Source organism: Tauraco erythrolophus, chromosome Z (genome assembly GCF_009769465.1).
Source record: "Tauraco erythrolophus isolate bTauEry1 chromosome Z, bTauEry1.pri, whole genome shotgun sequence".
Taxonomy (NCBI): domain Eukaryota; kingdom Metazoa; phylum Chordata; class Aves; order Musophagiformes; family Musophagidae; genus Tauraco; species Tauraco erythrolophus.
Genome location: NC_141496.1, coordinates 58468218 through 58717369, shown reverse-complemented (window position 1 = coordinate 58717369; position 249152 = coordinate 58468218). Strand labels below are relative to the sequence as shown.

At 40.7% G+C, this 249152-nt stretch overlaps 2 protein-coding genes across 2 annotated transcripts; one reads left to right on the top strand and one right to left on the bottom strand.

Annotated features, from left to right (window-relative positions):
• The first annotated feature begins 12568 nt into the window (after positions 1-12568).
• CAMK4 (calcium/calmodulin dependent protein kinase IV) lies at positions 12569-204530 on the top strand. Its single transcript, XM_086629667.1, has 11 exons — positions 12569-12741; positions 95563-95641; positions 116105-116167; positions 116827-116909; positions 138084-138156; positions 178345-178435; positions 180395-180469; positions 185645-185720; positions 189608-189734; positions 201295-201447; positions 204366-204530. Exons 1-11 carry the CDS (start codon positions 12569-12571, stop codon positions 204528-204530), a joined length of 1158 nt encoding a protein of 385 aa, XP_086485793.1.
• A 14075-nt stretch (positions 204531-218605) lies between these two features.
• STARD4 (StAR related lipid transfer domain containing 4) lies at positions 218606-224836 on the bottom strand. The gene is made up of 6 exons (XM_086629727.1): positions 224824-224836; positions 224401-224530; positions 222408-222457; positions 220707-220833; positions 219391-219505; positions 218606-218832 (listed from the first exon to the last, which is right to left on the bottom strand). Exons 2-6 carry the CDS (start codon positions 224503-224505, stop codon positions 218606-218608), a joined length of 624 nt encoding a protein of 207 aa, XP_086485853.1. The 5' UTR covers positions 224506-224530; positions 224824-224836.
• Positions 224837-249152: the final 24316 nt, after the last annotated feature.

Sequence of the window (249152 nt, the reverse complement as noted above, 5' to 3'; positions counted from 1 at the left end):
AAATCCAAGGACACTCTAAACTTCAGTATTCCATTTGCCTAGCTTTCTCCTCTAACAACAAGGTGACTGATGTGGCCTCCAAGTTAACTTAATTTGATTAGTTTTCTACAGTCCTTTCTGTCATTTACATGCAGTTAGTCAAATGCAGGCTGGGTACTGAAGAAACCATTTTTGATTAAAAAGCTGCACACAACAAATAAAGGATATAGGCAGAAGATGTTAGGAATAGTTACACTGACAGTTACATTCTCTTCATTACTGTTCCTGAAAATGGTAAGTATGACTTGGCCAAATCTTGCACTTCTGTCTTGCTTTTATTTGCCATTAATACCTTTTTAACTAGGAAACTGTTTTTTCTCTGGTAGAGCATCAGATCTCAGGTAAGGCTGTTGAGGATTGGTACAAGGAGGAACATACAATTTAAATGTTGACTTCTGAGAGCAAAGACTCTTATTGGTGTCAGTGGATCTTGAATCTGCCTGAAGACTTGGACCAGAAATATTGTACAATTTTAGGGACAATAAAGGATCAAGATATAGATGACCTGCGGAGTTTCCAAAGTACTAAATCTGTCTCTTACTTAATAACTATTGACAAAATAGTGAGGTCTATTGAGAAAAAATAATATTTGGGGATGTTGTATTTATAGTGATGCTACAGCTTCCACTTTACTCAGTCCTTCTCATAACAAAGGGGTAAACTAGCATCTTGTGTTTAAGGATGTTTTAAGTTTAAGGGTGATGCCCTTAAACTCTAAATGTCATCACTCCTGGAAAACCTTCAAAACACTTACACTGATGTTTCTTTTTATTATTTCAACTTGTTTGAATGTTGCAGTGGCTGATGCAGGCTTTCTTAGTCTGTCTTCTCATAACCTGCTTAACAGATTTCCCACTGACATCCTGACAGGGAAGAATTACCCGAGAAAATGGCTGCAAGCGCTGCCCAAAAGCTTGTGTTTTGCCATGTCAAGCCGCATGACTCTGAAAGATGTAAAAAGCCATAGCCAAGACAAATGTACCAACAGATGGTTCTTCACTTTCCTGTCTTTGAAGCTCTACGTTGCTGAGAACAAAGTTTCTTTTTGTTGCCTGCGCTGCTGCTGCTTGTCTGTCATAGAACTGTGGGCTTTTTTAAATCAACACCTTCTCCACAGGAAAAAAAAAAAGCCTTGGTAGGAACCCAGTGTACTCTTTGAGCTAAACTCAGTAAATAATTTTGTAACAAAAAATAGGCTGGAAACAATCAAATGTCTTGTATAGGTACTTTTGCAGTTAAGCATTTTGCTACAGAACTAACTTTTGTTCTTGTAAAAGTTCTGTTGAAGAAGATAACCAGAACTGAGTCAAATGAAATATTTTGGTTGCTTGAAACAAATAATTTTCATTTTACTGCAAGACCCCAGAATACCGATTTTAAGTTGCTTTGAGTAAGTCTGTGTGGGAGTTGGCCAACCAACCAGGAAGTCTCTTGCAGAGAGAGTCTCAGACAAAGAGCAAACACAGACATTGTCTTCACCCTGGTGAAGAGTGAAGAGATTCTTTGTTGTTTTCTCTCATTTCAGATTGAAAGCACTTCTTTCCAAATGCAGTCAGCAAAACATAATGAGCTCTGCTATTCCTCAGCTCACTTTAGATAGCTCACATTTCCTTCCCCATGTGAGTCGAGATGCTTATCTACGTAACTGCTGACATTTCATAACAGCATCTTCTACAACTCCTAGAGAAATGTGAAGGCAGCAAGTAAAATGGAAGCAGTCTTGTGTGATAATTTTCTGGAAACTTTGGGTAGAAAAAGGCAAGATTTGCTGGTTTGCAGATGGATATAGCAGTACCAGTGCAATTCTCATCTGATGTTGCAAAAAAAAAAAATTATCCTTTTCCAAATCCGTTGTACGACTGCTGACACTGGAAGGGAACTGGAGACAATCTTAAACTTCCTGCAAGGTGGCTGGCCAAATATTTCTTTCATTTACATTTGCTAATAAGCTTAGAGTTCATTGGCATTGTGTAAATATAAACAAAACCAACATTAATTTCTGATCTATTATTAAGTCATAAAGATGATTGTTCAACCCTTAACAAGCCAATAAAAATAGTATAAAAAGCCTCAATTTAGGAGACAGAAGGGAAGAAGCATTGAAAAACATGCCGCAAGTATTGCCTGGAGAGTGCTTAATGTTTTGCTTTGTTTCCATATATTGGTTAGTGATTTTAGTATTGCCTTCCTACACAGGAGCTCTATGGAAGCAGGAGGAATTGTTTTGTAAGTACAAAAGCTTTCTGTACACATAAATACGTGCAGATCAGCATTCAAATTATGCGTGATATTTTACATATACATATCTTGTAATTTACTCTTGTAAGGGCTGAAGGATCAATTATATCCTCTGGGTGAACTCAGCATACAGATTATTTTTTTTTTTAATATTTTGAACATCAATGAATATGTAAGCAAAAAATGGACAGATTAATTTGAACAATGTACTGATTTGTGATAGTAGCATTTTGATTTAGTGAAGACTTCTTAACTGAATTCAATGTTCAGTATTTCATTGATTGCATTTCAGTTCAGATTAAGAAAAAAGAAGTAAGAAATACTACTTCAGGAAACTAGAAAGACCCTAATCATGTGTCCGAAATTTTTAATGGCAACAAAAGGAATTAAAAAGTCTTTCCAAAGTGATTTGTTCAAGTCAGATGCTAGAAAAGTTTTTAGATACATTACATAAATCAAGGGTCTAAACTATGGTAAAAGTATATACAGTAGCAAACTACTGTGTGAGAAATAAACAAGAAAAGCTGTTTATGTAAGCAATGAAACTTCTGATTTTTGCTTTGCTTTTGACTCTGCTTTTGACTTATGGAGGTCATATTGGAACATGAAGGTGGAGATTCTGAAACACAGTCTCTATACATTATATCCACCTAGCTCTACAGAAAATTCTACCAGATTGCTGTGCAATTCTTCATTTAATCCTTGTTCAATTTTATCGGAAAAACAGTAGTTGAAGGGATAAGTATAATAATAGAATAAAACATTTGTTCCATCTGCGAATGTGATCATCATTGTTAATTCCCACTACTGAAATTAAACTAGGGGGCCAGATTTTAAAAATTTATCTATATGAGAATTTATATGAAATGAACTGCAGCTGATTTTCACAAAGTGCAAATAAAAATCATCTCTTGTGGTTGGAAATGCACAATTTCATTGATGTAACTTGGTTGAATATATATATGTGTACCATCTAGTGAAGAAATTACAGTGTTCTAACTTGGAAATATTATGGTCTGTTTTGCCTTGGAGAGATTCAGATTATTTTGTTCGGTGGGCCCATGCCAACTTCATGAAGTTCAACCAGGCCAAGCGCAAGGTCCTACATCTGGGTTGTGGCAATCCCAGGCACAAATACAGACTGGGCGGAGAATGGATCAACAGCAGCCCTGAGGAGAAGGACTTGGGAGTACTGGTGGACGAGAAGCTCAATATGAGCCGGCAATGTGCTCTTGCGGCCCAGAAGGCCAACCGCATCCTGGGCTGCATCAAGAGGAGCGTGGCCAGCAGGTCGAGGGAGGTGATTCTCCCCCTCTACTCTGCCCTCGTGAGACCTCACTTGGAGTACTGCGTCCAGTTCTGGAGCTCCCAACATAAGAAGGACATGAACCAGTTGGAGAGGGTCCAGAGGAGGGCCACGAAGATGATAAGAGGGCTGGAGGACCTTTCCTATGAGGACAGGCTGAAAGAGTTGGGGCTGTTCAGCCTGGAGAAGAGGAGGCTCTGGGGTGACCTTATAGCGGTCTTCCAGTACCTCAAGGGGGCCTACAAGAAAGATGGGGAGAGGCTGTTCAGAAGGGCCTGTTGTGATAGGACAAGGGGTAACGGTTTTAAAATAGAGGGAGGTAGATTCAGATTGGATATTAGGAAAAAATCTTTTACCATGGGAGTTGTAGAACACTGGAACAGGTTGCCCAGAGAGGTGGTGGATGCTCCATCCCTGGAGACGTTCAAGGCCAGGTTGGACGAGGCCCTGAGCAACCTGATCTAGTTGGAGATATCCCTGTTTGTTGCAGGGGGGTTGGACTAGATGACCTTTTTGGTCCCTTCCAGCCCTAACCATTCTATGATTCTATGACTCTATGATTCTATGATTCTATGAAAGAATAATAGAATAATAGAATCATAGAATCATAGAATGGTTAGGGTTGGAAGGGACCTTAAAGATCATCTAGTTCCAACCCCCTGCCACGGGCAGGGAAATCTTCCACTACACCGCGTTGCCCAAAGCCTCATCCAACCTGGCCTTGAACACCTCCAGGGATGGGGCATCCACAACTTCTCTGGGCAACCTGTTCCACTGCCTCACCACTCTCAATGTAAAGAATTTCTTTCTTATATCTAACCTAAATCTGCCCTCTTTCAGTTTAAATCCATTGCCCCTTGTCCTATCACTACACACCCTTGGAAAAAGTCCCTCTCCAGCTTTCCTATAGGCCCCCTTTAGGTACTGGAAAGCCGCTATAAGATCACCCTGGAGCCTTCTCTTCTCCAGGCTGAACAGCCCCAACTCTCTCAGTCTTCATAGCAGAGGTGTTCCAGCTCTCGCATCACCTTCGTGGCCCTCCTCTGGATTCGTTCCAGCAGCTCCATGTCCTTCTTATGTTGGTGACTCCAGAGCTGAACACAGTATTCCAGGTGGGGTCTCATGAGAGTTGAGGGGCAGAATCACTTCCCTCGACCTGCTGGCCACGCTCCTTTTGATACAGCCCAGGATACAGTTGGCTTTCTGGGCTGCCAGTGCACATTGCTGGCTCATGTCGAGCTTCTCAACCACCAGTAATCCCAAGTCCTTTTCCTCAGGGCTGCTCTCAATCCGTTTTCTATTCAGCCTGTACTTGTGCATGGGATTGCGCCGACCCATGTGCAGGACCTTGCACTTGGCCTTGTTGAACTTCATGAGGTTCTCACAGGCCCACCTCTCCAGCCTGTCAAGGTCTCTCTGAATGGCATCCCTTCCCTCCAGCGTGTCCACGACATCACGCAGCTTGGTGTCATCTGCAAACTTGCTGAGGGTGCACTCAATCCCACTGTCCATGTCTCCAACAAAGATGTTAAATAGCACTGGTCTCACATGATCTTGAGCCATGACTAAATTTGTTCGGTATTTCCAATGAAGTTGTTTGGGTTGGGGTTTTTTTTGAAAACTGCAGAAGTTATCTATGCTACATGCGTACTGCCCTGCACCTCTATCAGTGGCTTTAATGATACTGTGTTGCTGAATAATGCTAAGACCTCAGAGTTCATCAGCAGCTTAGTTTAAGGTACCCCTGTGTACACTCCTGAATTACAGTAATTGCTCTTGAATTGTAATAAATACAGGGTGAAAGTCTTTATGTGGATGCTTATCAGAGAGCAGACGAGGTGCTGTAAGTCCTCTTTTTACCTGAAAGTAACCCGTTCTTGTCCCTGAGGGTTAAATTAGTTGCAGTAAATTTTCAAGAATCAAAAATGAATGGTTGTGGACAAACCCAGGGATGAGATGAAGAAAGATGATCACAGTGAGGAAAGTTTTGTCCTGGAGCCCCAGGGCTTTTATAGGAGAACTGTTGAAGAGCTAAGCAGCCATATAAGAGTTATGTGTCTGAGGACACAAAGTGCACACAAACTCAAGCAGGCCGGAAGTCAGCACCATGTTTACATGAGACAATGTGATTTTAAGATTATGTCTTCCTAAGACTTTGCTCTGCATTCGTCTTAAGACAATCTTATAAACATTACTTCCTGGGACAAGGATGCTCTTCTGCTGCGTGTCTCTGGTCAACCTATGTCAGAGAGGTATCAGTAGTGATGGCTAGGGCCATGCTGATCCAAAGATTGAAGGAACTTGTTAAAAAAAAAAAAAAAAAGACATAGACCTTCAGTCTAGAGGAGAGAAAATGCACAACTTATTCTCTGAAATACTCAAGTGCAGACATTTTGACTCCTTTGGATTTTCTGCATAAGCTTTTCCTCACGACTGCTAAATAGCATTGTAAGATCCATCAACAGAAGCATCAGGTCTGCCACTTGAAATGATTGTCCTCATGAAGACAAAGGGTGCAGTCTAGTCCTAGACCAAAATACGTAGCCAAATAGTTAATCTTTACTTTTAAATTGGATGGTGTCATATCTGGGTTTTTTTTTCCACAGAATTTGATCTTTTCTAGAAACCTTTTTGCTAACGCATAGCAAGTCTGTTATCATCAATATTGGGCAGGGCACTCAAAGAGATTAGATTGCAATTGAGCAAGGCCATATCTGGATGTTTAATCAGAAAGATGTACAAAACAATATCAACAAACCACAGCCATTTCCTTGCTCATAAAATCTGTGGTTTTCCAGAATTTACAGACAGGCAGCAATCCAATCAGAAATCACTGAAGTAAACAACAATAGCTATTTTCGCTCTTCTGTACCATGTCCTGGGTAAAAGCAGTTTGTGTTTCCCACTGTTTTCACTGGCACTCAAGCCATAAGAAACCTAGTCATAGCTACACTACAGCTAGAGTGCTCTCGAACTTGTAGTCCCTCAAATATGAGGCAAATGAGTGAAATGGAGAAGATCTGCTCCATACTGGACAGCAACAGTAAGAACTGACAGTCATAATTGTTTTTCACAACACAGTGGGGTTTTATTTATTCTGTTTGGGATGAGGGGAGGTTGCAAAACAGTACAACTGGAAAGGCAAGAATTACTAGCTAGCCTAGCTAGTAAACTAGCTGCCTTATGGAACGGCAGTAGGGATGAACCTTGAATTCTAGCTCTATGCCTATAGTCATAGCTATTAACTTCTCTGTTAACAGACCAGCTACTGAACCCACTTTACTGCTAGATAAGGTGCTGAGGTGCTGGCAGTGAAGAGCCCATTCTAAAGCTGTAGTGTGGAATCTTGCACTGCTGAATCTGCATATAGTTATACAGGAAAATAAAGCAAATAGCTTGGACTGTTTCTCTCTGCTGGGCAATGTAGCACAGAGGGATCTGCTGAATTTTTAGCTGGCTTTTGTTCACAAATCGTCAAAAGGAGGTGCACAACCACTGAGTAACTTTTAAAATTAGGTGAGTGGCAGCTGTTTCGCTTCATGTGATTCCTTAATGTTTGCTTTGATGCTGGACAAAATTTAAATTGCAGGAATTACAAAAATTAAGGTTTTTTAAAGTATAGTTTGCTAGTTCTTCAATTCCTTGCATATCCACCCAAGTTGTTAATGCTTTTATGCATAAACTTGCTTCTGACCTTCCTCCGAAATGACCGATTTGCTACTGAATTGAGTTTGGAATCCAGCCTACCCTGTGTGAGTTTGCTTCATACAAATTGCAATTTCTCAGAAATTGCTAACTTTGCCTTCCTCTTACAGCTTTTATATAATTTCCTGTATGTAGATGTCTTTTTCCAAATACCAAAACAATGATGAAATTGTCTTTTCCTTCTTGGAAGGGAAAGAAACAATATTAAACACTGTCAACTCTTTTATTTTAAGAGTGCTTGGCTGTGACTAGGACTCTTCATGTCTGGTTTTGTAGTATTTTCTGTTTTTTCAACTTTCTGTATGGCTGGCATCATCTTAACCCTGGCAGAAAGTTTGTATGCTTATGTGTACATTTTAGAGTTCACTTAGTGGGGTTGTGGGTTTTTTTGGAGGTGGGACGAGGAGAGGGTTCTTTTTCCACCACTCTGTGACGGAGTGAGTTGAATGCACAATAGCATTCTGGGGCTAAAAAAAAAAAAAGAAAACAAAAAAAAGGAAGGAAAAAAAAAAGGAAAAGTTCTGCACTAGAAACAAGGAAGCATTTTATCCTAGAGAAATCTCTTGAGCTGCTAATAATGGCAGAGGACCTCCAGGTGGATTTTGTTTGAGCAGAGATTAGAGAGGCAGAAGCAGCTAAGTGGGCTTCACTCAGGAAGGGCTATGTATAACTTCCGTGGGTCTTACTAGGTGACTTTTGGTTTGTGAAGTCTGCCCTCAAGGGGTTGGTTTGTTTGGATTTAGTGACTCATGTAGGCTTGTGGATTAGTTTTATTTTCTTTAGTGAACCAAAGAATGCTGTTTGATCCCGCAGAATGAAAGGGAATGCTTCAAGTGTCCTTCTGTCTTCTAGAAATCAAAGGATTGATTGAATCACTTAAAGAGGGACAGGAAAGATAAGCGTCGTGACTATGATGCAAAGATAACTGTTTTGTGTGTTGTCCTGCAATGACTATAAAATGACCCTGTTGATACCTGGGGCCCACATAACGTGGTTCAGGGATGGCTGAATCACATTGTTTTCTAACAGTTCGTCTTCAGGTATTCACTTTTTTATCCCCACTGATGTGTTTGCTTTTCCCAGACATTGGAAAAAAATGGTCTTGACTTCAAAACATATGAGTAGGGGTTGAGGCAAAAGGCCGTATTGCTACTGTCCTTCTCCCCTATTGCCACTCGGCAAAGGATGTCTCTTTTCCTCTTCTTTGTTTTCTTGCATAAGCGTATCTCCTCACTGCCACCGCTCTCTGCTGGCCACCTCCTACACTGTGTTCATTCTTACCTGATTTAGTCTCTTCACATACATAGCTGATGAAAGAGTCCGTCTTTATCCAGCAGCTCTACAAATCATTAAATAGGCTTAGATTTACATATAAAACAGCACAAAAGATGGTAAGTTAAGAGATTGTTTAATACAAGTCATAAGGCTTCCTCTACATAAATAAAAATCAAGAAATTAGCAGAAGGTTTTGGCATTCCTAACTGGTGGGCATTCAATGGAAGCTTGCATAGTCATCCAGAGGTACTGGAAGTTGAGTACAAGATGAAAGATGTTGCAGAGAACAAAATGTAATACAAGGCTTTGTATACAGCAGGGAAGAACAGTGACAGGAAGGGGAAGAGAAAGCTTTTGGGATTTGCCCTGATCTGAACTTCTTTGACTTGTATGTGATATGGTTTGAGTAACTTCTGTTTCAAAAGACCTAATTCGCATTAGACATATAGCAGACAAGCATCAGGTCTAGCATGGGTGCAAACGTGAAATCCATACTGGATCATGTATGCAAAGAGGGAAGTTCTAGTATCTGAAAACTATTTTGAAAGAAATGTTCCTTAATGAGGACAGTATCTGGCAGTTTGTTTCAGATGACAATCAGATGACACTACTGCTTCTATTATAGTTGTGGACATCTTGTACCTTCAATAAGGAGTTGCATTTTTTTTTTTAGAAAAAGATAGCAGTATGGAACAAACAAATAGTTTTTATTTAAGTATTTAAAGATACATGCTGCAGTTTGTCCAGGAAGAAATATTAGCCTAAGCTAGCAAAGGAGTAACATGCTACTCTTTTAAATTATGCCTACGAATTGGGAACAACTTATTCCCAACTCCAGACAGAATTTGCTTGTTCTCAAGCTTCTACCCAAGGTCTAGCTGCTAGAATTGTGTGAAAATTTCAGAAATCAAGTTTAAAAGGTTCTTGTCCTTAACTTTTGAAGTTAACCCTGGAAAGTGTGAACTGCTTATACCTGATGCAGTGATGTATATACAAAAGGACAAGAGCATTCATGAAACAGAACTGCAGCAACTAGGAGGGCAGCAAGATGACTGATCCCGCCTTCAGCAACAAAATAGATTAACTTCGTGCTTTGGGTTTAAATTTACAGGTGGCAGGAGAGAGGCAGGAGGTTGGACATCTCTTGCACGTATTTCTTGTTCATAAAAACTGCTTCCTCTGTAAAAGGTGCATGCCTCCTTGACTTGCCTTTGTCCTCTGAGTTTGTAATCTGTGTTTGTTGGCAAGAAAATTATGATATGTGTAGCTCCACAATAAAATTTAACACACACTATGTCACAAATACATAAATGAAGTTTTATCAGTGGTTTAGTTTCATGTCCAGTAATGACAGTGCAAATCTTCACATTGTTAACATAGATATGGTGTGAGTGGAGCACCGTGCATTTGAAATGCTGCCTTTGGTTTCCTGCAGACTGAGAGAGGCATTCATGTGCTGATTACACACAGCGTTCCATGTGGACATATTTGGATATTGTTATTTTAATTTTTCAAGGAAGAGGAGCTCCTGGAGAACAAGGTCCAGTCAGTATTCAAGTACCAGGTTGTCAGCATGGTGCGATCCAGTTCACTTTGAGACAGTTTTAAGGAAAGTCAAATGCCTTTCACATAGGTAGTGCAGTACGAAAATAATTCCTTGGTTCTACATCATTTGCCAAGGAGCACATAAAGTCTCATGGTAAGCATGTCTAGACCATCTGAGATGCGAATTTGATTGCAGGTACCTGGATAAACATAACCTTACTAAAAAAATTTTTACAAAAACCTCACCACAGAAATACATGTACCCTTTGGGTTACAGAATGCATTTGGTATTTGACTAAATAAAAATATGATATGGAGTACCACTGTCTTCAAAATGTGCTGATTGGCCATTTTGTGTGTGTATGTGTGTGATTATCATCATCAGTGACCATTTATTCTCCCAGGAGATGCTGTCAGAAAATGTCATAAGAAAAGAGGAAAAAATGTCACCTAGCAACCAAAGCTTTATGAAGTAAAGTTCCACACTGACCAGCAGAGACAGAACAAGCTGGGGAGGTGGGAGGAGGCATGAGCAGCAGTGAAAAGGCTGCTTGTCTTCTGCTCTGGCGCTAATCTCAGTCCTGTTACGGTAGGTGCTATGGGCACAAAGTTTCTCTCAAAGGAAGTTTGAAGTTTCTGTCAAACTGGGTCGCATAGAACTTGGTTTGCAAAGTGGGACTTTGGGTTACAATTATTTTACATTCAGATGTGGATTTGAAAATGACAAAATCTCAAATCATGATGGGGATCCACTTCTTAATTTTGTATCAGCAAAAGTAAAAGTGAGAGGAAAGGGCATTCTCTCTCTTTTATCTCTCATTTATCGTTTATATCCTTTATATCCTTTCCTACCATTAACAAAGACTAGATTAGTAGATATTTATTCTATTATCTGGTAAAGCAGAGAGAAGCATTTCTTTTTTTAAGGTCTTTCAGAAATTAAGAGATTCAGAGTTAAGATTACTTGCTCCCTCCAGGTACAGTAAGGAAGCCAGGGAACAGTAAGAGACACGCTTGTTTATGGGGGTAAAGAAAATATCTTGGAAAACATGAATACATCTGAATTAAGACAACACTGAAAAGGATACTGTGCTTCATCTGAGCAAGGAATACGGTATTTAAAAACAAGCTAGTGAATTGTGGTTGGCAATTAGAGGGCAACACTTCTGTCACTTCTGCTGCACAGGCTTGCACATGGTCCATTTTACCTCCTGTCTGTGCTTGCATGACAGCATGAGTGGGTGTAATGGATGGAGAGGATATGAGTCGGATTGATCTGGCATACTATGCATGCGAGGCACACACGACTGCTGCTGTTTTACTTCACCTCTACACCAACAGAAACTACCCTTATATAGACACTTCTGGCTAAGGTTCTTACAGTCAGGGATATAATATTCTTCACTATAATTGCATGCATTTCAGCACCTGCAGATTTCATAACCTGTTAAAGGTGGCATTGCAGCATGGCAATTTTATTTCTTGATTGATGGCTTCTTTAAATTCTGCGGTGGGAAGAGAAAATCTCCTTTTCGGATTTTTGCAGTCGTGTGCGAGCATCTGTCAGTCTCTTTCCCACTGCCGTTTGTCTTGTTCAGTCTCTGCCTCCACACTCTCCTCCCCAAATTCATGCCAAACGCCGAGAGAGAAACCCTGAACTCCCGTGCTGCACCCGGATAACCGATCCCAGATCTGGAATTGGCAAAATGGTGCAGCATAAAGGGGTGCCGCCCACCTCGCTACGGGCTACGCATCCCTCCCGGACCCACCGCCGGCCGGCCCAGACCGGCACGCCCGACCCCGGCAAAAACCGCAGCGGTGCCTCCAGATCGGGATGCCATTTCTCCCTTCGGGAAGTCATCCCCCCGTGGAGCTCGGTCCCGCCGTTCACGGAGCTGCGGGCGGCTGCGCTCCCGGTGACCGCTTGTGCCAGGATGCTTTTCGTAAACTCGCGGGGCGCCCGCCGTCCCGGGCCGGCCCCGGGGCTCGCTCCCCGCCGGCCGGCAGCGCCCGCGGGCCCGAGGCCGGCGGCTGCCGCCCGCGCTCCGCTCGGCGGGGCTCAGGAGGGGGGGCCGGGGGCGGTGCGACCCCCGCCCGGGGCGGCTCCCTGCGCCGCGGCGGCCGTCGCCGTGCCCGCCCCCCCGCTCCGCCCCGCCGCGCTCCGCCCCGCCGGCGGCTCCGGGCCCGCCCAGCCGGAGGCGCCCCCGCCGCCCCTCCGGGCTGGGGGAGCCGCCGCCGCTGCTGCCGCTGCAGCCCGGCCCGGCCCGGCGCGGCACGGCGGGGCGGGAGGAGGAGGAAGAGGAGGAGGAGGAGAAGGGGAGAGAGAGGGAGGGAGGAGAGGAAGGAAGGAAGGAGAGAAGGAGGGAGGGAGGGAGGTGAGGTACCGCCGCCAGCCTCCTTGTCGCTCTGCTTTCTGCAGCCGGTGCGGAGGAGGGGGCAGCCCCCGGCAGGCGTCCCGGCATGCTGAAAGTCACCATGCCCTCCTCCTCCTCATCCTCATCCTCCTCATCCTCATCCTCCTCCGGCTCCTCGGCCGCCGGCCGCCCCGGGTCCGCCGCGCCCGATTACTGGATCGACGGCTCCAACAAGGACACCCTGGCCCACTACTTCGAGCTGGAGTCCGAACTGGGACGGTGAGGCGGCGCCGGGACGGGATGGGACGGGGCGGCCGTGGGGCGCGGGGCGCGGCCGTCGCGACGCCTCCCCGGTCGGAGCGGCGGGGCCGGCGGTGGCGGGGCTGGATCTCCCCTTCCTCTTCTCTCCTCTCGTCCCCTCCCCTCTCCTCTCCTCCCCTCCCCTCCCCTCCCCGCCGGCCCTGCGTCGCCGTGGCGAGAGCGGCGAAACTTTAGCTTGTGTGAACGGCATCGGGAGAAGCGTGCTGGCTTTTGAAGGAAAATTGCACCTCCTGGGAGCCAAGGTGTGCAAATCCCAAAAGAAACGTGTAATTTTCAGGAGAAGGCATCCGTTTGCCTCCGTAGACACTGGCCCACACTAGCACCTTTTCGTTGATCAGGTTACCTGTATATTTGCAGTCTCTAGACCTAACGTTGTACCAGCTGAACGGCAGGCATCGCTTCGAGAGCTCTAAAATGCCAGCTTATTCGCAGCCTCACTTCCTACGAGACTTTTTATCGTTATTGCCATTATCAGCACCTTTAGACCTTGTGCTGACAAAACTCCCACCCGAGACAGGGGTCCGTGAATAGGCCTCTCTGTAAGCAGAGTCTTTTCATTGGAGTGCAGCACGGAAGAGTGAGCTGGTACGTGTTCATTCATGAGTTCTGCACTACTGCCCTGATGCTTCTGCCTGGCGACTTAAAGGTCTGGCCCAGTTCAGTTTTTTTAAAACTTAAGTCCAGTGTAAAATGCTGTTGCCTATATCTAATGTAAGATTTTTACTCTCTAAATACAGTTTTTGGTTCATGTTGAATTTGTGAGTGGAAAATAACCTGTAAAAAAAAAAAGTGAGAAATGATAGCTCTTTGAAGGTTTACAGTAGATGACTTAAATCTGTAAGTCAATAGGTAACAAATAGCAATGGTTAATTTTGCCAGTGATAGAGTATTAAAATTCTGGATGACTGTGGGAAATTTGCAGGTAATAACATGGTTGCCTTAGTGCAGTATTTTTGCAGAAAGGGCATACAATGAAAGTTATTGCTACGAAGCATACCTGTGCTTACTGTACGGTAACTGATAGAGGTAGGAGAGGCTATAGTAATACAATATAGTATCATTCTTGGCTTACTGGATAGGTCTTTAGCATCTACTGCTACCTTTTTGCCACTATTGGTACTCATGTTAGCCAGATTTAAGTAGGTGTAGGTTGATGTATGCTTACCATATTTAAACTGAACTTCACTGTGCACCTACACAAAAACGTAAAAGTGTAACACAGGATATATCGTTGTGTCAGTTTTGTGTCCAGACCTGACAAAAAAAAATGTGTGTACTGCTGAATAACAGCAGTTGATACGAACCCGATCACCTGGATTAATACTATTATGGGTGGTCTGTCTTGATCCTTTCAGCATGTGTGCTATTGACTATGGGTTTCGTTTGAGAATAGTCTGTGTTGGTGATACATTATGGGTTTATTGTGTAGCTTGGGAAGGGCTTTTAAAATGTGAACTCTTCTGTCTGAGGAAGGAAGAGTTAATGAAAGCTGAGGTGCAGTGGGTTTTTCTACCTTGCAAGATGAGACAGTAGATGCTGAAACCCTAACAAAAGGTTTGAATAAGGAAGATAACCACACCCAACCAGTGTAGAAATGCGAGCTACTAAGTCTGTTCTGCTGTTGGATAGTACAAGGAAATAAGATTTAAAACAAAAGCAGAAAGAAAACAGGAGATAAGAACCATCTTAATCAAAGACCATGAGCTCAGGAAGGGAGAGAGAAGAACTGTGAGGCGTATATGCTTGAAGGGAAAATTGCACTAATGGATATGGCAGTGAGATCTCAGTCCTTAGGTCCTAAGGCTAGCTTTGGGATCCTTTCAGAGACAGCATTCAGAGTGCTGATGCTTGTCTCAACCTCTCTCTGATAGCCCAGGTGTATCTTAGCAAATCTATCAAGGGAGATCAAACAATCGTAGAATCATAGAATCGCCTGGTTGGAAGAGACCTTCAAGATCATCGAGTCCAACCATTCACCCTGCACTGTCAGGGTCCCTAAACCATATTGCTCAACACCAAATCTACATGGTTTTAAAACACCTCCAGGGACGGGGACCCCACCACCTCCCTGGGCAAATCCCTCTTAGTTCCTAAGTATAATATAAAACTGTATTGTTTTCTCTTGGTAACCATGTCTCCAGCCTTTTAACTTTGGAGGTGATTTGAATACATCTACAAAAAAATACTCATTGCTTAGGTTAGCAGTGGTGAAAGTATGTCAGGTAAGGCTGAAAAATGTGAATATGTGATCCATTTAGATGCAGTAAATCAAAATAATATACTAAACCAACAGGAGATGCTATCCTAAAATATCTTTAACAAATACAGAGATTGTCTGTCAGGCTTCAAAGACCTGCATTTAGAGAGCTGTTGCCGAGTATGGGAATTCCCTTTTGGAAGCGGTGCCGTTTCTGCAGAGTGTCTCTGGCAAATCCCTAAGCCATCATAGTCAGTAATTCTTGCTTGTATAACCAGCTAAGGAGTCATGAGAGAAGAGGTGAAAGGTCCTGCTAGCAAAAAAACTTCTAAATGCCTAAAAGCTTTAGTAGGAGCAGAGAGTCCTCTTTCAACAGTGGAGTTCTATAGGGATCTGTTCAGATGTCTGTGCTGCTCAACATGCTCATAAATAAAGGGGTTGAACAGTGATATTTGCTGGTCTTATTAAATTATTGAGGGTTTTAAAGACAGTGCTGCCTATGAAGAATTGCAGAAAGACCTCATTGGACTGATAGGACATTTAAATGGTGGATGAAATTCAGTTTAGAAAAATAAAATGAGAGTGGAGGAGAAACCATTTGGTTGCACATAGAAGAATGAGATCCAATTGAATCATTACAGTTGTAATGTACAGGTCTATAAAAATATGAGCTCTGTGCATACTAGCTATCAAAAATGCCCCAGGTAAAATGTTAGTCTGTTTTCCTTCCCTGGTAAATCCTGTAGTGAGGTTAAGACAGATCTCTGGAGACACGTGGCGTGGATGGAACACCTGGTTAGAGGTGCTTGTTTGCTGGTTTCTTTGATGCAAGCTCTGCAGGGCATCTGCCAAAGCTAGCAAGTCAAAAATAAACTACAGGAGGTAAGGCCATTTCAGCGCAGTGTGTAGTTAAGTGATGGAATTCCTGGCTGCTAGACACTATGAACGCTAGAAGCTTACATGGCTTTAACGGGCAGCTAGGCAAGTGTACGTTCAGGAAATCCATTAAGACTGATTAAACATGAAGATACTAACTATTGAACTCTTAAGTTGTTGAATGTTATGAGAATATTCTTTGACAGTATTGATAAAGGTTTTCTCTATTCTTATATTCTTCTTGAGACATGTGTGTTTGGCCACTATTAGAGACAGTATTCTGAGCTAGAGAGGCTTTTATTCTGACCCAGGACAACTATTTTTCTGTTCTACTGAATTCCTGGCTAGTTCACCTTCCTTTTAGTCCATTTCTGAGAAGGCGATTTTGTGTGTACCACGTAACTGGAGTTCAAAATGCTGTAAAGATGAAATTTTGGTCTTTGTTTTGTAAAGAGTTCCTTCTCTGAAGGAACATTGGTCAGTTGTGGACATTTTAACTCTGTTCTGAGTGTATTTAATCTAAAAGCTATTTTCCACACTCCCTTGGAAAAAAATTTTAATAATTTTATGTTCTAAACTTGTACGTTCCTCAAAGACTAAAACCATTTGTTAGCCTTGTATAACCCATGCTTTATCTTTTGGTACAGAGTTGCTGAATTCAGGATTAATCTAAAAATGGTATTTGAGTGAAGAGGAAATTCAGTAACATTTTTTTTTTACCCTCAGCAATATTATGAAAAAGGAATTTTTCTTTGTTGGAATTTAGGTATGGAGTTTTACTTAGCATGCACTCTCTTGCCTGACTGTGCCAAACTACATAACTATTTGAGTTGAAACTGTCTAATGTTGTTATTGTAGGCACATTGCAAATCTATTAAATGATCAAAAGCAGCTGGAAGTATTTCCAGATGCATTCTTAGGGCTTTCTTTCAGTTTCAAAGATTAAATAAAACAATAATAATTAAAAAAACCACAGAAAAGTTATAGGCATTTTTCTTTGTGTAAGAATGATAAATTAGGATCTTCCAAGGTTACCTTTTCCTTCATGGGCAGTCTTTCAATTACGTGATCCTTGCTGAGGACCTGAAACTGACAGACACTCAGTACTTGCAACTTACCTTGAATTGACAGTGTGAGCTGAATCATAGGTGATTTCTGTCTGTGATTTCTTAGCACAGAGAGAGTTTAAATCCAATGTGTGGTTTGAACTCAAGATTTCAATGCAGAATGACGTCTTACTCTGTCAATCCTATTTATGAGTGCTGTCATAGTAGCATCTGCTTTTTTAATGGCAGTAGTAGATGAAATCGGGTAACTCCTTTGCACAAGCATTATTTTATAGAAATGGATTGGTTTTACATTTGATGCTTTGAAGATCAAACAGTTTTTGCTTTGAAAGTATGCCAATTATCTTCACTTCCATTCCCTCATTAAAAAAAAAAAGGGCCTTTTTTCTGTTCGTCTCAAGAGTCATTTGTTATACAGACTGTTTGCCATGTTTATTTTGAAAATCACTTGCTCATTTTGCTTTGGGGTGCATTTAAAGTAGGTCAGTCCCCCCCTTCAGTAGCACTTTACTTACTTGCTCGTGACTATTAGTACTGGGCCTGGGGATTTTGCAAAGAGATGCAGGCATGCTGGCGACAGCACATGCTGTTAGCTGTCTGAATGTGAGCATGGAGTGCTTAGGTGAACCAGAATGAGAATTGTCTTTGAGCAGAAACTGCCTGTGTAGATTTTCCAGTCCTCCAGGTCACGTCATGCCACGAATTGCAGCTTGCTTGTTACCCTCACACCTTCAGGCAAGCAGCAAGTGTTTTCATTCAGGCAGTTCTTGCTAATAGGGAAGGTTGTTGAAGAGTGGGTCTGAGGGTTCATTTGGGATTGTTGTGGTAGCTATGTTGGACCTTGTTTTGAGATAAGCAGGTAGGAGATACAGAGTGCATGGTGTCCTTTCGGTGCTGGCCAAGGTTGTAGGTGGATGTGGAGAACAGTCTTCTTCATGCATTGCACCAGCCTTCATAGCCATAGTAGAAGACTTTCACTTCCTTTTCCTCTTAAAGGGGTTCTGTCCATCTCATCTTTCCCCTTGAAAAATGTCCTGAGCGTTTGACTGCAGGCTCTTCTATGGTGAACAGGTGCTTTGCTCCTTCTATTGGAGCAGTACTGTTGTGGAAAAGAAAATCCAATGCTAAATTGACCAGAAAGAGAATGTCAGATTTTTCTTAAGCAAGACACTGCTGTAAGAGTGGGAAAGTCAGTCCTTATCAAAGTGTATGTTGATCTACAGAGAGTTAAAAAGAAAAATTGATACCAAGCAGTGAGTATTTTCTGTGGAAGCTCTATAGCTTCTTAACCCAGTGTTCTGGATTAAATTCCTCACTTGGCTACCAGGGACCAGAAATTGCAACGTATAGCCTGGATTTTAACAGGTGAAATTCTTTGCTCTGTGCAGGAAGAGTATTTTTTTCTGTTTTGTCTGGTTCAGTTCAATAACTGGTTGATTCAGTACTAAAAAATGGGGTGTTGAAAAAGCAAGAAAGGAAATTTGCTGTACCATTCTGTAAATAAAAAAACAATTGAGAGGAGACGTATCATTTCACTTGAGCTCTCTAACCACGGAGAGGAACAGGCTGTTAGGATAGATATTTTGAACCTTGCCATGGGTGATTGTTATTGACCTTGTTGTCCAAATGCCTATCATCTTAGGCACTAAGTTACTTGTCTAAACATTATATCTCACTACCTGTTTCTTAGTTACAAAAAAAGAAAGCTTTTTTTTTTGTGTATTCGTTGGCACAGTTGACATTCCATTCTTGTTAGAAAATGAGTTTTAAGTTTTACAGACAGTTATTAAAATCCCTTTACTGTTGGGATTTGCCACAAAACTGTTGTTCTACTGCAGCCAGGAGTTTTGCATAGAATTGCAAACTCAACACCTGCTTCACTGGGTCTCAGAAAACTGATGATAAAATATGCATTTTTCACCATCATAGAATCATAGAACCATAGAATGGTTAGGGTTGGAAGGGACCTCAAAGATCATCTAGTTCCAACCCCCCTGCCATGGGCAGGGAAACCTTCCACTACACCACGTTGCCCAAAGCCTCATCCAACCTGGCCTTGGACACTTCCAGGGATGGGGCAGCCACAGCTTCTCCAGGCAATCTCTTCCAGTGCCTCACCACCCTCTGAGTGAAAAATTTCTTCCTTATATCTAATCTAAATCTGCCCTCTTTCCATTTAAAGCCATTTCCCCTTGTCCTATCACTACATGTCCTTGTAAAAAGTCCCTCTCCAGCTTTTCTGTAGGCCCCCTTTAAGTACTGGAAGGCTGCAATAAGATCACCGTGGAGCCTTCTCTTCTCCAGGCTGAACAGCCCCAACTCTCTCAGCCTGTGTTCATAGGAGAGGTGTTCCAGCCTTCAGACCATCTTTGTGGCCTTCCTCTGGAACCGCTCCAGTAGCTCCATGTCCTTCTTGTGTTGAGGACTCCAGAGCTGAACGCAGTATTCCAGGTGGGGTCTCACGAGAGCAGAGTAGAGGGGCAGAATCACCTCCCTTGACCTGCTGGCCACTCTTCTTTTGATACAGCTCAGGATACGGTTGGCTTTCTGGGCTGCCAGTGCTCATTGCCAGCTCATGTTGAGCTTCTCAACCACCAGCACTCCCAAGTCCTTTTCCTCAGGGCTGCTCTCAATCTGTTCTCTATTCAACCTGTACTTGTGCTTGGGGTTGCCCTGACCCATCTACAGGACCTCGCACTTGGCCTTGTTGAACTTCATGAGGTTCTCACTGGCCCACCTCTCCAGCCTGTCAAGGTCTCTCTGAATGGCATCCCTTCCCTCCAGCATGTCCACAACACCACACAGCTTGGTGTCATCTGCAAACTTGCTGAGGGTGCACTCGATCCCACTGTCCATGTCACCAACAAAGATGTTAAATAGCACTGGCCCCAGTACTGACCCCTGAGGAACACCACTCATCACAGGCCTCCACTTGGACATTGAACAGTTGACCGCAACTCTTTGAGTGTGACCATCCAGCCAATTCCTTATCCACCGAGTGCTCCATCCATCAAAACCATGTCTCTCCAGTTTAGAGACAAGGATGTCGTGTGGGACAGTATCATATGCTTTGGATAAGTCCAGGTAGACGATGTCAGTTGCTGTCCCCCTATCCATCAATGCTGTAACCTCATCATAGAAGGCCACCAAATTAGTCAGGCAGGATTTGCCCTTCGTGAAGCCATGTTGGCTGTCACGAATCACCTCCTTATTTTCCATGTGCCTTAGCAGAGTTGCCAGGGCACAATGTGTATGCAGAATGGCTTATGTGTATATCTGATTCCTGTTAATACTGTGATTGAGGCATTATTTCTGTCATGCCATGATGGAAAATAGGTTTGCTGATTCAGTCAGCTATGGACACAGTGTTCAGCTGTCAACACTTGTGGAGGACAGTCATGTCAGAGAAATTAGCACTGTCATAGCCACCTTCTTTCAGGAATATGTTAATGCTTGTTTCTATGGAAGAAGCTGCTCAGCTACCTGTGTAAACGAACAGATTACTTGGTTTCTAGTATAATCAGCAACATCTAAGTCATAACTGTATTATGTAAAAAATAGTTTGAAACAAGCTTTATCCTTCTTCTGAATCTGAACTCAGACTACTGATAATGACATGCATTTACATGTTTCCAGTTACAGAAGCACTGAGATTTTATTTGTAATGCATAGTTTTAAAAGGCAATTTGTGGGCGCGTCTGCACTGAAGTTTTAATTTCTACCAGGAGTGAGTTTTGTGAAACAAATGTCTCAATTATTCCCTCTCACAGTGCTTTGCTTTGCATCGAGAGATGTTCTTGGAGTGCACAGAGCAGAAGGTGCAGTCCAGGAGCACTTAATCCACTCTAACCTTTTGTGAACATTCGGTTCATAGGACCAGATTAGGGCTCATCTGATGTAAAAGCTGCAAAAAGTTTGTGTGTTGATATCAGCACGTTGCCACCATCTGTAACACTGGTGTGCTCCTACTGCACTGCACTACTTGCTAGTGCATACCTACGCTATATGTTCTAGTGATACTGTATTTGAATCTAACTGTAGTTAATATGCAAGTTGATTAATAGGATGCTTGTGATATCATGCATTCAACAGAACGCACATGTCAGTGTGTGTTTGCTCAAGTTTTAATTAACTTGGAAGGTAGAGGGAATATATATTACATAATTCAAAATTCAGTACTTGGAGTGAGCGGTGAAAGAGAGTTGTTGCAGAGTATTGCCTTATCTCTGTACTCTTATTAGTCTGTGCACTTTATGCATTGTTCTGTCAGTAAATTGAGACGTTACCTTTTTTCTATAAAAGGAGTGCTGGAGCAGTTTTGAATAGCTGGAATGGAATTAATAGATGATCATTCTGTATAATTGTCACAGCTTTCTTGTACTTAAAAAAACAATAATGAGAAATTGCATTAGAGAACTGTTATTTCTTTATTTTCAAGTAATTTATTCTGTCAGCCACTATGCATTTTTGTCATTGGTTTTGGTTATCTTTTTTAATTAAAAAAATGTATTTCTAATTGAGAAAATGTATAGCTCTTCAAGTGAGTACTTTTAAGTATACTGAGGAAGTTTTTTGCACATAGAGCTTTTAGGATTTGAAAGTAATGGTATCATTTGTCTTAATATGAGAATTGACATACTGGAAAAACATTGCAGTAGTCTGCAAGCGGTCAGATAAAACGAAGTCATTCTCTTAGCTTGTTACAGAGACAGTACATCTGAAATTCAAGTTCAGTTGAAAGCATTTTCCTAATTGTGATTGTGTAATAAGCCTGTATAATTCTGGATGAAGGGCAGGTAAGTTTACCACAGCCCTGTGGTCCAAGAAGCAAATACGTGTTCATTCCATTGGGTCTTTAGGTATGTGTCCAAGTGTGCGTAGTATTGTGTAAGGGACTGTGATGGACACAGTTTCATAGGCAGAATTCTACCAGTAAAAGATGTTGTCCTGGATGGAATGTTTTAACACAGTTGTGATTTAGCAGCAATTCACGATTTATTAATGGTATGAGGTAAATCACAGGTTAAATTTTAGCAACACTTGATGATTAACCAATTTAAAGATTACAATGATTCAGTAGGATATGTTATAATTAAAACAGCAGCTTCATTATAGATTGAAAAATGACAAGATTCACACTGACTTACTAGAAGGTATCCTACATCAAAATATATATATGTTCATATGTATAAAACATAAAGCACACAGACAGACAGAAGTATTTGGGTCCAGTGAAATATAAGGCATCCACAGCTGGGAAGGCAAATGTGTATGTTCAAACACATATGCAGAGGGGTGGATGGAAGAGGCTACCCTATGGGTAACATCTCCCTCTCGAGTTTAGAGTAAACACTCACAATGCACATTGATGTTCCTCAATGGGCAATACTTGAGACTGAAGGAGGATGGCTCACCTCGGCTTTCCATCAGCTTTGTCAGCCGATGGTCTGTGGAGTTGGTACCTGAGAGGTGTCCCAGCTGAGGAGAGATGCTGGTCACAGCCCGCTGCCATCCAGGAGACCTCATAGGGTCTCACTTAGAATCTCTATTTATAGGGTCCAAGATATTTGACTTTTGTAATGTCGTTTTCCGTTTTGGGCATAATTCTTTTTGGGTAATTCTGGCAACTTTCAGAGTGGGCTGCAGTCCAGGCAGGAGGGGTCTCGGATACGTTTCCTAGACCACAGGAGTTCCAGGTGCAGTTAGGGAGTGCCTAACCATCCTGACTTGCTGTACTTGTACCTCGGTCAAAAAGGTACCAGACTGTTTCAACTCACTGCTCCAACTCACTGCTCCAGCAGTTGAGATCAGAAAGTGCCATATGGTCCCAGCTCACTGCACTTGTGACAGAATCGAGAACAATGTTGGCTAGTGCTGATGTCGAGATGCAGCCTGGTGGGGGGGTTGCACCACTAGAGATGTTTAAATGCTTGCTCACATAGTAAACAGCCACATTTCAAAAGACCTTCAATTATGAATGGTAGTCAGTGAAAAAATACTATTTGCTGTAGCATGTGCCCCATCTGTAGAAGTCCAAGTACTTGCTGGGAGGGACTAGCTATCCTCTTCAGTCACTCAGATCAAAGAAGTTTCATCTTCCTGAATATTGTCTGAAAAGGTCAATCAGGAAATAAAAAAAAAAATAGTCATTCCTGCCCCTAACTTTGTTTAAAGTCCAACAAACTGAGCAGGCTTTATCGCAGTGAACCTGAATGATTCTTCTGCGGTCTTCTGCTAGCCAGAAGCTTGGCCAGGCTTTGGGAAAGTGATCTTCTGACACTGCACGTGTTGTGGAAAAAAGCACAAAGATTTGAATATTATTTTCAACTATGTATGTACTATATGTGTGAACCATTAGTAGAAGTTGAGATTGCATAAAAAGAAAGAATGTGTACTCCCTTGTGGTTTCACAATGGAGCAGAATTTAAACATATAAACTTGTGTATTTGCTGTTGACTTCTTTGTTTAGGCTTTCTTACCATGCTTTCTCTCTTCACAATAAACAGACCTTTAGTATCTGAACAATCACTAATTTCACAAGGGATATTCCTTTTACAGTACAGCAGTGCTCATTCTGAGAAAGAGTAACCAAACATTCTGTGTATTTCCAAATGGCAATGCCGCTTTTGGTTCCTGGTTTGTCTACTGTCTTTTTCAATATTTAAGGTTTCCTTATTTCCTCTATTTAAAAAGAATGGGTAAGGATGACAGCTTTTACAACCGGTCATTGATACCTTGGAAATATTCTTAACATTTGTTTGTTAGTGATCCTTCATTTGTCCTTGCATTGTCAGTGTCCTCAGACAGTCAGTAATCACCAGAAAATGTGGTTTAACTTACTGATTACTGCTCTTAGAAACTAAACTCATCTCTAATTTATGAGGAGTTATTTTTTTTTTCCTTGTTCTTTGGAGCTTGAGCTAGCAGCTCTGTGAAATCTGAGCTGGCAAATTGTTAAGAATTTAATTTAGGATTTTTTGTGTTGTGGAAGCATGTTGTTTTCGTGTTACTTTTGTCTTAATTTTGTGTTTCAGTGTTAAGAAGGATCTTCAGAGTGACTCCTCTTTTGGCAGAAGCGCACAGGATGTGTTTTCCCAGAGACTCTGTTAGCTTTTAAATCTCTAGAAACTCATCCAAACAAGGCAAGAAAAGCATACTTCTTCCTTGCTCTGTTCCAGCACTGCAGTTTTTTACCTCTGATGCTTTCCCAACTCTTTCTGACCTAAAAAATAAGATCTGTTTCAGAAGGTAAATGCATGTTTTGCTGTGATGAGGTTAGTAGGGAAGGTTCTGCCCAGAATAGTACCTCAGCTGGCAGCGTTCTTCAGAGCCGCCCAAATGCACTGTAACTGCTGAGGACTGTACATCTTAGGAACAAATTGACATTTCCCTTGAGTTTACTGGAGTGTGTAGGAAGATTGTGGTCATGCACATGGGAGACTACTTCTTTTTTCCTGGTGAACCATATCTTTTTTAAGATCTGTTAGCATGATGCAATGGGAAAGAGAATGAGCTATCCAAGACCATTTTTAAGTGTGGGGTTTTTGATCAACGTATTCATTATATGTGTTCAATTTCTTAGACTATATAATGTTTACAGAAAGGTGGAGTAGTGGTGATATAATACTATACCGATAAACATTGCAAATGTATCTTTTAGTTATAGAAGGAATGCAAAAATGGTGTCATTACTGTTATAGGTTACTATCAGTTAAAACACATGGACTATTGAGGACCATCAATATTTGCATCTGTTGCCCTGAGAATAGATTGCTGAGGTGTTGTTGCTCTCCTTTTAAGTAATTCTAAGTTACAACAATATGACGGGACCGTTCAATCTGTAGCAACCAAAGCTTTTGCCTCTTTGAATTTCATCTGCGGGGGATGACAGGAAAGAAGTTATTTGGCGTGGACCACCAAATTACATGGTCAGAACTGTATGCTGATTCTGACACAGGTGAAGTATTCACCTGGATGACGTAATGCTGTAGCTTTCAAGTTGCCCTCCTTTCACATATGAGGTCATCTGTACTAGAACTCCAGAACCTCAAAATGTAAAATAAAAGATAAGGAAAATGGGAACTCCTTTGAGAGAAAAAAGCGTTATAAAACATGCTACCCTTTGACAGTTCACTATCTATTTATCATGGCTTTTTGCAGGGCATAAAGCAGTTATAAAAGCATGTTCAAGATTTATAATGCACAACCTCAGAAACAACAACATTAAAATTTAAGCCCTTCAACAAATGTATAGTCTGTGCATACCTTGCTGTGAGCAACCATATGCCACAGATACGATGCCAGAACTAGAACTTTACCTCAGAACTAATGTCATCTCCACAGTCCTTTTCCCCAAACTCTCATCACTAGACGCATGTGATGCATCTCTCCTCTGGCCTCTCTCCCAATATCATGACAAAAAAGCAGTTGCTTGCATTTAAGGAAGCGGAATCATTATAAAATAGGTATTTGTTTCCCCTCTTGCAATAATTTTTATTTCTTGCAAGTGTTCGTGGTTTCTTCTCAATTCAGATAATCATAAACACTCCAAGATTGTTACTTATTTTCCATCTTTTTATCTTTAAAGTATATCCACGTCTGCCAGGTTCATTGCCTTTGGGAACTGATGCTGCATCTTGAAGTACTCGGTTGATTGTGGTTTTATTCATGAAGATGACCCTAATCGCTCCACAGAATTCAGCAGAACTGAATACTGCATAAACAGAAATGATCTACAAATGTCTTGATTTTAATGTTTTCTAATGAGGCAGCATAGCATCATGTGACTGAGGGGGGTCAGTCAATCAAATCAGTCACCACAAATTGTGAATTGCTTGTTGACATTCGCTCATTTATTAGAAAACTCAAATGCTGACATTAGTAGATAACAAATTCATGTGAAGATGTTGGGATTAGCTCAGAAATGAAATACTGGAATTTCAATTTAATCTAAATAAATTACTTTCAATGAACAATTTTGCACTCATGAATGAATGGAAATAAAAAAGCCTGTGAGATCTTAATGAATATCCATGGAATAAGAAGTCTGGTATTATCTTAAAGTACTTCTGAAATAATATTCATATTGATTTTTCTTTAAATAATCCTTGTTAATGGAGGTACACTGCCAGTACCAAAGAATGTGCTATGTGATTTTGTGTTGAGCTGTAAAAAAATTTTAATACTGTGTTGAAAGGAGTGGACTTTCATACCCCTTCTGTGGAAGGCTGACTGTAAATTGAGCAACTTTCAGTTGACAATGAGACCTTCTAGCTGCTTATATTCTTTGGAGATTAGTTGTTTGAATTTTATTCAGACTTGAGAAAGTACCTCTGCCAGGTTCTCTGTATAAGCAAGATGGTGTTTGCTGTTTCTGACTTATTAGGTGTCCTGCAGCGGTCTAACGTTGTGGACCAATGAAAGTGTTTTAAGAACATGGTTTGGACCAGAAATTATTTCAATTCTTTTGGCACACATTTGATGTAGTATTACATAGTTTTATAGTTTTGCAGAGAAAATGGATGTCTTGGTGTGGCCTCTAAGGCCTCAAGATAAAGTCTGCTATGGATGAGTACTGATTTTTTCTTTATTTTTTTTTTTTTTTAATCTATTGACATGTTTTCTAGATGAATGAACCACAATTCTGATCTGGTATACAGTGCTTTACAGATGTTTCTTTTCCTGATGGAGAACATTTGCTCGTCAACTTTCCAAATTGTGCAATAATGAATTTGCTAAAACTGGTCACAAAGTGTGTTGAGAACTCAGAGATTGTGATCATAACTATGTTCAGAGACCTGGAAGATATGTGTACATGAATGTTTTTACCTGCTAGCTGCACTGGATGCCCCCTGTCTTGCCTTCTGCTTTAGGGGCAGCAAGTGATCCATTTTACAGAATCACAGAATCATAAAATGGTTTGGATTGGAAGAGACCTTAAAGATCATTTAGTTCCAATCACTGTGCCATGGGCAGGGCCACCTTCCACTAGATCAGGTTGCTCAAAGCCTCATCCAACCTGGCCTTGAACACTTCCAGGGATGGGGCAGCCACAACTCCTCTGGTCAACCTGTTCCAGTGTGTCACCACCCTCTGAGTGAAAAATTTCTTCCTTATATCTAATCTAAATCTACCCTTTCAGTTTAAAGCCATTCGCCCTTGTCCTATCACTACACACCCTTGTAAAAAGTCCCTTTCCATCTTTCCTGTAGGCCCCCTTTAAGTACTGGAAGGCTGCAATAAGATCACTGTGGAGCCTTCTCTTCTCCAGGCTGAACAGCCCCAACTCTCTCAGCCTGTCTTCGTAGGAGAGGTGCTCCAGCCTTCAGACCATCTTTGTGGCCGTTCCAGCAGCTCCATGTCCTTCTTGTGTTGGGGACTCCAAAGCTGAATGCAGTATTCCAGGTGGGGTCTCACGAGAGCAGAGTAGAGGGGCAGAATCCCCTCCCTTGACCTGCTGGCCACGCTTCTTTTGATGCAGCCCAGAATATGGTTGGCTTTCGGAGCTGCAAGCACACATTGCCAGCTCATGTTGAGCTTCTCATCCACCAACACTCCCAAGTCCTTTTCCTCAGGGCTGCTCTCAATCTGTTCTCTATTCAACCTGTACTTGTGCTTGGGATTACCCTGACTCACGTACAGGACCTTGCACTTGGCCTTGTTGAACTTTATGAGGTTCTCACAGGCCCCCCTCTCCAGTCTGTCAAGGTCTCTCTGAATGGCATCCCTTCCCTCCAGCATGACCACAACACCACACAGCTTGGTGTCGTCAGCAAACTTGCTGAGGGTGCACTCGATCCCACTGTCCATGTCACCAACAAAGATGTTAAATAGCACTGGCCCCAGTACTGACCCTTGAGGAACCACTCATCACTGGCCTCCACTTGGACATCGAGCCATTGACTGCAACTCTTTGAGTGCGACCATCCAGCCAATTTCTTATTCACAGAGTAGTCCATCCGTCAAATCCGTGTCTCGCCAATTTGGAGTCAAAGATGTTGTGTGGGGCAAAGTCAAATGCTTTGGACAAGTCCAGGTAGATAATGTCATTTGTTCTTCCCTCATCCATTGGTGGTGTAACTCTGTTGTAGAAGGCCACCAAATTTGTCAGGTATGGTTGCCCTTCGTGAAGCCATGTTGGCTGTCAGGAATCACCTCCTTTTTTTCCATATTCCTTAGGATAGTTTCCTGGAGGATCTGCTCCATGATCTTGTCAGGCACAGAGGTATTCTACATTCTCTTCAAACCCTCATGATTTTCTGGCTGATTAGCTTAGTAAAAATAAAAAAGGAAGGGCTGCAAAGTTGATTTTGTAATGGGAAGCAACACTTTATGGTGTAGCTAGTGATAATAATTTAGGAAATGACTAATGATTTTGTTTAGTGACTTCAGGTTTCAGGTGACCACATGAAGAAACATAGTAAAGGTGGATGTTCCCACTGCACCCCACCTCCCACCCCCTCCCCTTTTTCTTTTCTGGGATTCTTTGCAGCCTGATGGAAGCTGCAAATGCTGATGGAGTACACTGTTTGCTGTACATTGGTTTGGTAGCTAACTGGTGGGGATTTAACTTGATTTGAAAGAGGAAACGTGAGTTAAAAGTCTTAATAAAATACTGCTAGAGCAGCAAGTAACTGGTAATATTGGAGCAATGCTTCTGGCACTAAAAAGGTGAAAATGAATTCATTTTATTTGCTGCAAGGGAGAGGAAAGCCAGTAAATTTATTATGTCTGATTCTGCCTTCACAGCAATTTAATTCAAGAATATCTTAACTGCAAACAAGAACAGAATTTGGAGTGGCAGTTAAAATTAATAATTGATGAATGCTATGAAAGATCAGTAATCAATTGCCAGATTTGATCAATGTGTAATGGAAAATCTGCAATGGGAGAGATACCCTAAAAATCACTGGCCTGTTTCCTTCTCTGACTCTGATAGAGAGGAAACCCATCTCCATCTCCGTTATACCTCCATAATAAATATTCAGGTAAATTATTTTTTGAATTTAAATTCACATCCTATCTCTGTGCATAATTCATATTATAGGTGTTCAAAAGTAGGTGGAATAGGAATAAAAGTGAGTGAAAAAGGCAGTTTTATTCATTACTATAAAAACTCACTCACAGAGTTGATTTGATTGGCAGTAGCATAAAGAGAATATTCTTCTATTTCCAGAGAATCATTCATTTCAAATAACAAAACAACCTTGGTCATCTCCTCCTCCGCCTTCTCCTCATCCTCAGCACACCAGTACCTTTTTGACCATTTGAATCTTCAGCTTGTCTAGTTAAAAGACAGTAGCCTGTGTTCCTGTAAAGTAATTTAAGCTGGTTTGATCTATACTAGTCTATTTTTATTGTTCTTGCAACATTTATGTATTAAAAAAAAAAAGAAACTAATGTGTTTTAACCTCTTCACATTCTTTTTCTGCATGACTTTAGAGAAGATGAAACATCATTTGTGATGGAAACAATCATATTAGATATATTTCCATTGCAAATGACCATTACGAGCTGGTGAAATTTATTCTTTAAATAAGTAGCCCGACAAATCTTACTTTATTTCTCCTGTCCGTCCCTATTTTGTGAACTGGTTATGTTTGCTATTTGTGAATGAATACAATAAATATTTATAATATTTATAGGTAAATACAGGATAGCCTGTTTAAATATTTTTGCCATGATGCTTCTTATGAACCATGCGTTTTAACTGTATTGAACACCTAGTAAGAACATTTTATTATGTTTTTCCCTAGTCACAGCCAGAACAGAATAATAATGATCAGCAAGATGCGTCAATCATCCACAGTGACGTGGTCATTGTAAGACTGTATTTCATGCTTGGAGAGTCATGCCTGTTAAAGTTTGTTTTATCCACATATTCACATCTTTACAATAGTGAATTGACAGATTTGAGAAACTCCAGAATTTCAATCCCATGATAAATTTCACTATTTTGGCATTTGTTTTTGTTTTATGTTCAGATGAGTAATTGAAGTATTGGCATGATGTGGATAAGGGACGGTTTCACAGCATGGAATTTTTCAACAATTTTAAATTAAAATTTACAAATACTTTCACATTTTACATTTTGTGTTAATTAAAGGCATTCTTGACTCATAATAACCAGATTGCAAGAACAAACTATGGTTATCTCTTCTACCATGTTGCCTTGTGAGAGTTTTGATGCAGGTCTCTCTTTTAACTGTTCTCACTTTCTGTCTTTGATTTCTGCTTGGACTGTGTTTAACGTGTTACACTGAAAAGTGGTGCAGCTTTCATATGCTATATTTCCCTACTGGAACACGGAGAAGTGCAGAATCTGTGTTTATCTGCTGACTCCAGTTATAAAATTCTCAATTTTTTTTTGTAATAAGAACAATAAACATTACTGAATGGGCTAGGATCATATTTGCCTTTCTCATAGCTGCTGTCTCAGTAGTTTGTAGCTGTCCAGTTGTTTGTTTCCCGAACTGTGTCTTCCATTTTCCTTCTCTCTTTGCAATTGATGAGACTTGCATTTTATAGCAAAGTTCTTTCTTGTTATTTGTCTGTAGTGCATGACCTTGCAGTTAATACAGCTAATTTTTAACCCTTTTCTCTTGCACTCACTTCAGAGGTAGTAAGTATAGTTTTTCTCCTCTGCTATTATAGCCCTCTCCTGTATTACCAGGGCCCCTCCACCTTTATCATCAGCAAACTGAATCAGCATACTCCTAAGTTTATGCCAAAGTCAATAATTAAAATATTAAATAAGATATATAACAAACCAAAGGAATATTGCTCAAACATGCATGTTGGAAAAAAACAGAAACACTGAAGTGAAGAGCAGCGTCTTTCTGACAAGCTTTTGATGAAGGTTAAATTGTATAGGCAAATTTTCTTGAGAGAAAAAAATTCTAAAAGCAAATGGTTTACAAAACTGTTCCCCTCTATACTATTATCCCACTCAAAATGAAACTGAAAAAATCAGAATTCTTACAGCATTGCCTATACCAAGGATGAATCTGTTCCTTTACATTCTTGTGGTGACTCCTTGCTCCTGTAGCTAAGGACATCTAGGGCTATTCTTGCCTTCTTTCCCCCATAATTGTCTTTATGCAAAGAGGAAGAAATACACTCCACTGTATTTAATGGGTGCAGCTTCAGAAGCTGAAATATTGATCATTCTACACCAATCTTCTTGTGATGAGTGCCAGACAGGGTATAACTGGTATGCTAGTCAGAGAGCTAACAGAGATCTTGATGTTTCAGGGGAAGTGAGGGATGCAATTTCATTACGGTTCCCACCACCATCCCATCTTCCTTCTCCCATTTTTGGAATGTAGGACTTGGCTTCATTAACTCTGTCAAACAAAAATGAAAAATAACATGTTTTTAAATGGCACTTGAAAATTATGTGGGTCTGTGAGTTGTAGGACCTAATTTGTCCTCAGTTTTTATCCAGCGAGCATAGTAACTGCAGTTGTGAAAAGTGTCTGCAACAGTGACATAAAATGCTTGCCTTCATATGTATTATGAAAAATCTTATTTAAACTTACTTGTAAATTTTTCATCTGAAAATATACTGTGGAGGAATTGAGTTTCTTCAGTCCAACAGATGGTGCTGGGGAAAGGTGGTGATAGTTCTCCAACAGAGAACAACATCTGTGAGGTAGAATAATTCACTTGAATTTAAGGATGACTTGTGCATGCAAAGGAGGAGAGAAGTAACTTGACCATGATTACAATAAAAATTGTAATTGAGAAGAAGGTATCTAACCATCTGTAGTTCTGTAACAGCCTTTTCAATATGAGCAGGAAAGACAAGAAGTGTGGCAAAAATTGGTATGTGATCGTTCTGTGAAAGAGAATGTATGACTTGGTTGCCCGTGTTACCAGGTGCTGTCCAGATAACTCAGGAGAGTTCTTCCTGCTTGTCTTCAGAACAGCTGTGTCGATTTTCAGTGTCCGCTTGTTGATAGCAGGCAGTTCAATATTGATCTGTTGGCATCACCAAGGGATCAGCCAAATTCTCCTAGTCATATTCTTATCTCAAACTGAAATCAACATCTCTTTAGGGGCCAGTGTTGTGGTCTTCTAAATCTTTAATACCTGGATAGTGGAAAATGTATATGGATTGTAGCTCTTGCTGTCAGGGATGAGTGTGTAGCGCACTGGATATGTGTGTTGTAGTGTTTGAAAGAAACTTAAATTTGCCTTTCAGTAAGAATCAACTCTACTGATAGCATGGATATGTTTTCCATTCCACTTGTGGAGACATCTTGTTTGGAAACACTAAGTATTTGTTTTCAGAACTTAGAGCCATTTCAAAATCTAAAAAAAAAGTAAATCACATCTGAAAAGTCTGTTTCCTCTATACTTACTAATGTATGCATGCATGTTTGCAATATAAATTTAAACTGAACTGGTCATGCTAAATTATTTGAGCCTTTATAGTGTAAGGAATGGCTGTGCTGGGTCAGATCAAAGGTCTGTTTAGGCCTATACTCTGTCTCCATCTGTAGGGAGAAGCACGTATCTAGAAAGGAGTGTAATAACAGGGAAAGCATCTAAGGATACTTGCCCAGAGCAGTCCCTCAACCTTCAGAAATCTGAAGCCAAATATGAAGCTTCACCTCTGTTCCTCATATCAGAAAAATAATGTAGATTTGCATGCAGTGCTCAAGGTGTAACACAGAATCACAGAATGGAATAAGTTGGCAGGGGCCTCTTAAGATCATCTCGTCCAACCTCCCTCCTTAATCGGAGTCAGCTAGAGAAGGTTTCCCACGACTGTGTCCAGTGTAGTTTTTAATATCTCTACAGATAGAGATATTCATACAGGGCATAATGCTTAATACTTCTTAATGATTGTTGGGTTTTGGGTTGCCTTTTTTGATTTTAAACTAGAATTGGGCATGGAGTTGATGATTTGTGGAACTTTTGCTTAGATTTCAAGTATTCGTTGCTTGTGGTGGTAGGCCACTTAGTCTGTTTAATATATGAAATTAGTATTGTGTTCAATGTTCAGCATTTTGTATTACATGGAATTTCATCTGCCATTTAGTAGGCCGTTGCTTAATCTCAGTGGAGTCCTCTTGCAGCTCTTCAGTTGGGCAGAAACTTACTATTATGAAGAACTTCAATGATTAAAAAATCCCAACCAACTAGTGTCACCTCATTTCTCATCACAGCTCCTGTACTGGCTCATTGAGTAGCAGACATTGGCTCTGGTCCGTCGGACTTACTGATGACCTCTGTGCACTGTGAAAACTGAGCATTTATTCCTTCCCTGTTTTGTATCTCTTAGCCAACTACTCATTCGTTTCTGCTTTTTGTTGCTTCCTCAAGAACCTTTGGTGAGGAGTCTTGTCAAACAGCTTTTGGAAATCCAAGTAGATTAGTCAATCATATCTCCTTTATTCAAATGCTTGTAGAATCTTTCAAAGAAGTTCTGTGGTTTTGAGACATGACCTTTCTTTATAGAAGCCACACTGATTCTTCCCCGGGCTATCATACATGTCCCTATGTCCACAGATCCTATTCTTAGAGCCTTAAATGACTTCAGCCATATAGAGCAAGCATACAGTTCTCCAGAGGTCTCTCATAACTGTTTTTAAAAATTGTTGTCACGTTTTTTTCTTTCCAAACTAAAATGGCTAAGTAAGTGGTGTACAAGAATGTACATATCTTAATTTGAGCTATTTCTCCATGAGTTCCAGTTAACCCGTTAAGTGAGTCTCAACCAGTGCCTATAATGTGCTATTGCTAATTTTATCTGTTCCATAATCTCTTCTGTCTCTTTTTTCTGTCTTCATTTTAGGAGGTCTGGAGACTTTTTCAATTTATCTTCTGAGTAAAGAAAGGTTCTAGCATTGGAAAAAGTTCAGCTTGTTCAACATCAGATTTATCACAGGCTGCTAAGTAGACACAAACTCTTTACACAATTAAAATTTTATAATCACAATGCAGTCGGTCTTTAGCGCAGTTTGGGCAAGGTGAAGGTCTGCACATATTTTTACTGTTTTTTCTGTCTGTCCATGTGGTGTTAATTATTTTAAGTCCAGCCAAGGAGAAATCTGTATGACTAAAGATAAGCAAAAATTTCATGAAATTATTCTACATCCCCATGCTGTGACTAATCAGTTCATTTGTCTTTTTGATGAACTGAGCAAGGAACAGAGCAGTTTGGGAAGTTGAGGGGTAGAGGTTGAATTCCTGGCTAATAGATTGAGAAAATTTGTTTGCTGTTGTAGGCATAGTTTTTGTTATAGATAGTGAATGAAGATTAAAATTCTTGCATTAAATCCACTGTTTTCCAGTGGTGCTGGAAATGATTGAGGTAACAATTTGTATAGCTTGTAAGAGAAGTGCATGTGACTGAATGGCTGGAAAAAATATTATCATTACTAGACAGTGAAATTCATGCCTAAATTACATACATTTAGCCTGACTAAGCTATGTAAGAAGTGTTTCAGTATCTACTAATCAATAATTTGAATGCTAGCTCCTTAGCTTGTTAATCCTTTCTGCCAACTTTCCTTGTGTTGGTGTTCATCTATGACCTTACTTTATGATATCAGTTTTGTTGTAGAAAAAACTCAATGTTGTTTAACATTGATTAAGATGCCTTAAATTCATGTGTGTGCACATGAGCACAGGCTCATGCAGGCACATCTCAGATGGATGAAAAGGTAACTTGCAAGTTTTTCACATATAATGACTTTTATGGTTCTTGTGCTGTCAGAGAAATGGGAACCATTAGACAGTGTGCATTGCTGGAAATTAAATAAATGATACATATTTAGAAGCCTAAAGTAAAACTAATGTAAAAAATTGTACCAGTGATGGACAACATATCATTCTGAATTTAGGTAAAAAGTTTCTCCAAAGAGTGTTCCATGCTGTAGGTCATATAGAGACGGTAAATTTTAAGTTTTGCCTGGATAGAATCATTTAGGTTGGAAAAGACCCTTAAGATCATTGAGTCCAACCATAAACCTAACACTGCCAAGTGCACCATAAAACTATGTCCCGAAGTACCACGTCTACGCGTCTTTTAAATATCTCCAGGGATGGCGACTCAACCGCTTCCCTGGGCAGCCTCTTCCAATGCTTGACAACCTTTTTGGTGAAGAAATTTTTCCTAACGTCCAATCTAAACCTCCCCTGGTGCAACCTGGGGCCATTTCCCCTTGTCCTATCACTTACTACCTGGGAGAAGAGACTGACACCCACCTCAGTACAACCTCCTTTCAGGTAGTTGTAGAGAGTGATCAGGTCTCCCCTCAGCCTCCTTTTCTCCAGGCTAAACAACCCCAGTTCCCTCAGCTGCCCCTCATAAGACTCATTCTCCAGACCCTTCACCAGCTTCATTGCCCTTCTCTGGACACACTCCAGCACCTCAATGTCTTTCTTGTAGTGAGGGGCCCAAAACTGGACACAGTATTTGAGGTGCGGCCACACCAGTGCCAAGTACAGAGGGACGATCACTTCCCCAGTCCTGCTGGTCACACCAGATCATTGATAAAGATATTAAACAGAACTGGCCCCGACACTGAGCCCTGAGGAACACCACTTGTGACCAGCCGCCAACTGGATTTAACTCCATTCACCACAACTCTTCAGACCTGGCCATCCGGCTAGTATTTTACCCAGTGAAGAGTACACCCATCCAAGCTATGAGCATCCAGTTTCTCCAGGAGAATGTTGTGGGAAACAGTGTCAAAGGCTTTACTAAAGTCCAGGTACACAACATCCACAGCCTTTCCCTCATTCACCAAGTGAGTCATCTTGGCAAGGAAGGAGATCAAGTTAGTCAAGCAGGACCTGCCTTTCATAAACCCATGCTGACTGGGCCTGATGACCTGGTTGTCCTGTACGTGCCATGTGATAGCACTAAAGATGATCTGCTCCATGACTGTAGTTCCCCAGATCTTCCTTCTGACCCTTCTTGTACATGGGTGTCACATTTGCTAACTTCCAGTGACTTAGTGAGTGCTTCTGCCAGGTCCCTCAGTACTCTTGGGTGGATCCCATCCAGCCCCAGAGACTTGTGTGTGTCTAAGTCATGTAGCAGGTCACTAACCATTTCCCCTTGGATGATGGGGGCTTTGTTCTGCTCCTTGACTCTCTCTACCCAGCTCAGTGGGCTGGGTAGCCCGAGATGACTCATCTGGTGCAAGTGCTCTTGACAGTAGCCAGCAGGTGCAGGGGATGCACAGCTTGCTTCTGTGCCAGATCAGGTGAAGGATTCAAAAGGTATACTGAGCTCCAACAGTTGTGCACAGCAGCCTTTCAGGAATTGTGCATGCTTCCCCATACCTGAGATGCTCCAGGCATCAGAAATTTCTGAGGCACTGTCAGCACCCCTGCTGATGTTGGTCTCCTTTCCCACCTGAAGTGCTTAGAAATGATGCTTGGGATTGAATCTGCTCCTTCTTTCATACTTGTGCTTTGCTGACTCCACATCTCTACTCAGACTGTCAAACTTCTGCCCATAGCTGAAGTCCGTAATTGCTAGTAAATGTCTAGCAGTAGCTACAGATTGCTTGTCAATTTCTTATCTTCAGCTAAACTCTCCTTTTGTGCATCTTTTTAGGGTCACCCTTCTAATAACATGACATAGAAAGAAAATCCTCCTTTCTTCCCCAGTGCCACACTGCACTTCTGTGAGCAGTGCAGAGAGGAGAGCCGCTGTGAGAGTATTCTTCCTCACTTTCTAGTTTTTCAAAGAATATGCAGAAGTCCATTATCCCTGATTGTGCCTTTTCCACAACCTTGGATTTTGTTAGAACTCTGCTGCTGGGAAACAGTATGTTTTAATTGGATCCCTCAGTTATTTGGAAATGAACATTTTCGTTCACTCCAAAAGAAGAGTTATTCATGTAAAATGAACTGACCTCAAAAATTTGGAGAGGAGACTGGAAAATGAAATGAGCGTTACGTAACTCAGAAACTGTTCATTTATTGTATAGTGTTGGACTTCATGGAGGGCTCTACCTTGAACTGGGAGTCAGGATTTGCCCTGCAATGTAGTTAAAGTGGGATAGTGGTATGCCATCCTGGCAATGATTTCAATTCAAACTCCAATGTGAAATACATGTTTTAAGTGTACATTTCTTTCGTATGATTCTTTTGTGCCATACTCTCTACTGAAGCTGTTTAAACTAGTCCTGAAAGACTAACATGAAGTATGAAAATTATTAGTTGGCCATGCAGCCTTTTGCCTCTGAGTTTCATAGGTCTGAACTCTGACAGGCCTGAGATGACTAGTATGATTTCTGTTTATTGATTTTATTCCTCACCCCAAGTTTGAGCCAAATCTACCACTGGAACTGTTATTTTTTGACTTTTGAGTCTGAAAAGCTGTGGAAAGGTAAGTATTCTTTCATACCCATAGAGAGTGCTCTTCAGGTCAGACTGTCCTTACAGTCATCATGAAACAAAGCTGATCTGTTTTACATTTAAAATACATTTAACATAAAAAGTGATTTATTTTAAATGACAAAAGGGAACCTTTTGTATATAAAATACCTTTTTTATTTGTATTTAAGAAATTTTGACCATAATAGCAGGTACAAAGTTTGGTACACAGCAAAAATAACATAAAATATGCTTTCATATAACATAAACTTTCCTAAAATTTCCTGAAGTTCAGCTTTAAAAATTGGCTTCAGCCTGTTCTTTTCCTTTCTTGCCATCAGTCAGTGAAGTAAAATGTGAACTTGAAAGCTGTCTTCAATTCATTCAAATGATTGCTTGGGTAGGCACAGTTGTTCTCATTAAAAGCAGATACTTTAGTGGAATCAGAGTACTTGGAAAACAGATTTTTCTCATCTGCCTGCTACTTGGCAGTAAATTCATTGCTTACCACTTCAGCAAGGAAGAACTTTATTGCACCATCTGCATGTTTAAATGATGATTATTCTTTCTGTGCATTGGTTCTATCATTCTCTTTCTCCTACTTAGCAAATTTCTTGTAGGGGAATGATGGTGGTTTCTGCTACACAACACCATGCAAGTTATTTGGGAAGCCCAAATAATGATGATTCGTAAAACTGTTCAGAGATCTGGCATGTACCCTTGACGTTTAGAAGTGCAAAAGTACTTACAAGTGAAGATGCACAACAAGGCTACCAGTGATAATGTTAGAGAAGACAAAATGCGTATGAACTGCTGTGAAGCTCATGTTGTTTTGCCTTTGTCAAAGGGAGAGCACAGAGCTACCACCCTCCTGGAGCTTCTGAACAGCACCGTGGATGCTTACCATTCATTGAAGTTCTTCCTTTTAATTTGCCACCACAATAGCCACCTTCTCAAGCTAAATCAAAGCTGTCATCAATGTGCCCTTACATACTGTAGTCACACCTTAGAGATACAAAGTTGCATGCATAAGGCCACACAAGAATTTGTTTTTTTTGTTTTGTTTTGTTTTCCCAATATGAAATACGATTTCAGTGTCTATTGGTTTTGTTTGTGGCAACAGTGGTGATTTTGAAGTAAGCAAATATATGATGTCATTTGTATGGCACTGACAATAGATCTCCAGCTTTTCTTTAGTACTGACCATTCATTGAAGGTTTTGAATGTAAAGCAAGTCAAAGGAAAAGATGGTCAGTGAAGACCCTGAAAGCAAATATGAATTTATTTATTTATTTATCTATTTATTTATTAAATATGCCAGTCTGGCTTTAAGCTCTGAAAGTTGGATCAAAGTTAGGAGATACAAAATTTTATCTAGCTATTTATCTAGTGCCTTGAGAGGGTACTTAGCTTCTCAAGCTACGTAGACCCCTGCTGTTACCGCTAGAAAGAAGCAAATTGTAATTCATCCTGCCTGTGTTGCACACCTGTTTTACAAATAGATAGGTCACCTTCTGAAAGTGCCTCCATAAACTGTAGGGGATGCTCTGACAGCAGGGTTAAATCAAATACTTTTTGCACAGCTAATGTTAAGAGATTCGTGTCTAAAGAAATTGTGCAGCACCTTTGCAAGAGTTGTGCTGTAACATTGTTTTCTGCTGGATGAGTTCCTGTCTGCCTGGCTGTGGTGGGTATGTGAATGCAGTTTTATTCATCCAATAATCTCAATAAACCAAGTCAGGCCAATTCACCTGGCTGGTCATTGCAACTTGAGCGATATTATACGTAATAGGATGGAAGACCTAAATTAGCTATTAGGGTTGAAAACTAAGCATTGGCATCAGATTATTGAATAACAGAGCATTCATAATGTTCTCTATGTAGATTGTGTGGACTATCTTGCCACCAGACAGATGGAATTCTGTTTATAGAACAGCGTTGTATCGTTTAAATCCAACTGGAAGAGTCTTTCGCTGGATCTGGTTTTAATGAGCTGTTTTGTTCTCTAATTATTTTTAATTAAATACAAGTTTTGTTATTGAATTTTGGTTTTTTAATAGATTAAAAAAAATTGTCTGCAGTAAGGGAAAAAGTGGGAGAGATGCTTCAATAAAGCATTGAACTGTGGATGAAGCTGAACATCTAAGCATTGCAGGTGATTACACTTCTGTCTGAGTTTCTTAGGAACAGCTTCTGAAAATATTAGAAAATATATATTATATTATATTATATTATATTATATTATATTATATTATATTATATTATATTATATTATATTATATTATATTATATTATATTATATTATATTATATTATATTATATTATATTATATTATATTATATTATATTATATTATATTATATAAACATAAACCACTGATGCATTAGATAGATAGATAGATTGAATTTTACAATAGAGAGTTTTTACCTGCTATTTTCTTATGGCATATCTGCAGTTAAACATATCTACATCCAAACAGCACCCTGACACATAATTGAAACTTGGAAATTTGGCTAGCTTCAGATTTGCAAAACTGTCTTTTTTACAAATGTGAATTTAAGAATGTATGTGGAGTATGTCACAGCTTTATTTGTTCCAAATGGTTTGATCTGATAAGGATCAAATAATTTCTCAGTCTTCATGCTCATTTTACAGACAAAACTGTATTATCTTGAAAGTATCTTTCCACATGTCACTAACAGCAATTTCATTCCGTCATTTCAAATATCCTGAGGTAGGAGCTTTCAGAAAACAGACCATCAGGAATATAGGCACACATGGAATGTGTGCACACACATGCATGAACACACACGTCTACCTTTTTTTGTTGTTTTTCCATTAATTTCCAAAAAGATGAGTGAATTTTCAGAGTCTTGTCAGAAAACATGTTCAATTCATTTTGCAAAACACATTATTTTTAGCTGTGAGAGAGTATTAGAATGTACAGATTGTTTTAGTTATCGTATGTACTGATCCTTAGAGATGATCTTACAAGGAGCAGGACAAGTCATTGGCTTAACTTGCAGTAAGGATGATTTAGATCAGCTATTGGGAAAGTGCAGGATAGACCTAAGGAGGTGGTACGGGAATGTAGTTGGCATCACTCTTGAGTGGTCTATACCAATGGGTCTCTCAGTTGCTCTTCATCTCCTTTTCTTCCTCTCCACTGCCCCCATACCTGTCAGCCTTTGTCTCCTCGGTCAGTTCCATAATACTTGGATTCCACCCCATGCATGCTTCTGCTTGCCTTTATTGCTGCTCTTGTCTGCCTTTTCCCTTCAGCAAGGGGCTCAGGAGCCCTGGGAGACTGAGGAATCAGGGACCCAAGCAGAAGGTGCTTCTGCCCCTTTTCAGGTCTGTTTTCTGTGACCCTGTAGCAGTTCTGGCCGGGGCGTGCAGTCAGTGCTCATAACCCAAAGAGAGCCGGTTGGTTTGTCTTTCACTTTGACCCTCATCCAGGATGGTGGTGTGCCTTGCCTGTTGGGAATGATTGGACTTGATGGCCTTTCAGAGAGCTGAAGTCAGTAATGAGAGTATATAACGAGAAATGATATATATACAGTTGCAAATCCAGAGACTTTTTTTTTTATTCTGGAAGGCACTTGCTGGATTCAATAATTTTAGTTTTCATTCAGGCTACAGTAGCTGCACAGGTACCTGGATAAATCTGTTGCAATCTGTTTTGCATAAGTAAAATTGCAGTAATGTTGAGGGTGAAAGAATCCTCTGCTCTGTTTAACAAGCTTCATAAGTTGGCTTTTAATGAAGTAGTCAGTGGAGAGTTCCTCTGGTCTAGTGGTGTTTCGCATAGGTTGGCAAAGAGAGATACTATAATTGCCTCTGTCAGCACTATTTTACGTGTCTAGCGGCTGCAGTTAGGAGGACATACTTGTCATCCAACACTGAGACATCTTCATAGCCCTCTAGCCGTGTTCCAGACACAAAAAAAACCCCAACATTTTGCAATGCTTTATTTTTTTTCTCACCCAATTAGCAAATAGACTCTGTTATGTGAAATGCAAGTTATTTGTGTGTCATTATGACAACCCAGAAAGTTTCCAGTCTGTTCCTTGCCTGCTTCTTGAAAGTTCCATCACCAAGTACTGTTATGAGATCAAATGCGCATTCCCAGTGTAGTTATGTCACCTGATCTGTGTAAAATACAGTTTCTGAATATTGTGCACTTGTCAGGAAGTGGAAGAAATAATTTTCTTTAAGCTATTGATCTTGTCTCTTCATCTGATATGCTACAAGAATAACTCACATGGTAAAAAAGACTGAAATAAATTCTTGATTTATTTTTATAGTAATTACATTAGTTTGAATAATTCCTTTTGAGTGAAATTGCAACATATGGGCATGTTCTGTGGTAAATTATTGAAAGTCTGATACATCAGGGATGCTCCATGCTGTTGTTCTCCTATTGCTGAAGAGGTATTTAAGTTTGTACTTAGGTATGGTAATTCTTCCTGAAGTACTTCAGGCGCATAAGATGTTTTTTCTTTCTTAGGGTAGCTTGCAATGTGATATTTGAAACAATGTTCGTACAGGGCTGGTACTGAAACCTGCAAGATACTTATAGTTAGTTCTGAAATGCATAGTGTATTTCTAGCTAGTGCTCTTTATGCTATTATCTGGATTTCTTCCTAGCATTGGTGCTCCATTCTTGCAAGGACACTATTTCCAGGCTTTTCCATATGGTACTGCATTGTATGATTGCTGTCTCTAAGGTGGTGTTAGCCTATGCACAGATCTTTATGGCATTGTCTCTTAGCTCTTGAGCAGTCCTTTTCAGAGAGTTGCTAACATCTGTTTATAGACAGTTACAAACAAAAGCCGAAGTGAAAAACTGTATCGTCAGACATACATCAAATGGAAATCATAATTGACTATGTCGGAGCTACACTATCTTATATGGATTGAGGACTATGTTTTTTGCTGGCCAGTTCACTCTAGTGGATCATATTCTTCTGTGTTGTGACTCCTGTGGCTCACCAAGTTGCTTATGCAAGAGCTGAAAGTGCGCCAGTGACCACAGCTAAGCTCTGTTCTTCAAAAACACAAATATCTTCCTTCAGCTGAGCCTGTCTTTAGATAGGGAGGAAATAGTTTCCTTTTACTTTTTATTTCATAGAATCATGGAATGGTTTGGGTTAGAAGGGGCCTTAAAGGTCATCTGGTTCCAACCCTCCTGCCATGGGCAGGGACACCTTCCACTAGAATGGACACCTTCCACTAGATCAGATTGCTCAGCCTCATCCAGCCTGGCCTTGAACACCTCCAGGGATGGGGCAGCCACAACTCCTCTGGTCAACCTGGTCCAATGTGTGACCACCTTCATTGTAAAAAAATTTCTTCCTTATAGCTGATTGAAATCTATTCTCTTTCAGTTTAAAGCCATTGCCCCTTGTCCTATCACTACACGCCCTTGTAAAAAGCCTCTCTCTAGCTTTCCTGTAGACCCCCTTTAAGTACTGGAAGGCTGCTAGAAGGTCTCCTGGAGCCTTCTCTTCTCCAGGCTGAAAAGCCGCAACTCTCTCAGCCTGTCTTCATAGGAGAGGTGCTCCAGCCTTCAGATCATCTTTGTGGCTCTCCTCTGGGACCGTTCCAACAGCTCCATGTCCTTGTGTTGGAGACTTCAGAGCTGAATGCAGTACTCCAGGTGGGGTCTCATGAGAGTTGAGACAAGGGAATTTTCTCACTAAATATGAAATAACAGAAAATGTGTTCAGAAACTGTCTCCAGATTTGCCAAGATTGACCTCTGTGTTGAAGAGGGCGTGTGGTTGTAGATAGCTGTGGTTGATGAGCTATGCCACTCATCATGTGGCATAGCTCCATCTAGAGAGCAAAGGTTCACTTTGACTCAGAAAGGTATTTCCATCTTTTAAAGTTAATTACTTGGGGAGGGGTCTTCCTGACACGTTTCTGTAGTTTGTCGAGATCATTTGTAATTCTTGTGTCCTCTCTGATGTACATTCCCATGTTAAAACCCACATATCTTTATCCTGCTAAACCTATTTATGACCTGCCCGTTAATGACCTCTTTTATTTAGGTAATTCATGAAAACACTGAGCAGCATCAGACACAGGACTGATGAGACATCTCTCCATTTGAACAAATTACAACTATTTTTAACTATCAAATAATTTAGAACTATTATTTTCATGTGTTTACCCAGGGTTTCACTGGCCCTATAGCATTTCTCCTAGACTGTCTCCACGTACTGTTTCTGAAAAGATCATGGGAGACAGTGTCGTAAGCTGCATGGAAGGGAAAGTGTGTTACATCTGCTGCCTCTACCAGTAGTGAGGCCTATTGCAGTGTAGGAGAAATTTTTCTGTTCAATAGCGGTTTGCTCTTGAAAAATTGAAGTTGGTTGCCAGTCATCTCCTCCTCATTGTCTGGTGTTGACAAATAGTTCTCCTAATTTTTTTTCCCCTGGTATTTCTCCAGGGTGTGAAGCTGTCTGGACTGTGTTTTCGTCTTATATTCTTTTTTCCTTTAGAGACAGTGACAGTTTGGCTTTCTTCGAGTCTTCTACTTCCTCACTTATTTCCCTTGAGTTATCAAATCTTACCACTTGGGGCTTTGAAATTTCTTCGGATCACTCTATTAATATTCTGAGATAAAACTTACGAAGGCCAGCAAATTCAATAACATGTAATTTATCTAAGTACTCTTTTGTATGTATTTTCTCCCCAGTCTTAAGATGTTACAAAACTGTTACTATTCTTCTGCTTACCTGAACAAAACTGACCCTTTAGTGGAAGAAAGGCATTAAACTTGTGCCTTATAGAGGTATTACGATGTGGTTTTTTTTCTCTCTGGACCAAATAACTGACCAACAGTGCTTTCAATATGACTCTCACTGTTTGCCCTTGTTTTTCAGAGATTGCCTGTGCAAGCCCTTGTTTTCTTTTGCAGTAATTTTTAGTAATATGACCTATTTTATTTTGGGGGAGATATATGTTTGTTTATTTGTTTTATTTTTTTTTTCTGTTCTGCTTTTTCTTCGTTGTAGTTGACAAAGAGTCCAATTTGCCATGTTGGTCTTTTATTATACTTCCCCATTGCTGTGCTACATTGGAATAGTTTGCACTGCTGCTTATAGCTGTGCTTTCTGTCAGCTCTCCTAGCTGTTCTTTTGCTTTACATTTGCCTTCCTGAGATCTAACTTAACCGTTCTGAGTTTGACTTCAAAACAGCAAATCTAATATTCAGCTTGTTATTTATTAGAGCCTGTACCCTATGACTACATAATCATTTTCTGATGGTTTTTCAAAACCGCATTATATTCAGCAGTGAACAAATGTAGGATATAGGCAAACTGTTCTGTTTTTTTTAATTATTAAGCTCTTTGGTACAGCGTTCATATCTGAAATATTGCATATAGTAGTATATAAGTCACATAGGATGTATACGTAGCAGTCAAAGTTTTAAAGTGAATGATCTGAGATGTTGTAGTTGTCATTTGTATTTATCATTCTTATGGGACAGTAAGGAACAGAAATAAAGCCGTTACCATGTCACAGGGTAGGTCACTGGTACAGCTGAGAATAGCCATTGGGTTTCCTGACTTGTAGTTCTATTGTTTATTCCCAATGGGATCCTGCTGCTCCACCTGTAGACGTTTGGAACTATTAACATGCACAAAGTTAGACTATGGGGATTTAACTTCTTTTATTAAGAAGCCATTTTTATTATTCATTGTAGTTGCTGGTAAGGCAGAGGTTCCTCACACAGCTGAGGTTGCAAATCTGTGACTGTTGCTGGAAATGTAACATTGAAAAGGCTTTTATTTAGTAATGTACCAATCAGTACCTTCTCTTTGAAGCTGGAAAGACACTGATTGCTTTATAAATTTGGTCCTCTGTTCAGTAGAACTGTCAACTGCAAATAAGGTAAATATTAGCTAATTGGATTAATTTAGTCAGTGGGAGTGATTACTTTTGATTATAATGTCTAGTGAAAAGTTATTGTGATTTTTTTTTTTTTTCAGACTGAACAAATGGAGACTTTGTGGACATATTTGTTCACAAATTGGAGAATATACCATTCAGAAATGTGGAGATTTGCCTCCATTCCTAAGCAGTTTGTTAGTAATTGTGCTAGATATCTTGTATACCTGCACTCATTCAGATGAGTTTTCCAGATAGATTCAGGGAACTATTTTCTGTAAAAAGAAACTTAGAGTATATAGTGGCTATATATATAAGTAAAACACATTGTCAGTATCTTTTGCATAGTGTGCTGTCAGTTTTGTTCAATATTAACAGCCTTGTGTTTCTTTTCCATTAGATACTGTGTGCAATTATACTCCTTATCTGAATGGGGAGATGCACAGAGGTAATATATTTCTTTGAGCCTCTTAAGTAAGTAATTCATTAAGGAGTATAGACTAATAATTTTCATTTCACAGGGAAGAATTCCAGGACCTGTGGGATATCACAAACTCTTAATAATTCATGTAACCGTTTGTGTTTGATGTTTCATCTGTGACAGGCTGAAACCCAACTGAAATGTGATAGTATGTACATCTGATAGCAACAACATACTTAGGAAGAAAAAACCAAAAACGTGAAAAGTCTGAGTAGTCGTAGCGTTAGTACCATAAAAATTTTTCATTTTACCAGATGCTTCTGAATTTAGACTTTTGAATCCTTACAAAACTGACAGTGCTTGTGTGTGTACTTCTGATCTTTCTAAAAAAATTGTTTAACTTCTGCTGCTTTAGCTAGCTCAAAATCTTTCCATTTCAAGGTCTGGGAGTCTTTTTTATGTAGGCACTTCTATTCAGCTTTGAAGGAGATGTCATGTTATAAAAGCCAAGTTCACACTTTTTAGATGAGACACAACTATGCCATTGCTGTTTTACAATAGTGACTGTTATTATAAGTTCAAATGCAAATTTACCATGTTTTCCAGAATGTACTTCAGTACTTTTCATTAAAAACTTGCTTATAGAATTGTTTTGGTTGGAAAAGACCTTTAAAGTCTTTTTTTTTTAAGGCCTGAATTTATGATTTGCTGTCTTTTTTTTTTTTTTTTTTTCTCCTAGAGATTTGGGAGAGGGAAACAATTAAAAAAAAGGTTTTGAAAAAATAAGAAATTGTCAAAAATACTATTTTGTTTGGCATTAATTTGACATCTTGTTTCCATTTCTAGATGTGGGGAAAATTCTAGGTAGTGGAAAGGCTTGTTCTCCTAAAAAGCAATATCCTTCAAAATATGATTTAATTTTTTTATGAGGGTTATGTTAGAAGCTTTTAATTTGGTTTAAGGTGGTGTCTCTGCCCTACATTGTGAATACAAAATTTAAGTTTCTTGAACTTTTAATACAGCTTTTCCTGAGTCATTTTCCCGAGTCTTCCTACTTCCATGAATATAGAAGCAAACTTTACTGTCTGTAATTCAGAGAAAGTTAGCCTTTATTGAGCTCTTTCTGCTCTAAGCATTAAGAAATAAAAAAAAAATAGTTTTTTTGTAATAAATCTGGAGGAGAGGAAAAATTTTAACAAAGAAACCAGAAAAGGAGAGCTGTGTTACCTTCCGTTTTTAAAGGAAAAGACACTTCTGAAAGAACACTGTGAAATATGGGTACAGGTGACCCTAAAGTGGTACCACAATAGTGCAAGTGCTATGATATCTACAAAGTTTACTTCCACATTCTGGAGTTGCTAATGCAGTGGTTGCTAGTACTAAAGTACCATTACGTCATTAGGATCTGAACGTTGAGGACAAAGTTTTCCAATTTATATCACTGCTATGTTTTTTTTTCATAGAAAGTGCTACACAAAAGAAGTATAGCGAACACGTTGTCTTGCTCAATGTAGATTTATTGTTTGACATGTTTCAAGCATTCAGATTCCACCAAGAATTAATCCAACACAAGCTTCTGCTTATACTCGCTTTTAAGAGCTGATTCTCTGTCCTGTGGATAATAATATGTGACTGCAACATCCATGCTATCCTGAAGTAACTTTTCTTTCTGCAAGGCACCCCTAAACCCTTTAATTATATCAATTTTTACTTTCAGAAATACCTGGCTATACATGATATTAAATAAACTCTAAGTCATTCATAATAGTAGGCTTCATTTTTAGTTGTATTGTGGAGATCTGAGTAACTGTCTGTCTAAAATCTCTTTTCAGACAGTGACATCATATAGAATAATCTTACTGTTTAGTTTCAGTTGCCATTTCATAAGATAGTATGGTGTATTGTGAGATAACTTCACTCAACATGTGTGTGTTTGTGTCCTTTTACTCAAGAAATTAACTTCTTTAGTTAGGAATGGAAGTAAATAATGGCAGCTATGACAAAACTGTGAAAGTTGCTTTCTCCCCTTTGCCATTATCTGGTCTGTAGTGGCTGTTGCTATGATGTCAAGCATGCATGGAATAAATTCAGTGTAAAGCTAGTATCTGTTGCGGAGTCTTCTGCTGGCCTATATACTAGTAGAGGCTATTAATCCAACGGCAGCCTCACCTGAGAGAAGATAAAAGGTATGATATGCAGTGAAAAACATTTAGGAGTGTTGATAACAACACATTAAGTTTTTCGTGTGGTTTTGTAAAAGTATAACATCAAGAAGATGAGATGCATGTTTTAAACAAAAATAGATAATGAAGTGAAAGAGCTCATTCATTCGAATTACAAATAAAACTTGAGAGTAGTCACTGGATGGCTGCCTAGATTTGTTGACGTGAAGAGCAGACAGTTGCACAGTCAAGATGACCGTAAAACATTTTATCAGGAGCACATGTTATTAAATGTATAAATATTTCTACTGAACAGTGTTTGAAATAAATCTGTCACTTGAAGCTACAGGATTCTCTGCAATTACAACAGTCCATTCAGTGAGGGTCTGATTTCATTGCTAGGAGGAGATATATAGTCCTTTAATATTAAAGCACAGAAAAGGCCAAATAAAACACTTGAGAAAGTACAAACAGCGAATTGGTGAGTTAGTAAATGTCAAACGTCTGCTCTCAGAACAAATTTCTTTCTTTGCCTGTTACACTGAACATATTTTTAGTCAGATTATAAGAGTCCTCAGCTTGTACTTTGCTCATAATGTTTTGAAATGCTGACTGAGGTCCTAAAAATGCATGAAGCAGAAGTAACCCCCAGATGGCAAAGGATTAATTAGGAATATGCTTAGAGCCTAAGGCCATTCATGCTTATGCTGTCAAAGTTGTCCAAATTTACTTTCAAAGAAATTTTGAACTTAACCTGAAAAGGGATATATCATAGGAAAGATAATAGGACTCTTTGAGGCTCTGAGTGATCCAGTGATACCAAGAAAATGTTGTAGAAAATGCATCTCTTCCTTTTTTTCTGATTACTTGTATGGGTCTCATGGAACTGTTCCTAAATTAAGGTTTGGAGCAGACTCAAAAATATTTTTCTTCAAAATAGGTCTTTTTTCTGCCTTCCTTTAAAACCCGTTTGATTTGTTAGACGTTTATGTAAGTGTACTTATCTGCTCTAAATTTGCAACAAAAGGAAAAGCTTTCAGATTGATCATAGTTGTGAAAATTACTGGTTTGCTGGGAACCAATACTATTTACTTGAGGAAATTATGGAGATTTGGGGGATTTAAATGACAAAATAAGCTTATTTTGAAGAGTGAAAGGCTTTGCGGATAGGAGGTTAGTATAAAAATAGAAACCTGCAAGGAGAGAGAACAAAAGATCTGCTCTGAAAAGCAATACTGTGAATATCATTGTAGATTTTGTACAGACAGATAAAAATTCTTTTTGTATTTCATTGAGTTCCAGATTAAATCTCCTGATTTTTATAAAAACGATTTTTTTTCCTGCACCTTGTAATAATGCTTGACCAACAATAATGATTTTTCAGTCTGAACTGAAGCCTCAACTTGTGAAGGCACTTGAGAACTGAAGATACTACTCTTATGGTTAAAATTAAGCATGAGTTTAAAAGCTGTAATAGATCGGGGTCACATAACACAATGCAAATGAGGATGTTCAGATAAAAAACTATGACCTCACTCTCCCTTCTATTTGCTGTTGCATTGCAGAGGAAACGTGAAAATCTGCCGTGCTTTCCTCAGGTCCATAAAACAATGTCAGTACCTGGGTATGTTGAGTAAAATGATTCTTTGCAAGATGAGTGGCCACAGTTGTCTGCTGTACATTTAATTTTAGAAAGGTGCTGCAATGATTAGTGAAATGTAATGAATTAAATCTGTCTTTCATAACAGTATAATATAGCGTAGGTACTTCCATTTTACTGAGGGCAGATGCAACTCATGTGACTTGTGCACAACTCCTACAGATTACGGTGCCACTGAAGCAGTTGCTCGTATAGTCATCTGATCAGACAGTGAAGTTGGTAGATTCCAGGCCTCTGTGATGTGAAGAGATACTTTCGTGTAACCTAAAGCACCCTTTATTTCAGAAGTGAGTTATTTTTAATTTCTAAACAGATTTGCATGGGTATCTTTTAAATACATCATGTATTCTGGAGCTTTTCAGCACAACTTGTGATTTTGCTGACTTGAAATTTAACTGTTTGCTTCTGTGCATTATATTTTTTTTTCCTAAGAAGAAAGATAATTTCAATGATTTATGAACTCAAATCAGAGATCTTTAAATAGGCAAGAAAATTAAAAAGTCAGGGTAACTGCAGATGTGTCTTGTCAGTAACTGACAGAACAGCAGTTATTTTAGAAAGCTGCATGGAGGAGGGGTGGAGGCTGAGTAGCATTAGAGGTCCAGAAAATGTGTGATCTGAAACACAGCAGCATTTATATACCTGTCATTCAGAAACCTTATATCTCTACCAAATTTGGATATGGAATCAAAACCAACTGGTGAGGTTGCCTACGTTTTTCTTTTAATAAAGGGAGAGTGAGTAAGATGTGTTGATAAGTCTTTCCTAACTGAAGTTATGCAAAATCAGTTTCAGTGTTTTTAGAAGTAAGGCTCCCTGCCATAAAAAGCGATGTCAGCAAATTGTATTTGAACCAGAGGGTGAAATGAGTCTTATTTCTGCAGCATTGTGCGTTTATGTAACAGTGTTTATACCTTTATGTAGCGGATCTGGAGCAGATGTGTTCTGGACTCTCCAGATGCTTTTCCCAAGGGCACTGTTTTGAGCGTAATGAAATTTGAGCATAAACTGGAGAAACAGAGAGAGTGAATAATTACAGCTCTGTAAACTCCAAGTCAGTAGTTGCTTATCTGCAGCATCGTTTTATAAACCAGTTATTATCAGGATAAACCAGAGTTGTCATTAAAATATGTATTCATTCCACAATCGTCAGGAACTTCACTTACATCAACAAGAAGAATTCCGCATCCAGAGTCAAAATAACATTGTTACAACACCAGCAAAGGCAGACGATTTACACACACTCCGCCCCTCGTCCTTTCGCCACCATTACAAGAAAAAAGTGTAAAAATTATAACCAGTTCCTGGTTGCAAACAACATTTACCCTGGAAAATTTTTTCCTGCTATGTAGTGCAGTGTCATTGAGTAACCACAGCTGCTCTGAACACGGCACAGCATCAGGGCACCCATATATTGTTACTAACGTGACTTGTCTACCAGCAAAAAAAAAAAAAAAAAAGTGTGGACAGAGATAAATGTTTTCTGTTTGACGTCACGGTTTCTTTAGGGCAGACCCGGTCCCGTCATCACCCACGTAGGCTGATGGGTGGCGCTGGCCAGGGTGCTGACCGCGGCCGCGGGCGCCAGTGGGCCGTGCAGGACGAGGGCCCCTTATACTGGAGCAAGAAAAGTCACAGCTGTTGATAGGGGAATAAGGGGGAATGGGCAGGTGTTTCTGATGGAGAAGCTGAGAAAATAAGGATTGACGCATGGTTCCTTTGGTTTCTTTTCCCTGCGAGTAAGGATGGCAGTGCTATGCAGAAGAACTCATTTAGAAAATTGTGGAACTTTGTTAAACTTTTTGGGTAAATAATTTTAGTTGAATTTAAACATTCTTTTGATCAGATTTATTAAGAATTGCTGTTATAATAATTTCAACTATGAGCTGCATGGCTACTTAAGGCAGAAGAAGTTGGTGGGAGTTGGAGATTATATGTAGCAGGAGAAAAAGAGGAAAAAGCAAAGAGTTACAGCTAGCCCCCTTGTGAAACATGCCCAGTGTTGTGCTTGCTTTTAAGTGAGAGCACAATTTTTCTACAGTTTGCACAAATCAAATAGTGAAATGACATACTTGAGCCCTTTTGTTCCCTGTGACCCTAGAAACATTTGAAGTCTTACATGCTGACTTGCTCTGTTTGTAAATCATAGGCAGTTTTCTTCATCCCTTTGCAACACTGGTGAGTGGCAAATATGTCAATAATAAGCAAACTTTTTTTTTTCCCTTCAACAGAACAGAAGTCCTTTCTACCAGTGTCTTCCCCCTTCCAGCCTGAGAAAACTGATTTTAAAAGTTAAGTTTTTGTATACTGTGCAGCATTTGGAGAAGTCCCATCTCATTGCATGTGAACATGCTAGATGTTCAGAAAAGACAGGTTTCAACATTTTGGAAAAACATACTCTAGCAGTGTGTCTGCATTTGCCAAGCCTGCAGTTAATTTCTCCTGCATGAATGAATTTAGTTGTCAACATTATTTTTTTGGTATCCATCTTTGCAGCCAGCCATCTGTGGTTGAAATCTTCCCCCTTCAAAGCTGCCACAAGTTACTTTTTTGTTTATACTAGATGATGTGCATGATCAAGACATTCTGCTTGTCTTGCTTTACTGTTGGTAATGTAGCTATTAACAAATACCTCCGTTGTGAAATTAGAACACAATTTATTTAAATAAGCCGCAAAATATTATTCATTTTGGTTGGTGAAAGCTTTGAGAAGCAGAAGAATCTTCATGACCTTGTCAAAAGCAAAACCAGTTGCAGAAAGCTGATTGTTTTGTTAACTTTTCTACACTAGCTGGTTTTAATTTTGATATTGATAGATTTAGTACAGTCTGAAGCCAGAAAGGATCCTTAGATCATCAAATGTTACTTCCTAATCCAGACTATTACATGTCATGGAGGTACCCAGGTTTTGAGGGCATTGAAGGAAGACATTATTTTGTGGTGGGGGAATTCTCGTATTCTCTTAAATGGACTAGCAAAACCCAGTTGATAGTATATGCTTCTGTAAGATGCTGACTTGTCACAGTTCTAGTCATCAGTGTTTCACCAGTTCAGCAATTTCAGCAGTGTTTGAAATGCGGGAATCACGGGTAGTGAGATCAGATTCTGTCCTCCTGGCTTTTGCTAAGTGACGCTGCGGAGTCCTTGCTGAGATTAAATAAGCGCAGAGGAAAGCATTAGTGAATAAGTGCAAAGGTAGCATAAGAAACTATTGCTGAATTAAAAGGTAGATTAATGTTTTAGATGCATCTTTATTATTTCAATATGTTATTTTGATGAAAATTCAATATATTGGAAAGATTTGCAAAATCTCACATGCATCTTCCTGAAGAAATGATTTAACCTTTGCACTTGGAACAGATCATGCAGATGTACAAATTGAGTAGTTGCATTTTTCATGGAAATTGACAAAGAGTTTGTAACTACCTAGAAAAGATGCTTGTGATATTCTTAATGCCGGTTTTTCTGGTGTTCCTTGTGCAGGTGCAAAATATAAATACTGCTCTGTATATAAATCATAAATGGGACAGTCCCCAAGGAAAAAAACAAACCAAAACAGTTTGGGCACACAACTGTGCAAGTCTGTAAATAAAATTCCTGGGATGATTAGCTTGTAGGTGAAATGATCAGGTTTTTATGTACAAGCAGATGGACTGCAATGGAGTAGTATGGCTTAAATAATTTGTTCATCAAATGTAGAAAAGTGGCCATAAAATTTTCACCCGCTTTTATACCTTGAAATAAAGTTTCAACTTGCAAAGTTCTGTTTAATCTGAAGTTTGTCTCTGAATTTGGAAAGACAAAAGTCAGGCTCAAAGCTTGGAGGTTGGAGCTTTTGTTTGTTGTGGGAATTTGGATGAGCTTTAGTGAAGCAGCGACATTTGCAAAGCTGTGAGTTTCCCTTGGAGGAACAGGTGGGGAGGTGGTCACTCTGGGAGGCAGAAATTGTTTATTTGCTCTTTGCAAAAAAAAAAGACATACGATGCCCAAAGAAAACAGGGAGAAGAATCTCTGTGTTGTTTTGTTTTGTTGCTCTGCCTGTAGCAGTACAGAAGCCGGAAGGAGAAGCTAACTGGAAAACACCTAAGCATTGCAGGAGCTACAGGACTATTGACGTAAGGGTGGAAAGATGAAGAGTCAGAGCCTGAACAGGAAGAAACATTTGGAAGTGCAGAGAGGAAAACACTATTTTAAGAGATTTTTGTAGAAGAAATATGAGGTTTTTAGAAAGTGTGAACACACAAGAATATTGGGAAATGATGCATCCTAGTAATTAATTAGTTTAACAGTTTCATCTGTTTTCGTATATCCTGCCTCACCAAAAGAACAGAACAGATGAGTGTTGTTTATAGATTCCACTGTTTAGGTGGCTGGGGGGATGGTTTTAAAGAAAGTCAGCAAAAGCTGACCTCTGAAGCTCCAGACCCTTTCTCCTTTGGATCCAACAGCCGTTTTGTTAGCAGGAAAGCAAAATAATAATTTTGGTTGGGAATAATTGTCTTCTTAGTTTTTATCTAGGCATACTGTCATTTGATGGTGTCCTGGAGAGAAAGGCCAAAAAAGCCCTCAACGTTACTGCTTTATGGAAGAACAGGTGCACCCTGTTCTACAGATAAATGTTAATGGATTAACATTTAATTTAACTGGGGTCACATTTCACTCAAAAAGTGCAACCAGAGGGTGAAGAAATTTACTGTTTTATGAAGAGGAATAGAGTAGCTAAGAACTGTCTAATCACACTCGGTCCACCACAGGAGCCTCCAAATTTCACTCTCCATTTTTATACAAGGGTTCTGTAAGAATGATCTTTTACCTTACTCTAAAGTTTATTTTTTAATAATCTCATCTACCAATGTAAACTCAGTCATCATTTCAGTGTTGAAAAATCAAAGCTCCTTACTCTGTTCATTACCTCCTGCCTCTGTAGCTGACATTTCCTTATGATGCCATGACATTGAAGCTGTTAGTCTTTTTTCCAGTTTTTATCCATTACTTCTTTCATGATCGTATCATATATCCTGCCCATCCCTCAGGCTATATTCTACATAACTTTATACCTATTCTAAGTGTGAGAGTTTTTTTTGTTGTAGGGTTTTGTTTTGTTGTTTGTTTCTTGTTTTTTTTTTTTTTAAAAACCCACTGGATTTTCTGTTCAGTCATACAGCTATATCACTTTTACCTTAGTTATTTGAGCATTGTTTTTTTTGAACTTGAAAATGCAGTTTTAACCTTCTTATTTCTACACAGAATGCCGTTGTAATGGTTAAAGCAAAAGACTGAAAAGGTGATCATGTTACCCTTCTTTTTTGTCTGCTTTTGCTGGCTTGTTTTGCTTTTAAGAACCTTTGTTGCTCGATCTTAGTTAGCAAGATGTCAGCTTATGCTTCTGATTACCTTGGGATGCCAGACTGCTTTGCTGGCTTGTTTGACATCTAATCAGTTACTCTGGTGGTTTTCTGTCCAAAATGAAATGATACAAAAGAATTTCTAACATCTCTCTCATTTCATTTCTCGTGTGGCCAAACTGCTATTGCTCTGAGACTGGACTCCAGTCATTTTTTTATTCTCCCTCATCAGCTCTTCATTGCTTTATGGTCTTACTCACCTTCTTGTATGTCATGGTGTTTTGCACTGAGAAGGTGCTATTTCTTCTGAGATGTCAGTGCGAAAAGCACAGGCGCTCAAAGCTGATGAAGAATAGAAATGGTAGAAAAAGTGTTCGCTATCTTATATTGCTTCAGACAGTGGGTAACCTGGTGTAGGTGACAGCAGGCAAGCAACTTCACATTGATCATGGCATGCTGATCCTGTCTGTGGTGAGGTTCAACAGCTTCACTGTTCTTCACATCTTTACAGCATACCAAGTAAGCAAAAGCTGTGAGTGTTTTTACCTGTGCTATACCGAACATGACAGGCGGTATGCCAAGGTTCGACAAGAGCATTACGCTCTTACACATCTCCATAGGAACATGCTCTTACAAGCAGTGCATGCAAGTAGCAGGGTTAAAGTCGGCGCATACTGATGCCGAAGTATGTGCCGAGGTTATGTAGCGGTCGCTTGTGCTAACATGGGTCTCTACAACCAAGGCTTATGGTTAAACTCTACCTAGATTCTGCTTGAAATTGCCATGTCCTTGTTACAGTGTCTTCTGCAGTGGCCCACTACATGTTGGCTGGGTGAATTCACCCCCTGTGGGGTAGGGACTGTCAAGCTGTTTATATGCAGCAGCATTCAAAAGCTTTTAACTGTTACAATGTAAGGCGCTAGATAGATATAGCAATACAAATAGCAACACTCTTGTTGTTTTTAGGGTTAGAATGTTTGAAAACAAATTACCTGTGTTGCAACCTTTGAGGAGACCCTCAGGACTGTAAGTGGTGATAAAGGGAGGACAAAATAAACCACCCCTGCAGTTCATTGTGAAATTGCAGCTTTTAATGTATTTGGGGAAAGAAATCTGAAAGAGGGGATGCCAGCTGAGAAGGAGTGTTCCAGATTAGTTTCTCAGCTGTGCAAGTCTTCCTCCTAACTTCACACACCATCTTGCATCTTAAGTCTAAGGTCGGCTTGAGTGGGCTTGAGGTTAGAGACCAGTTTTTCACATGTTCTTCCTAACTGTTAAGCAAAATATAGCAAAGCTTTCTTACACAAACAGTAGTGATGTGAGATGGCTTTGAAGCTCTTCTTTGTCCACTGGAGTGTCTTACCTCCGTCCATTTTTACTCAGAGCTAACATTTTCAGAGCATTCACTGGAATAAAATCTGCGTTCTTTCTCTAATGCTTATCTGATTGCAAACATTGCTAGTGTCCAAATGTTCAGTTTCATCTGGCAGCAGCAAAGTCGATTACTGTTTCCAGATCCAATATACTGGGCAATGCAAGATTAAAGGCACTTTGTCCTCAGAAATATATTTTGACATGTCATACTAAGTCCCATTTTGCCTTTTCCTAGCAGTAAAAATGGGAAAATCATCCTAGAGGTGTGAAATCCTTCGAGTACCCATAGCATAGAGATGAAATGCTTCTTGCTTTCACATATGCAGATGATGCAGAGAGGAAATCTCAAAGTGTTGACAGAGAAATTTAATCTTCAAAGTTGTTTATGTCATTCTAAACCAGTTATTTACAGTACTTATGTGGCAGAGTCTTTGTGATCTGAATATCTGCGTATTGAGATCTAAGCAAAAACTTTTATTGGTAAGCTAGGGCAACTGTCAAGAGAGGAAAAGAATTTGATTGTTACCATCATAGTTTGGGTTTATTTCATTAATACTAAGGGGGGGAAACATGTCTGTGCCCCTATGGGACTTAATTCAAATAATTTTCATTCTTTCCATTTTAGGGCATATTTTGTTTCTTCTAATCTCTCTTCTGAGACGTATCAACTGCTAGGTTGACACAACTATTTCTGATGCCAGCACATTTGAATTTGCATAGCCTGAAAGAAAAAAATCTAAGGAATGTTCTTGGTTTGTATTACAATCCAAAGTATATCTGATTTATTTATTTCCTCAGTAGTTTTAATTGCCTCTGTTTATCACTCTGTGTGTGTGTGTACATCTATAATACATGAATCAGAAATAAAACAAAAAAATGATAACTATCTTCCTTCTCAGATGACCTCACTGGATGAAAATAGTCTTGAGGGAAAGTGAAGTTAAACCACATCTTGTTGGTGGCAAGTATCATACCTGCGCCATTCTCATTTTTGTGACTAGCTAATGACACTATTTCCATAAAAGTTGCATTTTATGAAAAATGAAGTGGATTTTTGAGATATTTTTTTCTATGACTATTTTACATACTGTTGGCTTTTGTTGATCTTTTTTTTTTTTTAATGCAGGCTGCCATGACAGTTTGAATCCTTGCAAAATATTGCTGTTCACAGCTTTTGAAATTGCAGAACGTATAAGTTAACCCCATGGCTCCCTATACTGTCTGGTTTTCTGCTGCATAAAGCTATTAAGTTTTCCTATGGATATATTTCTTCTTTTTCTAAATACTGCATTGCAGTTATGCAGTGTAGGTTGACACTTGGTAGACTTAAATGCACAATGATCTTAATCCTGGACAGGACCGTGTGTTCTGTACCTTGAGTGATTGCTAAGCAGAATCTGTCTGATTGCCAAAATATATATTAACTTTGTCTTGCATGTTTGTTTCATGTCATCATGTTAGAAGATGTTGGCTGAAAATATATTGTCAGATCTACTTGTGATTAAAGAGCGTAGTTAGATTTTTGAGAAAGAAAGAATAGAAAGACGTTATGAACCTTCAAAAGACCATGAGTGATGTGAACTACTGATATGTCAAAGACCTGAAAGCATTTAGCATCTGAGTCAGTTATTAATCGTATTTTCTCCATATGCTTTCATTAATCACTGATAGATGTATGATCACATATTGTCCATCTTCTCTCTAAAACAAATTTAGAGTGCTGTAAAGCTTTACAAGGTGGCTGTAAAGTAGTTGGCTCAGAGAACTGGCAATATGGTATCAGTCCTGTTACCTTTAACTTCTTAATTAAATCCTGCTGAGCTCTGACAGTGTTTGGAAGTGCTAATCAGCTGGTGGTTTTGGTTGCATATTCTTCTGCTTTTTCAGTCTGTTGTCCTTCATGAGAGCTAAACTTCTATGGAAAACATTAAAAATTAGGTTTGATGAATCGAAACATCAGCTTAGATGGTTAATTCATGGACTTCAATGAAGTGGTAGCTGAGCCTCTGGCTTCAGAATGCCATGCTCTTTCTTGTGATCCCTATTAAAAAAAACAACTCTTACTAAAAATGGATCTCAAAGCCTTCCACAATCTAACCATTCCTTTGTTTCCTTAATGTTTCTCATGGCAAGGCACATCAATCAAAAATAAAACAAATTTTCAGTTATTGCCTACTCCTTAAATTTTAGGAAATGAATTAGAGAAGGAGGCATCTTGTCTCAGTTCCAGAGGCTACCTGATTTGCTCCTTAAGTGTGTTGGATATTTTCAGTAAAACCTGACTGTATTTGATTTCTGATAATGGTAGTGAACTGGACTTGACTTTACTAGAAACTAAGTGTAAATAGGAGAAAGTCTATAAATTTGAAAGAAGATCTGTGTTAAAAGTAGGTTCCTCCATTCAAGCAGCCTGATAAAAGTTATTGCCTCTGAATCAGGAGCTCTGATGCTATCTCACAGAAGCTGTCGAGGGAGTTTCTGTTTGAAAGTCATTACCAGTCAAGAGCCTTTCTTAGCAGGTCTCCAAGCTAGAAAGTAATAAGAAACTATAGAGGAAGCAGGGGGAGGATTTTGTTACAAAACTCTACTTGTATCCAGAAGGTATTGAGTGTTTGTATGTCAGATGCCCCAAACCTTAAATCATCTTCAAGGCTGGACTAAATCATCATCTTTGCTGGACTCACGTCAGTAAGTTCGTGTCTTTTGATGGGACAATGGAACTGGACCCAGCATTTCAGATGTGCTTCACCAGTGCTGAAAAGAGAGGGTCTGACACCTTCTTTGAACTTCTGGCAGTGCTCTTCCTAATGCCAGCGACCCTTATTCGTTGTCATTAGGACAACGAATCTAATCATTGGCATTAGAACAATGGATCTCCCCTGGCAGTATTGTTATTACTAGTTTGGTTTTGGTGGTTTTTTTTTATTATGTTATTTCTCACTCATATTTGAAGCAGTTCCCCTGCAGTTAAATTAATCTACTGAACACCTCACTGAATCAGAATCCTTTACCTAGTTCTGTGTTATAGTTGGTAGTTTTCTTGGGCAAGATATATTGTTGGAGGATGAGCGATTGTCACATCTGAGCATTTCAAGTTTGTAGAAATATGCTTTTTAAGAGAATTTTACAGTTTTGCAAATTTACCTTGTAAGACAGGAAAAAAAACCCCCAACACTGAAACAGCAAATTAAACCAGTCCATGTGTCTGTTACAGAAGAGTGAGGTCAAAGAATCTTAACTGTTAGTTGTTACTGGTTCGGAGAATAAGTCGTAAGTCATTTGAGGCATAGATTATGGCAAGAGAATGTGATTGTTCCTGTTCGTTTTGTTTCAGCCAATTGTGCCTCACATATTTGTTAATTCAAGGAGATGTTTTGCCCAAACAAAAGTTGTCTGGTGTAGCTACAGCTTTTACTTAGTGGTTTAAGTGCACATGCTGTGTCACAGGCTAAAAAACTCATCTGAAGTAAAGTAGGAATGCTGTGGATGATTGAAACTGCAATGAGTGACCACATGGAGGAATGGAGAAGCTACCCTACCAATTAGCAAAACAGTAACAAGTAGATATTAAAGCTAGTTCTGTCTTTCAGTGCTTGGTGCTCTCAATGCGAATATACGAATGTTGCTTCCTAAGTGTCATTTAATCCAGTCATGAATGTTTCTTGCTTTCAAAATAGGGATGTGACATGCCACTGGTACTTCATATAGTGCATCTTAACAGTCAATTTAATGCAATTCTCAGCTAATACCATTTCCCCCCAAAAAACAAACCTCCAAACCCCCATATTTTTTCTCTTGGCTACACAAGTTAGATGAGCTGAACAGAATTCTGTAGGGTATTCCTGGTTTCCAGTTGTAGTATTGCATAGGAAATGTAGCCAAAGAGTTTAGATGATGATATGTGCCTGTGGGACTCAGCATATCTGAACAGATTTATATTTTACATAAACATGAAGGCAGAATTTATATCTGAGCATGTCTGTATTGTATTTCGTTTGCAAGCTCTGTTAGCATCTGAGATGATTATATAGGATTTAGGTATGTGTGGAAATACATGCTACAATTCCTTTTAGTGATAAGAGATATTCAGTGCGTTTTTCGGATCAAAAAGTGTCAATGTGCTGTTTGAATCTAACCACCTATGTAGGACAGGTCATGGAGTTTCACCAAGGCTGTCCTTTGTTTAATGCAATAACGTGATGGAACTATGGAGTAACTTCTAGAAAGGTGGAAATAAAATATTTTTCAATGGAAATGGAATGAAACAGAGGAGAGGGGTTTCTTCTAACTGGAACGAAAAATTTTACATCAGGATAGGTTGTCAGTCAAATTAGCTTCATGCTTGGGTGGGAGTATCTTATTATGCCTTTCATGGGTGTTACTGTTTACATGGCTTTTGCTTTAGATTGATGTGTATAGCACAAACCCAAGAACATTAATGCTGTACAAATAATGTGTAACAAGGAAGACAGTCTGCCCCAGGGAAACTCGCTGTCCACTGGAAAGGCAGAACCCACAAGCACATAGATCAAGCAGGTGGAGTGTGGGTGGTTTGAGGCCATGAGCTCTGAATACAAAACAGTGGGGATCTCCCTAATGCCTTTCAGGAAAATAAATAAATAAATACAGTTGTGGCTTGCGTATTCAATTTCAGAAGTTCGGCATTTCTACTGGTCGGTGACAGTCCCACTTGTATGTTTTCCTGTTGTGGTGCTGCTCTCTTTGGTTTTAGTGTTTTATAACTTGACTGCCACAGACCAGGGAATTTGAAAATAATGTGTTTTGCTGCTTCTATGTGATGAAAGGCAGCATGCAGAGCAAAGGCCATAGGTACTAAGGCAGTAGGCATTGGAAAGTAATTTGTGAAACAAAAAAACAGTAGAATAAATAGAAGAAAGGAAGAACAGGAGCAATAGTATAAAGTGAATTCTATCATAAGCCATTGCCGGTGCTGTTTTCACTTTCTGAGTTTTGTTTTTCCTTAGTTGTAGTAGTATATCATGAGAACTTGACTTCACTGAGCTCCCCTGGCCTGAGAACTGCAGGAGAAGATGGAGAAAGGAGGAGAGGTGATAGATTCCAAGCTATGTTTATCATCTAATACGGTGGCTCATTTAGCCAACAACTTAATGCTAAACTAGGTTAAATTAGTCTAACATTATTACTAGATTACCTCTCATAGCTGGTGCTACTGGATGTTTATGGCTGCCTCAAAACATGCATCATCTGCTGTAAAGGTGTGGTGCAGAAACATTTAGATTCAAGGATTCCTGTACCAAGCAAAGGAAACACACGTAAGCTGTGGAGCTGTCAGAAAACCTGTCCTGGTGAGTGTTAGGATTGTGGTAAGAATATAGCCCAGCATGAGTGTTTTACTTGTGCTGTTCTTAACCTCAGTTTTGTTTTTACAGTGATAATCTGTGGAAAGAATCTTTAGCATGCTTTGGACTCACTTGAGGTTTTTGTTTTCTTGTTTTGGTGTTTGGTTTTGTTGGTTTTGTTTTGGTTTGTTTTTTTTTTTCACAGTCATGACTTCCAGCAGTCTATTCCACATGATATTGTCTTTTGCGTAGAATGGCCCTGAATTTCTCCAGACTTTGCCTACATTTCATTTCCTAGTGCTAGTTCATATCTCTTCAGTTACTGGATGCTTTCACCAAGTAAACCTACGCTGCCATCAATGTCAGCCAAACATAATTTTGAAAAGTCTTTTAAAAATGAATATGCAAGCTTTAATTTTATGATCATAAGACAGTACAGTGTATTAAAATCAGAAACCATGTATTTGTATTCTTCAGTCAAATTCAGTTGCAAGAGACCTCTGACATGTTATTCAGCAGCTTCAATTCTAAGTTAAAGGAAAGTCTCTTGCAAGCCATTCTTATGTTTTATCTTTAAAAGATTAAATGACACCAGGGAGTCTTATTTCTAGAGCTATGGAGGTTAATAAGTCTGTGCTTACAGTTAGCAGTTTTGGCTGTCTTTCCCACATTCTCTTCTGAAAAGCATTCGTGTAACTGGAGATTTGGGATCATGTCATCTTCTCCAGATCTTCCTGTAACATCAAGATAGAAGTTTTGACTTCCACAACTGAAATGAAGCTCCCAGTCCTTTCTAACTTCAAGTGCAAGAGTAATTTCCAAACCTGATGCTCAGTCTGTTGTGCAATAGCTGTCATCTGGTGCAATAAACTATATTGTAAAAGAGATGCTAAAACATTTGTTCCGAGAATGACTTCATGTGTCTTAGTCCAATACTCCACCATTTTTTGCAGTCTCATTTTATAGCCTTATTCATATGCCGGTCGTGTTCCATTTTAGAATGGGTGCAGCTTTTTGTGCCATTTGTTTCTAGTACGAGCTTGATCAAAACTTTTTTCCTCTGATGGTTAAATCTGCCCATTTCTGACCTAAACGTAACTCAGAATTATCTCAAATGTTTCTTACCGATGGTGTAGAAACTGCAAACCAGTCTTTGAAGATGAGTTGACCTTGGCTAGAAGCCAGGTGCTCACCAAGTTGTTCTATCACTCTCCCTCCTCAACAGGATGCGGGAAGGAAAATACGATGAAAAGCTCCTGGGTCAAGATAATGACAGGGAGATCACCTACCGATTACCTTCATAGGCAAAACAAACTTGACTTGAGGAAATTAATTTTATTTATTTCCAGTTAATTACACAGTAGAATAGTGAGAAGTAAGAACAAATCTAAAAACTACCTTCCCCCTACCCCTCCCATCTTCCAAGGCTCAGCTCAAAGAGTTGTGGTCAGTTTATAATGCTTTGTCTCTGCTGCTTCTTCCTGCTCACACTCTTTCCCTGCTCTGGTGTGGGCCCCCTCCCATGGGAGACAGTCCTTCACAACCTATTCCCACATGAGTCCTTCCTAGAGACTGCAGTTATCCAGAACTGCTTCAGTATGAGTCCCTTTCTCAGGGTGCAATCCTTCACAAACAGATTGCTCCACTGTGGGTCCCCCACGGGGTCGCAAGTCCTGCCAGCTAACCTGCTCCAGCATGGGCTCCTCTCTCCATGGCTGTGCCGGTCCTGCCAGGAGCCTGCTTTAGTACGGGCTTCCTATGGGGTCACAGCCTCCTTCAGGCATCCACCTGCTCTGGCATGGGGTCCTCCATGGGCTGCAGGTGGATCTCTGCTCCACCGTGGACCTCCATGGGCTGCATGGGGACAGCCTGCCTCACCATGGTCTTCACCACGTGCTCCAGGGGAATCTCTGCTCGACTGCCCAGAGCACCTCCTCCCCTTCCTCAGTCACTTGACCTTGAGCTTTGATTTCTTCTATTTTTGAAGAACCAGTCTTGCTGATCAGAATAGTTTCTGGGCGGGTGTTTCTTCCTGTGAGACAAATTTAAAAAAAAACAACAAACCTTTAGCAAAACAAAACCAACCAAACAAAAAAGAATGTGAATACACCTCAGTTGCTTCAGTTTGGTTGCTTGGAAAACACACGATGCATACAGAAATGCTTAGAACTTCAAAAATATGAAAATATAGAGAGTAAGATGTTTAGCACATCAATAAAATATCTTCAAACTTTGTGTTTTAAATGATGGATGATAAAAGCCTTTTGATGACATACTTGCAATTAACGCAGTATAAAACACAGTACATAAATAATTTGAGTCAAACTATTAGGTTCTGAGAGTAAATAGTCACTACGGAAATATTGCGAAAATTAGTGCAAAAAAGCTATTACTGAAGTGGCTGAGCCCAACGTAGTGGAAAGTATGCTTGTATTTCCAGTGAACAAGAGTTACTGCAAGGCGCAGACCTTAGGCAATAGTAGAAGTCTATTTCTTCTTTCTTAGCTAGTGCTATTTAAAGGAAAAGAGCCTGAAAATAAACAGCAGCTTTCTACCAATGCCAAGAAATTTAATTTTCTTTGTTTTTTACCTGGAAAAAAGTTTCCAGAATTGCAGAGTATATAGAAACAAAAGAAACTTTTGACCTTTGCCTGAAAATACAGAACTCAGGCCTCACCTAATGAGTTGCTGCACAGTTAGAATCTTCTCCTAGTCATAAGAAATGCAAGCAATCTAAATAAGCATTGTCTACTCTTTATGAGTTTATTATGTTTGAAACAGAGTTAATGGTTCATATAAGTCACTGAATTAAAAGATTAACTCTCCCTTTATTTCTTGACTGCCTGATAGCATCAACAAGAAATTGCCACAATAAATTAAATACAGTTCAGTAAAAGATGAGAGGACATAAAATATGGTTTGAGAAAAAAAGTTATGTATTTTACTGGAATGTAAATGACGCATGGGAAGGTTGGTCATTTTTGTTACTCCCTTAGCATGATTAAAAAATAGATATTTATTTTGGAGTCTCAGGATCCTTGTGACTCAAGAATGATCAGAAGCACATGCTTGGATGTAATTTAGAAATGCAGGGCCAAGTGCTGCTAGATTCTCAGTTTTCTTTCAGTCTACATAGTGCAGAGAAAAGAGGAAAATGTATGCCACATCACCAGAATTCATAATTTGTTGCTCACCATTTCAGATACGTTTTCCAATTGTTTCGCAAATTCTTGTCTGAAGCAGAGACTTGGTGTAAGGTTGGAGAGTTCATCCATCCAGATTTTTGTGGTATTCTGTCAACCCACATACATCTATGTCCCTGCTAGAATTTTCATCTAAAACCCCTGCCTGTATACCTGAGACATGCACAGAATTTAAAACATGGTAGATAAAAGGTTGCAGAGTCTAATCAGTCACCTAATTAATGGTGAGCAGCATTAATTAAAAAAAAAAAAAGCTTTCTGTTGGTCTAGTTCACTTCTACTCTCAAATATAAGAGAATGATTGTAAGAGAAACCCTCTGAAATGGTAGCTACTGTAATTCAAGTTAAACACCTTTTGTTGTTGATGTAATAAGAAAAACATGAATAAGACAATGAAGTACAATTGATTACCACATAGAATGCTATTTTCTTTTTAAAATGGACCCAGAAAGCACATGGAAAACAATCTAACAGCTAATCTCTTCAGTCCTGATGATTTACTAAGGACAGAAACACGTTTTTAAATGGCTAGGTGTCAAATTTGCAAAACACAGGAAATGTTTAGGGGACACTTACTACAGATGTAAGAAAAAGATATAACAAGGCTGCTTTTCTGTATGGAAAGCAAACACAGCTCTTCATGTTAAAATTTCCCTAGCCTATTAGTTTCCTAAAACGCTAATGTCTTGCCATCCTTTTATGTTTTATTGTCATGGTTATCATGAGGAATTTGGTAAGCAGCGAAAGTGTGTACCAAAATCTTTTCTGTAGCCTTTTTCACACATCAGTTTAGTAACAGAAACTTGTTAAAATAATATTTGTTCCTAAGAGGAAGTGGTTTGGAAAGGAGGAAGTTGGTAAAAATACAATGCTTTTTCCCTTCAAGTGGTATGTAGAGAGAACTGAGGAGTTGACTCAAGCCTGTGAATTAAGTTACAGAAAAAGAATTAAGTGGCTGGCAAAATAATCCTATGTTTATTTAGGTAATAAAGACTTACCTACAATCAGAGTATAAAACCCAAATACTAGTGGTGGTATTTATTAGTTGATTCCTACATCTCTGGTAAAATGATGTGTGCACTGAAAGCATGTTAAAGAATTCTGGTATTTTTCTCCTTATCTAGCTTGGGGAAAAGAGTATGTTGCTCAAGTAGAAAGCTTTATCTTGTATCACTTGTGGGAAAACTAGAGCTAAGAAAGTAAAATAAATTGTCAGAAAAAAAACACAGGCCATCCTCTTTTTCCAGAAAGTTGTTGCACAGAATTAGGTGATATAACAAGAACATACAGAATCACAGAATCACAGAATGTTAGGGATTGGAAGGGACCTCAAAGGATCATCTAGTCCAATCCCCCTGCCGGAGCAGGACCACCAAGATTAGATCACACAAGAACGCGTCCAGGCGGGTTTTGAACATCTCCAGAGAAGGAGACTCCACAACCTCTCTGGGCAGCCTGTTGCAGTGTTCTGTTACCCTTACTGGGAAGAAGTTCTTCCTCATGTTTAAGTGGAACCTCCTATGTTCCAGCTTATATCCATTTCCCCTTGTCCTGTCATTGGATGCCACTGAGAAGAGCCTGGCTCTGTCCTCATGACAGTCACCCTTTAAATATTTATAAACATTAATGAGGTCCCCCCTCAGTCTCCTCTTCTCCAAGCTAAAGAGACGCAGCTCCCTCAGCCTTTCCTCATAAGCGAGATGCTGCACTCCCTTAATCATTTTTGTGGCCCTGCGCTGGACTCTCTCAAGCAGTTCCTTGTCCTTCTTGAACTGAGGAGCCTAGAACTGGACACAGTATTCCAGATGCGGCCTTACCAGGGCAGAGTAGAGGGGGAGGAGAACTTGTCTCGACCTACTAACCACACCCCTTCTAATACACCCCAGGATGCCATTGGCCTTGGCCACAAGGGCACATTGCTGGCTCATGGTCATCCTGCTGTCCACCAGGACCCCCAGGTCCCTTTCCTCTGTGCTGCTCCCCAACAGTTCAGTCCCCAACTTGTACTGGTACATGGGGTTGTTCTTAGCCAGATGCAAAAACTACAACTCTACACTTGCCCTTGTTGTATTTCATTAAATTTCTCCCCGCCCAACTCTCCAGCCTGCCCAGGTCTCTCTGAATGGCAGCACAGCCTTCTGGCGTGTCAGCCACTCCTCCCAGTTTAGTGTCGTCAGCAAACTTGCTGACCGTGCACTCTATTCCCTCATCCAAGTCATTGATGAATATGTTGAACAATACTGGTCCTAGTACTGACCCTGGAGGGACTCCACTGGATACAGGCCTCCAACTGGACTCTGTCCCATTGACCACTACTCTCTGGCTTCTATCCTTCAGCCAGTTCGCAATCCACCTCACTACCCGATCATCCAGACCACACTTCCTCAGTTTAGCTGTGAGGATGCCGTGGGAGACTGTGTCAAATGCTTTACTGATGTCAGGATAGACCGCATCCACTGCTCTACCATCATCCACCCACTGGGTGATGTCCTCATAAAAGGCTGTCAGGTTTGTCAAGCACGACTTCCCCTTAGTGAAGCCATGTTGACTGCCCCTAATGACCCTCTTATCCTTGATATACCTAGAGACAGCACCAAGGATAAGTTGTTCCACTATCTTTCCCGGGATGGAGGTGAGGCTGACCGGTCTATAGTTACCTGGGTCTTCCTTCTTGCCCTTTGTGAAGACCGGAGCGACATTTGCTTTCCTCCGGTCCTCAGGCACCTCTCCTGTTCCCCATGATTTAGCGAAGATGATGGCGAGTGGCCTGGCAATGACATCCGCCAGCTGCCTCAGCACCCGCGGGTGCATCCCATCAGGACCCATGGACTTATGGGTGGCCAGGTTGCTTAACTGGTCCATAACTAAGTCCTCATCAACCAGGATAGACTCCTCCTCTATCTTGACTTCCTCAGGAGCCTCAGGGTTCCGGGGCTCATCAGGGTAGCCTCCAGCAGTATAGACTGAGGCAAAGAAGGCATTCAGTAACTCTGCCTTCTTCTTATCCTCTGTCACCAGGGCACCCTCCTCATTCACCAGGGGGCCTACATGGCCTCTAGTGTTAGTTTTACCTGCAGTGCATTTAAAGAAGCTCTTTCTGTTGTCCTTGACCTTTCTTGCAAGGTTTAATTCCAAGGAGGTCTTAGCTTTCCTAGTTGCCTCCCTATATCCTCTGACAGCAGACCTATACTCCTCCCAAGTGGCCTGCCTCTCCTTCCATGATCTGTACACTCTCTTTTTCCACTTGAGTTTGCCCAACAGTTCCCCATTTAACCGTGCAGGTCTCTTGGTGTCCTTTCTTGACTTCGTACCTGTTGGAATGCACCGGTCTTGAGCTCGGAAGAAGAGGTCCTTGAAGGCTAACCAACTATCTTGGGCCCCTTTACCTTCTAGTACTCTGTCCCATGGGATTTCTCCTAGCAATTGTTTGAAAAGATCAAAGTTGGCCCTACTGAAGGCCAGGGTTCTAGTTCTGCTAGGTATTCTCTTCCTGCCACGAGATCCTGAATTCCACCATTTCATGGTCACTACAACCAAGGCTACCCTTGACCTTCAGCGCTTCAACCAGACCCTCCTTATTAGTGAGAATAAGATCCAGCAGCACTCCTCTCCTAGTAGGCTCATCCACCATTTGCATCAGGAAGTTATCATCAACGCACTGAAGGAACCTCGTGGACTGTGGATGGCTGGCTGAGTAGGCCTTCCAGCAGATATCAGGATAGTTGAAGTCCCCCATGACAACCAGGGCCTGCATTTGCGAGACCGCTGTCAGCTGCCTGTAGAAGGCCTCATCAACCTCCTCATCCTGATCCGGTGGTCTGTAATAAACACCAATAACAGTATCACACACGCCAGATTGTCCTTTAATTTGCACCCACAAGCTCTGACATGAATCTGACATGAATACACCATGAATTTCATTTTATGTGTTTTTAAATTGCTATTTTCAATCTATTGTAAATTGTAATACATGGTTGATGAAGAGGTGGAATGATTTTGAAGGTTTCTGTGCAACAGGTTGCAATCTCTGTTAGTATTTTATCAGACTAATTTTGTGCATGCAAATCTTTCTTCTAAAGCCAGATTTGGCTTATCCAGGTCTAATTCGTAATTTTTAACAAACAACAATTTTCTGTCCTGCTTTTGAAATTGGATATTTGTGCTCTTTGTCAGCTTATTAGTAGGTCGTGGTAACTCACAATGAACAAAGATTGTCAAGAATCTACTCAAATGACTTGCTGATAAGGCTTGATTTGTTCAGTAAATTTCAGCAGTTAAGTGTTCCCAGTTAGCTGTAACCACAGATAGCTTGGAATACATACTAGCAGTAAGCAGTTATGCAAACTAATATGGAAGATCAAAGTGTGTTTTTGCATTTTGTGCTTAAAGCTAAATCTATGTTTATGGATTTGTGATATCTGTTTTTTTTTGCAAGCATGAGTGCTGGATACTCAGTGTATTCCCCTGAGGTCATCCATTAATGAAATAACTGGAGGAAGTGGATGCATTATGCTTTTAAGCAAAGGTTGTTATATCTTTGTTTTTGAAAACACAAGGGTAGGAGAAAACAATACGAATAGAGATAATTTTGCTATAAACATCATACTTATCATAATGCTACATTCATAAAGCAACTAGAAAGAGGAAATACCGGTGTTTTGTTGCTTTGCAGTTGTCTGTTCAGGTAGTACTGGTGATGTGGTGGTGTATGATTGTATGGGTATTTCAAATCTAGTATTTCAAAATAACTTCCCATTCACTTACGTTTTTTTTGAAGTATTTGTCACATTGCTTTTCTGGAATTTCTTTCCTTTTTTTTTTTTTTTTTCCTTTCTTTTCATTTTAAAAGTACATTTATTTCATGTCAGTGTTAGGTTATTCTACCCATTTGGTGCAGATACTGTCTATTTAGAAATGAGTTCTAACACTCTTGCAGTAGCTGCTGTTCCCTCGTGTAATGAGCTTCTTGAACTGACAGCCTTTAAAAAAAATAGGTACAGTTACTACAATGTTACAGTTTTTTACAATCCACAGAGTAAAAGGAGTGAGCAAGCTGGTTCAGACTTCCCCTTTAAAGTCCAGTGGTAGAAGAAGGTATAGCATCCTTTACCTGTCACTGAGTTCTGGATAAGCCATTCTTAGCACCGTTCAATAAACCTTGTTAGAATGCACAGCATACGTTTTACTGTTAAAAATGGGAGAACTCTCACTAGGCTTACTGCTCACTGTGTTTCAGCTATGACATCCACAGTTGGCCTGCTAGGAAAGCGTGAAAGTGCTTCCAAAAGTACCTATCCAATCCAGTGATTAACGGACATCTTATTTATAAAGCAGTGAAATTTAATCAGAGTAAAACCACCCAGTGCTTTGTATATTCACTCCATAAAAACTGAAAGCTATCATGCTTTATCCAGTTGTGTAATGTCAGTGCCATTTTTCGAAATTCACGGCAATCAATAGTGAGTCTTCCACTGTAAAAATTGACTGTTGTTTTTTTTTTTTTTCTTTGAAGTAACAAGATTTGAAAAATACATAGCTTTGTTCCAACTATTGCCTGTAGAACTGTGGTCTTGTGCGGCCAGGAATTGTCTAGAACCATTAGATTCTCCTGCCTTCTGTTCATGCCGTGAGTGACTGATAGCTACTCTAAGATTTATTCTTCTACTACCATGGAAGGAAAGCTGTAAGTGATCAATAACAAAAGCAATAGTAAAGGCAGTTCCCTTTTTATTTAAATGTGAAGTGATATTGGATCATAGAATGGTTAGAGTTGGAAGGGACCTCAAAGATCATCTAGTTCCAACTCCCCTGCCATGGGCAGGGAAATCCTCCACTACACCACGTTTCTCAAAACCTCATCCAACATGGTGTCGTGGTTTTTGGACTGAGAGTCGAGACAAGAACCGAGAGGGAGCACCCACCAAGCATGGTCCCGGGCAAAACATGACTCAGGCTTTCTTCATAAACCAAAACAATTTATTAACAGTTATTAAACAAAAGACAAATGGGAACGAAAACCGGTTACTTGAGAGGAGAAAGAGAAAACAAGGCCAGATCTTAAAACAACAACCTCCCCACCCCCTATTTTCTTTCCTTCCTGGCTCTACCTCCCCCCCGGCGGCATAGGGGGACAGGGAATGGGGGAGTGCAGGTCAGTTCATCCATGCTGTTAACTGCCGCGCTTTTCTTAAAGGAGGAGGAGTCTTTACACCATTTTTCCCTTGCTTCGGTGGATCCCCTACTCACAAAGAAAAAGTCCCCAAACTTTTCCAGTATGAGTCCTGCCCGCAGGATTGCAATCCTCCCCATGGGTCGCACCAGTTTGGGCTTTACCAGTCTCGGCCTCTTAGGGAGCTGCTGCCACTCGTGTCGGCCGTCCCACGGATTCCAGATGCCTCCACGACCTCGTTGTGCATTCCATGCCCCATTATTAACAGTACCTGGTCGCGCATCCCCTGCTCCACGACCTCTCCCGGGCTCAGGCATCTCCTTTCCGACGTGGGTTTCTCCACGGACCACGAGTGGGTTTCTGCTCCGCCGAGTACACCCTGGCTGCAGGGGGGCCGCCTGCCATCTTCACACCGATTGCACGGGAAGCCTCAGCTCCAGTACACCTCCTCCTGCTCCATCTTGGCTGACCCGGTCGTTGTGGTTGTTTTCTCTTAGCTCTTAATCCTCTCTGGGGGAGCTCGGCCCGGCGGGCACCCCGGGAGTGGGGCGCTTACCGAGTCCCCCATGCGGCTCCCCGGCGCCATCTTGAGCACATGGCGCCGGCCCAGGCCTGGGCAGCCGCCCGGCCGGGAGCCGGGAGCGAGGGCAGCGCCCTCCTGCTCTCTCCTCGCTCCTGAGCAAAAAGCCCCTTTCCCGCCCCTTTGTCTCAACTTAAATAGGGCAATTCGCAGAGGCGCCAATTTGGCTCAACCTCCCCTGGGGGGGATGGGACTCAGATCTGGTGGCAAAGGGAGCAAATCCCCTCCCCTGCCACCAGAACACCCCCCCACACATCAAACTATCACACATGGCCTTGAACACTTCCAGGTATGGGGCATCTACAACTTATCTGGGCAGCCTGTTCCAGTGCCTCACCACCCTCAGAGTGAAAATTTTTTTCTTATATCTGATCTAAATCTCCCCTCTTTCAGTTTAAATCCATTGCCCCTTGTCCTAGCACTGCACATCCTTGTAAAAAGCCTCTCCAGCTTTCCTGTAGGCTCCCTTTAAGTACTGGAAAGCTGCAATAAGATCACCCTGAAGCCTTCTCTTTTCCAGGCTGAATAGCCCCAACTCTCTCAGACTGTCTTCGTAGGAGAGGTGCTCCAGCCCTCTGATCATCTTTGTGGCCCTCCTCTGGACTCGCTCCAGCAGTTCCATGTCCTTCTTGTGTTGAAGAAGCTGAATGCAGTATTCCAGGTGGGGTCTCACAAGAGCAGAGTAGAGGGGCAGAATCACCTCCCTTGCCCTGCTGGCCACAGCTTCTTTGGATGCAGCCCAGGATATGGTTGGCTTTCTGGGCTGCCAGTGCATATTGCCAGCTCATGTTGAGCCTCTCATCTACCAGCACTCCCAAGTCCTTTTCCTCAGGGCTGCTCTCAATCCGTTCTCCGCCCAGCCTGTACTTGCCTCGACCCACGTGCAGGACCTTGCACTTGGCCTTGTTGAACTTCATGAGGTTCTCACTGGCCCACCTCTCCAGCCTGTGAAGGTCTCTCTGAATGGCATCTGTTCCCTCCAGTGTGCCCACCATACCACACTGCTTTCTGTTTTCAGCAAACTTGCTGAGGGTGCACTCAATCTCACTGTCCATGTCTCCAACAAAGATGTTAAATAGCACTGGCCCCAGTACTGACCCCTGAGGAACACCGCTCATCACAGGCCTTTGCTTGGACATTGAACTGTTGACCACAACTCTTTGAGTGCGACCATCCAGCCAATTCCTTATCAACCGATTGATCCATCTGTCAAATCCATGTCTCTCCAGTTTAGAGACAAGGATGTTGTGTAGCAGTATCAAGTGCTTTGGACAAGTCCAGATAGACGATGTCAGTTGCTCTTCCCTTATCCATCAATGCTGTAACCTCATCATAGAAGGCCACCAGGTTAGTCAGGCAGGATTTGCCCTTAGTGAAGCCATGTTGGCTGTCACCAATCACCCCCTTATTTTTCATGTGCCTTAGCATAGACGCCAGGAGGATCTGCTCCATGATCTTGCCAGGCACAGAGGTGAGACTGACTGGCCTGTAGTTCCCTGGGTCTTGTTTTTTCCCCTTTTTAAAGATGGGGGCTATGTTTCCCTTTTTCCAGTCAGTGGGAACTTCACCAGACTGCCGCGACTTCTCAGATATGATGGATAGTGGCTTAGCAACTTCATCCACCAGTTCCCTCAGGACCCGCGGATGCACCTCATCAGGTCCCATGGACTTGTCCACCTTCAGGTTCTTTAGATGATCTCGAACCTGATCTTCTCCTACAGTGGGTGATTCTTCATTCCCCCAGTCCCTGCCTTTGCCTTCAGTGACTTGGACAGTGTGGCTGGAGCTCTTGCCAGTGAAGACTGAGGCAAAGAAGTCATTGAGTACCTCAGCCTTCTCCATATCCTGGGTAGCCAGGTCTCCTGTCTCCTTCTGGAGAGGGCCCATGTTTTCCCTAGATTTCTTTTTATCACTGACATATCTATAGAAGTTGCCCTTGATGTCCCTGGCCAGATTTAACTCCATCAGGACTTTAGCTTTCCTAACCTGATCTCTGGTTGCTCAGACAATTTTTCTGTATTCTTCCCAGGCTGCCTGTCCTTGCTTCCACCCTCTGTAGGCCTTCTTTTTGTGTTCTAGTTGGTCCAGGAGCCGCCTGTTCATCCACGCAGGCCTCCTGGTGTTCCTACCTGACTTCCTCTTTGTTGGGGTGCACCGCTCCTGAGCTTGGAGGAGGTGATCCTTGAATATTATCCAGCTTTCTTGTGCCCCTCTTCCCTCCAGGGCTTCATCCCATTGTACTCTACCAAGGAGATCTCTGAAGAGGCTGAAGTCTGCTCTCCTGAAATCCAGGGTAGCAACCTTGCTGAGCACCCTCCTTGCCTCCCTAAGAATCTTGAACTCCATATGCTGCAAATGCACTTGAAAGAAAATGATATGGTTGGCCTAAAAAGCTGACATTTACAGAATGCCAGTAGGTAGGTAAAGACAGTGGAAGAGGGCAAAGTTTTCTTGCTAAGTCTATTGTTAGTAGTAGAAGATCAAGTTAAAATGGTTTATGCCTTACTTACATTTACATGTGGCAGCACAAGAGAATTTCTGTACTTGTACAAGAGAGGATGGGCTTAGGGGTGAAGACTGTAGGCAGCCTGTTAAAAGTAGATTGATATTGTTACTTTTTGCATTCTTCTTTAAAAGCTGGATTTTTTTTTCAGCTTGCAGAATGTGTTTACTTTTATATGACTAGCAAGCAGATGTTCTTTAAGGATGGTGATTTTTCAGGCATATCTGATTTAAAGAAATCTGCTCACCTTAAGTTAGCCACAGTAGCATCTGTCAGACCACAGACTGCTAGGTTGCACAACAGAGGTGTGTACGATTGTCATGGTCCCATTTAGACCACATTTTAGTGAAGTTGCCATGAGTTATGCTCACATACAAGCGTGGGGTTTGATACTTTAGCCTGATGCAGGTGCCACAGATGACATATTTTGTGTGGATTTTTTTCCCCTCGGTTGCAGAGGGGGAAATTTCGGGGGAAATGCGTAACATTTGAAATGGCATTGGGTGTAACAAGTCTGTAGCACTGTTTTTTCCACACTTACCACTCTTGATGCTGCATTGAGCTTTGAAAAATTGGCGTGACAGTTAATTCTGTTTTGCAAGTTTTGCATCTTCTCTGAGATACTAATGATTGAGCTAAGCTGGAAAAAGAGAGAGCAAAAAGGAAGACTTAAGCTATTACCTGTTCTTCACTTCATTCTGTTCTTTCCTGCACTATTCTTCATTTTCTAAGCTTGAAAAGCTGTAGAGTTGTTCTCCTCAAACTTTGCTTGCAGTCTTCTCTCTAGCTCTTTCTCTCTGCAGTACCTTTTTGTCAGTGCATGTTCTGTTTCCTCAAACTCTGAAACCGTAAGCCTATCTGCATATTTTCCGTTTGCTGCTCCTTCTATTCTGAAATCCTTTTTTTTTCTTCCTTATTCTCCAACTCTTCACTTGGCTCGTCTCCTGGCCCACTCCACACACTCCCACCGCCCACTCCTCTCACCACCTTGTCTTCGTTTGCCTGTCTTCTCGCTTCAACATTCTTTCCTTCTCCACTTCCCTCTGCGTCTTGCCGTCTCTGCCTATCCCATCTCCAGAAATACAGATAGATATAGGTAATATGTGTACATGTCCTCGTCCATTTCCCCATCTGCGATGGCTTCTCTTTTTTTTCAAAGGTCTATCCTCCCTGTGTTCTTTCTGCTGCTGCTTTGAGCGGTCGTATGCTATGGGGAACTTCTCTGGTGCATGCTGCACCACACAAGGCAGCTGCTTTCTCAGCATGGTTTTGTTGCACATGTTGGTCTGTGCTGATTGGGACAGGATGCAGGGAGACGGACGATAGAGAGGTCCATCAATTTTTTAGTATTAGCTGAATGAAGAGAGTATCAAACATTGTTCTGTGATACATAGAAAGCCTCTGGTTCGTGAGGGAAGGGCATCATGGTGACATTTCTGCTGCTATTGAGAGTCTTGAGAAGAGGCTGCTGTGATCTTCATTCATCAAGTCATTGTTATATGGGCTGCAATACTCAGAAAAGGTGGGAGTAATTTCTTCTCACCACAGACAGTTACTATTATAGTTGCCTATATAAAGCTTCCTTGGTGATCAGAGTTAAAATAAAACACTTTCAGGGCATGTTTCACCTGACCTGTTCCAGACGTCCTTAGAATGGAATGAATCATGTTCCAGAATTGCCCATTTCTCTCTGTGAACTGTTAAGGGAATTTAGATGATTATCGAGGAAGTAAATATCAACATTTGACCAGAAGAGTTTTGCTCACTGTTTTTGTACAGACTCAGATGAAAAGAAGAAAATTATATTGATGCAGACAAGCAATTTAGTGGTTCAGAAAAGGTATTCAGCACTTCTCTTAGCATCACAGACTGTTACACAAATGGGGAGATAAAGCTGAGGTAGAGTGACTCTGTGCTAATGAAGCATCTGATGAGTCTGCTAATAAGGAAACATTACTCAAAGTCCTGTGTTTTAACGAGAGGTGATGTAAATATTGTGGGAGTTAAAATTAGCCAGGTGAGTTTAATACATACTGTCTCAGCTGCCGTTCTTACTCTGCAATAGCATATCTCTCTAAATTCTGTTGAACTGACATTATTTGCTTTTCACTCTTTTCTTTCCTCTCTGAAGAGAGCTAATTCCCTGGGTGCACTTGAGAATCCTGCTCTGGCATAGGCTGGGAAGAAAATTTATCTGAAAAGAGCTCGGCTAACTTTGAGACTATACTGTTGATGCTTGTGAAAGTTTTAACTGGCCTGTCAGAATACATTGTGCTGATGGCTGACATCTTACGTGCCTTGCCCAAATTCTTCCCAATTGTATAACCTCTTCAGTCCCTTTAACTCAATCAGAACGTGAAGAGTCAGTTTGTTCTAAGACTAAGATCTACTAGAGAACTAAAGGCTTTAAAAAATGAGTAAGACTGTCAATTTTGAAAGTGTTGCTATATGCTAAATGCAAAACTTTTCCTAGTGCTCAGTGAAATGGTCTTTACAAGGAAACCTTAGGTATTTTCATCATACGCTCAGATCATGTTTAGTTAACTGATACAGTAACTAAAAGATTGTCTGGGTTTTTTTTAGCAATGTGAATATGTTTAATAAGATATTACCTCTTCCTGCAAAACTTGCCATTTTAGACTGTCATTTACAATTACTGTATCGAATATGATGTTTGCTATATTATATGAACGTTACTTGAAATAACTATGGAGCCTTTTTTTTTTTTTTTTTTGACTCATGCATAAATTTCTGAAATGGAACCCGAACAATTTTCATTATAGTGCTGTGTAGCACTGCAGGAGTATTTGAGTAAATGGAAATAATTTCAAATTACTGCTGCGTACTGCCCATTTCTGGTACTGTGGAGTACAAGAATATCTTTGTGTATTCATTTGTAATAGCCCTCACAAAACTAAGTTTTTGAGGATAAATTGAAGAAAAACCCTGACAAGCCTCCAAAACAAAACTTCAAAAACAACTCAAAGCAAAAAAAAAAAAAAAAGAAAAAAAATTACGACTGCAGTGAAAAGACTATGAGCTCGCTATAGGCAACCATGTTGTAAATAGCTGTATTTTCTGCAGTTTCTGTAACTGAGGTGATTGTGCTTACAAATGGCCCATGTGATGGTGAACTTTGAGTAAGACCAAGAAGGTCCCCTTTGGGGATTGTTAATACAGCGATAGCCCGTAAGGCAGGGCAGCTCTGCAGTTTCAGTCCTTTCATTGGCAGGGGGCTGCCCACCATGGTCCTACTCTGTCCCCCACTCTGGGGCTGGCCACTGGAGCCCTGCACGATCTCCTCTCCTCTTCTCTTCTCTGCACTGGGAGTTGTCGAAGCGTGCTTCTCACGTGAGCTTGTCCTCCTCTTCGAATGCCATCTCTTAGGGCAGCACTCCTGTCTCAGACTAGTGGATGCATCTTTCTGATCATGGGGTAATGAAATTACAAAGCCAGACTTCTTTTGTTAGTAATCTCCTCCTTTCTTTTACTTTAATAGAAGCAGGGGGATTTCATTTATCACAGCCGGTGTTTTTCATTGTTGGACAGACTATGCTGCTGTAAACTAAGCACGCAAACTAATTACCCATAAATCTTTGTTTATGGGTAATTACTGTTAACTCTTTGCGAATTAAATTCACTCTGATAGACAAACTATGAAGCTCTGACTTTCTACCATTTCAGTTGATAGGAGTAGATTTGAAATTTAGGGGAATAATTTCACATTGTTGAATTCTAGTATGGGAGATTAATAGAGCTAACTGGGAGAAAACAAGCTAACTCTTGATCTTCTTTATGATACGGGCAGTAGACCTTTCTGATAATTGTAGGAAACGTGCTGAATGCTGTGTTCGTCCTTTAGGAACAAAATGTGATGTTCTTAGAAAATTGCATGGGCCCTTGGTGGAAGAAGGGATGAAGATGGAACTGAAGTGGTCAGTTGTGTGACACTAAATGGGAAGTCTGCTGATTTTATTTTATGTTTTCTTGATATTTACAAAATTGTGTTGAGAAGTCAGTTAGCAATAGTTGTTAATTTTCAGCAGGAAGCTAAGCACATTTGTTGAGGTGTTGGAAATCAGTCTTCACCAACCATGATTTGCTTAGAAAAAACAAACTGGATGGTGATGTCTTCTCTGTCCTTTCTCAAAAAATCTATGCTATTTCACAGGAATCAAGTGAGCTTAGAAGTTCCCCATAACTGGGAATTACTTTTGCTGCCTATGTTATTGTAGTTTGATTGCAGTGAAGTAACACATATATTAAGCTATAGTGTACTAATCTAGGATAACTTCTGTAATTATTATTACCAGTAACTACCAGCTAGAATATATGTCATATGTGTGGTGAAATCATAGTCTGAAGTACAAGCTTGGAGCTCATTACGGTCCTGAATAGTGTTAACTGTATTATCAAAGGTTGATTACTCTGATCATTTATCTTCATGATGATGCCTTTGAACAAGCAGCAAATGTATCTTTCTTCAGAATTGAATGGTTGGGATTTACTCTCTTTAGATTTTAATTTTTCCTAAAGCAAGACGCTGTATCTGTCTCTGTTGCCTCACAAATAGTAATCAGCATGTCGTGCATTTTTCCTCTTGCCATCCGTATTTGATAGCTTGATACTGGCTGGGTATTGTCTGAATACCTGCTAGATTTTTCTAAAGATGTCTTCCTGTTTGCCCAGTTTTCTTAATAGTCAAAAACTTACTGGCTAGGTTGAGTCAACTCTGAACAAGTAATCTCAAGAGCCAGTGTGGGCATGGTGTGTTTTTCCCATAGAACATCATCGTGTTCGAGTGTGGGTGGGTGTTCGAGCCTCAGAGATCCCCTGTTCGTCAGAGGACAGGCTGTGCCATGCCCTCTGGTAGCACGATCCGCTGTCGGTCCTGAGGGTAGCCTAAGTTTAGCAATGTGTTTCTCCTTTGAATTTCAAATACTGGGCAAATACCAGTGAAAGGCGGTGATATGATATGGCTGATAATTCTGTTTTACCTGGAAGAGAAATAATACATCTGATTATAAACTGCATTCAGAGCAAACTCTTTTATGCAGAACGTGTATTCTTTTACCATACTTAAATACTGTGTCATAAGGAAATTACCAGAGGTTGAGGAATTATCCATGAGCTGTTCTGAGACTGTAACATGTTACCTGCTATGAAAAGAGATATTCTCCACCAGAAATGTGTGTATGTTTGCTAGGAGACAGCAGGTTGCGGTAAATGCAACTGTCCAGGAAATCAAACAGATTTCTAGAAATTATGACAGTGGCAAAATACTTATCACTAAACAGAGTGAAGGCAAGTTTTCTTTAGATTACTTTTTGTGGGGAATAATTCAGTAGTTGAAAGTGAAAATGAAATAAGTAAAAAAAAAAGCACTTTAACTGGGTATGTTGCACTTCTTTCTACTTCCATAAGTAGTACTCACCTGTTCTCTCACCTTCTTGTGGCCCACACTAGCATTTTGGTTCCCGTTTTACTCTGGTGATGCAAAGTAACATGCATTGCTTTCTGTTAAATATAGGATGAAAGAACCTCTGCCTAAAAATCGTGTACCTAGATTTTAAAGTGCTGCCTCCAGTCCTTGTGTGTTGGTGAGATATTTTGATTTCCACACTGCAGCAAAGAATGGATTCAGCTCCTTGCAGTGTTGGGAGTTCACTGTTGTGTTTGCTGCTCTTGGCTGTACTTCTGTGAAGTGAAGAGGATTCATTTGAATTCATGGGCAGTGAACCATTGAGTGGAATCTCAGTGAGTCAATGCAGATTCCCAAGCAGGGGCAATATGGTCTCAGACCAGTTCAAAAAAAGGATAATGTTTGACTTGATACAAATAATAAAGTTCATCTTCTCTCATGTGACTGGCAAAAGGGATATTTGTAAATGTACTTCAGTTTTCCTGCTCATAAACGCACTAGAAATATCCTAATTCCATCCGTCCTGTTTCTTTCCCTTCTTATGAGAGGAGAGGGAGGATTTGGAAAAACAAGAATGTTTTTTGGAATTGCGACATACTGAAGTTACTTGCTGAGCGTAACTTCATAATATTTGCCCTGCACAGTTACCCTTTGAGAGCAGTCCAGTGACCAAAACTAAGAGCTGTTTCATGACCCAGATGAATCAGCCGGAGAAACGTGGGTCTTCTGAGTCAGGGTGACCTTTCCAGGATTTCTTTCCCTATTTCTCTCTACGGTGTTTTACCATATGGCCAGGCTATCTCAGTATCTCTGTTGCAGCAGCATCATCATTTCATTTGTCTGCCTGTAGCCAGGCCCACCCTGCTGGAAGATTAGCAGATGGACTATGTCAGAAGTTGGCGATTTTCACTGGAGGTGCAATGCATGTATATTTAAACACCTTGGGTTTACCTTTCACAAAGGCCAATATGCCATTTCTTTAGAAGTCAGTCTAACTTGACTTCCCAGAAGAACTCAAATGAAAGAGAATAATTCAGCACTTGGAAGTCAGTTTCTCAGGTAATCATGTCCCTGACACAGACTGGCACAAAAATTGTATTTTAACAAGGAGAGTTTTTGCCTCAGGGCAATAATCTGGGAAATTTACTTAATTTTCTATTATTGTAGCTCGACACTGCAAAACAACTCCCACAATAAGTTTAGGTCTTATTGGAGCTATTTGTGAGGTCTATGATGAGGTGGGTTTTTTTGCCCTTTGATAAAAGCTAAGAGATATCTGAACTACATGTCTCATTTCTTTTTCATTTCCTTCTTCTGTTTGTTTTTTTTTTTTTTTAAGTCTTAGTAGTGCCATATTAGAAGAATGATGTCGCTGAAGGAAGATGTCTTGCTTTTTACTTTTGGAGCAACGAAGGCATAGATTTAACACTCTAATTATTCATCTTCACAGATTTTACACTACAACCATGCAATTAGGTCTTAGTCCTGTTCTGTTGCTGATGGCAAATTCACCCTGTAGATAAATTTTGCATTTATGCTGCTCCAGAAAGGCTTACCAAAGACAAGGGATTTCAGAAGGGCTCTGGTTGTCTAAATGCAGCCATAGGGGGAAATCCAGAAAAGTTGGAGTAAAAACACAGGATAGCAGCGTGTTGTCCAGGTACGACACTTTTTTCCTAGGGGGACTGACACAATGGCTTTGAAGAGTCCTATTCAGAAAGGAAGCCGTTCTTTTGAATATGTGACCTGAAACTCCCATGTGGCTTGTAACAGCCTGTGACTAGCTTCATGTAAGAACAATGGTATATAACAGATAGAAACATTTCTCAGTAACACCTGCTTTGAAGTGGATTTACTCCTTACCTATCTGAAAGATTATTAGATACAGCTAGATGGGTGTTAACTTAGTATTTCTACACCCTGGAATACCAGTTCCGGCCCTTTAACATTAGGCTGCTTTGAGTGTGTTTTGTTCCTTATCTAACTGACATATTTTTCCACATTGTGCAGTCATTGTCTATATGTACAACTGCATGAGATCACCATGTCCCACTTCTGACCTAAACTATTTTTCACATCTACATCAGATGTCCACAGTTGAAAGCCTATTGTATAACTCAGCTCCTCTTCACTCTTTATGTCCTACCTTAACTTCCTGCTGTCTTTGAAAGGAGATACAGAGGGTTCCTAACCTTCCCAAGTAGCAGTAGAAGGCATTCGAGGCTGCCTGTCAACTCTAAAGAGTGCCAAACTTCTCTTTCACTGTGAAAATGGTGTCTGAGAGTAAAGCTGTTATTGAAAACTTCTGTTTTCCTGTAATTACTAGAAAAACATCTTAGTGATGTCCTTCTGATGGTTTTGTTTGTTGCTTTTATTTCCATAACATTTTTCCCCAGGGAAACAGAAAAATCCAGGATTTGTCAGCGTAATTTGTTGAAATGCGGTATGGTGTTACTCAAGCTAGCTCTGAATTAGTTGTCTTCTTCCTGAATGGGTTTACCAAGGGAAGAAGATGAGCAAAGTGCATTTAAGCCTTCACTAGCATCAGCTTATATATTGTGCATGTTCCGGTGTCCTGTGATAAAATCATGGCTCCATGGGGTGTGTGTAGTCCCTCCACCTCCCTCAAGTCATATTGAGTTTATATTCATCGCTTCCTCTTGCTGTGGCTAAGTATTTCTAAGTGCTTGAATTAGTTTGTAGATACACCCTAGTTTCCATCACTGTGAATCACATTTTTAATATAATCAGGGGCAGGTTTGGGAGAGTTGCTGAGATAAACAGCGTACATTCTTCCCAAAAGATGGAGATGCTTAGGGGAGAGAAACACAAATCGTGCGTAGTAAGTTACAGAACTGCCGATGATAGCTCCACCAGGTAAACGCAAGAAGCAGAAGACTGCAGGAGGAGAGGGACAGAGTGGGACAGAACCTCCAGTGTCCTTGAGGCTGTGATCTGCATTGTGCACAACACTTATTGGATTCTTGGGTGTTTATAGAAAATGTGATATAAGCTGCTTGCACTAAAGGGCGAGGGCTGCATTTAGCTGCAAATACTAGTATTTTGTCAGGTGTAACCGCATGGCTTTCTCATCAAGACAGGACGTAGTCCTCCACAAATTTCTGTGATCTGTCTTCTTGCAAGTTTTTCAAGTTTGTCAGTGTATTCAGTGTTCAAAAAGCATTAGTGTTGTTTTGTTAAAAACGTCACTTTCCTGACTGAATTTCCAAATTTGCCATTGCCAACAGATTTATTATTAAGTCAGTGGGGAAAAAATGTATTTCCAAAGATTAGAGATGGAGGCATAAGGAAAGACTGCCTGAATGAAAACCTGGATGAGCTTCTCAGCGTTATAGTGAACCTCAAAAAATTACACACTTTTTTTCCTAGAATGTAACAAATAATTTAAAATTATATTATACTTTGCCTTCCTTTTTGAAGCCAAAGCTTTAGAGAGCCTAAACTTTATATAAAGTTCTTTATCTAATTGACGTATGTGATATATCTTTTGCAAGGAAAAAATATTATCAACTAGATACTTGCACATCATATGAAAATATTGTAAATACATAATTAAGCAATCTGGATGGATGGTCTATTGATCGCAATGAGTACTGTGCATACTCTGCTAACTCTTCGAAAAAGATTCGTTCTTCAATTTTGGATAGGTTTTGGTAAATCAGACTGTGCACAAAGCCTCAGCCCAGAAGCAGAATTTCAACATATATGAAGCTCACTAAGTTTTCAGATTTTGGCTTCGGTAGTTGACAGCACATAAAATCTCATTAATGGCATTTTCTCTTAAACATCAAGAAAATAAATCATGGCAGGGGGTGGCAGATGTACATGATATCTTTCACAGCTTGGCTCTTATTCAGAGGAAAGTGCTCTGCATAGGAATGTGATGCTCGATCGTCTCCCTGTGGGACATAAAGTGTTGTGCAACATGGCTGGTCAGCCCACTGGAAGAACCTGTTGGTCTGACAACAGCCTGGTGCAGGTCTGTGTCAAAGCCTTCCTCCCTGCTTGTGTATCACAGCTTTTTTCACGGGTCTGGTGGTGTCAGGCTGTGGCTGATGTGGATGCTGAAGCCCACACTGTGCAGGGCGGGCACCAGCTATTTGCTTACATCGACAGCGAATTGTATGACTGTAACCAAATTAGTGCTTATAAGCACATGAACCAGTGCATAAGCATAACTGACCACACTTGTAGTACCAAGCCTCTCTCTTAAAGTACAAGGGGATCTTTTTAAAAATATGTTTAAAAGACAAATCACGAGTTTGTAAACGCTATACAGACTGTGTTGCTTAACTGTGATTCTATTTTACATTCTAGTAAAGCTTAGAAGTGACCATCTTCAGATGTGTCATTGGAGTATGCTGTGCTTGAAGTTTCACTGCAATGAGGAGAACATGGAAGAATTAATTTATTTTTAAATCTATAATGCACCATTGTGCTGAATTCTTTATGTACAGGAGTACAGACCAATGTAGATTAGATTAGAATCAGTATTGTGGATTATGGAGCACTCTGACAGCTAAAAAGCCTGTCCTTTAAAAATAGAAATTGCAGCTGTTGGAAACTGCAGTCTTTCTCTAATATAGCCGTTTATAAAGAGTGGCTTGGTCAGTGGCAGGTATAGGGACCTTCAAGAAGAGATAAAAGGTGTTCGTGGACTAGAAGGTCTGGAATCTTCTCCTGGAAAACAGTAATTTCACTCTTGTAACTACAGAAAAGAAATCCCTCATGCAAAGCGTTGAGTAGTGGTGACACTGTCTTGAAAATGTAATTCACTGTACATGCACTGGCTTGCATATGCGTGTCATTAGTTACCAGGATAATCTGTGATCACTGTCACTGAGAATGGTTTCTGTGACATTCTGGACATCCTACTGAAGTTCCTGTAGGTATAAATATCTGCATCGGGAACTGTCAAATGATAGGAAGATACAAAATGGAGTTTCACAAAAAGCAGAAAAAGCAACACGGAACAGAGGACACCACAGTAGCTCTGGGAAGAGAGAAAGCTGAAGGTGCATCAGAGATTAAATTTACCAAAGAGGAGATTTGGTGCTAGGGGCAAGAGGAAAAAGAAGAAAAAGTTAAGTGAAAGTCCTTTACTTAATAGAGAAGATGAGCAAATAAAACATTGCGTATAGAAAGCTGGGGTCTTTGTAAAAGGTTGATAAAATATTAAAGGCCCAATTAGAGCAGATGTTGGAATACTTAGGTAAGTCAGAAGTGCCGATGTCAATAGTGAGTTGCTGATGTTCACCCTAGAATGCTGAAGAAGGAAACTCCCAGGAGCAAAACCTGAGTGTTCAGCTGTTATCCTTGAGAAGTGACTCCTGGCAGGAGTCACTAGGTCCCAAAAGCCTAGAAAAAAGCAAAATATAGGTGGCCAGAAAAAGTGTGGAGGGTGATTGAGTCCATAGATTGTAGTTCTGTAAGGCCCAGATCGATACCTGGAAAAGTATTGAAACAAGTTATTAAATTATCAATTCAGAGCGCGGTAAGAGAGAGGCAGGCAATACTGGTGAGGCTTGAGTCTGTGTGTGACTCAGTGAGCACTTTTTGTTTATTTTGGTTTGCAGAGTGTCTGTGGCCTAGGGGCTAAGGTGGACATGCTAAATAGGGTCTAACTTGACTTGACTTCTGATGAGATTCCTGCAGGGTTGTTGTACTGGGTTTACGTGGCAAGGTGGGTTTTTTTTGGGGGGACGGGGGGGGCTGCACAGGTAGTTTCTATGAGAAAACACCAGAAACTCCCTCCATCTCAGACAGTTAGTTGCAACTGGCTCTGAGGTGGACTCACTGCTGGCCAAAGCTGAGCCCATCAGTGTGATGTTGGTGATGCCCTGGTGAAGACCATGGTGACACAAGTTGTCCTCCTGCAGCCCATGGAGAATCCCATGCCAGAGCAGATGGGTGTGCCCTGAAGGAAGCTGTGACCTCAGGGAAAGATCATGCTGGAGCAGGTTCCTAGCAGGAGCTGTGGCCCCATGGAGAGGGCACCATGCTGGAGCAGTCCGTTCCTGAGCAGGTGTACCCTGTGGAAAAGACCCACACTGGAGCAGGGGAAGAGCATGTGGAGAAAGGAGCAGCAGAGACAAAGTGTCCTGAACTATCCCTGCCACAAACTGACCACAACTCTCATTCCCCATCACGCTGCGCCACTCAGGGGAGGAGGTAGAGGAGTTGGAAGTGAAGTTGAGTCTGGGAAAACAGTAGGAGCAGGGAAAGATAATTTTAGTTCTGTTCTTATTTCTCACCATGCTACTTTGTTATTAATTGGCAGTAATTAAAATGAATGTCCCCAAGCTGAGTCTGTTTTGCCTGTGTCGGTAATTGATAAGGTATCTCCGTGCCCTTATTCATAGATTCATAGATTCATAGATTTCTAGGTTGGAAAAGACCTTAGAGATCATCGAGTCCAACCATCCCTAATCCCCATTAAACCATATCCTCAAGTAGCTCATCCACCCTATTCTTAAACACATCCAGGGATGGGGACTCAACCACTTCCCTGGGCAGCTTATTCCAGTGGCTGACAACCCTTTCAGAGAAGAAATACTTCCTAACATCCAACCTGAATCTCCCCTGACTAAGCTTATGCCCATTTCCTCTTGTTCTATCTCCCATCACTAATGTAAAGAGCCCTTCCCCTACCTCCCCACCATCTTTTCTCAAGTATTTATAGGCCGTAATCAGGTCTCCCCTCAGCCTCCTCTTCTCCAGGCTAAACAGCCCCAACTCCCTCAGCCGCTCCCCATAAGTTTTATTTTCCAGCCCCTTGACCAGTTTAGTTATCTCGACCCATGAGCTTTTCCATCATATTTTTCTTCACCCCTGTCCTGTTAATGGAGGAGAAGTGATGGAGCAGCTTGGTGGGCATCTGGCAGCCAGCCAAGGTCAACCCACCCCCGTCGTGCAAGGCGTTCTGGTAACTCTGAGAAGGAAGATGTGGTGACCCCAGCCTCCTGCCTGCTTCATCTCTTGGGGAGCGTGGGAGGTGGCACCAGGTTGGGTGGTAGGGAGTGCTCCAGGGTAGCTGCCTCCTCATGGCAGGGGTAGTTCAGGACTGATGCTACACCATTCCTGGTGTGTGGAGGAAATCCGACTTTTAGGGAAGGGCTAGACCTACTTAGATCTTTCCTCACCACCAGAACCAAAGTCTGCCCAGTTAGAAAGGTCGGGCTTTGTAGTTTTGGAAGATCAGACCTGACTGAGTATCTCCCCCGTGCTTGCAGTAAGTTGGCGTTTGGTCATCAAATTTACCAGGACTGACTGCAAAACTTAACTGCTCTGATGGAAATAACCCCCTTCTGACACAACCTGCAGAGAATATTGCCTTAATGTTTTCTTCATTTTCTCAGGAAACCTATTTTTCTGTTTTATGTATAGTATCAGTGTACTCCCTGCTGCAGCTTCCTCTTTCTATTGTAGCTTTTTTACTGCAATAAAATTACAACCAAGTGTGCAGGTTGTTGTTTTGATGGTGGAAAATTAGGTTTTCTGACAGTTAGAAAATATTAGAAATGATGAATTAAAAGTGCTCCCTATTACGGAAAACCAATTGTTTCAGTTTATCTTTTTATTTCAACAATATAGTCTCTGTGATAGAGAATAGATGCAAGTATGATCAGAATTATTAAAAAAAAAACATTATAAAAAGTGTTCATTTAGGAAGCATTGGCGAAATATAATACACTCCTCCAAACTCTCTTGCGTTGCCTGACTTTCAGTCTTGGCTCTTATGATTAGAAATGGCTGTCCCACCTGGTTTGAAAAAGAAAATATACAGAGTAGCTGGAAAAAAGATGAAGAACTTTTAAACTTGCCACATATTAAAATTTTATTTGTTGTCCTTTGGTAAGATTCCTGGCTGGATTGGCACTGTACATTAACTTCTTGGCAAAAGCAACCTATTTCAGAGAAGCCATTGCATAGGAGTTGAGGATTCAGCACAACACTAACCTCCAAGGAGAAGGCTGTGTAGCTTACCAAAATGAGGGCTCTTCAGGATAAGCATGGGCACAAGAGCCTGCAGAATCCCAGAAGTGACTTGATCTAAATTAGCTGGTAAAGAATTTTGTTCAAAGCTTGGTTTAGATATGCAGACACGAATAGCCGTGAAATTTTCCCTGTCAGATTAAAAAAGGTTACTTTTTTTTGTATTGAGCAAGCTGCTAGTAGTCAGATGGCCATAACCTCCCTTCTACTTCCCTTCCCTTGACCAGGAAAATCAAGAGTAATTACAGGATGTGTGAAGCTGTTCATACTGCCACGTATTGCCGTTTAGTGCAAGGCCAGTTTGCCTTCTGCACCTGGAGATTGTCGCGAAGAGCAGTAATCAATGATATTGACACCTACTCAAAGTACAGACTGTTTAAAACACTTCCTGGTGAAGGAATGTGTCACCAGAGAAAAACAGGCAGGCAATTCTGCAGTGGTCCAGGAAGGAAGGTCTCACAGCACACTTTCGAAGGTTTTAAAAAGTTTTTTACTGCTCAGTGCTCTTTCTCCTGGCATGCACTCTTCATTAACATCAAATAAGCAATGTTTATCCTTCATTAGGATCTTTTAAGGGGGAGGGAGTGGGGGTTGAAGTGCTGCTTGTGAGATAATGGTTTAAATGATGCTTAAAATAAGGCATGTGTATTTCCAGGAGAGCCATGTCTGCTGAAGTGTTTCATACGTCAGGCTTCATGTGCTGCTTAGGAAGGGATGGTAGCCACACGGCATGTCTCATAGACAGAAAGCACATGCACCGAATCTGTGGCTGTGGGAATATGCCTGAGACTGCCAATTCAAGGATTTGGACCTGTGTCTTGCACAGGTGGTCTAAGCACCTGGTTTTGAAAATTTGCCCCGATGTTTCCAAAGTTCAGTACCAAGGACAAAAATCTGCATCCTGCAGGAAGCAGGAGGAGTTCACTCTATCTGCTCTACTACCTTATTTTCTTTGCTCTCCCTGTTTCATTGACCTGCCTAAACATGAGCAGGTAAGTACTCTCCTATCTCTGAAAAGAGCAGTCTCAAAGGAAACTCCATTCTAAATAAAATATTAAAATCTATTTCTGAATCTGTTGGATAGCAAGAGCTTGCATGTCGAAAAATCAACCTGACACTATTACAAGTTCATTGTCAGCCAACTTTCTGCTGCAAGTCTTTTCAGACTTGGTAGGAAAGAAATTGGTTTTCCCATTGAGAACTCTCCTGCTGTTTTAGAGATGCAATTGTTCTTATGTGTGGTCTATCCCAATTTTTTTAGAGAGGCTAAAGGCAAAAGGAGAAAGACTGGATGTTCCTTCTGTACATTTTTCTTCCACAGTGCTGTATGAAGTACTCTGATCTTCACCTCAAATCTCCATTTCAGCAGTCTTGCTTGAAACTTTGTTCAGGAACCAGCTTTCTGAGAGTTGAGTTACACCAAGGAGAGCAATATACAGGCAGTAAAGCAGTAACCTCTGAAATTCAATGTAGTTCTAGTTTTACTTCCATGTTTTCAAATGGAGGTCTCGGTGATTCTTTCTCTTAGTGAGTCGGGGTCGGCTGTATTCTTCCATTCAACAGAAGTCAGGGAAGCCAGATTCATCAAAATACTTTAAGATACGCAGTGTCAGCGGTCTGTTTCTCGTCCTCGATGTTTACCCACTAGCTAAACATAGGCTTAAGAAGTAGTATTTGAGGGGATAGAAATAATCTAATGTTAACAAGGGTATTATAGAATGCGGCTAATTCAACCCATAGCTGAATTCCCACTGTTTTTAGAGGTAACAATGCCAGGTGTAATGAAGTGTTTAGACTCCTTGTAGGATAGAGGTCTTTTTCTATAAGTTTCATTACCATTTATTTAAAAACAGCATATATCTTTTGCTGGGAATGTGCTTATGTAAGGCTCTGTTTGTTTGCTGAATGCAGTGAAGGCTGAATATCGAAAATACATTGTTGGTCTATTGCATTGCCTTTGCAGGCCAGCCTGAACGGGAATCGATTGCTAAAAAGTCCTTTCATCTCAAATATTAGAAAATCAGCACAGCAGCTAAAAGTCATAGAATCGAAATCTGGAAAGGTATGAGTGTTTTTCTTGTCAAAATCAAACCAGACAGAACTCTGGAATGCAATGGAGTTAGCTTTCCTTTCCAGAACTGTGTATGTTTTTTCTACCAGCCTTGCCTTCTTCAGAGATTAGTTTTATACCTTATAGAATGTGGGAGTTCAAGATTTCCCACCCCCACCGTTATGTTCATTTTATGAAATTTTCCATTCTCTGTACAAGTTGTGAAATAATGAGGGGGAAGGGAGGGCTGCAGTTGCGCATAATTGCCTGCAAGTCCTGTATACGTAGATACTGATGTTTAGAAGAAGCTTTTAGATCAGATTTTAATAATTTTGTAATTACTTGTAAATTCACTGCAGAAAGAAAGATTGTTGTGATACACTTTGACTGGAAATGTGAGTTATGATAATTTCCAAATTTACATGTACATGCTTTTTAAAATGAAGGTAATAGTAGTAGTGCCATGCAATATGCATTTTTAAAATGCAGTTTTCATTTGTATGTATGTCAATAGCTTTGATAATGATTTTTTTGTTCTGTCTAGTCTTTAACTTCAAACAGGGCATCCAATTTTGAAATCTAGGAACATTAGTTTTATTCCTCTAAATCCATTTTGACCTTCCAGTGTATATACAAGAAAGAGTGAATTAATGTATTTTAACCTTATACTTCTGTAAACTGTGTAAAAAAAAAATCAGTATTCTTTGTGGAAACCAATGCTGGACTTTAATCTGTTACTACAGGTTTGGTAGCACAGATTTCCATGGCTCTGTAATAGGTGCGGTTTCCTTGGGATCATTCATGTTTTCACCTGGTTTGTTTGGACAAACAAGGTTGTGTAATCACTCTTTGACTGCATGAAGCACAAACTAATTTATTTTTCAAAAATCAATTCAGAATTTAAGGGATTTAATCCAAATCAAATTTACAGGAGATTACATTGAGGACTGTATTTGTACTAAATTGATTCAAAATGCAGTATAAAACCCAGGATGAGTGGGCATCGTATGGAGATGCTGACCTACTTTTGAAAGGACCAATTTTCCTACTTCCAGTGAAAATACTGTCAGTGACTGTTTATTTTATTATAAAAACTGCAGCGCTAGGAATTCACCTTTCCTACCTACCTGTGACCAAATAAATGTCTGGCTGTATTTCATTTTGATTCCCATTCCTGTTTCAGAGGCAGAGGCTTTTTGTGGGTGCAGGGGAGGAAAAACTTTTTCCAACCTGGTGCAAATTCTGTATCTTTTCTTGCCTTGGCTTTTCTCTCTCTGCTAGTCTCCAGCATAGGTCCAGCTGGATCCTGTAAATTCCATTTTCTCCTGTTTGTGCAAATTCCGCCGATCGCTTCCACCTCCTTAACACCCCTCCTGGGTGTCCCTGCCTTCCTTCCATCTGTGCTGACACCACTATTTTTGACTGCGTGTACTGGAAGTGTGACCATGTCTTTTCTCTCGGCTTTGCAGTCTGGACTCCTTAGCACAGGCAGAGCGCTAGAGTGCTGTCACTCAATTTCCAAAATAGTGTCCTTCTGAAATAATTGTGAATTCAATAACACCTGAGGATAATAAGAAGAAAAATAATCCAGAATACTTAACAAAGTGTATATGAGAGTGGGAAAAAAGTTTTACATGTACATTTTTAATATTTTAAAAACATTTTTCAAATCTGTGTAGAAAACAACACACATGCAGAGATCAGTCATTGAATTTTAGTTTCATGTATTAAGTGGTACTTTTAATACTTTAAATTTTTCATACAGTCATTGGACTAATGGCTGAGTGAGTTTATCATGTCACTGAAGTATTTGTACTGCAGGAAGACTAGTTCTGTGCTAATTCTGTGTGTGTAGCAGCTGTGATACATTCCATGCACGGGACATCATGAGATTTCTCGTGAGTTGTCACTGTCCTCATTGTAGGCAGCATCACATGGAAGTGAGTGTTTTTATTGTCCATTATGACCTAGTAGTTAAGATGTATACGTTATTTTTCATTTTTTTATATGTTCAAAACTGGATATAGAAAGATATTTGCATAGTAAAGCATATAGCATACATAGTGAAGTGTTGTTTTGGTATTTTTTTTTGTTCTTTAGCATGTTCAGAGTTATACGTGGGCTTTTAAAAGTAATTCTTGTAACAGAATCATTAAGCAGCTTTCCAGACAGAAACATTTATGTCAGTAAAAGATAATGACAATGTTTTTGACAATGTAGGAATTCTAATTTTTCCTATTCTCTAACTTGGCCAACTATTTATTCCCAGAATAAGCCTTTTTTCGTATTGTTCCAGCCAACTTCAAATAATTTGTGTTTTGAGTTCAGGCAGCCTGTTCTCGGCAGAGATGCAAAAAAGCAACAGCTGGGTGCTCCTTTAAGCCTAATTTTCTTTAGAAGTGAGTAAGCGCACACTTACATACATAAATATATATAATTAAACATTTCATTTAAATATAAGTGTAGGTATGTATGCAAAGATAGATAGATAGATATGTATGTATGTATAAACCAACTACAAAGAGGAAGAGCTGGCAGGATCTATTCTAAATATGCCAACACAATATAGTGAGTAATCTTGTGATTGGATTCATCTGGAGTGTGTGAGACTTAATTTCTGGTTTCTAGTCTGAATTGGGAATGGGTTGCTTGTCAATCACAGACTGCAATGTACTTCTGCAAGTGATTATTAGCTGCTTGGGCTTAAGGTCCTCTCGTTTTTTTTCTGTTGAAACTGTTCATGCTGTAGGATTAAATATTCCCTAGTGTTGGTATCCCTAGTAAGGCACAATAAGTGCCTTAACCATTGAGTGTAGGTGATTTCTTTCTATAGCACCATTAATATTTATCATTCAGATGAAGTGGAATACCACCTGCAGAGGATGGGACACTGAGAGGCTCACAGTCCATCTGTCTGGCCATAAATTTCATGCCTCTAGAAAGTGACATGTTGTCCCAAGAATTTTTGGGTTCTGCGTGTTTGTGTTTTCTGACCAAATGTATGAATGAAACATTCCAGATCAGGTTCTGAGAGTCCTGTTGATGGCAGCCAATGTTCGATGTTGAAAAACTTAAAATTTAAGGGCAAAAGGTTACAATTAGCAGCTCTCTGAGCTTTGCACATGAGATTTTTGCACCTGAAACTTCTCAGTGCTCTTTGGTGATTAGAGCTTGAATTGCTCCAATTATATTAGTGACCTTCAAAGTCATACATGCTCAGGAAAGCTGTGTGTGCTGATTCAGCAGAAGACCCCCTGAGCTCCAGCAGGAAGCTAAAATAAGTAAAGCAAAATGCCCTTATTTGCACAAGGTAGTTCTGTTTGCACATTAAGATCCACAGGCTGCTTTTCCCCTCCCCCCTTTTTTTTTTTTGATGGGAAGAAGCAGTGAGATCCCGTTATCACCAAAGGGACAAGGAGTCAGGTCTCTGCTGGTAATGGATGTCTGCTAAGCTTTGCACCAGACATGGTGTAAGCAGGTTGCCATCCTGTTCCCAAGTCCTGGTACTGGTTTTTGACATGGAAGAGGAATGCAGTGTTAGCTCGGTGATCTCTTTCCTGGCCGGTGGGAACATGTCTGTCAGAGCTAGGCATAGGCACATAAACCAAAAGAAAACCCTGAACGCCTTCTGAAGTCTTGTAATATCTTGTCATTGTTTTTTCCCCAAATTAGGACTCCAGGGATGTGCTGTCAGGAATCTTTACAATAGGGAATAATTTCTAAACTAGCCCTTTTGTGTGTTTTGAACAGTGACTAATGAGCCTGATGGCAAACTGCTCGTCTGGACATACCTTCACAAATTCCTGTCTCTCCAGGCAGTCATATGCCTCTTTCGAGGATTTTGCTACCTCTCTTCCCATGTTGGGTACAGTCAAACGAGCTGTAAAAGGTGGTGCTGTGGCACTGCTGGTGGTGTAGCTCTCCATCTCATCACTAAGCCAGTTCTGTTGAATCATCAGAGGTGTTCTAGTGGCTAGATTTTTATTCATGCAAAAGACTTTGCAGAGCCAGGTTACAAACTGGTGAGGCAAACACTGACAATAGCGTTACTGAGAGACAGCGACTGCCCTCCATCGCCCCAGCAAACACCTGGAGGTATGTGCAGGGGTGATAATTATTTATTTGGATCATCAGCTGCACAATTCATCTCATTGTGCCCTCAGCCAAGTAAAATAATTTCTAGAAGGTTTGCTGTCTACTTAGTAAGAGCATATGTAGACTAATGAGTTTAATGTTTATATTGCACTCTGAATATGTGAAGCAGGGTACATGAATGATTTGCAGTTTATGCAGTGGCTTCCTCATTACAGTGCTGTAGTGACACACTGGAGATATAAACCTTATCACAGCAGGTCCTTAGAATTTTATCTTTTAACATTTTGATTGTACTTAAAAGACCTTTTTTTTTTTTTTTAACATGGTAATTTTTTTGTGTGTGCTAAATAGAGCCTTTTGAGACTTGGCCAAGGAGAGGAGATCTAATTATGTTCATGTAATGATTCTGCGAGTCACTGAGGCGTGCATTACTCCCACACATTTATCAATACACTGTTATGAGATACAAATCATTTTAGCATTCGAGATGAAGTGAAGATTACTTTATGTGTGTTTGATGCACACAAGCCCTGAGATGATTGAGCTGCGTAACCCTTGCCATAGGTGACCTTTCCTGATGAAGAGATCTTTCTGAACTAAATCTTCTCAATCAAATGCCTGTTCTTGTGCTCACTCATGCACTCATAAAAATACAGACATGCCTACTCATAGAGCATTATCTGGCACCTGTACCTGTGCTGAGGAGGGAGAAGTGCAGAGCGTGCGTGGTGGTTTTGTACAGCAGCACACCCAGAGTGGTAAAACTTGTGTCACAGCTTTATTGCTGTAGTCAAACATGGCTATGCCATTCCACTGTTTAAAGGAAAGCTGCTTGTGTCATTCTGCAGCTCATGGTTGTCTCTTACAGATGTACCGAGATGAGTTTCTTCTGGTTCAGAGAGATCTGTAGTGCAATTTGGGGTGCAGTGTACATGAGATCCTTTCACTGTAGAGCAGGTGTGTGCGGTTCTGTAATGTATGTTATTTGGGAAATGGTGTATGATAATGGAAGTCCCTGCTAGCTTAAAAACCTGCAGCTGTTTGGAAGAGCTGAGTCTTAAGAGTGGGTGACAAATCTGCTGAGGACAGGAGGCTTCCAAAAATGCCTTAAATCCAATGGTGGCACATAGCCCTTCACTGCATCCATTTTAATGGTGGCTGACACTGGCTTGCTCAGCAGCATCTAAAAGTAAGTGTGGTAGAATATGAAGGTATCTGAATGGTTTGTAACCATTATGGTTTTGCCAGATGTTTTTCCGCCCTTTAGCTAATTCATAGAGTACAGGTCCTGTCCTTGACCGTAACAAGTAGAGCACAGCAAGTAAACTCAGCAGCTGAGCCTGCTTCTGGAGACTGTCTAGCCTAACCTTCCCACTCTGAGAAGTGCCTTCCAACCAGCAAAGCCATAATTTTATGGTATAAGTGTTCAGATGTAGCACATTCAAGTGAGTACACCTTGAAGGCAATCGGAAGATGTAAGCCCAGTTCAGTTTTGCTATGAACAAGGCCCACCAGTTTCCACTGAATTAACCAAAAGTGCTTCTCGCTCCATTTGATGCTGAATTTGACTGTTTGGGCAACTGGGCGTGGAGCAGCACCGTAATTATCTCTTCTCTGCTTTTCTATCTAACTTCCCATTACTGCCATCAATAGTTAGTAAAAAAACCCAGTGCAACAAATTGTTGCAAATGGGTTTCTTTAACAAGGACAAGATACGATGTCACAGGTTTGGGGCTGGATTATGTTCCTTTTACGTGAGAAGACCTCCAGGATGTGTGAGGAGCCAGAAAAGGTGTCACCAAGAGGCATCTTGAGCTCCTGCAAGTTCTGTTGACTGAATAACTGCTGAAGTTCACTGGTTCAGAGGAGAACAGTTTTTACATTGGTTTGTGGGTTGTTTGTTGGTTTTTTTTTTTTCAGCTGTGGGGAAAAATGAGGTATTATTGCCCAAACTGGGAGGAGTAGAAAATGTAGTTTTAGGTAGGCAACTCTGTTTATTGACATTTATTTGACAATAAGAGGCGTATGTACAACTATTCTTCCTTTTTTTTTTTTTTTTCTTTTTAATTTAGTGGGGCTACGTCCATTGTCTACAGATGCAGGCAGAAAGGGACCCAGAAACCTTACGCCGTCAAAATGTTGAAGAAGACAGTAAGTTGTTATGTTTTGCTTTGCTCTGGGATATGTTTGGGATATTCTCTAGTCCTTTTCGGTGTAGTTTCTTTGTGTGTGGGAAATGGACTAGATTGAGGACCTTGCTAAGCTTATATTTTCTGTGACTGATCTTCTGCTGCTCCTCATCATTAAAACAGCTTTTAAAGGTAACAGTACTCTGTTGGGAATGTCTTATCCCCACAAATCTTGATTGTACCTTCATCTGATGTTGTCTGTATGGACTTAGATTTGGGCAAAACTTCTTAGACAAAAATGTCTTTTTCTTTCACTATGGAAAAGAAGCAGGTTCTGAATCGTTTAATTGTTCTGTGATTTCATTTTGCTTTAATACAGTGTTTTGCTCAAAAAATATCAATACACGATTTATCTTTTTCAGAAACTGATTAAAAGACCAATTCGGCCTCCAGTAAAAATTAAATATTTTGTGCAGGTTTTTTTCTCCTAAAAAACTGCCGAAGAACCAGTTCAGACATCACTTATTTTTAGAGCTCCATATATGTCACACTTCTACCACAGCTATTTTTGTGTGTGTTACAAAATAGATGGTGGAAAGCATGAAGAGAGGCCGGAGAGGAAAGCTCGTAATGGATTGAGAGACTTAAAGCAGAAAGAGAGTGTGGGGGATAGCGTATAGCAGTTCATGTTCCTAAGAGAGGAAGGGAAATTTGAGAGGAAGCAAGCAAGCTGTGAGACACAGACATGATTTTTATTCATGAGTGGATTTGATTGGATGAGTGGATGAGTGTTAAATCATCCATTATTTCATAAAGTTCAGGAATGTTCACATGTAGCAATATAATGACGGGTGGGTAGGTGTAAACATGTTTAAATGCTGAATTAACTAGTGGTCTCTGCGCAAGACATGATGAGTGGGTTCCACATGAGTAAAATGTTGGCATTAATTTGTTGTCTTTGAAAGTAAGCCAAAGTTTAAACTTGCTTACTTTCACTTGTGTGTGCTGCTTTTTAATTTGCGTCTGGTGCATTGGAGGAAGCAGAGCATGCGAGGAGCTTGCATTGCTGCAGCCTACCCTCGTCTTTCCTATGGAAATGCAGTGAACTTGGTTTATAAGTTTTTCTTTATGCCAACGATTCCCATAGTGTTTTAGGAGTATACTTTCTTCTTGTTCTCATTCTGAAGTGCACCAGGAAGAATGATATTACTTAAAAATATTTCTTTGGCTTTTTTTTTGGCCTTCGTGGAGATTAATTCATCTTGACAATGGCCACATTAATGCTAGATCCATCTATTTGTGTCTGACACTATTCAGTTTAGACTTTTGGCAGACTTATTGTAGCACAGTTGTTTTTTTTTTAAAGTGTAGGAAAAATGTCAAGGAAAAAGAACATAAGAATGTGTTTATGTAAGTTGTTTGCGCAGCAGCAATAGCTTGGCTTAGTGCAGCCTTGATTATATTAGCAGTGTGGTTAAGCAGTCCCTGCAACTGGGTTGTTCCCAGTGAAATTGATACACTTTGGGATGTTTTGTTATAAGAACAAGTGATTCTATTACACAACTGAGCTTGTTTGTGTAATTGTGAACATGGGAGGTGATACTGTAAGGATGTGCCACTGCTTGTGTCTGTGTGCCATGAGCTACTGTAGCTACGTTCCAATTTGGAGACGTCATTATTGTCACAGAGGCAGAACTAACTGTGTGTTACAGTGCTCCCACAGCATGAGGCCTGATCTTTGCACAGAGCATCTCAGTGTAAAAATAATCAAGTGTGGGCCAAATCACATATCAAAATGTTGATCGGCTTAAGTTTCCTGTTGGCTTTTCTAAAACAGTTAGGAAAAACAGATGGCAGTTCAATAGTGGAGGAAGAGTGATGGGAAAAAGAGAGGAAGAGCCTGTGACTGTTTGCTTTTTATGCAGACTCCCATTTCCTTAAGTCTCTTTCTTAAGTGCGCATAAGGGAGCTCTGAAGAGCACAGGAAATTAGAAGATGACAAAGGAAGATGGTGAAAGAGCAAATACGCAGGATTTTTCCATTCAAACTGTGACTGACTTTAAACACTGCACTGAACAAGACTAACTTGCTGAGGAAGAGTGTCTGTAAAAACAGGGTGAGGGTCAGGGAGAGGGTGGTCCAGCCTGTTCTGGAAGTGGTAACAAGTGATGTGTGATTAGAAGTCTGGTGGCTGACTGACAGCTCCAAATTTGTGAATGCTGATCAAGACAGAGCTGCAATTTGAAGTAAAGCATTAGAAATTATTACTTTTGTCCCATGGGAACCACTCGGATATGAAACAAATTATCCTTTTGGATAGAAGTAGTGTGCTAGGAACAGACTGCAAGAAACATAAAATGCCTATCAGTGTTCTTTTCATTTAAATAATAAGATTAATTTTTCATTTTGCCTGACTAATGCATTCTCATTTAAGAGGAAATAAAATTTTGGGAAAGACATATCAGCCAATTCTGAGAACACAGTTGTGGAGACATATGAGTTCTTAAGAGATTCTGTAAATAACATTTCTTCACCATCTAGGTTAGTAAAATAGTATTCTTAGATTATTTGCTCAGTTCAATTTGTTTGTTTGTTTTTTTTTTTTGGTTTGCTAGTTAAGCCGACAAAGAGAAACAAGAGAAAACATGTTTACAAACCTTTTTTTTTTTTTTTTAATAAAATAAAATAAAATAGTATTTTGGGAATATTTTACTTCAACTTAGAGGCTTAATCATTCTTAACCATTAATTAAAATTTTATACAGTTCTAAAAAGAGGATGAAAATGCTTTTTTGCTGTTTCGAAACTACTGAGATAGAATGCTTCAGTTCCCTGCTTTGTTTTGGTTTGTCAAATTCAGCCTAAGTTTAGGAGTAGTTTTGAATCCTTTAAGTTACATTTTTGGTGAACAAAATTTAGTCCAAGGAACGCTTCTGGTTCTTACCCTTGAAGTGCCTCACTGTCAAAGTTAGGAAACTGACAGGCAAATTAGGACCATAACTTCCAGAGCAGCTAAAAGACAACTGTTAGAAGGGCTAAAGACATCCAAAGGAGAATTGATGTCTGTATTAGTGGGGAAAAAACCTCTCAGATAATGTGTAAGAAATTAAATTTGAAATTGTTCTTAACAGATACAACAAGAAATGTTTATAAAACAGCATCTATGGGACAGGTGAATAAGCATGATAAATTATTGCCTTTCATTTGCTCATCCAACCTTTGTGCTCAGTTCCTGAGCATAACTGAAATGTAGGATTGCATTATATACTCATTATTTGATTTTTGCTATCTTTAGCAGATCTCTTAAATGCCATACAGCTAATAAATGTAAAGATTTGAATCATGTAAATTCTTTATGGGGAAATCCATTTCATGAAATAAGAAAGAAGCAAAAGTAGATCATACAGCACTTCAAAAAACTCATCAAATAAGCAAAGTACAGTGATGAACTTTTACACTTGCAATTGCAAATGTGAGATTTGTTTGCTTTTCACTACACAATTTACCTCTGCTTGATGACTCAGTGCGTGAGAAAGGTGAAGTATCTTAAGGATACAGTTTACAAATATGCTTCTTATACTCTTAAGCCGAGATTAAAAAATTATCTGAGATTTACAACCAATCATTCTGGAACAGTTGTTACAAACAACATATACCACATGGATCATATCGGAAGAACACAGGATTCTTGAAGGAAGCAAACATATTTGTGTGCTATTTATGAAAAGAAACCCCTCATCTGCAGAACTTTGCCTCCTTTTGGTGTGTTTTGAGAAAGAAAGGCAGCATATGAACCAGGGTCAGCCTGGAGATTGTCCCATAGTCTGGGCAGGTGAATGCCTTCCGAGAAATTAGATCTACCTCTGCCTTGAATTTCCTACCTGAGTCTGGACAAGTTGCTTTAAAAATAGTGAAGAGAACAGATGGCCACTGTTGCGTGGTTTCTAAATTAAGGCACCAAGTACCTGCCTATGTTGTAGGTCTACCAAACGCTAACAACCAACTAAAGTAATTTGAGAGCTGCCATTGCAATAAAGTAACACGTTCTGTGAAAGGAGGACGGGATGCTGAGCTGGATTGTCTGGAGCCGGGGTCCTGGTGTATGCCCAGTTCAGCCTGTGCTGTTGGCCCAGGTATTTCTTTTGATTTTAACTGTGTCATCTATAAAAATGAGATAATACTTCTTTGGTTTAATTCTCAGCAGTCCTTTGAAGGATAGCCTGGTTTATATTCTGAGGTTTTAATTGATAGGTACTGTCCCCTAAGAGCGACTAGGTATTGTGAGATATTAGGCCCTCTGTGTTTTAGTCAATGAGGCACGCAAGTACAGAAACTATTTTGGAGAATTCTCATTTTGATGTCATTTTTTTCATGTGTGGGCATCCTCCCTCACAGAGTTTGTGATACTTGACTAACACTTCCTCAATACTTTAATTAAAATCAGTATTTATGAAGCAGCATTCTTCTTGCATACTGGCTGATGTTCAAAATCATACAAACGTTCCAGCACATGAGCTTTTTCTGAGATCAGAAACAGAGCAACGGTTTTCAAGCAACACACATGCTGGAAATAGTTGTGCTGGGATTAATCTAATTTTACTAATCAGTTAGACAATTTGAGAACAACAAATAGTTTATGCTGGTGGAGCAGAGAGGAGTGTGAGCAAAGGTAAAGGTAACAAGTTTCCCTCCTGGATAAGTGGGCTTGGAGTTAGGGTCTGAAAGAGATTATAATGGTCTATAAAGGCATATATATGCTTGCGTTAATGTTTACATATATATACATATATATATGCACACACACATATATTACATATATTACATGTATTACATACACATATATACAAACATGTGCACACACTCTATAACTATATATATTCCCAACTATACAGGGAGTATAGTTGGCTGGGTTTTTCATTTTGTGTTGTAGTGAATTGGTGGTATTAAGTAGTAATCAAGAGGCTCATGTAAATGTTTGGTCTGTTTTCCTGGAGGAGTGCTGCTTTTGGCTGAGCCTTCCCAATTGAATAAGAAGGCAAGTGCCACAGGGGGATATGGACTATGTATCACACTTGGAGACAGACAGAATTAGTAAGTCAATCTTTTATTGACTTTTGGAAAAAAATATTCATGTTTATAGCTATAAAATGAAAGTCTCTGTTTGCTTTTGTGTGGCCTTACAGGATTTACAATTTGCCTCCTGAATCCATATGCCTTTTTCTCTGTAGACTTTATAATGAGACAATATATATGTAAAAATATACATATAGATTTTATATCTATGTATTTATGTATCTGTCTGTCTATATCTATCTATCTATCTAGTGCGGTGCAGAAATTGTCATTACTATTATTGAACTGACATCTGAGAGTGATGAAGTTTAGCAGACATATGTGATCCACAGAGAAAGTGAGAGCCTGGCGTAATACTCCAATTTGTCTGAAGTGCTATGACAATATTATTTTTTCTCCAGATTTCAAATGTTTGGGACATATTTGTATGTATATGTATATTTAAGGTCAATTTTTTCCTCACCAAGCTGGTATTAATTCACACATTGTATTAATGTGTAATGTTCTAATTTTTTTTCAAATTTTTCAAAAAGAAAAGATAGTGTCATATGTAAGTCTACATGAAAACAGTCAACTGCACCTCAGTACTCACTATTAAAAAGGTGTATTTTTGTCAACTAGCTCGTGCATTCTCTTTTGTTATTCACTCACACACATATCCACACATCACACTGCCATTGCTTGGTAATTATTAGGAAATGGTAATTTCTTGATTACCACTCCATCTGCAGTACTAGCTGTTATATATGTAGATAACTTTATTTTTCCTGGTTTGCTCATTTTTAGTCTTCCAAGTCATCATCTCATTCATGTGCAGTTCACACTGTTAACGTTTCTTCTGAAAGATGAAAAAAATATTTCAGTCAAAATTATTTTGAAGAAAGAAATAAGGCAGTAAGACTTTGAGTTTTCCACTGCTTATATCCGGTTTTCCCTCATATATAAGAGGAATCTGTCTTCCACGGGCTTTTGTGTAAAAGTTAAATCCATCAAATGCATAGTGTCTAAAGAAGATCAAGAAAGCTCATTTTACATAAATGCCCTACAAAAGAAGAGCGAATGAAAAGATTTTTATTTTTGTTTCCTGCAGTAAGATACCAATCATTTTTTGCTTTAGAAGCTGTGAAATCAGACACCAGTTAGTGAAAGTGGAAATTTTAGTGAAAAATATCTTTGTAGTGTGCTGGTTTTATCTTGGAAAGCAAAAAGTGGTTTTTGTCTGTATTAATAGGACATCCTTCAGAACAGGAGAAAATCCCATTCTGCAATTGAAAAAAGCCTGTCCTACATACATGAAGTTATTTAACATGTCACCTGCATTACAATGTATCGTATTATGTCACATTGTAGTGCAGGTGACGTGTAAAAATGACTTTAACATAGAACAATATTTTATACCTATTGCCATTTAGATGGAATTGCTGTGCTCTTCCTAAGTCAGACATACCTTAGGTTAAGATTTTAAGACCAGAAAATATGTGTTATATCTCTTTTTACTTATTCCATTTAACTTGCAGGTAATTAGCTAACACTCATTTTTAGTGTTCACAGCTTAGTTTTCAGAAATACTGAGATCAGCTCATAAAAAGAGGAAAATGGAAAGCTCAACTCATTGTTATGCAGTTCAAGGAAGCTCAACCTACTGTATACATTGCATTGTCGAACAAGTAGTTCTGAGAAACTAAATAATATGCCTTAGATTATTAATGCAGTAAAAAAACAGAAACAAATGACACGTGTTTAGCTTTGAATAACTTAACAGGAACTTTTGTGAAATGATCTGAGCTGCACATTTTCTTCCACCAGCACATCCACGCACGTTTTCCTCCCTTCCTGCCTGCAGTGATTTGTCTTTTCCATGGCTTTAGGCATGGCTTTAGAGGAGATTTGTGCGTGCACGTAAATGTAGAGAGGCACGACAGGGGATAGGAATGAGATGTGTTGCTATGTGAGGATGTATTTAATGCCTAAAGCAAAGACACAATCCTGCAAAAGGGCTGAGTGGAGGTGCAGAGATAAATATTAGGCTGTCCTGAGATTATAGTCCTCCTCTTTAGAAACCCTTCATTATTTACAGCCTGTTAAAGAAATCTGGAGATGTGCCTTTGATAGAGCTGTACTGCAGGGAAGGCAGGGCTTCTGCCTAGATGGATGGGCTGTGAGTCTTACAATGGGGATCTCTGAAAGTCTTCTCCCTCTGCATTGTAGGAAGTTGTTGTTTTCAAGTAGCATGTGCTGCAATCCTGCTGTCACAGTTGTGACTGTTAATCATTTTGGGAGAGAGAGATTGAGCTTGTTCTATGCTGTCAAGCAAAGAATTAAGAGAAAACTGGCTGCATGCACAAAAAAAAGGAAGAGAAGAGGGCAAAAGATAAGAAACCACAGTGTTTTCTCCAATGCTACCAGTTCAGCTGTTGGAATAAAACAGGAACAATGTACGACTTAAGATGTAGCATCCTGGGTTTATTCCTCTGGCCTGAAGCTTGAGTTTTCTACAACCCCTCAGTGAGGTGAATCTAACTGAGGTCTGTAAGAGACAGGATTTATTTTACCAAGAACTCCTTAATCAGCATGTACTCACTTGGCAAACTGGTTACACTGGCGTATTTGAAGGCGGAATATATCCTCTTTGGTTGAGGTGCTCTCCTTTTGTCTTATGTCCTTTAAGAGAAGGACCGACCACACGTAGGGAGGAATGGAAAAGCAAAGGTGGAAATTAACACAGGAACTGTGTAAGCAGCGCAACCTGTGGGGTTCCGGTTATAGAAGCTTCTTTGAGAAATCATGAAGCCAGCATCACTGTCTGGTCTCCGTGAGATACATCACTTGGTCAGAGCATTTCTTAAGACTGGAACTAAGCTGCAGTACAGCTTTCTAAGCTGAATATTGTGATGGTTTATGACGACAAGAATAGTGTGTATGAGTGAGGATCATACCAAATTTTTGCCAACCTAAACATGCTGTCTCCTCGAATCCTGTAAGAGGGGCTTCCTTAAGAAAAGCAAAAAAAAAACCACCAACCACCCTGAATTAAAAAAAACAAAACAACAAACCTAATTACATGTTTTCCTACAAATGTAAAAAAAACCACCTCCCTTCATTTTAAGCGGCCTTCAAATATTACTGTTTGTTTCCAACAAGTTATTCCATTATACTGTTCATATATTGAATGAGCAGATGTTTGAAACTCCAACTGGGCATGTTTTCAGTAGATATAGTTGAAACCAGCTGGAAGCATTTCCATAAGTAATAAGAAATAGCATAAATAAGACAGTTTGTTTTGTATTTCAGTCCAATGGTATTCAAGGCACTTTAATTTACTTTTTTTTTGAGAGAATTCTAGTTTCAAGTTTATTTCAGAATTGCAAAGATTACATGATATGCTAGCTTCTGATGATCTCTAAGCAGTACTCTCAGGAATATCAGCCTGCAGAAATTTAGATTTTGTCTGCAAGTTACCTAACACGTAGATTTTAGCTCTTTATACACTGATAAAAGAATAGTACTACACGAAAAAATAGCATGATAGTAATTGTAGGTTTCTGGATTGAGTGGCAAACATAGTAGGTATAGGATTTGAATGTAAAAATATAAGAAAATACAAAATCAGAAGAACTCTGGGACATGGCTTTGAAGAATTTGTGGGAAAAGTCCTAATTCCTGCAGATGAGAGCCCTAGTTTCTACAAATGAGAAGACAAAAATCTGTTAATCAGAACTCCAGGAAAATTATTCTTTTCACCATTATAACTAATTTCATTTATTCTTTTTGGGCCATTACTGTGTTAAAACTGCTGCAACACCACAGTGAGAAAACAAGTTAGCATTTCTGTGTTGTATGGATGAGGAGCACATGAGGTAGTGAGGCCAGGAGCTAGATCTGTAAGTATTTGTATTTAGGCAATTAGTACCACAGTTCATAACACATCAATAACTACCTTCTGCATGCTTTACTTCACGGGTATAATCTACCTTCTCTTCTCCAGGCTAAACATAGCCATGTCTCTCAGTCTTTCCTCCTAGGAGGGACACTCCAGTCCCTTCAGCATCTTCACGGCTCTCTTCAGTATGTCCTGTCTCTCTTGTACTGGGGAGCCCAGAACTGCGTGCAGTAGACCAGGTATGGCCTCACCAGTGCTGAGTAGAAAGGAAAGATCACCTCCTCTGACCTGCTGACACTTTTCCTAATGCAGTCCAGGATACTATTGGCCACCTTTGGCACAAGAGCACATTGCTGGCTCATATTCAACTTGGTGTCCACTAAGATGTCCAGGCCCTTTTCTGCAAAGCTGCTTTCCAGCTGGGCAGCCCCCAGCATATGCAGGTCCCTGTAGTTGGTCCTCTCCAGGTGCAGGACTTTACATTTCCCCTTGAACTGCATGAGGTTCCTCACCCCGTTTCTCCAGCCTGTCCAGGTCCTTCTGGATGGCAGCACACCCCTCTGGTGTATCAGCCCCTCTTTCCATTTTGGTGTCATCAGCAAACTTGCTGAGAGTGCGCTCTGCCCCATCGTTCAGTTCATTAATGAAGATGTTAAATGGGATTCAACTGAGTATTGACCCCTGAGGTACACCGCTAGTCACTGGGCTCCAACTAGAATTCACGCCACTGATCACGACTCTCTGGGTCCGGCCATTCAGTCTGCTTATCCAGCCCATGCTTTGACAGCTTGTCTATGGGGATCTTACAGGAGATAGTGTAAAAGGCCTTATTAAAGTCCAGCTAGACTATGTCCTCTGCTCTTCCTTCATCTGTGAAGCCAGTCATTTCATTGCAGATGTTTCTCAAGTTGGTCAAGCATGACCTAATCCTCTTCCACCAATGGTACATCTTCCTTGCTACAGACTTTCCCAGATACGGGAGCCTGGGATTCCTGGAGGCCAGTCTTGCTAGTAAAACCTGAGGTGAAGAAGGCGTTCAGTTCCTTAGCCTTTTCCATGTCCTATATCACCACATCCCCTGCCTCATTCACTAGCAGGCCCTAGCCTTCCTTTTGTCACCTGTCTACTTATAGAAGGTGTAAGTAGACACAAGAAGGCTTTGTTAGCTTTGACATCCCTTGCCAGATTCAATTCTATTTGGGCTTTAGCTTTCTTAACTTCATCCCTGAATGCTCAGACAATATTTCTGTATTCCTTCCAAGTTACCCATCCTTGCTTCCACAGCCTTCTGGCATTTTTGCCTGACTTCCTGCTCGCTGGGATGGTTTGCTCTTGAGGTTGGAGGGTGTGATCCTTCAATATTAACCAGCTTTCTTGGATCCCTCCCTTCTTTCTAGAACCTCATCCCATGGAACTTCTCTAAGGAGATCTTTGAAGAGGCCAAAGTCTGCTCTCTTGAAGTCCAGGGTTGTGATCTTGCTTTTCACTCTTCCCTGTCCTCAGGGTTCTGAACTCTACTATCTCCTGGTCACTGCAGCCACGGCTGCCTTTGATCTTCATATCCTCAGTGAACCCTTCCTTGTTGGTGAGTATGAGGTCCAGCAGAGCATCTCTACTCACTGGCTCCTCTGTCATTTGGAGGAGGAAGTTATTATGAATGCACTCCAGATACCTCCTGGGTTGTTTTTGGCCGGCTGTGTTGTCCTTCCAGTGGATAACAGAGTGGTTGAAGTTCCCCATGAGGACCAAGACCTGCAAATGCGAGGCTGCTCCTGTCTGTAGAGGGCCTTATCCACTTGTTCTCCGTGGTCAGGTGGCCTATAGCAGGCACATGCTATAATGTCATGTTTTAACTTGTGTGTTATCTCAGCTAAGAACTTGTGTGTTATAAACTAGGTCGTCTTCCTCCCATGTAGTGGTTATGGGAAATGTATTCAAAGAGAAACAGCTTTATTACCACTGAGCTTTGTACAGAACTTGTTCATCCCAAAGTTTATGACAGTAAGGTCAGAGTATTGCGGTTGTAATAAGGACCTAAAAAAACTCAGATCAAAGGTCTCAGATAGTTTCTCATTACTGAGTAGCTAGACCTCACCAAAAGCTGAAGTAGCCACAGATTTTACCTGCAGTAGCACAAGAAACTATAGGGTCTTCAAGGGTTGTGTTGTTTGGGTTTTTTAAGTACCAAAATTGCACCTCACATCATGCTTTATGCATCAGAGATGGTTTTTAGGACTGATTCTGTGTGATTGGCCAAATCTGCCTGTGAATTCAGTGACCATAAAGGGAGACGTAGGCGAGTCTCCTGAAATTCAAATGTTCACCTGTTCAAATTCACATAGCTTACAATTGCCTCTTTTCAGCATCTCCTCCATTTATTCCAAAATTGTATGAAGCATCAGGGAACATAGGATCAAACGTAGAAGGCACCCTTTGGCTCTTGTGCACAGAATCTACAGGTTGGAGAGGGAAGTCATTGTATGTTCCTGCTGCTCTCAGCCTGCTCAGTCGCTTGTCCTTTCTTTCCAGCACAGCTGATAGATCCTGGCAGAGGAGGCAAGTTAATGTACTGTCATTAATGTAGTTAAGACATCCTCCATAGGAAATAGAGAGATGTAGGAACAAAAACACTCCTGTAAATTCTAATGTTATTTGTTGACATATGGCGCTAACAAGAAACTCAGCTCACAGTTTCCAATCTATGACATGAACTCTATAAATTAGTTATAAGGCCCTGCTTTCACATGTCTGCCTACCTCTCTTAACCATCTCACCATCTCTACATGCTTCTCTGTATTCTCTTCCAACTATATCAGTTTTCATTTTCAGTCCCTGGAAAGTTTCTTCAGGGGATTCCTTCCCTCCTTTCCTTTGAGGATCTACTGGTTTTTTGCATTATTCGGGTTATAAAGTATATAACCTGTAAAATTTAAGCAGTTTTGGGGCATGGGGTCATTTATATAGTTCCTGTAAGTGTAGAGTTACAGGTTCTATATACTATCAAGCAACACTGAAGTGACCTCAGGACTCCTCATTATCAGTGTTTGGGGCTGACCTACCAGAAGAACTGCCTAGCATCGGAAGATTCCAAGTCTCCTAGTACAGATGTCATTTAAGCAGCAGGTCCAGAGACTCAGGGTGGTTCATCAGAGAAAACATGCAAGACTTAATCTGAACCGGATGTTGTCATGATTTCATCCCACCTGAAATATTTTGAACAAAAGTCTCATTTGATCATCAAACTCATAACTAGGCCTTCCCCAATCATCATCTGTGTTGTTGCGTACAAAATGGAGTGGTACAGCATATGGTTGATTGTCATTATTTAACCCCAGTAGGCAGCTCAGCCCCACCCAGCCACTCACTCACTGCCCACAGTGGGATGGGGAAGAGAACTGAAAGGGTAACAGTGAGAAAACTCATGGAGTGAGAAAAAGACAGTTTAACAGGTAAATGCACAAGCAAAACAAAATAAGGAATTCGTTCACTCCTTCCTATTGACGGGCAGATGTTCAGCCGTCTCCAGGAAAGCAGGTCTCCATCACACATTAACGGTTACTTGGGAAGACGAATGCCATCATTCCAAATGTCTCCCTTTCCTCTTTAGCTGTAACATTCCTGTGTTATCAACATGTTCATCACAGATCCAAAACATAGACCCCTACAAGTTACTATGAAGAAAATCAACTCTATTCCAGCCCAAACCAGTACATTGATCACGTGGAATAATTTGACATCTGTGATGGAGGTTACAACCTTAATGGTAGCCCTGATGCATCAAACCTTCATTGGGTAACAGTGAAGGTTCACGTGGATCTGTAAGTGGGAGCTGATTCAAAGATGGGTGGGTACACTCGCTTCCTATTTATGTGCAGTTTCTTAAACTGCTAATAATATAACCTATTCCAAATCTTTGTCATGCAGCTAAGGGCTCCTAAGAAATTCAAGTAGCTTTAAAATAAAATGTTATACAGGATGATAGGAAATGCCCTATCACCTAATAGCTTTCAGTTTCTAAGGGATTACTATTACGTGGCAATTTATTTATTAAGAGAGGTGATGTGAATGTGAAGCCTTTTAGAGAATGCCAGATGTCTAAAACTGGTTACATCACTTAGAATAAAAGCTGGATTAATAAATTTTCACTCAGAAGAGAGGAAATTTTTGGATTTGTAACTGTGTAGTTGAAAAGCAAGAATGGGCAAGAAAATGGCAAGTACAATTTTCTAAATAATCCTATAAACATGACTATTTTGAACTAAAAGAAAGATATACTTACCTTTTGATTTACACATTGTTCTTGTGTCTTAAAATTGTCCTCCTCCGTGCAGCTTTGAGAACAGTAGCAATGGCAGTAACACACTATAAATAGTGAATGCTGAAATGAGCAGTTCATGAATACCTAATAGCCTGAAATTTGTTTGCATAAACCACTCAACAATTATCAAACATATTTGCAGAAATCTGTGTATAAATGAGTCAGGAACAGAAATAACAACCAAATTAGTCAGATAGTTAGACCACAGCATATAAGAAGGCCTGTTCTAACAAACACAGAACTTGTTTTGAACTGAGACATAAAATGTATTATTGCAAATGAGTAGTGTTGTGCAAGCTATAAGTGCTTCTGGACCCATCCTTCACCCCTTGGTGATGCCACCAAGTTAATGTGGGTGAGCAAATGAACCCATTCACAAAGGCTTGTCTGTCTTTGGGGAATATTACCTGCATCTGATCCTCTTTACCATTGAAATCATATACTACAAGATGCAGAGCCTGTTGATCAGATATGTCAGCATACGATTTACTGTGCTGAAGTCTATACAATCCCACAAATCATCTCTACCCATCTGATGGTTTGCCTGCAAATGTATTGTGCTTTCTGAGAAACAGAAGTGTTGTTTCTTTGATGGAACGATTTACATTTATCAGATTAACAGTACTATCATATGCACATAGTGCATTTCTCTTTTGTTTTTTTTAAAAAGCATATGCTTATACAAGCCCATCTCATCTGTATTTGCAGCTAGCAGGTTTATATCTACAAGCAGACCTTCAGGCACCTAACAGGACAAATGCAAGCACATTGATGTAACTTGCAGTAGTTCCATGCAAGTGTGCTCAATCTGAAGAATATGCATCAATTTAAGGATTATAGCCACAAATTGGAAGTGTGGACATGTGCTCAGAAAATAGTCTCTCTAATAATGAATAGTCTGTTTTCTTTGCATTAATAATACAGGTTTACTTATGGAGGCTCAAAATAAAAATTCTCGGTAACCTACAGAGTGAAAACTCCCTGCTGTGTTTATGGGAGATACTGCAGGGCTTTGCAATTACTGCTGTTCTTTATTGTATTGTTTGATGTGTTCCTCAGGGACCTCTTGTTCAGCTGGAATGGAGATAGAGACAGAATAGTCTGCCAAGATTAAGATATAAAAAAGATTATTTTGAACCATTTTTTTTTTAAAGTTCATATTAGTCCATTAGGAGTGCAAAGGTTGTTCCCGTACAGAGACCTGCCGACCTTGCTGAAAATGTCAAGCAATGTCCCAGGACAGAACAGCCCCTAAAACATAGGAGGAATTCTTTTTTTGAGAAACTCTTTCTTTCATTCAAAAAAAAGGGTCATGCAAAAAATCAAATCACCTGAAGCAGGTGTTAAATAAACGCCCTAATTGGATCAAAGAAGTATGGTTTCGTTCAGAAGGGTCAGCTTTTTTTAATTCTGCTTTTACCAACTGTCCACTGCTGTACTGGTTACTGAGTTACACCAGATTAACTCGGAGAGGTAGACTGGGTCACATATAAAGCATCTGTTTTCATTTGCTCTGGGATTTTTCTGTCATATCGCTTTCTGTATCCCTCAAGATTCTGTATCACTTATGGTGAAGACTGACATCGTATCTTGCACTGATACACAGGCCAGTTCAGGTGTGTGATTTCAGTCGTACTACCCAGCTTTATACAGATGGAAAAGCACATTCAGAAGGTGTTTTTATCTCGAAGTCTTGACTGAAAGACTTTCTTGAGAAGATATTCTGTGAATGAGCTGGGCAGAAACTGAAATTCCTGTTACCCAGGACATTCTGAAATTAAAAATCAAAACCTAAAACTGTATAGAAAATATGTACTTTGAATCTTCTTTCTGTGAAGATTCAAGCTTTAAATTCAAGCTCATTTATTTTTTTTCTTGAAACCTTTCAAGAGAACTTTGGTAACCGAGCAGCCCTGTGTGTAGTTGTGACAATTGGGAACAAATGGCAGGGGGTTGGAACTAGACCATCTTTGAGGTCTCTTCCAACCCTGACCATTCTATGATTCTATGATTCTGTGATCTTTTAGACCACCACAGAATTGGCAGCTCTGCTTGAGGGTCTGTATAGGTTTAATATTTCTGCTTAACGGTGAGAAGACAAAATAATGGCAAAGTTATAAATGGTAATTAGCAATTGACTCTATGAAATGCAGAAAGAGTTAGGCTGCAGAGTGATTACTTTAGCTAGATGAACATAAAAATTGTTTCTTGGAAGCACTTTTAATAGTGTGGTGGCAAGCCAGTAATGATTTGCAGCATGCTTCCTTGTAAGTACTTTATCAAACCAGCTGCTCGGATCCTGACCTGCTGGTTTGATAAAGCACTCATTGCTCGAATGAGGAGTGTTCATGTGAGTCAGTTAAGTGGGATATTAAATAAGGAGCTGTGCAGAGCTGGAGTGAGCAGCCTCCCTGAGGTGGGCAGTGCTGTGAAGCTCCTTGGGACCTGTTTGCGTTTGCTGCTTCACACCCCTTGCCTGGGCACAGTCTTGTCACCCAACCTGCATGGTGGTCACAGCTGACCAGATGTGCCCCTCCGTGTCCACAGCACCCTGGGGAAGGAGGGCAGCAGAGACTGGACTTGCAGGATGAAGAATGTGTTCTGCTTCTTGCTCTCTACTAAATTCGAGGGGTCTGTACATCTGTTGGCCACCTGTTTTCAAGATGGTGTACCGTATTGCAAGGCAGCAGCTGGATTAATCTGTTTACAGTGACAGTTCATTTTACCTTGTTTCATTTAATTCAGATAGAAGCAATGCTTTTACGTCTCAGAGGTTCGTAGCATCACTTCACCTCACCATCTCAGGGCATGGAAACATGGAAGAATCTCAGCTTTCATTAAGGATTTTTCCAGCCTTTTCCCCTGTCAAAACAGTCTGATATTTATAAATCAGAAATAGACTGACTGTAGCCCTAGCACTACTTCACTGCATGACCAGTATCAAGTGTCAAAGACAGAGTGTTTGTAGGCACATATCGATAAAATAGATAAATGCCTAATTCTAGAGAAGTAAAATAACCAGAGACACAAAATACTAGGAATAATCCAGGAATAATTACCTTTTTTAATGTAAATACTTTAATACAAATTAAGGGGGTGGATAATTTCATTCACCCACGCTTGCAAGTGCTGTCCTAACTTCCTGGGCCTTGGCTGTGTGCAATACTCTGTTAATGTTGTTAATCCTGTGTCTGTCTGTCTGTAAACAGGACACAGGATTGCAGTTTTGAGTGCGCACAGCATGCAACCCTTGGTCTAGTGATCTCGGGTAACACCGCAGAGCCGTGTGTCCGGCTGCAGGGCAGAGAGATGTTTCAGTTCAGTGCGTGGGGTTCTGGTGTTGCCTCTTGCTCCCAAGTTCAGGTCACTGGATCTTTGCTGCTGCAGGCACTTGTATCTAGTTGGATTACAACCAGCCTGCAGATGCTGCCCTGTGCTACAAGTTGCAGAGCCTGGTTTGCTTACTAAAGTGTACTTGGAGCACTGCAAGTCGCAGCACAAGGCAGGACTGTGTCGCACCTACAAGCAGTTCTTGCAGATTTGTACTTCGGTTTAGCATGCCATGTGGATGTTTCTACAGGTTAAGCAGTGGAAGCATATAGATATGGGTTTTAATAATTACAGACCATCTAGCAACTTTGTTTGATATGGGCAGTGAAATCTTCGTGCCTAGCATCAGTGGTGAAGAACCGACAAAGAACCATTTCAAGATTACCTGGCAAATGACTTCTGAAATTGACATGGATGTACCACAGCAGAATGCTGCTTCATAGGTCTATCATAGCAAATGCCTCTTGTTTGCTTGCAATTTAAAGTTTGCACATAGAAAATACAGCTCAGTAAAATCGCATCAGTGTTAAAATCACTCAACTAGTCATTTGTATGACCTGCTACAGCATTTGTGTAAGTATTTCACGCAGAGAAAAGTAATCTTTTAAATAGAAATCACATTATACTAATGAAATGTTTGACTAAAAGCATACTCTAGTCCATTTAGCATAGATTAAAAGCAAAGAATAGAGGAATCTATAAGAAGGATAATCGCTAAACTAGTGGAACCAGGAAATATCTTAAAGTTAACATTTAATTGTTTTATCTCTTCACAAACAAACCATTTCTGCTGACCTTATTATTCTTGACTGTGGTATACTCACAGAGGTCTCACTGATGCTCCTGAGAGTAATATTGATTTAAGGAAAGCTCAGATAAATTGTTACATATCGTACTGCATATTTAAATTACATCCAAAGAGGAGGAGACAAAAATAAACAGTTTTCAGCCTCATTTTAGTCAGTTATTTCATCTGCACAGATCAGACTACTGTATTTGATCTAGCCAAACATACTTAATTTTGTGGTAGTAGGATTTTTTGGTTAAATTATCCAAGTTTTAAAATTTTTTACTCTAGCACTATAGAGTGAAATGCCTGACTGCCATCCGATTAAATAATTTCTGTCAGGAATATAAGTAATTGAATTTCAGATACTCTTGCCAAAACTTAAAATAGGCCAAGTTTGGCCCTAATGTAAGTAGGTACATTTTGTTGGAAGGAGCTGAAATAAGGTAAGTGTTGATATAGGTCTATACTTAGTGTAGGAGAAGGTAAGAAAATCAAAATGGTAAAACAAACTGTCTGTAATAAAATGCCATGACTACATGTTCTGCGGCTTTTACTTTGAAACAATTTCTATCACTTATACATGCACACTTCTTTTGTAAAATCTATCCCAATAGCCATCTTCCAGGATGCTTATAAATATATAACACTCCTAAATGTTTTTCGGTTGTGTATTTGCCATTGCATCTTAGCATCTTGAATTTTTAGGGACCTTTTCCTCATACCACCACCTGAGGAAGTATTATGAAAGTTTACTGGTTTGTCACAAGTCAGAAACTGGATCACAGAGGGACTCACCTACAGTAGCAGAGTAAAGGTGTAAGAAAGCAAGGACCTGAAACTGAGCCTCAGTTCTCTTTTTCACTTTATTTGTTGCCACCTACAAGATGAGAGGAGGCTGCTGTAGTTTCTCGGTTGTAACTACTCAGTGCCAAAAGAGAGCATCTTTAGAGTTTGGACAGCCTCCTCCATGCTTGTTGCCAGGCATGCTGGATGCACAAACATTTTCAAAACTGCAGAAACCAAACTGTAGGTTGTTCAGTTTGTAGTGGTGCTTTTGGATAAGGTAAATTGCTCAGTCTAGACAGCTCTCCTGGGGAAATGACTGTCCATGCAATATTGTACATTAATTTTTCTGATCCCGCCTGAGGTGCAAAGCGTATGAAAACAGTCCAGATGTGTGTTACTTCCTGAATCATTAAGAGCCCATTGCTGCCCAGCAGTGAGCTTTGGAGCCCCTGGCTGTGCATTCGCCCTCACAAAAGTAACCCAGAGTTGAATAACAGCACTGATGCCAAGGGAATGTTGACACTGGGTAAGACCACGGGCTGGTGCTCACAGCATTTCAGGAAAACTGCACAGGAGACCGTTCTTCAAACCTGCTTCTTAGTATTTATGTAGCAGACAAGAGCAAAGAAACACTTGCTTTTGGAGCAGAAAGCAATAAAGTTTATAAAGCCTGTGATGGTCACAGAGCTTAAGGGATCCTGTGTTTGATCCCGGAGTGGGCGTTTACCTGTGAAGATTCAGTTATTGAACATGTTTTTACCTCCCATTAAGTGTTCAGGTAATGGAATATTTCATTCCTCTTTAATTTTTGCTTTCTGCTGCTTCTCACATGCACCGAATCTGTCCAAAGTTGCTTTTTCTTTCTTTCATTTTGCTTTCTGGCAGAGCCACTAAAAGGGCTTAAACGTCAGTGAGTTTCAAGAAATCCCTAAGGGCTCTAGTTTTCCACTCATTTACACCATTGTCAGTGCACTGCGGCATTACTAACCTGGAAGCATTCCTGGTTGACACAAGGGGAGAATCAAATTCTGCCTATCGTGCAGTTCTGAATGTGACTGATACTTGGATTTTGTCGTTGCTGGAAAAAAATAAAATACTGAGAAGTACATCTCTTCTTTCAGGTGATGAAAAAAAAAGGGATTTTTTTAAGCATGTGTCTTCCTCCCTAAGAATTTTAAGATAGTTTTATGACCTGTTTAAATATTTATGTATTATGACTGTTCATTTCCCACAGGATGTAAAAAACCAAAATATGTTTTTGATGAAAAGCCTCCTCTAAAAAACCTCATACAATCCCCCCTCAAAATGTTCTGCTTGACATCATCTGTGTCATCAGTTTGGAAACAGGTAGTAACTTAACTTGCTGACTCTTAGTCGTTTAGTAACCCTTGAGATGAAGAGTGCTGTGAAAGAAATACGTTTATAATTGTCATCAGTGTAGGATTTCTCTAGGGTTGTGAGAATATTTGCAAACCAAATGGTTTCTTCATAAATGTATTAATTACCTTAGCAACATAAAAGCATGCATTATTTGCTTATGAGCATTTTCCTTTCTTGCTTGCTTAAGCATTTGAGTTTTGGGAGAACTGCACTTGTCTTTCGTGAGTAAAATACTCCCTAAATCTGCATTTCTTGTGAGAAATGATGGATGTGCCCCAACAAGACATAGCTTGTGCCTGCATTGTTAAAGACTGCAATATGAGAAGGAAGGGCTAATCCTCTCAGAGGTTTAACTAAACAGTTAAATCTTTTGCATTAATAGACCATCCTGTTAGATATATCTGAAGCAAAGTTAAACTTTATACCCTGTCTGTGGCTGCGGGTATTTGACCTTTACATCACTTTTTTGTTCTAAGCAGTATGTCAGTATGTTACACTGCTTTGATGTGCACGTCCTATGTGCAGAAACCTTTTTCCAGTACAGCTACTGAACAGTGTGTCAAAAGGAACCTATCCTGGCATAAACTGAAGTAAAATAAGTAGCAATAGACAAGGGCAGAACTTGAGTAAAAACAGGAATTTTAGCACCTTTTTCAGATGTCTTTCCTATATTCTACTTCTTACGTGATTTACATGTACATTTGTAATAATTTTGGTAGATGCAGCTGTTTTTCTACTATAATATCTGTCTTGTGTTACAGGAAAATTACTCCTTACAGTGTATTTGACTTGTGTGTCTGACATCAACTTATTCTCCTAGGAGATCTAGAAATGGTGTTCATACGTATTTTCCTGTGGTGCAGCTAGAAGTTTCTATGGTGAACATAGAAATAAATTTTTTCACTTTTTTCTTCCCCACTTTTAACCAGGTAGACAAGAAAATTGTCCGCACAGAAATTGGAGTTCTTCTTCGCCTTTCACATCCGAACATTGTAAGTTTAGTCTCATTCTTTCACTCCACATTTGTTTCTTTGTTGTTTTGTTGTTTTTGTGGTTTTTTTTTAATTACTTCTTTTCCTTCCTGAGAGATGACTCTTGTGGTTCACCTGTACAGAGTTGGGAGAGTCATGGATTAAAGCTTTGGGTTCTCCTCATGAGCATGTTAGCAGCTCGTTATGGAAGACTGTTGAATCATACTTAGACTTTAAAATAAATTATTTATGTTCTGACAGACTTGAGTGACAAACTATGCAAAAGAAGTTCTGTAAAGGGGAAGTTGGTGTTGTCAGTCCTAGGAGGGTGGGGAAGGTCTTACTTTCAGTTACTCTGAAAGATTAAGACAGGTGTTGAGGAACACTAACAAAAGCAGCTTCGTAAACTCCTGTGTTACATGGAGGTTGCTGAGGTATGAGGAGTATGAAAATAACAAAAAAAATACAATGCAAAGGAGATCAAGCTAGCAAAAAAAAAGAGGAGGTGGGAGAGAACATGCACAATAACTTGCTCAACTGCAAGGTAAATGATACACCAGGTTCAGGTAGTACCATCCTCTGCTTCATTGACTGTGGTCTATTTCCTGCTCTTGGCCCTGTGATATGCTCAACAAGAATGCAAATAAGCTAAATGAATCCTTCTTGTTATCTTTTACCAGATAAAACTGAAGGAGATATTTGAGACCCCTACAGAAATCAGTCTTGTTCTGGAATTGGTCACGGGTGGAGAACTATTTGACAGGTAAGTTACCTTTACACACCTCATTCAGTGCCTTCCCCAATGGTCTTACAGTCCAGGTTTCTCCTCTGCACATAATCCTTGTGTTAGTAATGACTGGAATTATTTCATTGGTATATAATTTGTTCACATGAGTAAATATCTGCAGGAATTGGCTAAAAAGTGTGTTTGGAAATGTGATTATTGGGAGATATTTTTTGAAAGGATACATGAGAATGGAGGAAATATTAAATTCTGAAGAGCACATACTATTGACGGAAGATGTCAGCAGGTGCATAGCATCAAAGTGTTCTAGAGCAGACAAAAAGCAGGAAAAAACAGCAAAGTCACATTGACAGGTTATCATAAAATATGGTAGGTAGCAATCAGCCTGCTAGGAGGATAGTGTTATGTCAGATAAAAATTTGGTAAGCAGAGTAACTCTTTGGTATTCATTGTTTTTATAAACCCTCTGATTTTGTTACAAAGGCTCTGTGGGACAACTATTGAGTTCTGAAGGTGTTGCTCATAAGACTGGACGTGCTTGTGGTGTCAGTGCATATGCATAAAGCAAAATAATTCTATAGTAGTGTTGTGATATTTTACTGGTAGGGATTTTGGTTTTTAGAACAAGAGATGATACAGGAAGCATTTGATACTGGTTTGAGTAAATCAATTAATTCACTTGCATTGGTGATTTCCAGCCCATGTAAGGACAGGTCATCTGATCTTCCTTCTTCTGTAATTGAGGTTTAGTATTGCCGAGGACTGTTGCACAAATACGAATCAAAGACTCAGTCTGAAAGCATTTTGAGTTGAGAAAACAAAACCACTTTTTTTTAGTACCATGGCCATAGCTACAACCTTGAGATGAACTATTTCTGAACAATAACAACAAAAGCAACTCCTCCGTTAACATCTTTAGTTCAACATCAAGAAAGGTGCATACTCTCTCAATACTCAGCCAAAGCAATCAGGAGAAATATGCTGCAAGTTAAACAACCAGCAAGCTCCCAGTCCTGAGCTAGAGAAGACCCTGCGCAAGATGCTTTGCCTTTCACACAGCCCTTTATAATTCACGTGGTTTCAGATTGGATAGTATTCAGGAAGACTGGGCACTCTGCAGAAGTCTTTGATGCAAAGAGTTTGCAAAGGGAAAACACAAATATGCCAGTGAAATGGTTAGTTCCAGAGCAGCAACCATCTGTGTGGTAGAAGTGAATATAAAAGACTCCATGGGATCCAGGATGGGGAATTTCATTATTTGATGGAACTAGTATTTAATATTATGACATTTTCAGCATTCTGTAATCTGTACTTAGCAGCAATTATGGGGTTTGAGTTCTCAGATTGATCTTTCCCAAGAATTGTACGCTTCATCCAGTAGTTTGGCTAGGACGAGCTCTCTGGCATTGCCTAGGGAGAAGGGAGGCTGTCGAGTCACTTACTAGAATTGCGGTGCCCTCTTGTGATGCTATGAATGAGCTCTAGTACTGCGGAGTTCTGACTTGAGCATCCCCCTTTTCTCCATATACAACAGAACTGGAAACTTTGGCAACACAGTCCTCTCTGATCTGTGATTTGGAAAAAAAAAAACAACTAATGAAACAAAAAACATGAAAAGCTCTTTTCAGCTGTTAAGCTAGCAATAGGAGTATTATTTCACTCTTCAACCTTAAACCAAAAATAATTTAGTTGAAATATGCAGCCAGGATGTTTTGCACTAGTCACTCCAATTAAGCATTAGCTGTCATTTTCCTCTCTTTCAGCTGGGCTGAAGGATTAACACTTGGCATTGTGCTTTACAGTGGCTGCTGTCTGAGTTTAGTACGGGTAAATTTAGCTGTCTGCCTTAGGGCAGACTTCCCCTCTCATGTTTAATCTTTTCAATCTATAAATCTTTTTGTCATGCATGAAGGAAACATCCTGACTTACAGAGAGGCCTTGTGCACTCTTTCCTCTGTGCTTGCATGATTCCCATCCCAGCAGAAAGCAAAACGACCCTGGAAAATCTCCTGCTCAGCAGTGAGGTTGTGTCAGATGTGGAGGGAGAGCTTTGACCTTGTCTTGAGATCCACCCTATGGCTGCCCTTGAGACAAGACACCATACAGAAAGCATGTGGGTAAGCAGGACCCCGGTGCAGCCGGAGACCAGCCCAAAGATTGGGGTGACCTTATGTGCGTGACGCACTGCTACGTGACTTTGTAAACTGCTGTCCATATACGGACAGCAAAGCAAGTGTTGTGCTCTAGAGGAGTTACTCTTATGCCTCTTTCAGATTAGCTGTCAGCAAATGATATGACTAGATTAGTTACACAAACGCATCTGCTCTCCTTACAGTAAACATCTTCCTTGCCATTACTGCTAATTCTGCAGTAATATACTGGTACCTTTTTTTTTCAGCTGTTGTATTTGCTTTGGTTTTCTGCCATTCTAGGTGTCCATTCTTCTTTTGAATAGCATTTGAGTTGTGGATGAGTGAAGTTCTTTCACGTAGACATTCTCCTTATCATGAAGATGATTTTATAAATACTCAAGATCTCATTAGTTTTCTAAAATCCTGTTAGCATCGTTGATGTGCTGCTGGTTTGTGGTGGTGCAGAACCCCCTCCTCCTGGGCCACTTGGTGCTCAGTGTCATTCGCTTCCTTTTCTGGGCCACACACAAACCTGGGATGAGTTGGGTGTGGATGGCAAAATGCTGTGGACCAGAGCGTTAAGGCACCCCGTCAAAGTACCAGGCCCCTGCTTTCCCTATCACTTGACCTGGTACATCTGTACCTGGATTGCAGCCCAGAAAGAGTGATAGGAGAAACTGCAAAATCAGTAAGCTGGGGGCCTGTGCAACTGATGGAAAATATCAGAATATTTCACCATCTGAGTTGAGCTTAAGTGGAAAAGGACATTACAAAAGTCAATTAGTTGGACTCTATAAATAGCGATTCTGAGCGAGACCCTTTGAGGTCTCCTGGATGGCAGTGGGCTGTGACCAGCATCTCCCCTCAGCTGGGACACCTCTCAGATACCAACTCCACAGACCATCTGCTGACAATGCTGATGGAAGGCCGAGGTGAGTCATCCTCCTTCAGTGTCAAGTATTGACCGTTGAGGAACATCAATGTGCATTGTGAGTGTTTACTCTAAAGTCAAGAGGGAGATGTTACCTATAGGGTAGCCTCTTCCATCCACCTCTCTACCTACATGTGTGTCTGAATATACACATTTGCCTTCATGAGTGTGGGTGTCTATATTTCACTGGATCCAAATATTTCTACCTGTCTGCCTGCTTTATGTTTTGTACATAAGTACATATATATTTTTTGATGTAGGATACCTTATAGTATGTTAATATGAATCTTGTCATTCTCGAATCTGTAATTAAGTTGCTGTTTTAATTATAACATATCCTACTGAATCGTCTTGTTAATGTTTCAATTGCTTAATCATTAAGTGTTGCTAAAATTCAACCTTTGATTTACCTCATACCATTAATAAATATTGAATTGACTAATTTAGTGGACTAATTTAGTGGACTGATTTAGTGGCCTTCTACGACAAAGCTACAGCGCTGGTTGACGTGGGTAAAGCAACGGATGTCGTTTTCCTGGACTTGTGCAAGGCATTTGACACTGTCTCACATGACCTCCTTGTCTCTAAAATGGAGAGACACGGATTTGACAGATGGACCACTCGGTGGATAAAGAACTGGCTGGATGGTCGCACTCAAAGAGTTGTGGTCAATGGTGCGATGTCTACATGGAGACCAGTGTCAAGCAGTGTTCCTCAGGGGTCTGTTCTGGGTCCAGTGCTGTTCAACATCTTTGTCAGCGACATGGATGACGGCATTGAGTGCACCCTCAGTAAGTTTGCCGATGACACCAAGTTGTGTGGTGCTGTGGACTCACTTGAGGGAAGAGATGCCATCCAGAGGGACCTTGATAGGCTTGAGAAATGGGCCAGTGCTAACTGCATGGGATTCAACAAGTCAAAATGCAAGGTCCTTCACCTGGGTCGGACCAATCCTAGGCACAAACACAAACTGGGCACAGAGTGGGTTGAGAGTAGCCCTGAAGGGAAGGATTTAGTGGTTTTTATAGATGAGAAGCTCAACATGAGCCGGCAGTGCGCTCATGTGGCCCAGAAGGCCAACCGCATCCTGGGATGTATCAAGAGAAGCATGGTCAGTAGGTCAAGAGAGGTGATTCTCCTCCTCTACTCTGCTCTTGTGAGACCCCATCTCGAATACTGCATCCAGTTCTGGTGCCCCCACCATAAGAGAGACATAGATTTGTTGGAGCGTGTTCAGAGGAGGGCCACAAAGATGATCCAGGGGCTGGATGATCCTGTCCTCTGCTACGAGGACAGGTTGTTGGAGCTGGGATTGTTCAGCCTTGAAAAGAGAAGACTTCGGGGGGACCTAATAGCTGCCTTCCAATACCTGAAGGGAACTTACAGGAAGGCTGGGAGGGACTTTTTACAAGAGTGTCCACTGATAGGACAAGGGGAAATGGGTTTAAGTTGAAGGAGAACAGATTTAGATTAGATTTTAGGAAGAAATTCTTCAGTATAAGACTGGTAAGACTTTGGAATAAATTGCCCAGAGAGGTTGTGGATGCCCCCTCTCTGGAAGTGTTCAAGGCCAGGTTGGACGGAGCCTTGAGTAGCCTGTTCTAGTTGAGAGGCGTCCCTGCCCATGACAGGGAGGTTGGATTAGATGATCTCTAAGGTCCCTTCCAGCCTATGCCATTCTATGATTCTATGATTCTATGAATTGCTGCTAAATCATAACCGTGGTAAAACATTCCATCCACGACATGGTTTCATGCTACTCTGTCGTGGTTTTAGGATAAAAAGAAAACAAGGCCACATCTTAAAATCAACACCTCTCCATCCCCCTTGCCTCTTCTCTTCCCGGCTCTACCTCCTCCCCACAGCGGCGCAGGGGGACAGGGAATGGGGGAGTGCAGGTCAGTTCATTCCATGTTGTTACTGCCGCTTCTCTTAAAGGAGGAGGAGTCCTTACACCCTTTTTCTCTTGCTCCAGTGGAAACCCTACTCACAAGGAAAAATCCACAGACTTCTCCAGAGTGAGTCCTATCCGCAGGCGGCGACCCTTCCCCAACAGATTGCTCAGGTGCAGGCTTTACCACAGTCACGGATTCTTAGGGAGTTGTTGCCACTCGCTCTGGCGTGGGTCTTCATATAGGCCTTGCATGTGTCTCCATACAGACTTTAAATGCATAAATGTGCCTCGACCTGTGCCCATGATTCACAACAGTCTCAGGCTTAGGCATCTCCTTTAACAAAACACCTCCCCATCAGCAGGAGTCATCCCACAGACTCTATATATGTACCATACTCAGGCTCTGGCATCTCTTCTCGACGTGGGTTTTCCACGGACTCTAGATGCGTAGTTCTGGGTAATAAAATTATTCAATTCCTTCACCATATTTCATATTTCTGTCAAATCATCCAACTTATTGCTTAAACGAGCTTTCATTATGACAATTTTTCAGTTGTGTTACCCAAAAGGAGATAAATTCAAACAAAAGCATCAGTTACACATCTGAGTTAATATAGCTGAGATTGAATTGGTTTGGGTTGTATTTTTAAAAAGAAATCTGTTTCCCAGATTTCTCCATAAATCACATTGTAGATCATACCCTGACATACAATACTGCACCATCTCAAATATGACAAATATTACTCTACCCTAAATTGGAGAAGTTTGTGTAAATTAGAATATTTATTGCCAGTTTGCATGATGGTTTTTGCCAATGCAGTAAGTGAGCGGTGACAAAGAGCTTTTGAAGTAAGACAGACTAATGGACAACTTGACCAACTGATACTCTAGTTCTTTCCAGATGCCATGTCTCCAGCCCAGCGCTGGCACATATGTCTTAAACAAGAGGAGCGTTTGGCCCTCCTCTTTCACTCATGCATGTTTAAAACAGACATGCATGGCTGAAGTGCATTTAAACCAGCAGAGTTTTGAAAGAGTCCTGAGGGATGACCCTCTGGTATGGCTCTGAGCGCCCCAGTAGCGATGTGCCCAACAGCACATGGCCATGTTTCTCATGCTGCTGCGATACTGAGGGCAGGCTCCCATCACACTGGTCCTCACCTGGGCAGGAGCTGTGCTGAAAAACAAAACCCCAAAATCAGCACAGCTGTTCCAATGCGTGGTAAGGTGATCACTGTAACATTTGAAAAGTTTGTAAAGGACCATGTTTCCGCTGCACTTGTAGACAGGAGATTTCAGGACTGGGAGCAAAGCGACAGGCAAAGGTCAATTTTCATCCTTGTTTTGCGCCTTCCTTCTCACCTTGTCTTATGAAGAGCTTTGCAGCTGTAGTTCACAGACCATAGACACATCTTTTACATGAGAATTTTGAGTGATGGAAAGACATAATGAAATTTGGGTATATTAGGTTTTTGGATGACATCATATTATGCATACAGAATAAGGTGATAAACCTTATATGGATACTTTTAAAAGGCAGATTTATCATCAGAAAGCTCTCCATTCAGCTCTTCTCCACCTAACAGGAGAAAGCTAGAGACAGAGTTGATGAAGTTAACCCTCTAGGTGCTTTCAGACAGATGAGACTGAATTTGAGCTCAAATAAATGGAATCAAACATTTTAATATGAATTGAAGATCACAGTGGAAAAAAAGTTTAAATGCAGTGACTGTAAGGAAATCTAGAATGAATTGACACCACAAAAATCGATGTAGATTTCCTGGGAAAAAATAGATCTGATTTATATAGGCAAGTTGTTTGTCAAACTAATTGTTTTTTAAACACATTTTTATTAATAATCAGTAAACCTTAGATGGTTCAAAGATTTGATTAGATAAGTAAGCAGTGGCCTCACTTTTTTCTGTTAACCCCTTCAATTATTGCCTCTTCAATTTTCTTTATAGTTCTTCCCTTTTAGAATAATGATGATTCTTCTTAAGCTTAGTTCAGTTATATTTTTCTCTTGCCTCTTCCTTTTGCCCTCTGTCCCTTCATTCTTTACTTAAATGTAATTTCTTTGTTCTGTTAACTTTGACTTTCTTTTCCATTGCATGGTGTGTTTCATCAGATTCTTGGTGACTTGGTTGATCTGGCTTTGCTTTCAACAATTAATCTCTCTATTTTTACAGGTGGTAACAGCTCTTGCAGAACAGCGAAGTCTGATATCTGTCTTTTATGGGCTAACTTTTTTTGAAGTTATTCTTTTCCATTCAGATTTTATTAATATCTCTTGCCTTTCAGCTGAATCATCACCGATATATCACTTTCCAAATATTAATTTCAGCAAAACAGTCAACTCTACTTTGACTTCATTTTAGTCAGAATATCTGCAGATTAACAAGAATAGTTTTTGTTAGACTTTGGTTTTTCAGCTTCAAATGATGTCAATTTCCTTGTCTGTACTTTGGCATCTTGACCACAAATGCCTGTTTCTTCCTTCATCATCTTATTCAGTGCACCAAACATTGTCTAAAAATACCGCTTACAGCTAACAGTCTCTTACCTCACTTCCATTTCAGATTTCGTATAATTTCCTCTGAAATATAGATTCAAGCTGATACTGTCTTCTTTTATGGAGTGTACAAGCGTACATTAACAAAAATATTAATTGCTTGTTCTGAAGGACTTACCTTTTTAAGAGATGTGGGAATGATTACCTCTTATGGACAGTATTTCCTGAAGCCTTACCAAGCTTCAGGCATACCTGCTTGTTTCTGCTTATGGAAATTAGAATTGCTAAGTCAAGAAATTAATCAGTCACTAAAGTGGGGGTCTTTTATAAACTAGCAGCAAAGTAGCATCTTTTATTTGTTTCTGAGATCCAGTCTCCTTATGTGGAGGCAGTCTGTCTTCTGAACAGGGGTCAGAGCAATCCTTTGGACTCTATTTCACATAAGCAAGTTACAGTCACTCAGGACTTGCAAAAAAAAAAAAAAAAGTAGTAGTCTGACTTGATTACAGCAACTACGCCCTATTCTCTGAGAGCAGAAGACAACACACAAATTAACTCCGTTTAAAAGTGCTCCTTGAGGTCGTAATAGCTCATTTAGTGTCTCTCGATTTCAGCTGCAGTAAAGATAAAACCCAGCAATTTAAGAATAAAGTGGTGTGTGATAATGTTAATTTCTAGCCTTTCCGGTGTAATTTGGTACTTCCTTACTCTATAGAGTTGTAATAATGCCTGTACGCTTTTTTTGTGGTCAGCGACTTATTTTCTGTCACTGGACAGGATGACTCTTAAGTCAGTATCTGTTGTCTAGAATATTCTCTTCAAGATGAGGGGTACAATGATTTTTTTGTAAAAAGTAGCATAGAATACTACTTATGGTGTGGTCAATATATGCACTTAGAATTAGGTGAAACCACATGCCAGAGGGAACACACTTACAGCTTTGTAAATGGCTGAACGACTCAAGCAATCATGATGGTGCAGTTGTGATACTGGCTTCCTGCCACTCTCTGCCTGTGAGCTGATGTGGCATCAAAGCTCACCCTGTTCTTAACTCCACTGTGGAAGGCTTTTCACTTAAAATATTTTCATTTAAAATGCCCTCTTGCCTTTTGTTGTTATTGCTCGAGATACTTTGCAGGAATCGTTAGCATGAGTACATCCTAGTATGTTGCTACATACATACAGCCTGTATGTTGCTAGCCCACTCTGGGAACTGGGCAAGCCTTTTGGAGGCAGGACACGCCAGTGCCTGTGAAGCTCTTTAGGTTATTAGGTATTGTTAATGCTGAGACTTCTTGTGATTAGAGCATCTCTGGCACACGTATTACATGTGTTCTGCCGCAGCCTCACCGGTGTAGTATAGACGTGCGTGGTCTGGATGCCAGACGAACTAGGAGGGATATATCTCTTAAATTAAATAGGAAGCTGATCAAGCCTTAGCTAATTTCCTTAATTATTAACAAATCAATCTTTCATATTTGTTTGAAATGCAGGGAGGTTTTAACAGCTCTGTGCAGGTGACAAGTTGAGGTATATACACCTACAGCCTATATAGCTGTAGCCTGCATATATGAATACAGGAAGTCTCTGATTGACCCAAAAGCTAATGACGTGTCTTCTATGCCTTGATTCAACACCTCTCCTGAATTTATAAGATCACTTAGGATGTGAATGCTTTGTGCGTTTAGTTTCTCATTGCTTTTTCTATGTACATTATGACAAGAGTATAAAAGGAAGCCAAAGTGTTTTAGGAAGAAGTACAGTCGTCCTAAATATTCGGAGCACTAAAATGCTTGTCCTAAATGATAATTAAGTTGATTTTTTGATGACAGCCTGAAAAGCAAATAATTTTCAGATAATGTGCTTCTCAGTTCAATGATAAACTTTAGCCACTGGAGTAAGGAATGTATCACAATTCCATGCACTGTAAGAAGTGACAAGACCACTAAAGGAGGACTGGAACAACTGAAGCTGAAATAATCCTGAACTGAATAATGATGATGTGAGTACTCTTGTGAATTGGGTCATAGAGGGATATAAGCACAACATGTATTATGCAAGCAGTGCCTAGTTTCAGAATTTGATGGCCCTTTCAGTCCTTTTGGGGAGTAAGTGATGTGCCAGAGTGAGCTCCCAGGCAATGTGTTTAAAACATCATGGCAGCTACAGCTGTGCTGGTTTGGCATAGCGGACTGGAGCAAGCAGGTTGTCAGCCTGACCTCAGGCAGTATCCTTCAACTATCCTTGGGGTTTAGGGTGTTGGATTTTGTTTCTTAAACACTTCTGTAGACTTCTTATGGAGGCTATTCCAGTGGCTCTCCAGCCTGGTAATTTGATTCGGCTTCAATATTAGGAAAAACTTTCTCCAATTTTGGCCAAAATCTGTTTGCCTTGTCTGCAGCAGGTAGAGAGAAGGTGATTACTTAATTCTTTATAGCGAACTCTTATGCAGTGGAGGACTGGGGAAAACTATATATTCACAGTCCCTGCAATCTTTTGTCCCCAGTTGTGTTTTCTGTGTCTCAACTACTGTCCGTTGAACTCCCTCCACATTCCCACATCTTTTTTATAACATGGTGGCCTTAGGTAGACAAAGAAATCCAATGGAAGCCTCAGCAGTTCATGGCAGGGTGGTTTCATCAGAGCCTTCAGTGCTGCTCTTTCTCCCTGCCCAGGCCACTGCCTCCTTTGCAAGATGCCAGTTATCCTTGCCTTGTCCCATCCCTGTTGCTCTCCAGACAGGAGCTGCCAAATAAGTCAGTTTGTGGCCTTGCCTCACACAGTCAGTTACAAAGAAACTTTTGTTTGAGAGAGAAGTTTAAGCTGCTAGTTCATGAGTGCTGTGGTTTCACAACCTCTAGAAACAGAGGCTATTGTTTTCAAAAACATCTACTGAAATTAAACTCCTAATAGACGAACCTGACTTTTAGAAAAGGGTGGGCACTAAACTGTACTTACTAATTTCACTGCAGATGCCTGGGTGATTGCTGCTTCTCAAGGTATGACATTTATTTAGTCTTACCCAGGCTTTTAACGTATAATTCCTGATTTTCCTACAAGATTTTTCTAGTTCTGTGCATGCTATAGAAACACTGAGTAGGAAGTAGAAAGTTAAAGAGGGGAAAACAAACCCTAGTATGCGATATAAGAAATCTGCAGACTTTCTGTAAATTCTCCTGCATGCCACATGTATCAGAAACTGCCTCTTACTTAATAACGATGGAGGGAAAATATTTTTCCTGAATGACTGCAATGCTGCATTTAATTTCTTAACAAGATATTGAAGAAAAGCGTCTAGTTTGTTTGACTTGGAGTCAGATCCAAACCCAGTTCTGTACTCCCCATTATCCTCCTTCAGATCATGGGCAGGCAGTCTGAGTCATCAGTGACAGTAACAGCTAGTCTGCACTGAATTATGAAAATAGTGGTAAAATAAGGTAGAATCAGCAAACGGCATCAGAGCTATTTTTTTATATTTGTTACTCTGCAGTACTGTAGTATGGAAAATACAGAGATATTTAGAGAGGTATCTTGCTTTTTAACTAAACAAATGCGTCAAAGCACAAGAAATTGGAATCACCTCAGTAAAGGTGAGATCTTTCACCCAACTGATCTGTGAATCCTTCATTGAGAAAGTGTTCCTTGTGGAAACCTTTTTGCTGCTGACTAGAGTGATGTCATTTTCTTTTCCTGTTTCTGCTAATTTTCGATCTCGCTTTACCTTGTAGAAACCTTTTAATTTCATTTTAATGATATATAATAATTTACTTAGGAATTAAGAGAATATGTACAGAGGAAATCTCCAAGACAACCAAATAATTTTAGATAAATTCACATGTATTATATAGAATCCAATATTTAAAAAAATTGTTGGCACACACTGGCATTGGAACAGATCTTGTATTTATGTAGGCCAGTGTCTTGCCTGAGACTGTACATGATGCAACAGAATGCAGCCCACAGGCAGGATGGGATACAAGAGTTTTGGGTCAAAGCCAACTAGAGGCAGAATGAAAATGACCCTAAAACCAGTGATGGTTTTTTTGGTATTGCAATATTTATAAAGAATGATCTAAAAACCAAATACAGACGTAGCATGAAGAAAGAAGGAGAAATATTTTTGGGAACTAATAAAGTAATAAAAAAATTTATTTACTGTTTTGTATGGCTAAATAGATTTAGCAGACCTTTTGCAAGCTACATGGTATGTTTCTAGATTCACCTAATACTGAAATGCAACCAACTCCACAGTGTGGAGAAAGAGTATTTGTAGTAGCAATATTAAATGATGGCTAAAAATTGCAAATCTTAGAGTAACTATTTAGATTGATTAGCATAAAACCAAGTGCACTTACCAGTCTGAGGTAAGGGTAGCAAGAAGCATGCTTTACCTGCTCAGATTTCAGGCAAGGCTGGAGGTTGGTAGGGTGACCTGTGTGGGAGGGAAGCAGGGAAGAAAAGCTAAGAACAGGAGAACTGGTCCATTTAGAGTGTGTGGGAGGAAAAAATAAGTTTGTTAAAGTGGGTAAAATTTAAAATTTCCTTGATCACAAGGAGTCAAAAGAACAGCTTGCATTTAAAATTGCAGGAATAGTAGTTGCACTGGTTTCCCATACGCAAGAAAAAGAAAAGAGAAAGAGACTTTGGTTTCACGGTCGAGGACCTGGTAAAGTACATTTGGTTCCTCTTCTGTGTTGCTTCTTCCACCCACTGGTGCTCTCAATTACAAGTTTCAGGAGTTGCCACAGTGCAAGGCTTGGTGTGGCTCTGTGGGCTGCGCTGCCCGAGGAAGGGTGTGCAACTCTTCTTCAGTCTTAAATGTGGGGTCTCACTGACAACAGCCAGTGCTGACTGAGAATTTAAGGTATTGGCCCCTCTCACATGAAGAGCTGTGTGCCATTGGTGACTATCCCAGTCTGGCATCCTCTGGTATTGTATGAGTCCTCTGCTTGTTCAAAGTGGGTTGCTGGGTGGTTTTGATTCCTTTTTTACCACTGCAGCTGTGCAAGCACTGTTTCTTTTGCTGGATTTGAAAAGATCTGGCCCTCAGTTTTGTTATTCATTGAAAAATCAAACCTGAAGCCCTAGTCCTTTCCTTCTGTGATGAAATGTTCATTCGTTTGTATTTGTTGGAGATTGATTGTTTCCACTTGTTGCCTAACATGCTTGTCATTAGTCCCCAGATACATGTATTCCAGTCAACTGTAAAATTGTATATCAATATAATTTTAATACTACTCTGAAAATTGATTTTAAAATGACACATTGGGATTCCCCATCTCCTTCCTCATTGATTTTCAGATCAAATGTGTTTAGTTTAGCAGGACTGCGCTCTTCCTTTTATTTTTTCCTACCAGTAACAAAGTTTCTGCAGAGCAAGTGTGGCCACTACCAACCTCCCTTTACTGTGATATCGCACTGCTTTCAGTGGCTTTATACAGATGTACTGAATGAAAGCATAGTACCAAGTCCTTATAAGAGTGTCCCAAAAAGAGTAAAATCCAGTGTATGATCTTCCCAGATTATACTGCAGGCTGCAGAGGTATGGTGAATGCTGGTAAGAAGTTATGCATCTGCTGATTTAGACTCTGATGGAGATATGCATAATGGAAACATTTTAAGCAACATAGCAAGCGTTGTACTTCTGTGGTAGAGAAAGGCTATGCTGAAAACCATCTGCAAAACTAAAGGATTTATATTGCAAGAAAACTTGCAGTACGCAGAGGGAACGGTGTCACGGATGAGTGTTTAGATAAAAGTGCGATTTAGCAAATTCAGTGGCAAGGTTCACCCTGTTACTTACTACATGGAGGAAACTTATAGAGGTAAAATCAAGTTAGAATCTATTTGAAATTATTTACCCAGGGACTGAAGATGGAAAAGATAAGGGAGACCTTCCCATTGAGTCACGAGGTTCAGAATGTACACTCTTGCTTTCTAACCGCCTTCTGAGAAAGGAGTCTAGGTGCGTCTGGATCCACTCTTAATCCCAGACTTGGTCAACAGTTTATGGATAAAGGATTATATGTGTTTATAGCTAAAGGATTATATGTGCATACCCGATTCTCTATGTCATTTAGCTAAGATTTCAAAGTTTCATAATTTTTATTCCCAATTCATTTATCTTCCATCTGGGCATCCAGTGTTAGTTCGTGCCAAAGTTCGAGCCTTAGGTTTCCTGAAGCAGATTCTCAGATGTCAGATTCCAGGAAAAATAATTTAATAATTGAGTGGTACGGCAGCTGGGTCAGCTCGAGCTGGGTCTTCTCAGAGAAAAGCCAACTCGAACAAAGAAATCCCTGGGTAATTATACCCATACAGACTATTCATCCACCCCTCACGCAATGGTTTGGTCCAGTCATAATATCTGGGTCTGGGGTCTTCTTATTCCTCATTGGATTCCTTCATTGTCTTTCAGACAGGTCATTATCTTGTCTAATTGCAGCTGCTGTTGATGGCTGTAGCCTTGAAGCCTCCGTATCTTCTGATTTTCGCTGGCTCTGGGAGCCCTGTTTTGGCTGAGTAGGTACATGTTCAGTAAATCTTAAGTGGAAATTTACAGCTTGAGGCCTAAAGCTTCAGCAAATCTAGCTGCTCGTGCTAGGTAAGCTAAGCAAACAGTATGCTAATTCACACAATATTATAACTCTAAGTGATTTATTTTATTTAAAATTTGCTTATTTAAGCTAAACAACTGATATCTCTTAAGATTGAGAAGCATCCCTGCTAAAGGGGAGAGTTGCCTGGCGTGCAGTCCAGTTGCCATCCAGGGAGAATCCAAATGGGGCTTATCCAGCGATCTGTCATTGGTAACAGATCTTGTCACTTCGAGGAGAGCCCTTGCAATGCGCCCCTGCTAAAGGGGAGATCATCGCCGTGCAGCCACGCTGCCCAGCAGGGAGACCTCCAAGGTGGCTCTCTCAGGCTGCCATGTTTCGGGATAAAGTGGTTGGGTCAGAGTCAAATTACATACGATGAGAGAGATATGCACGAGGCTCCTTACACCCGCAACTGACCGGTGTTCACTGTGGTGGGCGGTGTGATTCTAAGGCTGGTTTTGCTTAGTGAGCAAAACTCACTAAATTTTTTGTAGCTCCGTTACCTGACAGCAGAAGGCTTTTCCACCTCTGAGCTTCAGCAGCAGCCGAGAGACATTAGCATTGCTTTGGTGGGCTGGTGGTGGGCTCTGCCGGGCGACTGGACCCTGCAGTCACACCAGGGTGCGTCTCAGCACTGTAGAGCACAAGGCTGTTCCCAAAGGGCATCTCCACCTCCAGCAGCAGTGGGAAGGAGGAGTGGGAAGAAATGCTTCTCTGCTTCTCTTTGTAAAGGAAAGAGGATTTGTCTCAACTACGTTTGCATGTGCTTGGAAAGACAAGATTAAATTGGGTGGTGTTTTAGGAGACTTATAGCTTGGTGTCCATCAGCTCTGTTAGATGTGCGTCTCGCCATGTACAAGTGTAAACAACTGAGTCAGCATATTTCAATAAATGTGTACATGCAATCGTGAAAAAGTGATTCTATGCAAACGTTGTTAGAATATGACAACGTTTATTTCATCAGCTTGCATTTTTACTTGCTCTAAAATGTCATTTTCAATTCAACACGCTGCCTTGAATTTCCTGGATGTTCGTGACACCAAATTCAGTGTTTTTCCAAGCTTTTTTTGTCTTTGACTTTAAGCATTTCTGTATCCCTTCTTCTGGATTCCCTGCTGTCTTCCTCACAATTTTTCTCTTCAGCACTCTTTTAGCCTGCCTGGATCTTCTTTTGCAGATCAAAGAGAGTATTTAATTTATTCCTTATTGTTGCTGTTTCTGTCTTTCTGTCCTCTCAAGGAACGTTTAATCTATCTTCATCCATGCTTTTGTTAAAGATCATTCTGTAAACTAGGTATAAATAATTGTTATTGCTTCTATAATAACAAAGTAAGACATTTGTGCAGTTTTCCTTCCCATTAGGGAAAAAAGGGCAATAAGTCATTGTTAATCTGCAAGCTGAAATTGAAAAATCCTTGTAAAGAAGCTTCATTGGTCTCAGGTAGGAGTGTTGTTATAATAAAGCAAACTGGCACACCTACCATTTATCTTACGTAAACTATCGCAGGGAGGATGCGAAAAATAGATATGCAAATGACTCTCCAGCATTATTACAGGACTCACACTACAGGATAATCTTCTTTCAGTACTCTTTTATATGATGTCTAATAGCCGGGTTTTAGTTTTAAACAGAGTGCCCTTAGAAATAAATTTTCATCTTTAGCATGAAGTATGTCTTTTCATTTATTGCTGTTACAGAAGATTAGGTTTTCTACTTGCTAGGTTATTATTAATTAAGAATAAGGTTTCTATTCTCAATAAGTTTGGATTCTAGACTTGTGAAAAACTAGAGCATTAACTGCTTGTGACATAAGCTGTAATTGTCTTGCCAGTGCGTGTTATTCACATGTAACATCAGCGGATGAGTCATGTGCATTGCACAATGATTCTACAGTTGTTTTTTATCGCTCTCCTGAAACATGGGCCCACACTTCATCACATTTATTTACCGTAAAGTGTAAATTCACAATGGCTTCAACATCAGTGTCTGTGTGCTGCTTCTGTTATGTGCTTAATGTAAATAATTAGAGGAGTATCTTATTCTTACCAACACATGATTGGCTAAGTCAGGGTGAGCTGGTCTTCTGCATGCTGTGGTCAAGAGGGCAGTCCTGAACATCTGTTTGATCTCTCTTGTTTCCAGCAGTCAGGTAATCGGTGATTTTCTTTCCTGCATTGGTCCAGCATTGACTCGTCTAAGCTAAGAACCTCATCTTTTCTTTGAATTTGTTGAGTGGAGGAAAATACAAAGAAGTTGGCTACATTTAAGATATGTTTGTGTGGGTTTTTTTGTTTCCCCAGCTTTATCTCTTTGAAAAAGAAGGGATGGTCAAGAGAGGTGATTCTCCTCCTCTACTCTGCTCTTGTGAGACCCCATCTCAAATACTGCGTCCAGTTCTGGTGTCCCCACCATAAGAGAGACATAGGTCTGTTGGAGCGTGTTCAGAGGAGGACCACAAAGATGATCCAGGGGCTGGAGCACCTCTGCTACAAGGACAGGTTGCGGGAGCTGGGATTGTTCAACCTTGAAAAGAGAAGACTTCAGGGGGACCTAATAGCTGCCTTCCAATACCTGAAGGGAACTTACAGGAAGGCTGGGAGGGACTTTTTACAAGAGCGTCCACTGATAGGACAAGGGGAAATGGGTTTAAGTTGAAGGAGAACAGATTTAGATTAGATTTTAGGAAGAAATTCTTCAGTACAAGATTGGTAAGACTTTGGAATAAATTGCCCAGAGAAGTTGTGGATGCCCCCTCCCTGGAGGTGTTCACGGCCAAGTTGGACAGAGCCTTGAGTAGCCTGGTCTAGTTGAGAGGCGTCCCTGCCCATGACAGGGAGGTTGGATTAGATGATCTCTAAGGTCCCTTCCAGCCTATGCCATTCTATGATTCTATGATTCTATGAAATACTGGGTTACCATACTGTAAAATTAGAAATATGCTGGATGAAGGGAGAAACATAAATTGAATTGTAACTGTATTGCCAGGTATTTCTCTGATCTTAGTCCGAAAATCAGAGAATTTCAAATCCTGTTGAAACTGTAAAATTTTCCATCTCACGCATTTCTGAGGTCAGGTACACAACGTCATCCTGCAGCTGTTGGGCTCAAGACATGGGCAGGGTGGTCCATTCCCAGTCTTGTGGTTTAGGCCAATCTGGCAACTAAACTCCACACAGCCACTCTCTCACTCCTTCCCCAGTGAAGTGCAAAGGAGAAAAATACAACAAAAGGACTGAGGGTCGAGACAAGAACAGAGAAGGAGCACCCACCAACCATGGTCCCGGGCAAAACAGACTCCGCTTTCTTAAAGCAAAGCAATTTATTATAAACAGTTACTTAAAAGAACAAAAACAAAACCAGTTGCTTGAGAGGATAAAAAGAAACAAAGCCAGATCTTAAAAACAACAACTCCCCCCCTTTTCTTTTCTTCCCGGCTCTACCTTCTCCCCCAGCGGCACAAGGGGAAAGGGGATGGGGGAGTGCAGGTTAGTTCATCCCATGTTGTTACTGTTGCTTCTTTTCTTAAAGGAGGAGGAGTCCTTACACCCTTTTTCCCTTGCTCCAGTGGATCCCCTACTCACAAGGAAAAATCCACAGACTTCTCCAGAGTCCTACCTGCAGGATGCAATCCTTCCCCATCGGATTGGTCCAGAGCGTGCTTTACCGCAGTCATGGATTCTTAGGGAGTTGTTGCCACTTGCTCCGGCGTGCATGCGTCGTCACACAGACTTTAGATGTGTCTCTACCTTGTCGTGCATCACATTCTCCACGACCGTCCTCAGGCTCAGGCATCTCTTCTCCAACGTGAACGTCTCCACGGGCTGCGAGTGGGTCTCTGCTCCACCAAGTCTGTCCTGGCTGCAGGGGGGCCTCTGCCGTCTTGCCACCAGTTGCAGCTGAAAGTTAGCTCTGGCACACCTTGTCTGGTTCCATCTTCACTGACCGGGTGTCTGTGTGGCCGTTTCTCTCAGATCTCAGTCCTCTCTGGGTGAACTCAGCCCAGTGGGCACCCTGGGAGAGGGGAGCTCCCTGAGTTCCCCAAGCGGCTCCACCACCGCCATCCTCGGTGGGTGGCACCGGCCTGGCGCAAGCAGCCGCCCGGCTGGGAGCCGAGAAGCAGGGGAGTGCCCTCCTCTCTTCTCTCCTCATTCCTGGGCAAAGCACCTTTTCCGGTTCCTTTGTCCCGACTTAAATAGGGCAATTCGCAGAGGTGCAGATTGGCTCAAGCCCAAGGGGGATGGGAGTCCGATCTGGTGGCCAAAACCGGGTCTGACCCGCTTCCAAAACCAGGGAAGTCACAGGGAGCGAATCCCCTCTCCTGCCACCAGAATCCCTTTGCATCATCCCATCACACCCAAGGAACCTATGCCTGAGCAATGGTGGAGTTAAACCCAGCGCACTCCTGAGAGCTCCGCCTATGTGCAGCACTTCCCCGGGAGCAGCCCTGTGATGCCTTTCCTTTTCCTGTGGTTCATTGTGGAGTACATTCCAAAATCCATGGCAATTTGAAAGCAGAGGGTCAAACTAGCACAGCAGACTTTTTGAGTTTACTACTTTGTGACCAAATTTGAAATTTTGTTCTGATCTCCTGTGTCCTACTAAAGACTGTAAGCTTAACAGAATGATTATGTGAATGTCTTTAATATATAGAATCCTGCTAGCAAGTTACCACTCAAAATATCACCAGGAAAGGAAGAAGGTGGGATGGGGGCGAGGTCTGTATTCTCAGAAGTGTGAATGCTACAGTCAGGAACCTGCTGGCTGACACTAAATATTTTATTTGAATTAGAAAGGAGGAGGAAGCCAAACCAGTATATTTGGGGGAGCAAAGACCCAAGAAAGAGGGTAACTGGGGCTCAGGTCTCACCATGTAATCTACCAGAGGCTACCAGATAATTCAGCCTGAAATAGCTAAGGAAGAATCTTAATTTCAAGCACAATAAAGCACTTTATTTTTGTAACCTCCTTCCTAAACCTGAGGCTATAAGCTGAACATAATGTCTCATTGAGTAAACTTTGCTTTGTTTTTCCCTGATAGCGTTAGGTTCAAGTAAAGCTCTCTCTCATGGTTTAAACAGGTGACCAAAGCAGGGGAAGGCCTGGAGACACAAAAACGCAAAGGAAATAAAGCAGTGCATATGGGATGGTAGCTGAAGGGCTGCCAGAAAAAACAGCTTCTAGAAATAAGGCCAAATAATTATGCAGCCAAGGAACCACAGTGAAATAGAAGGGCTCCTGCTTGAGAGGGATTGCTTGCTGTTACCACTGCCACATAATAGATTTAGTAATCTGTAAACACAATGCATGTTGAGGTGAAGTAATTGCAGCTGGTTAGGAGTATCTCCATACAGACTATTGTCCACTGCACGATGCTTGTTACATCAGTTTCTGGTGGATTATTGTCTTTGCATTTTTTCTTATTGCACTTAATCTTCTAATGACTATGTAGTAATGCTTTCCATATGTACATTAGTCAACACCTTTCCTGTCAGGTTTTGTAAAGGCATAAGGAGTTGCGATAGCTCAATATGAGTCTGTTAATTCAGAGAAAAGAAGTGAAGTGAGAAAAAGATACTGCAAAACAGGGGAAGTGGGGAGAAAGAAGTATAGCCTTCTTGCCACAAGCAGAGTGTCTTTCTAGACCCTGAAGCCAAAGGTCTTTCCAGCAACTTTTGACTTCAGATGTTACGGACTTCTTGCTCTCCTGCTTCATGGGGATTTTAGGGCATTGTTTTGTAAAACTAGCTTGTGCGCTTGCAAGAGATCATGTTATAAAATGTCTCATAGACACCACAGGTTCTGTTTCTAGACAACACCTGTCTATGTTTTCTTGGGCTTTCAAAAATGAATATGGTAAAAAATCAAAACTTCAAAGATCTGTCCTTTAAGGTAACTCTCTAAGGGACAATTATTGTGGTTCACAAATACTGTGTGTGGTTAAATACAATAGTAAAAAGATGGTTAATGTCTTAAACGGAGCATTAGTACATGTTAATGATAGATTCTCCTTTTATTAACTTCTTGCATGACATTGTGCATATCTCTTATCTTCTGTTGGCTCTCTTTAACTGAACTGCGCATTTATATAATGTTTCATGCTGTAATGGCAGTTCTTGGACAACATGTGATACAAACCCCAGACCCTCTGACACTGCTGGTGTTCTTCTAAAAGAGTTGCAGTAGCACAGATGGGCTTTGGGAGGCCAACCCAGAAATTTGCATTAACACTTGCCACCCTTTCTATTCAGCATAGCATACAACATGTTGAAATACACCACTTCAGAATATTACCTTAACACAGATTTCTTACTTAATGTTTTTATCATGGTAAAGTTCTAGGGAGATAACATTATTAAAGAAGAAAGTTGAGCTTTTCTCTTTTTTTAGAAGACCAAACTGATGTAAAAGCAAAGGGAGAAAGAAAAACAAATTTGCAGGATCTTCAGAACTCATAAATATTGCTGAACTCGCCATAAGCTGCACATAGTCAGCACATTTACAAAATCAAGCTATTATGTGTCATTTATACAAAATAAACATAGCATAGTAGCTATTTACATTAAGAAGAAGAAGAAAAAAGTAGTTTTAGTTTTAATGAAACCGTGTTTCTTTGACTGCAGAGCCCTTGATTTTTTACTGTTGGGGGAAAAAAAGACAATTGTTAAGCCCGTAATACTTGAGGGATAATTTGAAGCTAATAAATTTTTACACCAACACTTTTTCTTGAATAATTCAGATCTATGTGTGCTGGGTGGGGTGGGAGTAGGGAAGTTAAGTTAAATAGAAAAGTGAAAAAGCAGTTCCTAAAGGATACTTAGTTTTGTCTGAGTAATTCAGATTCCCTGAATTTTAGAAAATTCCAAAACCTTTCAACTGAGTGTGTATATATTAGAGCTTCTTACCTGGTTGATATTTTATCTCCACTTTTTCATTTAACTGAGAATCAAAAGTAACCTAAGTTGCAAAAGGACTGTCTTCTATTTTTTAGGGGCACTCCAGAGTCCTGGTCATATTTAAATTTGATTATTTTCTAACTCAGTTTTGGAAAGAAACTTTTGCCTGCATGATTACTTACTTTAATGCATAATCCTGAACACAATGTCTCTTGTTACTTTTTCTGTAGGATTGTGGAAAAGGGTTACTACAGTGAACGAGATGCGGCTGATGCTGTTAAACAAATCCTGGAAGCGGTTGCTGTGAGTATTATCTAGCATCAATATACTCAGCACCTAATCTTTCACCTATAATGGCTCAATAAATACTTACATGTGAAAGAAGCAGAGTTCACTGGAGGCAGTCCACACGAGTTCCCTCCTATAATTAACTTTGTATTGATTTTTTTTAAGGTAGTGGCACTTTGAAGGGCCAGAAGTGACTTTGAATGGCAGTCAGCAATACATATAATGCTCTAAGAAATCATCTGTTACAGTGGAGTGCGTGCTCTGTCCAATCTCAAAAACCTGTGGAGTTCAGCACTGATTGTTTTATTCCCTAAAGTAATTTGAAATCACTGGCACTTGTGTAGTCTCGCACTCATTTTTTGTGGAGTATGGCACAGTAATTTATTTGGAACCTGAAACAAAGGAGAGTTCATTACTTTTCCTCTCAACTTAAAAGGATAATAGATTGGCTGAACATGTTAGCTGTTGTGAAGAGTTACAAGAATTTGAGTCAGAGACTCCTACAGAATGTTGCCGTGAATTTGCAGTTGTTGCCTGAAGAAAACCCATCACAGTTTTGGCCACTGTGCAGGAGCGTTTATACCAACAAGGCTCATTGCAAGGAAGTGTGGGAAAGAGGATAGTGTAGGTTACAATATATCTAACCAAAAATCAATTCTCACTGCTCTTCATATTGCACATACATACACAGAATGACAGTAATTTTGAGAAAGATCAGAATAAAGTTTGGTGCTAGTAGTTTGTGCAGATCCTAATGTACCTTCTTCCTCTATGTTTTGTGTGAGTTTCAAACGTTTGAATTTTTCTACAACTATTTCATGTTCTATCGCTTAGAGAAAGGTACAAAGTTTTTTGAGACAAGAAGATGAAGGCTTCTAGGGGCTACATGCAGTATTTCTGTACATTATCCGTACTTCTCAGTCACTTGTAGCTCTTCCATCTGATTTCACGCCAGATGTTCACCAAACCAGCAATCAGATGCTGGGAAAGTACGTAAGAAATTAGTTTGTCAAATGTCTAGTCAATATGCTAGCACTGATGGCTTCCACTGCGGAAGGGATGGGACATGTTGGATGAGAAAACAGTCCAGTTAGGACACTCGGAGCATTTTGGACAAATAGTAATATAGAGGCAATTTTACTTTGTAAAACTAAGATGTTAGCAAGGTCTCAGGAGAGATAGATGCTAAAGATTTTGCCTTCTGCTGTGCCTGGCAGTCTGACTTCAGAGTCAACAGGACATATTTTGGATTTTATCCAGTGGCGTTGTGTGATTGCAGCAGATGTTAGAGGTGAAGCAGCCAGGTAGAAGGAAGACTGCAAAGATCTTGGAGCAGACATAAGTGCTTAGAGGTGTGCAAATAGTGCAGATGGGACATGAGGGACTTTGGGTGTGTTTTTCCAGCCTGTTAGACTTTTCAAACAAAAACCAACTGTTGATCACATGGGAAAAAGAGAAGTCAGCCTGAAGGGCTCTTTTGAAGGATGGTAGTGGTGAGGCAGGATCTTTACAGATCGTCCCCAGAGATGCAGTGTCAAAAGAACTGTCCTCAAGAAAGGACTGTTGCTGATGAATGACCTCTGTGGAAGGTACCTAGAGGTGAGCAAAAGTCAATGTGGTTACAACAGTAATCCAGTTATTCAAAAGGAACTGGCCAAGTTGGCCATATTTACCTTGAATGTTAACAGGATACTCCAGTGTGAAAAACTCCTATAAATCATGGTTTGGTATTATTTGTAAGCCAAATTCCCCCTAAATAAGATGTGAGAACTGGTGTTAACTGCAGTAACCAGACACACTGAAAGACCATCATGTTCACTTCATGCTTTCTGAATGATCTGATGCTTACTGAGTCACTCTCATCCAAAGTAATCTAAATTACGTATTTAAGTTTAGTGCGCAGCATAATGCATTTGTATAAACTTCCTAAAATTGGGTCAAATTACTATTTTATGACCAATTTTTTTTTCTAATCGAAGCGCCCCAGTTAAGATGGTTCTACATTATTTATCATTCTTTTGCAAAAATGATGATTAAGTTTTGCTGGAAGAAGTTTTTTTGTCAGAAGCTGTTTCAGCTCTTTATTTTAAAGACCAAGAACCAGATGAAGATCTTCAGCTTTTATGAATTGTAATATCTTGGCTGAAATCAATGGAACAATGATGTACAAAAGCTAAAAAGCTGATCTTTTATGAGCACACAGTAATTTGGATTTTTGTAGATCTTTGTGCTAGTTGTCTTGCTAGGATGAATATTGACTTTTGCTCTTACAGCTGACACTTAGCATCTAAGCCAAAGCTGGGAAAGCTGTGGAAGTGGCAGTTCCCAACTTGGGATCTTTGCAGGCCACTGTGGTAGATTGGTAGACTTGACAGAATGGCATTTGTGAGCAGAAAGGGAATTATTGTTAGAAACTGGAAAATAACTGCTGCAGCAGAGTAATCTTTCCAGAACAAAAGGAAATACATCCATAGGTACATTAATACCAAATAATTGTACAATTCCCTCAACAGACCATGCCAACGAATACCCTCCAGGCACCAGGAAGGCAATTTGATCTCTGCAATTTTTAGAAATTTCTCTTAGCAGGAGAAGCATTCAGCCTTCCCTTTGCAGAACTCTCTTGAACTAGTCCATCTACTTGTTTTATAAATCACTTGTTAAGGGATGTTACTGTAGTAATGGATCTGTCCTCACAGTGGACCATTGACATGAGGTGTTATGTCTTCATTTAGCAAAGGTTTTTTTGAAACACTTCTAAAGGATTTAATCAAAAGTGTAAAGTGGGATTTTAAAAGTGTTTTTGTTCAATTTCCTTTGAAATTATTAAACCAAATGGATTAATATTCTAAAAAAAAAAATAATCTCATAAAGCTTCTAGATATATCTGTTTTTGTAATATCTGAGGACCTGTAAGCTTAGCTCTAACTGGCTTACCAAGAATCAAGCAAGCAGTCAGAGTAGCACACAGAAAATGAATGTTAATCTTCCAGGTCACAAACTAGCAAAAATATCAGACATCTGTCCTCCCAAGAACACAATAAATAATAAAACCAGTATTATTTCAAAGACCACCACATCCATTTTGCCCTTTTTGATGATTTTTTTTTCTGCTGGTTACATCTGATCTGGTGTTCCTGGTCCATGACTGTATTTGCTCTTAGTGGGAACAAATTACTTTTTTTGTCTCTCTTTCACACCTTCATGTTTTCCATTATTCTTCCATTGTTCTTCAAGCTGGGAGATAGCTTCATTCGTAAGATAAAAGGCTTGTACAAAACTAGGGCAAACCAGTGTTCATCTTTTTAGCTCTTTTGCTGCACTGTTCAGAACAGGTAGGGAGGTTTTGTTGCTACCCGACATGTCAGAACAGGATGAATTACGTTCCTGAGAGAGGATGCATTTGAAGGCAATCTCTCTTGGCACATCATCGTCCTTTCCCTCCTTCTGAGAGGATCAGTTGTCTGCAGTGTGGTTTTCTTGCATACTTATTCTGGTAGCAGTTTTTCTATTTTGTGTAATGAATTAATTTCTGCACGCAGATATCCTGAGGCCAGATCTTCATTGCCTGACTCGCAGAATGAGTTATTGATGTTACGGAACTAAAATAATCCTTGAAATATTAGTCAGAAAAAGACACACACTGTTTTTGTAAGAGACATTAGGGTAGAGACATTTTTTTTTAATATGTATTTTCAAAATCTTGTATTTGTCAGTAAAAATAAACTGTGTTTCTTCTTGCCTACTCTATTTTAGTGTGAAAGTGATAGGTTTCTGCTTGCGGGTTAAATTACTCTTTTCATTATATTTAAATTTGAAATTATTTTTAACAGTTTATTTTTTGTAATTAGCGTAGTTACTAGCATACCTTCTACACGTAGTTTTGAACTCATCCAGCAATCTCTAGGTTAATTTCCCATCATGTATTATAATAGGTTGTTTTCTTATGACTGGCCGTTATCTTGTCTAGGTAGGAACATTTTCATGAAGCTATATGTGAGACTCCGTCCGTTTTTATTTCTATTTTTTTATTTCATTTTTCTGCCACTTCAAGCTTCATTGTATGCCTGCACTTCTATTCAGTTGCTTGTCAGCTTAAATTCACAGGGAGCACGCTGAATTCTCAACTGTGATTGCAAAGACTGAGGGCACTTTGCCACTTGCAGGTTTGAGAGGGAAAATCTAGATTAAAGGTTTCCGTTCATTTCAGTGAACTTTGATCTATCCAATAATGAGCTGTGGGATAGTAGGTAAGAACTGACTGTGAACGTGCAGCTTGCAAGTATTTTTTAAAGACACTGGTGTGTCTAACAATTAAAGCTTGGACCAAATGAGGTAATCAGACTTTTAAAGACTTGCTGAGACCCAAGAGAATTGGTTAAAATATTTGGGGGTTTTGTGATTCAAAGAAAAGCAGATATTAGATAACAATTAAGAAAAGGTTTCCGTTTTTTCTCTATGGTCATTGAGTTAGTGCTTGCTGGAGATAGAGGTAACCAATGGATTTCAGTTTTAGCCGCCAGCTACAAGGTGAACTTAACCAAGGTGTAAACATCACAGAATTCTGAAATTTTGCAGGCACATGTGTTGTATTATGAAAATATACTTAGGCAGGCCTAGAAAGGCACACTGTTAAGAAGAGTAAGTGTATTGAGAAAAATAGGGAAGAAACTTGAGGCTCAGTTCTGTAGAAAATAAATTCTACAAAAGAGAATGGCAGGGATGTCTAGGTATTACAACACAGGATAAAGACTGGTGTAAAATAGCAACAATATTTGGGAATACTAGAGGAGTAAAAGGAGGAATCTTATGCACGATTGTAGATATTGAAAAACATTGACTTCCTCTCTTTAGAAGATTTTGCAAAATATTTCCGTTTTAATAGAGGAGATGTTTGCACCTTCATATCTCTCCCCATTCCTTGATGAATCCTGAGTGTTTTCCATTCTCCTTCTCGCATTAGGGAGTAGTTTTCTGAGCCTGTTCCTGTCATAAGTGTTGCTCAGGGTACAGTTAGGAGGAAACAGCAGTTATTCTGATCTGAAGCTACCAAAACCTAGCAATCTCTGTTTTTCTGGTAGGGAAGGAAGGGGAAATGTAAAATTTTATCAAATTTTCAGAATGTTTGCTCGACAGCGGTATTTCAGTATCTTGCAGATTTAGGCCAGATTCAGCGTGTTCGTTGAGCATGCAGTTGTTACTGAAAGGATCAATGCTTGATACTGTCAGACAAGAAGGAATTTGCTGCTGCAGCTGCAATTCTGTGCTAAGGATTATGATGTCATATTGTGTTCCCTGACAGCATGGTCTGCTTTTGCCATTCTCTTTCTAACCTGCCAATAGAAAAAGGAAGAAAAGCACAGAGATTGCTGGTTTTCAGATTTAACACTTGCACTACGGCACACTCTTAATTTTGGGAAATTTGCATGGCAACATTTTTGAACACTAAATTGGAAAGAGGCACAGCCACTATCTGCAGTTAAAAGCCCTGTTTGCAATGTAATTGGGGAAATATCTAGTGAGGACACTTGTATTTGTTCTCTGTTTTAGAAAAAAAAAAAAGACTGTCAATATGCAGGAGAAATTGTGTGTTACTTTTATGGTAATTCATGCCCAGAAAAACACAGTATAGAAAACCTAGATGCTGAATCAGTTTTCTTTCTTCGTGCTAATTCTTCAGCTATTTCCTGTCACTGAGGTTGCGTGGACCACTGTTAGCCTTAAGCTTGCTTGGGAGTTAAGGATTGCCCGTAGAAGCTGAACTTGAACCTTCAGGGAGATGTGATGTTGATACCCGTGTCCCTGAGCTTGGAGTAGTTCAGAGCAGTTAGTGCTGGTGGTCCAAGATGTTCAAGAGCTGTCCTGTTCATTCTGATTTTTGTATCTCAGCAAATCTTGGGGTGTTTGATGCCCTTTTATAATGGATGAAACACAAACATGACGTCCTTAGTATACCTTTTCTTTATAAGATTATCAGTTATAATATCCTGGAAAACTGACTGTGTGGATATATTATTCCACCTGCCAGATTTCTCCCTATATATTATTTGTTGGTTTTTGTTTGGTTTACACTTTGTCATATAGTGTGTTGGGTGGTTCTGCACTTCAGTCACATCAAATGAGCTGCAGGTGGAGGACACGCAAGACGTGACTATGGAGTACTTTACTATCGCGTGAAGTCTTGACTGGGTCTGTAATGGACACCCTGTCTCTCAATCATTTTTTTGTAACATGGTCTTCATCTTTGCCAGCTAGTTTGCTCTAGATTCAGCAGCTGTGACTGGGAAACTCCTACTAATGTAACTTTACGCAGCAGCAATCTTTGCTCTCCGATGTCCTTCTGTCACCAAACCTTGTTCAGTGCACTCTCTAGCTGTCCATCTAGTATCCTAAAACTGTAGCACTTTATTTACAGAAAACGAGTCCCCTTCTTAATAGTCAGTCATTGACACAGAAATACAGGAGAGTACTGAATTTTTATTTGTAAGAATTAGGTTAGATGGCAAATATTGTGGAGGTATTTAGATGAAGATTTGAAGATCTACCTCCTGAGCATTAACTGCAGCAGTGTTTGTGCTCTCATTTGTCACATTTCATTACTTCCTGAAGCTAGTATCTTCAGCTATGATCACTCCTAGCAGCACACTTAAAGAACTGGGTTTTTGTAAAATATTGTCTTTGCTTACAAATTGCTAATGACAAAAATTTCATGCTGAGGACATCTTTATGGCTTGTGGCAGTAGGCCTTGCACAAATTGTGCATATGAAGCTTTGCGAAATTGTGCTGAAATCAGATATATGCTTTTATCAATTTCCAGTTAAATGCCTAGCTGAAATATGCTTAAGTGGATAAGGGATTTGCATATGTACATGATAGCAAGCATGCCATGCATAAATCTAAGAGCAATTTGAAAATTATACTGAGCACATCTGCTTTTTATTCAAATAAATTTACTAAAATAGATGCAAAGCTTTAATTACAAATTGGGCTCTGTCATCTATTAAAGCGTTGAAATTATTACTATTATTTGATATTGCTTAAATTAAAGATATTTTATTTTCTGAAAACAAAAATTAATATAGAGCGTAAAACTTTGTGCATCTCTCTGTCCTAGGAAATGATAATAACCTTCACTTCACCCAAGTGATTTCCCTATACTTAGGGACAGAACTGCATAGTTGCATAATTATATTCTATAGGCAAAGTATGTGGAAATTGATGTCATTCATGTTATTTTGTGAAGTCCTGATTGTTCTAAAGGCTGTTGGAGGCAGAGGGCAAGGAGAGCAGGCAAGTTCCACATCAGTCCTGCTGGCCAGTTTTGCAGCCCATGCGTCTATCTCTGTTTCCCGTCAAAGCTATGCCCGAAAGTGGTTTCTCCAATGGATTGGCTGCCTTCTTCTCTGTCACAGACGACACACCAAATTTCCTGTCTCCCCTACATCCACACATACCAACATGCAATGTTTTTCCAACTATTTCACTCAGTTGAAAAAACAACAAAACAGAATTGCTTTCTTTTGTATTGCTTCTTTTTTAGCTTCAGAGCAGCTTACCTAGTAAGCAAGTTACTTTTTACTTGAATATGGTTGACAGTAGATCAAACAAATGTCCTGAAGAATATATTTTAATATGGAAGCCACCATAATGGCAGTTTTATCTACTTCTATTAAGCTGATTTTGTGGATGTGACAAAATTATATGTTCTTATTATATTATACTCAAATGACAGCAGTCATAATGATTACTAACTATGTATACAACAGTTGTACTTCATGAGTTGTAAAGAAATGCCTGGCCTGAAGATAGATATGTAGGTGAAGCAACTTCAAAGAGTCTCAAAGCAACATTTCTTTGTTACACAAATGATGTCATAGCAGATACACTGGTTGTACTAACTGAGTTAGCAATTTTGGGTAATTGACAGGTATTCTGAATTCCCTGTTAAGTCTTTTCCTGAAGGAACGTACAAGACAGTGACTCAACAGGATCCTACTGTAGAGATAGCTTACTGCAAAGGGTTTTACACTGCACTTGAAGTCACAGTAAGGGAAGAGTATGTATATAATTTTACTATATATAACCTTTTTTGTATACTCTTTATAACCTTTAAATTTATAACCTACATTTATACTTATAAAAATATAATTATATTTGTGTAGGCAAATCACAGTATAAGAAAAAACATGGAGATTAGTCTCCATAATGAGAAGCGTATGCTATCTGATGTGATCTAGTCTCTTGAAATAGCATAAACACCCACTTTAATAGTGATTGTAGTAGACTGCAGAATAAATAGGTTCTAACGATATTTCTAAAAAGGAATGTCCATTAAAAAATATGCCTCATATGCATAATAAACCCTATATATCAAGGCAGGGTGTTAGAGAAGAGGAATGTTTGCTTGCATACACCTTCTTATAATCACAGTCAGTGAAGGCAGGCAGGACGAATGGCTGGATTGATATCAAGGTGTGTTTTGCAGGACAATTATATACATTCTTCCTTTGACTCTGAACTGCGAGTGTTACCATGGACATGGCATACAACTTAGTGACTTGTAGGGAGAAATGAAAGTATCCATCCTAAGGCATTGTTGTTGTTGTTGTTGTTTTTTAAATAAAAAAATGTTGCCATTTGATTCCTGGCGCAAAGTGTTTATTTCTTCAAAATTTGTTTGTAAGGCTTGAAGGTGAATCCTCTGAGAGAGGGGTGATTTAACACATCACGTTGAGAGATGACTCCATGTAAGCCAGGAAATCATCTCCACCTTTTCTTCCGTTTGGTGGCAACATCTTAACAAGGGCTTTGTGAGTGTCCTAGGGAGATCTTTCTAGCTCAGCGCTGTCAAGAACAAGCGAGCAAGTAGGTAAACTGTCAAGTTATGTAGGAAACCTATTGAAGCGCTGCCACTGCCTGGGAGAGGAATGCATTTCTGTCCTAAAAGTGCTATTTCTGAAGCAATGTTAAGTAGTGGTTTCAAACATACCGTAATCTGTTTAGGAGGTGAGGACATTTTGAATGAGTAGCTTCATCATTTTGCTACCTTACATTAATTTTTCTTGTTTGTTGTAAACATTTAAAACTAATTTTTCCTGTTAATGATGTATTTAAATTGTTGGAAGGGAAACTGAGAGAGTTTTGTTATCACACCAGCCCGATTTATCACTACCTTGATTCAGAATTATTTTGTCAAAAACATTTTTGGAGACCTGCTTTAAGCTAAGTGCAAAGCTCTTTTTGTAGCACACAGAGAAAAGAAGATTTACAGTCAAAAGAGTCTGGCAATGCTGCCATCAGCAATAAGGAAATGAGGGTATTGTATTTGCTATTATCTCTAATAGAGGAAATGGAACAAGCGCTAATGATTATGCTGCAGATCTACTGTATTACAGTTAATGTCCAGTGCAGCAAAAAGTCAGGGTCATATTTGTTAAGTTGTTATCATCTTAAATTATGCTTTCATCTAACTAAAGTGTCCCTCTCTCATTTCAGAAAGAAGTTACTACAGTATCCGTTTTGAAAAATATTTGGAAATAGCAATGAAAGTGATTAATTAGCTCTTGTTTTAACTCACAACGCGCCACAAACACAGTGCCAAATGCTGCTGTTTTCAAGCCAGTGTCTGCAGTTGATTCTCACTGGAAGAGACTGACACTTACAGTGAAGTTGTCTGAGAACTGATTAAGGACTTGAGGATTCCCATACAGAGGGACCTTGATAGGCTTGAGAATTGGGCCAGTGCAAACTGCATGAGCTTCAACAAGTCAAAATGCAAGGTCCTTCACCTGGGTTGGGCCAATCCTAGGCACAAATACAAACTGGGCACAGAGTGGGTTGAGAGTAGCCCTGAAGAGAAGGATTTGGGGGTGTTTATAGATGAGAAGCTCAACATGAGCCGGCAGTGCGCTCATGCGGCCCAGAAGGCCAACCGCATCCTGGGATGTATCAAGAGAAGCATGGTCAGCAGGTCAAGAGAGGTGATTCTCCCCCTTTACTCTGCTCTTGTGAGACCCCATCTCAGATACTGCGTCCAGTTCTGGTGTCCCCACCATAAGAGAGACATAGGTCTGTTGGAGCGTGTTCAGAGGAGGGCCACAAAGATGATTCAGGGGCTGGAGCACCTCTGCTACGAGGACAGGTTGTTGGAGCTGGAATTGTTCAGCCTTGAAAAGAGAAACTTTGGGGGGACCTAATAGCTGCCTTCCAATACCTGAAGGGAACTTACAGGAAGGCTGAGGAGGGACTTTTTACAAGAGTGTCCACTGATAGGACAAGGGGAAATGGGTTTAAGTTGAAGGAGAACAGATTTAGATTAGATTTTAGGAAGAAATTCTTCAGTACAAGACTGGTAAGACTTTGGAATAAATTGCTCAGAGAAGTTGTGGATGCCCCCTCCCTGGAGGTGTTCAAGGCCAGGTTGGACGGAGCCTTGAGTAGCCTGGTCTAGTTGAGAGGCGTCCCTGCCCATGACAGGGAGGTTGGATTAGATGATCTCTAAGGTCCCTTCCAGCCTATGCCATTCCATGATTCTATGATTCTATGATTCGACCTCTTTCCAGTTCATCTCGGGCAGATGAGCAATTTGCCTGTACCCTCGTTTGTAAGTTGGGTTGTTGAAAATGTTATGTGAGGAGAGCGCTGACTCGGTCCAAAGGCTGGGTCTGCCTTCCTGATTAACTGACCTTTAGGGCACCATTTGGCAATGGACTGGTCATCCCCTTTAGAGGGTTAACAGCCTGGCACGGGAAACAAGCTCTGTGCTGAGACTGGGCGTGAGTCTGAGTCTTGGCTTTGTTTGGAAACATGCGTTTCCCTTCTGTATGATACGAAGCACACTGTTAGCAATTAATGAAGCACAGGTAAAGGAAAAAGACTGCCTTTATCTCAGACTTTAGCCTGCTAATACTCGTTTTTTATTACAATTTTTATTTAATGTATTGTGCAAACTGTAATGCAGGAGTACAGCATCTAAATATCTGTCCCTATGAAATGTAAATAGTGTACAGTCTGTATCTACAAAATATACATGTCATTATAGGAGCCTGGCAGGGCAATGAAGGCTTCTGAGCTGGAGAAGGTCCTAAAGCATCCTGAGAGCCTTGCGTACTGTGTAGAAACAGTGAAAAAAAAAAAACAACCAAAAAAGGGTCAAGAACGATTCATGGCAGATCCCAATGGAAACTGAAGAGGTCTTGCCTCCGAAATTGCCCTAGAGGAAATATCAAAGTACAGAACCACCCCGCTGGGCATAAATAAATAGAGGAGAAACACTAACTGGCACTGCAGGTGTGTCACCAGTAATTCATGGTGACACATGAAATGGCTCTTCATGCAAACCATGCAACCTTAATAAAGTGATAGCTGTGTGGACAGGTATTACATTATTTCTCTAAGGGCTAAAAGGCTTCTGGTTAAATATTAGATTAAATTCCCTGAAACTTTTCTAAGGTTTGAGAGAACATACAGAAATTTAATGACTTTTAGAGAATTCCGTGTAGTGAGAAGGGCCTGAATACATCTGTGTACAAGAAGCCTGCCCTGTTCCCTGCACAGACACCAGTCAGAGGACAGGAGCAACCCCAGTCCCTGCCGTACGCTACCAGGCAGAGGATTGCTTCCCCAGGGAACTGGCACAGAGTAGCAGCACCTTTGCAGAAGTCACTGCTTAATCCCCGAAAAGATTTACTGAAGCCTAAGGAGGCCCTTTTCTTCACCTCTCCCCATGTAAAAGGCTGTGGTTTTTACCTCTCAAGCTTGCTGTGCCTGCAGACCTGAGCAAGGACTGGCTTGTCTTCCCATGTCTTGCTGTTCCTGCTACAGTAATCATGGTAAGGATAAAAATACATTGATTTTTCAGAAGTAAATTGCAAGTGAACCTGCGAAATGGAAGACATTTGCCAAAAAAAATGCCCAATAGTACTATTACAGCTTTGTGCAATTTTTAGTCTCCAATTTCATAGGACTGGACTGACTAGATAGCAGGCGCTCAGAAAAATGGTTATTTACAAAATTACCTTTTTTCATTAGGTAATATGGAAACTTACATGAATCTCTCTGCCTGTGGTTTGAAGAAATGCTAAGAGAATTTCTGCTGTCTTTAGGGGAAATTCCTGATGTGCCAAGGGGATGGCAGGAGCTAAGACTGACTGACATTGATCATTCTTAAACAGGCTGTGTAATAATTTATCAGCCATTTCAGATAAATGACTCAATTTCTGTGGCCCTGACAGTATGAGTGAAACAAGATTCCTTACTTATTCCCTTGAGATTCCTTACTGATCTCCTGAAATTCCAGCAACTGTGCATATTTTGGAACTTGTAATGAGTCTGGTTTTCTCCTTTTTCATTTACTCTTTCCTGATACTTTTTGTATCTCTGTGCGACTGCTTTTACATGATGTTCTCATACTAGTTTGCTGGCATGTGCAAATTGGTTTCTGAACTCTTTTACCTCAATTTTTAATGTTTCTTAATAACTATCAACAAAACCAAGGAGTGTTTTGGCTTTAAATTATATGCACCCCTTCTTTACAGCTGAGGTTTTCACAGACTCCTGTTCCCGAAGATCCGAACTCTAGCAGAGGTGAATAATGGAGTTAATGCTTTGAGGAATCAATGCCGCTTCATGCTTATCACTCCAGTAGATTTGAGTGCATGATAGTGCATGTTACTTCATGAGCTAGAAATAATGAGAGAGGATATATGTGAGAATCGGGGTGTCTCTATGATTCAGGTAGTGGGTGATCAGGAGCTTTTTCCAGAGCATAGGCCTTCCAGCTATATTACATGGTGCCTGAACATAGTGCATAGCCAATGATAGTTTGATTTCTGGGCATTGAAAAATTTAATTCTTTGTGAACAGTGCTGGATGTGCAGGTTTTGGTGGATTTTCTGATATGAGTTCTTGTACAATAATAATGATGGGCAGCAGCTGGAGTGTAAACAAACAGTGAATTTCATTATTGGAATCTACTTTTCCAAATACCCTGCTCAGCTGAGTCCATCTGATAAGGAGCAATACCAGAAAATCAGTATGCTGTCAGTTAGAAAGTAAACATACACATCTTTTACTGCTTGGGTTTTAAAATTACTTAGTTGCATCATTGTGGTTTCCCATCTATAAAGTCTTATCATACTACATAATTGTTATCATACTTTATGGTAATAAAATATGGTAATTCTGGATTTTAATTTAGTGTGCAAAATTTCGCAACTGTAAAGCTAGGTATTATAAACTATCAGGGCTGCAAGTTGGTCCTTTTTCTTGTATATGACTGTGCCTGTTTCACTGATGTTCTTGCATTGTTCTATGTAATACATTGATGCATGTTTCCACATTTCTATAAAGAATTTTGAAAGACATGCCATAAAAACTTTCTTAGTTATAAGCCTTAAAATTATGTCCTTCATTTAAAAATCAAGATTTAATCTAAAACTCCTTTGTGATGCGATAAGATGTATTATGGAACGTTTTCATTGTTGCTAATAAAAAATTCAACATAGTTTTCTGTGCAGATACGACACCCTAGAATAAGTTTGCATGTGTGACCATCTGCAAGGATGAATAATAGAACAAACTCACAAACTAGACACTTAACAGCTCCACATCTCTCATGGGTAAAAGTTCTCTCTTCCTGCAAGTGCACTTTGAATTGTCTTTGAGCACCACATAAGCATACAGTTGTGTACTGAAGGTGCATCTTGTCTTGCAGTCTTTCCCTTGGTGACAGGACAGAAAAGATCTCCTTTCTCATCTTCGCTGCTTAATTTTTTCAATCTAGGCTGAGAGATGGTTGTTAAAGTCTCAAAGGGGTTAGTTTCCTGTAAACCGTAGTTGAAATCAGTCAATAGGCTGAAAAATTATTAGTAGGAGGGAGCAGACAGACTTCTTACATCTCCTTCCTCAAAAAAAAAAAAAAGGCTAGAAGACACAAATACGATGCTGCTAATGTCCTGAAGAGCAGATCTATGGAAACAGGGTTTTCATCCCCTACTATCTTAATCTCAATCCTTGTTTTTGCTTCTGAGATCCTACCTCTAACTTCATTTCTAATTGGAAATCCAAAAGTTGTGTGGATCGACAAGCAGATGAATGCTGGTTTACTGCCGCAGGCCGCCGAAGTACGGCAGCTCCCCGCCTGATGGGAACTGACAAGTGGTCTGGTGCACCGACATCCTCTCAGAAGGGTGCTTCTACCACTCAGCCACTACTTCTGCTCGGAGTTTGCAGGGGTCCCACTGCCACTGTGCACCAGTTGAGGGAGGCTCCTGTCCTTTCCCTGCTGGTGTGGATGCCAGTGCAGATGTTCACAGCTGGGGTATGCCAGCATCTTTGCCTTCTCTGCAGGGATTGCTGGAGGGGTGATTCCCCTCCACATTGGATGCTTTCCCCAAATCCTGTTCTCCAAACGATGCAACATAGTGATGCCATGTGCTCTATACCTAGCTGTGGGTTTTTGCAGAGAGCAGAGGAGCAAGCAGGATGAGCTGCTGTAGCTCACATGAATGTTGGCTCATACTCCAGCAGTTAAAATGATCTCTGCCATGATGAACCATCTTGGCTGTTCCAGCACAGCAGGCTGCTTTCCATGCATCTGTAATGAATGCTACATGTATGCAGCAAACCACAGCAGCTGCATTCACATAAGAGAAAGAAAAAGGGCTATAGTTCTAACAACACAGCATAACTCTTCATGCTGCTTGTAACACACCTGGGACAGGACATGTCAGTTGTGAGGGGTCGATTTACCATCTCTTGTTCTTTTGCTTGAATGTAAGAATTCGGTGACAAAATTGAAGAGTGGGAGATGTAAAAAGAGAATTTCTCCAAAAGGGTTGAAATACATGTGAAGGGGTGGGCAATGATTCAGTGTCCATTCAGAAACTGAAGTCTTGGCAGTGTTTTTTTTCTAAGTTGTGGATTCTGCTGTTGACTCACCTGTTGGTAAATCAAATAGGTGAACATAAGCTGAGTTTTGTTGATGAGAACAGCATGATTTTAGGCAAAATACTCTTTAACAAATAAGGGATGATCTCACTATTTTGAAGGATTTAACTGGTTTTCTGTGCAATTATGACTCCTGGCGACAATTTGTATGTTTGGTTGTGTGGAAGGACAAACCAGTCAAAAGAAATTACTAAATCCACAAATAAATTTAAAAGCTCCAGTCTCTAGTAAGCTCTGAATTCTCTAATCAGATAGTGTGAAGAAAAATCTGGTAACATGAAGAGAAGCCTACTCAAAGACAAAATCTTATATATTTTGCCTTTGAATATCCATGTGGTCACTGAAACTTGCAGCAAAGATCAGCTCCAGTATGCCACTTTTGAATATAAAATAACCATATCGAGCCCTTCATGTTTTTGCACTTGTTTCCGTGTGAGACCACTGCTGTCCTCTGCTGGGTCATCACAACTGGTGTCAGTGCAGGTGTTCAAGCCCCTTTCCTAAGCTAAATTTCAACGTAGGGGTCTGCAAAGGATACCTTGTGTAGTGACAGTACTGACCTGCTTTCTTTTCAGACTTGCTGCCTTTTCTCCATCTCTACTAAAGCTTTGGAGGAAGCAGCAGACTGAAACAGATATGTATCTGAGCAGATCCTTGAGCGTCTGTTTCAGGAATGCTTGGAAAATACTTATAATTGTGTTTTAGTGATATGAAGAAATGTTTAAATAACATAACAAAGGTACTTTCCAAACTATCAAGGTAAGCAGAAGAGTGATATAGTTGGGCTGATGTTGCTGCAAGAGCATTTGTTGAGAAACAGCTATCGAAATAACCAGTAAAGCATGTCTCTTTTGGGGGTCTTTTTAAGATCTGCTACAGGTAACCCAGTAATCTAAGTTAAGGACTAGATGTTGGGGCTGTTTTCAGGTGGCCTTGTCAAGCAGGATGGAGCTCTAAGCATGCTTTGTCGCCCACATCACGCATCAGGCTTTGGAGGTGATGGGCAGCAGTGTGGCTTTGGCAGGCTGGCCTCTGCTCCTGGTGTCTCCACTAGGAGACAAGATGTGCAAGACATACCCCCAGACATACCACCCAGATGTGCAAGACATACCCCCAGGGCTGCGTGGTTCCCTGTGCTCCAGCCTGCTGCCAGCTTCCCCACAAAACAAATGCCAGAGCCAGCTGGATTTGAATAGATTTGGATGTGTAACTCAGGTAACTCCATCTTTCCCGGATAGCCTTTAATCTATGAAACCAAAGATTCATGAAATGCTACCACCAAAGTTGATGTACTCGATATTATGTGGTTAAACTGTTATAAAGAATGGGCATGTGGCTTTTTAAAAGTAAATTATTCATCTCTAACTGTGATAGCTTTTACTTACTGTTCTTCCTGGACTTTTTTTCCTGTTGTGACCTTTTCTTGTTATTATTTCTTAGATTGTGTTTTCCGCATGAAATACAGACCACTGTGTCTAAATAGTGAAAAATCATGGACTGGTTCATAGCTTTCTGTCAGTTTTCAATTTGATGGATATGTTTAAAATCAACGAGTTGATGTGTTTGATCTGGGCAAGGAAAAATCAATTTTTTAATATGGTAGGGCACAGCTGAGCAGAAGAAAAGAAATAATTCACTGGGCTGTTGTTTTCAAACACTAACAATCTTCCTTGGAGAGTTGGGCTTTGTTTCAGAGCTGTGTCCAATATGTTGCATTCTTGGCAAGGGTCTTTGGCTGAAATCCTTTCATGCAGCTTTGGAAATGTAAAAAGAAATTACACCAGCCAAATAAGGTGTCTCTTTCTGCTCCCTGCTGGCCCTCCCATCAGTGATAGTAAAAACAAAAGCCTTCTTCATAGCCCTTCCCTAAAGATCAGCTAAAATCATCCCTGACACAGCCCCTTCCAAAAGTCTCATCTGCAGGCAGAAGTGGTGAAAAGAGCCTGGCAGCCCTTTAAACATGAGACCCTTAAGACCCCAGAGTGCCCACAAAAGCATACTCGGGAAGAATAGTGTGAAAAGCACTGTGTACACAGAAGTGTGTCCTTGCCAGCAGGGACTGCAGACATGTTCATCACTGGCCTTGACTGTGTTTCTTGTTCTCCTGCTGTAGCTTAATGCTGTTCTGTTAACATCGCAGCACTCAGAGCAAGTGCACAGGTTTTTCTGGTTAGAAAAAGTAATTTGTATTTTATCAATATTCTGAGCTCTGAATTGCACATGGGGAGGGACGTTTTCTGCCGGGACAGGGAGATAAAATCCTCCATCAGTGTACTTGGTGGTATCAGAGACCATGTGGACCTTCTCTGTCATTCCTCCTTGTAATCCTGAGGAGGGGATAGCTGCATTCATGCTTTCGGGTTGATCATAAAATGCAAAAAAAATGCAGGATACAAGGCTGTAAATGTGCTCTAGTTCCTGAAAGTCTGCACCCTTCATCACACAGTCCAGCATGTCAGCAAAGAGCTGCAAAGAAGCATGCGTCTATAATGTCAGGAGATCAAGGACCCAACTCTGAGCCCCTCTCTGGGTGCAATGTTTTCTACTGAAACAAAATTGAGTCTAGCTTTATGCCTGTTTTCCTTTCCTTCCACTGGAGGTATAGGCCCCTAAAGCAGTTCAGGTTTGCACTGGGAGTAACCACATGAGATTTGAGAATAAGCTGTGACACCTTTCATACTGTAATTTTCTTCAGCTGCTAACCGTTTTGATTTCCTCTTAATTTTATACCTAAATGTGTATAAGTTGTTTGAAAGTAACAAAGAAGTATACAAGAGTGAAATATCCAAGCAAGATTTGTGCTTTTGAGAAGCTGTTAAGTTACTCTGCTTTCTGTGACATTTGGCAATGGGGGCAGTTGTACTTAACATTTTATGATAATTAGATTCAGGAACTGCTGTTTCTGTAATGACAGACAAGTGGGACCTTATAGTCAGAATGACTGGCTGATTTTCATTGTGTAGTTTCACTAAATAGTAATTTGCTAATGTGCAGTGACCAGAGGATAATGTGCAATGAGATAGCTCTGAAATCCTCTATTCCTTTCTTCATATCTGCCCCAGGAAAATACCACTCACATCATTTGCAACTTATGGGGAAGGTGATGTTTTTCAAAGTGGAAGGTATTAGGACTTTGTTTACTGATTTGCATGGGTTTTGGTCCAGTGCCAGGGAATTCAATCCCTAGTTGCCTTCTAGCCCTAGAAATGTTTGCTTTGAATTGAGAGCTGGCATCCCTGTTGGAGTGAACAGGGAAGAAGTTCCAGTAAGTCAAGTGTTAAACATGCTGAAACTTCCATCTCTACCCTTGACTATCATTCGATCACAAGAAAAGACTCTGGTTTCCCCATCCTCACTACCGAGGATCATTTAGGTCTCAAGTTCAAATTACAGAATCTTTAAAGAGCCAGTTTGTTTAAAGTAAGTGGTAAATGTGATAAACATTGCATTTGGTCAGGAAGGAGTTTCTGAGTGCTACTGCACTTCTATGCAGGAGTGTTATTGACTATACAACCATGGCCTGAGCAAAGTGAAGATGTTTTCAGGGCACCCTAAAGGAATTTTCTACCACTGGGGCCTTTCATTGGGGCAGGCCGCTCTGATGATCACTTCATGGGCAGAATTCATCTTCCAGGTGATGTAATCATGGTATTTAAAGATAACTGTTGGAATATATTTGTGAATGAATGTACTTCAACCATGTGGAAAGGCACTTTGATCTTGGCTTGGCCACTCTTCCTTGTGATCTAGCATGTCATCTTTTGTTGCATTTCCCCTGCATTTTGTGTTAATCTTTTTTCTAAGCAGGGAAATATTGCTAAAAAACAGTACCACAGTGTTCCTTGTAATAGGTGGTGTGTTTAGTTTAATAGGTAGATGTATTTAGCTCCAGATTTTGTTGATAATGCTAGGAGGCTTGTTCTGTTCTTTAGGCATCAACGCTGACTTTGAGTGTACAGAACTTATGTTTTAATTAACTTAGAAAATTGTTTAATGTGATTTAGCAATATAGCTCCATTTTGTATTTCAAATGTCTGCTCAGACCAAATCATTCTGCATGATAAATAAATGCAGCCTACTGAAATATAATATTAGAAATGAATTTATTTAAGACTTTGTTTATATGGCATTTGATAAAGCTTCCTTACCCTATTTCAACATAAAAAGGAAAAGATTGTGTTGGAAAATAAGTGTGCTGTGAGATGTGACCTAGACAAACTGGAACAAACCCGTCATCAAATCTGAGTAGAAAAGCTGAGGCCATGCTGGGTTACCAGAGCACTTTCTGAGGCTGGAAACCACACCCTTGCACAAGAAGGGTGTGCACACCAGGCACCTTGTTGCAAAAATGAGATGTCACGAAGCAGCGTCCTACTGCCCGCTTCTGCATCTGTCTGGGGTGGATTTGCCCCCTCCAGAAAGAGGGTTCAAGTACTAGAAGCGGTAGCCATGCTTGTGGCTGTGAGGATTGCTCGGAGCCTCAGTTGTGCCCTGTTAGTTGTTAGAAAAGAAGGAAAACAATCTTTGAACATTCTTCTTCCCAGATTTAAAATATAATTTAAAAAACTCTGCAAGGCTCATAATGCCTTCCATGTTTTTAGTGGATAGCTCTTGTTTTGGCCTTAACTGGTAGAATTGAAGGCATTTGTCGACCACAGGCTGTGTGAGCTTCTGTCTCCTCTCCATGTAGTGAAGGTCAGAAGAGGGAATATTTTAAAAGGGCTTGCAATAGAGAGCAGCGCAGTTAGAGTGAATGTTAGTTTGAATTCCTCTTATGTATTTCTGCCTTCAACCACCATTGCAACAGCAATTTTTTACCCAGGATTTGCTTTGAGAAGATGGTGTTCTTAAAGCAAAGAAAATGATGCCTTCAGATATGGCTAGAAAAAATAAATACAAATGACCTGTAGCCATTTACAAAAAAAAAAAAAAAAAAAAAGGCTGCTAAAATTAAAGCTTCTCCTTTTTACTATTTGTTTTTTTAGTATTTTGCTTTTGGCATTCTCCTGAAAAGAGGTAGCTTGTCTTGAGGAAAGGACTGAGACGTTGCAGATTCGCATATTCTAATGTGCAGTACACAGAGAAATATATTCAGGCTTTAAGGTTTTTATATGAAACTCAGCCTTGAGTTTCATATACTGATGGGCTTTGGCTGAAGCAAGTAGAGCTGCCTAAAAGACTGAAGCCCTTTAGACTGCAGATTTCAGGTCCTGTTCTGAATTTTATAATACTTCGGTTTTGGCAAGCATTTTCCTAAAGCTACAATTTTTCCTAGGGATTTCATTAACTTATTGTGGCACACTTAGTTTACAGTGGGTAATTGTACCTCCAGAATCAATCTCTCTCCATTTCATGAACGGTTATGCAAAGGGAAGGAAGATGCTGTGAATAGGGAAATAAAAACCTGTATGCCCTCTCACCAGCCACTGAAAGCAAATAAAGCCTCAGCTGAAATTTTGTACATCTCTTTTTCAGAGTTTTTAAAAAGAGTCATGCAAGAAGAGAGTGACTAATACATAATACCTTCCTGGCGGCCACTGCATGACCTCTCCCTTTGCTTTTACAACTGCATAGACCAGCCATGTGATAGAGAACCATCTAATGTCCTTTTCCAAGATGGTCACAGCTTACCAAACAGGATCTTAAAATACTGATGGAGGATGTTATCCCTCCGCTGTAGTAGGGGCTGATGTGCAGCACCAGGCACAAATGCATAGCTCCACATGGAAGCAATGTCAGTGTGATGCACATTCTTAATTTTGCGCTAGTGTATAACAGGTTCAATGCATGTGCTTTCTTCTAAGAAGAATGCGTCTGATTTAACTCTGTTTACTGTGTGCTGGTATATATTTATGTGCATACAGTCATCTATGTAATGTCATAGTCTGTAACTTAACATTGGCTGCTCTCAGTAGGCTCTGTGACATTTTTTCGTGTGGAAAATCATCAGCTTTTGCCCACAGTTTATACACATACTGTTGCAATTCTGTGATAAGAACTTCCAAAACGTGGGATAAGATAGCTTAAACACAGTGGCAGTTAAGATAACTAACTTTGTCAAAGAGGTAACTTCAGTATATGTCATTTTAATGGTGGAAAACGTTAGCATTTTCGTCGATGTTATATTTTCGGGCTATTCCTGCTAAAGCTTATGTTTGACGGTGTGCCTAGTAGTGTCTGTTTCCTTGTTTGGATACAGCATTGGTTTATCTGAAACTGTTCTGTCTTTGTTTAATCATATTTGTCTAAACATAGTTACTCCCATCTCTGCAAACTCACAGAAGCTGAGTGCTGACTGCATGTGACTACCAGCTGAAGCCCCAAACTTTCTGTTCACTGATCTATCAGGGGCAAAAAATACCTGCCGATACTAAAACATAGGCTTACATTATGTAGAAGTTCAGATTTTACCATGATTCCATCTCCTATCCATGTGCATCATCAATGCTGCGCTGAAGTCAGTAGAGCAGACACCACCATTAAGTTTGACCTTGTTGATTCCAGAGCTTGGACGAAAGCATCCCTGACTTCACAGGGGTGCTGCTCCCTTTGGAGCCTGAGAAGAATCCAGGCATCCATGTTCAAGATTAAAGAATTCAAAATGGAACAAATTCTCCTGAGCACTCAACTAGGCCTTCTCTATCCACGTATCCCCTTATAAATTTAAAATATTGCATCTCACTTATTTTTTTTATTGGCAAAATGAGAATTTTCATGTTCTCCAAAAATCCCTGCTTGTTCTCCGATCCAGAAAAGTCTCAGTATGTAAGATGGATGTTAGAGAATATGGTAGTGCAGCCATCAGCCTGTTTTGGCATCTGATCTAACATGAGCCTTGTGCACTCCTTCCATGGGAATACCTCCCCTGCTACATCCAATGACTGCAGTTGCCTGTTGCAAAAACGGCATCGCACTAGGAGTTCATTTTGTACATCTATTTTGTACTAGTAGAACGTCTTGTGGTGTGTTAATACACGTAAGTCTCTCTCCTCCTCTTGCATTTCCAGCTGTTGACTCCCCATCTGTGTGCTCAGCAACATTATAACGATGTCCGGTAACAGGAATGATTACTACTCTGGAGAGAAGCTGATATTTTACAGACCTTGGTGGACCTGATAATATTGAATGCTGTTAATAGAATCATAGAACCATAGAATGATTTGGGTTGGAAAGGATCGTAAAGATCATCTAGTTCCAACCCTCCTGCCATGGGCAGGGAAACCCTCCACTACATCAGGTTGCTCAAAGCCTCATCCAACCTGGCCTTGAACACTTCCAGGGATGGGGCATCCACAGCTTGTCTGGGCAACTTGTTTCAGTGCCTCACCACCCTCAGAGTGAAGAATTTCTTCCTTAGATTTCTTCCTAAATCTTTCATCTTTCAGCTTAAAGCCATTGCCCCTTGTCCTGTCACTACATGCTCTTGTAAAAGGTCCCTCTCCGGCTTTCTTGTAGGCCCCCTTTAAGTACTGGAAAGCTGCAATAAGATCACCCTGGAACCTTCTCTTTTCCAGGCTGAACAACCTCAACTCTCTCAGTCTGTCTTCATAGCAGAGGTGCTCCAGCCCTTCAGTCATCTTCGTGGCCCCCCTCTGGACTTGCTCCAACGACTCCATGTCCTTCTTGTGTTGGGGTCTCCATTGCTGAACACAGTACTGATGAGAGTAGACTAGAGGGGCAGATTCCTCTTCCTTGACCTGCTGGCCACGCTTCTTTGGATGCAGCCCAGGACATGGTTGGCTTTCTGGGCTGCAAGTGCATATTGCCAGCTCATGTTGAGCTTCTCATCGACCAGCACTCCCAAGTTGTTCTCAGGGCTGCTCTCAATCTATTCTCCACCCAGCCTGTACTTGTGCTTGGGATTACCCCGACCCATGTGCAGGACCTTGCACTTGGCTTTGTTGATCTTCATTAGGTTCTCACAGGCCCATCTCCCCAGCCTGTCAAGGTCCCTCTGGATGGCATCCCTTCCCTCCAGCGTGTCCACCACACTACACAGCTTGGTGTCATCAGCAAACTTGCTGAGGGTGTACTCAATCTCACTGTCCATGTCGCTGACAAAGAAGTTAATTAAAGTACTAGCCGCAATACCAACCCCTGAGGAGTGTTGTAGGGGACAGTGTCAAATGCTTTTGACAAGTCCAGTCATCTTTAGCAGTCACATGAAACTGTTTATCTTTGCTGTGTGAGGAAAATGACGGGGCTGTGTGTATTACAGGATATGCTGTCTGGATACTGAAAGATGCGTAAAGGTGGATGGGAGCTGGTGTGTTATACAGAACTCAGGGAGAGTATCTGTGTAACAGAAGCAGTGCAAGAGGATATGAGAGATCTAAGCAGAAGGAGGTGGACAGGGAAAAAAAAGAGTCAGTGTGATAGTAGAGAAGAGGGGTAGGCCTCCAAACGAGCAAGAAAATACAAATGACTTGACTGTTTAGCCCTGCAGAATGAAGAATGGGACAGAGAAGGAAAAAAGGTACCTAGAAACCAATACTAAAAAAAAAATGCAGCAAGAGAAGCAAAGATGCATTATAGGCAATCTGTTAGCAGAATTATGAGGGCTAAGTTGAAGAATGTTAATTATCCAAAATTAAAAACATAAGCACAAGAACATATATAAACTGGAGACCTTGTCATAGACGTGACCGTGCAGAAGCTCAGCCTTATAGTCTGCAGTGCTGTCTTCGGTGTTTGCCAAAAGTCTGAGTGAAACATATGTTTCCCAGTTTTTCCTGAGCCTCACAGATTGAAAGACATAATTTTCAGCAGTAACTTTCCTTTTTATCACTTCCTCAGAGCTTTGAGATCTCTCTGCTCCACATTCCCCCTTGAGCTGGAGCTAGCAGCCCCTTAAATCAGTCCCCTTTGACATGTTGTTAACAGCCTTGCAGCCTGAGATGTTCTTGCCTGACAAAAGACATTCCTCATCTGAAATTCTTCCAGTGCAGTGCAAAGCAGACTAGAAAGTTATTTCTGCTTACTTGTTTGCAGCATTTTGTGCACTGCTGCCTTGTCTGGGAAGAGACCATTTCTCAGTAGGATGCTCACCCTGGCAAGCCCTGCATCGAGATCAAATACTTAAATAAGGATACGTTTGTCATTTCCAGTTCATCGGTGGAACAAAGTCCTCCTAGCTCATTGTTTCTCTTTTGGCCTTCCTACTTCAGCCTGAGTGTCCTCCTCCAGTCCCACTGCACAAGATTCCTCAGGAATCTAATCCCATTTCATCTATGCAGCTCAATCTGCAGAAGCCCCTAGAAACTGCAACTAAAAAACATTCAAAAAGCTATAGTATAAAAGAAGGAGAAAGAAAAATACCCAACACACTCTAAAAGAAGTCTTTAAAGTGGAAAAATGGAAAACAATGATTTTCAGGGAAAAAACACTGCAACCTAACCTCTACCTTAAAGGCAAATTTCCGTTTGTAGGTAACGGACCTGCAGCAACATCTCAGCATCCAGAGTGCAATGCTTTGCCTCCTGTCCTTATGTACTGTTTCCCATGTCCTGGTGCCCCCATCCCTTCCCCATCTTGTCCCTTTGCAGCCACCACTAGGTGCCCAGGTAATGCCCAGGGCAGTGGTAGCAATGAGATACAGAGCAGACAGGTGGCCAGGCTGTGGTGGGCAAGGGAGCAAAGTCACCACAAGGAGGAGGAGGAGGAGGAGGAGGGGGAGGGGGAGGGGGAGAAAGAGGATAGGCAGCTGAGCTCACGCAGGTCACTGCCTTTTGAGCTGCCAAAAAAGGGGTCTGGACATCTGGCTGTCTATGCACAGACCCCCTGAAATTGAATGGGAAAGCCGGGTGGTTTTCCCTGGTGACCGCTTTGAGAGAAATGATCCAGCTGGGTTTGACAATTCACACAAACTCTCCTGAAGGAAGATGAATGAAGGAGTATCGCTCTCCAAGGTCACAGATGCAGAGAACATGTATCCCCTTAGCTCTCAGCTGAAATTGCTGCCCTTAAAGGACCTGTGTCATGTAGTCTTCTTTGTAACTGTACTGAGCATCACCTTAGAAGCAGTTCATGATTTGACCTACCATGCTTCTTGGAAGGTTGCCCTGAATACTTGCAGCTTTCACAGTGAGGAGCCTTTTTCTCATTTCTAGCCTAAAGATATTCATAGCTACTTTCTGGTTTGTTTGCTTTTGGTTTGTTTTTTTTTTTTTTTTTTGTGTCAAGAATCCCTTAGCTTAAACCCCTTCCTTCCACCCTGCTTGCTGTTTACCATGATGTAATCATAGACAGTGGTCAAATCTTCCTTCAAACCTTTACTTTGCATTGCTGAACAAGGCAAGTTTGGCATCATCATAGAGCAGCCTCTTCACTCTCCCATTGATCCCTGGTTCTCCAGAAGAGGTTTCCCCACACCAAGTACTTTCCTCTACCTCCTGGAAGTACTTGACCTGCCTTGCCGTTGTATTACATTTCTGGCCCATCTTGCATTTCTCCTACTAATCTCCATTTCTTTCAGTGCAGTCATCAGCTAAACCAGTAATTGATCTCAAGTAGTATCAGATACCTTACTGAAATCCAAACATGTTCATATCTGCGATCGTTGCATGCAGTTTAGGTGATCAAAACCTCTGAAAATGAGGATTTTTTTTCTCTGTAAATAGTTCATAGGCAGAGCATGGCTTTATACTTCAGCATTGGTGTTTACATCTGCTGATGAGCTCAGTGCAGCTGTGACTTGATGATAAGGGGTTCATCTGAGGTAGAAGTGGCACCCCATGTTCTGAAATATGTTTAAATTAACATTGATTTATCTTCCATTAGCACTTTTTAGTCTAGCAAATCTGTTCCACCATAACCTGAAAAGGCTAAAGAGAGCTTGGGCTCCTTTTGCTTATTTATACCACACAAAACAGTGAAAGGCTTTGAATTTTTAATTGTATGTTTCTTTGTCATATTTCATTTTCATAATTCAGGTCGTAGCAAGCCAGAAGCCTCTAAGATTAGAAACACCCATAAATGATCACATTATAAAGAGTGAGGTGGTGAAAGCTAGGGTACTAAGAGAGGATGTAATTTTTGATCAGACTCTTCGTAGTTCTTCAGTCAGATTGTTTTCTCACTCTGATCAATAGGAATTTAGCTGTTTACTTGAATGAGGCCAAAATAACTTGTTCCTGTTAACACTGATTTAATTTTAGATTCAGAGATACGAGATAAAAAGTTTTTCATCCCAGTTGACATTCTTGTTTCTCATTACATGCTTTAGTTTTATTCACTGAGATTTTGAGTAAAAGAATTTTTATAAACAAGATTTTGATACCACCATCCCCTCAATTTGGAAGTTGCTCTGTAACAATAAATACTTTTTATGTCTCATAACGATTGCCAGACTAATCAATAAAGATCAAACTGTGGACCAGACAGATTTCTAATTATCCCGTGCCAATTTTTTAGTATGGGAATAAATTTAACCCTGTCCCTAATCTTTAAGTCTCTTGGACATGATATAAAAAGCACACTTGCAAGTTAAAATACAAAAAAAGAAAAATACATTGCCATGCTATCCCCATCCCTCAGAGCGCAGTGATAGCATGCGGCTGAGTGATGGTCGTTGTATTTAATTCCCCAGTTTTAAAACAGGCAGCCTCAACTCTCTTTGAGATTATTGACTGTAGGCTGATCAAGGCTACAGAGATATGTGAATTATGACGGTAGATGTGGTACAAAAACCAAAACTAGCATGCAGGCTTGATTTCTTTGAAGACAGTAGAAACATTTCCACTGATTCTATAGGATTCATTGCAGTTTATCATGTGTGGCTGATGGTTTTTCTAGCAATAAATCCTGATTGAAAATTACTATCTCCTGATGGCCTGTAAGACATAAACCTGAGCTGGTTTTGTACCCCAGGCTCCTCTGCCATCAGCAGCTTTTCTGACTACAGAACCTAAGGCAGGCAGATACTGGAGGTGACAGCACATTCATAGCCTTATTTTATCACCGCTCAATGCACATGCACAAGGTGTTTGGATTGTACAAATTTGTCACAAATTATTTTCACCTTCCTACAGAAATAGCCCTGAGGGTTGTAGTTTGGAAAAGGTTGGCTTATTTGCATTGGGAATACAATCTGTCCACAAAGTAAAGTCAAAGTACCAAGGTTTTCTTCTCAGTTTCATAGCTATGAGTTTTGGTAGAATATGCAGTTTTGTTCCAGATATTTTTACAAGGTTTTTCTGAACCTTAGGAAGAGTATGGCACAACAACTGAGAACCAGAAATCTAAATGTGTTGCTTGTTTTGGAGATCTCCATTATAATAGAAAAATATGGAATTAAATTAAGACAGATCCATGTAGGAACTAGGAAAAATATGTGTGGAAATGGGATTCTGAAAATTTTTCACTGACAAAAATAGGATTCTAAATGAAATCTCTTACTGTGTCTTACAGTATTAGCAGATCTCCTAAAGGAGAGTATTTGTAGCTTTCTGTACATTAGACATCAATAATATGGTGAGTTTTAAGAATTGGCAATGTTGCTTAAAGTTCCGGATGAGCATACCAAACTCACAGGGAGATTTCTTTGTTAGACAGAAATGAAACATTCCATTTTGATCTGTTGCTGATCTTTCTGAAAACAGGGGAGCTGATAGCAAATTCAGGTTTACAATTCGACATATCTCTGGGTGGTACATGGTATTTCAGAATTCCAGTCATTCAAAAAAACGAGCATTGAGTGCCTTGATAAGGTCATCACATTTCCCAGCAAACTGTGAATTGTTCTTTTTTATTCAAGAGCCTGCACAAACCATGTAATATTCCTTTCCAGAAAACTCATAATCATATTAGTATGCAATCCGAGATAGCTTTTCAAAGGAAGCAGTCACCTGCAGAACAGACATATCCACAGCGTAGTTATCCTGACCTCATCCACTTTCTAGTAGATGATAATTTTTTTAATCCTTCCAGTTATGTTCTTGGAGGTGTAGCTCATTTTTATGGTTTTGATTTTTTGAAAGATATGATTTCTTCACAAATATTGCTGATACCTTGTCAGGTACAACAAAAATGTTTGTTCCTAATGTCATCACCTGGAGACAAATTCAGGCTTGGAAACCTAGAATGGAAATGAGTCTTATTAATTCTAGCTGCTTTGGGGAGCTTAAATAACTGTCCATGAAGATTTTTTTTTTTTTTCCCAGGTGAAGAGAGCACTGAGGGAACATGGTAGAGCTATAGTAGACTTCTTTTCTGGTTTTAAGTGTAAATTTTGTGTTGCAAAAGCATAAAAGAGCTGGACAGTTGGCAGATCTAGCCTGCAAGGTGTAGCTCGAGCGAGGAGGTTCCTGAGGTATGGTGTTGCTGCCAGAAAAGATATATTGTTTTCCTCTCTGACTTCAGAATAGGAGAGTGCATGTGTCATGGTGCTGTGAGGCTGGGATCAGTCGAAGTGTGCTACACCACCGCTATGGTTTAGTGTAATGGGACCTGGAAGACTGAGATGGGCCTTTGTATCACACAGGGTGAGGACTCACGTCTAGCAGATGGAAACATTTCTGTGCGCATAGACCTTGAGGGCTGTGCTGTTGAGAACTACGTTTTGTAAAAACTCTGTAACAAAAGTAAACAAAGAAGTCCTTCAGGTTTGTTTGTGGTGTTTTGTTTTTTTGTAAATATATAATCTAGGCAGTATTTTCTTAAATGTAAGATGATTAAATATAAAATACTAGGCTTAGCAAGTGATACTATTATGTGTAGACCAAGCTTCACAATTCAAGGAAAGCAGTATGATTTACCCAAAACACATCTATGTGGTTTTTATGCATAAATAGGAATTCAAATGCAGAAATATAAGTATTCATTAGATACAATGATGTATAAAAATGTCAGACTTTTTATTTGCATAGTTTGGGAAGAGAGTTTCACAGATGGGCAAGAGAAATGTCATCCTTCTTCATTGATTTATTACCCCGAAATCTCACCTTCAAAGCAATTGTAGGTCTGACCCTACCAAAACACACGTGTGAGGCTTTCTGTGCCCTGCTGTGGTCATGTGTGTCCTTGATGCAGTATTCCAGCAGTCTGGTCTTACTAGCTCTCCACTGCTTTCGCTATGATATCTCTGTGGATGCTAGTAAATTAGCTAAGGTCACTCTCTGTCAGCAGTACCAACTGGCTTGCAACAGCCAATATCTATACCGTTAAATTGTGCCAGCCTTCAAAACAAAGTGGCCAGTTTCAAATTGCCTGGCAGGAATAATCTTTGGCTTGACTAACAGGGAATTGTTTTGATCAGTGCGAGTTTGTGCAGGACTGTTCTAAAAATTTGAACAGTGTAGACAATTGAGTTTTAGCACCCAGGAGCACTCCTTGGTGTGGGTTAATTTATTAGTATGACTGTACTGCACAGGCAGACCAAAATCATCTTATTCTTCAAAAGCACGAAGTAAAGACTATAGCCTACTCATTTATAAGTTACATTATTTTATGAAATATCCCTCTTAAAAAGGGAGAGAAATTAATCAAAAGCCATGAAATGTAGTGCTTTGATTAGACTACGAAAAAATAAATTATTGCAAGAAAATAAAATAAGTTGGTGTGGAATAAACGAATGTGCACCTGTGGCTAGTTAGGGCCTTACATTATAGCCCCTTCACAGGTATGCTAGAGCTATGGTTAGCAAATCTCTGTGGTTAGTGAAACCTGACACTGCCAGAAATAGTTTTCCATCAGCTAAATTGCTCTCTGATGCTGGAGGTTGTTGGGGCCTGAACTAGCACCAGGTGTCATTGACAGCAGCTTTATATCTATCCTAGACTGTGTTTTGCATTTGTATCTTTTTAATTTCCTAATGGCAAAACCAAATACGTTATTAGCTTGCAAAAACATTACTTGCTTTTCAGTAACCCGGTCAGAATACAGAAGCTACTTCCTTTTTAGATTTGCTAGAATTACAGTGATGTTGCTTAAGTTTGTATTCTATACAGGGAAGGCAGATTGATAAAATACCTTCTGCCATGGACTTAAAGGAAGAAGCCAGATTTTGCAAAATTTCGCCTGCTTCCTTTTAAAATTGCTATAGTGGCATTAATTTACAAGGCACATATAGTGGATTTATGAAGCTTTTGATTTTTTTTTCTTTAGCTTGGTCTTAAAATAGTTGCATCTCTAATACTTTTAAAATATTTTTCATATTTTGAAGTTAATTAAAAACTCTTGCTTATTATGGATTTTTTTCTATTTGTAACGTGGCTGTGGTCAATAAAGTAAAAAAATGCTGAAGACAGGGAGTGAGTAGAACAAAGTGCTAGCAATGTGATGTGCATGTAATGCTTTTTGTCTTCAGACTGCTGTACAAACAATCAAAGCTCAGCACACTCCAGAGAGCTGTAAGAGCTACTCAAAGTTAAGTTGAGCAGAGAGGTTCTGTGAGTTGTGCAAAACTAAAGAGGAAATGGGTGCCAGTACCAAGGGCAGGACTGCTAGATTTTAGCTTTTGGTTTAGGCAGGTGGCTGTTTCTTGGGGTATTTTAGCACACCTGTTATTTTGTTTGCAACTCGTCCTTGTGCAGAGGTAAAAAAAAAGTGTACTGCACCTCGGCACCTCTGACAGGTCAAGTCACACGTGTTAAGTAAGTTCTCTCCACTGCAATTTTGTGGCATTACTCTGTGTCTAATATCGTGGTTCTTTTGGATTTCATCACAAATGACTGAGTTTTCCTGGAAGAACATATATCCTTCACCTTTTCATTATGCAACCTGACAGAAGGTGGGGTAGGTAGGTGTGCAGACTGCAGCAGGAAGCTTCCCCTGCGTGAGGACTCTGGGCAATTGCTTGAAGAGAAACAACATCTTTGTCTTCTGCACTCCAGACATGCAGAAGAAGAAAGTTTAAGCAGAGTGTCTGTATGAGGAACATTGTTAATGTATGTTAATTCTTCAGTGAATTCAGATAGTCTGCAAGTGGGCGGCTTTTCTGGATGGATTTAAGAAGCAGCCACTATAGCAAAGCTCTTCTACCCACTCTGATGCTGTGGCCTACTTACAGTTTAAGAGGAGAAGTACATGCGGCTGCAAACAGTTAGCTCTCTGTACAAAGCCCGCTCGTTTGCGATTTGTGTGGGAAGGTGTGTGTGTTATCCTCTCCTACATATGTCAGATTGTACAGAAAGGACTGGACGTGATTTGCTTTGATCACACCTGGTATAGTGTCGTCATCCTTATGGCTGCTTCAGTCTGCTAAAAGCAGGAACATTCAAAAGATAAAACTGTTTCCAAATGTAAAAGAAAATAATTGTGGAGATTGCAATTAAAACTTTATATAATTTAATTACTTAATTTAGAACTTCCCTTCTGAGCTATCTCATAACTTTGAATATAGTAGATCAGCAAAGAAGATAAACAGATTTGGATTTATGCATCTGTGCTGATGCATTTATTCATACTTTTTTGTAATACACAGATTTATTAATTGAAGTCATAAATCAAATTAGTTGTGTTAACGTACAAAGTACAAAGGCAAATGTTCTTTGTTCCACTAAAACAATGTTCAGTTAACTGACTTTAACTAAACTAATTGAAGTTTCATGAAAATGTTTGAAAGTCAGTATATCAAGTAGCAGACATAATGCTATACTCCAATTTCCCAGAGCAACCAATAAAAGGAAGACAAGTGCAAAGAATAGGTTTTCTACAAGATGTTTAAGGAAGCTTTCAGTATTTAGGGCCTTTCTAAGACTATTTTGTTGTTACCCAGATACCGAAATCCCAAATTTGCTGAAAGATATCCAGAAAAGTAATCAATGTTTTTGTCTTCTGCAATGATAAAATGGTCTTCATTCGTTTCCAAAGCCAATGTGACTGCTGTAAGGGAATGGTGGCAGAGAGAAGATTAAGCTGTGTATATAACTTTATTTCACACTTTTATTGCTGGAACCTTGTTGGTTTGGATGAAGCTGTGTTCTGACACTATCACTGACAGTCTTGTTTTTTAAAGCTCTTTAAGCAAAAACTCTCAGATACACTTCTGCAACACTTCTCCCTGCATTTCCAAAAGAATTTCAATTATTGTCTTCTGTCTTGTAAAAACAATCATTTTAGCCCTAAATAAATTGTTTATACTGCAAGCAACCAGCTCAGATAAATGCTCTTTTCCATAATCAGCAGAAATCAAACTATCCAACTCCCAAAGCCAAAGCATACAGGATCTCAGGTCCTATTCTGCATTCCAAGTTAACTTGAGAGATAAATGGAAGCACAGAAACATGCCTGTCATAGTAGTCTTATTACTGTGCTTTTAAGTAAAGCCTGAACAGTTGAAGTAGTGGAATTTTGCATGGACTTCAGTGGAATAGCACAGTTTCAACAAAAGATTATTATATATCCCCATTCCGCTTTTGCTCTTGTCACTCAGACATCTAAAACACAGCTTACATGTCACAACAGTTTTAAAGATGTGGAACCTGAGGTGCAGAGGAACAGCATCGTTTGCTCTAGGGTAAGATGACAGTAGCTCCAGGTCACATATCATATCCTCGTATCAATCTGTAATTTTTGTGCAATTATTGGATGCGTGAATTACAAATCAGATGATATGTGCTGAAGATCATAACAGGGCATAGGTGCTCACTAACTATGAAATTTTAGATTTCTGTTGATTCCCCCAAGCCGCACGTGTCTTGTTTCCCAAAGTCTACATCAATGTGGTGGAGTGTATGACGAAGTGTACATTTTGAATGATGGGTATTTGTTTCTCTGTATTCTGTGAGGTCTGTGCTGAATGATTATTTTAGACACAAATTGTATGGAGACTGACTGCCGTTCTATGTGTATAAAGTGGCCTCACTCACCTTCCTAGGAATAGAAAATGGGAGTGTATATTTTTTCTTTGTCCTATTAGATTATTAAAAGTTTATTTAAACTTTCTGTTAACTGCTTTAGAAACTTTATCAGTTAACCACATCTCTATCAAACAGTATATAGCTGTAATCAAACTAAATTACTGTGCAGTAGCTTTCATTATGCAATGACACACTTTTGTAAGGACTGCAGAAAGAGCTTAATTACAAGTCTAGACGTTCCTGAAAAGGGAGAAAAAAAACATGTTCTTTTCAGTTTCTTAAGGATACAGTGACTGCATTTATAGCTGAAGATGTCCAGTACTGAATTGGTGTGTATGGCTTTGGTTCTCCCTTCAGGACCCGACGGACTTGATTTTGTAATAAATTCAACATACAAGTCCTAGATATATTCTGTGGAGTGATAAAACCAGTAGAACATTTCTTTTTGAAACATGAGTGAATCTGGTATTGATGAATGTGGCAGTTGTATTATATGCATCTGGGACAGAAATTTATATAATGAAACCACTGCCCAGCCACATCAGACCACAGGTTTCTCCCCACTACTAAACCAATGCAAACAGAACACCATCATCTGTTGTTATTATAGTCTGAGGAGAAAACGGAGCACTAGGTCCTTGATCCAGAGTATTTCCATGGCAGTGGCTGTTCAGCAGTAACTTGAGAGGTAGTGTGTGCTACCCTACACGGCAACAAGCCCAAGGTGGAAGAATAACAGGGGTTCGAAGGCTAAAGTCAGAAAGGCCAGAGTAGAAAATGAGATGCATCTAGCCTGAGATAAGAAGAGTAGCAAAATCCATCATCCTCATAAGAAGAAACCCAGGTGAAGGAGACATATTGAAGAATGCCTAGGAGAAGACAGCAGTGGTTTTGTCTTCCCCCCCCCGCCTTATTTTCAGTAGTTCAGCTATAAGTAGATGCCTAGCACAATTAACAGTAGTGACGGAGCAGTAAAATACGAGCCTAGAATAAGAAAAGACTAAGTCAGAGAGTATTCAAATAATTTAGATCTTTTTTTAATTGGTTGCACCCGGTGACCTTCATAGTACAATCTTTAAAGAGCAAGCTTTTTGAGTCTGAAACAGATTTAACAGGTAACGTTCACTTCTGATGGAGGCTAGGCAGAGGAGCAGATATATGTAGTACTCGCTTCAAGAGCAAGAAGGGAGGAATTACAGACCAACTGCATTAACTCCACTCCCCAGAAAAAAACGTGCAGTAAATAAAGAAGTAAAGGAGTATGAGGCACCTGGGAGATAACAAAGCAGGGAGGTCACCAGCAAGGCAAGTTTTTGTCCAGATCAAGTCATGCTAAATCAATCTGATTTTTCCTCAAGCAGGGTAAGAGGCATCGTTAGAGGAGAGGAGCAGAAGGTATCATGCGTCCTTGACATGAGTAAAGCTTTTGGTACTTGTCTCGCCTGACAGTCTCAATAAATTAGGGAAATGTGGTCATGATAGTGATATTTTAAGCTGGATGGAGACTAGTTGTCTGTACTGAGAGAATGTCTATCAGTGTATCTAAAGATCAAGTGTGGAGGTTCAGGAAAAATTGCCTCTGCTCTGCTTTTTTGGTGTTTTTGTTAATGACTTCATATGATGAAATGAAGTGTGCATGTCCTGGATTTGGCTAGGATAGAGTTAACTTCTCATAGGAAAAATTGGAGGGAACACAGCTAGGGCAGCTGACCCAAACTAGCCAGGGGGTATTCAATACCATATGAGGTCATGCTCAGAATATACATTGGGGGAGCTAGTCAGGGCAGGGGCATCACCAATCTGGAGTGGGCTGGGTTCCAATTTCTGGGTGGTGAACAATTGTGCCACTCATCTTGTATTGTTCTTTTATTAGTATTATTGTGGTTATTACCCCTTCTCTTTTTTTTGTACTATCCTATTAAACTGTCCTTATCCCAACCCATAAGTTTTACCTGTTTCTTCTGATTTTCTCATCCCCATCTCACCAAGGAGTAAGCAAGCAGCAGCATGGTTGCGTAGCTGCTGGCTGGTCTAAACCACAACAACATACTTATGAAAATCTTGGACAACATGAAATTTGGAAAACTGCAAGTATGTTGGAGAGTAGGATTAGATATAAAATAATTTTGGTAAAATTCAATGTCCTTTGTGTACAATTGGGAAGAAAATTTTACAGGAACTTCAATAGTCAACAGTAAAAACATGGGAGTGGGAACAAACCAGAAAGGACCTCAAGGTTACACTGGATCAGAAGGCAAAAAGGAGTGGAATATGTTGCAAAAAAAACCCAAATAGATTCATGAAAACATCCTGCAAAATTTATCAAGCCACGACTGGAATACGTTTTTGCATTTTCAACACATTGATGCAGGTTAATATAGCCTGGAGGAGAGCAACAGGAATGGTCACGGGTCTAGAAAAGATGGTCTGTAAGAAAAGACTGAGCAAACGAAAGTCCTTTAGTCTTAGAGAGAAGAATGATTGTGCACATGGTAACGAGTACTCAAAAGGCTGTTGTAAAAATGAGAATGATCTGCTTTCTGCCTTGACATTATGTAAGAAAAAAGTAGTAAAAATTAAAAAAAATTAAGCATAAATTGGACAAACAACTGTTGTAGATGTAATTGATGCTGCCAAGGAGCATAGAGAGGAGTAGATGATTCAGGTTCATTTCAGCCCTACTTTTCTACAGTTCTGTGTAATAGGTACTATAAATAAAATTAAGGAAAAAGGCCAGAGTTTTAAACAGTCCTCATTTGTCCTTTTGTCATAAAATCTTTCAAGTTAGACAGCAACCTGAATTATTAAAGGATAAAACAAAAAGCAAAAGGAACTCTCACGCAGCAATTAGAAAGCAGCTTAAAAAAAATGAAAGGAAAAAGAAAAATAATCTTTCTGCTGCAGTCACAATTAGAGTCACAGCAATTGTTCAGTCATGAGTTGCTGTTGTGTAGCACAGGAATAAAAGCCCAGAAGAAGGCTGCCTTTATTTTAACCAGTAAGTCTTTCAGAAAAGGGCCTGTATGTTATTCCCACCTAGTGTCATGCTGAGTCAGTCCTCAACATTTACCGAAGAGTAATAAGACTATCACACTCAATTTTGCTAGAATATATTTCTCCCAGATTATCCGAGGTGCCCTACAGGAGTAACACTGTACCCCACTGTGTGCCTGAAGCACAGCCGATTCACCCGCCTGGCCTGGTTACATCTCATTGACCAAAGCAATTGAAAAAGAAGTGTGATCGTAGGATGCGCAAATATGGTTTTTCACTATTGATTTTATTTCCTTTGCATTTAAATTCACTAATTTAATACAAACTATTCAGGGTCTCCAGTGCTTCCATCTTACTTTTTCTCATTCATTCTCTTTTGCTAAATCGAATAGCCATACGTCCCTTAAAATCAGTACTGTCCCTATTTATAGCATCTGCTTTGATATTAAAAATATAAAATCAGAGGAGATGGTACACGAGAAAGCATAATTTCTCTTCCCCATACCATTGCCCATCTGCTCGGATGAAACTGCCATGCACTTTTACCACAGGATCTTCTTCCACGGGCCTTGCTGTGATATCCTGTGGAGGACTCTCTTCCATCTACATCTTATCAGGCCAGACAAAGTGCTGTTATTCTACAAGTAAATCTTACATTTTAGTACAGAAATGTTACAGGACATTAACTGAAGCTAAATATATCTATGTAATGTTGCCATGGAAATAGAGAATTTTGATGTAAATATAAGTTTTCTCTATCCACCTTATTTCACTAACACAAATAAGCAAAGCTGCAGTCAGAGAACTGCCATGCCTTTATTGACTTTTAGTGGTTGGCATTGTCTACTGAAAATCAGAAGTGAAAACAAGACATTTTATCTGCTATAAGAGTATCATGTCATGATCGCATTTTATGTGCATGCTGTGTTAAACTGTTGTACAGTACTGAGCATCTAAAAACTCTTCATCCATCCATAGAATTCAAATGTTTTTCAAGTCTCATCCATATCTGATAGGTGGGGCAAGTGATGTAGTTCAGCAATGCCTAGATTGTAAAGTGAGTCAGTGTGCTGCTCTGGCTTGATACCTGGGCCCTGATCTTCTCATTTAATCACATTGTTTAGTCGTTAAGAGACATAGCATATGAATAGTAGAGCAGAGGCTATCTATTTTACAATGAGAGTATGCAATGCCCAAAGCCATACTCCAAACTGGGACAGTCTTTGAACATACGCTGCAGAGGCACTGCCTGCAGAGGAACATGACTCTTGTTAAAATCAGTATGTGAGAAATAAAGTGAAAAGCAATCTCAATAGAACATATATAAATTGAAATAAGTGTAATACAAAGTAGATTATGCTAATTTAACTAAATCTGTTTCTAAATCAAGGTAGTTTAACTCAGAATACTGTTCATATAATATACAAGACAATGTAATTATCAAGTAGCCTTCAATACCAGGAGTTATTCTGCTATGTGAGGACCAGAGCTGTTGGGACTGGTGGAAATTTGCAACCACATCTCAGGGTATTTACTAAGAAAGGGAGCAATGCTGAAAATGGACATGGTCTTGGGAGGTGCTGTTCATGGCAGGTTGTGGAGCTGGAGATGTGCTCAGTGAATGATGAATGAATGAATGCTCCAGCTCAGGCTGGAGGACAGGATGTTGCTGCGTGAGCTGGAGACCTTTAGTAACAAGGCCGTTTGGAGGCAGGTACATTTTACAGAAGTCCAGCTAGTGGTCTCTGCCTTCAGAGAGCTGAAGATCCACGAGGCTAGCTGGTACTTTTGTGTGGTTGAAGAATGTGATTTCTGCATCAATGAAAACACAGGCTTTTTCTTTTTTTTTTTTGTCTGTACTTTCCCTTTTGTCTGTTAGTTCACAACAAAACTGTTGACGCTATTGGCCAACCTCACCAAAATTTGACAGGAGGCTAGGTCTTGAAGATAGAAGCTGCCAATCATAGGTCTGTTAAACCCACGACTTGGCAGCTTGAGGCAGCCTCAGCCACATGCATGGGTGGTCCGACCTGCACAGGTATCATCTCATGCCCAAATAGGAAGTCAAGCAAGGGAAACAGTGGGAGAGAGAGGACTGAGATTAGGGATTGTATCAGCCGTGACAGGACCTATGTGGACCACAGGGAGAGGTCAGAGGAGGTACTATGGGTGGGCAGGAATTCTGAGCTAGGATGCTGGGGAGATAAGGGGAGTGTGATGGAGAGGGTAGGAGTAGCTGTAGGTATTGCGAGGATGGGACACAAGAGAGACAGAGCTCAGACTATTGAAGTGGCAGTCTTTGAAAGACATGAACTAGGTTATTGAGGCAATTCATGTTTGTTGGGCATCCCCATCCTGCGAGTTTTCTGCAAATGGCAGGCTGGGTAGAGGAGGAAAATTCTCATTTGTGGGGTCTTAAGAGTTTGTGATAATAAAAGAGTTCACACTGCAAGTTCAGTGCAAATCTGTTAAGAAGTCGGTCAGTCCAGAGACACAAGCGTGGTTAGCAGATGTTATGTTATGGTGCTTGCTGTGTCTGAGAAGGAGCCCTGCAAACCAGTCTCGCTTCATTACTCAAAAGTGAAGAAAAGTTGAACAGCTTCTCCTAAAGTTTTTCATGACTTTCCCTCCCACAAACATGCAATTCTGGGAAGAAAAGAAAATTTCAATGTTTTCAGCCTCACACCATAAAATGTTTTTGAGATTATGGGCATGTGTAAAAAAGGCCCTATTAAAAGACTGCAGACTTGTCTGGAACATTTCTCTGCACAAATTCAGTCAAAAATTTTTCATGTGAGTGAATCGGAAGTGTCTGCTTTCTACCAAGCGATCGTGAAATGTCTGATCCTTCTCACTCCTACGAGTCAGCTAAACCAACCTGCAGCATGTGAAGAACAGATCAGTTCATACGTCTCTTTCCATCCACTCCACCTTGATTGCTTTTGATGCACTCCGTGTATGCCACTCTTACCTCTGCAAGCCAAACACACCTGTGCTATGCTGTGGGAGCATCTTTGCTATGGTTATGTCTTCATTGACAGATAAAGATACATTTTTATCCAGAGTAGACATAATTGTGTGCGGCCACGCAGATGTGACTGCATAAAATGATGTAGCAGCATGCAGTCCATCAGTTTCCATATATTGTTGCCTGATTTTACCTTGGATAGCTCATTAGTTATCTCACTGTAGGAAACACGGCTGGGACAAGCACTTAGATTTCACTGTGAAGTAAAGTAGATGAGGGTCTTTGGCTGATCTCCACAAGCCACATCATGACAAATACTACAGCTTTAGGATTTTAAATAAAATCAACAAAAAACGTTTATTGCACTGTAAGAAACACACATTTGAAAAGCACTCAGTGTCACTAAAACAATGCCCAAAGAAAAAGCCATGTATTCTTACTTAATGTTATTTAATCACTGGCAACTTACACAAACTAAAATTCCAGTGAGATACACAGTCAAGAAGTCATCTCAGATTCTAACTCAAGTGCACACTGTAGCTGTGCTTTCTAGATGAATATTCGTCCATTTGTCATTTACTGAATAACAGTGCACACACAGAGTTTTTTTTAATAGCAAAACATAGCTGAGAGAGATGCTACTAAGGTGTAGACCAGGAGACTTTCAAATAACATAATGTGATTCTACTCCTAAGCATCTTTCTTCCAAGGCTTCAGAGGTTTCTGCTGAACATTTTATCAACAAGAAAAACAGAATTTGTTTCACTAGTTTATCCTTTTTTGTCTATTAGTATATTATAGATTTCCTCTATGTCTGTCTATAGCAATGTAAGAGGCAGACATATATTCCAGAAATTCTGCTTTCCATTAGTGCGAGGCAGGAACAGCATCTTTAAAGGAATTCAGTGGTGAGTGAATTGACGCGGACTGCTGGGCTTCAGCGAGACAGATGGATTTCTCAGACTCTGCAATTGTGTGGTTTTAAAACCCTTGAGAAGTCTGCTTCAAGGACCTCAAGGATTTTATAGTGGGCCCAGGACACATACTGCATCCTTTCTACTCAAAGGTGTCTGTTTAATAGTTTAATAGTTGTATGACCATTTTCTTATCTCTCAGGGTGTTCTAATGTGCAGAAACTACCTTCCTCTGAACGAGACTTTGGTGTCTCAATATCTATTAGATTACTTCCTAGAAGCTACTGCTGTATTTAAAAAGTCAATAATACTTTCTGAGGAGTTTTTCTTCTCAAATGGGCATGATGCTATCTTTGCCTTCCCTAATTTTAGTTTCCTATTCGGATTACAATATGCATCCAAGGATCCTGTGCTGAGCAGCTTTGCAGAAAAAAAGCTACTGAAAATTAGTTAAATGATTCTGTCACACACATAGCAGAATATTAATCTGCTGCTATAGATTGTTAAGAAGATGTTAACTCATGGCTTGACCATAACATCTTATTCTCACTTAAATGTTTTGACTTTCTCTTTTTCTAGTACCTGCATGCAAATGGGATTGTGCATCGTGACCTGAAGCCAGAAAACCTACTCTATGCAACGCCAGCACCGGATGCACCACTAAAAATCGGTGAGCTGCGTTAAATGTGTGCTTTCCTAACTAACTCCTTTGTACCCATAATACGTACATACGTATGTACATATACATAATATATAATACAGTGTATATGTATCACCACCACTTTATTTGAAGCTAACACTTATACTGAAATGAACAGCATGTTACTTCTTCAGCAGCACAGCTGTGCATGATGGTTTTAAAACCAATACAAAACTAGATGCTTGCTTAGAGAATTTATAGCCAAAATTGTGCAGAATGTGGCAGAGAATGAAGCACTCAGGAGGAACAGGAAGGATCATTAGATCAACATACAGCTGTGTGCACCAGTTCTGTGCCCCTTTTTTTTTGTTAAACTAGTATTTTAAGAGGAAAGATTCGTTGGCATGAAAGTACAAATGTGCAGATAAGCAGTAGAAAGCAATCTGAGCAAGGCTTACTTCTGTTTTGAAGGCAGATTTGGGGAATAAAAAGAAGTGTTCTTCACAAAGGGTGTAGGAAAGCTATCTGAAGCATGGTTAAGCATCACAGCGGTGATGAGGAAGGACAAGGTGAGACCAGGCTCTCATGAATGGAGATGTATTATGCCAGTTCTGTTGGGGACAGCAGCAGCTTGCAAAGGGCGTGAACACCTCCAAAAATGCTGGATGTGCCCAGTTTTTACTTGAGCAAAGAGCAGCTCTATGCAATGTTCCTGAGCTGCATGTAACCAGTTTGGAAATACCACCTCATGCTTCCTTACTGGGGAGGGTGGGAGCATGCAAGGAGTGAACGTTGGCACGTTCATCAGGCTGATGTTCATCATGGATTTCAGACACCAGATTTCCACGAACTCGTCTCAATCAATTTAATATAAATTTCTAGGAAAGTCTTGCGTCTCAGGATGATGGTATCTTAATTTATATTTTATCCTAGTTCTTGTCTTGCCTGGAAAGACTCTGAACAGCTGCAGTGTGATAGTTTAATGCAGCACCCAGTGGCCTCGGTTTGATGCCCAGAGTGGTGTAGGGCCTTCTGAAGCATTTTCCTAAATGCTGTGATTCTTCATCTTCTGGTTAAGATCATTGCCTTGTTTAAATTGAGATCTGATTTACAATGAATAGTAGTGTTTATAAAAGTAAATTTTTGTTTAGATAAATAGTAATACATAAGTGATAATCATTTAGGGACAATGAACCCTAACTCTACATTTCTAGAATAAAATATGAACTATTTTTATCCTGATGTTCAGTAAAAACTTTCCCTTTAATATTCACTGTAACAAAAAAAAAACCCACCACCTTTTAAGGCCAGATTGTCATCACCTAAATTAAATTTTAAAGAACCTCATTTTTTTCTCAGTGAAAACTGAAAGAGCTTTGAAGACTTCAGTTTTTATGTCTCTTAAAAAATGAGTCATGCAAGTACACCGTGTAATGTCATGAAGACTTTTGCTGTCTGAGTAGTAATTCAGGGTGGAAACACTGCAAAAAAGATGATCAGTACTTCTCCTGGCACAACCTCCATGCCCCTAGAAACCCTCTTTCAAAGTACTGCTGGGATTTCGTCTTGCAGGGGCTGTGTACTCTGACCCTTAGCCAAGAAATCACTGGTGCACAACTTTTTAACACAAAATTGTTGTGTTAATTTTATTGGATTAGTCACAGAGTGGAAGCTGAGTGTATACCTAAAATGCATTTCTGGATCACTGCTCGTATGGCCTTAGGCATCCTATTGTATTGGCTTCGTGCAGTCTTCAGGATGAAATAGAAGCTACATTTCTGTCAAGCAAGAGCCAGGAACACTCATTTGTACGGACAAATTTTGCTTTTGGATTGCAGTCTGGGTAGATTCTTTAAATTGATCCTCATGTCTGGAAATGACAGTGCTGTTCATTTAATGCATAAATGTTCATTTAATTACATAAATAATATTAAAAATGTGATTTTACAAGGAAGTAAGAACATTAATATTCCTAAACAATCTTTACAGCTGATTTCGGGCTTTCCAAGATTGTGGAAGATCAGGTGACCATGAAGACAGTTTGTGGAACTCCAGGGTACTGTGGTATGTTGTTTTATTATTTACAGTATGCTGCATTTAATGTGAGGATGTTACATTTTCACTTGCTAAGGTGGAATGCTTCTTCCTAAAGTCCAAGTTCAAAAAGCTCCTAAAAAGCAGAAATAAAAAACTAAAATTCAGAACTGGCACTGGGTTAAATTTTTCTACACTGATATTCTCCAGCACTGAAACTTAATAATTAAAACATATGTTATGGTGCAAGTTTGACCATTGTAAAAATACTGAAGTTACTAAAATAATACTGCAGAAACATCCGCAGAAATTTGGACTATGAAAAGTGCAATGGAAAACGCTAAAAATTTATAGAGATCACAACAATTATGAATATCTGAATATTATCTACAGTGAATTTATCTTAAAGTATTTTTTTTTGACATAGAAGAAAACAAATTATTCCTTAGAGTAGGGTCATAAATTAATCTCCTAAACCCAAAACATTTCAGCAAATACATGGTTTTAAATGCAGGCTTGACTCAAACCGTTCTGGTCCATGCTGGAGTGGGAGCTGTGTGGGAGAATTATGAATGCAATATCAAGGAGTGGGCAACTGGTGTAGATCTAGTTGTCTCTTTCAGCAGTAAAAAGGCTTTAGTGCTTTTAATAAATCCTCTTTTCTCCTAAACAAATCAAGAACAAAATCATAAGTTTGCTTCAGTTTTACCAAGAGAGTGAGAGTCGACATGAACTGCAGCTTACCAAAATGACTGATTTGCCTCTGCATTCACAATACTCCAACAAACATGAGTTTGTGGATGACTTCAGAGCAAGCGTCGAACACGTGAACTTAGCACTGTATTACACAAGCATGGTAATTTTAATTTCTTTAGTAATTTAGGAAATTATATACTTAAGATGTTGGTTTTATAATTTTCAGTTGGAGGCATTTAGGGACACTTTCTACTTGTTTAACTGTGGAAGATGTGCACAAAGTTTAGAAACCGTGTTTCACGACAGTTGTCCTGTTCTTACATGTTTCTGTTTTTTACCAAAATCACAGCTAGTTTATGCTTCTCAGTCTTTCAGCTTTTAATAATGTAAGGCATCTAACATGAATGCAAGAAAACCACGACTGATGCTTCAAATTAAAACAAATTTCTGTAGAATCACATTTAAGTAAAAATATGTTCCCTCATTGTCATATAGGAGAGTGAGGTTTTGATAAGCAAGTGAAAAACATAGTACTGGCAACAGTCTGTGAATAATTAATGTGGATTTTTTTCTTCTGTTTTGGGGAAAAAGTAAGTTGGGCAGAGAGCGCACTCTACAATTGCCTTACAGATAGCATCTGACAAACAATGCCATAGCTGTGCCATATGTCAGATACCAATAATCCAACGAGGATATAACTAAAACTAACCCCAAAAAAATCCACAATCTAAAAACAGAGTTCAAGCACATAACCTGCCACAGTAGGGAGAAAGCAAGCATATAACTGATCTTGAAAAAAATTATTTAAAAGATGCTACTGAGCCCCAGCAGCCGTTCCCTCGTGGGGCCGGAGCATTTCTCTCTGCCCGCGGGGCTGTGGTGGGAGCTCATCCGGCTGCAGGCAATGATGTGCCCAGCCTGGCTGTCTTCTGCACACAACAGACTTTTCTTCATCAGCACATCCTCAGGTTGGAGGGGATGGGACAGACCTGTAGGATGCTCCATCTTTGTGGAGAGCCTCCAGCCTGCCTGCCTGGTCGTCTGCAGAGCAGGGCAAGACCCCTGGTGGGTTCTGACTCAGTTTCCTGTGGTGATGTAGAGTCATGCAAGGCTGAGCAGCCAGCAACTGGACAGACCCTCATAGACTGCCTGGCAGCTTTCAGGAGGGCACCCCATTCATGCTGTTGGGCTCCTGGTACAGCACCCCTGTGCACAGCTTCACTGTCAGAGCAGGGACTGCAAGGTCCTGGACATGTCCGGAAGCTCATCTGGACTCCTGAAACCAGCAAATGAGCCAGAAAAGGATCCTCCAGTGTCAGAACATGTGAAAGAAGGAGGCCCTCTGGCAAAAGAGCTGCCTTTGCAGTCTGCTTGCCCTTCGTTGCAAGGCACAATTATGTCAGCAAACCAGCTAATGGCCAGGGAGGCTGGTGGTCTTGTTTAAACAGGGCAAGCCTGCTGGGCTTCCTATGGTGGATGCTCACCTTCAGCAGCCAATGTGATCTTGTGGAGAAACCTATTTCTGCTGTTCTTGCTGAACTCTAGATCCTGAATGGGCTCCTAAAAGAGGGTGCAAATTGCTAGCAGCGCGCTCGGTGGTAAACAGTTCAGGTAGTTTTGGCTGAGCCAAGGCACGTGGAAAGTAAAGACTTGGCATTTGCTTTTATACCTGTAGAAGCTAAGGAAAGAGAAAATTGAAAGAGGCCCTAAGATTACTCTGCCTCGTTGTAGCACAGCTGATAGTGCAACTCAGGTGATATATCCAGTACCTTGTATGACATTCTCTGCCAAACACACACAGAAGCCAAGTATGCTTTAGTGTAGCACTGAATTCCAGTCTGCTTAGTTTCATAAAACTGTACTCTGCATATTAGCTATTAATGTTTTGGTTGTCTTCTTTCGTGACAGTTATACTACAAATGCCATAAAACTGTAGTTAGTATTTAGCCCTTTTTATGCCTGTCTTTGTATACTATAAAAACAGGATAAGGCTTATTCCTGCAGAAGAGCCCTCAGAGTAGGGGTGACCTGATGGACATGGTTGAGGCTGAATATCTGTGCTGAGAAATGAAGAAAGGAGCTTTGTGCCTACAGACATAGACCTGCAATCCTTGCTTTACGACCAGAGTTAGCTGACCATGCAGAATTCCTGGTGCCTGGGAAATATTCAAGCATTACTTTCCAGAAGTGGAGGAAACCCAGGAGGAATACTGTTGAAATGCCAAATTAAACTATGAATAATCGATAGTCACAGGCTGCCAACTCCCACATCCTGCCCACCCAGCTACCAGCAGCTTCTCCAGAAAGGACACAGCAACAAAAACATATACTGGAGTCTGGATACTTTGGCATCAAGCCTTAACAATCTACAGTCCCTGGGATGTGCAAAGTGATGCAGAGGACTGAAGACATGAAGAACTTAACTGGCTGAGACATTGTGCTTTCAGTGAACTTAACAAGAAGGGCATGTGATTTCTGACAGTAGCACATAAAAATAACCCAATGCAGAGTTAAGTGGTTCGTGATCAGTCTGTTACAGCCAACACCTAAACTGACAGCAACGTATCAGTCAAATCCATTCACCAAAAGTAAATGTCTGGAAACATTAAAAAATCATATTTACAAGATGCGTAACTGTTAATCACAGTCCAGATAGCAAGACAGACCTGCATATACAAATCTTTGGTCTCCTTTTTGGCCATTTTACAATACTGAGGTGAAGGAGGAGAAAAGCAAAACAAGAGCAGAAAATGTCTTCTGCCCTTATCCTGAGCAAGAAGACATCTCAAGAAACATTGCATTCTCTAGAAGAGGAAGTCTACTGGCCATTAAACAGAAAAACTCTCCCGTTTACTTCAGAACCCCCCACATGGCATTAACAAACATGGAATGGAGACTGGTGGTTAATACCTCGTTTCTTGGTCTGTCTCCATACATCCGTTTCTCTGAGAATGCTTTGCCTGTAGGCTGTCCTGCTAGCTATGGGTTGATCTGAGTTGAAATCAGTTGGAATTTAGTGTCCTTCTCAAAAACAACCCCTCTGTGTTCATCAGTTTACCTAGCAGAGAATGAGGAGGCAGAGAAAGTCTGTGCTTGGACTGGCAAGCGTTTGCCCAGCTGCCAGCTGTACACATGATATGTAGAAAACTCGGTGATTAACATCCTTTGCCTTCTGTGTTAACGCTTTGTAAAAATGCTGGATGTGTTCTCCGCATGGTAAACCGTTCAGGTAAGTTGAAGAAGTCTGGGCCAGCTGCCTGGAGACCGTTAGGGAGTTGTGTATACTTGGATATAAAATCATGCTTGGGGGAGCCTTGCAGCACATTCCTTGGGAAAGCTGGCTGCCCCAACGAAGACCTCCCACAGGCTGGGAGCAAAGCAGGAGCATGCCGGCAGCCTGGCGCAGTCTGGATGGGCAATCAAAGCTTCAGGCTGAGCAGGAAGCTATCATACATTTTGGGAAGCCTCAGCCCTTCTTGGCCCAGCTGCTCATGGCTGCAAAAGTGTGATGTGGGAAGGGGAAGAGATGCGTAAGTGCTGCAGCATTGATGGACACAGGAGCAGCAAGTCCACTGTGCCCCAGAAATGTGGCAGCCATCCCACATGCATCGCAGAGCTGGTACATCTACTAACCCATACATCTACTGGGTATTAATACAGATACAATGGTTGCTGAGGAGAAGGGATACTGATACATGGAAGCGGGGCTCAGCAGTATCTTGATTTTTTTTTTTCCAAATTAGTTGGGTATTTTTGTCTGCGGCCAAAAGGTGAGGGAGGGAACGGTCTTGCCTCCCCCAGTATCAAACACTTCCACTTCCTGCTCTGGATATGTGGCGTTTTCATCCTGCCGCCTTTGGAGCTTTGCGCGAGGGCCGGAGGCACTTGAGGTAGGCACACCATAGTTTTGAGTGTGCAACCGTGCACATTTTTAGTTGCACACAGCAGCAACAGATACTGCCTGAGGGGTACAGTGGTCTGCTCAGCTTTCCTTGAGGTGTGTCTGTCAAGCTGCTTGGGCAGAGATGCTAACTCCTCTTTACCGTTGCAGAGCCGGAGTCCCCGGAGACTACCTGACCTTTCCACCTGCTCCACACTGTAGCAAAAGCAATTACCTGAAATGGTCTTGTCTTTCCTTACAATTAAAACAGAATGCCAAAAATAAAGCTCAGATAAAGTACCAAGTGAATAAGTAAAATGCTGAAGTAAAAGTAACTCCTCCTTTGTCACATTGCTGCTGTGGTGCTGCTGTAGCTTTCTGTGGTTCCTTTCACAAACCTAAAAAGCAATTCGAAACCAAAGTCTCTTTCATTTTACTCTGGCTGTGCTTGAACATGACTTCTGTTTCTTTATACTCAGTGAAGGGAATAATTTGCCTAATTGAGGGCTTAAAGGAGCAGTCCCTAACTTTTTTAAAGACATGAGTGTGGACGGAGTTTAAATTGGCTTTATGACTGCTATTTCTGCATTCAACTTTCATCTTATTGACAAGTGTTTTATCATCTGCAGCTCCAGAGATACTACGAGGATGTGCCTATGGCCCTGAAGTGGACATGTGGTCTCTGGGGATTATCACCTACATCCTGTAAGTGCAGACAGTGCCACGGAGCGGTTCAATTGTGAGCAGCTGCAGGTTTCTATGACATCATGAGCTGGGCTCTTGGAAAACACAAGATCCTGAACTTTAATTATGATATTCCTAATCTTATTAAAGTAAATCAAATCCTAGAGGAGCATGGCAGAACAGTCAGGTTATATATTTGATAAATATAGCACATCTTCCTGAACAGTAGCAAAGTCTCCAGAGAATTGTGCTATTAATGTGAATGAATAGCAGCGAAGCTGCTGAAAGCAAAAATACAAGCATAAGAGTGTCAGAAAGCATCATATGGTTTTTTTTCTCATTCACACAAACTGTGAGATATACTATGATCCTAAGTAGCTTCTCAGCTACAGATGAGGCAAGGAGAAGTTAAGGTGTAGTTAGTTTCACAGTGCCTGTGAATATTCCCAGATGCAGCTGCCCCATCTGTGTCAGCCACAGACACTGCTACAGCTCCAACTGCAGCATCAGTGTTGCTTTCTCACAGCATCTCAGCCAGGTGCTAGGGAACAGCCCTGGACTCTCTGTCTGCAAATCAGTCGGAAGGGTAAAATGATTTAACGCTGAAGAGTTCCACTTCTTACAAGATAACCAGAGGCAGTGTTGACAGAGGGCTGTGAGTGATGCTGCCCATACATTATATTAAACAGTTGAAGTTGTAACTCTATGCCAAAACTTTCAAACAGTTGTGACTGAAGGTAGGCACTTGTGTCCGTGTCTCTTAATATGGCTGGTCTTAATTCAATTGGTAAGCGTTGTAATTATTTTATTGTATCGATGTAATCTTTCAAAGGAAGATTATTGAGAAGGGAAAATTGTATCTGATGTATTGACACTTCTTTTAATGGGAGAATAAATAACTTCATTTATTCTCTTCGCAACATCAACGCTAAGCTGGCTTGTGTAGTTGTATACAATACTTGCAGGATGCAAGGATTCCTTTTAAGGGAAGAAAACAGGATTTTACACATATACATTAAAGATATGGAGGATTTTATACATCCAGACCATTTTCTTTCTCGTTCTAGGACTCATTAACTGTGTCCAGCAAATAAAGTGTGTAAAAATACAATTATTTTCTTTATGTCTTTTGCAAAGAAAGAGTTATATTTTCCAGAGTTTCTATTAAAAGTACTTGCAAGGATATACAAATACAGTGATGGAAGTATGAGAACACATCTTTTGTTCTGTACATAAGGTTCAAATAAGTCACAGCTCTCCTTTTGGGTGCCTGTAAATAACAGGCTGCAATATTCCTATTTGCCATTTTGTTATCTGCTCCTTTTAAAATGTGAATCTTTGTCTTAAGGCCCGATTCAAGTCTGTAAAAGATCACATCTCAGATACTGCCTGCCAGGTGATCATTTCTTGTCAGTTTTAGTGGTCTACGCATGACAGAGAGATATGAAATTTGCCAGCAGGGTTGTCCCTGAGATTGGAGAGGTTCCTTTTGTTGTCCCTTTACAAAGATAACTAGATTTAGCCATGGGCTTGCCTAGCTATTCAACAATTGAGGGATAGCTGTTGTAGTTGAAACTGAGAGCCTTCCTTAAGCAGAACTTGCTTTCAGGTGTAAGCAAGCTACAAGCCAGAATGTACAGCAAATTGCTGTTTGAATATATGGAGTGGCATTTGCTATATACATCCTTTCGGAACCTTCCACCTGTTCAGGAGATGCTGCCTAGCCACATTAAACCTCTGCACTGGTGTAAACACAAATATGTGAGCTCCTGCTCTGGGTGAGACACCACCAGTACAGATACTCCTCTGCTTCTTCCTCCTTCTGTTCCTCTTCTCCTCCCCTCTCAAAATCCAATTTGACCTGCAGGAACAAGACAGGCAAAAAGGATGCTAGTCAAATCCACTTGGTTGTCTCTTTCATTCAGCTTTAACAATATTCCACATTTAAAACTCTTCTATTGAGTGCAAAGCTTTGTAGATCAACATTTCTGATGGATTAGAAGCTGAGAACAGAAAGGTACATGTACAGTAACTTATTCATTAATCCTGCAGCCTAAAGGACAGTGTTGCATGTCTCAGTCTGGTAGTTCAGTAGAGGGAATACACTTATGTACAGTCAAAAAAATATGTCACTGTATCTGCCTCCAAAATAGAGTGGATGTAAGAGTGAACTACCATGCTATAGAAGGCATGCATAAAACTGTATCTTCTCACCCATACAAAGGGGAATTACCATGTGATTAACAGAAACCTTGACACATATTTTGACAGAACAATTATTCCTGAGGCAAATTATATTAAGACCCATTGATGATAACTGTCAGAATTCCAAGGAAGCCACATTTATAGATTTAATGGCAAAGAGGACCAGTCCTTTTGTATTTCTGCAGCAAGTTAGAAATGCTACTGCACATCTGAGATGCAGATTGTGGTCAATAAATACAGAGGCTTTGTCTGTATTCAAAATTGCATGGATTTAATTAAAGGTGTTTTTTTACTTACTTACTTAGAAGGGCACAAAACACTGTCTGGTAATTTCTAATTTATTTTGAAGTTGTTTACATTGATTTTTCTTTTATTTGGTAGGTAATTGATTTAAAATGAATAAGCATAATAAAAAGAAATTTCATAATAAAATGAAACAAAGAGCAGCCAGGGTCTTACCCTGGTTTCATTTATCTAATTTGAAATCACACCTCTAGTTTTATTCATCTCATTTGGCATGTAGTGAAAATTCTGTCTGCTGAAACGGAATTTTTTTTTAGGTGGAAGTGTATCCATAGAAATTGTTATTAAGACAACAATAGGTGATAGTCGTGAGTTACAACAGAAATGTTTTCAGGAGGAAATATAGAATGACTTAGAAGGCTTCCACCACAATCACAGCAAGCCTTAAGCATGGTGTCCCTGTATGTCATCGGTTACTTGGTATCCAGAAGCCAGTTTTGGCTGAACCAGTTCATGGCCCAACAACTCTGCTCAGCAAGGATACTCCGTGGGGGCAGGAGCCAACCTGAAGCAAGCTCAGAAATGGTGGTGGAGAGGCAGGCAAATGGGAGGGGAGCAGCAGAGGGACTGTGACTGGCTCCCACCTGCTGAAGAACATCATATTCAGTTTGGATCCTTGTATTTTAATCCATCTCTGCCAGACTTGGAAATTAGTATCACACCCAGAATGTGCTTACGGTGGAGGATTTTTCCTCTTCAGCAGTGTAAAGTGATGCCGCTGTTCCACCCACGGCTACACTGCGCTCCCAAAACCACATTTCTTCCTTGAATATCTGTCTCCTTTTTTGGACCGTAAGGACACTGGTTGGGTTTAAAAATATAAAACCAAGTTAAAACATAAGGTTAAATTCTCTAAATTTGTTGCTACCTTGTTCTTTATGGTCTGCTGTTGTTTTCCTCTTGTCATCTCATTGCTTGTTGCATTTTCTGGAGGCAGAGTAGTAGACAGACTTTCTGTTTGGCTCAGAACGCTTAACTAGTTGAATAGGAAATTCACTTTAAAACATGTGATTATGAGTGCAAGCATGATTAATGTGCAATGAGGCAAAAAAAAGGACATTATATAAATGGAAACGACTTCTATGAGTTTCCTTTTCCCGGGGCCAGCAGTGTAGATCTGTGTCGGGATCTGTATTATTCAATATATTCATAAATGCAGTCATTAGTGAGATTACAAAATTTCTTGGTAATATGTAGGTTACCTAAGTAAAGATGAAGGCTGATTATTAAAATCTGCCAAAGGTTTTTATGTTTTGTGGATGATAGGATGAAAGAATGTACGGTGATGAACATAATCAAAAAACAGTACACAAAGTAGGGAAAGATGATACCAGGAACTGTTTCTTACAGCCCAAGACTAATTAATCTTTAATACGTTTGTTTCTTTTATATCCTTGTAGACTTTGTGGCTTTGAACCATTTTATGATGAAAGGGGAGATCAGTACATGTTTAAGAGAATCCTGAACTGTGAATACGACTTCGTGTCCCCTTGGTGGGATGATGTGTCTCTGAATGCCAAGGATTTGGTAAGTAAAGCAAAAATGAGACTGGAGTGTCTTTGCTGATACATATTTGGCTAGTATCACTTCCACTGAGAAAGGGAGTCCATTTTGGGGTGAGGACAGAATAGCTGATTAATTAATTGTTCATGTGGCTCCTTGCTTTTTTCTTCTTACCTCTGGCAAATTATGGTGCTGTTAAATGTCCCCTGTTAGTCCAGTGCTGTGATGCACTCAAAACCGTGGAGATTCAGGTCCTTCTGTGAATTGAGCCTCAGACTTTTGGCAGCTGTCACAGTATTCGTGTATGCCTACCTTTTATGCTAGCTCTGAGCTCTTTCATCGTTCCTCTTTGCAGGGCAACTACCTTCAGGGGAACGTAGAAACAAGCCCTATATTTTTTGCAGTTTTCAATTCTGAACTTTGGAGGAAGAATATAAAAAGGAATGAAGTCCCTCCCACCCCACTTTTGCTGACAGCCTTTTTCTGTCCATTTAAGCTTTTTCTCTGTAGACGAGGAAAGACTCATTACTTTTAAATATGGTCTATTAGAAAAACGCAAGGGCTGGCGTGCTATCTGCATTGTATTCCTTTATTACTGGATAAAGTAAATTGGATCGAGGAGATGCTGATCTGCAAAGATAGGTATGCTTGAGTTTGATTTTTAGTCAACAATAACTTGCATGATTCAGTTACTTCATTAGCCTTGAAGACACAAATGCTCAGTACCATATTACTTGTACAAACTGTACCACAAAATGCTACATAATTAACGTTTGTCAAGTACTTCAGGATGCCTCAGATGGAAGGACTGAAGAAGCTCAAAGTACTTTTTTGTTGTTGTGTTAGATGTGAAGCCCAGATAAAATACTGTTTACTGTCTTGTGTCATCAAAACCCAGACAAACAGCAGCCTGCAGCAAAGCTACTCGATTATTGTTTACAGGGCGCTTTAGTCCATACTGGTCCCTACTACTTTGCTACAGTAAAGATCAGAGTTTCGAGTTGTAGATAAGTATGAAGCCCATGGCTCTCAAAAGCCATCTGTGGGCAATTCTGGGGTGTTTAGTTTAAGTGATTTGCTTGATTTTACCTTTTCTGTGGACGAACAGCAGGTATTCATCACAATGCCTATTCTCCTACACCCACTTCAGGGCACCATCTTTCTTTAACAGTTCTTTGTAGGGAAATTTCAGAGAGCAGTAAAGTGAGCCCTCCCTTGACACTTGGGCATGTAGCCAGTGGTGGAGCCCTGTGCCGTCAGTTGCACTCTGCTCCAAGAGAGTGTGCAGTCAGGAGAGTTGTGTAAGTGTGGCTCTGCTGAGTACCATCCATGTACCTCTTTACTCCATCTGAGGTGCGGAAACAGACTCCACAACTTGGAAAGTTGTAAAGTAGGTATGTTTATTGCAGCGCTGGGTGCACGGGGGATCGCTCCACCACAAACGTGCACACCCGCCGTAGCAGTTTTCCTGTATTTATACAGACACACTCATCACCCCCTCCCCGAAAAGGGCAGTCTCTCCCTGGAGATCATTTCCATAGCCCCCGCCTCAGGATCCGCCTCAGGCTCTTCCTTGACACGCCTCCTGGTGGTCGTGGGCAGGGGTCTTTGGGATGAAGGCCGTAGGTCTTCCTCGCTGTGTGTTTTTCACTTCTTCCCTAAATCTCTAAAATTCTTGTTTTGGCTGGGCCCGTAGAGCCAAACCGTTTCCCTGGCCTTGAGTGGACACCTGGCTGTCTCCTACTTGTTATTGCTTGAAGACAAATGTTAGTTCTCGTTAGTCCTTATCTCTCCTCTTTGTCTGTTTTTCTCCCTATGGGTCATGAGTTACAACCTTGCCATCATTTATTTTGTCTCTCTTACAGGCCTTCTTTTCGGGTAGTTAGTGTTTCAAAGCAGGGATTAGTATTTGATAACTTCTAGCAATTCACAGAGCTATTTCACAGAGCTCTGTATTTCCCAGAGTCTTATGCCTATTCTTATCCCTATCCATAGAAATAATAGCTAATATAGTCTTATGTAGTCTTATGCCTACTCCTATACCTATCCCCGTATCAGTCCCCCCTTTTCTATTAAATCAAGTAAATTCTTTTACTTGCCTAAGTTTCCCGATTGATATAACGCTTTGTGCATTGAAGAGACCCTTCGAAACACACACCAAATCCATACGTACAGCAGTGTTAGCAACAACATCAAGGCAGCTGTAGCTATTAACAGTATTATAACAGGATGTATTAGATGATTGAAAAATCCTGACCATCCAAAAGTGCTTCCCACCATTTATGTTCTCCATCCTTCTCTACTCTCTTTTTACAATTTTCTTTATCTTGTTTGCATCATAATGAACTGTCACCAGAGTTTTCTGTCCGCTCTTTCTAATTTGCCCAGTATTTGCTATAAACCAGGATGCTGTAGCAATTTCTTTATCAAAGTTAGATTTGTTCCTATAGGTGTGGGTATTAACTCATAGATCAATGTATAGTCTGATTTTAGAATATGATGGGATGTGACGGGAGCAGAATAGTGGAAGTCACATCCCGTGATTCGAGTGAAATTACAGATGCAGAAGTTTGAATGATTTTTAGTGCCTACTTCCGTTTCTTCTACAAATATGGAGCTACATTTTGTTCGTAGACATGCACAACCTTTCCCTGCATATATTATGATTGTCTTTGAGCCAACATCAGGGCGAATTTCAAAATGACACACCTTTTGATCAGTATCAAGACAGATATCTTGTGCTCATAGGGTATTACTTTCACTTAGAAATCCTTGTTCTCACACAATGCAGGATTTTAGAGCTTGTCATCTGTCTCTTACCCTTTGGGCCCATGTTCTATGTTCGAAAGGATAAAGCAGGGTTCTAAAGCTATAATGGGATGGATCACAGTTTTTAGAACATTACAAATGGTTAGTACAAAGGCTGTAACTGTGTGCGTGGTGGGGCTACAAGTAAAATTTACCATATTCCACCAGGATTGAAGCTCTCTTTCTTTACTTGTGGCACCATCCCAGACTACCTTTCGGATTTCAGTGGGAAATATCCCTTCTTCTCCTTCTCTTATAATAGAGGCGATACTATAGTATCTGATTACATTCATAGTTGGGCCTGAACACAACTCAGGGCTAGTGAGATATTGGCTTGTAGCCCGTCGATCACATCCACAATTATATTGTGGTCTCTTATGTTTGTATGTTCCCAATCTGGTAAGATTTGTGATGCTAACCACTGGTGAGCTCCTAAAGTCAGTAGCGAGGATTGTAAGGGCCATTGCAGTTTTGACAGATCTCTAGTGACAGCGGCCAGCTTGTTCATTATTACTTCTGAGTCTATGGTACTCAGAACTCCCAACCCTGTTCCTAATAGCCCCGTCAGGTCTCTTGGTTTTTGTCTTTGAGAAATACCTTTCCTCTTTCTTAGCCAAGTAGCCCATCCTTCATAAAAGGTTTGTAAGAAAGGAGAACACAATGGTTGGATTTCTGATACATTAATCTGCATTGATAACTCAACCCTTTTGAGAGACTATTCTGGGTTGAATAACACTTACTGCTGTCCTGTGTTTCTTATTACACATGGACCAATTTCATAAATTTTGGGTTCTAGCTTAGGTACTGGCATAGGTCGTGTGGTAGACTTATCTCTTTATGATGTGTAACTATCGCAGCGGGCATTGTTGTAACTGGCCCAGCGTTTATTTTAAATTTAAATGAAAGTCCAATAGCACTATTGGCTCAGAGACAAGCCACTTCAGTGGTTTTGCACTAGTGTGAAATTATGCCAACAATCTAATTCTTTAGAAGCACATTATTTGTGGGAGTAATTGAGATAGTAATTTTAGTAATTTGGGATGCCTTTTTATGGGTGGGGCAATTAATATTTTGGCATCCTACTTTGATTTTTTTTTTTTTTTTTCTACATTTCCCTGAAGTTGGTGAATTCCCTTTGTATCCTTACTCCATTCTTGTTTTAAATATTCTTGATTTCCATACATAACCACAGTAGATAGATTTAAACCTTCTCGAGCAGAGTATTTCTCCATGGATCCAATATACTTATCAAGGCCACTCAGTATCATTCTGGCTATAAGTGCTTTCCCACCCCTGAATTATAATTATGACTGTGAGAAAAGTAATTTCCCTGGTTGGACTTGCGTGACCTTCCATGGAGATCTATGGACTTTTTACTCTGGTGTGATGAATCCAGGCATTCTGCTCCTTGATCTTGATTGCTGTGTAGGAGGTGAGGAGTACTTGGAATGGTCCTTCCCATTGTGGTTCCAAAGTTCTTCCTGCAAGAGACTTGACATATACAAAATCCCCAGGTTGTATATTATGTACAGGTCCATCTAGACCTCTGCTCCGAGTTCCAAATGCATGTTTTTCAATTTCTCTGAGTTGTTTGCTTAATGCCACCATATAGGAAGTCATAATTTCTTCACCAATTTGTGAAGACACGCCCTTTTGTACTCCATAAGGCCGCCCATAGATTGGGGCCAAGCCAAATTAGTTTCCTGTCCCAATTTAACAATTTGTTGTTTAATCAAATGATTCATTTTCTCTACTTGGCCACTCAATTGTGGCCAATATGGAGTATGTAATTGCCAATCTATTCCTAGATGGTGACTAATTTGTTGCACTACCTCAGAGATGAAGTGTGGTTCCTCTGTCTGAGGATATTACTGCTGGGACTCCAAACCTGGGTATTATTTCTTGGAGTAATGCTTTGGTTATTTATCGAGCTTTAGCTGTTCTACATGGAAAGGTTTCTGGCCAGCCTGAAAAGGTATCAGTTAGTACAAGCAAATATTGATACCCCCCTTTTCTAGGAAGTTCCGAGAAATCAATTTGCCAATGTTGTCCTGGAGCATTCCCTTTCCCAATTTGGCCTATTTCTGGCTGTGCAATGGTCTTTGGACTAGTCTGGAGGCAGAGAACACATTGCTGAGTTACTTGTCTGACAGCGGTATACAGATTTTGAGCCACTATACTTTTGATAAGATATTTGTATAATGCTTCCACCCCACAATGGCCTTTCTTGTGTTCTTCTCGGGCTAATGGCCAAACCATATAAGAAGGAACTGTAAGTTTTTGTGTGGTGTCATGGCCCACCCATCCTCATTATATGATCCTTCTAGATCTGTAATGAGTTTACGGTCATCTTTTGTATATTCTGGCTTACCTTCTAAAGATATACATCCATTGGGGATTAGTGCCCCTTCTACCTGTATCTCTTTTCTAGCAGCCTGTTTTGCCTCTCTATCCACCAGTTCATTCCCTCTTTCCAATTCTGTGCTCACCTTCTGGTGTGCCGATGTGCATAATTGCCACTTTTTCAGGAAGTTGTACTGCATTAAAAATTTTAAAGTCTCTCTGCATGCTTGATAGCTTTTCCTTCAGCTCTTTCTAGAGCTCGAGTCAGGGTTATGATTTCAGCTTTCTGTGCCAAGGTGTCAGTTGGTAATGGTCCTGATTCTATTACCTTTTCAGAAGTGGTGACGGCGTATCCCAAATGTCGCATTCCACTCATAACTGCTTCCGTCTGTGAACCAGTGTTCTACCCCCTTCATGGGGCATCTTTGAAGTCAGCGCGGCTGGAGTGTGTTGCCTCAATTGTTTCGAGAAAGTCACGATTCACTCGTTCTCCAGTGTTCCCACTGAGAAATCAAGCTGGGTTAACAATGTTAGTAGTTATAATTTCAACATCATCCTGTTCGGCCATGATACCTCAGGAACCTCTGCGGGAGAGCCAATGTCCCCCTTTTGCTTCAAGGACCGTGGACACTGTGTGGGACACGAAAACAGTCATTTTCTGGCCTAAGGTAAACTTCCGGGCCTCTTGAATATTCAGGATGACTGCTGCCACTGGCCTCAGGCAACTGGGCCATCCTTTTGCGGCAACATCCAGTTGTTTGGAAAAGTACGCCACAGCTCGTCTGCATGGTCCCAGGTCCCATGCCAGTATCCCTAATGCTATTCTCTGAGAAAAATGGTTTACTCACATCAGGAAGTCCCAATGCTGGCGCTGACACCAGGGCCTTTTTCAGCTGGTGGAATGCTCCGTATCCCATTGGAGGTATTTTTGGCTGGATGTTACTAAAGAATACTACGGTTTAACAAGCAAGCCATAGTTGTATATCCAGAGCCGACACCACCCCATCATTCCTAAGAAAGTTCGTAGCTCTTTCACAGTCTGTGGTTGGGGGGTCTGGCATATGGCTTCTTTCCGGGCTTGACCCAGGAAACGCTGACCAGCACTGATTTCATACCCAAGATATGTAACTTGTTGCAATGTTGTTTGTGCCTTTCTCTGAGAAACCCGGTACCCCTGGAGCCCAAGAAAATTTAGTAAACTTACAGTCCAGATGACACAGGATTCTCTGGTCTTGGTCGCGGTAAGGAGGTCGTCTACATATTGTAATACTTTTCTTTCTTCTTGTGGTGGTTCCTGTGACTCTAGGTCTTTTGCTGGCTGGTTTCTGAAAATCGTAGGGCTGTTCTTAAAACCTTGTGGCAACACCGTCCAGGTGAGCTGGGTCTTTCGACCACTCTTGGGATTTTCCCATTCAAAAGTAAAGATTTTCTGACTGGCTTCATGGAGAGGGAGGCAAAAGAAGGCATCTTTTAAATCTAAAACTGTAAACCAAGTCAAATCAGGAGTCAGAGTGGTTAACAGGGTATATGGATTAGCAACCACAGTGTATTGATCCTCTGCTATTTTGTTTCTATGACTGGACGAATCGCTTCCCTATTTTCTTTTTTAGTGGGTATTGTTTAATTCTTACCGCTCTGTGTTCGCTTTTCAAATTTATTACCACTGGCTGGACATTTGTGGCACATCCTGGTACATCAGTTGCCCAAACTCCTGGATACACCCGGTCAGTGATTTCCATGTCGATTTTTCCTTCTGTGGGAATATTAACTAAAAGCAAGCACATTATTTGTACATACTGATGATCATTTACCTCCAGAGTAATTTCACCTTTCTTGAATTTTATCGTGGCTCCCAATTGTTCTAATAGATCTCTTCCCAAAAGGGCTTTTGGGGAGTTTGGCATATACAAGAATTTATGAATGCCCACTTGCTTACCCAGTTTATATTTTAAAAATTCAAAAAGTAAGCCTTTTCACTCTGGCCAGTTGCTCCTTTTACTACAATGTAATAATTTCCTAAAGGCATTAAGGCTTGATTTAAAACGGAGTATGTTGCCACCGTATCTAGTAAAAATTCTATTTCCTTTTGTTCCTCCCCTAGCCTCATAGTGATCTTTTGCAAGATCCTCGGCAGTTTTTCTGACTAATTGTTTCTTTGTCTCAGTTAACATTCTAGCAATAATTGCATATCATTCCAATCAGGGTTGCGCTGCTTTATTATGAATCTAAGATTTTGGGTGGTGCTTACTGTATCGCTGCGATATTCCTGAGCAGCTGTCTTCCATTCCCTTAAATCATTATAGGAAAATGGTACCTTAATTCTTATTGTCCCACTATCCGGTCCTACTACTTCCCGGAGGGGTGCCTGCAGAATTGTTGCTGTTGGCTGCTCTGCTGCCACCGGCTGTTTTTTCTTAGTGCGGGAGGATATCGGGCTGTCTGGAGGAGTAGGGGTCTCGTTTGAGTCCTCATTTTGCTCCTGAGACTGAGGGGGAGGCTTGAAAATATCAGTTAGATCTTGTTCTGTGCCCTGGCGGGTCACCTTAGTACACCTTTGTCCAATGCTGCAGGCTGAGCAGCAGCTTTTTAATTTATTTTTGTTCTCCCTCTTGTTTTCTTTTTCTAATGCGAGGACTATAGGATCTCGTGGAGGCATTAGTCTGCAAACTCTCTGTCATTCAGGGTTATTTAGGAGAACAAAGAGCATATCTGCGCATTTAACTTTATCCCATTTTTCTTCCCTTCTTAGGAACAACACATTAATTGTAAAAGCGTGTCATAGTTTAGTGTTCCACCCTCACTGGGCCATTTAGCTTCATTTTCTAGCTTATAAAGCAGCCACCATTGGTTACAATATTTGATTAGTTTCTTCGTGTTCTCCATGCCTCCTTGTCCCACTATATCTTTCCAGTGTGTTAATATACATCCCAAAGGGGATTTTTCATAAGGTTTACTTTTTCCTCCCCCCATTTCACTTACTTTCCCTTTACTCCATTCCTCCCTTTTAACTGCACCTTAATATTCTGTCTGATGCTCGTGTGAATAATAATACAATTTTTAGTTTGTCACTTGCTTTGTCCGTCTCCAGCTGTTTCCCTCATGGGAGAACTGAACCGTGGATTCAGACTCTGCACTCGCTTTGTGCACAATTACACGTCTCACCCACTCACACGTACGCTTTTACGGTATCACACGCTTCACTCGTCTCCGGTCGCTCTCCTCACGGAGAACACGGGACCATGGATCAGAACGGCACACTTGCTCCGCAGCCAGGCTGCGTCTCACTCGCTTAAACACTCACTCAGTGATTAATCACACAATCACACATTGCAGGGCTGGCCCAGCAAACTTATACAAACATTAAAAGGCCTTATTACATGCGCTGATGTTAGACGATATAAACTTTGAATGGTATAAACTTTACGAAATACACGGTACCAGATTTTGCAATAGATAACAGTATATAGAGATTTCAAATCGTCCCCATTGCTTTCTGACACCTCTCACCCTTTTCAGGGTATAGGGCCAGGTGCGGCTGGAACGAAATGTCTTCTCTTGTTACTTACACAAAACACAGAACGACAGGAACAAAAGAACGTATAACAGAGCAGATAACAGACAATTACCGATCCAGCTATTACCCCTTCTGCAGCTGCTAATATTCCATAAGCCATATGACTGTGAGGTTGCGCTACTTACCCACCCCTCTGTGTCAGACTCAGTGTTCAGGCGCCCCAGTGAAATGCCAAAACGGCGCCTCGCCCTTCAGGGAAGTAGCGAAAGCCTCTGAGTTTGCTCGATCTGCTCGCAAGATCGCTAGCGGCCTGCCAGTCCCTGGTTCTTGCTGGCCCAGTCTCCGGATCTGGATTCCAGCTCACCAGTCCCTGGTCTCAGTCTCTGGTTCTTGCTGGCACAGATTCCAGCTCACCAGTCTCTGTTTTCAGTCTCTGGATCTTGCTGGCACAGATTCCAGCTCACCAGTCTCTGATCCTCTAAGGCAGCAAACTCCCCAGGGCCCTCCTTACCGCAGGGCACCCTGCCCTGCCCGGGGACAACACTGCACGCCGGACGTCTCCGCGCGATTTACCAGCAGCCCCATACGCCGGACGTCTCCGGCCATTCTTACCCAAACATACCGTTTGTCCGCGGCTCAGGAAGTCCTTGTCTGCCTCTGGGTAATCGGCTGAGGAGAGGAGGCTCCTCCGAGGAAAGTTCTCGGGGCGCGCCTAGGGGCGTCCGCTCCGCAGTCGGTTCCACAGTCGAGCAGAGAGTCTCCTGCCTGGCTCGCCAAAACTGAGGTGCGGAAACAGACTCCACAACTTGGAAAGTTGTAAAGTAGGTATGTTTATTGCAGCGCTGGGTGCACGGGGGATCGCTCCACCACAAACGTGCACACCCGCCGTAGCAGTTTTCCTGTATTTATACAGACACACTCATCACCCCCTCCCCGAAAAGGGCAGTCTCTCCCTGGAGATCATTTCCATAGCCCCCGCCTCAGGATCCGCCTCAGGCTCTTCCTTGACACGCCTCCTGGTGGTCGTGGGCAGGGGTCTTTGGGATGAAGGCCGTAGGTCTTCCTCGCTGTGTGTTTTTCACTTCTTCCCTAAATCTCTAAAATTCTTGTTTTGGCTGGGCCCGTAGAGCCAAACCGTTTCCCTGGCCTTGAGTGGACACCTGGCTGTCTCCTACTTGTTATTGCTTGAAGACAAATGTTAGTTCTCGTTAGTCCTTATCTCTCCTCTTTGTCTGTTTTTCTCCCTATGGGTCATGAGTTACAACCTTGCCATCATTTATTTTGTCTCTCTTACAGGCCTTCTTTTCGGGTAGTTAGTGTTTCAAAGCAGGGATTAGTATTTGATAACTTCTAGCAATTCACAGAGCTATTTCACAGAGCTCTGTATTTCCCAGAGTCTTATGCCTATTCTTATCCCTATCCATAGAAATAATAGCTAATATAGTCTTATGTAGTCTTATGCCTACTCCTATACCTATCCCCGTATCACATCCTCACCCTTCTTTTTTTTTAAAACGCCACTTGTCCAGACATACAGCAAAACCCACGAAATGCAGCTTGACTGGACACGCTTTGTACCCAGCAGGTTGTGCCACCTCCACTCCCGGGGGTATGTCTGCAGTGCTTTGTTCCCAAGATGTCCTACTGTTGTGTTTGGAGAGGTGCAGCTTCCCTGGTCTCAAGAACAGAAAGAATGGCTTTAACAGCATTAGTTGCAGAGTAGCCCGGGAGAGAAATGCTTGTACAGGGCTTTTTAGTTCACATGTACATGAGGTTTTATGGTGAATGAAAGAAACATTTCGTTTGTGGTGTACCTGGTGTTACAATGAAATTAAAATAGTTAAAAATTTTCTTAATAATCAGTGCTGTTAAATCGACCTCTGTAAAGCCCCATCCTTGAGAACAAGTTAATGATTTACCCAGAACAGTAAAGTGAATAGCAGACCACCTGGCAACGTGGTTTGTACTAAACAATGTGATTTGTTTGATACACAAAGTTTCCCTGGGTGATAAATACCAAGTGTGTTCAGCAAACCAGGAAGAACAGCCTGAAACTGCCAAAGGCAAAGTAGTGAGTAGGGAAAAAGTAATTCTGGCAGGGGAAGATCGTGACCACTGACTCATTGACAACGTACCCAAATGATACCACCTACTCAAAAGGGAACAATAGAAGCAAGAAATTGAGCGTGCATTCTAATTTGCATCCTAGAGAAAGAAATTCTAACCAATCATTTGACAGAATAACAATGCATATGTATTAGAATAATAAATATGTTAATATCTTGTGTATAAATAATTGTAACTCTGGAACTTCAGTGTGCTGTCTTGGGACAGGCACCCATGTATATGTATATATGTAATAAAAGGAAATACCTCCACTATGTGTGTGGATTGGCTTATTGCACACTGGGTGAACGAACTCCAGGTTTTGGGACAACACTGGCAGTGACTGCATGGGACAAGTCTGCGTGAGTTGCATACACTAGAATTTAAAATTTCTAATCCAGTTTAAACCCTGTCCAAATCCAAAAGTGGGGATACTGCTAAGAGAACTGCATGCCTGGGGTGTTTTGAGAATCTCGTAGGGTTTATGTGACAATTCAGAAATACAACAGCCTGTGGTGAATATAGGCCAGCTGCATTTGTACATATTCTTACAGGTGTTGGTAAACAGATGATTCTTTTTCTCCTCTCTTCCCTCTTAGTGTCTGTCTTATTCAGATAGTCTTTATGGAGGACTAAGAAATACCAGAAACGAAATACATGCAAAGACCTGAATGCAAATTCTTTTTGGTTTCTTAGAATGTGTTTCACTGAGATGCTTCCAAAACCCAGACTAAAGCCTCAAAATACAAAGCTTGGTAAATGTAAATGAAGAACAAGGTTAACAGTCTTCTGTTTTTCTTCCTTGTCATGCAGGTTAAAAAGTTGATTGTTTTAGATCCCAAGAAACGCCTCACCACTCTACAGGCTTTGCAGCACCCATGGGTCACAGGGAAGGCAGCAAACTTTGCACATATGGACAATGCACAAAAGAAACTTCAAGAATTCAATGCACGGCGTAAACTTAAGGCAAGTCTCTAGACATAGTCTCTGTTTTGGCTGTGAAAGTATGCAATTAAACTAGTAGCCTTACAGAAACATTGCACACAACATTCCATAGTGATATGGAAGCTTGTTATTTAACATGATGAAGAAGATGAAAAAGTTGAAGCTGATTTATTCAATGTGTGCAGCCAAACAAAAATGTTGAGGTTGATTGAAAACTCTATCTACACAGACAGAACTGCCAAGAATGTACACAGCTTTCGCAAATTCCTTTCCTTCCCTCCTTCTTTCTCTCTTTCTTTCTTCCCTCCTTGCTTCTTCCCTCCCTCCTTCACTCCCTCCCTTCCTTCCTCCCTCCCTTCCTCTCTTCCTTCCTTCCCTCCTTCCTTCCTTCCTTGCTTCTGTCTGTTTCTCTGTCCTGTGCTGCTTGCTCATCCATAGAGTAATGACCAGAAAGAACAAAATTCTGAATAGCTTCTTCATGAACATCTGGAAAATCTGGAAGACATTTCATCTGCTATAGCATATTTTGATCTGTAAGCCACCCTTAGTTTCTTTATCTATCAATAGGAGGAGCTATCAATATATCTATCAATAGCAGGAGCTTAAACCATCCTTCTGTATGATCTAGAGTTGGCGTTTCAGATGTGTAGGTCCATAAAATGTGTGGGTTGAAATTAATAGGCCTGAAACATGCATTTCTAAGTATATCTGAGAGCAAAGCTGCAATAGCATTCTTTATCTGGAAATTAAGCGCTGTAAGGCAGGAGTGCAGGTGAGAGCTGTGCTGAAAATAACATCAGCTTTTGAGTCACTAGTATGTTTCTTTACTGTGTAGTCTACATACCCAAAATGGGAAGAATTAGGGAAACATTTTAGGTGCAAACAGCAGGCAGCTGAGCATCTAACTGACATAACATCAGGAAACTTTCTTTGCCCCCAATCCCTTCTTCAGTTGTTAAAGATTTGTGTCTGCTTAGGAGAGACTTTGAGGGATACTTCAGCACAAAAATTATTACCAACAGCTACAGTGAAGCTGCCCTTGTAGCCCTGGGGAATACAAGTAAAAAGCAACTTGTCTGAGAGCTTTACAACCCCCATGCAAAACCAAATTCGCAAACAACGGCCTTTAACTTTGTTTTTGCTCATTTTTTTTTTCAGTATTATTAGGGAACTGTGACAGAGAATCTCTACAGGGCAAAGAAAAAAGTCTTGTTATTTACAAAGGTCTCAAACATTGTAGATACAATTCACAGTGGCAATTCGCTTTGCCCATGTAGAACTGACTAAACATGTCTGTTAACATTGTTCTCTTCAGAAAGATTTCTGTAGCCTTACAGCAGGATTGCTCTGTGTTCACTGAAGATGCCATGCAATGTTGTTATATCAAAATTATTTCAGAGCACGAGCAGAGTCATAGATTTCATTATTTCTTAGTGAACTGTTACATTCCCTGCCCAGGAAGTCAGAAAGAACCATGTGCCCTCTTTGCATATTTTGATTTTGATTCTCTTTATGTTTTTACACTTTTGATCACCAATAAGATTTTTTTGAAGTCCAGTTTATTTAGATCCCTAAATCTAAACCCTAAATTAAATGACCCAATCTCTAATTATTGAGAGAATAACTAGTTAATAGTTTTACACATATATATGCATAAATTGAACCATAAATTTTTAGACAAAGAATTCCTGTCCAAAAGATAAGAACAAAGCAGAAAAACAGGTAATGAATACATGTTTTCATTGTTGTTTTGTTACCAAGAATAATATAAAATCATTGTCTTTTTCCCAATGTACAAGTCCAGCAGCAGGCTTTCTTTACATAAAGACATATTTTTATAGAATAACTCTAAAACTGTCAGTCATTATTTGTTTTTTCATATATTTTGTTGAGTTTGTTTCATAAGCATCCGCATGGCTAGTGAGAGTAAATTGCGTTGAAAGTATCATTATACATTATAATATTATTGAATGGCCTGTTCTGTTTGTACTCTGTTGTCCAAAGTCCTCTCACCACTGATGTGGATGTCTGTGATTTTTTCTTTAAGAGTTCTAGACTTTCACATTCAAAATTATTGCCACTTTTATTGGCTCATGCCTTGTACTTTGACTTCATATTCTATATTAGCTGGTTCTTCTTTCTTGCCAATGTTTATATAGTCTTTTTTCATTACCATCTTCTTTTTCTTTTCTTCTTTTTTTTTTTTTTATGGATGACTCTCCATACCATCCGCAAAACTTGCTGTACTCCTCATCTCTTTCTGCAGATCCTCTTCTGTGACACCTAAGCAAAAAGCTAGCCAATTAAAAAATAACTAGAGTTGTCATACACAGACTTTAGTGTTTATTTTCCTTACCTCTGTATATTTGGTTTTTTCAGGCAACAAAATTCTTCAAGGGAAGGGCTAGGATAACTGTCTTAATGTGTGCCTTTGTTTTGTGACGTTTTACACGATATGAGAGCCTATACTCAACATGTATTTGTATATATACGTAGGAAGTTGCCCATATGCTCTGTACCACTGCGTTTGGCCTATGCAATAGTGCAATAGTGATTGATAAATATTGTTTTCCTCTGTCAACTTGTTGTGGAATGATCAGTGATAATACTGTTATTACTGTGACACAACTCAATTTTCTTTTTGCCATCTAACTTCAACACAGGCAATCTGAAGTAGTTTGTAAAAAAAAAATGCAGCATATGCAGCTGAAAAAAAAAGAGCTGTTCATGTTGGCCAACTTGTAACCTCGTGGAAGCAGCAATTTTAAACATCAGTCTGGTATTTCAGGTGACCTTCTAAATCTGTCCAAGCCCAGGCAGGTATCTGAATGTGCCATTACTATAAACGCGGTTACATTCCCTAATGGGACGATGTTAAGGCTGCAGTGCTGACAGATTATGTCCTTTAAGGAGTGTTTGCTGGATCCTCTCTTTCTCAGGCTGCAGTAAAAGCTGTGGTGGCATCAACTCGCCTCGGCAGCGCCAGCGGTCACAGCGCGCACGACAGCAACAAGCCCAGCCATAACCCGTCTCCCGTCCATGACAGTAAACCCGAAGAGAAACCCACTCAGGAAGCAGAAGCAGCTCCAGAAGAAATGTCTTAGGTCAATGTGCTTCCGTGTTTCAGCTGAGATATGTCATTTCATAAACCAGCTAACTTGTCATTCTGCAAGAGAGATTCGTAAGCTTGGCCTCTCTGGTTCTGCTTTGGGGTGCCAAATGCACTGGCTGGTGATCCTACCTTCAATGCATGTGACTGCTTATGAAAATAGTAAACTGTTCCATAAGGCATGTCATGGAAACAGTGTTATTTGCAGTAAAACCGGCAGGTGAAAACATGGGGATGAATAACTACCTACCATAATGCGTATACTTCATATACATCTATCCAGTGTTTCTAGGTGGCATTTGAAACAACGTATTATTTAATTTGGTTTTATGGAAGTAGATGTCTTCTGTGTGTTGTGAGTTTCTTTGAACTGCTTCCTTCCAGATTCATTGTCCTGCAGCAGACGAAACGGAAGGAAATACCAAGTCAATGCTTTTAAAACTGATGTACGAAATAATGCTTTTTATCTGTAAAATTCAAAAAGTATTTGGGGATTTATATGCAAAAAACATTCCACTACTTCTGGGAAGAAACTGAAATGTTAGTTCCACTGGGCATGAAAATGTACGTTCCTCAAGCTTGCATTGAGAATGCCTTATTCTGACTTTTCTTGTTTATATACAGTATTTTAATGACAACCAAAATTACTCAGATTTCTGCCGTTTCATTCTCTATTAAAGTTTTAGCAAAACAAAATGGTAGACTAAAAGGGGATTAGAGTAGATGTAAATTTTTGAAATACCATTATATTTACTCATTAATTTCTAAACTGTGCAGCTAGTAGATGTTTTTATAGGGCCTAAGGGAATAATCTGCAATTATACAAGTTGTAAATGCTTGAAAGGAGCTGTTCCACAACTTAATGATTTTGCTCTGGGGAAACACTCTTATACAAGGTCTGGGAGCAAGTAGTATAATCTAGTTGCTTCCCAGATAGTTTAACCTCATGAGTAACCAGTTTCCATTTGTCAGCGTAATTAGTCCAGATTTTCCTGACAAAGAACGCCTTCTGTAAAGTGATCCACCAGCACAGGTCTTGCATCCACCCAGAGCTCCTCTGTCTTAAGTTAAAAGCTATGTGCATGGATCAGCTTGCAAAATCAGGCTCTGCAGCTATCTTGATTTTTTTCGTTGAAAGTAATTGATAGGGATTGAAAAACTAACATGCATCGGTATGTATGACCGTTTACATTTGTTTGTTATCACTTTGATAGCATGTGAATTTCATAATGTTACTGATATATTACAGAATTGGCAAAAAGTACCTGATGTACAACAATGTCACTTGTGTTTGTTAAAATTTTAATAATACTGATAGTTACCTAACACCCTAATACACTAAACATTCCTCTTTGGCTTTAATCGTTTTTATGTTAAGTTAGGCGTTGCACAACTTGCCTTGAAAAAATATATCAGCTACTGAAAAACCAAGTCATTAATAAAATATTCAGTAGCTACATTTCCTGATGAAATTAAAGGGTAATACATGTTATTCTTATGGTAGGTTTGGCAAATAAAATGTAATCTAGGTTAATATAAAAATGAAGATTAAAGATACTGTCTTTACTAGGTGAGAATGCATGCTAATGAACGTATTGTACTTGAGATTTTTTATCCATTTCTTATAACTCTTTCAACTTGTACAAAAGGTTTGCTAATTAAGCACGGTTGACATTTAAAGCAGATGGATCCGTCCTTTACCCAGATGACACACTCTGAGGTCAACTGAAACAGCTGGTGGATGCACGGCAGCTGTGAACAGGCCAACAACACACTTTTGCAGATTTTCCCTTGAAAACAAGTACAGTAAGAATAATGCCTTTGGAGAGAGTGATAGGTACATCCACCTTTCTCACTTTTTGCTATCTTTCTTACCTCCTGCAAGGTGATGGCAGGACGAATGCATTTCTCAGCCACAGGTCTCCTCCTCCAGTTACAGTGGCGAATCCAGCCGAGTTCTGTTGGTGGGGAAGTTTGACGGGAGAGGTTGGATTTCTCTAACATTTACTCCTTTGTTTGGGATAGTCGCTTCTGATTTGCAGAAGTGGAGCCAGCTGCACAGTCATTGCGCATCTATGAGTGCCTGAGCAGAAATATCTCCATCTGGAGGGTTTGTTGAGCTGAAAAGTAGTCCCAGCTGATTCATGAAGTTATTCTTTGCTAAATTATACCATAGCGTATCATAGATATGAACTGATGCCATGCAACTGGAGACCTCTGTGTGACAGCATAATCTCAGAGGCAGCTCAGTCTTGTGCATAAAGGCTCTGGGGCTTTCAGTTGGTTTTGCTTAGTTTTCACTTATTATGCTCAATATGAAACAATCAGGATGTCTGTGCTGAATGAATTACCAGTATATGACTCAGTAAAGAAGTGTGCCTGGCTTATGTATGACAGTACTATACAGAAGGAAGAGCAGCGCTAGGGTGTATGCATACAACTGAACAAAGGAGTCCTACGTGCATTGTTTTTATCTGAAAAATCACATCCCGGTGGCATCTGCCGTAATTCAGACTTGGGGTGCAATATCAGTGTCTCACTGTGACCGAAAAATACAAACACACCTGAAAACTACTGGGGCTGGACCAGTTCCACATCTGTGGTTATAAACTAGGTAGAAGGTTACTGATGCTCTTTTCTGTTGAAATCTTAAGCTTTAAGTTTTTAAAATGTTCAACATACTAGCAAAGTCCTTCAAGTACAAAAGGGGGAACCTTGCCATCTTTTTGAAGTATTTGCATTAGCAAAGTTTTTTCTTTAGAAGGAGACTGTAGCATGAGCCAATTAAAGTCTAAGATTTGAGAGCTAGGATGAGAATCTCATGGCTGTTAAATGGCTAACAATGTCCTGCCTTTGCACAACAACAGGGATTTTACAAGTTCAGGAAGATTCGTTCCAAAATAGAACAGATTTCCTGTCGTTTCAAACACTTTTGCTTGCGATGTTGTGGATGACGGTAGATTGCACTGCGTGAGCCCGGCGCTGGTTTGTTAACTGAAGTTTGTACTTTGCATTGCACAAGCATGCTGTAAAGATGCAGACACACCATAATCAAACTTTTGAATGGAAAAAAGCGTCAAGGCGAAAGTTCATGACACAGCGTGTTCTTCAGAAGAAGGGTACTAAGGGCTCCGTCCCTGCAAGTGAGCAGGTTGTTGGGCACGTGGAGAGGAGTGACAAAAACTGCCCAGCATCCCCTTTGCAAGGACCTCATGTGTGATGAATAAAGCAAAGTGCTCTGAAAAGCCATGTGACACTAGAGCAGGATAAAAGCAGCAACCAAAAAGTTTTTGGAAGGGGCTCAGATCATCAGGGAGTCCCAGGCTGGAGGAGGCTGTGGTTCACTGGCGGCCAGGCCTTGGCACTTGTACAAAATAAAGAACCTTCTCCCACAGCTCACACTGCAAGTGAGACACAGATGCAGCTGGCAGCCTTGAGGCAAGTGAGGACAACCCTGCATTTTCTGCAGCCCAGCTGCAGGGAAAGGGAAGAACGTGCTAGGAGTTGTCACTGTCCAGCTTAGCAGATGGATAGCATTATCTGCTAAGCAGCAACTGCAGGACAACTCTGGAGAATAAACACCTATTTCCAAATAATGATTGACAGCTGTCCCTCAGCTCCCACACGCGTCCTGGGGCGTGCTGTCACACAGAGCCCTGCAGTGCCGCTCTCAGGTGAGGTTTAAGAGTGGCATATGAAAGTGTAGGATGGAGAACTCTCAGCAGATCCTTGCACAGTGCCTGCGTGTTTGCCTCCTTACAGAGTGATGGACACTCGGGAGCCTCGGTGTAGTGCCTTGTCCCCTGGCTTGTGCACAAGCTGTGTATTCCTCCTGATGAAGAACTCAGTTTTGTGTGGCTGAGTCTGCCTTGTTGCTGCTCAGGTTACGAATGTATAGCTTATGTAGGCATGACATTCAATTAATAAAAAATATCTTCACATGTGTGAGAAAAGCAGGAATGAGGCTGACCAAGCAAGATGCACAGTTAGACCTAGAGCACAATGGCAGGTATAGAGTCAAGTCCTGAATATACCAAAGGTAAACAAAGAGACAACTCAGAACATCCTTAAAGTTACTCTATAAAACAATAGTAGCTCAAAGAATGTCCTTTCCTCCATTTCAGAGTAATTTCAGTTAGAACATACAACAGTGAGAGTTAGTACTGCTTTACTGTAAAGAAATCTAGCTTCCCTGATAAGTCCCTGCACAATACCTTGTCACATTGAACAAAAACCATCAGCTGCATTGCAAAATAAGAAGAAAACAAAATGGTACAGAACAAAGAGGAGCAAAATAGGAATAAAATAAATACATAGCCTAGTTATATCTGGAATTTAAAGATCTTAGTTCCAGAACATGTATAGACTTTTACTGACAAGACTCTAGATTCTCCACATAAGCAAAATTTTGCTTTATGCCTGAGAGGTAAAACTTCTGGCCAGAGTAGTTCAGTGAAGATTGATGGAGGATCAGTGCAAATATGGAGAGCATCCCTTGGAGTGTGAATCTTGTAACTTATATAAGGGTGGAACGATGTACATGCATACAACTGAAAAACCAGCAAAAGCAAAAGCAAAAAAAAAAGCCCTGCATAGCATCGTCTTCCATCCCTCCAGAGCAGAACAGAGAACATGAACGCAGTCATTAACTTGGTCGTTATTGAAAGGCAGTCAGAGATTGTGGAGATAGGTGTAGTACAGAAGCAGGAACACAATGGAATAGTCAAAGTCACCCAATTCTGAACTTATCAATAAAGTTATATATTAAAATATGTATATATATGTACACACACACACAAATACATAAACTTATTAAAAGAGAGGCAGAGACTGCTGAAGAGTCTCTAGGAGCCATCTGTGCATTAACAGTCACAGTAACCTTTTAAGCTGTCTTTTGCCCTTTGCCAGCGTTACTCAGCTGGAACTGAAATCATAGTGTTGAACAGTCTTGCATACACGTATCATCGCTGGATGAAATTCAGTGTAATGGATATCAAGGTATGAAAGATTAATAAATACAGTGGTACAGAGTTTTTTCCAGCTCTGGCTCCTTTGTACCAAGACACAGCTGGGAAAGAGTGCTTCAGTGCCCTTGTCCTTTCGCACACTCAGGACATGGGCTGAAGTGGGGTGACAACACAAGCACAGCATTTTGTGATGGGTTAGAGCTACCCTAAACTGGACCAGAGACCCCTGCCCAGCGATGCTGCATGCACAGCATGTCTGACCAAGAACTGACAATCTAACCCTTAGCTTGTGTATCAGGAAGATGTTTACCGGTCAAGGTATATTAAACAGCATGTGTTCACTCTTACTAAGTAGCATAGAGCTCCTCCCATAGCATCAGCTGCTTTTTTGTGTCTGCCTGAGAAATTGCAGCATTCCATAGCGCTATATGATGATACATAAAGAGCAAAGCTTAAAAGAAAGGGATCTTTTCTGGTTTTCCATTTGAAACTCTAGTTTCGAGAAAAAGTGTTAACATGCATTCATGGCCAAACGACTACTTGTTTTTTTTCTCCTTTATGCTTTGTCTTTTTTCCTGGCTCTGGACTCCATGGGGCGCCCAGGAAGAGCTGTCAGCTGCCAGTCAGTGGGAGAAGAGCCATCTGACGCTTGGCAGGTTTCAGCTGCACTAGCCTGGCAAATCTGCTGTTGCCCTTGGGTCTGTCAGATGGTTTTGCTCCTGCTCTTTGAGTTGCTTGTGCTACCCAAAGAGTCTGGGTTTTACTCATCAAGCACAAATATATTCCTCGGTGAGCCACCCTTGGTGTGATTTGTCATTGCTAGTTAGTACCCAGGGTGAGGTGGTTCTCCTTTCCCTCCCTATTTCCGAGACTCATGCTGTTTTCTGGCACCTTCTGTTTCCCTTGTCAAGAACCGATACCTGGCTGACGGAAATAGCTCAGTGCTGTGCAACAAATGCCAGACCGAAACAGAAAATAATTCAGCTCCTTGAGTTAGTTTCCCAATAGAAAATGAAACCACCTGGTCTGCTGTAGATGCTGTACGAGCTGCTAATCCTCAAGGTGAGGGATTCAGAGCAAAGGGGCACAAGAACAGCACCATGCCAGGTTCTGCTCCTCAGCAATGGGAAGCTCCTTCGTCAACAGAATCCTTTTCGTTCCATGGAGAAAATGTGGTTTAGGTTAATCCAAAGAAGCACATCAGGCTTAGGAACTCTGAAAAAATACCATGTGTGCTATGACTAATGATCTTCTTAACATCATTTACTTAATAATGGTTGATATACTTAGTATATTTTTTGCAGCATTGCCACTTACAGTGTTGGCAGAAGAAAGAGCGAAGTCGGTTCACAATACTTGGTCCTGTTTGTGGTCTGGAACTGTAAATAATGATCTGCTTTATCATACAAAACTGTGTGGAGCCCTTCATTGCATCTGTGTATGTACACACAGGGAAAGTCCATCAAAGAGAAAAAAGACTACAATTTTTATCCCTGTGTTGGGTGTCTCTGGGACGGCTCTCCTAATTGAAATTACTGTGTCATAGACTTTGGGCAGTTATTCTGGTAAGTCAAAAGCTGAGGCAAGCGATTGGCTATGATTTACAGCTGCAAATGGCATGTGATATATCGCAGAGACAATATGCTCCAGTAGCCACTGAGTCGTATTTATTTATGCACAGAACTGTGCTTAGGAGGCTGCTTTATCATATTAGCCCCCTCAGTATCATCTGCCATGTCCTTTTCAGCTACTCCTTCTAAAAGAAAGCTTTTTCATTAATCCAGGAAATCTAAATTAGTTACACACAAAGTCAACGGTTGTTCATCCATATCTCCTTGACACTGCAGCCCAGAGGGAGGTCCTCCTCCAACCCCTGTCAAAGCAATAGTGTTGGGCACTACAATAGTTGTGACGAGGTAATGTTATTTTAATTTTGCCCAAGGAATTCTCTCTCTCCCCTCTGGACGAACTTGTAGGTTTTGAAAATGCCCAGTGATCAGGTTACCTGATCAAATTATCATACTTAACTATCCAAACAGGGCGTATGAAGAGTAAAGTGCAAAGACCCGTGGCTGTTTAGGAGCCGTATGCCTGAGATGTTGTTGTTAAGCATCATCTTACACTTCTGCTTGAAGTTAACCAAAATATCTTGGCCCGTTTAAATCACTTGGCCTACTCACAGCAATAAAGGCACCCCTGTGAGAATATCTTTGCAGATTAAGGCACAGTTTTTACAGACATTAACCATAAAACCCTCTGAATATTTGCTCCAAATAGCTGTGTTGCACCATGAGAAATTGCAGCTACTACACCTGCAAGAACCAGGGTATCTAGGAAAAAACAGGTCCCAAGGCATGACTGTGTTACTTAAAAATGCTAACATTACATGAGCAAGCACAACCACCACCACAAATCCCAACGAACCGCCAAACGGCAAACGCCCACAACAAAAACACCAGAGGATTTTACTACGGAGCACACCAAACAGAGCTCCTTCTTAGCTTTGTCTGGACAAGGAATAAGGTAAAAAGTGTTTCCTCCAAGGTCTCAGGTTCCCCAGTTCCTGTTATTTTCCAGACATCACCATCAGCCATGTTTATGAAAGTCACGCAGCTGTATCCAGTGACAGCCTTCTCTAGATGGAAAAACCTGACTGCTGACCCCACTTTTCGTTTTTAAGACATCAAAGCTGTTTTGTATGTATCATTAAAATGGCTCCCAGCCTCTTCCTCAGCTTGCTACTTCCTCAAGTAGTCTTTAATGGCAAACCGAAGTTTGACAAGAAACATTTTATGAAACTAAGCAAATGGACTCTATGCATATTTAGAAAAAATATCTTTGAAGGATTTTTTAAGTCCTGCTGCAGCAGTGTCCTCCCTGAGAAGCATCCTCCTTGGGAATGATGGTGATCCATGGGACCCTGCCGAGGGTCCCAGGCTGGTGCCACCAACAACATACTGGGCTCAGTGTAGCAGTGGGTGCCTTGTTTGCTTTGCTAAAATCTTTACCACCTTGGCTGTATGGAAACAGTAATTACAAGCTAAGAGATTTTTTACCTAAAGTAATTAGAAACAAGCACAGTTAAACTAGGAGCTGCTGAGAGCTAACCTCAGCTGTGTCTTCATGCTATTATGCACAACAGGAACCACTTCCTTGTTCACACCACAGGTTCATGAGAAGTCACACTAATGCTTCTGATTAAATAGCAGAAATTTCATTTAGTGTTCCATAACGGACATTGTTTTGGGGTTTAGTTGTTTGGGTTTTTTTCAGAATACACAGTGTTGAGAGGTCTACGCTTGTAAGAAAATTAACTCTGAAGCAATTAGGTACTCAGGGAGAAGAAAAGATGGAGAGGTGGAGAGTAAACCCTAATCCCTAAGGCTAAGTTAAATAGGATGGTCTTTCAGAACAGCAAGGGTGGCTGATCCAGCTTGTGAGGGACTAGGAGAAGAGGGGGAAGATTCATTGAGTCTGTCTCAGCTGGCGGATGCAGTTTGTTGGTCCCAAGGAGCTATACCACCACACCCTTGCAAGCCTGGAAGGCACCGAGCAGAGTCTGGCTGGCTGCTCCAGGCCCACAGTAAGGAGCTCATCCACTTAAGCTGGTTTTAGCCTGAAGAAATGTGATACATTAAGGGCTTGTGTCTGGCTTGGACTTGATTTGGAGGCTCCTGATGGCTCTTGGCTTTGAGGCTGGATGAGGACCAGACCGTATGCATGGAGTTTTGTGCTTCTGTTAATTCTAGAGGAGTATATGCTGCATGGTTAGGGTATGTGCTGATGCTTCCAAGACAAACAGACAAATGGTGCTATTGACTTGTAACATGAAGTATTTTATAAGCCTGTTACAGAAGCTCGTTGATCTCAGAGCAATGGTGGCTGGACTCTTATTATTATAATAACAATGAAAAATGTCATATATCTATTAGACTTTCTCAGATTAGTTCCATGTCCTGTGTACCTGACTCCTTCTTTTACTGCTTAATGTGTAAGAAATCCAGTACTGTCAAAACTGTTTGCTTTTACTAGCAAAAATGTTAGCAATTAAATAGAAGTTTATAGACTGCTCGTTTAACTGTACACTTTTACTTCAGACTAAGCCTGTTTATGTAGTAAATTTTCTGATACTTTCATTCTGTGTGAATGAACCAGAGAGAAATTGGAACCAAAAAAAAAGACAGTTTTGTTGTTTCATTGTATTGTATTTGAGACCAATGTACCTTCTTGTGTGCTTGCATGGAAATGCTGATAAGCCATGAGAATATGCTTTGATGGTGGGAAGTCTATTTTTAATAAGTGGTTTGCATGACTGATCTGATGCTAAATAAACTGCTAAATCTAGAAATGCTTACATCTATTATTTGCTCATAGCTAATGCTCAGCGTAGGATAAGGAACAATACTCATCATTACAGGCACATGTAACAATGGATGTTTTCTGTTTATACAGCACAGTCTTGAACGAATTCCGACTGGACATAGCATTTCCTCTTCTCTTCTCCCCTCAAAACCTTAGCAACAGGATAACCAACTACATCTGCTACTGTTGGTGGAGTGCAGAACTAGGGGACTGGAAAGACCTTTGTAGGGTTGTCCAGGTCATCCCTGTGCCCCAGGGAGGATTATGCAAGATAGATGCTTGTCTCACTTGTTCTTAAAGACCTACAGCAATGAAGACACTACCACTTCCTTTTGCAATCTACCAAATCATTTTGCTAGATTATGCTACTTTTATGATTGGAAAGTCTTTATTATAAAGTTCTGAGTCTTCTTGTTGTAGTTAACAGTTTGTCTATTATGGTGATCTGTTTTCTGCAACCATTTCTTATGAATGCAAAAGTTATTAAAATGCTCCTTTGTTCAGCATCCTCCTCTCTCAGTAGCACAAACCAAGTCCTTCCCCACCAGTCACATACTCCCACAATAATCAGTCCCTACTTGTACTCTAAAACTGAGTCACCAGCACAGCTCAGTGAGGACTGGAAAAGGCAGCATGTGTTACAAAATTTAAATTGGTCTAGGATTCAGGATACATTCTTTCCTACAGAATATTTAACCTTTACCATAGATTTATTATTATCTCTCCCATCTTCATGTTCTCTTTCAGTAGGAAATGGGTTTAAACATCACTATTTGTTTTAATAATTCTAATTAATGTCCTTAATCATTTTACAAAGATCCGAAGTGGCCTTTGTACCTATTCCCACCCCACTTTGCAGAGGGCGACATGGAATCATAGAATTGTAGAATGGTTTGGGTTGGAACTTTTTTTTTCCCTCAAGCTTTGAGAAAATCCCATTTGTACAGTTTTCAAGAGATTTCAATTTAGCAGAAATCTGAGTTGTGCATCTTCCTCAGCCTAAATCAAGTTTCTAAGTAAAGATAAGCTTTTTGGTTTTCAAATTTAAGGAGATGAATTGATAGCATTAGAGATCATCATGCAACTGAAGACGAACTACATCATCAGATGTAACTCCCCAAATAGTAACTGAATGCTACATCCGCCTGCACAAGTATTAAAAAAGCTACATCATGAGTCTGTTGGAATATACGTTTTAATTTATTCTGCAATTGATTCAAAATATAAATACAATCTCTTAAGTGCTGAACACAGTCAGTTAAAACCACTGTTAAGACAGACTGACTTTCTGAACACAGGCACAACTTCACTGGTTTCACTAGAATTATGGAAACTTTTACAGCAGTAAAACTCCTAGGTTGAATCATCAGCTCACACCATAAAACAGTTCTGGTTATTTACGATTACTGGAGGAATTATACACTCTTTTCATGTTTTATAAATTCATCATGTTCCACGTTTATAAACTCATCAAATTTGGGAGCAGGACTTGTGCCGTTCCCAGAGTATCTATCTGAAGCACTGGCCCACCTCCCAAAAGGCTGTGGTATAGTACCTTGGACCGCTCCCAAATCAAACTTAGTCCAGTTTCTATCTTCTGCATATGTAAAATAAGGAGCACAACTACAGGAAAGGTTTAATGCTGAAGGTTTTAGATGAGGAACAGAAGCCTAACATGAAAATTGTCTTATCTTTAGCCACCTTTTGCATCCACACACAGAGCACCTATTAAAGTGCCAAAGATTAGACTATCATATTGCCTAAACCCTTGAAAAAGCAAGTTTTTTAAAAAAATACTAGTCATATAAAAATAATTTTGATGTGTCTATATACATGCCATTTCCCTAGCAAAATCTGGTCTCTGCTATTCTTGGGCCCCTCATTCAGAAGTCACTTTCGGATAACTATATTCCAGTTCAACTGAAACACTCTTAAACTCGAGTACTGGCAAACCTCACAATCTTGCAGAAATTCTGCTGCTCTGAGGATGACAGAAATCTATACGAGGTAATTTACTTTGTCTCCCACCACTTCCTAATAAGCAAAACACGGGCTCCTGCACTTTGTCCTTTCAACTGCTTTCCTGTTTTTACTGTCTTGGCTCCATCTAGATTGTCCACTAACTTAGAAGGAAAACAATGCTGTGGTGGGAAAAGAAGTTTTCATCAGGTAAATACTTAATTTTGTGGTTTTCTTGGTTCTGGATGTACTCCGGTTAAAGAACAGCTCTGCTTCAAGATCTAACACTACTGTCAATCCTTAGCTATATAAAAAGAAAATAAGTTTTGGTTTCAAATAAATACAATACACTATGAAACTGGACATCTTTCTTCTAGTACTGTATTACTCTATAGCTGAACTGCTTGCAGTAATGACTGTAGAGGTATCAGCTATGCATTGCTTCAGCAGATAATCAGCATTCCTTGTCACTCATTACACTCCTAAATCAGAAAAATGTTTAGAAGTGTGACATTTCCCAAAATAAATCCTTAAAATTTGTTAGCACCTTCTGTGATTTCTCCTTGTCTGAAAACTGCAGAATTGTACTATGCTCTTTTACTGATGATAGATCCTCCAGAGGTGTTAGAGACCTTATAATGGGTATTTGGATCAGGGACCTCTTCATCTTTTCTGCAATGCCTAGTGTTGTACAAACATTACCCTGTAAATGTCCTGTGCTCCTTTTGACCCATTTCTCCAACACTGAAGTGCCTCTGTGTAGATTTAAACTGGGCTTTTTACAGAGCAATTGAATATTTTTCTCTATATACATCTATATCACAACTCCTCACTTTGTCAGACCCAGCAGTTTTAAAAAGAGAAGATATGAATACGCAGGTTAACTATACCTGTAGCCTTTATAACTGAGAAGAATAAATAGGGTACACTTCACACAGCTTCCTCTATAATCATGTCAGCACTCATCCCACAGAGCAGTATTGCTAGGGCTTTCATACTTGCCTCTGTACTGGTACTAGAAAGGAGTGGATCTTAGCACTTAGGAAAAAGAGTGTTCGGTGACACTAATACCTTAGCGTCCTTTGTGGGGAAAGATGACCTTGCAAAATCCAGTACTGCAGAGGAAACAAGGAAGATAAAAAATGGGAAGAGTAACCAAGGAGTTTAAAGGGAACTGCAGAATACACAAAACCCATCAGGGAGTTGATATTTTCTGCCTATGAAGACACGAAAGGCTTTTTAATGCCATTGTTTTTAACTGTCTTAAACACTACTGAATGCCTAAAGCACATTGCGAGAGCCCTCACTATATTTGCTGTCAGGTTTTCTCTACATCTTTGCCTGAGCAATGAGAAAGAAAAGTCCTCACTGTTCAGACTTCAGCTACAGTGGCCAGTGCCAAAAGAGCCAATATTGCAGGGGAACAATTTTCATCTGAAATTTTTTTTTCTGAGAGTTCATTACCAGTCCTTGGATTGTGTGTACGCAACTGGCCTCAAAATATTAGGGCTCCAAGGTACTTAACCTAACTATTACATGGCTAAACTTGCCTCTACTAGCACTGGTAAAGCATAGGGATAATTACAATCTCATCTGAGCAAGTGACACTTACCAACATAAAAAGCTTAATGGCAGGTTTTAAAGAGAATCCAGGTTCCTAGCAGCAGAGACAGTAATCTTTTGAAAGCCCTGCTATGTACCTGTCAGCATCACTGGGTGGCTAAACATCCTTAACCATTTGACCTTCCATCCTCCAGTAGATCTGAGCAGCTTGAGCTTTGGCCTTCAGTTGCTTAAGTTTTAAGATTACCACAGAACACTCCAGTGCGCTGTACCAGCACCAGTGCAGTCTGTGCTGTTGTGGCTACACCAATGCCTATACCTGAAGCAAGGTAGTGGTCCTTTCTGTTGCTTTAGTAATTCCAGGATGTTCAGTTAAGGAAGACAAAAAAAAAAAAAGCCCACACACAATTACATGCAAATTTAAGTAGAAAATTCTTCAGAAGTGCAGAGTATCACAGAAGATCCATTTGAGGTTTGCTATTTTGACAACTGTGTGATTAAAAGCCCACTAAAAACTATGGAAAGACACTTGATGACTTAAATGAGCTTTGGATCAGCTGTAAGGGCATTTCTTTATCTATGCTGTTAAGTTACAGTTACAACATTGAAGAAATGCCAATAATGAATACTTATTTTTGCTAACAAGAGCAAATAGCTTTCTTATGAATAGTATCACTTAACAACTTAGCTATGTAATATCCCTACGAAAAATCAAAGCAAATATTTTAAAACAAATTACAGATGCACCTGTACAAACTAAAAAAATCAAAAATTTTAAGTAAATATAAAAAATATATATATTACAAAATTATATCCTCGATGAGATGGTGCCTGTACAGCGACCTGCACCAGCAAAATCCTGAGCGCTCCACTCACAACGCTGTTGGTGAGAGCTGAGTTCATGCTGCATTTTTCAAGCTCACACACACCTCTTGTGTTTTCTACCTAGGAAGCCAGGGGTTTATAGATTCAGACTACTCCTCACACAGCTGCAGAGTGCGGAGCAGGAAACAGAATCTCACATCATGGATTAGGAATGTGTGCTAAGTATCACATCAAAAAGTACTTGGAAAAGTTGTTTGGATCCCTCAACATAAAGGTTCAGGTATCATTCAGGAGCAATATGTTACTCACCTCTTAACTCAGTAGCTAACCTACGCTAAGCTAAACAATACAATTTGATTGCAGGAAACGCATGGGCTTTTAAGTCATTGTTTGTCTATGTTTTCAGTGCCTTTTTGAGGTCTGAGTAGAAATTGGCCAGGGTACTAGACATGGCAGTGTCTACTGCAGATTGTGGTAGCATCCCTCGCAGTTCAGTCTGAATATAGCCTGTCAAAAGACTGTGGCTAGGATAGTCCTTAAGAGGGACGCAGAACCAACCACAAGGGTGATTGAATCCACGGACAAAGTTAGGTCTCACCTCTCCATAGTCTAGGCTTATACCTGCCAAGGGAAACAAACAAAAAAAGGAAAATCAATTTGAGACTGATAAAAAAATAAAGGTACAGTAAATTTAAAACGTACAAGTTTCTGCTTGGGGAATTTAGTAGAAGTGACAGACACACTTCAAGTTTCTGGGTACTTTCATGCGTGAAAGTTGTCTGCTCTTCATCCAAACTTCACAACAGACAAGCAGAGCTCAATAAGCAGAAATTCTGGTATTAAAAAGACATTCCTCTCATTTACTAGTAGGTTGAGCAAGTTGTTAGTCCACTGAGTTTGCTGCAGGAGCTGAGTCAGAGCACTGAACTCATCTCTATCACTCCTGTCCCACAGCTGGCGTAAGTGAAACTTGGCACACAGGGATGGCTCATGGGTAAACCAGTAACTTGTATACTTCTTTAAATCCGTAAAATGTTAAAATACCTTTGAAATACTTGTTGGAGACTGTCTTATACCATTTTTGAATGCTTACTGCAGAAGTAAACTTAATTTGAATCAAATCTTAATCCAAGCAGCTGTTGCAAAACAAGAATTACACAGAGGTAAGTGGTGCCTTACCACAAGTTAGAAGCCCATCTTCGTAGTTTGTAGTGTAAGAGAAATCGACAAACTCCCTTGGTGCTATGATGTTCCAGAGCTGGCCAGCAGTGGTGTAGCGCATCACACAGCAGTTCTTGTCGAGTGACAGAATAAGGAGGGCAAGAAAACAAACATATCTTAGTATAATGAATACAGAGAAATTTATGCTTGTAGGCAGCTAGCCTTTTCCACAAAAGGTCACAGCGTCTGTCAACTACACTGTGCAAACAACTTCAGTGACATCTGAATGGCTGTGTCATTTTCAGTCTAAATGCTAGAAGTTTACAAGGACTTGTAGCCTGCAACTGAGAGCTGCAGAGGCAGAGAATATCTGGAACCTTTGAACCAAACTAAAACTAGAGAACTGTCATGCCTGGGAGCTGAAAGCCATGTGGCTTTTACGTGGCTCAACCGTTACTTAGGAAGTCTGAAAGGACCATGAATAAATTGCAAGAGGTGCCTCTCTTGGTACTAAGATGCTCTGTCAAGTACTTTTAATTCACCAATTAACAGTGAATTAATTAAATTTAAAAAAATAATTTGCAATTTAATGCAAACAATTCTTTAAAAAAAACCTTTCTTATAAGACAATAGAATTTGTACAAATTTTAGGGAATAATTAGCAAAAATACCTTGCCATATAAATCTACCTTAAGAGCTAGAGCAAAAGACAATCCATGTTCAAGCCAGATGCCCACAGGGTTTTGAAGTCATACTGAATGTCCCCAGTAACCAAAGGAAGGCTACCAGCTTTTCTGTAGTCAACTTTAAACCTACCTTTCGTTAGCAAGTCCTGCCCCGTTAGTATGAACTATTTTGGCACTCAGCACAAAGCCCTGCCATACCGTGAAGCCAGTCTTTCATGAAAAGGGTGAGGTTGCAGCTTCTGTAGGTATGGATTACTAATACCCACAATTTCGTTTCTTGCACAACAGAAGAAAGGAAGCTGTACGAAAAGGCTTTGGCATATAAAATATCACACTGTAACTCCCTATATGTGAATTTTATCAGAGGCTACCAGAGCTTCCAGGTCTTAAGAGAATTGTGACTGACCAAGTTTTACTCCTTTATTTTTAGCACTGATGGAAAGCTGAACTTCAAGCTTCAAAATAGGTCTGTGCAGCCCGAAAGACTCATCTGAGGGTCACCCACTGCATGTATGCACAACATCCCATGTGTATGCAGAAAACAGGCAGAAAAATGCTAGTATTTCTTGGAATGACTGCTCTGCTGTACTGTTCAATTCATGTATGCACCTATACACATTTCCCTCAAGAATCTAAACAAGTCTTCACCTCTTCAAATGTTTCCATGATGTCCATTGTAGTCATTAAGCTGTCCCAGTCTAGTCTATAAGGTCCAGGGCGAATATGATCCACTATTCTGTTGGTAACATCTTCCACCACTCCTTGAGCTTTGTACCTAGGTAAACATACGTTTACATTTAAAAGTGAGAAATTCTCTGTAAATATTACATCAATTTGCAACAGCACACTTACTATAATACCTTGGTACCTGGAGTTATGGTCAGTGTAAAATTGTACAAGAAAAACAGTACAGAAAAAGACATATGGGTGCACCTATTCTGCTCTGCAATAATGTCCTTCTGAAAACTTTGTCCATATGCTGCGATTAATATTTTTTAAATGGCAAACTCCTTCCCTCAGATAAAAATCATCATGTTTATTTCTCTAACAACTTGCTATTTTGCTCTTCTTGCTGGGAAGAAGAGCAAGTGAGTCCAGCAGGAACATGTAAAGCTAAAAGCAAAAAGAAAGGAGAGCAGGAATACAACAGGAAAAACATTCTTCATAAAGTAGAAGTAACAGTAGTAGAACCAAGCTAATGAGAAACTATGTCATGCTTTGGTGGTGTATGAGTACTAAATAAAATAATTTGGTATAAGGTATTACAGAATATTCATTTGTTATCAGACATTTTTAGTAGACACCAAATATTTCATTCACTTGAGTTACTGCGTCTCCAGTTCCTGAAGGGGAAGAATCCATCAGGACCATTATTTTCAAAATACTTGTTATTCATTAAGCTGTTCCTATTAACGGTAGGTAACTAGTCAAGCAACAGATTCATCTGTTCACTTGTGCAGTTCACCCATATTCACTCACAATTATCAAGTTGGAGCCAATCGCAGCTGTATACTCAGAACTGGAAGACCACATGAACATGCCAGTGGCTTCTAGGTAGGTGTCTGGAAAGTTCTTCAAAGTGTTCTCTATTTCACCAGGTGTATACACAACCCTGGTGTCTTCATCTGCACCTAGCAGCCACTGCCCTCTCAGCAGTGGTTCAAGTTACAGGACGTGTTGATGTAAGTGTGCCCATGGCCATGCACAGAAGTAGCAGACTCTTGGTGTCTGGGGTCATCAGCTTTTGCAGATTTAACAGGACTTAAATTCCACAGAGCATATCAGCCTTCGAGATACTTTCAAACACTATCTTTTCACACGACTTTTTGTTTCTTCAGAGTGCTGTTTTCTAGTAAATATTTCTCTACTTAAGTCTACAGACACCAACAGAACCCAGTAACAGAAACTCACACAGGAAGGGCCTTTATGTCACACATCTTTCCCACAACTACACGTTTGATATTTTACTCTATTGCAGTTGCATAGTCACTGTAACAGTCCAAGCACTGACTGAGTTGTCACTCAATAACACTTTGGACCTACTGAACACTGACTCGATTCTGTGGTTTGCAGACCATCTTTCTAAAAGGTCTGGGCTCATATTGTTTTGCACTTCAGCCAATGGGAGCTTTGTGGTGTGTTCCAGTTTTCATTGTTCTTCTAGACACCATGCAACACTAAAGCATCAAAGTATAACACTAAAAAGGAATGGTACAGGCACACTAGATGATCCACTTAGCTTCTCCTCTGGAGAATCTGTGAAGCTGAGGACTGCAATCTTCATTTCTAAATACTAGAAAACACACTTGTGGAACCTTAAAAAAGTATTTGCTCTGCACGCAAACTTACAGGTATCCACTGAATTCCTCTGATGGTTTACGCCACACAGTTGCATCTTTCTGAAAGAAAATGGATAATAGGATGTTAATTGTCACTTACATACAATATAAGATGTCCAGAAAACGCTTCATTTTTTCTGAAGAAAAGCAAATGACTTTACCATTAACTGTGATTCACCCCAAAGTGCTCACTGGCCAGGGCACTTTTGTACACTTTTCTTAAGAACAGAAGGAGCTGTTCCAGACACCTTTTACTTGTAATCTTCCATTCTTTCAAAAAAATTAGTCAATTGCCTTTCTTAGTGTCAAATGCTAGAAGTCCATGCAGAAATAGGGCCTGGCAGGCCAGACAGTTTACTATGAAAACATATAGAATAATGGAATCACATTCCTAGGTTAAACCTTTAAATCAAAAGGCAAATGGAAAGACACTATCTGGACACTACTCAGACAGGAAGAACACAAAACTTCTGCTTGCACTCCTGTAATATATGATCAAGCAGATCTGTGCAGGAGGTGCTGACTGTGGCAGACCAGAAAGCTTAAGCTACCATTCTGTCCTAGATGCCTGACTAGAAGTGTCTTGCAAGCAGTAGTCTATTCATCTTAAAGTTAGTCAGAGGAAATAAAGAAAACAGTATCTTCTGATTTTTATCTAACTATGAAATGGAACCACTGTACAAAATCTCTGAATTTCAGTGTTAAAGAGAGTAACATATGGCACTTTTTAATTTGGAATCATGATTACATAAGCACAAAGGACCAAATGTCCTAAGGAACAGTAGCATTAAGTACTGCATCCAGAACTGTTTAAGATACTGAGTGGCAAAACACATGTCCCTGGCAAGTAGCTAAAGCACTAATGTCTTTTACAGGGCACAGTACCAAAACACAAAAGGGAGGGAGGGAGGGAGGAAGGAAGAAAGCAAGAGAGGGAGGAAGGAAGAAAGCAAGAGAGGGAGGGAGGGAGGAAGGGAGGAAGTCCAATGGGAAATTTTACAAGGGTAAAAAGTAACGTGATCTGAAACAGTAGGTATAAGACTTAGCATTTAGCAGAGGTGGTACAGGTGATTTGCAAGAGTGAAAGGCTTGGATACCCTGTTTCTCCCTTTCAAGACAGCGAGTATGTTAATTTTGCAAATAATCAAGCTACATTTGAAACACTTGACTCCCTCTTATCAACATCTGCTCACAAAGGGGAAAAAAAAAAAAAAAAAAAAAGACCAGCCCAAACCACTGTAACAAAAGGGCAAAGACAAAAATTTACCACACTAGTCCTACCACGTTGCTACACTGAGATACCAAAGTACATTTCTACCTCCTATACAGGACAGGACTAAAAAGCATTCACTCAGCCTGGAACCGATGCACCAGCAATGATGACCCAGGACTCAGAAAAGCCAAGTAGCTCAAAAGAAGGGTATGGCAAACTGCTTGGAGACAGCAGGAACTAACCGCATTCCTTTCATGGAAGGAAACATATGATAATGTGGCGGCTCTGAAGGCACTGGAAACACGGCGTAATATGAGAGAAAGAATTGAGAGTTATCTCACTCTTTAAAAGGAAGGCATTTGGAAGCTGAAGCATGACAGGTTCAAGCGTTATAGACAAAAGAGATTCCAGAGGCCTGCAGAGACTCTACCTGCAGGCTGTGGCTGGTTTGTTGAAAGCACAAGTGAGCATCTTGCAACACTGCTAGTGGTAACGGTATTTCACATTTTGCTTTAAGAAAAGCCTATAGCCCTATACAGGTAGGATTCTTCTGTGAGATACTTCCCTGAAAATGGGTAGAAGGAATGTCTGTCGGCAGGAAAAACACATTCTGTCATCTAAAGACGCACTATCCTAGAAGGGTGGTTTCACAGGGCCGCTCATATGAAAGTCCTGGGAGAATGTGCCAAATATTTCATACCCGTGCTACACGGCATAATGAGCTCTTTCCTCCCCACAAGTGACCTGCGGCTCCCTCGAGAGAACAAACCGGGCGGCCCCGAGCACTCACAGTTTTCTTCGCAAGGCGCCACTCGCTGTCTCCGACGCTATGGTACTGAATCAGCGTGTTTCGCAGCTTCCTAGCCAGGGGTGCCGAATCTGGCAGGAGATCCATTTGCTTTCCTCCTGCGTACAGATACCTGTCACACAGACACGCACATCAGAACCCGACACACCACGGGAGGGACATCGACAACAAGCACGGCTCGCCGAAACCCACGCACTTCGAACAGAGAAAGCAGACATCCCCCCGCTCGGTTCCGGTGACAGCGGGCGGCTGTCGGGACCCCGCGGCGCGGCGCGGCGGGCGACATTTCCGGAGCTCCGCGGCCGCTGGGAACCCGTGACGGCCGGGAGACCCGCGATGCCGCTGCCAGCGCCAGCGCCGGCCCCGGCCCCGGCCCCGGCCCCGGCCCCGGCGCCCCGAGCTCACCTGCGGCCGCAGCCCTCCGCCTCCCCCGCCTCCCCCGCCTCCCCCGCCGGCGGCACTGCCGGCCGGCCCGGCAGCCGAACGGCCGATGCCGGCAGCCAATGAGGGCGCAGCCGGCTTCCCGGCACAGCCAATGGCGGCGCGACCCGCCGACGGCAGGGGCGGGGGCTCACCACCTTCTCGAACCGCGCGACCTCTCGGCATGTCAGCGGCGTGTCGTAACGAGCCGTAGGGAGGAGGGCGCCCTCCCGTTCGCTGCTGCTGCGGGCCGCGGCGCTCTGATTGGGTGGAGGGAGTGGAGTGATGGGAGGGGGCGGGACTAAGCCCGGCAGGGCGGCCTCCGCGCCCTCGACGGCTGCGCGCGGCGGGCCTGATGGGGCGCGGCGGCTGCGGGAGGTCGTCTCGCGTCGCGTCGCATCGCCGCGGTGGCGGGTAGCGATGCTGCTGGGGCAGCGGGACGGGCTTTGCGGGGGCCTGAGCGCTGTCCTGGGAGCATCGGGCTGGCCGCGATCGTCTGCGGTGACAGCACGTTACCGCAGCATCGCTGTGTCGGGGAGCGGGCCGAGCCTCAGTCACCAGGCTGAGTCTGCTTCAGGGCTTGTCCTCTCACGCCTGGCCTGTCACTAACACTTTTTGTAAAGGCTTTTTTACTATGGCTGTGTACATAAAAGTTGGCACAGGATTGCAGCTTTCCAGCTGAAGTGACCCATGGATTCGCTCTTCATAGAATAATAGAACCATAGAATGGTTAGGGTTGGAAGGGATCTCAAAGATCATCTAGTTCCAACACCTCTGCCATGGGCAGGGAAACCCTCCACTACACCAGGTTGCCCAAAGCCTCATCCAACCTGGTCTTGAACACCTCCAGGGATGGGGCCTCTACAACTTCCCTGGGCAACCTGTTCCAGTGCCTCACCACCCTCAGAGTGAAAAATTCTTCCTTATATCCGATCTAAATCTGCCCTCTTTCAGTTTAAATCCATTGCCCCTTGTCCTATCATTACACACCCTTGTAAAAAGTCCCTCTCCAGCTTTCTTGGAGGCCCCCTTTAAGTACTGGAAGGCTGCAATAAGATCACCCCGCAGCCTTCTCTTCTCCAGGCTGAACAGCCCCAACTCTCAGCCTGTCTTCATAGCAGAGGTGTTCCAGCCCTGTGATCATCTTCGTGGCCCTCCTCTGGACTTGTTCCAGTAGCTCCATGTCCTTCTTGTGTTGGGGACTCCAGAGCTGAATGCAGTGTTCCAGGTGGGGTCTCATGAGAGCAGACTCTTCAGCTGAGTCCTGTCTTGCGAGTGTGGATGTTGTGGGCAGGAGCGGTGAAGAGCATCTTCCCAGGCTCAGCCCTCCCGAATTGGTATGACCTGTGACTTGTGTCACCGTATCTGAAACTGAAAACGAAGTGTCCAGCCAGGGAGGGCTTAAGGCAGTGCAGAGCACAGCAAGTGGCACATTGGGGTGAGAAAGACTGAGATACTCTTGCTCTCAGTCAGCAGTGCTTGCCATGTGATTAAGCAGCCTTTTGAGGAAGTACTGAAGTTTTCATAGATTTCATAGATTTCTAGGTTGGAAAAGACCTTCAGAGATCATCCAGTCCAACCATCCCTAATCCCCATTAAACCATATCCCTAAGTAGATCATCCACCCTATTCTTAAACACATCCAGGGATGGGGACTCAACCACCTCCCTGGGCAGCCTATTCCAGTGGCTGACAACCCTTTCAGAGAAGAAATACTTTCTAACATCCAACATGAATCTGCCCTGACTAAGCTTATACCCATTTCCTCTTGTTCTATCACCCATCACTAATGTAAAGAGCCCTTCCCCCACCTCCCCACCATCCCTTCTCAAGTATTTGTAGGCTGTAATCAGGTCTCCCCTCAGCCTCCTCTTCTCCAGGCTAAACAGCCCCAACTCCCTTAGCCGCTCCTCATAAGTTTTCTTTTCCAGCCCCTTGACCAGTTTAGTCGCCCTTCTTTGGACTCGCTCCAGGAGCTCAATATCTCTCTTAAAGCGAGGGGCCCAAAACTGGACACAATATTGCAGGTGCGGCCTCACCAGTGCCGAGTACAGGGACAGGATCACTTCCCTCTTCCTGCTGGTTACACTATTCTTGATACACGCCAGTATGCCACTGGCCATTTTGGCCACCTGGGCACACTGCTGGCTGATATCAAGCCGGTAGTCAACCAACACCCCCAGGTCCTTCTCCGCCAGGCAGCTCTCCAGCCACTCCTCCCCGAGCCTATAGCGATGCTTGGGGTTTTTATACCCCAAGTGAAGGACTCTGCCCTTGGCCTTATTAAAGCTCATGCCATTGGCCTCAGCCCAACGATCCAGTCTGTTCAAATCCCTCTGAAGGGCCTCCCTACCCTCGAGCAGATCGACACAGCCTCCCAGCTTGGTGTTGTCCGCAAACTTACTGAGGGTACATTCAATTCCCTCATCCAGGTCATTGATAAAGATGTTAAACAGAACTGGACCCAGCACTGAGCCCTGGGGAACCCCACTGGTGACCGGCCTCCAGCCGGATTTAGCCCCATTTACCACCACTCTTTGGGCCCGGCCATCCAGCCAGTTTTTAACCCAAAGGAGGGTGTGCCTATCCAGGCCAGCAGTTATCAGTTTCTTAACCAGAACATTATGAGAAACTGTATGAAAGGCTTTGCTGAGGTCAAGGAAAACTACATCCACAGCCCTTCCCTGGTCAACCAGGCAGGTCACCCCGTTGACTTTTTTTTTTTTTTTTTACTTTGCTCTGTAAAGCAGCAAGCAGACCGGATTCTTTCTGGGAATCTCTAAACAAAGATTGTGCTTTTAAGGACATAGTAAACAAAGCATGAGGAATGCCTTAAAGGTAGTGACCTTATAGGAACGTGTTTCAGCCGTCTTCCTTCAGACTCCTGTCTGTTATCTTCCTGTGAGTGAAAAAGTGTACATCTGACCAGCCCCTGGCAGCTTTCTCCGTGTTCATCTGACTCATAGATCTTAAGTTTTGGCAATGTCAAGTGCAGAGGCGACTCAATGTCTAGTGCGCAGGTGACTCACGAGGGGGGTGGGGGTGGGGGTGTGTGAAGGGGGAGTGGGGTGTAAAAGTGACCCAGCCCCGCATTGCCTTGAGTCCTATCTCTGCAGAGACAACCCATGAGGAGCTGTGTAACAGCTCAGCCCTGAGTTGTCTGATGAGCCCTAGACTAGACAAAGCAGTGCTGCATTATTCAAAGAACCGAAAACCTGAGTTGAGCCTTGAAATCTCTCAACAAAGAATATGACCTGAGTCTCAGTCCAACCCCTATTCAGTTGCCTGATGAAGTACCCAGACATTCACAGATAGTCTGAAAATAAAGGGAAACTCCGCCACACCTCCAGAGACCCTCTCAGGCATAGTCCTACACTCAGTTACATAAATCAGGGGATATAACCCCTCAGATTCAGGTTGGGAATTGGAAGTCGCTTCTCCAAATACACAGCTGGCCTGTGAGCAAATTCTTCTCCCCTCAACTGGGACACAGCCGAGGTAACTTCCCTGGGACAGAGAGCCCTTGCCTGGAGGGGTGAGTGAATATTTAGCACGCTTGAAGTCTAGTGCGCCTGTGTGTTGTCATTCTTGTGTGCTGTAATAGTGTATCGTAATAATGTATCCTTGTTTTTGAATTGCAGTACTGCATTTCTCCATTTTATCTGTAAAACCTGCAAAAGTGGCATATTGAATCTGCAAGTGTAGTTCACGTAAGTCGTTGGCTTGAAGTTTGCAGTTAAATCTGTAAGCACAGTTCAAATAAACCATTTGCTTGAACCTTGTAGTCAAGTCTCTTTTCGCCACACTTCGTTCTTCCCTGCCCAGTTATACTTCTTGAAGTCCAGTGTTTTCTTGCCTTTGAATATGACTTTCCTTCCCCATGGGTGATTACCTAGTTTAAAGAACCAATGTAAACTTGTTCATTCTTTTAGAAGGAAGCTTCTTCTTCTTGACGCAGGGAATGACAAGTCTTTTATTGGAAAACGATAATTTTTGCGTAAAACTTTATTTGTAGAAATGTGTCATGTTTACGTGGGCAAATTTTCATGGAAGGCTGCCTGGTCTCTTGAAAGCTGCTCTGGCAGCTCATTGCATTGGGTCTGGCTGAGATGGTGTTAATTTTCCTCATAGCACTGTGCTTTGTATTGGTAGCTAGAAAGGCCTTCTTAGCTGTGCTGGTTTTCCCTGGGATGGAGTTGCATCTCTTCGTAGTAGCTAGTACGAGGCTGAGTGCTGGAAGCAGTGTTGATAGCACAGGGATGTTTTCCTTACTGCTGGGCAGTGCTTACACAGAGTCGAGGCCTTTGCTGCTCCTCACCCCACCCCACCAGTGAGCAGTCTGGGGATGCACGAGAAGCTGGGAGCTGACCCCAACTGACCAAGGAGGTATTCCACATCCTATGATGTCTGCTTAGCAATAAAAGCTGAGAGAAAGGAAGAGGAAGGGGGAGCATTCATTATTTACGATGTTTGTCTTCTGGAGCAACCACTGTGCGTACTAAAGTCCTGCTTCCTAGAAAGTGGCTGGACATCACCTGCTGATGGGAAGTAGAGAATAAATCTTTTTGTTTTCTTTCACCTCTGTGCATGGCCTTTATTTTGCTTTATTAAACTGCCTTTATTGTGACCCACGAGTTTTGTTTCCATCTTATTTTCTTCCCCTCTGTCCTGCTGAGGAGGGGAGTGATAGAGCAGCTTGGTGGGCACCTGACTTCCAGCCAAGGTCAACCCACCACACTCATACAGCAAGTTTCTTAAGCCTAGGAAATCTGTAAGTCTTCTGTAAAGACCCTGGATACTCTATATTCTGATATTCAATATTAATTTTATGATTTGGGCCAACTGGATGCTTTTGGGGCTTATAAATTCTTCACCACAATGAGAGGGGTTCTTCCTTATCTTCTGTGCTTCCCAGCTGTGCAAAGTGTCAGTGAAGCACCTGAGATAACTGATGTGCAAGCGATGCTGTATACGTTTCCTGAGTTATGTGCCTTCACTAGCTACAGGAATACCTGTAGTGCTACCAGCTCGAACTTGTGCCTTTGTGAGGAAAGTGCTATGAGGATGCAGATCTTAAATGCGGCTAACTGTGCAATAGCTGAGCCTTTACTGCTCCTTCCTCCTGACCTCTGTGACACATCTCTGCAGCAGTAGCTCCTGAAGTACTCCCAAGTTACACCAGAGCTGTGCCACCCCTGAGGTATGCAGTATTGCTGTAGAAGAGCATCTGTACCTCTTGTCATATAACACCTTGCACAGGGGAATTTTGATTATCATGATGGGTGGGATCCATGAAAACTATCAACAGCTCAAAATACCTTCCTCAACTTGAAAGTAATTTGATAAAATCAAATTTATTCTGAAAACTGCTGCATTCACCTCCATGAAGATGAACTGTTGTCTTAGAATGCCTGATACTTCATCCTAGAAATACTATGGCATTTAATTTTAGACACCGCAGACACATAGAATCACAGAATGACTGAATGGTTGAGGCTGGCAGGGACCTCTGGATGTCATCTGGTCAAGAAGGGCTACCTACAGCCAGGTGCCCAGGACCATGTCCAGGTTGCTCTTGAGTATCTCCAAGGAGAGAGACTCTACTACCTCCCTGGGCAAGCTGTGCCAGTGTTTGGTCACCCTCACTGTGAAAAGGGGTTTCCTGATGTTTGGGAGGAATCTCCTGTGTTTCAGAGTGTACCCATTGCCTCTGGTCCTGTCACTGGGCACCACTGAAAAATGCCTGACTGTCCTCTTTGCACCCTCACTACGGGTGAGCCTTCTCTTTTCCAGGCCGAACCGTCCAAGGCGCTATCAGCCTTTCCTCAAATGAGAGATGCTCCGGTCCCTTGATCGTCTTGGTGGCCCATTGCTGGACTCTCTCCAATATATCCATGTCTGTCTTGTATTGAGGAGCCCAGAACTGGACCCAGCACTCCAGGTGTGACCTCACCAGTGCTGAGTAGAGGGATGTTGCTGGCTCATGTTCAACTTGGTGTCCACTAGGACTCCCAGGTCCTTTTCTTCCAAGCTGCTTTCCAGCTGGACTGCCCCCAGTATGTTGGTTGTTCCCCACCAGCTACAGGACTTTGCACTTCCACTTGTTGAACTTCATGAGATTCCTGTCAGCCCATTTCTCCAGCTTGTCCAGGTCTCTCTGGATGGCAGCACAAGCTTTTGCTGTATCAAAGTGTAAACTGATTGAAGAGAAGCTCAGCATGAGCCAGCAATGTGCACTTGCAGCTCAGAAAGCCAACTGTATCCAGGGCTGCATCCAAAGAAGCGTGGCCAGCAGGTCGAGGGAGGTGATTCTGTCCCTCTACTCTGCTCTCGTGAGACCCCACCTGGAATACTGCATTCAGCTCTGGGGCCATAGACCTACTGGAATAAGTCTGGAGGAGGCCCATGAAAATGATCCGAGGGCTGGAGCACCTCTGCTATGAAGACAGGCTGAGAGAGTTGAGATTGATCAGCCTGGAGAAGAGAAGGCTCTGAGGAGGCCTTCTAGCAGCCTTCCAGTACCTAAAAGGGGCCTACAAGAAAGCTGGAGAGGGACTTGTGACAAGGGCATGTAGTGATAGGACAAGGGGTAGTGGCTTTAAGCTGAAAGAGGCTAGATGTAGATTAGATTTAAGGAAGAAATTCTTCATTTTGAGGGTGGTGAGGCATTGAATCAGGTTGCCCAGAGAAGTTGTGTATGCCCCATCCCTGGAAGCGTTCAAGGCCAGGTTGGATGGGGCTTTGAGCAACCTGGTCTAGTGGAAGGTGTCTCTGCCCATGGCAGGGAGGTTGGGATTAGATGATCTTTAAGGTCCCTTCCAACCCAAACCCTTCTATGCTTCTATGATTATATGATCCTATGATTATATGATCCCATGATCAGCTCCTCCTCCCAGTGAGGTGTCGTCTGCATAGTTGCTGCAGGTACACTCTGCCTCGTCATCCAGCTCATTCACGAAGATGTTAAACAGAATTGGACCCAGTATTGAGCCCCAAGGGAACGGTGCTCCAACCAGACTTTGTGCCGCTGACCACGGCTATTAAGCCATTTTTTAATCCACCTCGTTGTCTGCTTATCCAGCCGGTACTTCAACAGCTTCTTTATGAGGATCTTGTGAGAAACCATGCAGTTACTTTTCACCTGCAGTTGACTCCTGAGATATTTTTTTCCACCTTCCTAACCATCTGATTCATGTTTTCTGTCAGGGAAATAAAATAAGAGTATCCAGGTTTGTAGGTAGAAAAACGGAAAGTTGAAGCTGCTTTGGAAAACCACGGTCTTGAAATGTCCTAGGCAGAGCATTTGGCAAGTTGCACAGCAGGCCTATTTCACTGAAACATTTTTTTTCTCTCTACCAACTCATCTGAAATGATATGGCCCATAAAATTTCTCACAAAATAACAGACCAGCAGAAGTGTTTTGCCCCTAACCCCTCCTGGTGATTCCAGTCAGACTAGCATAGCATTCCAACTGGCAGGAAAACTGCTGGAGAAGTCTGACTCACTTGGAACATCAGCCAGTGAAATCTTGACTCTTAAGAGTTTATTTCTTGCTCAAAACATTCACAAATATTATTCTTCTACTAACTGTTACATGAGCCCCTAAATCCAACTGACTCTATATCTGTGGTAGGAGGCTCTTTCTAATCCAGCATAGGCCAATATGGGTTTTTTTCATAGAAATATGTCACAAGTATGAAGAAAACATTGTTGTTGTGCAGTTCAGTCAGCAGAGCCATTCTAGATAGTCAGCTAGTTAATGGTTCTTGCAATTTTGTTAAAAAGTAAGCCGCAAAAAAAACCCCCGAAACAATCCTGTAGAAAACCTCTAGTATTCTTCATGTCTGATCTTCAACCAGTTATTTAATTTCTTTGTCTGGATTTGGATAAGTGCACAATGTGCAGCTTTTCCATCAGGAAGTGACAGAAAACAAGTCTTTATTTATTTTGCCTGGTTGGCCCACATATAACTGTGGGAATGGCATTAGGATTTCATGTTTGTTCGTCTCATATGAGCTGCATTAAATCAGCTGTGTTAAATCAGCTACCGTGACGATTCCCTGTATATACAAAATAAACCTGAAAGGCAGCGATTGGATTCTTAGCACTTATACATATTCCCAAATGAAACTTCCCAGATGGTGAGAAGCATAGCTAAAAATCTTGTATGTTTCACTGGTATAGCACCGGTAGCATTTGTCTCTGCTAATGAGTGAGCCAGACTAGAATTCAGCTCACTTCTCGCGTAATCACTTTCAAACTGGTATATTTAAAGGAAAACGTGAACGCAGGAAGATCATCACCACCTTAGCGAGACTTGGGTCGAAGGAACAGTCTCTGGAAGACAGAATGGCCCATCGCATCCACGGTGAGATCTGGGCTAGTGGACACAATTTCTTTCTGTGGGATCAAGTTGTTGGAGAAACTCGTTGGACTGATGATCCATGCTGTTTCAAGCTGTGATGCTGTTTAGGGAGAAGGCGTGGTAGTCTGGAGCACAAGTTGGGCCAAACAGTATTTTTAAAGCAATCTCTTCACAAACCCGCAATTACCTTTTTTTTAAGTGCATTTTGCAGTTAAGCCACAAGATGGCAGGAAAGTAAAATTTTGTTGTTGTTTGCTGACGCGGCAACACTTGAAAGTACCATCTAAACCCAAATATGATAGAGAAGGGGGCTAATTTTTCCTTATTAAAGTGTTGCTAAAGCCTTGTGAAGTTTTGAAATGTGTTAGATACTCATTTAATTAACATGATTTAACTGACTTGTGCTAAACCGTAGTACCATATCTTTCTGTTCTCTGTTGTTTGTGTGCCAAGACAAATATTGTCTATTCCTTTGCTATAGACAGAAAGTAAAAAAGCTACCCCCGGTTATTTCCTTGTTGGATCCCACTGAAATATGGTGTATAGGAAAACGAAATGCAGAATAAAGTCTCTTTGTATCTGGAAGAAGGACTGTGATTTTCCAGAATGATGATTAATCTTTGGTTTATATGTTTTATTAGTATACCCTCTGACCCTGCCCTTGCAAGAACTATACCTTCACATTATTCTCAAAGCTGACTGCAAAACCGATTAGGAGATTCAAATGCTGAGTTGACTCTTTTTGATTTGAAGAATATAAAGTAGAGATGTCTTAAAATCCCCTTTGTGCTTTATCTGCCTGTGTCATCTGATATTAAGAAACTGCAATAATCTTTTCTGTGAAAGAATTTCAAGTAAATGAATTCTGTTCGTCTCCTGGCTAGTCCCTTCAGTGTAATCTTAATGGACTGGTTTTTAAAGCATCTTATCTCCTTTTTCAAAAGCAATGGTCACAATTGCATCATTAATACGGTGTAACTAGCAATAGTGTATAGTAGCAGTGTATAGCAATATTATCAGTAATAGCGGTGTACGCAAAGTCTTATTATCAGTTCTCAATTGCTTGGGTAGTCTTGTCCAAAAAACCCTCTTAAATGCCCCATGGTGTTGACTGTAACCCAGAGAAGACGTTGTCTACCACAGTAGTTAATAATGTTTAGGGGACCTTAAGTGTTCTCCCAAGCATAGCAAGCTGGGTAAAAGGCCCATATACAATGACCTGTGTCATTTTAACCTCTTACTTTATCTAGTTTCTTTAATACAGTCATCTGTGATTTCCTCCCATCGTATTGTGGTAGTGAGTCTTCAGATTTGTACATGTTCTAAAGTGCCAGAGAGCTTTCTGCATCTGATAAAAATGTTCTATCTGCCCTCTGCAGACAAGTCAATAATCTTGTCTTAGTGAATCAGCAAGCCCCTCACCAAAAAAGTCTTTGTAAGTAGTATTTCTTAGCTCCAAAAAGTTGTTGAAGATGTTTTGGCCAGGCTTCAATGACACACTCACAGGCTTTATTCAGTTTTATCTGTTTGGGAACTTACTACCTCTTTGTTCCTTCCCTAATCTCCTCATTTGCTGCTGCCTTCCTAGCTGTTTGCCTTCTAACAGGGACACTTTTTACTTCTAGGACAGGCAGCCTTGGTGACGTGCCAATGGCAAAGAGACTTCTTTACTGATCCGGTCAAGAAGTGCACCATTCTGCACGTGCAATAGCTATGTCTTGGCCAAGGATCAAAAGCACAGATCATAGACCATGAGACAAGGTACAGAAGACCTTTATTGCACACAGGAAATAAGTAGTAGTTTGTGGCTTTGCAGCCTAGTTAAATAATCATGATCAGCATGTGCGTACTTAGTTGCCCCTGTAATAAGGGAGAAAAATATAGCTGGAAAAAAAAAAAAATCTTCACTATGTTGGTAACTCATGTTTTTCACATATAACACACTTGTTTGTGAGAACTACTGATCTCATATTTTCTGCTATTGAAATATTCTTTCAATGTAAATTAATAGCTGTACCTAAAGCAGTTTTGACTCTTTCCAGACTCAAGCAGCTACTCTAAAGCAGCCTCTTCATTTAAAGCAGTCATTTTGTTGTATTTTCTGTGAATTGTCCATGCTTGTAGTGATAATGTGGGAGTAATATCAGCGAGGCATAACTGCTGGATATCTGCCTGTTCTAACTCATTATCTCGGTCATGTTGAGGAATTCCTAATTTGGTGTAGATAGAAGCCTGTTAATGAATAACAAAAATGACTTCTATGTGTTAATCGTAAACTCCATCAGAACTGTTTCAAGTGTTCCTTGAAAAGAAACACGTATTGCTCAGGTCACAGCCAGAAGATAAGATTCAGATTGAAAAAACCAAATCATCTACCACAGCAGTAAGAAAACAAAAGTAGAAAGCTGAGAATATGGTTCTTTGAAAGGTAGATGTTGAGCCAAAGCAAAGACTCTGTACTACATATTAAGATGCCATGATGTTAGACTTTTCCTGGGAGAACTTACAGCAATAATTAGGATTCTTTGTTTAGAAAACTAATGTTTCTTTCTATAAATATGCTTCACTGGAAGCTGCTTGCCAACTATCTGTAGATTCCCAGCTTTGGGATTGTTGTGGGAACACCGTGTGTTGTGATTTCTGCAATTACACTGTTAAAATATTAGTCTCTGCTGTGTTTCCTTTCTTCTCCCTCTACCCAAAGACAGAGAACAAATCTAAGGGAGCCAGTTGCTGCAGCCACATGGTGCCAGAGCTGAAGATGCATTTACTTCTAGTGATCCTCTCAGTGGTCCTACGCCAGTAGCAGAGCTGTGCCATGCTCACTCTCTGCCTACTCAAGCTGCCCACAACTTCATCTGCTGTAGGTTTAATGAAACCATAGGTCAGGCAAAAAAAGAGAGCTAGTAATCAGTAAACATCAGATTCACTTTTGGTCACAAGTAAATATCAGATCCACTTTCTCTGTGGGTTTCTCTTTTAATTATTTAATTTACCATGAGCCTTGGCAGCACTGTAGGCTTTTGTGCTATTTTCCCATGAACATGTCCTGAAAACCTCCATTTTCAGGCCACACTCAGCTCTGCTTTGGTATGGTCCTGACTTTAGCAGAACTGGAAACCTTGTTCCTGGTACATTTACTTCTACTATGTTTGTATTCTTTTACAAGTAGATTTAATGTGCAAAATTGGCAAACACTTTGACTATTTTAACTGTGTTTATGTATAGTGCTGCCATCATCACTGAGATTATTTTTTTGTACCACAGTCATGATTACTGTTAAGAAAAACAAGAGTTCTTTTGACCCTTATGATTTCCAGGCTGGACTGAAATCCTTGGGTTTAGTAATTTCTTGCTGTACATTACATCTAAAATACTTAACTATCTTACTTTTGCTTCCCAGAAATGGATTTATAGTTGGATTCTTTTTCCCTGGAGTTTTTTAGTCATAATTTGTCTGTGTGGTGACAGAGCAGTATGGCACACAGTCCTTTGTCTAGCTCTTGTTTTCTCTTTTTTTTTTCTTTAAGCAAGCACACTCCCTACACGTTTGTGTTTTTTCTGAGAAAAGTAGCCTTAACAAAGATAAACACCTTATCTTTGTTATACAATGGAATCTACCTAGAGATCTTCCATGCTAAGAACTTAGAGCTCTGAGATCTTAAAGCACGTTTGGTAACTTTTCAGTTAAGTAAGGTACATTTATCTTGGATGTCTGAGCTATTTCCTTTGAGAAAATGGCATTAGCAGCTGAAAATAAGTAAAACTTTTTGGCTAATGAATTGAGCATGATGTAATTGTTTTAACACACATTCTGTCTTAATCAGCTAATGATATGGACAGAATAAATGCCTCAGTTTTCTCAGCCAGTCCAAACCAGACTTGACATCATGGATTTTATCTTCATCCTGGTTATAAATTACATATGTGTTATTGAGAGTATCCGTAAGTAAACTAATGGAACAACATAGTTCTGGTTCAGGCTTCCAGGCAGAGGCAAGAAACTTAAACCATTTTTCAGATGTGATAATGGCAGAAGACTGAATCTGATAATCTTAAAAGCCTTCTTCAGCCCTATGACTTCTTGTTTTCTTAGCTTTGGTGCAAGCTTGTGGTATACTCTAAGTAAACAGTTCTTCCTCTGTTCCGTGGACCATGTATTTTCTTTTCAGATGATTATTATTAAAACATACCTCAGGTTTTGATATATGAGGAGAATATGTATGAGGGCAAGGAAATTCAGAACATAGCCTGAAACTTGTTGCAGACAATTACTGATTTTAAATATGGCAAGCCTCCTTGCGGCTGCCTCAGGTGAGACAAAGATGACTAGTAGAACGCTTTTAGGAAAGAATTAATTTCCAGGAGGAAGAGCACCTTTGCCCTAGGATGGAATCCTGAAATACTACTTCAAGGGAAAAGAAAAGAACCTCAAAAGCTCATCCAGTGGCTAGGGCACTCTGCTAAGATATAGGAGAGAATTTATGAGGAAAGTCTTTGCAAAATACGAGGCTCAAGGAAGCCATGTGTGTAGGCAACTAGAAGTAGGAGGTTATACGTTGATTTAGGGAGTGTAGTTAGCTGATGAAAGGATGTAATTCTGTCAGGCGGTAACAAAGGCTGCAAGACAGAGGTTAAAGAGGGTCTCCGTAGTGTCCAGTGATGACAAAACCTTAAGTGGCTTCAGTCGCATTGACTTCCTATGCATACAGCAAGGAAGAACTTGAATAAGGCTCTACTCAGAGTACAGGGAGTTTTCATATGTTTGAAAGATGTTGTGATACATGCTTTTATGCAGTGCTCTGGAAATAAGAGGCTGAAACTGTGTCAAGAGAGAAATATCCTTCATAGCTCAACATTTTAAAATGCAAGATGCGTTAGAAGGCCAGAGTGGTCTCTTCTTTCCCTAAGAGGTTGGGGGAAATGAACTGTGTGTTAATGCAAGTTGTCCACAGATAATTCCTCTGCTATATTTCTGTGACAGAAAAATGTCGATAGTCTAGGGGGAAGCAGTTTGCATTAATTTGCTTCTCGTTTAATTCTGCTTGTATCAGGAAGAAGTAGGTGCATCTATCGCCTCTGAGTATACTGTAAATGTGACATGTGGATACATATATTCTATTTTAATAGCAAATCTTGCCTTTGGCCCAGTGGCCCAATAACATGTACCTTAGCAGCTTCATCTTTATATATGGGAGAATTTTAAAACACGTATACACAATTTTCAGTATATATATCTTGAAAGTGTTGATGTTCTCCATATTCATGTACATTTTCTTTCCTCAGATATTCTGTCTTTTATATTTGGGATAGTATTGGAAATTTAATGTGCTCAATAATGCCTGGCACAGCTTTTGGACAGTGTTAAATAGTTTAAAGTAACAACTGTGGTTTAAGTTGCCTATGGTTATAGCTGTGAAATGATTGCTAAGTAGATGGGATAGTCATAATTCTTATGTTTTTTGTTCATGTAAATTGCAACAAAGTTCAGTGATCTAAAACAAACAATTTAACAAAACATCTTTCCTAGGAATCAACACCAAAAATATTTCTTGTTAAGATGTATAACTTGGCACTATGTCTTAGAAAACCTTTATAATGTATATGTTATCTGTACCTGGGGAGCTTTAAGTTTTCTAAACATATAAGTTACAATTAATCAAGAACATGCCAAAAGCCTGTTCTGAAGTGTGACTGGATTCATGTTCTGTTTTCTAGAGACATGGTTTTGAGTTTTGGAAACTCTGACTAACAAACACAGGTTTTACATCCTTTTTTCTTGATCTTATCAAAGCACGGTGTTAATAACTTTATACTCTCTTCTTTTTATTTTTTTAATTCCACACCTCTTCTCTCTGCATCTCCTAGACTGAGATAACTTCCAGTCCTCCTCTCGCCCTTTCTCCTTTTCCTGCCTCCTCATAGTCTGGCTGCATGACAGATGGTTTTTTGTTTCTGCTACATTCTTTGGCAGCTGAATATAACAGACATGTCAGGGAGGGAATCAGGGCAGGTAGCTCTCATGGTAGCTCTGACATAGCTTCATATTGCCAACTCCTACAGATATACGGGTCGGCTTTGGTTACATGACCTCAGTTCATGTTTTTAAAGCCAGATGATTCGGACTGGAAGGGACCCATGGATCCCATGGCCATGCCTGTGAGCAAGTGCAGAAGTGTGATCTCTAGTGAAGATCCAGTCTGACTGGGTGGCAAATGGTCAAAATGGCGCAGGAGCGAGGTATGTGTGCATGTCTGTATGGACGAGATCACAGGAGGAGCTGCCTGTTGAGGGGACCAGGGGAGTCCCAGACAGCTGCTGGAGAGACTGGGGGTCCCTAAGGGAATGATGGGTGGTGTGTCTCTGCAAGAGTGAGACCACAGCTTGGAGGGAGGTTGTCTACTGGAGTCCCCGGAGAGTCCTGAACAGCTCAGTGTGTGTGTGTGAATCTGAGATGGTCTGTACCAGCAACTGGAATAGGGCTGTGACCCTGGGGGCTCCTACGTCCAGTGCCAGCAGCTAGGGAGACTGGGATCCAGAGGCAGCTGCTGGGCAGAGTGAGCGTCGGAGCCCAGCTGCTGGAGGGGTCCACATTCTCGCCCGTGGATGCCTGTCCTGCACAGCCAGAATGGGGAGCAGGATGGGGCTGTTTGCACTGTGTTTGTGTGGGTGCTCTGTGTGCCTGTGCCTGCCTGCATGGCTGGCTGTGTGTACTTGTGTGTATGTGGTGCATTTGTGTGCTCTGCATGCATCTGCCTGCTGGGAATATTTGCTCATCCTCGCTGAGGGCTGGACCTGGGGGACATGCAGCTGCTGTAGCCTCTCCAGTGTTGGGCTGTCAAATCTGGTGGGGTTTTCCCTTACAAAGCCTGCTCCACTTTGTTAATTGCCATGACTATCACGTATGATGTCTCTGCACAAATCTACACTGTACTCTCTCAGGGAGGGGAAAAATGCCTGCAGGTGTAACGTGGAAGGGAGATTTGGGATTCACTAGTGCATAGGGACACTTCATCTGAAATGACTCTGGAAATACATTGCCAAGAAACCCTGAGTCAACCTCCGAGTAACTCATTCATTCAGCCCCTCCCAAGGTGGTCTAGCTGCTGGGCACAGTCAGTGGTCAATGAATTCAACCTCATAGGAACTGCCAGAAATACCATTTAATACTGATCTCCTGCCTTTCATCCAATAGCTCTCTCTAAAATTGATCAAACTTCCAAATCACATTTAATTGAAAGTTTTGCTTATGAATAAGCCTGTAACTCATGCTCACAGATCTGTCAAGTGGATCTGTGGCATGGTCACTGTTATCATCAAGCAGTTAAATGGTGGAAAAAAAGAAACCAATTGCAAAGTGCAACGTGGAACTAAATCCTAAATGAATCACCAGAAGATCCATTCCAACCAAAGCTGCATTTTTGTAGGTGTTCATAGAGCTTGTTAGTATTTGCTTCTTTTGTTTATGTGGGTTTTTTATTAGGTTGATAGCAGGTAGCAATTCGTAATAGTAGTGAGGTATTGTGAGAAGAAAAAAATGCAAGTAAACAATACAGGGTTGATGTGGGTGGTATTTCCTTTGAGGCTGGAATACTTAGCACAGCTGCTGACCAAATAATTTCAAATCTAATGGCTTAAAAGAAACCGTATGCACTAGTCTTATGAGAGATGGAGGTAGATGGAGTAAGCTGTATGACATATAAACATTAAGCTATTTGGACTTGAACAAAAGTAACAAGGTAATACATTAGTTTTATAAGCAGTTTTCCTCAACTACATGGAAAAAGCCTAGAAGCATTATGACATTTCTGTTACTTTCTGAAATAAAAGTGTACTCTCAAAGGATTTCCCTGTCCATTTTCTCCAGTCCTAATGTCCATTTCTACAAAAGTATTTTTTCGAACAGTAGAAAATCCTAATGGCTTGCTTTCAATCTCTGACTACAGTTTAATCTTTCACTGGGTTTTTACAGCTGCATATAAAAGAGTAGGCTGTAACTGGTGCAAGCCTTGTTAATACTTCATTGATAAAAGATGTGTGAAATACAGACCTGTTTTGAGAGTGTTTGTTGATATGGACCTACATATTGCTCCGAAAAATAATCTGCTCAAATTGTGTAACTGGCACCTTCATACATGCAGAGAGTTACCATGTTCAACAATGGACTGGTTATGATCATGGGGCACAGCTATCCTCCATGCAGTATACAAAAGTGAGGTGTATTTATAAATACTTCTGCTGTAGTCATCTCTATCCTAGAAACTCTCCTCCGTGACTGACATGTTTGATTCTGCTGTATTGCAATTGCATATACAGGTCAAGCTTGCCACAGCTCTTAAATGATTTTCTAAGGTGTGCAATGCAAGCTTTTGGATTTATTAATTCCTGCCTTCCTAGCAAGTCTTGTGACCTGTGGTATTTGTTCTTTGAGTCTTAACTGTTAAGTTTTTAATCAACTCAGGATTTTTGTGTCATTTCAACACAACTCAAGCCATCTCCAAGTAGAGAAAATTTGAAACACTTGATTCCTGCAGAAAGTGTCTGGCAACATGACAGATGGTGGTTTAAGTTACTTTCAGAGAAATGGAAAGGAATTTAGAATTTAAAGGCACCTAGCTAATTGAGTTTACTATCCCATGTTATATAGCCAGTTAGTACTGGAATTCATGCTTCACACAGACCAGTAGATGAAATTTTATCCATGCATATTAACGGAAGATATGGGGATTTATGGTAAGTGGATTTTCATCCTTTTTTTTTCTATACTGCCATTACCCATTTCTTCAATAATTTCTTTTATTCTAGTTTTGTTTCTGCCATTTGTGCTGTTTTTTTCCTTTGGTTTTGAGTTGGTTGTGAGTTTGTTTGTGGTTTCTTTTTCCCTGCTGCTGCTTAATGAAAGAAAAATGCGTTATTCAGTAATTGATCTCCTACAATACTTCCAAATTTCTGGGGTTTGGTGTTTGTTTTTTTCAGGAAGTAGGAGTTACTGAGGGAAAAGATCCACAATATTTGAGGGACCAATTTCAGCTCGAGATTGGAAATCATGAAAAAAAAAGCAATATCTGTATAGATCTTTTGCTTGAATCTAGTCACAAGCATAGGAACATAAGTTTATGAACAATATTTGCATCCTTTTTGAGACGGCCTAAGAGATCAGGAGAAAGCAAATAGAGAATATTATCTCACCTCCTGCTCAAATTCCTAATATCTTTAGGAAAGCGAAAAAAGAAATAGGTAATTTATACCTTAAGGAAAATATGCCATTTATGGCATAATGTACCTTAAATTGCTGAAACACTATGCTCCACTTTTATTAAACATTCATAATAATATTTAAAACATTCGTAATGATTTTCAGAATTTCATAATACTCTGCAAAGGTTATAAGAATGTCTCTTGCAGTGGCCAAAGGCAGCTGCCTGTAGAAGCATATAACAAGATAGTCATGCATGAATTTTCTTACATACGCTCTCTCGCACTTTGATTATTTGAAGATAGATATGACTTTGATTAAATCAGTGACTGGTTATGCATTTTTTTCTATGAATTTGCCTGCTCACTTCTCAAACCTGTGTAAAATGTTACTATCCAAGACTTGGCCATGCGGAAAACCATGTCCTTTTGGTCGTTTTGCATCTGCCTTCTGTTAGTTTTATCTGGTGACCAGCTCTTGTGCTGGAACGCACGGTGAACAGTCAATCCCTGTTCACTGTCTCTGTATGCTCAGGTTTTATTGACCTCTGTCATAGACCTCATTTGGTTGTCTCTTTTTTTCCAGACTGAAGAGTCCTTACTTAGGAATCTTCAGTGAAGAGTCTTCACGTAATTATTTCTTACGCAGAAGTCTTTATACTCTTTTTGACGGTGTTTTTTCACCTTTCTCTTAACCTTTTGCAGTTCCATGTCCTTTCAGTCTGACCTACTTAAAATATGCCAGCACTAGTCTGCATGGACTAGTGCTTCTATCTTTCAAAAAATGTATCCAGGTTTTATTTAAAGGCTGTGTCTGCTAGATAAATGTGTCACATGCTTTGCCAATTGTTCCAAGTTTCTAAACATTTGTACCTGAGGTGAAATCAGGCCAACATGAATATCAATTTACAAGTATCAGATCTTGGTAGACTTTTGATTGCTGATTCAGAGAGATTAGGATTTGCTTGTTGACCAATTCTGTTCAGCCAGTTGCTACTCAGAGAGACCCTCTCCAGGAACAGAGGTGTTTGCTCTATGGCATTGGCTGCTTGAGAGGCTTTGTTGCTTAAATTATTCTCTGTGCTGCTTTATTATTTTTTTTTCACTCTCAGACATCCTCTCATTACACGTTACTCAGACCATGGTAAAGTTCCTCTTGAAATTGTGCCCTGAAATGTTTTAGTTAGTTCTTTGTTCTACAACTTGAAAAGATGACAGATGGTGTTTTCTTTGCCTAACATGGAGGAGTTGTTTGTGCTGGCATGGAGTAAATGGTATTTCATTACTTCTCAATGATTCTGTGTGGTTTTGAGTAAGAACAGAAAGTAAAAGGCCCTTGGTGAGTTTCACTGCTCCATTTAAACCTTTTTGCCCAGTTGTACTGCAACCATTTCAGTAAATTCCTGAGGAATTTTTGGCCTAGCTTCCCCCCTCCAAGACATTGAAGACAGGACAGAGTAACGACGTGCTTGATGTCAAATATCAGAGGTCCTGGCTTAATGCTGACTAGTCACACAAGATTCATTCTGAAGATCAATCAATTCTGTTGTGACAAGAGCTCTTGCTGTGGTCATTAAGAGTTGTCTCACCCATCATCTTCCACAATATTAACACCATTCTGATTAAGACTAGACTAGTCCATCCTTAATGACTGTAGACTAAGTCTTCTTCACTAAAGATGTTAGTGATTCTCTCAGCTTCTTTATGGCATGCCACCATGTCTGTTCCAAGGGCTTCTGGTGCCGGTACAGCTTGGAGGGTTTACTCCTGAGAACACAAGAGGTTGAAGGGCAGACTTGCCATGAAGTTCCTTGCATTCCTTCATTTTGTCAGCCCTCATTTAGAGATGAAGGAATTGCAGCATTTAATGCTACCTCTCCCAGGTATCTCGGTCATTCACACAAATGTACCCCGCAGTGCCTCACTGAAGGTGGCAGCAATACCACCACTGGTGAAACAGACCAAGGGCGTGCTGCAGAGGTGGAGACGGTGGAACCAATGTGTGTTTGGGATTTTGTATCTAGAAATTATAATAAAAGGTAATGGAAAACTTGTGGAAGGCTATAAGTTGGAAAGAGGGTATGAGATCTTCAAGAGGAGGGTGCTTAATTCGGAAAAGAACTCCTTCCAGTGTATTTTAATTCACTCCAGTTAGTGTAGAGTATGGACTTTCGTTCTTTAACTTGCCAATACACCAAAGAGTTCCCATACGAACAGTGTTTTAACACTGGCACTGCATTATTGACCTTATAAATATTACTTATCAATCACCGTGAAACTATATTCTTCTCTGATCAGTGGCTACTCAAACTTTTTGAGCATTTATCGCTTTGTACACAGTTTGTCTTTATTTCATTGGTGTAGTTTTGATGTGATTCTCTCTGCTTATTCAGAACATCCATTCCTGTTCTCCAACTTAATTCTAGAAGACTTTCCACTTTTAACCAAAAAAATACGCTTTTGTCAGAGGTACCTGAGCTCTGACATACCGCTTTTCACCTGGGGTGGAGACTAAGAAGGTAAACAAGTTAGCCCTTGTCAGCATGTTACAAATAATGGTTGTTGCACTTGCGCACATCACAATATCTGTATAGCCAGAATATCCATGGATATACACTTTAATTACAGTAAAGAATTTCTTGCTATTTCCATGAATACAAATTCACCATGTTCACAAAGCATAAGGTCTCCAGTTTACAGAAGACATTAATGTCTTGGGTTAGCCTTTAATATGACCTGGAGAGTCACTCATCTGGAAGGTGTACTTGCTTCAAGTTGCTGCAACAGCAGTCTGTGGGTGCCAGAAAGTTCTCAGATGATCAAAAGGCTGGAGAAACTGCCCTGTGAGGAAAGACTGAAGGAGTTAGGTCTTTTCACTCTGGAAAAAAGCTCAGGGGGGACCTCATCACATATTTATTTATTCCAATATTTAAAGGGTGGCTACAGAGGGCAGAGGCTCTCTGGTTTTTTTCACAGTGAGAACAGTCATTGACTGGAACAACCTCCCCAAGGACTTGGTAGAGTTCCCATTGCTGGAGGTTTTCAAGATGCAACTAGTCAGGGTGCTAGATGATCTCATACAGGCTCTCTTTTCCATGACATTTTGGAGCAGATCATCTTTCAAGGTCTCTTCCAATCTGGGCTGTTCTATGATTCTATGATTAATGAATGGATGTTGTAAGAGAATCATCATTATTGTGTCAGTAATACAGTCAAACGTATACGGAGTCAGTGTACTCGGTCCTTGCTTCTGAGTGAACGTGATGCAGGGGTCACTACTGCACAGTGGTTAAGAACCACTGAGTTCATACACAGAATTTTTCCTCAGTTTCTTCCAACAATAGTCAGCTAATTCCCCAAAATAGCCTTCTGAGAACTACAAATAAGAATTTGTGGTGTTCTTTGTCAAAGATTAACATTAAATCTAAAATTCTAGTGTTTCAAAAATACAGTTACAATACCCAGGACAGTAGAAATTGGAGGTACAAGAAGTAATCTACTTATGTTTCATGAAAAGGTAATGTTATTGCAATGCACATTCAGTCCAACTCATTACCTTTGATAAAGAGCAGGTTAGTAGTTCAGTGCTGTTAGGCTCCTGAACAACGCCTTGCTTTTTAGTTGTTTTGCTTTCTCTAGAAATATTTCACATCCCATATGTTTTCAGAAATTCTCTGATCTAGAACATGCCGTGACAAACCTAAGATGACTTTGCAAGATGTCAGAGGAGTTAGTGATAGGGTAGTTAGAATTAATGTTCTCGGTTCCTGAGCTGTCTTGTCTTGAAACATAAATTCTTTGGGGAAGGAATAAACCTGTTTGTACATGCTTACATGTTTGTAAATATCTAGTACACCAAGCACTAGATCTAGAGAAATTCTGTTATGTTTTTCAGAGCCTGATTTACTGCAATAGCTTTAATAGGCTGGATCACTAATTAAACAGATGGCATGGGAAACATATTCTGAGCCATTCATGGATGGTAAACACTTGCTCTTCAAACAGTTCTCTACCTTGCCTCTCTTCTTCTCCGCACTTCACCTATTTTTTTTTTTGCCAGAGCCTTTCCAGATAATAAGCAATTTACTTGCCTATCCAGTTATCATTTATTTCACGTGCTAAGACTAAGAAGTCTTTTATGTAATCTGTTTTCCCAGAAATGTGGTAGGGGCCATTAGAAACCTTACTCTTCTATCTCTACCTTGCATTTATTTGTGTTTAAATTCTTTTGAAAGGTTTTTTCCATTTTATTGTGAATCTGACAAACAGCAGCAGTTATTTTGCTATATACTTAATAGTGTTTCTACCTAGCCTAAGCATTTGCTGTTTTGTAGATTGAACTCCTTGAATGTGAAGAGGCCCTCATTGTAGCTTTAGAAAGCACTTAGCTCATCTTGATGCTCCCTAATGGGTTTAAAAAGCATTACAGTCATTGGGTAGCTTTCATATCCTTCAGTTTTGAACATTTATGATCTGAGTCCATTTATATATTGAGTCTGCATAACTGGTTTAACTGGAAATAACAAGTGACTGTTTTGGTTTCCCTGTATGAGATACTGTTAGTGAAGGTTGATCTTTTGGACCATTAAAACACTGTCCAAGGAAGGGGAAGTCATGAAATTCTAGTTCCCTTTTTTTAAGGCAGTTTTGTAAGAAGGATAGCGAGTTTAGATATTCTGTACAGGTTTGGAAAGGGCTCTGTGTGTGTATGTGTGTGTCTTCATATCCTCAGAACAGGATACTGCTTTTGCCTCTTTCACTTTTTATCCAGTGCTTGAGTTTCACTCCCATCCTCACATTTAAAGGTAGCACAAACGAGACTTTGTTTGTTTGGATTCCTTTGTACAGCAGTTTGACCTGAATATACGCAGCCTTGAACTTTGCATAGTGATTTGTGTAGCCCTTAGTAAAGACATTTGACCTTCCTTGGCTTCCCATAGCTGCTCCCAAGAATTGCAAAACGCATGTATTATTCTTCATCGGGAAAAAACTTGCTGCACTGAAAAAGAAAAATTAAACGTTGTGCTAGTGACTAGTGGTGTAAATTTCATTCTTGATGGGAAGAACTGCAGGAAAGTTTAGGGAGAAAGGCAAGGATGTGGCACTTTTAATATACTCTTATTGAATTACTACTCTTCAACAGCCACATTAACTACTGCTTTCAAATATTGTTATCATTACAACATTTTGTCTAGTTGTTTTTCTAGTTACTTACATTAGGTCATGCTTTTTGACCATAACGAGAGGATTCGTTTGCCATCATTAGGAGGATATAACAAGTTACTGAAAAGCAGCAGATGGAGCTCACGTGTTGTGGTATAAGTATGGAAACCTGGTTTTCCAAGGCTCTTTGGTGCCTACAGTCTGTCTGCATGCAGTCAGGTGAAACTGCAGCATATATAGCATATATAGCTGTACCAAAGGTGGTAGGAAGCTAAATTTGATGATGGGTAGCTAGCCTGTGCTGAAGCCCTCAGTACTGACACTGCTGCTGATACTGGGTTTATACAGGTTAAAGCTAGCAAAGCTTTTCCTACTCTCTGTGCTATCACACTTCTGATCAGACTGTGGGTGTATGCAATGCATTGTCATAGAATCATAGAATCATAGAATGGTTAGGGTTGGAAGGGACCTTAAAAATCATCTAGTTCCAACCCCCCTGCCATGGGCAGGGACACCTTCCACTACACCAGGTTGCTCAAAGCCTCACCCAACCTGGCTTTGAATGCTACCAAGGATGGGGCAGCCACAGCTTCTCTGGGCAACCTGGTCCAGTGCTTTACCACCCTCAGAGTGAAAAATTTCTTCCTTAGATCTAATCTAAATCTCCCCTCTTTCAGTTTAAAGCCATTGCCCCTTGTCCTATCACTACACGCCTTTGCAAAAAGTCCCTCTCCAACTTTCTTGTAGGCCCCCTTTAGGTACTAGAAGGCTGCTGTAAGATTGCCCTGGAGCCTTCTCTTCTCCAGGCCAATCAACCCCAACTCTCTCAGCCTGTCTTTAGAGGAGAGGTTCTCCAGCCCTCTGATCTATTCTCATGGGCCTCCTCTGGACCTGCTCCAATAAGTTCATGTCCTTCTTATGTTGGGGTCTCCATTGCTGAACGCAGTACTGCAGGTGGGGTCTTACGAGAACAGAGTAGAGTGCCTGAGTACAAAGATATGCACAACCCCAGTGTCACTTCCAAGAACTCTATTGTCTAATTGGCTTTCAGAGTTTTTAATGTGGTAATGTTATAACTACAAAATTCACAATGCTGGCAAAGTTTCTGAACATTTTGATTCCTGCTCCTACGTCTTTCAACAGTTATTTGTCTAATCTTATTACTTTCACAATTTCTTGCAGATCATTAGGGAAGCTAATCTTAAATAAATTCAAAGGGTCCCAGGTGGATGTCTTAAATAAATTTTAGAAGGATCATTAAATCATTTACTTATTAATTGGTGTGAGGGAAAAAAAATGAAAATAGGCAATGTTCTGGATTGCACTGGTAGACAAAGGGGACATCAAAAGACTAAAACTATTCATGGGTTACAGATAAACTCTATGAAAGACGAATAGGTGCTGCTGTATGTGATGGAATAAGAAAGGCAGGGACTTGATAGGGTAAAGGAGATATGGACTAAAATTCCTAATAGCAACAAAATGAGGTCACTATGACAGCAATAGAAGCAGAGCCCTAGGGGAGGAAGGCAGGTGTGCAGACAGCAAGGCTTCTTGTGCTGGAGCATCAATCTCCAACGGAATTGTGCCC

Bases quoted from the DNA above. Each gene is read 5' to 3' on its own strand.
- CAMK4 (XM_086629667.1), top strand. From the start codon at position 12,569: ATGCTGAAAGTCACCATGCCCTCCTCCTCCTCATCCTCATCCTCCTCA. The intron at 116,910-138,083 runs GTAAGTTACCTT...CTTTTTCTGTAG, and splicing joins GGTGGAGAACTATTTGACAG to GATTGTGGAAAAGGGTTACT. The intron at 138,157-178,344 runs GTGAGTATTATC...CTCTTTTTCTAG, and splicing joins AAATCCTGGAAGCGGTTGCT to TACCTGCATGCAAATGGGAT.
- STARD4 (XM_086629727.1), bottom strand. From the start codon at position 224,505: ATGGATCTCCTGCCAGATTCGGCACCCCTGGCTAGGAAGCTGCGAAAC. The intron at 219,506-220,706 runs GTGAAGACTTGT...TCACTCGACAAG, and splicing joins TCATGGAAACATTTGAAGAG to AACTGCTGTGTGATGCGCTA. The intron at 218,833-219,390 runs GTAAGGCACCAC...TTCCCTTGGCAG, and splicing joins AGATGGGCTTCTAACTTGTG to GTATAAGCCTAGACTATGGA.